The sequence below is a fragment of the Dryobates pubescens genome, chromosome Z, assembly GCF_014839835.1.
Source record: "Dryobates pubescens isolate bDryPub1 chromosome Z, bDryPub1.pri, whole genome shotgun sequence".
NCBI classification, from domain to species: domain Eukaryota; kingdom Metazoa; phylum Chordata; class Aves; order Piciformes; family Picidae; genus Dryobates; species Dryobates pubescens.
The window spans coordinates 26,527,207-26,815,564 of NC_071657.1; the positions used below are offsets into that span (position 1 = coordinate 26,527,207).

At 42.5% G+C, this 288,358-nt stretch overlaps 3 protein-coding genes and 1 non-coding gene across 6 annotated transcripts; 1 reads left to right on the forward strand and 3 right to left on the reverse strand.

Moving 5' to 3' along the window:
- Positions 1 to 21,433: 21,433 nt before the first annotated feature.
- LOC128899555 (U1 spliceosomal RNA) lies at positions 21,434 to 21,593 on the reverse strand. Its single transcript, XR_008463147.1, has one exon. It is a non-coding gene; the product is annotated as a U1 spliceosomal RNA (small nuclear RNA).
- Positions 21,594 to 37,756: 16,163 nt separating this feature from the next.
- On the reverse strand, positions 37,757 to 224,158 carry FRMD3 (FERM domain containing 3). Its single transcript, XM_054178042.1, has 14 exons — positions 223,961 to 224,158; positions 148,473 to 148,577; positions 125,305 to 125,347; positions 113,607 to 113,685; positions 103,342 to 103,439; positions 101,881 to 102,004; positions 77,548 to 77,635; positions 72,101 to 72,189; positions 70,323 to 70,386; positions 69,739 to 69,827; positions 64,955 to 65,029; positions 64,049 to 64,117; positions 60,791 to 60,912; positions 37,757 to 39,705 (listed from the first exon to the last, which is right to left on the reverse strand). Exons 1-14 carry the CDS (start codon positions 224,057 to 224,059, stop codon positions 39,110 to 39,112), a joined length of 1,740 nt encoding a protein of 579 aa, XP_054034017.1. The 5' UTR covers positions 224,060 to 224,158; the 3' UTR covers positions 37,757 to 39,109.
- An 18,905-nt stretch (positions 224,159 to 243,063) lies between these two features.
- On the forward strand, positions 243,064 to 257,246 carry IDNK (IDNK gluconokinase). The gene is made up of 5 exons (XM_054178041.1): positions 243,064 to 243,168; positions 243,335 to 243,365; positions 243,746 to 243,832; positions 250,236 to 250,279; positions 256,271 to 257,246. The coding sequence occupies exons 1-5, from the start codon at positions 243,131 to 243,133 to the stop codon at positions 256,623 to 256,625; spliced, it is 555 nt and encodes a 184-aa protein (XP_054034016.1). The 5' UTR covers positions 243,064 to 243,130; the 3' UTR covers positions 256,626 to 257,246.
- Positions 257,247 to 264,017: 6,771 nt separating this feature from the next.
- On the reverse strand, positions 264,018 to 284,066 carry UBQLN1 (ubiquilin 1). Of its 3 annotated transcripts, none has more exons than XM_009903147.2 (11): positions 283,774 to 284,066; positions 278,336 to 278,487; positions 275,631 to 275,746; positions 274,991 to 275,253; positions 274,029 to 274,187; positions 273,168 to 273,411; positions 272,595 to 272,737; positions 271,576 to 271,659; positions 266,652 to 266,767; positions 266,186 to 266,354; positions 264,018 to 264,503 (listed from the first exon to the last, which is right to left on the reverse strand). In XM_009903147.2, the coding sequence occupies exons 1-11, from the start codon at positions 283,933 to 283,935 to the stop codon at positions 264,351 to 264,353; spliced, it is 1,761 nt and encodes a 586-aa protein (XP_009901449.2). In that variant the 5' UTR covers positions 283,936 to 284,066; the 3' UTR covers positions 264,018 to 264,350. The 3 variants fall into 3 exon arrangements, with proteins under 3 accessions (XP_009901449.2, XP_054034108.1, XP_054034107.1); XM_054178133.1 differs by having other exon boundaries at positions 264,018 to 264,525; XM_054178132.1 differs by having other exon boundaries at positions 264,018 to 264,506; positions 283,774 to 284,048.
- Positions 284,067 to 288,358: the final 4,292 nt, after the last annotated feature.

Below are 288,358 nucleotides of genomic sequence, written 5' to 3' on the forward strand. Positions count from 1 at the left end.
AGCCCTCCTAATGAGCCCTGCCAACTCTAGTGCTAGGACTCTCTTGCCCCTTCTAGATAAATGCACCCCATCAGGACCCAGGAGGTCGGGTGTCGTAAAAGTTGCCCCATGATCAAAGAAACCAAAGTTCCACTGCTGGCACCATTCCCTGAGCCACTTGTTGATGGTGTGGGTTCTCCCGTTCCTCTCAGTGTACTCCCCTGCCACTGAGGGAACTGAGCAGAACTCCACTTGCGCGCCTGCCCCATCAATGAATTGTCCAAGGGCCCTGAACTCCTTCTTAATTGCCCTGGTGCCCTTCCTGTCGATCTCATCACTCCCAGCCTGTATTACCAGTAGAGGGTAATAGTCAGAGGGACTGATGAGCTTGGGGATTCCCCTTGCAATGTCCCTTACCCGCGCCCCAGGTAGAGAGCAGACCTCCCTGTGGGATGGGTCGGGATGACATATGGGTCCCTCAGTACCCCCCAGGAGAGAGTCCCCAACAACTATAACCCTTCTCCTTTTCTTTGTGGAGCTGATCGTTATAGCTGGTGGGGACTGCTTGGCCTTAGGCTTGGCCTTAGGCTGCTCTCTGGAGCTGGTCATTACAGCCGGCGGGGACCGCTTAGCCTTGATCTCCGCTCTGGATGGCTGCTCCTCAGCCCTCTCATCCCCACCGCCCTCAGCCTGCAGGGCCTCATACTTATTATGCAAGGGCAGTGGAGGAGGAGGAGAGGGCAGGGGTGGATTTCTCTTGCCACCCTTGGCAGGGACCTGTGTCCATCCCTCTCCGTTTTCAGGGGGCTGTCCCTCAGCAGGGGAGATCTGCAGAGCCTTCTCCCACAAATCTAACTCCCTTTCGCTTTCCCTTATTGACCTCAGCCTAGACACCTCCTCCTTCAGCTCGGCCACTTCATCCTTCAGCTCAGCCACCAGGCTGTGGAGAAAGTTCACCTGCTCACACCTGACACAGGTGTCCTCTCCCTCTCCCTCTCCCTCTCCCTCTCCCTCTCCCTCTCCCTCTCCCTCTCCCTCTCCCTCTCCCTCTCCCTCTCCCTCTCCCTCTCCCTCTCCCTCTCCCTCTCCCTCTCCCTCTCCCTCTCCCTCTCCCTCTCCCTCTCCCTCTCCCTCTCCCTCTCCCTCTCCCTCTCCCTCTCCCTCTCCCTCTCCCTCTCCCTCTTCCTCTCTTCCAACTGCCAGGCTGAAGCACTCTCTGCAGCTGGCAGCCTGGACTCCAGCATGCTGGAGAAACAACTCTGTCTGGGTAGATGCTGTTTTTCTACCCTTGGTCCAAGTAATGACCATGGTGCAGCGTATGAGTGAAAGCAGCCGAAAGGCTATCGAGCCAAACTGGCACCGCCCGCACAGCCCGGCTGGGATGTAAATCTCCCACAGCTGACGTCAGGCACTCGCTCCTGTGCACGCTTGCGGGAGCACGAGCCCGCCTCAATCCCTGCCCCCCAGGAGTCCTCCTGACCCGCTAAACCCCAAAAGCAAGGCGAAAAGCCGAGCAGAAACTCACAAAGCGAGCGGTGCTGTCCCGAGGCAGTGGTTCTAACCAGCTATCAAGCCAAAATGTCTCGAAGTCATGGTGGACAAGAGAGGTTCCTGGGGACTAGAGGAAGGAAAATGTCACCCCAGTCTTCAAAAAGGGTAAGAAGGAGGACCCAGATAACTATAGACTGGTCACCCTCACTTCCACCTCCAAAAAGATAATGAACCTACTTATCTTCAAAGCTGTCCATAGGCATATCAAGGACAAGAGGGTCATTAGGAGAAGTCAGCATGGTTCTATCAAGGGCAAGTCATGCTTGACCAACTTGATAGCCTTTTATGAAGACATAAGCAGGTGGATAGATGAAGGTATAGCAGTGGATGTGGTTTACCTTGATTTCAGTAAAGCATTTGACACCATCTCCCACACCATCCTTGCCATTAAACTGAGGAAGCATGATCTGGATGATCAGCTAGTGAGGCTGAAGGGAAGAAGTCTTGCTCATTTGGTTTTATAATACCACTTTTTAAAAAGTGTTGCTCCTAATTTTTAGCTGCCTGAGGAAAAAAAATTACAACAACAAACAAACAAACAAACAAACAAACCACACACACACACACACACACACACACACACACACACACACCCCTCCTTCCTGGTGTTCAGTAAATAACTTTCTTTGTTTCAAAATGTTATGATAAAACTTAGACTTGTGAAAGACATTAGCAATTTCCTCTAGGATATGTGTCAGTCTTTGTGTAAAGAATGGCTCAACCTCAGTCATGCTCTACTTCACATAAAATGATCAAGTTGCTCAGGTAGTTTATGTTGACTTCATCCACTTCTAAATAAGTAATGTCTTTGATGTCAGCTATTTAGTTCTGCACAGTTCAACAAGGCTCTGTGTATCTGAGCTAGTGAAAGAATAATAATAAAATCTTTCAAGTAAACTAAAAATAAATCACACTTCTCAGGTCATACTTGAAAAGAAATTCCAAATTTCTGTCCTGAATTGCCTCTTCAACATGATCTTGATCTTTCAATGGCCTTTATCTAAGTAGGGTCTTTCCTGGCTTGAAAAACGTTTTTTTAATCTTGATCTAGAAAGGATCTTAACTCCCAGGGATTTACTTTATTTCTTTCCAGCTGTGATTTCTTTACTTTGAGCTGCTCACTGTGTGAAAGTGCAGTACCTCAGCTAAATCTGCAGCTAACAGACATGACATGGGATATAACCAAGGAAAACTCTGAGCAGAAAGGTTATTTCTAACATATGTTTACAGTAACCAAAGACTTGTGACACATGTTCAACTGTTATTGTTCAGTTACCTGAGGTAACTGAAACTTACTTCTAAAATAAGATCCCCTGGGAAGTTCAGTCCTTGTCTGTGTTTGCAACACGTTTTATACCATTGCCCATAGCAACCTCATAATGAACCACAGTGCTCAAGGGCAAACTTTCAGACAGCCCTCACCTAAACTAGTGGCCAGGGCACTAAGAAAAATCACCCCAGTTACCTCACCTTCTTCACTTCTTTAAGCCACTACTTTGGCTAGTGATTCGATGCATAGTGATGTGACAAACCTTAGCCATTTCAACAGACTTATTTCATATCTTTCCTCTTTTACATACACAGTGTGCATCAGTTCAAACTGTCCCTACAAATTATAGTCACATGTACTGTATTGTCAAGCTGGGGCTTGGTTTGTAGAGAATAGTAAACTCTCCCAGGCTGCATTCTTGTCTACTGAAATAGTTGGTACTCAAAGGCTGGGCCCATAGTACCTCAAATGCAAGACACATATGTATACAAATCCCTCCATGGGTTGTATCTAGGAGAGTTTCATGTAAAACGTAAGAAAAAACCCCTCAAACATAAATTTGGGCTGAAACAGCCATTTTCAGCTGTTTCTTCAACAGGGATACACATAAAAAGCACCAAATAAGCGTGCTGTTTCAGACCAGAAGTACTGCGTCCACATCTGGGGCCCCCAACACAAAAGAGACATGAACCTGATGGAGTGGGTTCAGAGGAGGGCTGTTCCATCCGGAGAAGAGAAGGCTCTGGGGAGATACTGCTACGTTTCAATATTTGAAGATGTACAGGAAGGGCTTGTAGCAATAGGACAAGGGGCAATGGTTTTAAACTGGAGCGGGGTAGATTTAGGTTGAGGCCCCATTCCTGGAGACATTCACAGTCAGACCAGTTGTGGCCCTGGGCAGCCTGCTCTTGTTGGAGGTGTCTTTGCTCTCTGCGGGGGATTGGACAAAATGACCTTTGAGGGTCCCTTCCAACACTGTACAAACTGTGAATATGCAAATCTGTAAAATTAGTTGCTCAGAATAAAAGCATTTCCTAAAAACTTCCTGATTGCATGAGATTGCCCCATAATCAATCCACAAACCCTTGCTTGATGATCACTCTATAAAATACATTCATCATTAGCCCAGGCTAGTGAAAAGTGTATCTAAATAACTGAGAACAGACATTAAGAGCATGAATTAAGTATTAGAAGCAGAGCAAGATTTGATTGTCAGGGACATTAAACAACAAAGAGCAAAAATTGCAGAGAGATGTTTTCCACTCTTGCTTCATAAGGGAGTATTGCAAAACCAGATAAGAAAATATCAATGAACCCAAAGCAGCTGATTGCACTATGGCTACAGTGAATCAAAATTATTTCATTATTTTTGGATTGAGCCTAGTGAGATGGCGTTTTTGTCCACTTATAGAACACATATGATAAACTGATATAGATCTGTATTTTTCCTTAAGATATTGTTAAATATAAAATGTGTGTTCATGTCCATAACAGCTGGGATAACCTACAGCAGTTTGTTACAGGAAAAGCCCAGGATCTTCATATCTTAGTATATACATAATATTACAATACAATAGAACAGAATAAACCTGGTTGGAAGAGACCTTCAAGATCATCACGTCCAACCTGTCATCCAACACCACCTAATCAACTAAACCATGCAACCAAGCACCCTATCAAGTCTCCTCCTAAACACCTCCAGTGATGGTGACTCCACCACCTCCCTGGGCAGCACATTCCAATGGGCAATCACTCTCCCTGTGTAGAACTTCTTCCTAACTTCCAGCCTAAACCTCCCATGCGCAGCTTGAGACTGCATCCTCTTGTTCTGTTGGGCCCCTCAGTTTAAGAAGGACATCGAGACACTTGAACGTGTCCAGAGAAGGACAACAAGGCTGGTGAGAGGCCTTGAGCACAAGCCCTATGAGGAGAGGTTGAGGGAGCTGGGATTGTTTAGCCTGGAGAAGAGAAGGATCAGAGGTGACCTCATTGCCCTCTACAACTACCTGAAAGGTGGTTGTAGACAGGAGGGGTTTGGTCTCTTCTCCCAGGCAACCAGCACCAGAACAAGGAGACACAATCTCAAGCTGTGCCAGGGGAGGTTTAGACTCAAGGTGAGGAAAAAGTTCTTCCCTGAGCGAGTCATTCGTCATTGGAATGGGCTGCCCAGGAAGGTGGTGGAGTCGCCGTCCCTGGAGGTGTTCAAGGGGAGATTGGACGTGGCACTTGGTGCCATGGTCTAGTTGTGAGGTCTGTTGGAACAGGTTGGACTTGATGATCCTTGGGGTCTCTTCCAACCTTAGTTACTGTGATACTGTGATACTGTGATGCTGGTTGCCTGAGAGAAGAGACCAACCTCCACCTCACTACAACCTCCTTTCAGGTAGTTTTAGAGAGCAATAAGGTCTCCCCTGAGCCTCCTCTTCTCCAGACTAAACAACCACAGCTCCCTAAGCCTACATTTAAATGTTAGGAATCATAAAGGAGAAACTTGATGAGGGGATGTGGGACTCGTTCCAGCAAGCCAACATCCTTCCTAAACTGAGGGGCCCAGAACTGGACACAGTACTCGAGGTGTGGCCTAACCAGTGCAGTGTACAGGGGCAGAATGACCTCCCTGCTCCTGCTGGCCACACTGTTCCTGATGCGGGCCAGGATGCCATTGGCCTTCTTGGCCACCTGGGCACACTGCAGGCTCATGTTTGGCCTACCATTGACCAGTACCCCCAGGTCCCTCTCTACCTGGCCACTCTCCAGCCACTCTGACCCCAGCCTGTAGCACTGCATGGGGTTTTTGTGGCCAGTGTGCACAACCTGGCACTTGGATGTGTTAAATCTCATGCCGTTGGACTCTGCTCATCTCTCCAGCCTGTCGAGGTCCCTCTGCAGAGCCTCTCTACCCTCCAGCAGATCAGCTCCTGCCCCCAGCTTGGTGTCATCTGCAAATTTACTGATGATGGACTCAATGCCCTCATCCAGATCATCAATAAAGATGTTAAAGAGAATGGGGCCCAGCACTGATCCTTGGGGCACACCACTAGTGACTGGCCGCCAGCTGGATGTGGCACCATTCACCACTACTTTCTGGGCTCGGACCTCCAGCCAATTCCTAACCAAGTGCAGTGTGCTCCTGTCCAAGCCATGGGCTGACAAATTAGCTCTCCTAGGTTTCCTTGTACTTTGTATTCAAGCAACTGGATGCAAGTTTTGCAAGATCACAGTCTATACTGCTAAGAATCTTGGCATTAGCAGGCAGATTTTTAAAAGCTGGGTTTGGAGTATCTTCACCCTTGTATTTCCTTACTCTTAAGTTATACAAATTAAAGAACTGGAACCATGGAAGTAGAAAGTATCTACGGTTATTGAATACGGGAATTTATGAATGAATGTTATAATTGCACATATAAAGTACATATTTGTATCAACACCATGGTCAAGCCTAAAACATTAGGGCAAGATAAAGAACAGGCTAACCCTTAAAATAAAGTATCTTCAGCTCAGAAAAAAACAAACCACATACTGTTGTTAGAGGCTTCCTAGAAGACTAACAAATAACAGCATTACCTTCATATTTGAAAACTGTGTGTGTTACTCATAGCTGAATGCTTGATATCATTGAAATATATGTACAAATATATCTACTGTCACCCATACTAGTATGTCTTAATCAGTCATGGAAAATTAATATATATGCTATCTTTGTAAGCACTACATACCTAGCCTCACTGCACGGTAGTTGACAACCTTTTTATTATTTAACTGACCATGTATAACTAACAAAACTGCACTGAATTTTCAGGCCTTGATTCTTTGTGACATGCAAAACAACATGCAGAATAAAATGAAAGCACCAAAGGAGAAATCCTAGGCTCTGACTTGGGTATTTTCATACCTGCTTGATGAATTTGGTTTACCACATATATGATAGTCTATCTGTGCTGGGTTACACCACCCTGGGCCAGGGGGAAGGTTGTCACACTATCGTACAATGCAAAGATCCTGCAAAGCCTGATGGCTTTTTTTTGGGTCACATGCTCTGCAAATGATACACTTGCAGTGAGGAGCCTGATTGGTTGTACCTGCCTGCAAGGCCCCTGCCTCCTTGATGCTGCTGCTGACACCATTTCTCCTAAGGAACAGCACGCTTGGTTGTTCGAACATTTGTTCAGCACCACTGAAATGCAACACCCAACTTGTTTGGGCAAGGTGTAAGTATTTGCTCACAAATTCACTGTGAGAACATGACATAAGCCATGACTGAGCTACCTACTGCAGGTGACCTACAGTTTTGTTTGCTTCCTTAGTCACAGCCTTGAGTTTCTTCTTGTTTTTTTTTCAGAAGCCACTTCCCCCGTTAATCACTCAGGTAATTCAGTGCATGTTAGGGATTTTTTTGCTTTACTTATGAATTGTTCTTCTTTAGCCTTTGGATAGACATTTCTAGAACTTTTATTTAGCTATATTTTGCCCTAAATCCTTGAGAACAATGAAAAAGAGATATTGCTTGACATTGGAAAATCTTCACCTTTCTCTTTTATTTCTCTTCAATAAGTTCAAACTTTTCTATAACGAAAGATTCTGGAAAACTGTATAAACAAAGTGAAAAAACTTGAATTCAGTGACTTACCTTAGTTATGAACAAATATTTGTGGCAAATATCTGAATACAGGTGACACTGATCACAAAACTACAATTCCCCTACCTACATATGCATGTGAGGCCAGGTGGTTAAAATCTCTGCTGAAGGTGGATAACAGGAAGACTTATTCATTACAAAGAACTTGTTCAGGTAACATCCATCAAATTTATTCTGTGGATTACATTTATCTATACATTTAGCAGGGTATTGAATATTGGAGTACTGTTGTAATATAACGTTGTTGTCAGGGTCAGCATTTGTTGTAATAAAGGTGCTCAATCACCCTAAGCACAGCTTCCACGACAAGATGTAAGCAGGTGAAGATGTTACGTTATACAGCAAGATTATATAGTCTACCAGAAGGCACATGTGTCACATCTTAGTTGGTTACTTTCTACTGGCATGCATGTAATTAAAGCATATAATAGGCTAAAATAACAAAACAATATTTTAACACATCCAACCAAATTCTGCCCAATTTCTTCTTACAGTTACAAGATCTTAACATTCTTTTCCAAGTCAAAGACTAAACATAGCCTTCCAAAGCTATCCAAAAACAGCCCTTCTCCTACAGAGTACTTAAATCACCTTGAAAAATTTTACAGCTATCACATCAAGGTGAACTTAAAAATGAAACAAAAATACAAAACAGGGACAGCACCTTGAGAGGAATTTACTTACAAGAGACAAGTATACAAGAATGTTCCCTAGCAGAACAACTTTGTTGTTTACTGAAAGAGTCCAGTTAATGTACTTTATAAGTCACATTTGGTCATTGCTTATTAACTAGAATTTGCAATAGTCCCAAATTTTAATGGGTCTAATTTTATGTAAGAATATTGAAAGAATTTAAACATAAATCTGCTAAGATTTTGGGGTTTAATGTGTTACACCGAACAAACCAATATGATAATATCGTTTCACAGAATGCAGTTATTTCGCCATTGCATGTTATCCTTCCCTTGATTTACAATATAGAACAAAAATAAAAGACTTTTCAAGATCTTGTTGTAGTGCAGGTGGTTTAGTACATTGAAACACAATTTCTATGCTCCAAGAAAAATAGAACACTATGAAATATTATCATTCTTAATGCAGAAGCTGAACACACAGACAAGCCTAGAGAGAATTCATTTTCCAATAATATTGAGATTGTGAAAAATATTGAAAAGTTCAAAACTGTCAAAGCAGAGAGACAGAGGAAATCTTCAGAATATGGCTCCTCCAGAAACTAGTTTAATAGCCCATAAAAGAGGATGAGCACATTTTTCCTCTTCATTTTTTTTCTCTAAAATTAAAAAAAAAATCACAGCAGTTATTAAAAGTAACCTTGAGTTATTGTTTGAGCAAACACAGTATTCATAGACATTTATTCTGCAAACACTTGTAAATGAGTTAGAGCTGGGCATGTACTGCCGAATTAAAATTTAAGTCTGAACATTTGTGAACACCAAGTTATTTAGATCCTAAATAACCAGCTGACTGAAGCATTTAACTGTCATTAGAAGTTTTGCATATCTATCTGTAGTTAGTCTGGTGGGTTTTAGAGTCTTAATTTGCTATTTCCCACTAGAAGAAATTTCTTCCCTTTCTGCTTCCTGAACTTTATCAAGGGGAAAGGGGCTGAAACCAGTCCCCCCCAGGCAGGAGTCTGGGGGTGATAAGCTGGAGCCAGGGGTGAAACCAGCAGCCCAGCTGAAGTGCATGTACACTAATGCATGAAGTATGAGCAACAAACAAGAGGAGCTGGAAGCCTTGTTACAGCAGGAAAGTTATGATGTAGTTGCCATCACAGAGACGTGGTGGGACGACTCACATGACTGGAGCGCTGCAATTGACGGCTACATGCTCTTCAGGAGAGACAGACAAGGAAGAAGGGGTAGAGGGGTGGCCCTGTACATCAGGGAGGCACTAGATGCCATTGAGCTGGAGATCAGGGACAATTGGGTTGAGTGCTTGTGGGTGAAAATTAGAGGGAAGACCAGCAGGGCAGACATCCTGGTTGGAGTCTGTTATAGACCACCCAACCAGGATGAAGATATTGATGAAGCATTCCATAGGCAGCTTAAGGCTGTCTCAATATCGCTTGACCTTGTTCTCATGGGTGACTTCAACTTGCCTGATATCTGCTGGGATCTCAACACAGCAGAGAGGAGGCAGTCTAGGAGGTTCTTAGAGTGCATGGAGGACAGCTTCTTATCCCTGGTGCTGCGCAAGCCTACCAGGGGTAAGGCTATGCTTGACCTCCTCTTCACCAATAGGGGAGGGCAGGTGGATGATGTGGTGGTCAGAGCGTGTTTAGGGGCCAGTGACCATGAAATAATTGAATTTTCAGTACTTAATCTAAGAGGGGCAGCAAGAAGACCTCCACTCTGGACTTCCAGAGGGCTGACTTCAGGTTACTCAAGGAACTAACTCAGCAGGTTCCTTGGGAAACAGCACTTAAAAACACAGGGGTCCAGGAGAGCTGGACCTACTTCAAGAAAGAACTCTTGAAGGTGCAGGAACAGGCTGTGCCAATGTGCTGGAAGATGAGCTGCCGGGGCAGATGGCCAGCCTGGATGGGCAATGAACTTCTAATAGAACTAAGGGGGGAAAAGAGGGTGTATCATCTTTGGAAGAAAGGTGAGGCAACCCATGAAAGGTTTAAGGATGTTGCTATGTCGTGTAGGAAGAAAATTAGGGAGGCAAAAGCACATTTAGAGCTTAGACTGCCCTCTGCTGTGAAGGAGAACAAAAAATCCTTCTATGAATACATTGATAGCAAGAGGAGGGGAAAGGATAACCTCCACTCCTAAGTGGACACGGTGGGGAATGTAGTGACAAAAGATGAGGAAAAGGCAGAGGTTCTTAACACCTTCTTTGCCTCATTTTTTTCTAGCAGGACAGAATGTCTTCTGGACAGCTGGACTGCAGAGCTGGCAGATGGAGCCAGGGAGCAGCATAGGTTCCCTGTGTTCCAGGGGGAGGTAATTAGAGATCTTCTCAGCTGCTTGGATCCTCACAAGTCCATGGGACCAGATAGGATCCATTCTAGGGTGTTGAGAGAGCTGGCAGATGAGCAGGCCAAGCTGCTCTCCATCATTTTTCAGCAGTTCTGGCTCACTGGAGAGGTCCCAGATGACTGGAAGCTGGCCAACATGGTGCCCATCCACAAGAAGGGCCGGTTGGATGAGCCAGGGAATTATAGGCTTGTCAGCCTGACCTCAGTGCTGGGCAAGATTATGAACAGGTCATCTTGAGTGCAATCACACAGCGCTCCAAGGGATCAGGCCAAGGGATTAGGCCCAGCCAGCATGGATTTAGGAAGAGCAGGTCCTGCCTGACCATCCTGATCTCCTTCTATGATCAGTTGACCCACCTGGTGGATGTGGGGAGGCCTGTGGATGTAGTCTACCTGGACTTCAGCAAGGCCTTTGATACTGTTCGCCACAGCAAACTCCTGGCCAAGCTGTCAGCCCATGGATTGGACAGGAGCACACTGCGTTGGGTTAGGAACTGGCTGGAGGACCAAGCTCAGAGAGTGGTGGTGAATGGTGCCACATCCGGCTGGCAGCCGATGATTGATGATCTGGATGAGGGCACTGAGTCCATCATCAGTAAATTTGAGGATAACACCAAGCTGGGGGCAGGAGAGTAGAGGGGCTTTGTAGAGGGACCTCGACAGGCTGGACAGATGGGCAGAGTCCAACAGCATGAGATTTAACACATCCAAGTGCCAGGTTCTGCACATTGGCCACAACAACCCCATGCAGTGCTACAGGCTGTGGTCAGAGTGGCTGAAGAGCAGCCAGGCAGAGAGGGACTTGGGGGTACTGGTTGATGGTAGGCTGAACATGAGCCTGCAGTGTGCACAGGCAACCAAGAGGACCAATGGCATCCTTGCCCGCATCAGGAACAGTGTGGCCAGCAGGAGCAGGGAGGTCATTCTGCCCCTGTACACTGCACTGGTTAGGCCACACCTTGAGTCCTGTGTCCAGTTCTGGGCCCCTAAGTTTAGGAAGGATGTTGACTTGCTGGAGTGTTTCCAGAGAAGGGCAACAAAGTTGGTGAGGGGTTTGGATCACAAGCCCTGTGAGGAAAGACTGAGGGAGCTGGGCTTGCTTAGCCTGGAGAAGAGGAGACTCAGGAGTGACCTTATTGCTCTCTACAACTACCTGAAGGGAGGTTGTAGCCAGGCAGAGGTTGATCTCTTCTACCAGGCAACCAGCATCAGAACAAGAGGACACAGTCTCAAGTTGCGCATGGGAGGTTTAGGTTGGAGGTTAGGAGGAAGTTTTACACAGAGAGAGTGATTGCCCACTGGAATGTGCTGCCCAGGGAGGTGGTGGAGTCACCATCACTGGAGGTGTTTAGGAGGAGACTTGATAGGGTGCTTGGTTGCATGGTTTAGTTGATTAGGTGGTGTTGGATGATAGGTTGGACGTGATGATCTTGAAGGTCCCTTCCAACCTGATTTATTCTGTTCTATTCTATTCTATTCTATTCTATTTATTCTATTCTAATATTTTAATGTACTTCAAAAACTATTCATGCCTTGCAAGCCAATGGAATCAGCGACAGATGAGCAGCCCACAGAAGTTTCTTAAAGGACAACAACGTGACGATACATAGCCCCATGGCATCGGGCAAAAGCCACGCTGAGAAGTCACTTTTTTACCTTTAATGCTCATGAAGTAGTTGAAAGCTACATGTAATTGCAAGGAGTGACAAATTCACTGCAGCTTTTGGTCTCTTCTCCCAGGCAGCCAGTACCAGAACAAGAGGACACAGTCTCAGGCTGCACCAGGGGAGGTTTAGGTTGGATGTTAGGAAAAAGTTCTATACAGAGAGAGTGATTGCCCATTGGAATGGGCTGCCCGGGGAGGTGGTGGAGTCGCCATCATTGGAGGTTTTCAGGAGAAGACTTGATGGGGTCCTTGGTGCCATGGGTTAGTTGTTTAGGCGGTGTTGGATTGGTTGATGGGTTGGACGTGATGATCTTGAAGGTCTCTTCCAACCTGGTTTATTCTATGTATTCTATGTATTCTATGTAATATATTCTTGTACAAGAAAATTATCAAATAAGTCATACCCTGAAGAGGGAAACATTTTCTTTTGTTCTTCAGATATATTTTAATTCTATCTGACTTTCCCAAATAAGAAATATGGATCTAAAGCATGAACAAGAAATTCTTGGAAGATCCTTAGTCTCTACTTTAAAAAGTGGTTTTCACACCATGGAACACAGCTATTTTAAAAATAAACTACAGAACACCTTTACAGAGGAAGATCATAATGTTATAATTTTCAACTTGTGGTAGTTTTAGGCTATGACTTAAAAAAAAATTTCACAGATCTTGAACAGAAAGTTGTAATGTGTAAATAAATCACTATTGGGTGTAAAAAGGAAAATAATGGTAGTTCTAAACAATCCCAATGGAGATATAAAGGTCTTAAGCTAGTACCAAAACAATCTGTCTTCTCTTCTCTCACTTCTCTCTGGGATAGATACTAACTTGCTTCTGCTTGACCTTGGCTACATTGTTTTGGCTAAGTTCTAATTTCTCTGCTCCTTTCTCTTGTCCCTTTTATGTACATGGGAGTAAGGGGGGGCAGGGAGGGAGAAGCTATTACCTTCCCCTGGTCTCTGACCAGGGGGGTCCTTGTGCCGTTCATTAGTTGTAAACTAATGTGCACAAACCACAGCAGTGGCAGTGAAAAACCAGTGAAGGGGGGCAAGCCATTAGTTCACGTGGCAACAACTGAGAGCCCCACTGCACCAGCAGCCCCTGCCCACCAACAAGCAGTGGCAGTGGTGCCTGTGGCAGCAGATGCTTCGCCAGTACCCATAAAGGCAGTGGCAGTGGCAGACCTGTCTGCATCAGTAAAAGCGGCAGTCCTGGGAGTTTTGCCATCAACCCCTGCCCAGCACAAATGGTGGCAGCAAGCGCTGGCCTGACTAACGATCCATATGGTAAAATCACTCGTAACAGTGTGGTGGAAGAACTGCACTGTATTAATTGTGATTTAGACAGGGTATACTATGATGGGGTGCCAGAAGACTTGTCGATATGGAAAGTAAAGGAAGTGGTATCAGCAGCACCACAGGTAGTGGCCATTACTGAGGCTAAGGAGGCAGTGGCTGGACCAGAAGTGCTGCTAGCAGCAGTGGCAGCAGGGTCCCAAAGAGCTCTCAGTGATGCTGCTTCTGTGCAAGTCCCTTCTGCTTCTGCCAGTCCCGCTGTGAAATTACAAGCAGCACCAGTAAAGTTAGTTGCTACTCTGAATAAGAAGCCTGAGGTCAAGGGTCCTTCTGATGAGGAAGAGAAAGTCTGTCTGAAAGATCTGGCTAGATTAGTGAAGCCACCAATGGATGATGGAGATGCAGGACAGACTATGAGTCCTAGTAGATCAGGAACAAAGGGAGGTCCTTCTGAACTTGAGAGGATCATGTACAAGATTTTAACAGGGAATCCTACAGGCCCACAAGATGATGAAGAGGATGGTAATGACAACACATAGCCAGCTAATGCACCCAGACAGGAAATTGGGCTGTAAGAAAATATTATACTAGAAGAGACACTGAGCCAATAATGAGCTGGTTGGGACAATGCTATGACACAGGTGCTCCTAGTTTAATGGTGGGTAACAAGTCAGCAGCTCAGCTAGGAAGTCTTGTGAAAGATAGCATAATTGGCAAACATTTAGGCAGTTACCTTGGAAAAGTTTCTCTGTGGAGAGGCCTTCTATTTGCTGTCTTAATAAGATACCCATTCAGAGATGATTTACGGTGGAGCCCTCAGAAATGGAATATGATAGATGAGGGAATTAAGCATTTAAGCGAGTTTGCTGTATGAGAAGTGATTTATGGAAATCATGGTACCCTGAATCCTGATGAAATCCCTGTGTGAACAGGCCTTGCCAAAACGCTCATTAAACTTGCTCTTCCTAGTTATGCTATTATTCTAGAAAGCAGAATTGTGGCAAGAAATTATGGTGGAGTGCCTCCTAGTGTGGGCTATTTTACTGAGCAAATGAGACAACTGGAAGATAGTCTCACACGTGTTTCTTTGGTCTCAGCCATTGAAACTCTGTCTGGAAAGACTAAGAATTGCATGAAATAGCTGAAGGAGGAATTTAAAACCTCCATATCCAAACTGGCGAAGGGGGATGACCTCAATTCTTCCTCCTCCAAATGGATACAAGTTTCAGCTGTTAGAAACAGACTTCCTCCTAGAAGGCCATTTCAAACTAGGTCAAACCAAAACAGACAATAGAGGCAATCACATAGGAGTATTTGGATGATTCTGTGTGATGTATTCCCTATAATTAGGGGTGCCCTGCCTCCCACAAGGGGGAGGAAAGTGATAATAGAGATAACAGAATCTGTTGGGATGTGTACATTCAGTGGCCTGGCACTTCAAAATTTCAGAAATACTGGGTCTTAGTTGACACAGGAGCTCAGTACACCATAATGCCATCAAATTATTAAGGGTCAGAAGCTATAAATATTCTGTAAATCACTGGTGGATCTCAAGAGTTGACTAAGAGACAGGTTGATGTAAGTTTAACTGGCAAGGAGTGGAAGAAACACACTGTTGTAACAGGACCAGATGTACCTTGTATTTTGGGGATTGATTTTCTAAGAGAAGTGTGTTTTAAATACCCTAAGGGTTACTAATGGGCTCTTTGTAATGGGTTGGGGCAAACCCCCTCCCCACCATGTGCAGAAATAACGACTCAGACAAACAGATTGCAAAAGTGATGGAAAGTTTAAATAGAGAACAGTGAGTGTGTACAAAAAAGAAACATAGTGACAAGAAAGAGGCCAAAATAGACCCAGAAAGATCCCAACTCCACCTGAGGGTGCACCCAAACCCCCCAGGGCTCCTCCTTGCCCCCACTACTGCTAGGCTAGCCTCAGCTGGCCAGATCTGAGACTGCCCATCCTCCTGTGGCCTTTGGCCTAGCCAGGCCCATGGCCAGGAGATCTCTCCCCCAGTTACCGGGTGTCAGAGAGGAAGGAAAACAGAAAGTGCTAGACCCCGCCATAAAATTTATAGTGGTGCAGGAATTATGGTAGAAATACATAATTTCCTGCTCCCACCCTGTGACCGTTTGACGCTGTGCCTTTAAGAAAGGGGCACACTGGCTAAATGTTTATAAAATATTTTGGTATTCTAAATGAATTTCATTGGCCAAGTTAAGGTGGAAGGCGAGGTTAGTCCCAGCATGGCTGGAACTTTCAGTCTTCCTTTCTTCGCTGTCCCTCTCGGCTGGATCTGCTTCTGGGCTTCTTGCCAAGAGATAAGAAACTGACTCCCTGTGCATAGGCCTCTGTCTGCTGTGCTAACCCCTCTTTTCTCATCTTCTACCTCTTGGGGGGGAGAAGGGAGGTAGGGGGGTGAAGGGGGCACAGGGGGAAGCCCCCTCTGTTGGGGGTCTGGTTTCTGACTGTGTTTATTTGCTGTATATTCCTGTATATATTGTAAAATACCTGTATTTGTTGTGTTACATATAATCTGTTTCCTTGTGAAATATACTCATTTCTCCGACTGAGTTTTAGCAGCAGTTTCTTTCTCAGTAGGGGAGGGAAAGCAGAGCCTTTCCTTTCAAACCACCACACACCCACTGGGCTGGACTTCTGGACACAGGAAACACTCCTGTAGCAGAGGGCACCCAGCCCAAACTACTACTCTTTTGGAATAGCAACTGTAGAAATTGAAGGAGGAAAATTGAGGTTGTCTATAAGACCTAAGCTTTCAGATGAATCTGCAGTTGTGGGACAGCATGGGATAAAGGATGTGAAGCTGGCAGCTGCTTCTCAAATTGTTTGTCAGAGGCAATAGCAAACCAACCATGACTGTTTGGTGCCCATTCACAACTTGATCATCAGTTGGAAGGGCAGAATGTCATCAGCAGAACTCATTCACCTTTCAACAATTTGATTTGGCCTGTGCAAAAGCCAAATGGAGAATGGTGTCTGACAGTTGATTTCTGTGCCCTGAATGAAGTAACTCCCCCAATGAGTGCAGCTGTAGCAGACATGATGGAACTCCAGTATGAGCTGGAATCCAAAGAGGCTAAATGGTATTCTACCACAAACATTGCTAAGGCTTTGTTCGCTATTCCCATAGCAGAGGAATGCAGGCCTCAGTTTGCCTTTACCTGGAGGGGCATTCAGTACACATTCAATTGTTTGCCCCAGGGGTGGATTCACAGTTCAAGCATCTGTGGTCCTGCTCCCAGGTTACCAGTTTTGAACTGGATAGTCAAAGGTAAAGGTTCTTCACCATGTCATGCCACAGATGCTACTTCGTCTAAGTGGATGGCTCTGATAACACAGAGAGTTCAAATGGGAAATCTTGAAAGGTCTTGTGGAAGCGATCACGAATTGGCTAGAAGGCATTGACTGCACAAAACAAGAGAGTAATTCATGCTTAGGAAGAGCCTCCTTGCAGTAATCTTTCTGATGATAAGAAGAAATATGCTTTGTTCACAGATGGTTCCTGTTGTCTTGTTGGAAACAAGCAAAGATGGAAGTCTGCAGTGTGGAGTCCTACACACATAGTTGCAGAGGCAAAAGATGGAGAAGGAGAATCCAGTCAATTTGCAGAAGTAAATGCTGTCCAGCTAGCTCTTGGTGTAGCTGAATGAGAGAGATGGCCAAAGCTTTATCTCTACACTGATTCATGGATGGTAGACAATTCTCTGTGGGGTTGGCTAAAAGACTAGAAAAGGAATGGATGGCAGAGGAAAGTAAAACCTATTTTGGCAGCTGATCTGTGGCAGGACATTGCTGCTCTCATTGAGAGAATTTCAGTGAAAGTGAGACATATTGATGCTCATATACCTAAGAGCAAAGCTACTGAGGAACATCAACACAATCATCAGGCAGATTTAGCTGCAAGAGTTTCTCAAGTAGATACAAACTCTGATCTTGACCGTGACTGGAAACACAGAGGTGAGCTCTTCCTAGCTCGGTAGGCTCACGATTCGTCAGGACATCAAGGCAGAGATGCAATGTACCAGTTGGCTTGTGACAGATCCATTGACATTTCCATAGATGCTATAATGCAAGTCATCCATGACCGTGACATTCATGCTGCTATTAGGCAGACAAAGCGAATTAAGCCCTTGTGGTATGGTGACCGAGGGTCCACGTACAAGTATGGGGAGGCCTGGCAGATTGACTATATCACTCTACCTCGTTCTCAGTCTGGTAAGCAATATGTGCTGACTATGGTAGAGGCAAGCACTGGATAGCTGGAAACTTATTCAGTTACACATGAAACTGCATGCAACACCATTCTTGGTCTGGAGAGACAAGTCCTGTGGAGACACGGAACTCCAGAGAGGATTGAGTCGGACAACAGAACTCATTTCAAAAACAATCTTGTGAAAAACTGGGCCAAAGAGCACAGCATTGAGTGGATATTCCACATCCCCTACCAGCTGCAGGGAAGATTGAATGCTACAATGGTTTGCTGAAGACCACTGTCAAAGCCACAGGGGTGGATCTTTGAAAAACTGGGAGAAACATCTAGTACAAGTAACCTGGCTGGTGCATAGTAGAGGTTCAGTGAATCGAGCTGGACCTGCACACTCAGATTTGTTACAAAGGGTAGAAGGTGATAAAGTTCCTGCTATTAGAGAAAATAATCTGTTAGGGAAAACTGTTTGGGCATTTTCTCCTTCAGGAGAGGCCAAACCTATCTGAAGGGTGGTTTCTGCTGAAGGTCCTCAGTTCAGCCTTTATGCATAGTCTACCTTCAGACACCCAAAGTAGTTACAGAATCACAGAATGACCGAATCAACCAGGTTGAAAGAGACTTCCACTATCATCAAGTCCAATCAATCACCCAACCCTAACTAATCAACTAGACCATGGCACTAAATGACTTATCCAATCTTTTCCTAAACACCTTCAGGAACAACAACCCCACCGCCTCCCTGGGCAGCCCATTCCAATGGGCAATCACTCTTCTGTGAAAAACTTGCTGAGATCCAGCCTGGACTTCCCCCTGTACAGCTTGAGACTATGGCCTCTTGTTCTGTTGCTGGTTGCCTGGGGGAAGAAACCACCCCCTGGCTGGCTACAACCACCCTTAAGGTAGTTGCAGGCAGCAGTAGAGTCTCATCTGTATCTCCTCTTCTGCAGGCTAAACAACCCCAGCTCACTCAGCTCACACCTCATAGGGCTTGGGCTCCAACCCCCTCACCAGCCTTGTTGCCCTTCTCTGGACACATTCTAGCAATGCAACATCTTTCCTAAACTGAGGGCCCCAGAACTGGACACAGGACTCAAGGTGTGGCCTAACCAGTGCTGACTACAGGGGCAGAATGACCTCCCTGCTCCTGCTGGCCATACTATTCCTGATTCAGGCCAGGATGCCATTGGCCTTCCTGGCCGCCTGGGCACACTGCAGGCTCATGTTCAGCCTACTGTCAAGCAGTAACCCCAGGTCCCTTTCTTCCTGGCTCCTCTCCAGCCACTCTGACCCCAGCCTGTAGCACTGCATGGGGTTGCTGTGGCCAATGTGCAGAACCCGGCACTTGGATGTGTTAAATTTCATGCCACTGGACTCTGTTCATCTGTCCAGCCTGTCAAGGTCCATGTGCAAAGCCCTCCTACCCTTTAACAGATTGACACCTGCTCCCAATTTGGTGTCATCTACAAATTTACTGGTGATGGACTCAATCCCCTTGTTCAGAGCATCAATAAAGATATTGAATAGGATGGGGCCCAACACTGATCCCTGGAGGACACCACTAGTGACTGGCTGCCAGCTGGATGTGTCATCATTCACCACCACTCTCTGGGGTCGGCCCTCCAGCCACTTCTATGATGCTGAACCATAATGATTCATTCTTCACATCACACCTGTCCCCTCAGTCTTATATTTGTATCTGGGCTGCATCAAGAGAAGTGTGGCCAGCAGGTCAAGGGAGGTGATTCTCCCCCTCTACTCAGGTCTGGTGAGACCCCACCTGGAGTACTGCATCCAGATCTGGAGCTCCTATTACAAGAGGGATATGGACATGCTGGATGTGTCCAGAGAAGGGCCACGAGGATGATCAGAGGGCTGGAGCACATCTCCTATGAGGACAGACTGAAGGAGTTGGGGCTGTTCAGTCTGGAGAAGAGAAGGCTCTGAGGTGACCTAATTGTTGCCTTCCAGTATCTGAAGGGGGCCTACAAGAAGGCTGGGGAAGGACTTCTTAGGATATCAGGTAGTGATAGGACTAGGGGGAATGGAATGAAGCTGGAGGTGGGGAGATTCAGGCTGGATGTGAAGAGGAAGTTCTTCCCCATGAGAGTGGTGAAGGCCTGGAACAGGCTGTCCAGGGAGGTGGTTGGGGCGCCATCCCTGGAGATGTTTAAGACCAGTCTGGATGAGGCTCTGGCCTGCCTGATCTAGTGTGGGGTGTCCCTGCCCATAGCAGGGGGGTTGGAACTAGATGATCCTTGTGGTCCCTTCCAACCCTCACTAATACTATGATACTATGATATTTACCTGGAATAATTTTTTTGGAACAAACATTGTATCCTTATGTTTTGGTTCCCATGTTTTTTAGTCCCTTGAAACACTGTAAGTATTATGTTAAGGATTTTAATAATTTTAAACAGATTCTGTCTCAAAAGTCATGGGCTGCTGCTTCTGATATGTGGCTGGGGAACCATCAGCTTGAGGAACTCTGTGATACAAACCGATAGGAAAACAATAGGAAAATAATTTTTAAAGTCCCAGCTAATTTTATCTTCTTGCCTGAAAATTTCATTTTGCTGTTTGAATATATATCTAGATTAATGGAAAAAGAGTTATATGTATTCTAGGTGTATTGCTAGTGAAACAGATTGCCTTCATGTAACCATAATTTCTGAGGCACATAGTCAGAGTTAAATAAAATTATTAAATGATTGCCATTTTGAAGCCTTTCATCTTCGATGACCCCTCATTACTTCCAGTAAGAATGCATCTAGTATAAGCACACAACCCTATTAAACAATGGAATGTTAAGGCTTTCACAGAATGTCTTGAGGTGTTCTGACACTGTAAACATGAGAGCCGAAAGACCCAAATGCTATTTCTTCATTTATTACAAGAACACATTTTCTGTGAGCTGTGGAAATGTTTGTGTTTGAACTTATTTAGTGCTACTTTGTTTAAATTAGCTACCTTGCAGCACAAAAGTCATATCCAAAAAGAGACAAAAACAAGTTCTGTAATTTATAAAAAATATAATTATTTGCCACTAAAATAAATTGATCTAATTTGTCAGACAAGAGATATAAACCAGCATGCTTTAGAATGAGTGCAAAACCCTTTAAGACTATGCAACTTGAAAACTGACAAAGTAGCTATTGACACAGTGTGATAATGGTCCAGGTAAATAAGCATTTTCCTATTATACAAAGTGCATACAATTGGAATTATCATTGTATGATTTATGCAGAACATTAATATAAAAGGGAAGTGGAACTGTCCTAGTTTAGAACAGGATGGATAATCTATTGCTTCAAAAGGGCCAAAAGAATGACACTCATAAATGCATTGAATAGTAATGGAAAGTTTAAATGGAAAAGCAATTAATATTCTACAAAATTACAAAGCACAGTGGCAAGCATATTCCAAAGCATACAGAGTTCCCTTGCACCATATCCAAAAGTCCAGTGCTTCCCTTCTCCCCACCTGGGGTGCACCTAAAACCCCCAGGGCTCTTTCTTCCCCCATCATTGCTAGGCTGGTCTCAGGGTGGCCAGGCCTGAGACTGCCCCTGCTCCTACCCCCACCTTTTCCTCCTGGCATTAGGCATAAACAGGCTTGAGATACTCCCCCACTGTTTACCTGATAGGGAAGTATCTCCCACAGGAGCAGAGAGGAAAGAAAGAGAATTACAATGACTTTGCAATCAGATTTATAGGGTTCAGGATTTATAGGTAGAAATACATTATTTCCTGTGTCCGTCTCCTGGTTGGACACTCTGGACACTGGAGGTGTTACTCAATATCAGGGAGAGCAGGAACGCAGTCCATACCACAAATTATGCAGTCAAGTTTCCCAGATTTGGGGAGATCACAGTGGCCAGCACACCTGGAGTGCAAAGGATGAGCCTCACCCTGGGAAAACCATCTGCCTGATCATGGTGTCTCCCCTGTTCCTAAACTGCCACAGGAAGAAACATGGTAAGCACAAGTGTAAGTGTGAACTAGAAGCTGAACATACAGAACACAAACCCTCATCTGAATACTTTATATAATGAGAGTAATACCTGCTTTCTTTGGGGGGGAAAAAGAAATAAAAAAACATAAGCTCATAAAAATCAGCTACTCCTCCTATATGGAATATGAACAGAACTTTTTCAGGGACAGTATTGTACTTTACATAGCATACATAATTATATATCAGAATGTTACACTATTATTTTTAATGCAGAAATTGACCACATTAGAATGGTTTTTTTTCTTGACAATCCTCAGATGAGTAGAATTTGGCATATGCACAACTAAGAACTTTCCACTGCATTAAAAATTTTCTCAAACTTTAAGTATTCATAGCGAGTAAGATAGCTCTTTTATTTGTGCAAACATCCAGAACAATTTTTATTTGTTTACTTGTAATCTAGATAATGAGGCTCTGCATGTATGAAAATTAAAAACTAAGTAATATTTAATTTAACAAGAGGCAACAGACCTTTCACACAGTACTCTGTTGCTACTTCTGATGTTACAAATCTAAACACAACTATATTTAAGGTTACCTTTAAGCTAGATACATTGATATGTGAAACTTCAGCTTGATGTTAAATCTGTGTGTTTTCCACTTGGCAAACAGGAATACATTGGCTGAGTTGAAAACCAATCAGAAATTTAAGTGGTACAACAGAAAAAAAAAGCCCTTTCAAAACACACTATTTCCTAAATAGCTTTCTGAAGTAGAAGAATAACATAGAGTGTTAAATAAAACTGATTTTAGCCAGTGAAGCAATGGTGAGGTTTAACAAAAAAAGCATAAAACCTAATTTTAAAATAAAATCCTAAATCGCTGCTCACTATTCCAAAGGTAAGCCAAGGAAAGTAGTGAAGATTAGAAAAATTATATGAGGAAGCTTTTCTCATGCTATCAAATAGTCATCAAACTCTGCAAAAATCTTCTTGATGTGTGATCTGCTAAAGCCACATAAAGCCACAACAATCTTGAAGGTAAAATCTTTACTTCATTAAGACCAGTGAGAATACTTCTGGTGGCATTAATATGAAGTCCATAGTTTTGTTTGCCTCAAAGGTCAGGCTGAGCCTGGAAGACTCAGAAACGTTAAAAAAGCTCAGATTTGGGAGAATGCAAGCAAAGTCCCCCAAATGAACATTGCAAGGTATCCTTAGTTCACACAAAATACATAATTTAATTTATGCTGAAAAATAGAAATCAAGATGTACTTTTTAAAAAAAATAATTAAAAGCATTATATTTTAACTTTATTTTTGTTTTTAAACTCAAAAAATATGATAACATTGATATTTTGAATATTTTTATGTGAATCCTAATCTGTTTGGATCTTGCTGCAGGAAAAGGAGCAGTAATGTAAACAGCAGGAAGTCTGTTCCATCCATTTTCACTTATCTACAGTTATAGACCTCAATCTCACAAGAAATCTTTTACATGTTTAACCTCAAACAGTAAGTATGTTATTGTACATCACAAGGTGTCCTCTTCTCTCTTGTACAACAAACACCAGTATTTGTCTTCCAAAGCAACCACACAGACAAACAGCAACATGTTATTAATGTGAAATGTTGACCCTCAACACCATTTTCCAGGGGTCACCTCTGTAACAATGAATTTCCCTCAATATGAAAGAAATTTAGCCATGTCTCTACATCCTTTTTTAAGAAGGGTAGAAAGGATGATCCCGGGAGCTACCAAACTGTCAGCCTCACCTCTGTGCCTGTAAGGTCATGGAACAGATCCTCCTAGAAGCTCTGATAAGGCACATGGAGGACAAGGATGTGATTTGAGACAGTAAGGGCAAGTCCTGCCTGACCAAACTTGTGGCTTTCTACAATGGAATGACTACATCAGAGAATGAGAGAAAGGCAATTGTTGCCTTCTATGTGAACTTCTGCAAGGGTTTTGATGTGGTTTCTGACAACATCCTTCTCTCTGAGTTGGAGAGGTAGTGGTTAGGTGGGTGAACATCTCAGTGAATAATTGGCTGGATAGTCATATCCAGAGGGTAGTGGTCCGTAGCTCAATATTGGGTAGAGATGGGCAACAAGCGGTTTCCCTCAGGGGTCTGCTATGGGACCAGTGCTGTTTAATATTTTCATAATTCTATGGACAGTGAGATTGAGTTCACCCTTAGCAAGTTTGCAGATGACACCAAGCTGAGTGGGGCAGCTGACATGACTGAGAGACAGTTTGGAGAAATGGGCCCAGGTGAACCTCACGAGGTTCAACAAGCCTAAGTGAAGGTTTCTGCACCTGGGTCAGACAATCCTCATTATCAGTACAGGCTGCAGGAGAATGCAATGGACAGCAGCCCTGTGGAAAAGGGCTTAGGGGTACTGATGGACAAAAAGCTGGACATTAGCCAACAATGTGCACTTGCAGCCCAGAAGGCAAATCACATCCTGGACTGCATCAAAAGAAGCATGGCCAGAAGAATGAGGTGATTCTGCCACTCTCCTCTGCTGTGGTGAGACCTCACCTGTAGTATTGTGTCCAGCTCTGGGGCCCTTCATACAAGAGGGACGAGGACCTGATAGAGAGGGTCCAAAGGAGAGCCACAAAGATGATCAGAGGACTTCAGCATCTCTGCTGTGAAGACAGGCTGAGAGAGTGGGGTTTGTTCAACTGAGAAAAGTGAAGGTTCTGGAGAGACTTTGTAGTGGCCTTCCAGTACCTGCAGGCAGCCTACAAAAAAGCTGTGGAGAGACTGTTTACAAAGGTCTGTAGGGCTAGGACAAGGGGCAATGGCCTCAAACTAGTGAAAAGCAGAATTAGATTGTACATTCAGAAAAAGTAATTTACAGTAAGGGTGGTAGAACACTGGAACAGGTTGCCCAGGGAGGTGGTAGAGGTCCCATCCCTGAAGACATTCAGAAATGTGAGGCTTGATGGGGCTTTGAGCAACCCAGTCTATTTGGGGATGTCTCTGTGGACTAGATGATCTCTAGAGTTTTCTTCCAAACCAGGGCATGCTACGATTCCATGATTCTATGATTCTCTTTCAGAGTGAAGTAATCATTTCATCATAGACACTAGTTATTTCTAAATATTCTAAACATTTTCAGTATTTGAGGTTTGTGTTGTTACTTTGTTAATTTAGGAAATAAGGCAATAAAATACACTACAAGCTAATCGATCACAATTCTAATGATAAGTAAAACAGGAGCAGTGAAGCACTTAAATTGACAACACATCTAAGACTAACTTCACATTTCCAAAGATCAAAGATCTGTTCTCCAAGGTACTCCAATTAATAAAAGTAATTCATTCAGGTGCTCATGACAAGCTCCTCCAAGGTAGAATTGATGGCAGATCAGGTTTCTCAAAATCTGAAGCTTCCACTAAGCATACAACCACTAAAGTGAAGCAACAGAGATAATAAAGAAATCAGGATAAACACCACTTATTCATTGACTTCTGTACCCACCCTGATCTTTATCTCTTGCTCAAGTAACTCACTGAAGCAGGCTGACTCATATTAAGCAAATGTGTCTGTCAGAATTCAAAAGTTGAATGATCTCTTTCCTCAGATTCAAGATAGGGTAGACTGACCTCACTACTGACACTGATCTTCCACCTCCTCCCCTTTGCTCATAGTGCACAGCTTCAAGTATCAAAGTTATTCTATCCAGTCTGTGCTCCAAAAAAGGATACTTGCATACCTGCTGGTCTCAGGTACAACATCCAAATCAGCAAAGTGTCTGGTGTGATTCCAACCACTCTGCACAGTGCATCTGGTTACAGCAAAGCTGACAGCTGAGGCACTGCAAGACTTTCAGGACAGTCAAAATAAAATGGCACCTACCGGTTAAACATGGAACAATGTCTCTAGTATTTATGGAGCAAATTAAATCTATAACAAAATAGGCAGCAAATTAAATTTGTAATAAATATCATAGAATTTTGTAAAATGCAGCAGTTGGCAATTGATGCCTACAGCCATACATAAGATATGTAAGTAAGATGAGGTAGAAGTGAAGAACTAGATCTTCATGTTTGAAAATTTAGAATAGAATACATAGAATACATAGAATAAACCAGGTTGGAAGAGACCTTCAAGATCATCACGTCCAACCCATCAACCAGTCCAACACCTCCCAAACAACTAACCCATGGCACCAAGCACCCCATCAAGCCTTCTCCTGAAAACCTCCAGTGATGGCGACTCCACCACCTCCCCAGGCAGCCCATTCCAATGGGCAATCACTCTCTCTGTATAGAACTTTTTCCTAACATCTAGCCTGAACCTCCCCTGGTGCAGCCTGAGACTGTGTCCTCTTGTTCTGGTACTGGCCACCTGGGAGAAAAGACCAACATCCGTCTGTCTACAACCTCCCTTCAGGTAGTTGTAGAGAGTAATAAGGTCACCCCTGAGTCTCCTCTTCTCCAGGCTAAGCAACCCCAGCTCCCTCAGCCTCTCCTCGTAGGGCTTATGTTCCAAACCCCTCACCAACTTTGTTGCTCTTCTCTGAACTCGTTCCAGCAAGTCAGCCTCCTTCCTAAACTGAGGGGCCCAGAACTGGACACAGTACTCGAGGTGAAAACTTACTTGAGGTTTTTATAAGAAAATATTTGTTATTTCACAGCCTATATTTCCTTCCCACATAGTTCTTTTCAGAGAAAAATACTTTAAATTCTCTGTACATATCAAGGGCTTTCTTCTAAATTTTTTTTTTCTGAATTCTCCAGCTGCTCTCTGCCCTCCACTTCTTTTTTAAATCACAAGATCAACAATAACTTCATGCATTTCTTTTAAACACTACCTTTGCAGCTGATAAATATTTGCTAGAGAAAGGAAAAACAACAAAAACACAGTTGACTCACAAGCTTAAATGGCACAGCAAGAAATGCTGCCAAGACTCTTGTGGGTTTGATAAAAATAAACCAAACAACTAATATTCACATATAATTTATAAATAATATGGACACAGAAATGACACCCAAGAACACAGAAACCAACTTTATCTTGCAAACACAGTGTTCTCAGAAACCTGATTTTCAAGTTTCCAGCCTGCAATAATTTTCAAACCAAGCCTCTTGCACATGCTCCTGCTTTACCTGCCTTCTCTAAGAGTAACTTTCAAATAGTCTTTTATTCTTTTTTTTCCTCCCCGAAATGATCTACAATCAAACCTTTCTGGTTCAGATCAAACTCTCCTAGTGAAAATCAAAAGTCTAATCTACATAGGCAATGAGGGGAAAAAAGATATCATAACAATGTCACGCTTTCAGACTTGGAGACAGGAGCTCAAAACTGTGCACTCGGTGTTAGTTCACATTGTATGGATTGCTACCTATCACTTTTCCTAGGGAAGGTTTCTATTATATCACCTCTAGGCTGTTTCGGGCAATAACATGACACTGAGACAATTTCTCCATAGAATTCAAGAAAGCAGATACATAAATTGATGCAAGTGATAATTTTCAGGTTTGACCATTTGGGGAAATACAGCTAGGGCACTTGCAATATCTATAAGAAGATCAAGAGGACTGACAGGAACTTTTCATGCCAAATTTTACAGTAGAAAACTCTGTTCCACCACAGTACTGCAAGACACTGAGCTGGACAGCTGCACTCCTTGAACTCCATCAACTCCGAGTCCACCCATCTTCATGGGTTGGCAGGAAGAAGTGACATTGGAGAGCTCTGGCATTATGTTCTCCTCAACTGGTGTACAAGCTTATTCCCAGATCAACAAAACTTGAAACATTCATGCCTAAAACTATAATTGTCTAATTCAAACCTATTAGGTAATATCTCTTTAGTATCATTTAAGAAAACAAGAGAGCAAACTATATTAAAAAAAAAAAAAAAAAGGCAAAACTAGCCCAAAACAACTATAAAAATGCCCCAACCAATACCAAAATCCAATTCCTACAAAAGCGTTTCTGTGCAAGACAACTTCTGATGGATTGATCTGTAGTTCCTCAAGAGGACACTCTTAAACCGTTGTTTGTTTTGTTGTGGTTTTGTTTTTGTTTTGTTTTTTCAAATAAGGACTGGAGCTTTACAAGTCTCTTTGTATCCTGTGGCAAAGAGAGATAACTGTTCCCAGAAGATACAGAAGGACAGTCCTTCATATTCACCAAATCTTGCCTAAGCTCAGAATTCAGGTAGTAGATATTCACAAAAGTTGTTCTCATACCAGCTTTAAAATTTTAGCTCAAATGACAGGTATCACTATTCATACAAACTGCTTAAGCTTTGGTTCTTAACAGCCTGTGGTGTTTTAGGTTGGGTGCCAGCCTCCTGATGCCGCTACACAGGCCACACCTGGGACGTCCCAAGGGGTGGGCCCAGCTCAGGGGGTGGTCACAGCAAACCAGGTATTCCATTCCTGTAATGCCCTGCTCCCCTATAATACATCAGTGCGGGGGTCTTCACTTCCTCTTTCTTCCCTCGCTGCTGCCTAGGTAAAATGGCATGAGCTGCCTCCCTTGGGCCTGCCCAGGCCCAAGGCTGGGTTGGGGGTGGAGAAAGAGCCCTGGGGGGATTTTGGGTGTACCCCCAGGTGGGGATGGGATGTTCTTGGGTATGTTCTGGGATCTCTCTGTTTTGTCATGGTGCTTGTGGGTCTCTGTAAAACTTTCATTGGTTTTTTTTTTGTTTTTCCATTTAAATCTTCCACCACTTTTCTAATCCGTTTGTCTGAGTCTTTTCTTTTGCCTGTGGTGGGAGAATTGGTCTCCCAAACCACGACACATCCCAAAAGCATGTGACATTTTGCACTTTAGTTGCAACATTGTCAGAAGTTTGTGATTTCCATATCTGTAAAGGTGTGGTACCAGTTACCCATGTACTTTGTCTTTAGTTGTTCAGAGCAGCTAGGCATGTTTAATCTCTTTTTAAACTCACTTAGGAAGTACATTTTTACAAATGTATAATTGGGTTCTTAAAATTAGTACTAGTATTTAAAGTATTGACATAACTACACCACCATCACCTACCATTATTTTACAGACATTTGGTGCAGGTTTTCTGGACAGAGCCAAGCAAGTATTTAGAATATGTAAACTTTACATTAAAAACACCTGAGCTGGTGTAACACAGTAATCAATTTGGAACAAAAGGAACATAAAATGTCTTGCATCCTTAAAAAACACTCTGGTGGAACAAGTGTTTACAACAAAGAGATGTAGAATCTTCTTCCATTTTGCTTATTATACGACTTGCAGTAAGTTCTGTGGCCTGAACAAAAACAAACCGCCCAAAAAGAAAAGAGCCAAACAAACAAAAGACCCACAACAAAAAAAAAAGAAAGTGTAATGAAAAAATATTTTCTTTATACATAGATCTTAACAATAAACTAAGTGGGAAAAAACAGTATTTAAGATAGCTGGTGATGCTGGTTATAGTTGGGATAAACATGTTTCACATTAAACTTCCTTTTAAATTTCTCATGAATTAGAATTATACATTGAAGTAGGCTGAGCAGGTCTTTAATGCTGTTACTCTACTGGGAAGGAAAGAAACCTCAAATTGTTACTTTAAGCCTCAGATTCAAAACTACACTTATAACTTTGACTTTCACCATAGCAGCAATTAAGTGGATGCAGGAAATCACATTTTTCTTGACCGATGTGGCAAGATTTAGCTCTGCTAAATCTTACTTAAGTCATAGAATTACAGTCATAGAATGCACTGAACTGTAAGGGACCTCTCAAGGTCATCTAATCCAACTTCCCTGCAGTAGTTACAGGCATTCCCAAATACACCAGGTTGCGCTTCAACAATGAGGCCTCCACCACCTCCCTGGACAGCACTGTCCCAGTCACCAGGGGCTTCATCTGGCTGCAAGGACCTTTTGAATTCTGTGAAGAGTGGCTTGGCAGGTACAGCCCTCTGAATTCTGGGATGCATCTCATCGGGTCGCATAGGCTTGTATATGTTCATGTTCCTTAGGTGGTCATAAACCCTGTCTTCAATTACAGTGGGAAGAATTTTGACCGGCTGGTCTTCATCTTGTGCTCTCCATTGTGTGGTCCTTCAACTTGATAGATATGAGGAGAGAGGCTGCCAGTGAAAAGGAAGGCAACAAAGTTATTGAGTGCCTTAGCCTTCTTTTCTGTTGTTACCATCTTGTTATTCTTGCTCATCATGTGGGTATGTTTTCCTTAACTTTCCTTTTCCGGTTGACATACCTGTAGAAGCTCTTCTTGTTATTCTTCCCATCTCTTCCCAAGCTCAACTCCAACTACCCAATGGCTTTCCTGGCTTCATTCCTACACAACCTGGAAGCATGTCCATACTATTAAAAAAAATACCTGTCCCTGCTTGAACTGTTTGTGAAGTTCTTACTTGCCATTTGACCAGCAAGTCATAAGTGTAAGTTGGAAGGGACCTCCAAAGATCAGGTAGAGCAAACCCCTGCAGTGAGCAGGGATATCCTCTAACAGATCATATTACCCAGAGCTCTGTCAAGCCTGACCTTGACTATCTCCAGGATGGGACCTCAACCACCTCCCTGTGCAATATGTTCTGGTGTTCCACTACCTCCATGCTGGGCTCTTCCCTTGTCTGATTTCTTGCATCTGGAGATAGAGAGCTCTTGTGCTGTAAGAAAACTCTCCTTAAAACCTAACATCTCTGTTCTGCTGCCTTGTCCCTGAATGCCATTTCCCAAGGGATCCTATTGACTATCTCCTTGAAGAGCTGGAATCACATCTGTTTGCTGATTTTTGATCACTCAATGTGGTACTATTAAAATAGGTTTTTTCACTTTATTAGCTCCTGTCTGATCTACTATAGCATTTCTAACAGGCTAAATGTACCATACTGTCCTCACATCCAGGAAGAATTTAGATAAAGAAAATACAAAGACACTCAAAAAAAAAAACAAAACCAAAAAAACACCCCAAAACCGCACAACAACCAGAGGTGCTGTGCATCTGAAGCATACCTAGATTGTGGCTTAAAATAATAAGAACACCATGGTTTTCCAATTTTCTTCTCTTTCTCTTTTGGTCTATATGAAAGCTGAACACCTAGGCAAATATAGCTGCAAACAGGATTACACTCCTTGCCTTGTGTATCTTTGCAGAAAGTCAGATCCCCATTATTAGTAGCCCTGTACATCAGGGAGGCTCTAGACCCCATGGAATTAGGGATTAAGGATGATCAGGTTGAGAGCCTGTGGGTGAGAATTAGAGGGAAGTCCAACAAGGCTGACATCCTGGTTGGAATCTGTTATAGACCACCCAAGTAGGATGAAGAGGTCGATGAATTATTTTATAGGCAGCTAGAGGCTGTCTCAAGATCACCAGACCTTGTTCTTATGGGTGACTTTAACCTGTCCGATATCTGCTGGGAACTTAACACAGCAGAGAGGAGGCAGTCTAGAACGTTCTTAGAATGCATGAAGGACAGCTTCTTATCCCAGCTGCTGAGTGAGCCTACCGGGGGTAAGGCTTCTCTTGAATGTGGCAGTTTTAAGCTATGCCTTTAAACTTTAGCTGCATATTTTGACCAGAAAAGTAGAATACATAGAATACATAGAATAAACCAGGTTGGAAGAGACCTTCAAGATCATCACATCCAACCCATCAACCAATCCAACACCACCTAAACAATTAACCCACAGCACCAAGCACCCCATCAAGTCTTCTCCTGAAAACCTCCAAAGAAAGTAGAAAAAACATAAATTATTCACTATCGGGTGTAAAAAGGAAAGCAAAAGATTATTCTGAACAAATTCATGGGATGGAAGCCTGGGGGTATAGGAACTGTACCGTTACAGTCTTTTACATTTCATGACAATTCCCATTCCTTTTCTTTTTTCTCTGGCTTGGCTATTCTGCGGGGGAGATATAACGCTTCTGGCTGGCCTCGAAGATGAGAACTAACATTCTTTCCTTTCATACTCCTCTTTTCTTCTGGTATGGGGATGGAAGGAGGTTGGGGAGGGGGGCGCTGCATGAGGGCAGAGTAGCAGCATCCCTGCTCTCTCTGGGGAAAATAGAGGGGTACCAGGGGGGCTTCCATGTTATTTGCTACTTTCAAATATCTGTATAATATTGTAAATATGTATATTTTGTACATATTCATTGCATTCTGTTGTAGAGTGTAGTTTTTACTTGTAAATACAGCTTTCGTTTGCTTCCAACTGAGTCAGTCATGCTAAGTTAATGTGATGGGAAACATCAACCCACCACATTGACCTTCTTTTTACAAACAGAGAAGGGCTGGTGGGAGATGTGGTGGTTGGAGGCTGTCTGGGGTCCAGTGACCCCGAGATAATTGAGTTTTCAATATGCAGTCAAGCTAAGAGGGGCAGCAACAAAACCTCCACTCTGGACTTCTGGAGGGCGGACTTCAGGTTACTTAAGGAACTAACTCTGTGGTTTGGAATCAGTATGGGATTTGGTATAAGAATGCTGATAATACACTGATGTTTTCAGTTGTTGCTAAGAAAGAAATCAATGACTTCTCAGCTTCCCACATTCTGGTGGTGTGCAGGTGACCCAGAAGCTGTGAGGGAGCATGGCCAGAGCGACAGACCCAAACTGGCCAACAGAATATTCCATATCATACAACATCATTCTCAGCATATAGATGACAGTCGGCTGGAAAGCTGGAATATCTCTTCCAGGACTGTGGTCTCAGGATTTTCTCTTTCAGGATCACTAGGTCACAACAGGCTGGACCTTGGTCAGCAGGTGGTGCACAACTGCATCGTGCATCACTCTTCTGTACCTTATTACCATTATTAGAATTATAAAGAACATTTTATTTTATTTCAATTACTATTTTTCTCTCAACCTCCAAGTCTCCTTACCTCTTCGCTTCCAGTTTTCTCCCCATTCCCCAGGGAAGGGAAGAGTGAGTGCGTGGCCATGAGGCATTTGGCTACTCTCTGTGTTTAAAACATGACAGTAACTTTTTCCTGCTAACTCTCATTGGATTCATGTCACTACATAGAAGGAAAAAACCCCACATCCCCTCAGCAAATTTCTCCTTTTGATTCCTAACATTTAAATGTAGGCTTAGGGAGCTGTGGTTGTTTAGTCTGGAGAAGGGGAGGCTCAGGGGAGACCTTATTGCTCTCTAAAACTATCTGAAAGGAGGTTGTAGCCAGGAAGGGGTTGGTCTTTTCTCCCAGGCAACCAGCACCAGAACAAGAGGACACAGTCTCAAGCTGTGCCAGGGCAAGTTTAGGCTCGAGATGAGGAGAAAGTTCTTCACAGAGTAATTGGCCAGTGGAATGTGCTGCTCAGGGAGGTGGTGGAGTCACCGTCCCTGGAGGTGTTCAAGAGGGTATTGGACATGACACTTGAAGCCATGGTTTAGTTTTGGACTCGATGATCCTCGAGGTCTCTTCCAACCTTGGTGATACTGTGATAGTTAGTCATGAGGTGTTGGGTGATAGGTTGGACTTGATAATCTCTGAGGTCTTTTCCAACCTTATTGATTCTATGATTCTATGATTTTCTGGTGTACATTTACAGTTGTGAAATATTTTAGCTAGATGTGAAGGCTGCTTTATTAATAGTTGGTAATAATTCCGTAATTTAAAATTTGCTGTATTCCTTTTTCTAACTTGTTATTTCATTATTACCACTACTTACTCACCCCCAACTGCCTCCCAGGGTGAAAATCTTGTTATTTTGGAGTTCTGTTGCTTGCTTTTTCCCAAATGCTCGTCTCAGTATCCTGAAGGTCCAGTAGTCAATATACAACATACAACCACAAATTCAGAGGTGTTCTCAGGAAGCAGACTAGACATCCACAGAGACATAATCTTTAAAACAGATGCTTTTGTACTTTATGAAGGTGCTGAGACTGATGGATCATAGTATAATTTGCAATAATTTGCCGCAATGCAAGTCACAAAAAGCCCTCGTTCAGTACAGAGTACTGAGGAATCAGTTGCACATGCTTTAAATTAAAATTTAAAAAGGCAAGAACAAAACTGAGAACTTTAATATGAGGCCCATTTTGTACATAACCAGGAGAATGAAAAGGAAATTGCTTTTTATTGCATTGCCAAAGATTTATCCTGCCCTTTTACTGACAAACGATGCTGCAGCTGCACTTTTGCATATGCCAGGATGGCTGGACTTCACAAGCAGCTTAAAGGGGGCTGTTGAGTACTTGCCAAATTCAGCTGCTGTTGGGATCTGTGGGGTGAGGCACAAGCCTTGCAGGCAAGCCCTGCTGTTGGCCTGGCTCAGCAGCCTCCCTGGTGCATTAGTGGGAAGACTCTGCATGTGCATATTAGAAAGCGCAGCCAGCCATTGCTGTGCAGGCAGGTTAGATTCCACCATATCTCAAAGCATTTTTGGTGCTGGGTGTTCAAGGGGCTACACAGGGTGAAGAGAAGCAGCAGAGAGCTGTAGATGGGTAGTGTTCATCAGACAGAGAGGCTGGACAAAGCCATGGGCTATGCTGAAGTTCAAAGCAGTGGTTAGGAGGGTTCATGCTGTCTATTAAACTTGCATGTTAGAGAAGGAAGAGGAAGAGAGGCTTAGGAAATGAGAAGCAGCTTTGTTTTTCATGGACTTCCATTGTCTAAACCAGAACAGCAAAGGGGACCTTGATCAGAAGGACAATATACATGAAAAAGGATGTCACAAGTGCATGGCTGGCAATAGAAATTTTTTTCCAGCTTTTGAGCTCACTTCTCACACAAACACACTAGCTATGATGTTGTAATGACAAAGCCACTGCTTACACATTATTCCTTCCGTGGTGTACCCATATCACCATGCTCTTTAGGAACACGCTTTATCTCATTTCTGATGTTACAAAATAACTCCTTGGGTAACCAATGTGTGGAGGAGAGAACAGGTAAGTAGGATATATGGGATCGAAACCAAGAGGTTTTCCATTCTCTTTTGTCTAGACATCTTTTCAGTAACGTATTCAATCAATATAGATAATTATTCTTCAGTCTAAGAAATATGACTTACTTCACTTTAATTTGTAGTCCATTTAGACCAATTAATCACTTCATACTTTGTAACTAGCCATTAGTAAGGTGGTATTTGTTGATCAGGGCATTGATTTAGTTTCTAGGGGCTATCTCACTTCTTTGAAGTATCTACCATTTTGTTAGCTCAGCAAACATGCACTGAAATGAAAAGCAAGCTAACATGGGAAAAGTCAGAATTAGATGAAGTAAGTTTTCATGGTTATGTTTTATTTTTATTTTCATAATCATTGTTCTTCATTGTAATGCAGAAGCACTGAGCTGTGGTTGGTTATGGTGGTAAAATTCCCATGATAGTTAAGGCACAGCTTTAAATCCCCACTCCATCATTAAACATCACTTCACAGGAACAGACAGCACCCATATTTTCTTGGAGAAAATGTAAAGGATAAGCTGTGAACCTTTGTAATAGTGTAAGACGGAATTGCTGCAGAAGTTCATCTGGCTGAGATGAACATCAAAACCTGCCTTAAAAGAAAGTAACTGCAAGCAAGTCAGCATCAAAATGTCTTAGCAGGTGTCTCGAGACCTTTTTTCCACAAACCAAAACAAACAACTGCAAGAAAGCTTAAAACAAATCCATGGAATTAAAAATAATTTCATTTGGAATGTAACAAACAAACATACACACAAAAAAACCCCACCACACACCCCCACCCCCCAAAAAAAACCAACCACCAAACAAACCCCAACAAACATAAAGTTGAGAAACATACCTTGATTTCCAGATGAAGTTTCTTGCTTTCTAGTACTTAAGATGTCTGATTTGGTCAACATGAATGTTGTCAAGTTGTAACAGTTATCTACAACCACCATCACCACTGATTAATGCAGTCTGATTTCTTCAAATGCACATTTGGCATGACATTTAGCTGAGGTGCAATTTTAGACAAATTCTGTGCGTCATTATTCTGGAAAAATGTGTGACACATGCCGACTTGTTGCCCTAGGTACATGTACTATTTTTATAAATTGTGGGAAGTACTTAGAATGAAAACAAAGTTGAGGAGGATATACTCTACTCTTAAGGCAGGAATACAATCCCATTTGAAGACACCATTATAATCTATACCATTTTAACTGAGCAGGTCTACCTATACTATATAGACCTTGACCTTTACATTCCAAATTACTAAGGAGCCCAACTTAGATTTTGACAGTTTCTATATAGTACAGACATGTCTGCATCTAAATGTTTCATGTGCACAAGAAGCAGTCTCGCTTTCTCTGGCTTGGCTCCCCAAGCCAGCTCCATTTCCTCTTATCAGGATGTTTCTTACTAGATACTCTTTGTGCTGTCTGAACTCCAAACAAACTTAATGTAAGCAAGCTTCATCCAAAAGCTGCTCAACTTTGTGTAACGCTGTAGTCAGATCTGCCTACCAAAAGGCTACATCTGTATGTCTACAGTCTAAAACCAGACTTCTCAACTTGTACTCTTGTGTGCAGCAACTTTATTGCAAGGCTAATTCAAGATTGTGACTAACTCTTACTAGTCACTAGGCAAACCATTAGACCCTTGGTAAGAGCATCTGAAAACATGTTAATAACATCTTAATTGAAAGCACTTTCTGAGTGTCTCTCTAGCTGACAAATAATTGTAAAAACATGCATGGAAAAATTCAAAGAGTCTTAAAAAATCTGCACTATATCATGTACCAACTAATTCTCAACAAAAAAAATTTAATTTATTAAGCAACTTTCACCACAAGAACTGTCACAACTGCAGAAAGTTTGTCTCCAGTGTATTTTTATTAGGGATTCCTGCCATCATATCAACATACAAAACAATCAGGATGTTGACATATAGAAATGTGAAATTCACTGTACAAAGATAAGGCTCAAGTTACAGGTATATTTTCCCCTTAGTCTCCATGAAATAAAACCACTTTTAATTCTTCCCAGAGTTGTGTTTATAAATGTTAGGCAAACCACAAAATAAATTTCAAGTACATAACATTTTACAATATAATCCAAGCACAGACAGAAATACACAATACTGTACCTACAGATGCTCCATAATCCAAGTCTGTCCTCCTTACCAAAAAAAATACCAGACTCCTACCCTCTCAGACTATGTCCAACCATATCCTTCTGTGTGTATTGTGTGGTCCTGGCCTTTCAGTTATAGGACTGCCATGACTTCTAGTTAAATTACTTTGACAGACTAGATAATATATGAACAGAAGGGAAGAATTTGGAAAGGCCAGGTCTGAATGTATGCACACAGTTAGTCAAGTCAGACACACACTTGCATTTAACCCTACACAAAACCTCACTGCACTGTACATTTTCTGAGATTATGTTCTCATGCAACTCAGATCCTTTCTTATAGAGTTAAATCAAGCATAAAAATACTACTGCTTCTGGAATGCTGTTAATTAAAGGGACAAGACTGAATTTAACATCTACTTCCCCCCCACCCCCTCCTGGCCCCTTATTTTTTTAAGTAATTATCATATTTCCATAGGAGCCTGTATGGAACCATGTCTTCATAGTCCAGCAGGACACCAACTTTCACAGCCTTCACCACTTTAAAAACCTTTTCTAACACCTTTGTTTAGAAACAATGCAAGTGATAATTCCCTTTTAAGGCCTAATGTCTACTTTAGTTTACTCTCCATTTCTGTTAGGCTGAATTATTATCATCTCATGAGAAAGGATTGTTTAGCTGCAAGTAGCACAGTAAGAAATACATATGAAGTAACTCATCAATAATTATTCTGGGGAAGAGAATGGAAAGGACAAACAAAGACAAGAGTAAAAAAGCAAGTATATAATTTAGCCTTCCATATTTGGGAAATGAATAGCAGCCCAAAAGTTTTGAAATGAGAAAAGGAACTCCTAAGCCCTGTAACTGTTTCGTCCTTAAAAAACAAACAAACTAAAACAAAACATAAAAACACCCAAGGAAGATAGAAGGAAAGGAGAAATCCTCTAAGGAAATTATCATTTTCAAACTAGACATTTGCAAAGGGCCTACATAAGAAAACCAAGCAAAACCAATTCTCTGATACCAAAACTAAAGGAACATAGTCACTATGAATTAAAGATATGGTTACAATGGGGTAAATGCATCTCAGACTCAAATATGTCTCCATAAATCTCAAAGCAGAAGAAAGTCTCGAAGTACTCTAGTTTCACACATCTGCACTAAGATCGGTGGGGTGAAAAAAAAACAAACCCAACCTTTCTCTTTTAAATACAACCTCTGTGGCACATTTGAAGGCCTTCAAATGTCCTCAACATTGACAAGATTTTACTTAAGTATAATCTCAAGCTATATTGGAGTGTCTTTAGATATAAGAATCCATGTTACATGAAACAGTATTAGATCATGTAACTGGGCTCATAGCAGCAGGGGAAGAGGTAAGTATGCTGCTGTATGTGCAAAGAAGCATATCAGTATGCACAGAAAATAGGTTGTCTTAGAGATTAGCAATAACGGGCACCAAGGATGAAGAGGCATCTCTTAAAGCATTCAAGCCTTTAACTATGAGTCAGTACAATGCTTTTATGTTAACTATACAGCCTAATGCCTTGCTTTGAAAAAGGAGTACATTTTTCTTCTCTACCATTTTTTAAAGTAGGACACTAACCTACTGGTTTAGCTAGTTTTGGTGGTTGGTTGGGAGCTTTTTTTTTTTCCTTTTTTTTTTTTTTTTTGCTACTTACTATTGTCTTCTTCCATGTTATGTACAATAATCTACATTTAGCCTGAAAACCCACTCTTTCAAAATATTCTTGCACTATCTTGTTGTGACTTTCTACATCTACTGACAATGTGTAAGACAGCCTGACAGGTTAAGAGAAAGGATTGTTACTTTCAGTTCTGCTCCCTTCCCCAAGCTTTGCAGCTGTGCCTTTCAGAAATTCACCTCCCCCCCAGGCCCTGTTAAACTTGAGTGAACTTTCCATCTGGTTCTGAAACCACAGTCCTCCTGTATTAAGCTCATTCTCCAGCCAGTAGCTTAAAAACAAAACATTGCTAAAACACTATACATGCCCTCGTGAAATATTCTTTACCAATTTGTACATTTAAATAACATCAGAAGTTGTCTTTTGCTAAAAATTTACCAAAATATTTTAAACACATACAAATGTAAAAACCCAAACAAACAAACAGAAAAACAAACAAACCAAAACCAAAAACCCAGCATAAACATTGCTTGTATAGGCATTGGTTAGAAGAGATTGCTGCACTAAGGAGTATATTCAAGAAAGTTTTTCTTTTAGTGTCAAGGATTGAAAGATTAAGGGCAATGAGACTTATTGTGACATCATCTTATATGATGTAATAAGTGAGCAGGAAGTCTGAAATGTAATTAAAGTAAAGATTCCTTTTGGTTTTTGAAAGGTGAACTAAAAGGGTAATTTAAGTCTTTAAAAGGAACTTAAGAGCCTGAAGAGTCTGTAATGAACTGGATATGAAGACCTCTACCAAATGATGGGCCCAGGGGCATTATGGAAAGCTGTCACTAAATGAAATTTTGAATATAGCCCTTAGCTGTATCGTATTTGTTTCAAATTTAAAAGCTGCCCAGCATGTCACGAATGAAGTTTATTTTGCAAGCAAACCACTGCCTCAGTGGGCAGTAATATTCAATGTGAAACTGCTGAAACTCTGGCGTCTGACGGATTTCATGGAGGAATGAGATTTGAAGATCCGACTCCAACAGAACAAGGAGAACAGGGAACACAAGTAACAACAGTCCAAGGCCTACAAGAAGAAGTCTGGAAAAACTCTTCAAAAAGGCATTCACCTTTATGTTCCCCATTACAAAGTCATAGCTCCACCTAAGCGCCCTCCGAGCTTCTTTCAGTTCTTCCTCCTCTGCAATCAAAAAGGCATTTTCATCTGCTTCGAGTTCCTCAAATGAATCTGTATCCTCTTTCTCATTCTCTACTCTTGGACAGCTATCAAAAAGCATGTCAATCTCGTCATCAACAGGAGTGGGCAGCAAGCTGGCACTTGGATTGTATGCCAGTTCTGAGATAGTTAAAGGTTCCTCTTTCATCTTCTCTTCTTGTTCAATCGCAAGGTCAACATTCTCCCCATTGTCCTTACTCAGGGAGCCTGAAGTCACAGGTACTGAAATCTCATCTTCCTTTGGCAGCTGGGTACCTGAAAAAAGGGGATGAAAATAGTGATCCTAAAATTCTGCCTTCTTTATGGCAAAACTTAGCCTTCCAATAGTATCTAACAGAGGTTGGAAAGAAGATTCTGCAATCATTTTGCATATTGAAACAGATCATACATAATTAGCAAACACTGGAAAGACTTTTTGAAAAGCTCCAGAGGAGGGCAACATCTTTCACAACATTCTAATACAGTGTCACAGTATCACAGTATATCAGAGGTTGGAAGGGACCTCAAGAGATAATTAGGTCCAATCCCCCTGCCAAAGGAGGATCACTTAGGGTAGTCCACACAGGAATGTGTCCAGGTGGTTTTTGAAGGTCTCCAGAGAAGGGGACTCCACAACCTCCCTGGACAGCCTGTTCCAGCGCTCCATCACCCTCACTGTAAAGAAGTTTCTCCTCATGTTGAGGTGAAATCTTCTATGCACAAGCTTGAACCTGTTATTTCTTATTACTGAGCACCACGGAAAAGAGCTTGGCCCCCTCCACTTGATTCTCACCCCTCAGATATTTATAGACATTGATGAGGGCCCCTCTCAGTCTTCTCTTCTGAAGACTAAACAGCCCTAAGGATCTCAGTCTCTCTTCATAAGGGAGATGCTCAAGTCCTTTAACCATCCTCATGTCCCTCTGCTGGATCCTCTCCAGCAGAACTCTCTCTTTCTTGAACTAGGGAGCCCACAACTGGATACAGTATTCCAGGTGTAGTCCCACCAAGGCCGAGTAGAGAGGTAGAAGAACTCTAGACCTGCTGGACACACCCTTCTTGATAAATCCTTGTGGCTCTCTTGGCCACAAGAGCACATTGTTGTTCCATGGAGAATTTGCTGTCCACCAGCACTCCAAGGTCTTTCTCCACAGAGCCGCTTTCCAGCAGGGCAACCCCTAACCTGTGCTGGTGCCTGCTGTTATTCCTCCCCAGGTGCAGTATTGATCCCTGAGGAACACCACTGGGCACAGGCCTCCAAGTTGACTCTGTGCCACTGATGACAACCCTCCAAACTGTTGTCAAGCCAGTTTGCAATCCATCTCACTGACTAGACGCCTATGCCACATCTCCTGAGCTTTTCTATGAGGATGTTATGGGAAACAATATCAAAAGCTTTACTGAAGTGAAAGTATATGACATCCACTGCTCTTTCCGCATCTACCCATTTGGTCATAATTTCATAGAAAGCTATCAGATTAGTCAGACAGGATCTCCCCTGGTAAATCCATGTTGGCTACTCCTGAAAAATGTCTGGTCTTCCATGTGGTTAGAGAAGACCTCCAGGATGAGCTCCTCCATCATCTTTCTGGGGGTGGAGGTGAGGATGACTGGTTAGATCTGCATAACTCTGTGTGAGGCAGCTGCTCTAATAAGAAAGCAACGCAAGACAGAAAACAGAACAGCTCATTTCCTGCCGGCAGTTCTGAGAGAAATTAATAACAAGTGCCTATGTGAAATGTGCTATTTAATGTCTACCAACAACAACCACCCACCTTTCTTGCTTTGAGTGAAAGTGGTAAGATAATACCTGAGATAATCTTTTCAATGTCATATTGTCTTAAAAATTTTTGTAATATATTATCATGACAAAATCACATTAGCAGTACAGAGGATAAAAGGAGAGGAAGGTTGAAACACAGTGAAAGGATTAGATATCATTGAAATGGAATTAATATACCTTACATTTTTAAAAGCTCACTCTCCTCATATCTCATTTTCTTCTAGTCATCTTTCTACTCTTCATACTCACAGTCACTTTTTTTCCTTCTCACTGAAATTTCTCTCTTCCCCTTACAGAGGAATCTTTGTTAGCCTTACTGGTACTGTTGTTTCTTGTGAGCCCACTCTCGGCCCAAGCTGAAAACCTCTCCCCTTTTTCAAGTTTAATACTAACAGCAGTAAGTCTGCAAAAAAAAATGTTTAGCCGTTTCACAGCTACATCAACACTGCATGAGTGTTGTTTGTCAGCTGCAGGAGTAGGAGAGATGAACACAGTGGTCAGGCAACACAATGGGGAAATGAGTTTGCAGTTTGACCCACATCCAGCAATCATTATTTTTATCACATGCCATCTATGTGCAGAAGGAACAGGCCATATACAGTATGATATGCAACAGTAATATATAGTAACAGTACTATTGTTTCATGACGTTAAGCATTTCCCCTTTCTGTACCAATGACTAACCCAAATGCAATATGAAAATAAGGACAAAGCAGGTAAAACCAACACAAGGTTACGTGAGTTGTTCAGCAGGTAACTCAGGAAATTCATGTTCAACTGCTGTTTGCAATTCAAAACAGCCCAATTCTTTAATTTTAGCAGAAGATCTCTGTAAAATTATAGCAAACTGACAGCATTTATTCTAGTTTTAGTGCAGTAAAGACTGAAGTCCCAAGACTGCAAACCAACATGGTACAAAACAAAATGCATTATTATACAAAAACCAAGTAAACAGAAAAGTCATTCATCTCCAGTGCTAATTACACTGGTTTCCAGTGTGAAGTAAAAAGGTCTGAGCAATTTCTATAAAAGTTTTCCATTAAAGAATGGCAAATACATATACATAATAAAAAATTTTTAAAGGCCCATTATCGTCATTCTGAGATGACAAAGTAACAAAGTATGACCCAAACCATGCTATAGAAATGCATCACTGCTCTGTAAACATATGATACAGCACAAACACTGAATATCAAAAATCCCATCATAAAGATATCTACAACAGATACACAACTTAGACACATTTTGGACCACAATTCTAAGCTACCATTTTAAACAGTAATTCAAATGTAATGGACCAGAATCCTGCAATGAATCTCACTATGAGATCAGAAGCCTTTTTACATTTTCTTCATGAGAATGTCAGCTTTTTTCCCCTAACATTATTAGGCCTAAGATTTGTAGATGCTAATCACTTTACTGAAATAATTAACTGGTTTTGAAACCTACTTTCCTTCTATTTCAGGTAGCAAAAGGATATTCTTAAGCTATTGGCTACTGATCATTAAACTAGCAATAGTCATTAACCACATTTCAGTGAAGCTGATAATACTTACCTTAGACTTTCTCACTCTCACAAATTTTGTATTTATTGGATGACAAAGTCTTAACAATCTCTACTTTCCAATACCAGATTTGTGCACTACCAGGCCACTCAGAAGACCCACCCTGATCCAGATACAGGCACATGATCACATTTCTGCCCAGAACCCAAAATATTCAGTATTTGCAAAAATTCAAAGTTAGCATGTCACAACTTTGCAAATTAAATTAAACAGATTGGTACTGCTCTTGTACTAGCAATCTTAGAGCTTGCTATGGCACTTCCTCATGGAAATACCTAGCATAGTTCCTGCTGTATGTGAGAGCACCTGAGAGCAGGCATAAAATTCTCCATGTGAGCCTGCAGCTCAGTTAGCAAGTTCTCCCAAAGTCAATAGGTTAAGTAGGGCACTTCTAAGTTACCCTAATTTATAAACTTGCCAAGAATGGGTGGGTGATGGCTTGTTAGAATCTGGTAACTTGTCAGTTATGTTACACTTATCACCAGCTAAGATGAAATGTCAGTAAATGCAACAAAATATACAACATATTGCAAATATTTCTAAAAGATACAAAGCATGATAGAAAACCCGTTTAAATCCTTGTTACATTAAATCATTCCTTGAACAAGTTAGCTTGCAATTCATCTGACAAAACAGCTTTCTGGATCCCCTTCTTAGTGCATGTTTTTATTTGCCATGTTATAGTGACTCAAAATCTCATCATTACAGAACACCATCCACCTTCTCCCTCAGTAGAGCACATTCCTCTTAATTTGTTCTTTTCCTGCTCTCTAGGGGCTAGGCCATGCCTCCAGATGAGGTTTTGTGTTCTGGCTAAATCAGTCAAAAAGACCATTTCTTCTCTCTCTCTTTTCAACCCTAAGCAAGAAAGTTTGTAAAACTAACCTCGGAAAATGACTGCTTTTCTTCCTGGGTGTGGGGGACTGTGATGAATCTGTGTTCCCATGAGAATCTGGAAAATCCCCTGGACTGAATGTTTAAGGGTGAGAAACTGAGAGATGAGATAGGAACCACCTGTGCTAGCTAATGAATAGAATATAATAGGATAGGATAGGATAGGATAGGATAGGATAGGATAGGATAGGATAGGATAGGATAGGATAGGATAGGATAGGATAGGATAGGATAGAATAAACCAGGTTGGAAGAGACCTTCAAGATCTTTGTGTCCAACCTATCATCCAACACCACCCTATCTATTAAACTATGCAACCAAGCATCCTGTCAAGCCTCGCCCTGAACACCCCCAGTGCTGGCGACCCCACCACCTGCTCAGGCAGCCCATTCCAATGGGCAATCACTCTCTCTGTGTAAAACTTCCTCCTAACATCCAGTCTAAACCTCCCCTGGTGCAGCCTGAGACTGTGTCCTCTTGTTCTGGTACTGGTTGCCTGGGAGAAGAGACCAACCTCTGCCTGACTACAACCCCCCCTTCAGGTAGTTGTAGAGAGCAATAAGGTCACCCCTGAGTATCCTCTTCTCCAGGTTAAGCAACCCCAGCAACCCCAGCTCCCTCAGTCTCTCCTCACAGGGCTTGTGTTCCAAGCCCCTCACCAACTTTGTTGCCCTTCTCTGGACACGCTCCAGCAAGTCAACATCCTTCCAAAACTGAGGGGCCCAGAACTGGACACAGGACTGGAGGTGCGGCCTAACCAGTGCAGTGTACAGGGGCAGAATGACCTCCTTGCTCCTGCTGGCCACACTGTTCTTGATGCAGGCCAGGATGCCATTGGCCCTCCTGGCTGCCTGGGCACACTGCAGGCTCATGTTCAGACTACCATCAACCAGCACCCCAAGGGTCCCCCTCCACCTGGCTGCTCTCAAGCCACTGTGACCCCAGCCTGTAGCACTGCATGGGGTTGTTGTGGCCAATGTGCAGAACCCGGCACTTGGATGTGTTAAATCTCATGCCGCTGGACTCTGCCCATCTGCCCAGCCTGTCGAGGTCCCTCTGCAGAGCTCTTCTACCCTCTAACAGATCAACTCCTGCCCCCAGCTTGGTGTCATCTGCAAATTTACTGGTGATGGACTCAATCCCCTTGTTCAGATCATCAATAAAGAATATTAAAGAGCGTGGGGCCCAGCACTGATCCCTGGAGAACACCCCTAGTGACTGGCTGCCAGCTGGATGTGGCACCATTCACCACCACTCTCTGGGCTCGGCCCTCCAGCCAGTTCCTAACCAAGCGCAGTGTGCTCCTGTCCAAGCCATGGGCTGACAGCTTGGCCAGGAGTTTGCTGTGGGGGACAGTGTCAAAGGCCTTGCTGAGGTCCAGGTAGACCACATCCACAGGCCTCTCCACATCCACCAGTCAGGTCACCTGATCATAGAAGGACGTCATGTTGGTGAAGCAGGACCTGCCCTTCCTAAATCCATGCTGGCTGGGCCTGGTCCCTTGGCCATCCTGGAAGTGCTGTGTGACTGCACTCAAGATGACCTGTTCCATAATCTTGCCTGGCACTGAGGTCAGGCTGACAGGCCTATAATTCCCTGGCTCATCCAAGCGGCCCTTCTTGTGGATGGGCACAATGTTGTCCAGCTTCTGGTCCTCTGGGATGTCTCCAGTGAGCCAGGACTGCTGAAAAATGATGGAGAGCAGCTTGGCCAGCACATCTGACAGCTCTCTCAGCACCCTAGGATGGATCCCATCTGGTCCCATGGACTTGGGGGGATCCAAGTGGCTAAGCAGATCACCAACTACCCCAGTCTGGAAGAGACGAAGACTATGCTGCTCCCTAACTCCTTCTGCCAGCTCTGCAGGCCAGCTGTCTGGAAGACATTCTGTCCTGCTAGAAAAAATTGAGGCAAAGAAGTTGTTAAGTAACTCTGCCTTCTCCTCATCCTTTGTTACAACGTTCCCCTCCATGTCCGTGGAGGTTGTCCTTGCCCTTCCTCTTGCTATTAATGTATTTATAGAAGGACTTTTTGTTGTCCTTCACAGCAGAGGCCAGTTTAAGCTCCAGTTGTGCTTTTGCCTCCCTAATTTTCTTCCTACAAGACCTAGCAACATCCTTAAACTTTTCATGGGTTGCCTCACCTTTCTTCCAAAGATGATACACCCTCTTTTTATCCCTTAGTTCTTTTAGAAGCTCATCACCCATCCAGGCTGGCCATCTGCCCTGGCGGCTCCTCTTCCGGCGCATTGGCACAGCCTATTCCTGTGCCTTCAAGAGTTCTTCCTTGAAGTATGTCCAACCCTCCTGGACCCCTTTGTTTTTAAGTGCTGTTTCCCAAGGAACTTTCTGAGTTAGTTCCTTGAGTAGCCTGAAGTCCGCCCTCCTGAAGTCCAGAGTGGAGGTCTTCTTGCTGCCCCTCTTAGCTTGACCAAATACTGAAAATTCAATTATCTCGTGGTCGCTGGCCCCTAAACAGCCTCCGACCACCACATCACCCACCAGCCCTTCCCTGTTGGTGAAGAGGAGGTCAAGCATAGCCTTACCCCTGGTAGGCTCACGCAGCACTAGCCAGTAAGAGTCGTAAGAAAAGCTTGTTAACCAATCCCATGCAGCAACATCATCAGTCAATCACATGCAGCCACACTGAGAGCAGAGATATAAATACAAGTTGCTCGAGGGGAGTCTTTGGTCTGGGTCTCTCTCTATACTCTGCTTACATTTTATTCTTGTTGCTTTGTTTGACCCCTGAACCCTACAGCGACATCTGGGTTAGTTTTTGATGTTTTTTTCCTTTCCAAACTGGCTTGTCAAATCTGTCATGAGTGCAGCTTATTACCAGGGATGGAGAAAAAGCAGGAGTGCTCTTTCCACAAGCACCTAGTCAGCATATCTGAATGGTTGAATTGGAATGTTTTCCTCTATAAATAATATGCAGGTATCTCCTCATTAGCTTAGTTTGATTACCTAGCTAATAAATCCTTGCCTCAACTACTCTGTCCTCTCCTTTCACAACCATTTTGTAAATTAATCACATTTCAGCACAGAAAGTGTTTTTTTCTGGTGGAGCTTATTGTTTACAAAAGTCTTTATACTAACAAATACAGTTGCGACAGGCAGCAAGAGGAGGATACACACTGGTTGAAACGAGGTACAATATATATGAACTCTAAGAGGTGAGAACTTGTTTGGGATGTTCTTTCTTGTTAACTTACTGTAACAGGAGGTAACACTGGATCATCTAATCATATATTGAGTCATTTGACAGTACACTCATGACATCTTAAAATATAAAAGGCAAAACTTTTAATTTCAGGATCCTAATATTAAGTATTTCCACAGATCTTTAGATACACAAGTGTTATAACTTGATTTTTCCAATGTGCTTTTCACTTTCATGTAATAGGAATAAGAGGTAAATTGAGTCAGTTACTTAGACACTGCAGCATGGATTAAAGCACTTAATTTTAATCTCCCAAATTTGTGAATCCCGGCCATAGGCTTCTCTGTACCTGCTTAGATGCAAGGTCAGTAATGTATCTTCATCATATTTCTCATCACAGAGAGGACAGCTGCAGCTACTGCAAAGAAAGGTCACCCCAACTGATCGATTCTTGAGCCTTCTCTCCTTCCCCAGAGTAAATTCCAGTGCACATAACACAAATAGTGAACATAAACGAGAAAAATCATAATAACTTTTATTAAAGATGTGGGTTTTTTTCTTACAAAAAAAAAAAGGAAAGTTCTGACTTTGTGATTAAGCTAGAAACAGAAGACAGCACAGGAGCATTTTCAGATCAGTGTTTTCTGAAGGGGTTGTATTAAATTTGGAATGTGCCACAGTTCTGAAGCAGTCTACTGTTTCATTCAAGTAAATTCCTTAACAAGAATTTTCAACTGGCTTACTTGTTGTTTAAACATAATAAATCAAAGAATGGCATTTTACACAAGACAAATACAAGTGTAAATAAACAATATTTTAATATAAAAATTTGAAACTTTAGAATGAAAATTGAAAATCTGGCACTTATCTGCCACTGTTGAAAGCTCATTCAAATGTAAAGCTGTTCCTTCACATTCCCTATGACACCACAACATTTCTCAACTCAAAGACTGAAGAAGCAATCAGCTGTTAACCATGGTTAATGCAACTCCACTGCCAGGTTTCAGTCACATTGCAATATCCAGATGACTATGTTGGGTTGCTCAGATTCTGATGATATCAAAACACACAAGTGTAACACCATTATGGTAGGTATCACTTACAACGCTTATGCATGCATAAGAGTATCAAAGTACTGAAATTCAGAAATAATGCTACAATAAAGTAAATTTTCTAGTGATATAAATTTAAGAAAGAAGCAACTTTTCATATTACTTATTTTTTGGATAGCCTTCAAGTGTTAATCATCTGAAGCAGTAAAACTGGGTTAAAAAAAACCCCACAAATCCTCAAAGTCTTCCAATGGAAAAAGATAACATAAAGCCTAAATCAAGCCTGAAGCCAATATTCTTTAATTACTCTATAACATTGCTGCAAATCCTTTGCTCCTATTAATACACAAAAACTTGCAGCTACCCTTTTAAGGCTGTAAGTTTGCATCATTTTGGCAGCCAGATTTTGAAAAAGTGTACTCTTTCTTTAGTAATGTATTCCTATTTTTTAGGAACGGTCAAAATTAATACTGTGTCTAGGTTTAAAGGACTATGACTTCAGTATTAAATTACACTTGAGAACAACTGTCTCCTCCCATTCTTCATTTTCCAGTTTTACCTGCAATTTACATTTCACAGATCAGATTTTTTTCATACACATTAGTGGAATATCAAGTAAATAAACTCAATTTTATTCCTTATACATGTATAGCAAAAATTTGCTGCACTGTCCTGGCAACTCGACAAGTGTTACAGAGTCTGACTGATCCCATTGATTCTAGCCAAATCTCAGTGGTTCTCTTCCACCAAATACCACAATTGTTCCACACTTCTAACTTGCCACAGCAGATAGGAACATGAACAGCTGACTAAAACATGAATTTACAGTGATTATCCATTGCAAACATGAACATACAAGAAGTGTGACATATATGTTGTCAGCTACTAGGGTTTCTGAAGGGGCCAAAACCAGCAGCTGAGGATTAGCAGGATGAAGAGCAGCTCCACCATTCTTAAGAGACTGCAGTTGCTAGAAATACGGCACTCCATAAAAATGTATCCTCTCCTTATGAAAAAAATCAGTTCACACATTGTCTGGTGGCTGAATATACTGCACACAGCTTCACTTATCAAACATGCAAACACAATTACACATCAGTAAAGGCTTTGCATAATGGAGAAAATAATAAGTATGAATATTTGCCTCTCTTAAACAGAGAACTGGAAACAGTCCAGAATGAACACTGCTGGGAATATTTCATATAGACATGTAAACAGGTAAGACTAGCCAGGCTGCAATTAAGATAGTTCTTTTCTCTCCCTTTTACTACTTCCTCTGAAAATAATGTGTAGACCTTTGCTTGTTTTCAGTGTGCTATGAATAGAATGGCCATTTAGAGGGAAGGGAGAGGGTGACTTTCTTACATGGGCAAAGTATATAGATGTCAAAAAGAAGATGGCAGGAAAAGGAAACAGAATCTAGAATTGTACTAAATTCAAATATCCCCTAGACAGGATCTTCACTAAAGGAGGACCTGCATCAGTGCCAGATGTCCAGTCCTCAGAATTATGAAGCCACAGATCCCTACCTTATGCACAACTTTGCCCATGGAAGACACCTGTTCTAGCTTTGCAAGGAAAGCAAGTCAATGCCAGTTTATAGTAACTCCTTTTTAGGCAGTGATCTGACTTTCCTGCTGGCTTTTCTTGTTTGTTTTATTCTTACAACTTCTGGAAGGGAGCAAAGCTCTGTCATAGTTGCCTACTCACTTAAGTTGCAAGCACCCTGACTTTGCAGTGCTGGAACTCATCTCTCAGCTGCACTGTGTCAGTGTTCAACTAATGCCACAAGTAGTGTAGCCAATGGAGACCATCACCCTGCTTTTCACACCCCACAAAGGGCAAACAAAGCAGAAAGACAGAAGAAAAACAGATCATGCAGCACAGCAGGCATTCTGGCATGTCTGCTTCTTATCTCCCTCTAGCCTAGAAGGCAGCCACCTTAGCATTGCTGCTCTGCTTTGAGAAGCAGGACTCAACAGTGAAAAGACTGAGAGGAGTAGAGAGAGAGAACTGTATGTCATGGGAGCAGAAATGAGAAGGCAAAATACATCTATCAGCAGATCAGAGAAAGGGGAGAAGCTGGTTAAGTAACTGCAGCAACTCAGTGTCTAGCACGAGGCCAAAGAGACAAGGTTGAAAAGAGATAGGCACTGAAGTGAAAGTTTAGCCCTCAAGGACAACTGGGACATTTCAGCATCCCCACTCAGGTTGGGTGAGTTCTCAGAAGTCAGCATTGTTCTGAGAAGGTCACAATTGCTCCCATGAGTTATGCCTCCTGCCATGATTTTGGCACAAGCTAACTCCAGTCCTTAGGCTTCTCTCATATGCTGATATGCAGGTTTTATGTATATGAATACCAAAAGGAATAACATCCTATAACTAGTGCTGCAAAATCAAGGGGTTTATGAACCAAAGTAGTCCTAATGCATGAACGGGTTATTAAACTAGGTTATTAGGTGTCATACCAAATCAAGAAGATAGCTTGTATCTATTTAGAGCCAGCATTTAACCTCTGAGGTGTAAGAATACAAAATGCACATAAATCTAATTATTTATCTGGTTTTGAATCAAAGAAGTTAGGTGTATACTTAGAGACACTATAGTTTCCCAGAGTGGTGAACTCATGAAGCAAAGGCAGCCAGGAGCTGTTGCTACTCACACACAAATCACTGCAAGAAAATGGTTCTATATCTGCACATTACTGCTTCCTGATTTTCACATGCCAAAGTGTGAGAATATTCTGGTATTTGCCAGAACATTCTCATTTAATTCTTCTGTACATACTAATTTCTGAAACGAAGATTCAATGCAAAGGCTCAGTTTAACACAGGTGCATAAAAACTGAAATGTCAACCTGTATATGCAAAAATATCAAAAGTAAACAGTACCACAGAAAGCACAAAGAAACACATTTTGAAATGTCATACTACATTAAGATAACAGACACATATAGATTGATACAGGAGCAAATCCACCTCTGACAAAGGGAAATGGTATAAAAACAAGAAAAAAAAAAACAAAAACAACTTTGTTTTGCTATCCAAAACCCTTTGTGTTGCTATCCAAAGCAATACTGAATACTTTTTGTTCAATAGGTTGCAATCCTGTTATGTGCAATGAAAAAGAGATTTGAATCAGACTCATTTCCCCTCCACCCAGTACTATTATTCAGTAGATTAAATTATTCAGTATCTAGAAAAATAAAGTTATATGCGCAACTGTATTCAACCAACACTCAAAATATGCTACCAACTTACCTGCTAATTTAAGAACTATTTTGTTTCATCAGAAATTATCAGTTTCAAAGTATTTTTCACCCTCAGCCCAAGAAAAACTACAACGGCAAAACTCCAGTCATTCATCAGCAATTAACAAATGAATCCACAATTCACATCAGATATTACAAGAATGTTATTTAAGCTTCATCTCACCACTCATTCCCTGTTTGCAGCTCTGCTCCTGTCAGTAATTTGGCCTTATTCTATGCTGTACAAAATACATTTTATTTCACAGTAGATTTCTTTTCCAAGAGACCACTGTTAGCTTAACAAGCTATGGGGCAGAAGATAAAGGTCTGAGTTAAATAATGTAAATTTACCAGCCCTTCTGGCCGTGATCTTGGAGCCATGACGCAGTAATCGAACACACACTTCCTTGCTGCAGTGGTTAACCATCCGCAAATGAATGCTTCTCTTGGTCTGGATTTTTACAAGACATTTCACCATTTTGACTATTAATTCCTCTTCTCAAAGTCTTGTAAAGGTTCTGCCCATACCAGCTTTGACCTTTTATTGAGTTCCCAATGAGGTTCAAGAGACTACACAAGTCACTCTCACTGAATCAAATTACAAGCTTCTAATGTGGCTAACAAAAATATCTCAGCAGGGAATAGAATGAGAGGCTATTTTTGAACATTTCCAAATGCCTCATAACGTACAATACCAACTCCCGCAGCATCCGTCTCACTTAGCAGTTGCTAGCACAACAGCTGAACCATACGCATAAGCATAAAAATATCCAAGGCATCAAAACATAGTGCAGTATCTACCAGTACAAAGTGCTGTTTCAAAGGGCTGGGCACATCCAGCAGAGATACTCAGCCTCCAAAAAAAAGTCATGACATGCATATGCTGGCTGCTGGTAACTTGCTGGAAGCTAGATCACAATCACATGCACAGCATCAGACTGTCCTAACAGGAAGGGAGCTCCTACTAGGTTCTGTGAAACCACAGAGAGGAGATAAACTGGAAGGAGTGTTCTGGTAAGGAAGTAGCCTCTCATTTCCCAGAACACCTTTAATGTTTTCAACATGTTGTGCCATCCAACACTTCATTATCTGACATCCTTGTTCCCTCTGCAGCATAAAATCAACAATGTGAATGCAAATATATGTGAAAAAAGAAGGCAGGGAAGAGAGTCCTGCAAATGCATATTTTATACTAAGGGATTTCTCTCATGAAAGACACCCGCTTTAATGGAGCTTATGGAAAGCATCTTTATGGTGGCACCTTTTTCTTGCCTGACAGATATAGTGTGAATGTACAGCAGTGCTCTTTTCCATTTCTACCTCCTGCAGAGCAAACACTCCTCTCTTTCTTTCCTTTTCTGCAAGCACTTCCTTGCAGGTCTGAGGATATATCAAGTGTCCTTTCACTTTCTATGTTGATTTTTGTCACCACTTCAAAAGTAAAACTCTGTCTGCTTTTCTCATCTTTATTCTCATAATTGTTATGGCAACCAAGAGAGGAACAATAAGAGGAGGAAAAGGCTGAGGTACTTGATACCTTCTTTGCTTCAATCTTTAGTAGTAAGACCAGTTTCTCACTGGATATCTAACCCCCTCAGCTGGAAGACAGGGATGGGGAGCAGAGAGAAACAACCATAAGCCCAGCAGAGATGGTTAGTGACCTGCTTCATTGCTTGCCCTTACACAACTCTATGGGGCCAGACAGCATACCCCCAAGGGTACTGAAAGTGCCTAAGCCGCTCACCTAAGTGGCTCACCTAAGCCACTTTCCATCATTTACCAGCAGTTCGGGCTAACCAGGAAGGTCCCAGCTGACTTGAGATTGTCAAATGTGATGCCCATCTATAAGAAGGGACAGAAGGAGGATCTGGAGAACTACACTTGAGTCTCAGCCATAGGAGAACATTAATTGTGAGGCAAAATAATTATAATAGGGGATTCACAGAATCACCACGGTTGGAAGACACCTCAAAGATCATCAAGTCCAACCTGTCACCACAGACCTCATGACTAAACAATGGCACCAAGTGCCACGTCCAATCCTCTCTTGACCACCTCCAGGGACGGTGACTCCACCACCTCCCTGGGGCAGCACATTCCAATGGGAAATAACTCTCTCTGTGAAGAACTTTCTCCTCACCTTGAGCCTAAACTTCCCCTGGTGCAGCTTGAGACTGTGTCCTCTTGTTCTGGTACTGGTTGCCTGGGAGAAGAGACCAACCTCTGCCTGACTACAACCCCCCTTCAGGTAGTTGTAGAGAGCAATAAGGTCACCCCTGAGTCTCCTCTTCTCTAGGCTAAACAATCCCAGCTCCCTCAGCCTCTCCTCATAGGGCTTGTGCTCGAGGCCTCTCACCAGCCTCGTTGCCCTTCTCTGGACATGTTCCAGCAACTCAACATCTTTCCTAAACTGAGGGGCCCAGAACTGGACACAGGACTCAAGGTGTGGCCTAACCAGTGCTGACTAAAAGGGCACAATGACTTCCCTGCTCCTGCTGGTCGCATTATTCTTGATGCATGCCAAGATGCCATTGGCCTTCTTGGCCACCTGGGCACACTGCTGGCTCATGATCAGCCAGCTGTTAATCAGCACCCCCAGGTCCCTTTCTACCCAGCTGCTTGCCAGCCACTCTGAACCCAGCTTGTAGCTCTGCATGGGGTTGTTGTGGCCAAAGTGCAGAACCTGGCACTTGGATGTGTTAAATCTCATGCCGTTGGATTCTGCCCATCTGTCCAGCTTGTCGAGGTCCCTCTGCAGAACCCTTGTACCCTCTAATAGATCAATATCTGCTCCCAACTTGGTGTCATCTGCAAATTTATGGACTCAATGTCCTCATCCAGATCATCAATGAAGATATTAAAGAGGATGGGGCCCAGCACTGATCCCTGGGGAACACCACTAGTGACTGGCTGCCAGCTGGATGTGGCACCATTCACCACCACTCTCTGGGCTTGGCCCTCCAGCCAGTTCTTAACCCATTGCAGAGTGCTGCTGTCCAAGCCATGGGCTGACAGCTTGGCCAGCAGTTTGCTGTGGGGACAGTGTCAAAGGCCTTGCTGAAGTCCAGGTAGACTACGTACACAGCCTTCCCCACATCCACCAGGTGGGTCACCTGATCATAGAAGCAGATCAGGTTGGGGAGGCAGGATCTGCCCTTCCTAAATCCATGTTGTTGTGGCCAAAGTGCCGGGTTCTGCACATTGGCCACAACATCCCCATGCAGAGCTACAGGCTGGGGTCGGAGTGGCTGGAGAGCGGCCAGGTGGAGAGGGACCTGGGGGCACTGGTCAATGGTAGGCTGAACATGAGTCTGCAGTGTGCACAGGCAGCCAAGAGGGCCAATGGCATCCTGGCCTGCATCAGGAACAGTGTGGCCAGCAAGAGCAAGGAGGTCATTCTGCCCCTGTACACTGCACTGGTTAGGCCGCACCTCGAGTACTGTGTCCAGTTCTGGGCCCCTCAGTTTAGGAAGGATGTTGACTTGCTGGTACAAGTCCAGAGAAGGGCAACAAAGTTGGTGAGGGGTTTGGAACACAAGCCCTATGAGGAGAGACTGAGGGAGCTGGGATTGCTTAGCCTGGAGAAAAGGAGATTCGGGGGTGACCTTATTGCTGTCTACAACTACCTGAAGGGAGGCTGTAGACAGACGGATGTTGGTCTCTTCTCCCAGGCAGCCAGTACCAGAACAAGAGGACACAGTCTCAGGCTGTGCCAGGAGAGTTTTAGGTTGGATGTTAGGAAGAAGTTCTATACAGAGAGAGTGATTGCCCATTGGAATGGGCTTCCAAGGGAGGTGGTGGAGTCACCATCATTGGTGGTTTTCAGGAGGAGACTTGATGGGGTGCTTGGTGCCGTGGGTTAGCTGTTTAGGTGGGTTGGATTGGTTGATAGGTTGGACACGATGATCTTGACAGTCTCTTCCAACCTGGTCTATTCTATTCTATTCTATTCTATTTATGTTGGCTAGATGTGCTCCCTTGGCCATCCTCCAGGTGCGCAGTTATTGCCCCCAGGATAATCTGCTCCATCATTTTCCCTGGCACTGAGGTCAGGCTGACAGGCCTGTCATTTCCATCTGAACCTTCTTCTGGATGGCCACCACATTGGCCAGTTTCCTGTTGTCCGGGACCTCCCCAGCGAGCCAGGACTGGTGGAAAATGGTGGAGGACTGGTGAAAAATTATGATTCCTCCAGGAAGAGTGCCAGTCCTGTATCCAGTAAGGAAACCACACAAAAGGAGGATCTTCAGATCCTCTTGAAAGAACCTCCAAGTAATTTTCACAAGAAATGAGTGATTTTTATCAGGATTAAAGCAGCTCTACCTCTGATCAAGTGGAGGAAATGTTTACTGGTCTGTATGGATCCAATGGTCAGGCATGTCAGACCCACAGCAGTACAATGCTGCAGTAAATACTGGTGTACAGTGTACTCCAAAGCCAACAAGCTAAGAGAGCTCAAACTCATCTGTATTTCCAGGGTGACAGGTGGATCCCAACATCTGAGTCTATTTGGAAGCTGAAGTGAGCTTAACTGGGAGTGAGGGGCATGAACACCTCGTTGTCACTGGCCCAGAGGCCTTGGCATTGACTACCTCAGGAGAGGGTATTTCAACGACACAAAAGGGTAAGGTGGGTATTTGGTACAGGTGCTTTGGAGACAGAGGGAAACAAATAGCTGTCCATTTTGCCCAGTCTCTCAGAGGACCCTTCTGTAATGGGGTTGATAAGCATTAAAGAACAGCAGATGCTACTTGCTACCACAAGGATGAATCAATGGGAATTCCACCTATAAACATCAGACTGTTGGTGAGCCAAGGGGTGATCAGCCAAACCTACTCGTGCTTCAACAGCATCATATGGCCAGTGTGGAGGTCCAAAGGAGAACGGAGACTAACAGGCGACTACTGTGGCATGAATGAAATTACATCAGCAAGTGCTGCTGTGCTGGAGCTTAAATACCAACTGGAGTCAAAGGCAGCCAAGTGGCATGCCACAACTGACATCACTAATGAGTACTTGCCTATTCCTACAGTACCAGAATGCAGGCCACAATTTGCTTTCACTAGGGAGGGGCATCCAATACACCTGGAACTGACCACCCCAGGGATCAAAACACAGCCCCATCATTTTCCATGGACAGATTCGGACTGCACTGGAATAGGGTGGACCTATGCAATACCTGCAATATATTGATGACATCATCATATGGGGTGATACAGAAAAATTTTTTTTTTAAAAGGGAGGAAAATAGTGCAAATGCTTCTGGAGGCCAGTTTTGCCCTCAAAGTCAAGTAAAGTAACTTCCACAGGAGATCCAGTTTCAAAGGACAAAAAGGTAGGCAGGTGTCACTAAGTCCCAAAGGATGTGATTAACAAGATTGCAGCTTTGTGTCCACCCATCAATACAAAGGAAACCCAGGCTTGCTTGTGTGATGTGGGTTTCTGGAGGATGCATATCCCAGACTACAGCCTGATTGTGAGCCCTTTCTGCCAAGTGACCCAGAAGAAGGATTTTCAATGGGGCCCTGAGCCTTTGAACAAATTAAACAGCAGACTGTGCACTTGGGACACGCTGGGCAGGAAAAGATGTTGAAAATCTGCTCTGCACTGCACCTGGGAAGAATGGTCCTACCTAGAGTCTCTGGCAGAGAGCAATCAGGAAGATCTGAAGCCAACCCCTAGGATTCTGGAGCTGGGGATATAAAGGACCAATTATGCTCCAACCAAGAAAGAGATACTGGCAGCATGTGAAGGAGTTTGAGCTGCCTTGGAAGTAGTGGGTACAGAAGCACAGCTCCTCCTAGAACCCTAACTGCTGGTGCTGGGCTGGATGTTCAAATGGGAAGTTTCTTCTACAGATCATGCAGCTGACACCATGTGAAATAAGTGCGTTGCACCGATAACACAACAGGCTTGAACAAGAAGCCCTAGCTGCTCAAAATTCTTGGAAGCAGTCACAAACCAGCCAGAGGACAAAGATATCAGATGTCACCAGAGTAGGAGGAGAAGGAAACACATGCTGAGGAGGTCCTGTGGTGGGCTAATGCCCATGCTGAAAACAAATGGGGGAAGGGCTTCTGAGTGCTTTGCCCTCCCTGCAGGGCACTTTCCCCCTGGGAAACTGAGTCTGTTCCACTCCCCACTCCCTGCCCAGCTAGGGTATAAAAGGGAGGGCATTGCAGCCATTAGGTCTCCTTTTGGCTCCTGCCTCTCCTGGACGAGGGCTACTGCAGCTGCCTTCCTGCTCCTCTGTCACATGGTCAGGTCTGAGCCTTCTCCCTGCTGCTTCTGCACCTCTTCAGAGAGAGACACACTGGTTTTGTATTCTTTTTTTTTAACCCTGCTCATCCATCCTTGTTCCTTGTCCTTGTGAACCTTACCTGTTATTGCTATATATATATATGTGTGTGTGTGTATATATATATATATATAGTTTAAAGAAAAGTCTTCACCTCTCTACTTCCAAGTCGACTCCAAATTATTTCTTGGTGGATTTGCTCCCTCCCTTTCCCTTTTTTTACCTCTCTGTTGGGAGGGAGGAGGGGGGAGCAGGGGAGAGATTCTCAGCCTTGCCCTCATCTGAGCTCTTAACTCCCAGTTAAGGCTCAAACCACTACAGGTCCCACATATAACAAACTGCCAGGTAATGAGAAGAGATGTGTCCTGTTCACTGATGTTTCCAGTCACACTTGGTGGGAAAATACCAAAGGTAGAAGGCTGCTGTTTGGAGTCCTAACCAGTGAGCTGCTTGTGATGGTTTAACCCACCCACATCAACAAAAACTCAGCTGAACTCAGTCAGGGAAGCAAATGAAAGCTGTATTTACAAGCAATAATGGAATGCAATGAATATGTACAAAATACACTGTATTTACAATATTATACAGGTTTTTGCAAAAAGTAAACAGCACAGAAATCCTCCTTGGACAGGAGGATTCTGCCTTGCTCCCCCCTAACCACTCCCTCCCCTTTTTCCTCTGGTTAATTAGAAGAAAAGAGAAAAGGAGAAATATTAGAGAGATTTTTAGTTAGCTCAAAGTGTCATTAAGAAGTTAGCAATGCTTATCTCAAGTTTAGCTGATAAGAGCCCTTCAGTGAAGCAGCCAGCATGCCAGCAGAAAGACAGAATGAGAAAGAATGTAAGACCATGAACCTACATCCCACTCATCCAACTGATGAAATTTGTTTAGAATAATCTCTTGTTTTCCATTTTACACCCAACTATGGATTTGCTGGAAAATTTGCAGCCATCTTTTTAAAAGGCACAGCCTGAAACTGTCACACTGCTGTGTACCCAAGCATGTACCCAAGAGTCAGGCCACTGAGGAATACTGAAACAGTCAGCAAGTGGATCAGGCTGCTAAATCTGAAGTGAGTCAAGTGCATTAGGACTGGCAACCTAAGGACGAACCTAGGTGTACCCAAGACATGTCAGGTGTGCCCAAAACATGTCAGGTCATCAAGAAAGAGATGCAACATACAGATGGGCCTGAGATCGAGGGGTGGACACTATTGCACAGGTTATCCATGAATATGTAATGTGCTGCAATCAAGCAAGCCAAGCTCAAGAAACCCAACCAGTTAAAGTCTCTGTAGAACAGAGTGTGATGGCTGAAATAGAAATAAAAAGTGGCCTGGCACAGTGACTGCATCACACTCCCACAGACCCCCCACAGCAAGTGTCATGCCATTGCAACAGTGGAAGCTATCACTGGATGGCTAGGAACCTACCCATGCCCCATGCCACTGCCCAGAATGCCATCCTGGGCCTTGAGAAGCAGGAACAAATCTTATGGTGACATGGTAACCCTGAAAGAATCAAATCAGACAACAAAACTCCTTTCTGGAATAGCCTCATAGACACCTGGCCCAAAGAGTTGAGTGGGTGTATCACCCCCCACTACCACATACAGGAAAATTGAATGCTACAATTGACTGCTAAAAACTACACAGAGAGAAATGGGGGATTTGACTTTAAAACACTGGGACAAGCATTTAGCAGAAGCCACCTAGGTACTTAACACCAAAACATTTGCCAGTCAAGCTGGCCCTGCTCAGTCTAAACTCCCACATATTGCAGAAGTGGATAAAGTCCCCATAGTGCATGCGAAGAATACATATGGGAAGATGGTGTGGGTTAGTTGTGCTTTAGGCAAAGGCATGCCTAAATTGTATAATATTAATTTTAAGTACCCCTTCTGGGGTACTTATACACATGGTATAGTATAAGTTGGATAACGTCCTGAGTTCAGCTAGGACAGAGCTAATTTTCTTTACAAGAAGCTGGGAGGAGCCACGCCCTGGATATCCAGCTGAGCCAGCTAGGGGATATTTAATACCACACAAAGTCATGCCTGCTCTAGAATGGGTGGACTAGTGCAGGCAGGCAGGGTAGGCTTCTGGTGTGGTGGCTTTTCGCATGCAAATAAAAGCACTGGCTTAGCCGTTTGAGTTTTATATCACTCCGTTCATATATTACTTCATTTGTATCATCATTACTTCTTCATTCTTTCTATTGATCTATTAAACTCTCCTTACATCAACCCACAGGGTTTTGCATTTTGCTCCCAATTTCTTCTTCCCCTTCTACCGGGGGGGGGGTGTGGGAAGCAGTTGTACATGTCTACAGGGAGCTCAGCAGCAGCTACATCTAAAAGCACAACACAAGCTTACATCATGCATACCTTTGAAACTAGCACTCACTGGAAGCACAGGGCAATGACAAATCAGCAGTTTTTAAAAAATTAATTTCATTGCTTAGATTTGCAAATGACTTACAGGCAGCAAATGGTTGCTACTGTACAGTGATGGCAACTGCCTAGCAAAAACACAGTGTTGATAGTTGGCTGTCAGAAAGTGAATTCTCATACAGAGGTATTTCCCATCAGGGAGAAACAAGTAATTGCTAAAATTAACTACATGTCATGCATCCATTTGTTGTTAACTATAATATGTTAAGTACACAATGTATTTCAGCCTGTTCTTACTACATTCATTGTTGAAACATTGTTGAAAGAATGAACAAATCATGTTCAAGTGACTCCTCTAAAATGACATTATGATGTACTGCCATGAAAATGTACTTGCTCTGCTGTTCTTGACTTCCTGTTAGTTGACCAAAACAAAGCCACAGCAGAGGTCCTATTTCCCACCTTTGAAACAATTAGCTCTCTACATCTTAAGTAAGAACCACTCTTAGGTTTTGTTTTATTTGCTTTCTTTTTTATTAGGAAGAAGGCAGTCATTTTTATTCTAAGCTGATTAAGATGTGCATACCATTTTTTTGTAATGACAAGATCTCAAAAAAGTAGGTGTTTAATGTGACTTTTAAAATATCAAGGAAACAAATACCTGGAAAACCTTGTTCTACAAAACACATTCAAATTCATCTTCCAATAGCATCCTTTTTCACCAATGGGATTAAATTGTCAGAGAATCTTTCCCAGCTGAACTTCAAATAATGTTCCTTTTTGTCAACAGAACTAAACTGACAGAGAGTTTTGTCTAACATTAGAACAGAAAGAAAGAAATACAAAAGTATAAGCAAGCAAGAAAAAGAACAAACCCAGCAGTAAACTGACAGTTTTCACTCCTTTTTCCATATATTTTATAACAAATATTACTGCTGTTTGGCAGGAATCAGGTAAGCAACTCACCTTCATCTAAAGGAACCTCTTCTTCCTCACAGGGAGAAGGAAGGAGGGGCTGCAGAGGTTCCATGTTGATTATGAGTTGCTTATTCAAAGAGGGAGAGCTGCGACTCTGGGTAATGCTGGTTCTAAAAGAATAGGGAAAACAGGATCAGTTTGTTCTGAAGAAACAACTGTAGTTCAATATACATCACCTCAGAATTATTCTGAATACATTACACTAGGCCCTGAGCTATCATAAATTCTGCACACTGAACACTGCTTTCAGCTATCTTATGTTGCACCCTCAACAGATACAAACCTTTCAATATTCCAAGTGTAGGAGAATGTTTTGTGCTGGTTTACTTCCCTCTACATAGCCTGACTCCCTTTCACCTTAAGCAGAATTTCAGTCTGTTGCTCCTCTCCACACTGCATAGCACACGTCAGCATTTGGCTTCAAGTATGGGGAAGGTTGGAAGGAAATTAGTAATTTTCACTATTCAAAGAAGTTTCTCTCAGAGTATTTTAAATGCAACTACGTGAACCCAGCAGTATCACCACAGGCTTGCTCTGCATCCCCTGAATTTTTGTGCGTACTGGAAAAAGCTATCAAACCACCTCCAAAAGAGGACTTTTGCCTGGGAGCAAATTATGCTCCTACTTCATACTTATATATAAAGATCCCTCCTTCAGACATGCCTCAGAAGCAAAAACCAAAATCATTCCGCATGTATTTGTCAGAAGAATTTCCACCGATTAACGACACACAACTACACACTTTGACAGATTTTCAGTCTGTAGTGCTTCAAATGTACCATCCAAGTACAAAGATACTCAACACTAACCTCAAACTAAGCTTTTCTTCCTCAATATAACCATAGTAGCAGTCAATTGGCTTTGAGAGAGGGGGCACAGGAAAACTTATGTATTTTTTTAATATACATATTTGCCGTCATTCATATTATTTCCTCCAAAAGTTTTACAACAGAAGAAACAGCACTTCTCATCCCCAAATCCTCTTTCATAACTTGTTTCTAAAGCCTGCTTTTAACCTGAATATTTTCTGTGCTTTTTGCCTTCTTGTGCTTTTAGAACAACACACTATCAACTATCTCCCATTTCAAAACATACACAACAAAAACACTTGAAATCATTAAACTTTTTCTTAGTCTAAGAAACTGAACTTGGAGGGTTAATCATTGAATGCATACACTACTATTTATGGGTATTAAATCCATAAGACGGTACCGAACTGGGAGGCTTGGCTGATATGCCTGAAGGCTGTGCAGCCATTCAGTGAGACCTGGACAACTGGAGAGCTAGGCAGAGGAACCTAATGAGGTTCAACGAGGGTAAATACAGAGTCCTGCATCTGGGAAGGAACAACAAACTGTGCCAGTACAGGTTAGGAGGTGATCTGCTAGAGAGCAGCCCTGTGGAGAAGGACCTGGTAGTCCTGGTGGATAAAAAGTTGTCCATTGCACAACAACGTGTCCTTGTGGCCAAGAAGGCCAATGGGATCCTGGGGTGCATTAAGAGGAGTGTGTCCAGCAGATCAAGGGAGGTTCTCCTCCCCCTCTACTCTGCCATGCTGAGGCCCCACCTGGAATACTGAATTCAGTTTTGGACTCCCCAGTTCAAGAGGGACAGGGATCTACTCAAGAGAGTCCAACAGAGAGCCACCAGGATAATTAAGGGACTGAAGCACATGCCCTGTGAGGAGAAGCTGAGATCCCTGGGTCTGGAGAAGAGAAGACTGAGAAGGGATTTAATACATGTTTATAAATATCTGAGGGCCGGGTGTCAGGAGGGAGAGACAGGCTCTTCTCAGTTGCACCCTGTGATAGGACAAGGAACAATGGATATAAACTACAGCACAGGGGGTTCCACCTCAACATGAGGAGGAACTTCTTCACTGTAGGGGTCACAAAGCACTGGAACAGGCTCCCCAGAGAGGCTGTGGAGTCTCTTTCTCTGGAGACTTTCAAGAGCCATCTGGACGCATTCGGGTGTGACCTGTACTAGACTCTATGGTCCTGCTCTGGCAGGGGAGTTGGACTCGATGATCTTCAGAGATTCCTTCCAAGCCCTAACATCCTTTGATCCTGTGAAGACATTACTTTATAAACGTTTTTGCCCTATGATTTGCTTTTCTTTATGTATACTGAGAGTTTTAAATGGTATGTTTAAAATATTTTAATTACTGAAAGCAAAAAAAATTAAAATAATCATTTTACATGAAAATCTTCTCTTACCCTGTGGGAAAAACAATCCCTGTGGAAAGCAGACAATGAGTTATTTCCTCACACGAGTAACCTTTTTCATTTGTGTGCCCACATAGTCTACCTTTCTTCAATGACTTACCTACATTCTGCCTTCTGTGTTCTCAGTTAGCACATTCTAGGCCATCACTTACCCCATTTCTAAATGTAGCCCACAAACAAGCATGGCCTTACCATCTATTATATATTAGGGCTAAACAGTATTTGCTGAAAGTTTGTTTCTACCTTTAGTAAAGATAATCCACTTTTCTCTCAAATGTAGTTGGAAAAGACATAGTCAATTGAAAATAAACCAAACACACACCCCTCCACACCTGAAAAAAAATTAATATGAAAATAGGGATATGGCTGTAGAATGTTCAGACAGTTAAGTAACCTTTTAAATTAGTTTTTTAGAAGCTTTTTCCTAACTCTTTCTTCTGATTGACTTTAATTATGTTTTTAATTTGTACTGTAACTGAGAGGGGTAAGTATCAGAAAGTATTTGCTTCCTTGTAAATTCAAGCTGCTTAATTCTAATAAGACAAAATTTTCCCTGAAAAAAATTATCTGATCCTTCTTCTCTACACTGAATTAACTATTTGCTTTTTAATCTGACTGTGTTATGGGAAAAACATCAAGTATATTTTTGAACATACTGGAATTCATACACAACACAGAATCTTTTTAAACTGCGCAAGAATTATGGATTAATTGACAACGTATTTCCTGCCAGGGTCATGAAATAACAATCTGTGTCATAATACACAAAAATGTAAGCTGCTTCTCTGACTAACTGATTAAACCCAGCTTCAAAGCAGCACAAAATTCCATTGTGCAGGAGATAATGTTATTGCCAGAATTTTTTAAGAGCAATATATACTGCCCAAGGCTTGCATACCTCATTGTGAAAGCTCAGAATGACACATATTATGTCTCACACTAAAGGAAAGATAATTCTCTGCAGAGACTAATAACCCTCCTTAATCCTTGACTTTTAATATTGAATATCTGGACTTACCTGTGAACTTCAGGAGGTTCCCTCTGGATTTTAGAGCTTGCCTCCACAACCTCTTTGGCTACTTTCCCACTGCATTAGAACATGAAATAAATATTGAAGGAAATTCAAAGATGAGTTCATTTCTTGCCAAGCACTATACATATGTGAACAATTAAGTTACATTCAAAATGAGAAACGGGAAAGGCAAAAAAAGCACTGAGATTTAGAGGATATATAATGGCCCAGATTAAAATTTTTACTGATCACTTGTCTGCAAAGCCGCTGCAGAAAAATAAATCATTTGTAGTAGAATGCTAGGAGAGCAACTGAACTGCTCCACTGATTCACCCAGAGTCCAGAATTAACTAGTTACAGCAGGGGCATACAGTTTCACCACTGACCATGCATCATTTTTTTTTCAGAGAAACTGCATCCAAAAGGAAGCCCTCTTCTGGTGAAATCTAGCTTTGACAGAAGTCTGCATGTAGACTCCATTTATTTAATAAGTGATGCTAAAGAACAAAAGGACACAGTCTCAAGCTGTGCCAGGGGAGGTATAGGCTGGATGTCAGGAAGAAATTCTTCATAGAGAGAGTGATTGCCCATTGGAATGGGCTGCCCAGGGAGGTGGTGGAGTCACCATCACTGGAGGTGTTTAAGAAGAGACCTGATGGGGTGCTTGGTGCCATGGTTTAGTTCATTAGATAGTGTTGGATGATAGGTTGGACACGATGATCTCGAAGGTCTCTTCCAACCTGGTCTATTCTATTCTATTCTGACAACAGAAAGTCTTTCAAATATTGTCCTGAATTAGGTGTGGACAGGTCTTCAGCAATGTAAAACCCTCAGTTTGCCATGAGTAATTACTGATACTTTCTCTTACTTTCTGAAGTGATTTACTATGAAAAATAAGGAGTAAACACCCACCTATAACGAAATCTACTGCCTTTAAAAAATATTTTGCTGCTGGACATGGTCTTGATTTGACTGGATTTTGCATACCTTGAAGACAAAGAACAGAGACTGTCACATTTTCATAACAGATAGAACCTGGTATTTTTCCACTAGTAAAGCAAAGAAATAATACCTGGTAATACTTGTCTCCAAGGGTAGCTGCATTTCCAACATCTCTATGCAGTTGACTTGTTAGACTATATTGTATCTTACTGCTTTTCCCTAATCAGTCTTTACACAACTTTAATCAGTCTTGATGCCAAATTGATTTCATACTGAGTCTCTCATTCTCAAACTCTAGTAGACAATCTTCTATGACTTCTGTCTACATAAAAATAATCACAGCAGACAACCTTAAGCCTGGATCAACAAAGGACTAAAGGCCTGGTTTTCAAGACATGCCAAGCAATCATGACCTTATCTTAAATTACAAGCCTCAAGATCTAAGAAGGGAAGAGAACTGGAGCTAATTAAAGTGTCATTTTCATTAATTACTTATATAACCTATTTGCATCTGTTCTAATCACACTGGAACACCTTATTTGTACCACACAGAACATAGAGAGGATTCATCTAATACTCTTAAGTAACTAACAGTCCACCACTGTACAGCTCAGCTTCTCTAAAATGTATGAAAACTTTTGCTGATCAGAACTACTAGTGTAAGCCTTTAGTTACAGATGGCATACAATAACTTTGGCTTCAGTTTCATGTTTGGAGAATTGTAATTTTTGTGCACTATGCATACTGACCATTAGTATTTTCTAGTCTATCAGCCAGTTCCTCTCTGTTGATATCACTAGACCCACCAACACTGAAACATGTAAACATAATTTTATGAAATTGTGCATAATAAAGAACTCCACAGTAGTGCCCTGAAGAGATTTGGAAAAAAAAAAAAAAAAGGGGGTGGGGGGTGGGGGGAGGTTTGGAGAGTGCAGAATGAAAGATGCTGCCCTACAAACACCAAGATTAGAAAGGGGGAGGAGCAAAAGACTACCCTGTTGCCCTACGGAGCAGACCATGGGGAAGCACACTGCACTCCTGCATCACAGTAAAGACCATGCCAGAGCAGTTATACACACTGAAGTCCATGAAGGACCCTGCACTGCAGCAAGTGGACATGTTCTGAGGGAAAGTATAGACTGTGAAAAGCCCACACAGGAGCTGGCTCCTGGTAGGAGTGGCCCATGAAGAGGAATCCCTGATGCTGTGGTTATGTCCTGAAGGGCTGTGGCCAATGGGAAGGACCCATGCTGGAGCAGTTCATGAATGGAGCACGTGCCAGTTGTGAGGAGGAAGAAGCAGCAGAGAAAAATAGCTATGAACTGACTGCAACTGTGATGAAGAGGTTATTAATTAGGATTTATGAAATTTGAATTATGAAATTTAAATATTATTAAAATTATTAATAACTAATTAATCACTATTTTATATACAGATACTAGTGCACGATTGTAAGTACCGGTTTAGTATGTACAATTTGAACCCAATTAGAGTATTTACAGAATTAAAAATTTTAAGACATGAAGTTACAATTCCGCCGCTTGTCCACCAGATGGCGACTCGACAAGACATTGCAGCTTAACTACGTGCGGGGAAGAGTTACAATGTATGTCAGAGGCTTAAGCTAGGAATGTAACGCAAGCTGGACATGGGAGGCTTTGAACTGAGTATTAGTGGGTGCCGCACAGGTGAAGGATATATTGTGTCTTTGTAGCGAAGTTAGTTGCTAGGCTACTGCGAGCGGCTGCCGCCAGAGTTAGTTCACTCCTGGGGGCAGGGCTCCCGAGGCTGAGGCTGCGGCTGAAAGCCGCGGACCCGCGGTGGGGAGCCTCCCTCTGGATGGTGACGGTGGGGGCAGCCTTCTCTCTCCCGCGGCGGCGGGGAGGGGGCGAGATGTAGGCTAGCCGGTTGGCAGATTCCCTTAGAGGGCTCGCGCGGTCCCTTGGGGTCGTGGCCCCTCCTGCAGCTGCCGCTCAGGAGCGGAGGGGGCGGTGTGGAGCAGGGGCGGGCGGTCCCACGGCATGGCCGCAGCTGCCAGGGGCTAGTCGCTGCTGGAGGCTCGCGGCGTGCAGGGCCGAAGCTGGATCCCTGTGGGGCGGGGCCGACCCTTCGGGGTCATCCCTCGCAGAGTCGGCCTGCACTGCGGGGCGGGGCGATGGCTCCTGGTGAGCAGGCTTGGACATCTCTGACCCTGTGCTGCGGCAGGTGGGGCCCCAGTTGGCGGCGACGTTGTCGGTCCTGGCGGGGTCGGCCCAGTGTGGCTCCGGATGAAGCACGGTGCGGCTGCGCGCAGCAGCAGTTTCCCTTAGCTCAGCTCGAACGGAGGGAGCAATGCCGATTCTTCTTGGCACCTGCTTTCCCGTTTAAGGTTACGAGGCAGTCCTTGGCTTGGCTCGAAGGAGTGGGCGGATCCCTTCTCTCCTGCAACGGGGCGGGGTCACGGAGGGTGCAATTAGGTGCTGTTCCTGCTTTCCCAGCTGACACGAAGGGTTGTGTGGCTCGTTCTCTGCTGCTTAAAGTTGTAGTAGAAGTTTGGACCGCCGAACTTACGCTAGTCCTTTCACCGTCTGAGCTAAATGCTTATCCTCGGTGGTCCGGTCCCATTGAAGTCACAGCGGGCTCTCTTCCGATCTGGTGGGACTTGTAGTTACAGCACTGGCCATCTGGGGCTTCAGTGATGGACTCTCCTTTGCAGATTTCCAGGGTAAACTAAGGCTCGAGACGGCCCTTCCCCATCTGGCTTTTTCTCTGGATTGCAGAGGCCGACAGTTTGCTTACAAGTGGAATGAGAAGACTTGCTAGGAATGAGCTTAATAGCAAAGTTTTAATCACAAAAAGTGACACGCTTACAAGCTCGGGCAGAGTGACTTGTTTACAACTTGGGTTAACACTTGTAAGTTTCTCACGGCTGGATTTGGCTAGTGGGCACTTGTAAACACACAGCTTTAGCCTATAGAAAGCGTGACGCTTGAATTACGCCCTTATTTGACAGTAGCACAAATGTCCCATACGATGGGTGCATGTAGTTGTTTACCCCTCAGAAGGCAGGTGGGGGTTGTTTATGCCATCTGTCTGGTACCCTGGGCCTTTGTCCCTCTCAGCTCTGGGCTGAGTACCCACTCCAGAAAGGAGGGTAGAAAGGAGGACTTGCCTAAACATGTTGGGACAAGTTTTACAGTATTTGGAACATAATTCTGGGCATATGGTGCCTTCACCACACAACCCCAATTCTCCACCTATCTGCATTGCTCAGGACAAGGACAGGAGAGTCAGAAATTAGGAAATGTTGAGCCTGGGAAGAAACAGTGGAAGAGTGGTTTTAGTTTTATCTTTACTGACACTTCAAAACACAGTAAGAAGGTGAGAAACAAATTAAATTAAACCTTTCCCAAGTCAAATTTGGTTTGACCATTACAGGAACTGTTTAACTTTCTGTCTTTATCCCAAGTCACCAGCTTTTTCATCTGATTTTCTCTGCTTGACCTGTTGAGGAGAGGAAGTGAAAGAGCAACTGGTCCAGGCTAAAACCACCATACCAACATATTTGTGACCAGAACTCAAATAGCTAGTGTTACAATCATTTAACAATAACAGCAGAGAGATTATATTCCTATGAGTCTTAGAGGACAAATTTCTCTCCTTTGGGTGGGAAATGTTTCCTATTCCCTATATTTATTTCTAGCAACACAAAATAAAACCACTCAAACACCATGTGCTATTTTCCTGCATAAATGTACTTCCAATGGAAAGTACTTCCTAACAATATTTTTATTAATGCAGACAAACCCAGTAGATGTTAACATAAAAGAATTAGCAGCTCTATCACGGCATCTCAGATTTCCTATTTCTTCATTATCAGTTTAATAAATTATATTGATTTATTATTGTATTAGTGCTGAAATAAAAGAAGGAATCTTCTCCAAAATAAGTCATTAATATCCATGTTAGAAGACAGAGTCTTCCAACCTAGTTATTATTTACTCTTGCAGCAGCCCCTTGGTGTAGCTATGCTACAAAATAGAAACAACAATTTTTATAAATATGCAAAATGCTGTAAGAAGAGACTAAGTAGCAAGAAGAAAAGCTACATGCCCACAGAGAAGCATCAATAAGCAGATCTAACAAACTCAACCAGGGGAAGAAAGAACACATAATGAGGTTTTTAATGAGGAATTATTTCCATGCTGATTTTAGGGAGTTAGGGAGGAAGAGCCTTCTTTTGATTTTTAACAGGCACTTTACACTCTCTTAAAAGGAAACAAACAAACAAACAAACAAACAAACAAAAAACGAGGTGGCCTGGATCTTTCAAAACTTTTAGTTTTCCAATCAACTCTTATTAGATTTTGCATTTTAAGTGAGAGAGCATTATATACCGGCAGAAAAGCCCAGAGAATCAAGCAAACTAGATCATTCTCTCTACTCCCAAAGGCATTCAACAGCAGAGCTATGATTAATAACTGTGTTCCCAAACACAAGTGCAGTACTGTGTCAATCCAAGTCACATCACGGAGCAGCAAACCACTGTACTGGAAAATGTGAAATTATGCACAGCCAAAACCTTGTTGCCTCATTCAGGTTTTAAACAATTTAGAATACAGGCTTGTAATGAAATAATATTACCCATTACCTTGCATACTTTCTGTGCATTTTGAATGTTATTAATGAAATGAAACATATCACGTCATTGAATAATCTACTCACACGTGTTTTTTTCTTGTATTATAGCTAGTGACTTCAGGTTTACATACTTGTAAAAAGCCTGGTTCTCCACCCCGCATTTCCAAAGATGCTTGCAGGCTGCTGGTGTAGAGGTATGGAATGATAGTACAGCCTTTTTCTAAGTGTGGAAAAGAAGGCAAATAAACACAATGAAAATGTGCATTTCTCAGAGATTGAAGTAGCTGTACTTGAATGCTTGATACTGTGGGGCCTTGCACTTCACCTTGTTGAACTCATAAGGTTCACACAAACTCACTTCTCAAACCCGTCCGGGTCGCTCTGAATAGCATCTCATCATATACAGCTGTCTCTCATGCTTTAAATTAGGCAAGTACAGCTTTAGTGCTTTAAAGTTCATTAAAATGGACTACACAAAAGACCAAAACCATGAGCAATGAAGACAGCACTGCATGAACACTGAAAAGTGTCACAACTCTTTGCAAATTAGACAGTCTTTTGATAATAGCACTCACTCATATGCTATGTTGTAGTAACTATAAGAAGTGCAATTATTGATTGAAGTTTAATTAAAGAATTATGTTCTGTTGTAGTTGATTCCAAATCAAACACAGAAGTTTTGTAAAACAAAAATTGTAAAAGTATTAAACCTGACCTCTTTCTGAGTTCCAAACACATAAAAAGTCTTCCCTTCAAATTTTAGTTTATAGACATCACACCTAGAAAAAGAAAAGTCATTCAAGTACAGGAAAAATAGGTAGATCTACAGGTAAGAAAAGCAATTTGCATGCAAGTTTCCCTGACTTTCAAAGTCAATCAAGCTATCAAATGACAAAAAATCTCAGCTTGGCATAAAAATGTTTCCTGTTCTAATTTTTTGTAGAACAAAGAACATAACTCCAGAGCATTTCTTTTACACATCTATGCATCTTCAAGGAATTAACTTTTGCTGTAGGAATATGAAGAGGAAATTAAAAGCAGGCTAAATCTTTTGGTTACATTCTATTTATTACACTTTTTGTAATTATGTTTTAAAATCTTGGACTATCTAATATGAATAAAGGGAAAGATAATACTCATTTCTATCCTTATTTATTTACTTCTAGGTCCTGGAAATGAAAGGGGCAGAACACAACATTCAGATAAATCTCATTAGATTGACCTTCCAATGGCCAGCGTAACACTGAGACAGTTTAACAGCCTTTTCTCTATCACTATTTCATTATGTATCTGTTTCATATGCCAATGGACTAAATTAATAAATTGAGATATCCAAAAGGATACATTATCCTTAAGTAATATGGAAAACTAAGCCCTGTGAAACTCATTTCCCACAGTATGATAGATATGTGCTTGGCAAGTGTTATACTCTTCTCCCTGTATCACAGACTGACATTACAATTACGTTGCCTTTACACTGAAAGCACAAATCACACAAATAGTAAATTAACCCCAGGGAAACTACAAAACAAATCTAGGATCACTAATGGATAGTATTTGATAGACTTGTTTCCAGAGCTCCACAGAGAACAGAATAGTACAGACAGGAGGAATACACAGTTACTTCATGCTTCTGAGGACTTCTGCTTAGTCAGCTATCAGGGCATGTTGAATGGAATAAATCCATATACAAAAAATAAAACCCTCACCATTCCTTCATCTCCTGCCCATCTCTTCCCACAAGATGGGCTGGTACCACTAAGGTGGAACAGCCACATTTAAGTACCTGCTGTTGACATATGTTTAGCAGCAGGGCTAAAGTAAGTCTTAAAGGTGTCTGAGCATGATTATGCTCACACTGCACCCCACTGCTGAGGCCGTGGCCAGCTACTGTCATACCACCTGTGGAAGCTTGGTTTTACCTCTCCCTCATACATGGCTGAGGCTGCCGAATGAAGTTAAGTGTTTTAGACTAATAGGAAAGAAAATCAAAGCTTGACAAACTAAGGGTAACTGCATACATCTTTACTTCTTAAAAGAGGCAAAGAAAAAAAATTTCAAAGGCATTCTCATCTCCTCTTCTGTTTACCAAGTAAGTTAATTATTTTATAGTTTCCAAACTGAGGAAACAGCAACACTTTCAAAAGTCTCATAAAGATGTAGGGGAACTCTTGTAAACTCTTCACTCTTGTAGATACCTCTGCTAATAAGCCTCACTGATGCTTTACAGCATAGTTAAAAACTCAGCTTACTCAAATTTAATATTTGTGCACTATGTGGACTAATTCACCCTGTGGAATAATTTTCACTGGAGGAAGAACAAAACCAAATTATTATTACCCTGTTTGTCATCAAAGAGCCTTTAAAACAGAAACATGATGAGGGCAAGAGAAAGAATATTCACGTGGTTCACCTTAAAAGACAACAAATGCAAGAGAAGATAGAAGGAAAAAGGAAAGACACACAAGACTCTTTCATATTTTACATGCTTACCATTTTAACAAATGAATTCTTTTATTCCCTTGGAAAACTACAAATCCTGCAGCTGTGAAACCTAAAAATGTAGTTGTCCCCATTGAGTCCTTGAAAGACAAAAACAAAGAGAAATATCATTTTCCCCCTCCTCTAGTGAGGTATTTCTTAACTGATAGCATAAAAGAAAAAGAGAAGGGTTATAGTTGTTGGGGATTCTCTCCTGGGGGGTACTGAGGGACCCATATGTCATCCCAACCCATCCCACAGGGAGGTCTGCTCCCTACCCAGGGCACGGGTAAGGGACATCACAAAGAGACTCCCAAAGCTGATCCAGCCCTCTGACTATTACACTTTGCTGGTAATACAAGCTGGAAGTGATGAAATTGATAAGAAGGGTGCCAGGGTGATTAAAAAAGAATTCAAGGCCCTTGGACAATTGATTGATGGGGCAGGAGCTCAAGTGGTGTTCTGTTCAGTTCCCTCAGTGGCAGGGGTGTACACTGAGAGGAATGGGAGAACCCATACCATCAACAAGTGGCTCAGGGGATGGTACCAGCAGCAGAACTTTGGTTTCTTCGATCATGGGGCAACTTTTACTGCACCTGACCTGCTGGATCCTGATGGGGTGCAGTTATCTAGAAAGGGCAAGAGAGTCCTAGCACTGGAGTTGGCAGGGCTCAATAAGAGGGCTTTAAACTAGGTCTGAAGTGGGTGGGTGAGGAAATCAGTCCCTCTGAAGAGGAGAGAGTGGGACACAAATTAGGGTTAATTGAGAAGTCGAGAGCCCAGCTGAAGTGCATGTACACCAATGCATGCAGTACAGGCAATAAGCAAGATGACCTGGAAGTCCTAGTCCACCAGGGTGACAGGTTGGACTCGATGATCTTTGAGGTCTCTTCCAACCGTAGTGATACTGTGATACTGTGATACTGTGATACTGTGATGATGTAGTTGCCATCTCAGAAACATGGTGGGATAACATGCATGATTGGAGTGCTACACTGGGGGGTTACAGGCTCTTTAGGAGAGACAGGTGAGGGAGAAGAGGAGGAGGGGTGGCTCTGTATATTAGGGAGTCACTCTCTGCCACAGAACTTGAGGTGGAAGATGAAGGGATTGAGAGCCTGTGGGTTAAAATCAGAGGGAGGCCTAACAAATCTGACATCCTGGTTGCAGTCTGTTATAGACCACACAACCAGGATGAGGAGGCAGATGAAACATTCTGTAAGCAATTGGTGGCTGTCTCAAGATCATCAGATCTTGTCCTAGTAGGTGACTTTAACCTGCCAGACATCTGCTGGGAACTTAGCAGAGAGGAGGCAGTCCAGAAGATTCCTGGAGTGAATGGAGGACAGCTTCCTGACGCAGCTGTTAAGTGAGCCTACCAGGGGTCAGGCTCTGCTTGACCTGCTGTTCTCCAATAGGGAAGGGCTGGTGGGAGATGTGAAGGTGGGAGGCTGCCTAGGGTGCAGTGACCACGAGAGAGTGAAGTTTTCAATGTGCAGGGAGACAGGTAGGAGCACCAACAGAACCTTCACCTTGGACTTCCGGAGGGCAAACTTCAGCCTCTTTAAGAAACTTATTTGTAAAGTTCCCTGGGTATCAACCCTCAAGAACTCAGGGGTCCAGGAGGGTTGGACCTACTTCAAACAGGAGCTCTTGAAGGCACAGGAACTGGCAGTTCCCATGTGCCGAAAGATGAGCCGGCGGGGAAGGCGACCAGCCTGGATGAGCAAGCAGCTCCTGGAGGATTTAAGGGGAAAAAAGAGGCTGTATCACCTTTGGAAGGAGGGGAAGGCTTCTTGAGGTATGTTCAAGGAAGCTGTGAGATTATGTAGGAAAAAATTAGAGAGGCAAAGGCCCAGTTGGAACTGAAGCTGAACACCTCTGTGAAAGACAATAAAAAGCATTTTTACAAATATATTAACACTAAAAAGAAGGGCAAGAAGAACCTCCACTCCTTACTGGACCTGGAGGGGAACACAGCAACTGAAGATGAGGAAAAGGTCCTGAATACCTTCTTTGCCTCAATCTTTAACAGTAAGGCAGGAGGAGTTCAGGACGAGTGGCTTCCTGAGCTGGGTGATGAGGTCAGGGAGCAGGGAATTGCCCCAGAAATCCATGAGGAGTTAGTTTGGGACCTGCTGAGCCACTTGGACACTCACAAGTCCATGGAACCGGATGGGATCCATCCTAGGGTGCTGAGAGAGCTGGCAGATGAACTGGCCAAGCTGCTCTCCATCATTTTCCTCCAGTCCTGGCTCGCTGGAGAGGTCCCAGATGACTGGAAACTGGCCAGTGTGGTCCCCATCCACAAGAAGGGTTGGATGGAGGAACCCGGAAACTACAGGCCAGTCAGCCTGACCTCAGTGCCAGGGAAAGTGATGGAACAGATTATCCTGGTGGCAATAACTGTGCACCTGAAGGATGGCCAAGGGCTCAGGTCCAGCCAACATGGATTTAGGAAGGGCAGGTCCTGCCTCTCCAACCTGATCTCCTTCTATGATCAGGTGACCCGTCAGGTGGACGTGGGGAGGCCTGTGGATGTGGTCTACCTTGACTTCAGCAAGGCCTTTGACACCGTCCCCCACAGTAAACTGCTGTCTAAGCTGTCAGCTCGTGGCTTGGACCGCAACACTGTGTGCTGGGTTAGGAACTGGCTGGAGGGCCAAGCCCAGAGAGTGGTGGTGAATGGTGCCACATCCAGCTGGTGGCCAGTCACTAGTGGCGTCCCCCAGGGATCAGTGCTGGGCCCCATCCTCTTTATACATCTTCATTGATGATCTGGATGAGGGCATTGAGACAGTCATCAGGAAATTTGCTGATGACACCAAGTTGGGAGCAGATGTTGGTCAGTTAGAGGGTCAAAGGGCTCTGCAGAGGGACCTCGACCGACTGGACAGATGGGCAGAGTCCAATGGGATGGCATTTAACAAGTCCAAGTGCCGGGTGCTGCACTTTGGCCACGGCAACCCCATGCAGAGCTACAGGCTGGGGTCAGAGTGGCTGGAGAGCTCCCAAACAGAGGCGCACCTGGGGGTGCTGATTGACAGCCGCCTAAACATGAGCCAGCAGTGTGCCCAGGTGGCCAAGAAGGCCAATGGCATCCTGACCTGTATCAGGAATAGTGTGGCCAGCAGGAGCAGGGAAGTCATTGTGCCCTTGTAGTCAGCAATTGTTAGGCCACACCTTGAGTGCTGTGTCCAGTTCTGGGCCCCTCAGTTTAAGAAGGACATCGAGACACTTGAACGTGTCCAGAGAAGGGCAACAAGGCTGGGGAGAGGCCTTGAGCACAAGCCCTATGAGGAGAGGCTGAGGGAGCTGGGGTTGTTTAGCCTAGAGAAGAGGAGGCTTCGGGGTGACCTCATTGCTCTCTACAACTACCTGAAGGGGGGTTGTAGCCAGGAAGGGAGTTGGTCTCTTCTCTGAGGCAACCAGCTCCAGAATGAGAGGACACAGTCTGAAGCTGCACCAGGGGAGGTTTAGGCTTGAGGTGAGGAGAAAGTTCTTCACTGAGAGAGTCATTCGCCATTGGAATGGGCTGCCCAGGGAGGTGGTGGAGTCACCGTCCCTGGAGGGGTTCAAGAGGAGATTGGACGTGGCACTTGGTGCCATGGTCTAGTCTTGAAGTCTGTAGTGACAGGTTGGACTTGATGATCTTTGAGGTCTCTTCCAACCTTGGTGATACTGTGATACTGTGAAATTGTTAACTCACTATACATTAGCTTCATTTTTTCTTCCTTTTCATAATAAATTTTGTGTTCAAAGGGTACATGTCAAAAGAACAAAGACTGCTCTTGGCAATACAGGCCTCATTTACTTTAAAGAATTTAAATAAGTAACAGGATGTTATGCTTTGTTTCTGTCTACTTGTAGCTGATGACAATGGGCATCCTTAGATATATTTACTTTCTGGATCAAAAACATACTTCTGTGCATGTTACACTCTTAACATGCTGGCTAACTACAAACTAGGGATTTCTATCTGTTTCAACACTGTTTTTTTTTTAAGATTTCACCATATGTTGTTCATCTGTGAGATGTGTTGGAAGTTCTGTTGACAGAAAACATTTATTACAATAAGGAAGTGTTCTTGATTACAAACCACAATATATGGTGATACTTGCTTTTCGAATAGGAAAGATCATTTTCTACATTTCTAATTTCACCATAAAAGGTTTGGCTTACAGTTTTGAGCAATGATTCAGGTAAGTTTTTATTAACTGGATTTCTTGTCCATTCAAAGTTCCAGGCCCTCACCTTGACAAAGGTAGTCAACTTCATTGTGCCTTATGTTCCACCAATGAAGTAAGAGTGAACAGAAACCATGATATTTTTGGAGCAGCAACCACTGCACTGGAAGGAGCATGTCAGAAGGAGCACAGTGTAAGGCACATGTCATAAGGAGCTGGGGAAGCACCCTGCTTTGCAGTTAATTTTCAGAAGACAGAAAAATTTCCCCTAAGCATGGGCAATAAACCCTTGCATGCTCCCACACTACAAGTCCTCCTGCACAGCTAAAAATGAAATTCTAAGCCAGTTTTGATTGTCCTAAGTGCCAACATGTCTCTGAGATGCTGATAGTTTCTAACTAAAGTTTAGTTAAGTCACTGACTTCACCTCAGCTCTGAACCAGACTCTCTATTTCACCCAGGAGCACCATTTTCAGCAATATATATATATATGCAATCAAATGCAGCTTTATATTAGAAATTACATTTTTAAAGGTGCCTACCACCAGGATTGCTAACTGAACAGTGCTGCTGTTCCACCAAATAAAATGGTATACAAGCCAAAGTAAAAGGAGCAGACAAAATATGAAGTAATATTAAAAACAAACACTGCAGATTATGCAGATGAATCCAAATAATTAAAAATGTAGGTGTAAGTGAGAATCAGAACTGGTGATTAAAAACATCTTATAGGGAACTACAAAATATCAAAGTGGAGGAATATGAAAATGCAAAATCTGTTCTCCCCTCTGTACATTTGGTTGCTGTTCTTCCTAAAACTTGCATATTTTGATGGTGTTTGGAATACAATCTGCCAGGGACTGCATCTTCTGGACAGAATAATGCTGATTCCTGAAAATACTAGCAAACCCAAAATATTTCACACCTAAGGTATGTAGAGAAACTTTTGTACTAAATGCAAAGACATTATGAAGTATAATCTATGTTTTTGTCATGATACACTACTACATTCATTATGAAGTTCTGCTTCCTCTGGAGAGACATTTGCTTTAACTGATGCAGGAATGTCACACAGCCAATGTTCTTCCAAGTGTTAAACATAGTATGTAGATCCAAGGTAAGATCTTTTGTAAATTACTCCAAGGTAAGATCTTTTATAAATTACTCCCTATTTGTGCCTGGGCAAAAACTAGAGATACATTAATGGATTTTTACTAAATGTTTGTAAAAAGAATATTTTATTAGGCTTTTGTGGGGAAAAAACAATGCTACCTTGCAAGGATGAGGATCAACGCCGTAAGTTTCCAAAGAATATGCTTTCAGGAGCAAGTTCAATTCAGCAACAGCTGGACTCTGACCTCTGAAATTACAAAAGAAACAGTAATTTGACAGCCAAAAGAAAACTGGAGAAAAAAGACATTTTGATGGGGGAGTTCAAGTGCCTAAAAAAAAAAAGGAGGGAGAAAAACTTACTGAAATACAAACTATACCAATCATATTCTGTTTATAATACAAACATAGAAAACGTCTTACATGTTTTCTCCTGCTGAATTGCACAGTGCCTAATATTTTCAGGTAAACTATGATGTGTTTTGGTTTTTTCCTTAGTCCTGAGATAACAATAATTTATGCAGTTAACCAGATTTATCCAGTACCCTTCAAGTACTTGTTGTGTTTTGATATATGTGAACACCACCTTGAACATCAAATAATCCTTAGCATCATTTTTTCCCACAAAGTCTTGCTCCTTAACTCCTTTAAATGGTTTAAGCAGATTAACAAGCATTCCTTCCAGCACAGGGTATAAACGCAGCAATCGTATTACACTGTCTACTCAGATACATGCCTAATTATAGCAGCATCTGTTACCATCATGATAGTTCAGAATATGTCAGCATTTCCACTATATGCCCCTATTTTTAGGGTGTCTATAATCAACCATGAATATACACTGAAGACTGAAATATGGTGCTCTAGACTATGTTTTATTATTTGATTTGTGCTCTTCTCATTCCTGCCATTACAATAAGCTCTGTCTTAAAATGCCTGTTTGCCAGTGAACTGTTCTGAGTACTATTTTATGTCTTTGTGTGACTACAGTATGTGATTCTGATAGATAATATGTTTTTATGATAACAAGCAGTGCTCAGGAACTTTAAAACGCCAGACTTCTCAAGTGCTTCTCATGAAAATTAAGGGGGGGGGTGGGAACGGAAAGGGCACCATTGACAAATCTTCAAGGAGCTCAGCAATAGCCAAAATTTATCTTACCCCATGAATTTTGGGCTCCAATCTCAAACAGTGACCAATAGCAATCAAGAACAGGCATCTAAAGACTTCTCTGTGCACTCTTGTGGATGTCAAATCCTATTTCTGTTACAAAGTTTTGATTCATGCTCACTGCTCATTGTCTCCCAGTCAATCCCATGATACCTTTTTGGCATATGCCTTTTGGTCCTCTGACACTACACTACTTACACTTTATTTCAGATCACATTTTTATTGAAGTTTAGCTTTTAAAGAAGAGTAACCCCAAACACATAATATTAGAGAAATGCTCTTCTTTCTGTTTCTTTCTTTAGCCTTTTTTCTCACCACCTTCCAAGGGAGAAAAGCAAATGTATTAAGTGGAAACCCAGGAATTACAAAAGTACATTTAAATAACTCAGTATTTAAGGGGGAGACAGCAGGAAACAAAACAAACATGCGTTTTTCACCCAGTCAGCTTTCTACTCCACTAAACTGTTTCACTTCCCTTTCAATACTAACAAATCACAACTTGAAGACCATAAATGAGCCTTATAAAGACAACGAGCGTGTTTCATGTACCTGCCAAGTGCACAGGACAGAAGTAATTAGCTATTTAACCTAAATTATTTAGAATGCTTTTGCTGCATAATGAAAAGCCAAATAATACACCGTTTGATTACTTACTGGAAACTGGGCTTTATAGAAAAATAACATAATAAAACACATCTTTTTCCCACCTCCCATTGAGGTGCAAAGTAGTCAGTACTCCAGTCTGAAATGACCAAAAAGTAACAAATAATACAGAACAACGTGATTTGGGGGCTTTGCCATTTACAAAACAGGGGGGGGGGGAAAAACGAAGTGAAATTATTATTAATGAAACACATTAAAAAAGTAATTAGCAGGCACTCTGCACCTATAGCTTCTGAATTACGCTGTCTTTATGCATGTCAAGCGGAACAAGTTTTACTTGGAGAAAAGAGCAGAAGACATGAACGGGTTTGATCTTATCAGATTACAGGCTAATCAAATGTGCAAAATCTTAAAAGAACATTATGAAACAGAAAAGTCAAGGGCAATATCAGATGAAAAACATCCCTTATCAAGGGATTAATATCCAAGCCTTGATAATGTGCTTTACGTCTGCAACTTAGCAATAAGATTTTCCTTTCTAAAAAAAATATGTAGCTATGGCAAATACTATTAGCAAAGAAAAGGCAACATTTTCAATTACTGATTTAACAGTAGCCTTTCCTTTGCTTTGTTAAAAAACCTTTAACGTTTCTACATGCAACAAAGAGCCTTGTACAAAAAATGCAGTTTCCTCACTAATGCAAGTGTTCCAACTAATACCTCTTAAAGTGGAAATACAGGTAGTATTTGGACAATGCAACTCAGTGCTGGTTTTGTGACTCAGCTCTCTCAAAAAAGTCATGTCTCTCTCTCAGTACAGTCGCTACATTTGACCTGATATGACTTCCAAATTTTTTCAGCATGTATTCAGCATTAACTGGAAGAGGTAGTCCCTTTCCATAAGCTGCAGTCAATATAGCACCCACCTGCAGCATGTCAAAGAGTTGAACAGGAGCAGTCAAAGTAACTGTTATACAGAAATGTTTCTGTATACCATACAAATAATAAAATGTGGATTACTTCTGTGAGAAATTGTGTTGCCTTGGACCGTGGGGTTTGGTCGTTGGACTGATTGGTTGGTGATGGTCTGTATTGTGTGGGGCATTGGGAGAGAAAGGTGAGGTGCCAACAGGTCTAAAGACTGGCCAGGTTAAAAGTGCAGGTTTTGTCTCAGTCCTGATGGAGAGGGGTGGGAGCGTGCTGGGGAACATACGTTTCAATATATTAATGTTTGCCGTCTATATAAGTTCAACTTGTGTTGTTAAGGTGCGCCCCTAGCAAACTCGCTATGCGCCCAGCGCTGTGTTGCCTTTATTTTACAATAAACTGGTTATAAATTTCAGCAGTGAGTTCGTTTCTCACGTGATTACCCTGTCTGCAGAGGCTTTCAGGACCCTTCAGAAGGGGGGGCGCCCCCGCCAATTTCGGCGGCCCAGAAGGAGGACCCTGGAAGCCTCTTGGAGCACAGGTAGATGATCCAGCCAACACTACAAGATAAAGGCAAGGGAAGGAGCTCCCGGTTTGTCGCGACTGCATGTAATTCTTGTGCATAAAGTCCCGGGCAAGAAAAGGACTGTAAGTACTGTCCGGTTGGGCGGGTATTGAGGTCAGTGAGAGTGTGTGTGTGTGTGTGTGTGTGTGTGTGTGTGTGTGTGTGAGAGAGAGAGAGAGAGAGAGAGAGACGTGGGCTGGACAGTCCGGATCCACGAAGCGAGTGCGGAGTCCTTCTAACTGCGTTTCCAATATCCCGCGAGGGACTTGGCCAGTGAAGGGACGAAGCGGTTGGTGATGGAAAGCGTGGACCTCGGGAAATGGGGCAAGGGTCAAGTGTAGAGCAGCCCTGGGAAAAATGGGAGCAACAAGGGTACCCAGGGATATACCCCTGGACAGTCCTCTGGGGTAGCGTATTGGAGGCACAATACGCAGGATAAGGATAAAGGATAATGGAGGAAGGGCCTGGAGAGAAAAGTAGATTGCGGGAAGGTTGGGCATTTGAAATGAGAGTGCCCAAGTAGAAGGGAGATCTTAAGGTTTTTTTAGAAGCATATATAAGGTTTTTTTTAGAAGCATATATAAGGGTTTTTTTTATGTTCAGTAGGTCCAGAAGCTGAACGTAGGGTCAGCTGCGGTATGCCCTGGCCAGCAGGGCTGGCCCGGGACAAGGCAGAGCTGAGCCACAGCCTGGCATGGCTGGAGGAGGAGCGGGAGTGCAGCCGCAACCACAGCTGCACCCGGCAGTTGCTACAGGAGTTGGATCGGCTCTGGGCGGGCCTGGAGCGACGCTGCGGAGGGCAGGCAGGGGCTGCGCGTAGAGCAGCCAGAGCTGCAAGGCCAATGTCAGTGTTTGCACCAGCACCTGCAGTAGTGCGGCGGGCGGAGCAGGAGCTGGTGCGGGGAGAGCTATAGTGGCTGAGCCGTGTCTACCAGGGACTGGTAAAGGATCAGGCCCAGGAGGTGGCCAGGCTCAGGTCAGAGAAGGAGGGTTACTCGTGTTACCAAGGTTCCTAGAGGGGGTGTGGAGAGCGAGTTTTAGGGGCAAAAGGGGAAAGGTTTAAAGTCCTGGTAGCTAAGGATGTTAAATTTGAGACTGAATTTGAGACTAGAATTGGGCTAGGATATATCTTAGTGTAGCACCAAGTGCAAGACGTAATTTACTAGGGAGAGATAGTTCTGTTGGACATAAGGGTAGTTCTGGAAGAGGAGCAGATGACGGTCAGAAGAAAATAGAGGGGGGTTAGGTGTAGATAACCTGTTGATCTCGGGAGAAGGGGCAGTTGGGGTTGGAAATAGGATTGTGTCTCTTCAAACCCCAAGGCAAGGATTGTTGGGATATTGTGGATTGTGGATAGTCAGTTGTTTTTTTTCTGAAGAATTGGTGGGTGTGAGGTTAGTGAGTAATAATTCGTGTCAATCAGGTGATGCATAGGATCCAGGACATTCGGTGAGTTTTGCCTGGGTAGGGGTCCTGGCTACAGGGTCCCAGAATTTCACTGTGGGTGTGGATTCCAGGATTCTGGGCGGTTTGACTAGGTGGTCTTCACAGCCCTGGAGAATTTTCGGGCTGTGAAGGGGCAGCGTTGTTTCTACGGTCTAGGGGCTGTGGAGACTGGTCGTCCGTAGGGATCGGGCAACCAGCACTGCATCCCAGTGTCCGGCGTCCCGGTGGTGAGGGACCCAGTTCGAGGGTTTTTGGTATCCTGCGGTCCGGTTTCTAGAGGGGCCTGGGCCATGGGGGCCCGCGTTGCGGTGGCAGTGGCGGGTTTGACGTCCCGGTTTCCGGTGTTCCGGCGATGGGGGACCCGGTTCGGGAGATTTTCGTATCCTGCGGTCAGTTCCTAGGGGGGCTTGAACTGTGGGGGCCCGTGGCACGGTTACGCTCGTGGGTTTGACGTCCCGGTTTCTAGGGGGGGATCTCGGTTTGAGGGACCTGGTTCGGGAAGGTTTTTTTCTGTGGTTCCAGGCTCCCGCAGGAGGGCAGGGACCTGGGCTGCGGCGGGTGAGGGGGGTTTTTTTTGCGGTTTGACTTTGCAAGGGATCGGCACAGTGAGGGGGGGTCAGTCGTTCGCAGGGAGTGGGCTAATGGCTTGGAGCCAGCGCTTCCAGCTGCCGCCGCTCGGTTTTGATCCCCGGTCAGTGATTAGTGATCAGAAGAATGGGACAAAAGAAAAGCAAGTCATCAGAACTCCCTCCCATTCCCATCTCAGAGAGCGCGTTAGGGATCATGTTACAGTATTGGGATGATGACGAGTTGAGAAATGGTTTATCTTTTGATGATTGGATTTGCCAAGCCTTGAAACCATCATGTGAATTATAAAAAGTGGTTTCTGTTTGGATTACGGCTTTTCACCCCCTACCCCTGTTCCCATATTTACATTACCAGGCTGGCATGAGAATATGGGAGAGGTAAAATCAGAGGGGGGGCCACCAGGAAATCAGAAGTGGCCTAATCAAGATCCTCAGTGGGACTATCAACAGCTTCAAGGGAGACAGAACATGGGAGGTAATACAGGGAATTAAAGAACCTATGCCCAGAAATTTTGATAAAGCCTCTAGTGAGCATCAGAGGAAGCCTCCTACGAAGGGATGGTACTTCTTAGGATGCAGTTTGTGCAAATCATAGGCAGATATTAGAAAGAAATTGGAAAAGATCGAGGATTGGCAAGACAGAAGTTTAGAGGAAGGAGGGATGAAGAGAAACAGAAGGCAGAAGTTAGAATGTTGGTAACTGCTGTAAGGGAAGGTCAGAAATCAAGCAGCTGCTCAGATTTCTGGGGTACTGTTGATTAGTAATATTAAATGGAGTCCAGAAGAAATAAAAAGTTGATTGATGCCCTGTTTTATCTTTTTGTAATACATAGAATACATAGAATACATAGAATAAACCAGGTTGGAAGAGACCTTCAAGATCATCGCGTCCAACCCATCAACCAATCCAACACCGCCCAAGCAACTAACCCACAGCACCAAGTACCCCGTCAAGTCTTCTCCTAAAAACCTCCAGTGATGGCGACTCCACCACCTCCCCAGGCAGCCCATTCCAATGGGCAATCACTCTTTCTGTATAGAATTTTTTCTAACATCCAGCCTGAATCTCCCCTGGCGCAGCCTGAGACTGTGTCCTCTTGTTCTGGTACTGCTTGCCTGGGAGAAGAGACCAACATCCGTCTGTCTACAACCTCCCTTCAGGTAGTTGTAGAGAGTAATAAGGTCACCCCTGAGTCTCCTCTTCTCCAGGCTAAGCAACCCCAGCTCCCTCAGCCTCTCCTCGTAGGGCTTATGTTCCAAACCCCTCACCAACTTTGTTGCTCTTCTCTGGACTCGTTTCAGCAAGTCAACATCCTTCCTAAACTGAGGGGCCCAGAACTGGACACAGTACTCGAGGTGCGGCCTAACCAGTGCAGTGTACAGGGGCAGAATGACCTCCCTGCTCCTGCTGGCCACACTGTTCCTGATACAGGCCAGGATGCCATTGGCCCTCTTAGCTGCCTGGGCACACTGCAGGCTCATGTTCAGTCTACCATCAACCAGCACCCCCAGGTCCCTCTCAGCCTGACTGCTCTCCAGCCACTCTGACCCCAGCCTGTAGCTCTGCATGGGGTTGCTGTGGCCAATGTGCAGAACCCGGCACTTGGATGTGTTAAATCTCATGCCGTTGGACTCTGCCCATCTGCCCAGCCTGTCGAGGTCCCTCTGCAGAGCCTCTCTACCCTCCAGCAGATCAACTCCTGCCCCCAGCTTGGTGTCGTCAGCAAATTTACTGATGATGGACTCGATGCCCTCGTCCAGATCATCAATAAAGATGTTAAAGAGCAAGGGGCCCAGTACTGATCCCTGGGGCACACCACTGGTGACTGGCTGCCAGCTGGATGTGGCACCATTCACTACCACTCTCTGGGCTCGGCCCTCCAGCCAGTTCCTAACCCATCGCAGTGTGCTCCCATCCAAGCCATGGGCTGACAGCTTGGCCAGGAGTTTGCTATGGGGAACGGTGTCAAAGGCCTTGCTGAGGTCCAGGTAGACTACATCCACAGGCCTCCCCACATCCACCAGGCGGGTCACCTGATCACAGAAGGAGATCAGGTTGGTCAGGCAGGACCTGCCCTTCCTAAACCCATGCTGGCTGGGCCTGATCCCTTGGCCATCCTCTAAGTGTTGCGTGATTGCACTCAGGATGACCTGCTCCATAATCTTTCCTGGCACTGAGGTCAGGCTGACAGGCCTGTAATTCCCTGGCTCATCCAACAGGCCCTTCTTGTGGATGGGTACCACGTTGGCCAGCTTCCAGTCAGCTGGGATCTCTCCAGTGAGCCAGGACTGATGAAAAATAATGGAGAGTGGCTTGGCCAGCTCATCTGCCAGCTCTCTCAGCACCCTAGGATGGATCCCATCTGGTCCCATGGACTTGTGGGGGTCCAAGCTGCTGAGGAGAGCTCCTATCACTTGCTCATGGAACACAGGGAAACCATGCAGCTCCCTGGCTCCCTCTGCCAGTAAGTCGAGCAGCATATGGGGTGTTGACCCAGGACTGGACTGGAAGTAAAAATCCTGCAGGGCATTGTTCCAAGTTAAGCAACTTTTTAAAAAAACTTGGAGAGTCACTAATTCCCCCCTGGGAAGGATCTTTTCTTGGTTTTGCTGTCCGTACTGCAGAATAAGGGTGGACACATGCTTCATGAGCAAAAGGACCACTTCAGGAATGTGCCTCTGAACACCTCGGTCTGAAGGCTCTGGAGCCAACGAGACAAACCCACCTTTTGAAACATCTGACATTGTGTGACATTGAATCTGCATTGTAAGAAAACATCAAGGAAAGCCCCCATTTCATTCTGTGTAAAACATCCTGGGACTTGATGTCATTGGGGATGGGTAAAGTGTAAAAGAAATGGTATTTGTTGTAATCGAGGAGTATTTTATCCTGACTGAACTGGACCATGTCCCCAGGTGTGGATAAATTCTCCTCCAATATTATTAATGGCAAACAGGTTGAATTAGTAATTAGGCCTACTAAAAGTGATGGTAAATGCTACTGTAGTTATGTAATTAGGTTTCTTGTGGGTTCAAAATTGTCAGATGTAAATTGGCTTGTTGGAACATTGATCTATGTGGTTATAATTTGACGTGATTAGGACAGAGAATTCATCTATGTTCTTTGTGTTAAAGTATCAAAAACTGTGTTCAGCTAGTGGGACCACAGAGACTGCAATACAGACGGCCAACATGCAACCACAGCTAAAGGACTGGTGGATCCACCCGCTGAATGGACTGTGGTACCCCAAATGGAGGACATAAAGATGGTCATGAGATGAGTTCCAGTATCAGAATAGGAGTGGTAATGGTCCTTGCCTGAAAACATTACAAACTAGAAACAGGTCGGGGTTTGAAATGGGTACAAACCTCCCTAGACAAGGGAAGGAGACATGGTCCGAGCAGAGCATTGGTGGGAGGAGGCAAGACCGGGTAGACCTCTGTAATTGCCACAAAGAAGATCTAGAGCCATGGCTGTAGGCAGCAACCCCATAGGCCATGTGAGTGGAGTTGCAAGTCAAACCGGACTCCTAATTCCCAGGATTAACCATTCGGAGGGACCCAGATATACCATACCCACTCCCTGTGTATGGTGCCTATTAAAGTAAAAGAGGAAATACTTTCAGGCAAGGAAAATCAGTTGTTACTCCATTCCTTTTACCAGGAATCCTTTTGCTTGTTGTAGAGAAAGAAGGGGAGGGATTGTGAGAAATTGTGTTGCCTTTAATATTTGGCTTTTGCAAGGACCGTGGGGTTCGGTCGTTGGGCTGATTGGTTGGTGACGGTCTGTATTGTGTGGGGCATTGGGAGAGAAAGGTGAGGCACCAACAGGTCTAAAGACTGGCCAGGTTAGAAGTGCAGGTTTTGTCTCAGTCCTGATGGAGAGGGGTGGGAGCGTGCTGGGGAATGTACGTTTCAATATATTAATATAGAATACATAGAATACATAGAATAAACCAGGTTGGAAGAGACCTTCAAGATCATCGCGTCCAACCCATCAACCAATCCAACACCACCTAAACAACTAACCCATGGCACCAAGCACCCCATCAAGTCTCCTCCTGAAAACCTCCAATGATGGCGACTCCACCACCTTCCCAGGCAGCCCATTCCAATGGGCAATCACTCTTTCTGTATAAAACTTTGTCCTAACATCTAGCCTGAACCTCCCCTGGCGCAGCCTGAGACAGTGTCCTCTTGTCCTGGTACTGGCCGCCTGGGAGAAGATGCCAACATCCGTCTGTCTACAACCTCCCTTCAGGTAGTTGTAGAGAGCAATAAGGTCACCCCTGAGTCTCCTCTTCTCCAGGCTAAGCAACCCCAGCCTCTCCTCATAGGGCTTGTGTTCCAAACCCCTCACCAACTTGGTTGCTCTTCTCTGGACTGGTTCCAGCAAGTCAACATCCTTCCTAAACTGAGGGGCCCAGAACTGGACACAGTACTCGAGGTGCGGCCTAACCAGTGCAGTGTACAGGGGCAGAATGACCTCCCTGCTCCTGCTGGCCACACTTTCTGATGCAGGCCAGGATGCCATTGGCCCTCTTAGCTGCCTGGGCACACAGCAGGCTCATGTTCAGCCTACCATTGACCAGCACCCCCAAGTCCCTCTCTGCCTGGCTGATCTTCAGCCACTCTGACCCCAGCCTGTAGCTCTGCATGGGGTTGTTGTGGCCAATGTGCAGAACCCGGCACTTGGATGTGTTAAATCTCATGCCGTTGGACTCTGCCCATCTGTCCAGCCTATGTATGTTTGCCGTCTATATAAGTTCAACTCGTGTTGTTAAGGTGCACCTCTAGCAAACTCGCTCTGCGCCCAGCACTGTGTTGCCTTTATTTTATAATAAACTGGTTATAAATTTCAGCAGTGAGTTCGTTTCTCACACTTCTAAAATTAGAGCTCCACAGTTATTAGTTATGAATTAATGATTTGACATAGGAAACAAGCAATCTAAAAGTTCCTAATAAAATTTTAATGAAATAAAAACATTACTAGAAGAGATGTGTGCAACACATTCTGTTTCTCCCTTTAGGCTCAAAAGAAGTATGCATCAGGGCCCTCAACTCTGACGCATTTCAAAGGCCAGGAAGCTCGACAGAGAGTATTTCCAGGCTGTGCAACAACAATGTTCTGCTGGCTGCTCAAACTGATTCATTCTAGTATTCCCCCATTTATACCCTTCCTTTGTTGAGGTATGTATCTGCTATGTATGAATTGGTGAAAGTCAATGAAAGTGAAGGATGAGACACCACAGCAGTGAGCATTAATTCTGTGGTGAAGGAGTATGTGCCCAGAATTACAACCCAAATATTGCCAAAACTTGTCCCAACATGTTTTGCTCAGCTCCCCCCTTCCCCCTCCTTCTGGAGTGTGTGCTCAGCCCAGAGCTGAGGAAACAAAGAGCCAGGCATCAACAAGCCAGCATAAACAACCCACCTACTTTTCTGGGGGTAAATAAGACCATGTGCTCACCTTGTGGGATGCTCATGCTTCTTCCACCCATGGGCATAATCTTAGCCACATGCTTTGCCATTGGCTAAAGGTGCTTACCAAGTTTGACTACTGGCTACATCCAAGTTTCAAGCACATTATAAATATTCCCCAAACTGTAAAAGCTCGCTCTTTGCTCTTTTGCTATGGCTTCTCCTATTAAGCTCTATCCACATGCTTTGCTCCGTGCACATGTACTGCCTTTGTCTGCAGTATGGAAAGAAACCTGCTTCCTAGCAAGTGCCATTGTGCCTCAGTTCACCTGAGCCTCCAAAGAGTCCTTTGCAAGCTGCTCTGCAACTACAGCCAGCTCTGTGTCCTATTCACAGTCCCACCAGTAGGAAGAAGCTGCCACCGTATCTTACAGGGACTGAGCCCAGATGGTGAGCCTACCCAGTTCAGGAGAGAACTAGCCTGAACTCTTTGGCAGTTCTAACAGTGTCTGCCCCGTGAGACAGGGCCTTTGTGTGCCCTCTCACAAAGTAAGGCCCACAGCCAGCCACGGGAGAGAGAGCTCCACTGTCCTGTGAGTTAAGCTCTACGCCATTTAGAGCACTGCCTACTCTCTGCTGGGACTACCTGAGAGTACCCTGTACAGCTTCAGAAAAGAATGCCCCCTAACCATAGAAACAGGGCAACAGTTGCCAAGAGGAATTGTCCACTCACTCACTTTTGAGCCTAGCAGGGTAAAACTCTGCCACTCAGTGCCACCCTCCCCGCTGCTCTCCCCTCTCAGGGAGAAGAACTGCTCCCCCACCTCATTCTGCAGACTCTGCAGGACTGCTAACACCAGGAACCGCCTGGAGAGCCATTCCAGGTGAACCTGCCTGTTGGCAGAACCCTACACCGCAGCCCCAGCCATTTCCCTGTGAGCCATGGTAGCTAGCCTCAGTAACTTATCAACAAGGGAAACTATCTTTTCAGTGTTCATGTGTTTAAGACCAGTTTGGGTTCTGTTTAAAATCCCTGCACTTTAGCCTGCATGGTATTGTAACTTAAGGTTTATTAAGGCAGCACCCTGGCATGCCCGAAGCCATAATTCATGAGCAACAGTGATTCAAACCTCTGAAAAGTTCCTTGAATTGTATGTCCTGATACTTAGTCTCCTAGCTATTTAGCCAAGCGTCTTGTTGAGTCGCCACCTGGTGGACAAACGGGGGAACATCACCCTTGGTTCTTAATTGAATAGCTGTTTTGTATTTTTCTAACTTGGTTCAAAATTGTTATACTGTACCAGTTCATGGGATATATTCCATGACCATGCACTATATATATATATGTAGTTTAAAGATCATTAATAATTTTTTATAAATAATTAAAATAACTTTTCATAATTCATTAATAACCATATCCAAAGCAGACTATATAGCAACAGTAACAAAGAAAACATCTATTTGGTGCTGTTCTTGGCTTCTTGCTTCTTGACTGTCCTTACTGAGGTAACATTACCTACCATCTCCAATTCTCTTACCACTATAACATGCTACTTCTGATACTAAAAGACACAATTACTGTCCATCCTTTGCCTCATCCCCATGTCAAACAAAGTTTCTTGCTACAGAATACAACATTGTATTTGAGCATGCCCCATGTACAATTAATTTCTGGGTATTCATGGTCTGCAGACCAAAGGAAAAATAAGCATGGACATAATGATCCAGACTTTAGAAACATAGGCTCGTTCTATGTCGAACACTCTTGGTCCTGTCCTGTCATTTTGGACATAATTCACACCAGTGTCATCTGAGATCACAGTGACTATTTCAAGAAGGATGTCCTTCTATAAAGTTATTGTTAAACTCACTGTTATATTCCAGATCTTGTAAAATATATCCCTTAGCAAGGCAAGGTCATCTGGGTTTCCCTTTAACCTGAAAAACACCAGTATTCTATATAACAAAGACACCATATACTAATCACAAAATTGGTTACCACGCATCTGAAGTTTTGCTGTTGCTGTATAATTACAGTGCTAAAAGTTTTGAGTATCTGTTACTTTTCCTTTAAGTTTAAAGACTTTAACAGTGGGGACATTTTTAAATACAGTTTGTCTGCTAGTATTTGTAGTCATGAAGGTGCTAAAGGGGACTATTTGGTATTGAAACACAAATCTGCAACAACTATCTATATTCGAGGAGATAACAGCACAATGGTGGTGATAATTTCAAAGAAGATAACTAAATGCAAGCACTGGTAAATGAAATTGCATTCTAGGCTGTGGCTCAGTTTGTTCAGAATAGCAGGTCAGGCTTTAAAACTTTCCCAGGCAGCAGTGTTGCTCCCCTGAGAACTGCCTAGGCAACCAGCTTGCATGAGATAAAAGCTTTTATGTGGCTCTGAAAAGAGATCTCATCACCTGGCAAGTACCTGAAGTGCTGTAATGTTGTTGTAATATATAAAACTCAGAAAAATGCAGAACACTCAAATATCAGTTTTGACTTGCACTGCAAAACTGTTGTTTCTCCCAGACTGATAAAATCCAAGAATGAGAAAAACCCAAACAATCACTTTAAAACAACAATCAAACTCTTCCTCTAAATCTGTTAAATGCAAAAAGGTTTAATTTCACGATATGCACAATGTAATGCCATGTCCCTCCACTTATGTAACTCCCTCTACCAGAACATTTCAAATTACTTCTGTGCCTTCAAAGATGAGGCTGAGACATATCTCTGAAGTCTGTTTAGGTATTTGCATTTCAACTTCATTAATTGATACAGTGCAGCTTTATGCAGGCAGCTTTAAGTCTATTAAACAGACAGAATACTTCTGCAGTTTTAATACACCTGTTATGAATTTTAAATCTATTCTCATTATAAAGGGTCATCTACTGAGGTATCTGTTTTTAGCATCACAGTAGATTCATCTTTCTGGTCCAAACACACCTGCTCTGTAAAGACTTCTCCCAAATAAAGATGAGATGGGGAGGTAGAACAGGGGAAAGAGTTATTTTTAGCCGATGAAGAAATCACTAAATATGAAGAACCTGACTCCAAACTTCACCATGAGAGAGGCAAAAATGAGCTTGGTAGAGAAAATTACGACATTTGTACACTATGATTATGATCATAGTCTCAATAGGGAAAAAGAAAACAAAAAATCATATGCAGAGCACACAGATATAAAGACAAAATCTTTCATAAGGCTAAAAGATTATCAATGTAACTTCTCAAGCTACCTTTTTCAATTCAAGTAGATTATTCTTTCTACTGAACACTTCTTGACATTCCCATTTAAAGAAAAATCATGGCTATTGACATATCTTTTCCTTAATATCAGACTAACTTTTGGGAACACAGGACATAAAAGACACCTTTTATCTTATAAGTTCCTTCCTATAAATTACTGTTACAACTGAATTTTCCATTAAAATCATGCTCAGGTAAAGCTGCTCCTTACCACAAAGCTTCCAGAAATACATTCTGTGCCATACAAACACCATTCCAACAAAACAGCGGGTCACTCTTACCATTTTCTAGTAAGTGCATTCAGAATTATAAACATAGTGCCTTAATTTCAATTGATTTTAAGCACACTTCTGTAAGAAGCAAATAGTTCAGAAGAAGAAAGCTTCGATGAACTGTCCTGGTTTGAGACTGGACAGATCCTCTTTTGCCCTGAGAGGGGCAAAAGAATAACACACAAATGGACTGCAAAAGTGATGGAAAATTTAAATGGAAAGCAGTAACTGTTTTACAAAAGCTACAAAGCATAGTGACAAAAGAATCCCGAAGTGTACCAAATCCCCTATAGCACACCCAAAAGCCTCCCAACACTTCCCTTCTCCCCACCTGAGGGTATACCCAAAACCCCCAGGGCTCTTTCTTCCCCCACCCTACACTGCTAGGCTAGTCACAGGCTGGCCAGGTCTGAGACTGCCTCCCAACCCACCTCCTCCTGGCATGAGGCGTAGCCAGGCCTAAGAGGCCTTGAGATACTCCCCCACCATTACCCAACAGGGAGCATCTCCCATGGGAGCAGAGAGAGAAGAAAGAGCAAGAGAAAGACTTTGCAGATGGATTTATAGGACGCAGGACTTATGAGTATGGAATACGCTGTTTCCTGTGTCCACCTTATTGGGTTGGACACGCAGGACACCGGAGGTGTAACTTACGTGTCAGTCCAGGAAGCATCCAGCCTAAACTGCCACTGGAACACAGCACACACATCACTCTTCAGGGAAAGCACAAAAGTGACCAAGAGAACCTCATATTTCAAACTTGTGCTAGTTTTAGGCTCTACCTTCAAAATTTCCACAGATCTTGAACAGACAGTAGCAATATGTAAACAAAGCACTATTGGTTGTAAAAAAGAAAATAATGACAAATTCTAAACAATCTATTGGAGAGATGATGGACTTAAACCAGTTGTACAAAACAATCTTTCTCTCTCTTTTTGGCTTCTTCCCTCTGGGAGATACTAACTCACTTCTTGACCTTGGCTGCATTGTTTTGGCTAAGTGTAACCTCTCTCTGCCCTTTCTCTTGCCCCTTTGTGTCCAAGGGGGTAAGAAGGGGGGCAGGGAGGGAGAAGCTATAGCTCCCCTGTTTTTTTGCCCAGGAGGGTTCTTGTGCTGTTTATCAGTTGTAAATACCTATAAATATTGTGAATATTGTGTATTATGTACATATTCATTGCATTTCATTGCAGATTGTAGTTTTGCTTGTAAATAGAGCTTCATTTGCTTCCAACTGGGCTGGTCTGGCAAACTTAAGGGAAATTTTCAACCCACCACAAAACTCCATCTCTATGGAGTAAAAGAATACACCAGGAAAATATAGCAATATAGAAGCAAACAAACAATTCACCTATTACAGCAAACACAATGGCATTTTAATACTAGACTGATAAATTAGAGTGAGTTAGATAATTCTGAAGTTGCAGTGACATGTGCCAGCATATAGTCCGATGGATAAATCTAAACACCTATACTGTGTGTGAAACTGTGAACAAGCCAGCATGGGCTATCGAAGCTGAAATGAAGAGGACAGTCGTCGCAACCCAAGGCTGTAGTATAGGTAGGACCTCAAGCAGCTGTCACCACTATCCACCTGTGAATTCCTACTCCACAGGATAATCTCCTCAGCTCTCCAAAGTCTTTGGTATACTTGGTATAACTGAGAACTACAGACATTGGTTTCTCAGGCCTGGAAGTCAGCTATCCCTGCTACAGCTCAAGTAGTGCTCTTTCCAAACTTCCCCTTCCCCTTCATGTAAACCTCAAAAGATCCTTGAGCCCTAGCAAAGTGTCTTGAAGTTTTGAGTTAAGTTTTGAGTTAAGTTTTGAGGCATACCATCTTACAGGATGGCCAAGAGATCAGGCCCAGCCAGCATGGATTTAGGAAGGGCAGATCCTGCCTCACCAACCTGATCTCCTTCTATGATCAGGTGACCCGCCTGGTGGATGTGGAGAGGCCTGTGGATGTAGTCTACCTGGACCTCAGCAAGACCTTTGACACTGTCCCCCACAGCAAGCTCCTGGCCAAGCTGTCAGCCCATGGCTTGGATGGGAGCACACTGCATTGGGTTAGGAAGTGGCTGGAGGGCCGAGCCCAGAGAGTGGTGGTGAATGGTGCCACATCCAGCGGGCAGCCAGTCACTAGTGGTGTGCCCCAGGGATCAGTACTGGGCCCCATCCTCTTTAACATCTTTATTGGTGATCTGGATGAGGGCATTGAGTCCATCATCAGTAAATTTGCTGACGACACCAAGCTGGGGGCAGGAGTTGATCTGCTGGAGGGTAGAGAGGCTCTGCAGAGGGACCTCGACAGGCTGGGCAGATGGGCAGAGTCCAACAGCATGAGATTGAACACATCCAAGTGCCGGGTTCTGCACATTGGCCACAACAACCCCATGCAGAGCTACAGGCTGGGGTCAGAGTGGCTGGAGAGCAGCCAGGCAGAAAGGGACCTGGGGGTACTGGTCGATGGTAGGCTGAACATGAGCCTGCAGTGTGCCCAGGCAGCCAAGAGGGCCAATGGCATCCTGGCCTGCATCAAGAACAGTGTGGCCAGCAGAAGCAGAGAGGTCATTCTGCCCCTGTACACTGCACTGGTTAGGCCACACCTCGAGTACTGTGTCCAGTTCTGGGCCCCTCAGTTTAGGAAGGATGTTGACTTGCTGGAACGTGTCCAGAGAAGGGCAACAAAGTTGGTGAGGGTCTTGGAACACAAGCCCTGTGAGGAGAGGCTGAGGGAGCTGGGGTTGCTTAGCCTGGAGAGAAGGAGACTCAGGGGTGACCTTATTGCCCTCTACAACTACCTGAAGGGAAGTTGTAGTCAGGCGGAGGTTGGTCTCTTCTCCCAGGCAGCCAGTACCAGAACAAGAGGACACAGTCTCAAGCTGCGCCAGGAGAGGTTTAGGCTGGATGTTAGGAAGAAGTTCTATACAGAGAGAGTGATTACCCATTGGAATGGGCTGCTCGGGGAGGTGGTGGAGTAACCATCATTGGAGGTGCTCAGGAGACTTGATGGGTTGCTTGGTGCCATGGGTTAGTTGTTTAGGTGGGTTGGATTGGTTGATGGGTTGGACACGATGATCTTGAAGGTCTCTTCCAACCTGGTTTATTATTATTATTATTATTGTTGTTGTTGTTGTTGTTATTGTTATTATTGTTATTATTATTATTATTTCCTTCTGATGGGATTTCCTTCATATATATGAGGCTATTAAATACAGATGTGATTAAAGTAGTACAAAAAGCTAAAGATAAAGCATGGATGAATGTGCTGCCAGCAGTACCTACATAAAAGCAGATAATGTAGTTTTAATTGCAAGAATGAAATACAAGATCCACCTTATCCCAAATCTGCTAAATGGGAATTTACTTTTAGCACTTTTTAATGTATTCAACAGTATGCACGAAGTCGCTTTAATCTTGGATTAAATTATATTAACATCCCTAAAGAGAAGCATTTTCTACTAACCCTTGCCAAGTCCTCTAGGACATCCTCCTACAACATTCTCTAATAGTAACATTTATAGTTATGCTTGCCAGTGGCTTCATGTCTGTACAAGAGCTAGAAAGACAGATCAGCAGAGACTGGGAAATACTGTACTCCTGCTAGTACAAGAGTCTGATAGCACAGTGAAGGGAGTACAGTACAAATCAGTGCAGTGAAGGAAAGTTAAAAGTGCTCCAGGCTCCGCCAAGTAGTTACAGTGTAGATGAAGCAGCAAAGGATAAATGTGTTAAATGCCTTTCAAATAAAATTTAAGCAATGCTTCTCATTTGGCTTGGATCAAAGATGAGCATTAATTTGCTGCTCCAGTTTTCAAGAAAATACTACCCCTTAGCTTAAAAGTTTAAACTGTTGTTTCAGAGATACTTAGTAGCAGAACAGGGCAGTGACTTCAACATTCAGAAGAAATGTTTTCTTGTCCTAAATTAGATTTTCCCACATATGACTTTTGTAAAAGCAAGAATATTTGATACACACAATGGAGATGACAGCCAATTCAGTATCACTCAACAGTCTTGAGCCTCCATACACACTGGCCATTCCAAGCAATAATAATTTGCCTTTTTTTTTTTTTATATATGAGGTCAGCCTGGTAAACAGGGATTTGAACAGGGCATGTAACTGTAATTTACTGGGCAAAGATAATGTTTGTGTAGGGCTTTCATACTTACACGACACGTTCATACATGGCATAAAATTGTCTATCTGCAGACGGACCTCGACCAACTGGACAGATGGGCAGAGTCCAATGGGATGGCATTTAACAAGTCCAAGTGCCGGGTGCTGCACTTTGGCCACGGCAACCCCATGCAGAGCTACAGGCTGGGGTCAGAGTGGCTGGAGAGCTGCCAAACAGAGAGGGACCTGGGGGTGATGATTGACAGCCACCTAAACATGAGCCAGCAGTGTGCCCAGGTGGCCAAGAAGGCCAATGGCATCCTGGCCTGTATTAGGAATAGTGTGGGCAGCAGGAGCAGGGAGGTCATTGTGCCCCTGTACTCTGCATTGGTTAGGCCACACCTTGAGTGCTGTGTCCAGTTCTGGGCCCCTCAGTTTAAGAAGGACATTGAAACACTTGAACGTGTCCAGAGAAGGGCAACAAGGCTGGGGAGAGGCCTTGAGCACAAGCCCTATGAGGAGAGGCTGAGGGAGCTGGGATTGTTTAGCCTGGAGAAGAGAACGATCAGGGGTGACCTCATTGCCCTCTACAACTACCTGAAGGGTGGTTGTAGACAGGAAGGGGTTGGTTTCTTCTCCCAGGCAACCAGCACCAGAACAAGGGGACACAGTCTCAAGCTGCGCCAGGAGAGGTTTAGACTCTAAGTGAGGAGAAAGTTCTTCACTGAGCGAGTCATTCGTCATTGGAATGGGCTGCCCAGGGAGGTGGTGGAGTCACCATCCCTGGAGGTGTTCAAGGGGAGATTGGACGTGGCACTTGGTGCCATGGTCTAGTCGTGAGGTCTGTCGAGACAGGTTGGACTTGATGATCCTTGGGGTCTCTTCCAACCTTAGTTATACTGTGATACTGTGAAATAAGTAAAAGCAGATCATTAGTTTTCAGGTGAGATTGAAAAAAACCCAAACCTTCACTTTCAACCACTGAATCCTTTGAAAACAACAACAACAAAAGGATTCCTACAAATATAAATTCCTCTGATAGGGATTTATATGAATCTTTTCTTTGGAAATCTCTGTATGTTTAGGTGTCTGGCCTCAAGGAGTTTTGGTTGATAGGCATTTTTCATAAGCCAGGGAATTTTATCAGAGTAGCAAATGTTCTGTTAAAGGATGTGAGATTCGATATAAATTCTTAAGATAGAATTTTTGTCTTGGAAAATTGTGAAAGGAAGGTGACTACACTAAAACCATCTAATGGTTTATTTCATCGTCTGAAGCAAATCCCACAGTTCCAACAACACAGAAGAAGGTTTGGAACTAGTACTCAGGCAGATGCATTTTTTTGTAAGAGGAGTCTATGAAATCCAATAGCAACAGCTAGAAGTAAAATGGAGACAGCTGCTATTGCAAGTTGCCCAAGAAAACAGCACTAATTTTTACCATGAAAAGAAAAAAAGAGTTTGGGGAATATCTTAAAGAAGTGAACTCCTAACATGTTAGAAAAAAGTTACAGAACAAAACCTCAAATCCCAAAGAGATTATCAATCACCTGAGTGATCTTTCAGCTTCATATCAAACAGAAAAGATTAATCCTATCAATGCCTGTTGTTATGCTTAAAGAATTAACTTTTCACTCAGGTCTCCAATCCTCCACCTAGATTTCCATGACCTTACTTAACCTAATGTGACACTTTAGTTTTCTTTTGGTTTTCCCCAAACCTATGGAGAATTCTTCATTGTATTTTGTTTTAAGATGAGGTCTTTTGGTTACCAGTAATAAAAATGAACTAAGACTTTATACACTGAGCACAGTGCAGTGTATTAAATACCTTTAACAGTGCCAAAATAGGTGAGAATTGGTCATGTACTTTTCCATGTACTTTTGCGTAGAAGTAAAAGAAAGGGGTTTTTAACTGGATCATTTCACTGATGTGATTTGCAAAGCAATCTTACACTTGCACACATCTAACTGAAAGCAGTAAGGGGCACAGAAGTGTACAACCTGGGGAGAGACCTTATAATTCTCTTTATCTGAAGTAGCTATGTAGATATTTATGACCCAAATCTTTTTCAGTCTGTTAAGAATGCCAGGGAAACAGAAATGAAAGTAGCTATTACTTCAGTAGCTATGCTCTGTTGTAACCATATCCAAACCTACAGAATTCAAACCAATTTTTAATTCTTTTAAGAACAAGTCTCCAAATCTCAGCAATTCCTAGCACATTCTCACGTATTTTGAGATTTTAAATTGCAACAGCATTATCTTTATGCCTCCCAGCAGCACACTGTTTCAAAAGAGGACTTACTGTGCATGACAGGTGTGGTGGTTTAGGCTGGCCTGGATGCCACTGCACAGACCACACCTGGGAGGTCCCAAAAGGGTCCAGCCCACTGGGTGGTCACAGGAAACCAGGTATTTCACCCATAATTCTCTGGTCCTCTATAAAACATCCACGCAGGGTCCTTACTTCCTCTTTTGTCCCCCCACCGCTGCCTAGGTAAAATGGCATGAGTTGCCTCCCTTGGGCCTGCCCAGGCCCAAGGCTGAGTTGGGGGGTGGAAGAAAGAGCCCTGGGGGGGTGTTGGGTGTACCCCCAGGTGGGGATGGGACGTTCTTGGGTATGTTCTGGGATCTCTGTCTTTGTCACGGTCCTGTGGTTCTCTGTAAAACTTTCATTGTTGTTGTTTTTTGTTTTCCCATTTAAACTTTCCACCTTTTTTGTTTTTTGGAAGCCGCTTGTCTGAGTCGTTATTTTGCCCATGGTGGGAGAAATCGGTCTCTCAAACCACGACAACAGGAAATCAGGAATATGTATTATAATGAAAGTAATGCACTTATTTGCCCCACCACTGGTTCAATAAAAGGTTGAATAAAATTATTGCTGTACCTCTTCTGTTATCAATGCAGGAAGAATACTTAACTGAAATTCACAAAGCAATTAATCACAGTTCAATAAAGCTGATGTGCATTTCTGTCTGTCATGTTTATATTTTTGAAATAAGTTCTAGTGGGAAGTCACATAAAAGGTCCCATTTTGCTAAAATCAGTGATGTTCTCACAGCAATAAATGATAAGAAATAGGAACATCATGTCAATACATCTATTTTAATTAATAAGAACAAGGCTTCTAAATCACACAAGATGAGTCACTAAGTCACTGGCACCTTTCATTAGTACCCTATTGCTGGTTCCCAGACACTCTCCTTATGATCTTCATGTGTCTTTCAATATGCAAATTATTATAGGACAGAAGAAATACTGTGGCCACTGAATAGTCATTGAGAATGCTGAGAAAGGATTCAGTGAAGAACTGGCCTCTTTCAAGTCACAGGGCTTTGGTTATATGGGAGCCTGCTGCTGAAGAGAGGTGCTGTGATCTTTGTTTATATGTGTGAAGAAAACAAAGAATCTGACTCACTTGCAGTGGTGAAACTCAGAACTCTTCTGAAAGTAGCAGAAAAGAAGCTGGATTAAAATGGCTCTTCACCTCTCTCTCTCTGCTCTTCACACATGTTAACTCTCAGCTAACACATCATGCAACTATCTTGTTAAAAAAATACACCATAGAATTAGAATGAAGCTTTCTCAATATGCTAAAAAATATTAATTCTTATAGAAAATTCAACTGCTGAATGCAGTGAAACAGATGTGCTGATCAGTACCAGAGAGAAGCCTGTAACCTCTTCATTTTCATCATTATCATTTTCCAGCAAGATACAGAAATCTTATCGTCTAACACTGAACCTATCTATATATAGTTCATGACATGACAGATCTGTTCTCCTGGAACAGAGATCCATAGAATTAAATATCCAAGAAAAAATAAAACTTCTATGTGACTAGTCAATGTCTGATGTAAAAAATTTAATTGGAACATCTGTTTTTGGGAAGACAGAGCTACCATGGAAAATTGCCAGATAGCATCTATCCAGACAACTCTGAAACTGTCTTTGTTAACCAAAAAAGTAGGTAAGGTATACCAAGTGCCAACATGAGCAAAAGCAAACAGAATAGGAAGAATAGTTCCTGAGGGCTGCAAAAGAGCTATTTGCCACTGACCCTAATATTCATAATGCACAAACTGGTGAAATTAACCACAGAAGGACAATTAAGGAACATATACATGTATATGACATATGAGGAGAACTCTGCTATATATTGAAAGCCTCCTGGAATTCTTTGCAGGAATCAGTAGATCCACTGGCAAAAGAAATCAAGCTGATACCATATGGTTTCCAAAAGGCAGTAATGAACAGTGTCCCATACCAAGACTACTGAAGAAATACAGGGGATATCCTCACATGCTCCCACATTGGTGGGAGAAACCAACAACTAGGAGACTCCCAGAGGGATGTGTGTGAACGCCTGTAACATTTATGTCACTGGATCAGAAATGTTGCACTAAAAGGAAAGAGGGGGCTGAAAAATTAACTAAAAAATGTGCCTGGTTACTTAAAATAAAGAAACTAGAAGATTAATTTCAGAAAGGATGGGCAGCATTATGCACACACACAAAAAACCCTACCACCACCAACAACAAAAAAGCCTGACAAAAAACCCATAACCAAATGAAAAATACATCTCTCCTAGGGCTATGAAATCCAAATAGCACCAGCTTTGACTAACCACCCTTCCTTCCCTTTTCTTAACTTTAAGTAAAGGAGTGGCCTATTCTTGAAAGACTGCATTAATCAAAATATTTTTAATTGCACCTAGGTTTAATTTATTAAATATCTTAGAGTTTATGAGTTAAAATTATCCTATGGAAATCTACAGCCACTGCATGGGAAAATACTGAAATTAATTTTTTAATTAAAACAAAAATAAATAAAAGGCTGTTTCTATGAGTCTGAGAAAAGTGCAGCCTGACTGCTCTACTCTATTAGATGTATTTATGCTGTTAAAAACATTGTTTTACTTAAACAAATATAAACCCATTAAATAGGTTTCATGAAGGAAAGAAGACTCATTAATACAGTCTCAGGCTGCACCAGGGGAGGTTCAAACTGGATGTTAGGAAGAAATTCTACACAGAGAGGGTGATTGCCCATTGGAATGGGCTGCCCAGGGAGGAGGTGGAGTCACCATCATTGGAGGTGTTTAGGAGGAGACTTGATGGGGTGCTTGGTTGCATGGTTTAGTTAATTAGGTGGTGTTGGATGATAGGTTGGACATGATGATCTTGAAGGTCTCTTCCAATCTGGTCTATTCTAGTCCAGTTTAGTCTATTCCATCCTATTCTGCTCTATTTGATAGGCTTCTGGGAGAGAAGAGGTGTTCCAAACCTTAACTCCTCTGAACTCCTCATTTTATTTTTTTTATTTCCCCCCCTACCAGGGATTCGGTGTCTCACAACCTCATTAATATAAAGGTAGTATCCATATACTTAAGCAAAGCTCCAAGTTTTCCAAGAGCTATCCTCAACTAAGTGAAAATACGAGGGAACTGTGCAAGCTAGTCGACTACTGTGCATGTCATTCGCCGGCAGTCCTGAAGAGGGTACAATTGCACAAAGCACTGCTGCTTCCCTCCTGAAACACCGTGCTTCAGGGACACGGTGAACTTTGAAGTCGAAAGACTAATGATCTATTCCCCTTTATCATATTGCTCAAAGTTTAGAACAGGAAAAAAAGGCATGCAGAGTTCTGAATCTCACCTCCTTAGTGTTATGAAGAAGTTACTTAAATACATTTCTTTGCAATTCATTCCTATGTTAACAACTTACAGACAGAATAACTTAATTACAGTTGCAGTCAGGTCAGTATCTATCAAGAATTTTGCCATTGCACTACACATAGAAATTTCACAGCAAAACTGTGATCCCTAAATGAAAGGTTTTATTCCACTAATCAACCAGAGCAGCACTTACAATGTGACCCATTCCCACTAACCAGACCTACATTTCAAGCGAAATGCAGTTTAAATTACCAGCACACACGAAAGCTATGATTAATGAAGGCTAACAGGAGAAGAAAATCCACTAAAATGAAATCATACTTTCAAATACAGCATATTAGACAGTGTATTGTTAGAGCAAGGAGCAAACCACCCTAAGTTAACATATGCTATCTGAAAACAGGTAAAGGTTATTTCTTCCCTGTATCTTTACCAAACAATATTTAAATTACCTGAATTCACTTTTATGCATTTCAGCTATTTTCTTCTCGAGCTTTTGTGATTGCTTGGGAAAAATCTGAAAGTCATTGATGTAATTCTCTGGGTGTTCATCAGGATCATAATCACCAAGCTCAGCTGAACAGATCCAAAATAAAAGAATAAAACAGAAAAAAAATAATTTGAACATTAGTTAATTCAGAAAAATGTCAGTAAATAGAGTGTAAGTCAAGATATTTCCATGACTGCTAAGAATCCAGGATCACTCAAGAACTGATGCTTTGGTGAATTGATAGTTAACTGAACAATAAAATCCTTATAATTGCCACTTCAATCAATGAGTTACAAAGGACGTTCACAGTTTATTAACTGCAGCAGTAATTAGTGATTGCTAAACTAATTTTTCTGGCTTCTGTAAAGCAGAGGCACAGTTCATACTCCCTCTCTCAGTACCTACCATTCTGTTACCAGAAAGATGCAAAACAATGAATTCCAGATTCTTATTTTTAACACCAGTTTATCCTCACTGATACGGACTTACTCAGTTCTGTTCTAGCAGAGAAATATAGGCTGCAACATTATTTAATGTGCCCCACAATGTTTGATTCCTCTTCTAAAAGATGTGTCGCTATGGTACCCAAGCGATGCATTTGGTATTTAAATTTTCTAAATAAACCACTTTTAATAAGGCCTAGACTCAATCTTTGTTTGGAGAAGCTGCCTTATAATCCATTAAGAGCTTCATTCATGTGAAGGCAGAAGGGAACTTCCATAGCTATGATGTCCCAAATCAGACTTCTAGCTAATTTTCTGTGTGCAATCCAAGGCATACACCTGAATTTGGCCCTAAGAAAAAAATTGGGGGAGGGGGCAGGGGGGAAACACATACCTCCCCCCCCAAAAAAAACCTGCAAAAATCCCAAACAAATTACCCATCAAAACAAACCAAATCACACACATACAAAATTCAAACCACAGAAAAAAAAAGCAAACCATCAACAAACTAAGCAAAATAATAACAAAGGGGGAAAAAATACATCAACCCACCAAAAATCTTAATTATGTATACAATTTTTTCCAGAGACTCCACTGTCACATAGGTCTTCTTTACTGTAAGAAAAGTCACTGGATGACACATTCCCCTGCTTAGTTCAAAAGGAATAGGCTACAGGACTCAGAGTGGAATTTTGCTTTGTTTGTAACTGAAATCTAACACTGGTGCCATTCTTTTCCACTTAAAAAAAAATGGGCTTAATTTTTTAGAATTTTTTATGTTCCATTTTGCCTTTAGTTGGCTACATAGTTGAACTACTTAACACTTTACAGTCCGTGCCAATGTGGGGAAACAGTACAACTTTAAAAAAATATATATACATTACAGCTAGCTATATTCCCACAACACTTTTGAAGTTTCCTTTATACTGAACATACCTGTTGAGTTAAGTTATTTTAAAAACCCTGCTACTTGAACTTACCTTGGACAATGCAGGCACCCAGGTAGGCAGCATCAGAAAAAGAACACAGCAAACGGCCATGGAAAATATCCCTTTTTATTTGTAGGTATAGGAGGTATCTGAAATACAATTAAAACAAACAAAAGCAAAAGAAAATGAAACAAAGCCAACCCCAACAACAACAAAAGGAAAATAAATAAAAAAAACAACTCTGTGTTGTCTTTTTGCAACACATTTAACTTCACAGTGTTAAACATTCAGTCATGTTTACATGTCAGTATTCTGGATGTCAGCCATAAAAAACAAGTTTGTGATGCATTATTAAGGTACTACACCAGTACTTAGGCTCAAAGACAACAGCAGCATCTACAGAAACCCCTCAAAATGGGGGCAAAACCTCATCTCCATGCATGCCACTAGAATTCTGTATAGATGAATACAGGAGTTTAGGTGGGAGTGTGCATATTGGTGGCATTTGCACTTCTAAGCAAACAGTTTGTTGTTGACCAGCATTAAAGATCCTCAATGCCGTTACGGAATTTCTGCATCCATAATAGTTTCAGTTATCTGAGCTAATCTGAAGAAATACATGGCTGTCCCCAGAAAGAAATCAAACAGAAATAAATATAAGTTTTATGCCAGGGTTTTTTGTTTGTTTAAGCCTGATTGCAATAGTAAACCAACAATTTTTTTACAAAAAATTATCAACCAAAGTTAGCTTCATTACAATAAAAATAATATATACCATTTCAGTCTAGATCGCCAATATTTGCATTTTTGTCAATTACGTGAAGCTAATTAAAATGTATTATAATCCATTCCCTTCAGCTATGTCATTGGCTCTGCAAGTTGTTCAGAATAGAAAAGATTAATCTCAGAATCACAAAATGGGAGCGGTAGGCAGGGACCTCTAAGGATTACCTGGCTCAATACCCCTGATAAAGCAGTACTGCACAGGAACATATCTAGGTGAGGTTTGAACATCTCTAGTGAAGTACTCTCCACCATCTCCCTTGCAGCCTGTTCCAGTGCTCTATCACCCTCAAAGGAAAGAAGTTTTTCCTTAAGTGAAACCTGCTGTGTTCCAGTTTGTACCAGTTGTCCTACCATTAGCCACCACTGAAAAGAGGCCAGCCACATCCTCTTGACCATCACACTTTAGATATTTATAAGCATTGATAAGATCCTCTCTTAGTCTTCTCTTTTCCAGGCTGAACCGCCCCAGGTCTCTCAGCCTCTCCTGTTGGACTCTCTCCAGTAATTCCTCATCCCTCTTGAACTGGGGATCCCAGAACTGGACATAATATTCCAAGTGCAGCCTCACCAGGGCAGAGTAGAATGGAGGAGAACCTCGCTCAGCCTGTTGGTCACGCTCTTCTTAATGTGCCCCAGACTGCCTCAGCCACAAGGGCACATTGCTGGCTCACAGCAAATTTGTTGTCCACCAGGACCCCCTGGCTGTTTCCCATGAAGCTACATTCCAGCAGTTCAACCCCTAACCTGTACTGGTGCATGGTCTTAGTCCTCCCCAGGTGCATGACTCCACACTTGCCTTTATGCTCATTGCAGCACAACCTTCTGGTGTGTTGGCCACTCTTCCCAGTGCATGATATCAGAAATTTTTAAAAATTTTCAAATGCAGACTATTTTTATTCATTTTTTTTCCATAATTTCTGCCTGACAGAGTTTTCATTGCCTTGTCTCAGTAATGGTGAGGTATGTTAACAGAAAATAATCAGGGAGAGGAGGGGGAAAAATAACACACAAAAAACCCCATCTGGGGTGGGATAGAGTTTAGATAAAGAGTTTCATTGGAAATGATAGAATACACAATTACCTTAGCCAATTTGCAGAAAAGCAGAGCAAAACTGCAGAAGCAGCAACAGAATCCACCAACCTCCCCTCCGCCTCCTGATCTGTTCTGCCCAGCAGAAAAGACCAGCACCCCAAAACACAGAAGTAGAAATCAGAGCAGGAAGCCTTTCATGGTACAATCTGAGCTTCAAGCCCCATGATACTTTGCTCCAGCCAGCACTTTCATTTTGAAGACAGCATGACAGCATAATGGTATTATCAGCAGATTCAACCCAACCCTTGACAGACATAATTAAAAGAATATTTGTGCCTCAGAGCTTATTTCATCCTAAAAACCATCCTGGGATGACAGAGCTGAGCATACGCTACCATGTAGAATCATAGAATTATTTAGGTTGGAAGAGACCTTTAAGATCATCAAGTCCAACTGTTAAACTACCACTACCAAGTCATCACTAAACTATTTTTTAAATCCTTCCACCACTGTCCTGGGTAGCCTGTTCCAGGCTTGACAACTCATTTGGGGAAGAAAATGTACCTAATATCCAATCTAAACCTCCCCTGGCACAACTTGAGGCTGTCTACTCACTTGTTCCCTGGGAGACAAGACCAACCTGCAGCTTATTCCAGCCTCCTTTGAGGGAGTTCTCCCCTCAGGCTCAGTTTCTCCAGACTGAACAACCCCAGTTCCCCCAGCCGCTCCTCACAAGACTTGTGCTCTTCCCCAGCTTCATTACCCTACTCTGGATTTGCTCCCAGTCATAGCGACACAGTGAAAATAAGTGATAGTTCTTGTTTTCACAAGAGATTTCCTACTATGTAAGTTTGCTAACATGCATGTATTTATTCTTGCTAGGCCACTCATAGGCTGGCTTCTTTCATAAACATGGGTGGTAAATGCTACTCATCTGTCATTGCTTTAAAATATAACATCCCTAGTACTTGGTGTCTTAGAAAGAAACGGTTTTCCTCCCTTACATAAAAAAGGGGATTTGTTGTTGCAGTGGTTTATTGTCTGTTTAGGGGGTGGGGTCCCTTAAATTGTTCATGTACCTTTCTATTACACTGGTAAATTTTAAAATAAAAACAATGAAGTTTCTTTTTTCTGTCACTAAGTTTCTGTGCTACTGAGTCTCTGAATGCATTTTACTATTGGAATCCTTAATCTAATGGTTCACAACTGCCCTTTCAAGGAATCATTTCACTTCAATAAAACCAAACCAAACTGAAAAAACTAACAAAACCCTCACAAACAAAACCAAAACATTTCCAATACAAGGCAGTAGTCAAGAGGGAAAAACAAACACACAGTTCACAGCAGAGATTGAAGAAATTCTTAGCTGGGACACAATGGAAGCACTTGCTCGTGAAAGAAAGGCAAGGGAATACTCATACAGAACAGAATCAGAGAGCCTTAGTATGTTTATCAGAGACAAATCACACAGCAAGCCACACAGCATACTGTTCATCTTCAAAGCACAAAGTGCAGTCTGAAACAAGACAATGACATTAAGGAGTTCTTTCAAATGAAGGAAATATACACACTTGGGACAAAAAGTCAATGTTGCAAGCTTTGCCAAAGGTTGGCTTAACCTAAGACACTTCCTATAATCATGACAAAATAATTTATGTCCTAGGTCACCAAAGACCTATGAATGTGTACCTGGCTCCTGAATTCAGTGAGGTTTACGCATGCACTTTAAATTGCCTACATTTACAGAAATAACTCTTTCTCATGTCCTTCCAGCACAGCTGTTTTTTCCCTGGCACACCTATATAGGCTGATTTATAGCCCTAAGTACTCAGGCTTACCAGCAAGCTAGTAGACGTATGCTTCAGCACTTACACTCAGAAATGCCTATCATTGGAATAACATCATTTGCATCCATTATCTATTTGCAAAACAGATGACTCAACTCCAGGTTAGCCAAGCCCTTTCCACAACTGCAGATGAAGGGTCAGCACTATCTATTCTTGTTCTTAAGCAGGCTTCATGACCCTCAGGGACCATGTTGCTAGCTGCTTAACAGTCAATTTATTTATCTATTTTAAGATGTTCAATGAAGCAAAAAAGTTTTCCACAGTGAAATTTTGTGTTTTGTCCACATAGTGGGTTTTTTTCAGGTCACTTCACTCATGCTATTCTAGTAAAAAGCATTTCTCACAGTGCTGTCACAGCCTTTCCAGCTGACAGACATAGTCACATCAAGAGATCCTACAATGTTTCAAAAACTATTATCTGCATAGTGTCTGACTTTGAGTACAGTGCCCAGGTGCAGAGGGCTAGCCAACATATTTATCATATTCCTGGATTGTGCGTTCTCCCCGCCCAGCAGAATGTATTAGTTATTTATGTACATTATGCTGTACACTAACTCTGCATTTTGTCTTCTACAGTAGATATCATCAAGCACACAACAGGAGCAATAGTTTCCTGCCAAAGTCTGTGAATCTAACCTTAACACTAACTACTACATTTTAGTATTTAGCATTACAACTAAAAGATAATATTTTCTGTGCCTTACAGTGCCAACTAGATTAAAAAGGCTCACAGTAAAGAAAAAAAAATATAATCTCTAAAAATATATTGCTTGTCTACTTACTAATATTTGAGAATCATTTTGATATCTTATAAATTAAAGAGAAGCCATCATTCTTTTAGCTATTGATAAAAGAATAGACAGGTGGATCTTGAAGTCATCACAGACAGGTCTCTGAAATCATTAACTTGGAGTGCAGCAGCAGCCAAAGAAAAGCCAATAAAATACTGGGCATCATCAGGAAGATACTGTGAACACAACAGAGGGGAATTTTGCCACTATTTACAGCCCAGGTGTAATCACATCTTCAATCTTCCATCACATCTTCAGCTCTAGCTTTTGCATCTTAAGTCTTTCCTACCAGGAAAGAGAGTAACTGACTTTGTAATAAGAGTGAGTTTTATGAAATCTTGAGGTTAGTTGTGAAAGGCAGACAACAAACTATTCACTGAATCCTGAAGTACTAGAGTTATGGGGAAGTCAGTGAAATCAGGAAATTTCTTAAGGCAGTACCTTACACTGCAGATACTGAACTAACTGCTTCAGGAGGCTGTGAGAGAAATAAAACAGTATCACTAAGTCCAAAAAGAATGGATTAGGCAAACTCATGAGCAACAGATCCAGAAAACAACACTAAAATGAATAGGCAGCAATGTGGCCATTAAAATTTCTAATATAATAACACAAGAGGCATTTTAGTGAATTTGGGAGAAGAGGAGACCATCTATTTGATTTATTGTTTTCCTGGAACAATATGAATTTTTCTTCACAGCATTCACTAAACAGATATAAATGGCAGTAAGTATGTCACATTGAGATCACTAGAGCAAATGCCCTTTCAATAGACCTAATTAGACATAAGAATCATAGAACAGCTTGGAAAGGACCTCAGAGATCATCTACTCTAACCCCCCTGCCATGGGCACAGACATCTTTAGGTTTTATGACTACATAAGAATTCATTTCACCAATTAATAAAGGGGACAAAGGAGTGTTAAGGGACAAGATTCAGTTTGGTACATAAAAGCCCCACTGCAACACTGAAATCAAATCTCCTCTGAAAGCTTCCCCATATAGACTGCATCTTCTCAGTCCTCCTGGCTTCCTCTCAAAGGACTACAAGAGGACCTCTGAACATCTCTCTCCCATTTCTGGAGGGAAAAGCACAAAGCTCTTCTAGCACAAGGCAATATCAAGTACAGCCGTTTGAGGTAGGACTAGTCAAGCATTGCCTGCATGCAGCTGTTCTGCACATCTTTGCTCAGGCTAGTTCAGTTCAGGGCTCTTAATTCTGCCATGTTTACATATCCCAAGTCTTTGCTGTTTTATGTGATTTCCAGTTAAATATATTGTTATCTGCTTTTCTTTCATCAAAGTACTCACTAAAATGTTTCATGACAGCCTAGAGATTGAAGAACTACTTCCTGGATTAGGAAATACAAATTAAGAAAAAAGAGGATGATGAAATTTAGTTGAAATAATCCATCTTTTGTTAAATCTGTCAGCTACTCACCCATGCCCTCTTCTAGGGCTGGCTTTCTCTACAATAATCTCGGATTACTGATGATACTGTATTATCTGTAGCATTTTAGATCATTCCTTTGGGACCTCAAATGACTTTATATTATCTCATTTTAGTTACATATAAACAGTATAATGTAGGGATTTGGAGGTAAGAAGGCATAAGGGCTTGGACTGCTTTATTACTGATTTGTTACCTAAACAAGAATATTGAAGAGAAATAACAAAACAAAAATCTGTGTCCAAGTATGACCAGTCTTAGACTCCATCTGTTCACACTCCCTTGACTCTTTCTGTTCACACACAGCATTTCAGGCTTTCCCATACATAGACCCTTCCCAGGGCTCTGACCTGTGATCAAAGAGTAGTGAAGAGAGGCACTGAGCAAAAATATCTGTGCTTTCCAGAAAGTCTGGTGGGATCCTGTGAGTAGTTACCTCTGTAGTTAGAAATTCCTTCATGGCAATTATACATGTTATACATCTTTGCATGCCATGCTAGCAGAATAATCTTGACTACAATAGTGAACTTTTTTTCCTGCATGTGGTTCCATGCACATAGCTAAGGAAAAAAAAAACAATCTCTCACCATAAAGCCTATCATGCTCTCTGGAAAAAACAGTATTTTAAAAGCCAAAAAAAGAAAACCATTTAAAAAAAATAGTAGCAGTAATACTGAAAAAGGAAATATTCAAGGCCTCTACCCCAATCTTGCACAGTGTCAAGCAGAAAACACACTGCAGAGCACATGTTGATTTAACAAGAAAATAAACTGAAATTCTGTTTTACAGACACGTGTGGCAGGGATCAAGAGAGATGTGAGGACGTGCTTATCGTGTTACTATTGATCAACTGAAAACTTGTTGTTATTACTTTCATTAGGGATGCTCAGTGGAGCCAGTTAAAAGCTGTTTTCTGAAACAGAAGTAATCTTTTCTGACTTCACATCGCCTATAATGCTAGACAATCAGATCAAGAAAGCCACAGATACATCATTCAGAAAGGCGTGATTTTCTCCACATACTGCACACAAAGCAGTAGTGAAATCCTCAGACGAGGATACAGCGTAGAGTAGCATCACTCTTCTGCTAAGGTTGAGCACCTGTCCCTGTGTAAAGGAGATGTGTAAAAGAGAACAAACTGTTCAAAAATCCATATTTACTGGTTGTTGCAACCTGCTGGGCCTCCAGTGCACCTGAAATACATTCAGAGGCCATATTAGAGCAATATAAGCTAAATTCTTGCATTTTTCTCATCATAATTTTTAAAACCATTAGGAAAACAGCCTGATTAGTTTAACTATGTTTAAAGTGTGTGTTTAGTGTTTCTTAAAACATGTTTCAAACATTTCAAATCCAAGAACAGGGACAGATCATCTAAATCCCTGTGACACAAGTCGAGGAGAGGAGTTAAGAAGGTTAAGTATTGAAGATTTTTTACTTTGTTGACAAATCAGGCTTCAGAGAATCACAGAATGTTAGGGGTTAGAAGGGAGTGCAACAGATCATCTAGTCCAAACTCCCTGCCAGGGCAGGATCGCCTCTTCCAGGTCACACAGGAACTCATCCCGGAGGGTCTTGAGTATCTCCAGAGAGGGAGACTCCACAACCCCTCGGCCAGTCTGTTCCAGTGTTCCGTCCCCCTCACAGTGAAAAAAAATTTCCTCATGTTTACATGGAGCTTCCTATGCCTCAGCTTCCACGCACTGCCCCTTGTCCTGTTGTTGGGCATCACTCTGATCCTGTGATCCTGTGACTGATGACACTCACGGGCATCCTTAGCAGTGGAACTAAATACAGTGATAGGCAAGCATGTGGCTTGACACTTTGCCCAAGGCACTCCTGGCCTCTGAAAATGAAGTGTGCACACACTGCCAGACTCGTATCCTGGGGTTTTTTTCCTATAATACCATAGATGAAAAGCCTAGGCCTATGATAGGTCATTCTCTATCCTAATTTCCTGAAAATAGTCTCACCTGCAAAATCACAGACCAACTCAAGTATTATTGTCCAGCTCAGCCTTACAGAGGCAGGATAGAAATGAGGCAACAGTAATCTGAGGTGACAAATACTCTAGCTCTTCCTGCAAGTGCTGTCTAAATCCTGAACAATACCTCCATACATGTTACACTTTTTCATTGAAATCAAACCATCCATTAGGCACACAGCTTCATGAACTGAATAGATTACTCTTTTTTTAATATATCAGATATTGCTAGTAAAAGCAGGTAAATTATTTCTATTTTAACACTTGTACCTCTCTGATTTTTCTAAGGTACTTCATTAAAGATTTATTCCTATAAAGCTCTTGCAAAGACTGCATCAGCAATAAACCATGTGGGGGATTTAGATGGGGTTAATTAATATGCTGAACCAAAGAGTTGCATGACGATGTGGCAGGATGTCCATCTCAATTTCATTATCTAAATGGGGACCATGGGCACTCATCAGATTTGAAGAAGCAAGAGAGCAGCTCTGTGACATGTTTAGGCATGGGGACTAGCAGAAGTGCAAACCACTTTTACTATGAAGTAAAGTATCTATGAAGTACAGGTGGCTTTTATAGCAAAAAGTTAAATTATTATTGATTTCTTATGCACACTGCAACAAATGTGATAGTTGAGCAAACAAAGCTGAGCTTAAAATATAATATAAAATTAAAATATAATATAATTAATTAGTTAATTTAATTAAACAAACTAAAATAAGATAAAATTTAAAATCTACCAAAAAGACAACTAGCTATTAAGGTTTCCTGACTGCCCTTTGTCAAATACTAAAGGAGCTCTTCATTCTTGAATTTCATCAGTCATTGCAATTCAAGAAAAAAATAAAATTAACTCAAGCCAATTTAGAGAGTCACCTTAAATATGATGGTGTCATGAAAAAAAATTGCAGAGGCAAGTTACAGGACTACCTGATAATTTCAGAAACATTTCCAATACATTCTTACAGGAAATAACAAAGCCTCTAGCCAGAGTCAAAGCAAAGCTTCTCAAACAGCAACAGAGAGAAACTGTAAAGCTCCCTGTATACAATAAGTTGCCACATGCATAAGTGGACACATGGAAAGAGAAATTATTTCTCCTTTTTAAGGTCTTCAAAATTAGTTTGAAATGTTCCAGCAAGCCCCAAAACACACTGACAGTACAATACACTTTGGTAAGTTAACTGTAGGTCCTTTGCTTTTCAATAAAACTTCTCCTGGGTATCCAAGTAGTTTAAAAAAAAAATCCCACACCAAAACCTCATTTGTGGTCTACACAATTTTATTCAATGGCTCCTTGAGAGTAGAACATCCATTCAAGGACAAACAGTAAGAAATATTGAAAATCCCTTGACTTCCAGCTTTACAACGTGCTCACTCAGCTAAAGAGTTTCAGTATTTCATAAAAAATAAACAACTATGTGAACTGCATGTTCCAGTTGCTCTACACAAACTACAATTCAGCAGAATTCATGTTGCCCGTAAAACTACCAGTGTGACACCAGGGACAACAGCACTACTCACATTCATGATGGGACTTGAGAGTAAGAATTTGCAGGGCCTGGGGGGAAAAAAATCAAAGAACTAAAGGCAGTAAGTCTTCAGGCACTCTATGATTTGTCCATGTGCCACTATTAGTCAGCAGTGTGACCTGCTAACAATGTGGCAAGGTGCACACACAGCTGGTGCAAATAGCAAAGAGCTGTTACTTTTCTACTTTTACCCCACAACCACATTTCTTGAAAAATACCCAGAAAAACAGAATATTCACAATGGCTAGCAACAAAGGACAAAACTCCCAGCTGATGTGTTGCACATCTGTGTTACACAGCATAAAGTGGAAAATTCCAATGTGAGCAAAAAGACTTCTTAACCTCCAGAACATCTGTACCTTAAAAATACAAATACACTGCACCTCTACATTACTTTTCTAAAAGTCTACCTTTAAAAATATTTTCTTGTTTATGGTCCTAAAGAGACACACACATGAGAACATTCAGTGAGAATATATATGGTTTTGTTCAAAGAGTTAGAGCCATTATTGAGTTAAACTTCACAGACTACTTCACACCAAAAAAACCAAACCAAACCAAACCAAACCAAACCAAACCAAACCAAACCAAAACACTAAAACACATAGATACTCTTCCTTGCCAGGGCAAGAGTTGGGATAATCCTTGCCCAGTCATTTGACTGCAAGTTCTTCAACAACATCATTGCTTCTCTGCTTGTTATAAGAAAGTCACCTTAAACTGTTTTTTAAAATCCAGAGGTATCATAATAAAAAAAGCTATCAGTAGTATGAATGATGCACTTTAGTACAAATAGTGAGACTGACACTCTATGCAACAATGTGGCTTACTTTGAGCTTGTTAACAATATACATTAAGGGCACAGACAAATAAATGAAAAAAATAAAAAATACCTGGTGAGTTCTTCTTTAATCTTCAAGGGTTCATGTGGGTAGAATTTCACTCTAAAGCACATGGTATATGGTGGATGAGCTGCAACATTATAAAGAAAGAGCATAAGAACAGGAGCAAACAAATACTGCCTCAGCCACTCTGAAGGAGTGGCCTCCAAGAGTCTTACAAAATAGCCTGTGTGATGGTTAGCTGCAAAGCATCAGACAAGGTTCCAAACAAAATTAGTAGATATTAGATATACATTTGAAAAGAACAGAACATATGGCAAAGCACGTGCAAAATTATAGCTAACCTAGGGAAATCAATTCACAAGTGGTTCTACACCTCACAAAATCTATTGCTTGACCCAAGAAGTACAAAGCACATTAGGGCTGATGATTATTGTTTGGGGGTTTTTTTTTGGTAATTGAAAAACAGGAAGCAATTACATCTTACCACAGCTAGATATGCAAGGTGTTATGCATATTTGTCATTCATTATAATGATAATGCCTACACTATGAAATGGAAGAAATCATTAATGAGGATATTGCTAAGCCACTCTCCATCATTTCTGAAATGCAATGAAACTACAGGCCAGACAGCATCACCTCCATTCCTGCAACAGTGATGAAACAACTTATTCTGAAGGTCATCTCCAAGCACATGGAGGAAGAGAAGATTATCAGTAGTTAGCGTGGGTTCACAAAGAGGAAATCATGCTTGACCAATCTGATAGCCTTCTATGATGGTGTGACCAGCTGCGTAGATAAGGGGAGAGAACTGGATGTTTTCTACCTTGACTTCAGCAAGGCTTTTGACACTGTGTCCCATCAACATTTTCATAGGTAAGCTTAGGAAAGATGGGTTGAAAGAGTGGACAGTGAGGCGGATTGAAGACTGGCCAAACAAAAGAGCACACAAGGTTGTGATGAACAGTGTGGGGTCTAGTTGGAGGCCGGTGGCTACTGGTGTTTTTGAGGGGTCAGGACTGGGTCCAGTCTTGTTCAATGTATTCATCAACAACCTGGATGAAGGAACAGAGTATACCCTTAGCAAGTTTGCTGATGATATAAAACTGGCATGAGTGTTTGACAAACCAGAAGGCCGTGCTGCTGCTCACTGAGACCTGAGCAGGCTGGGGAGTTGGGTAGAGGAGAACATCATGAAGTTCAACAAGGACAAATGTAGAGTCCTGCACCTGGGAAGAAATAAGACCATGCACCAATATAAGTTAGGGGTTGACCTGCTGAAAGCAAGATCTGTGGAAAAAGGCATGGGAGTCCTGGTAGACAAGCTCACCATGAGCCAGAAATGTGCTCTTGTGACCATGAAAGCCAGTGGTATCCCCCGGATGCACTAAAAAGAGTGTGTCCAGCAGGTTAAGGCAATTTCTCTTGCCCGTCAAATCTGACCTAGTGAGGCTGCACCTGGAATGTTGTGTCCAGTTCTGGGATTCTCAGTTCAAAAGGGACAGGGAGCCACCTGATAGAGTCCAATGGATTGCCATGAGAATGGTTAGGGGGCTGGAGCATCTCTCTTACAAGGACAAGTTGAGAGATATGGGTCTCTTTAGCCTGGGAAAGGGTGGAGGTCATAAGGATGTGGTTGGGCACTTCACAGTGGTGATCAGTGATAGGACAAGGGGCAAAAGTTACAAAGTTGAATGTAAGAGATTTCACTTAACGATATGGAAGAAGTTCTTTAACGGTGATGGAACACTGGAACAGGGTGCCCAGAGAGTTTGTGGAGTCTCCGTCTCTGAAGACTTTCAAAACCTGCCTGGAAATGTTCCTGTGCAACCTGATGCAGGTACATATGCATTAGCAAGGAGCTTGAAATACATGATTTCCAGAGGTTGTTTCCAACCCCTGCTATTCTATGATTCTATGTTGGTTAATGAAGCTAGAGACAACAAAACTATTTCTGTTTCCGGTACTTAGTAAGACTACATCACCTATTCCTCAGCTATGGTATCAATACCAGCCCTTACATACAATACTTTCACTTCTGAAAAGGAAATAAAAAGGCAAGAAAAAAAATCAGTAACAAGATTTATTTCAATGTCTCTCAGTGTTACATTAATGAACATAGCTTTATGTTGCACTGTTGTATCTTTGATAGCATTCAAGATATTATTTAATCCTAGGCCAGTGATCTTTCAGTGACTACAAGAGGAACAGAAAGCAAACTGAGGAGTATTATTCTAATCAATAAAGCATGTTGTGATAATCATGTTAGTATTAAATAAAAAAAGGCAAAAAACCAACCAACCAAACAAAAACCCCACCCTGTGAAAACCAAGTAGAAGGCACAAAAATATCATATCAGGCACAACACACAGGTAGGAAGACCCCTCAGAGTTATCTGTAGCCTGATAATGTTACAAGTTCAAGTGAGAAGGAAAATATTACACCTTTAGAAGGTAAAGGTTGGGAGGGGAAATATACATATATTACACAGGCCATAGTGACTGCCAAGCCTGCTGGTACCACCAAGAGCAGACACAGAACCAAACAGAACTGCTGTCCAAGCAGCCAGGGCCTCAGCACAGTAAGCCACAGAAGGGTATTCTTTACCAATATGTTTACCAGAACAGTTTTTAGATGTATAGAAATAGAAGAAAAGCAGAGGCTTCAAACAAAATGAGAACATGTGATCACTGTGTTCATTTGGGAGGGTCCTAAATACATTAGTGTAGAATCCTTTTATTAAAATAGTTAACTATAAAATTAATATTCTGCATATTTACTTTGGTACTCAACATTTACAGACCCTTACTTTTAATAAGTTGGGGTTTTGTTTTTGCTGGGTTTTTTTAAAGGAAAGCATCCATGCAACTTTAATTCATATTAAAGTACAGATCTATGATATTCTAATTAGTTTTAAATGTCAGTCTAATTTTAAAAGTCAGTCTAACTTCCCTAAATCTTGAAGAGATGCTGCTTTTACAGAAGGAAACAAAGGGAACTCAGAACAAAAGGGCCATTCATAGTACAGAGAAAATTAAGAAAGACAAAAGGTGACACACAGGACATTTCAGTTATGGTAATCTATGAGAGCAATCACTAAGCTACCAGAATATTTTACTATAATATTTCCTCAAGCTTACTAGCTCCCTAGCTTGTATGAATTGCATATGGATACTCTGCAAGCTACTCCGACTGCAGTAGTTACCTGTATGCTCCAGTTATCCAGGAACACGACTTTGGGTATCAATAACTTCCATATGATGTACAAATTAAAAAATAACAATGCATTTTATCTTTTGTTATGACTGGTATCTTTTGCAGGGTTCAGCTGCTTTTGAAAACAAAGGAGTATCTTCCCTTTTCAAGACCCCATTCTGCGGTTTTTAAAACATCTGGTTAGCTGCAACAAAAACTGCTGACTTCACATTTTTCTACTTGTTTAAATAACTACTCATTTAAAAGACAAGCAGGAATGTCAGAAGAGATGGAGAGATGACAAATACAAATAAAGAAGGCAAGGAAACAATAACTATTAGAAACAAACAAAGAAAAAAAGAAAGACAGACAAGACTTGAGTGTTCTCCAGAGATGGTTTGAATATTCAAACTAATCAAATCTGGACAAGTCCTCTGAAGACAGGAGAAACACTCAGACTGCTCTATGTGGTCTTTGGCATCTTTGATGTGGCTGCAGCATTGTCCCACAGTGAAAGAAATAGGCTGTAAAATAGAGGACACTGTTAACATCCTCCTTGAACTGCAATGGCAAACTAGAAGGCAAAGCAAATTCAATGTCACAGAAAGGAAAACAACCATGCAGAAATGCACTGAAGAGTTATGTTTCCTGGACAAAGAAAAAGATAAGTCACCTTAAATGTTTCTGTCTCCTCACAGTAGCCTTCTTAAAACTAAGCAAGGGAAAACACTGTCTATTTCAGAATACAGTTCCACTTATAAAACATGAGAAGAGCCAACCTATACTAAATGAACAAGACCTCTTCCTCAGGGAAAAAAAAAAAAAAAAAAAAAAAAGATAAAAACCCACACACCCAAACACCAACAACCACCCCTTTTAAATGTCCTGGCAAATTTAGGAAGAGTTTGTGCTTGAACCAGGGATGCAGAAATAAGAACAGTTACTGCACGGTTCTGCCTTTATCTGTCAGGTAAGGAACAGAGGATACAGTGAAATGCCCAAGGCTTTTTTCACAATTTCCTACTGTCAGAGGCTTTGCTTTCTCACTAGAAAAGATTCACAATTACAGGAATTTCAAAGGACCTTAGCACAGAGAATAATACTGACTGCAATGACCATTGCAATAGGGCTAATAATTCGCCAGTTAATAGCACATAAGAGATGAAGGTAGAAGAACACATAAAGCCATTTAAATTACATGAAATGCTGAAATCAGTCATTATCCAGACCATCATGAACTACACCCAGGGTTTCCAGGCAACTGATTGCATGTTTTTAACATTTATTTCAGTTGCATTTAACTAAGACAAACCTGATACAGTAAGGATTTTCTAACTAAAAAATGAACCATTAACACCCTGACCAGAATGAAGATGGATATTGGAAGCCGCACCCCGTGGCACTGATACCAGTGTGTAAGAGACTTAAGCCTCACATGCATTCATTTTTAAGCAAATCCACACAATCATTTCCATATCTATATCATGTATAGATAAAGAGTTTATAGGGAAGAAGCTTACAAAAAAAAACAGTTACATAATCATTTTCTTCATAAAAATACAATATGTAAGAACAAGAAAAAATGTTTATATAAGAGAAAATTTGGTTTTAAAACACTGGCAAAACCCCAAAGTTTGGATGAGTAAACCAAAGAAAGATGGAAGATTCTTCACCTGCTTTTCATACAGCACGAATAGAATAGAATAGAATAGAATAGAATAGAATAGAATAGAATAGAATAGAATAGAATAGAATAGAATTAACCAGGTTGGAAAAGACCATTGAGATCATCGAGTGCAACCTACCACCCAACACCATATAATCAACTAAACCATGGCACCAAGTGCCTCATGCAGTCTCTTCTTAAACACCTCCAGGGATGGTGACTCCACCACCTCCCTGAGCAGCCCATTCCAATGGCAAATCACTCCTCCTACAAAGAACTTCTTCCTGACATCCAGCCTAAACCTCCCCTGGCACAGCTTGAGACTGCGTCCTCTTGTTCTGATGCTTGCTGCCTGGGAAAAGAGACCAAGCCCTACCTGGCTACAACCTCCCTTCAGGTACTTCTAGACAGCAAGAAGGTCTCCTCTGAGCCTCCTCTTCTCCAGGCTAAGCAACCCCAGCTCCCTCAGCCTCTCCTCATAGGGCTTGTGCTCCAAACCCCTCACCAACTTTGTTGCCCTTCAGTGGACACATTCCAGCAAGTCAACATCTTGCCTAAACTGAAGGGCCCAGAACTGGACATAGGACTCAAGGTGTGGCCTAACCAGTACAGAGTACAGGGGCAGAATGACCTCCCTGCTCCTGCTGGCCACACTATTCCTGATGCAGGCTAGGGTGCCATTGGCCTTCTTGGCCACCTGGGCACACTGCTGGCTCATATTCAGCCTACTGTCAACCAGTATCCCAAGGTCCCTTTCTGCCTGGCTGCTCTCCAGCCACTCTGACCCCAGCCTGTAGCACTGCATGGGGCTGTTTTGGCCAGTGTGTAGAACCTGGCACTTAGATGTGTTGAATCTTATGCCCTTGGACTCTGCCCATCTGTCCAGCCTGTCAAGGTCCCTCAGCAGAGCTCTTCTACCCTCTAACACATCAACTGCTTCCCCCAGCTTGGAGTCATCTGCAAATTTCCTGATGATGGACTCAATCCTCTCATCCAAATCATCGATACTGAAGAGGATGGGGCCCAGCACTGATTCCTGGGAACACCACTAGTGACTGGCTGCCAGTTGGATGGTGCACCATTCACCACCACTCTCTGGGCTTGGCCCTCCAGCCAGTTCCTAACTCAGCACAGAGTGCTGTTGTCCAAGCCATGACCTGACAGCTTCTCCAGGAGTTTGCTGTGGGGAATGGTGTCAAAGGCCTTGGTGAAGTCCAGGTAGACTACATCCACAGCCTTTCCCACATCCACCAGGCAGGTCACCTGATCATAGAAGGAGATCAGGTTGGTCAGGCAGGACCTGCCCTTCCTAAATCCATGCTGGCTGGTCCTGATCCCTTGGCCATCCTGTACGTGCTGTGTGATTGCATTCAAGATGACCTCTTCCATAATCTTGCCTGGCACTGAGGTCAGGCTGACAGGCTTGGAATTCCCTGGTAATCACTGCACTGTCAGTGTTGGGGGTTTTGTTTTGATTAAGCATGAGCACAGATGGACAGCAAAGGCCAACAGGAGATGTTTAAATAGTCTTCACAGCTCTGAAAATTCAACACTGCCAAAAACTTCCTGCATCTCTCCTTGATGTTACATATTCTCTGAACTGTACTACCCTACCAAAAGTTAGTGATCATTTAAAAGGAAAAAAACCAGAAACACAACTCAACACCACAAACAAGAAAAGCCAAACAAGTAAATAAACAGAAAACCTCCAAACAAACAACAAAAGCAAACAAACAAAACCCAAACAACAAACAAACAAAACAAAACAAAAAACCCCAGCATTGCACTCATTCTTCATGTTCATTCGTGCTACAGATGTACCTTTGGTAAGCCCTCCAGCATATGCTTTTGTTTCCATGTACCTCTTCCTCTACCATATGAATTAGCTATTTACCCTTACCACTTGCTGAGCATGTTTAAGAGAAAACATTCCTCAACGTTTTTATCTTATGCATTAGGTACCTGATCTATCATAAACCTCAAATCATGGTCTTCCTTATTGTGCTCAGTTAGCTATGGGACAATACAGGGCTTGGTGGGTTTTCATTAATCAGTTATAATAATATTGTAAAGCTTAAGATTAAATTTTCATGAGGATCATAGGTAAAGAATATACAGCATTCTGCTCAGTGCCTGAAGAATCAGACAAAACTTCCTGGGTTTATTGTGCGTGGATTTATGAACCTTACATTTGATTAAACTGCTTTATAGATTTGTTCTGATACGTGGAAATTGATGACAAGTTTGTAGAGGTTTAAAAAAACTATAGAAAGCTTTGCACAACCCATCTCTGCATCCAGGTTCTTGCTTCCCTGTGTTAGTTTTAGGCTAAACCTTTAAAATTTTTTTCACCGATCTTGAAAAGAAAGTGGTAAAATGTAGATAAATCACTATTGGGTGTAGAAAGGAAAATAATGATAGTTCTAAACCATCCCGTTGGAGAAATAAGGGACTTAAACTAGTTGTACCAAAACAATCTCACTTCTCACTTCCTCAGGCTGGGAGTTACTAACTTGCTTCTGCTTGATTTTGGCTAAGTTCTAACTTCTCTGCTCCTTTCTCTAGTCCCTTTTATGTACAGGGAGTAAGTGGGGCAGGGAGGGAGAAGTTATTAGCTTCCCCTGGTCTTTGGCCAGGGGGTCTTTGTGCTGTTTATAAATTGCAAATATCTGTAAATATTGTGTATTTGTACATATTCATTGCATTTCATTGTAGAGTGTAGTTTTGCTAGTAAATACAGCTTTCATTTGCTTCCAACTGACCAGGTCTGGCAAATTTAATACTGGGGGGGGACTTTTCAACCCACCACATTCCCCTGGTTTATTCCACCTCCTTTCACAATTTTTGACGTGATGACTAAGGAAATGAACTTAAATTACAACATTGCGACACAGTCTTTTTGCATTATTCCCTCAGATCACCTGAGATGCAAGGCAGCAACACCTAAATCAAGAACAAACCTATACGGTTGTTTTATTTCCTACAAAGCAGGTTACAGGATAGTGGCATACTTATACAGAAAAACCTTTATGAAAAAAAAGAGAGAGGGAAGGCACCTGGGAAAAACTCTGTTCTTTACTTAAGCATTAGTGATGATGTAACCAAGACATCCTGACACAGAAAATAAGTTTACAAATGTAAGACAGCTAAATGGTGACGAATTTTAATGTCAGCATCCAGAAAGAATAAAGGTGTGCACAAAACCATGCACATAGAAAAAAAAATACTGTTTTAAAAAGTCTTCATCTAGAACCACAATGATACAATTACCTTAGGCAACCTTCTAGGGAGTTTTCCAACACACTATTGAAAAGCCTGGTGCTCACAGCTACGGATCACTGGTTTCAACAATCACAAACCTGACTGGCAGTAGTTAACAATGTTTCTCAGAGACTAAAACTTCCCCTCTCAGGCAAAATAAGTGGTAGAAATGGTTGAGGCATAGAGTTAGGCATTACACTTTTTATTACAACACAAATATTTCATTGAAGATGGAAAATGTAAAGGTAGACACACAAACAAAAAAGATGTCATGTCTTCATTCCTCTTGTACTGCACCAAGGCACATTAAAATCAGGTTTCGTATATTCTAAGACAAAATATTTTCGAAGATTTCTTCTGTCCCAGATTTCTACTGTTTCCCAGTATTACTGAACATGAACTTAAAGCAATCTTTGCCAAAGCTAAAGAAATAAAACTGTCAAGAATCTGTTAAGACTTCGGAGCTCCAAACATACAACATTCTATCCCACTGACAGAAAAGATTAGCTGACAAATTGTAATTTCTGTACAATTTGACTATACAGAGAGATTATGCCTGAATGACTAATTTGGAACTAAAACTAATCTAGTGCCTACTGAAATTTGTATTAAAACATTATTCCAAATAATTCTTTTTCTGCTCTGAATATTTGTCAACACTGATTTGCATGCATAAATAAACCAAAAAACTTGTTACTGTGCTGGGGAAAAATGAAATTCCCCCAAAATTGTAGCTCAGATCAAGCGCACAGCATTTTCCAAGTTTTGCTGCACATATCAAGTGCTCCATAATCCTATGTAAATATGAGCATGTAAATCAGTTTAGGACATTTTGATTCATCAATATTAACACAACCTGTTCTTGCATCAGAGGAAAACATAGTCTATTTTTGTAAAACATTACTTTAGTATTTTCTGAATTCCTTAATGGCAAAGAAAGAGAAGGAAACCTCCATATAATACAGTCACTATGAACAGCTTTCTGTTACCATTTCTCCCCAGCATCACATATAAATAATTTATGTTCTACTAACCAGTCACTTCCTTTCTTCAGTTTTTACACTTCCCACCTGCTATTAATTTCAACCCTCACTAGTGTCACCTGAGACTGTGAAGCTTTTCAAATTGTGACCATTTGAGGCTGTGCCTTCAAGAAAGGGACAGAGCTGGCTAAATGTTTTGTAAATATTGGTATTCTAAACAAATTTCATTGGTAGACAGGTGGGAGTACAATCTTAAGTTTCAGTGCAGGTGGAACTTTCGGCAGTTCAGTTCCTTTTCGCTCACCCCTTACAGCTGTCTGCTTCTGGGCTTCTGGCCAAATAACAGATAAGCATTAATAAGCATTAATCCTGCTGTACTAGGCCTCTGCCTCCTTAACTCCCCTTTCTAACCCTCTTTGGGGAAAAAGGGAGGTAGGGGGGTGAAGGGGGTACAGGGGGAAACCCCCTCTTCTGGGGGGTTTGTTTCTGTTCTTGCTTCCTTGCTGTATATTTCTGTACATAAATTCCCTGCGTCCCAAATTGCTTTTTGTAAATACAGCATTCCCTTTTGCTTCACCAGCTGAGTTAGTTGTGGCTATTCCTTCTTAGTGGGGGAGGGAAAGCTGGGCCTTCTCTCTCGACCCACCACACAAATGAATACTGGTAATATTTTTTCATTTCAAACCTTTTCATAGTAAACTGAATAGACAAAATATGAACCCTGTATGCTTTTAGAAATTGCTTAGTCTTCCACACTGATATAGCAGATTTTTAGAAAAATTAAGTAAGAGGCTCCTGCTGTGAAATACTTATGCAGACATCCTTGAAATTTGTAGAAGCAAAAGATGTATTTATGCATAATCTACATGCAAGTATATAATATACATATATGTATAGATAAACTTTAGTCTAGTTCCTTAAAGGGTTATTGCAGCAACTGAAGTTCTTAATCTGTGACAAAAGATAAAGCTACACCAGCATTAAAACTCATAAAAAGCCAATCGCTCATACAGTTAATTCTGTGTCCTAAATCTAAGGCTGATACAAAATGCCTTTGTTAGCATATCATTCTCTTTTGCTTTTGCTGTTGAGACCTTTTCACTGTGACAAATAACCTCCTACGGCTTGCATTTTACTTTTTTCTGTGCATCTGTATTTCAGTCTTCAAAGTTTTGATTCTACCACACACAAAAAAACTTGCAAATCCTCCAGTGAGACCCTGATATCATGACATCTATGGAATTTATGGAGTGCCATCAACTACATCTAGGTAACATCTATGTCCAGGTACAGTAGTTTTGAATAAATTAAACAACACTCATTGAATACGTTGACAGAGTTCCTGACTATGTTGCTATGTAAAATGCAACAAGAAGCATGAGCCCTTATGCTTTGCTGGGTAAGCATGGATACAAAAGCGCATTAGAAGTTACTTTGAGGAAATTCTGTTCTACTTTTGGTAACACATCAGAAGGAAGAAAGAGATAAGGATAATTTATAATTATTACAATCTGTCTTTTCTCCTTTCATTAGCATCACAGAAGAATATAACTTAGTTTTAGATTGACATGCCTGAACTTATTTTTCACTGGACAACATTCTGGCTGCCAAAACACCAGCCATGAACAGCTGACTCTGAATACTCTGTGCATGTGCAAACGCTAATATATGCACACATATGTTGCAATATATACCACTGTTGTGTTAATGGAAGAAAGTCTTGAAATATTCCACACAGTCCAGTCAGCAATTAGGACTAACTATCTTTACATACTAGACAATTTCTTAAGCCTCATCAGATTTTTAAACAAACACATTATCCCTCACACAAAACTCACCCTGTACTTACATTTAAAACAGAAAGCAAGTGAATGTGAAGGATGAATAAAATTCTCCTTCATTTCATAAACTAAGTAGATGGAGAGCTTTTATTAAATAAGACACAACTTCCAAGGACAAAAAAAATAATCTCCAGAACTGCCAAATAAACACTGTCTTTCACTGCTAGATGCAAACTTAAGAGTACCAAAGCAGTCCTGTTTCCTGAAGAAGCCTTCATAGTTGGCCCATTTAATGGAAAGGATTAGCCAGACCATAACATTTCAGATAGATAATTAAAATGACACAGTCCTGCTTTGAGGCATCCTTTTAGAAACTTTTTTTAAAACTGGTGGCATTTGCTGGTGGCAGGAGCTCATCAATTAATCCACAGCACTTGAGTTTTCTGGACTGTAACAGCCGTCTCAAACCACCACTCTACACTGTCAGGAAGAAGAAGGCAGTGTAAAGAAAGCAAACATGAAAGATCCAGAAAGAGACAGCCACATTCTATTTTCATTGCCACCTCCCAGCGGCTGATTGCTTTTGACTGAAAACACGAACCAGAAAACACAGGTCTTCCCGCCAGATCTGCCACCCCACCACATCAGCTGGCCTGTGGCTCAAAGTCTTGAGCAGTAAGGAGAAACTCTTGACGTGCAGATCACTATTAGACAGTAATTTCACCACAGCCCAGGTAAGACATGAAGGGCCCACTCGCACCATGAAACAAATGAAGCATATTCCAAGTTGCTGCATGGAAGCAAAGAAATACCTCTGAGCATTTCAAAAGCAGTTTAAAAACATGAGCTCTCAACACTTACATTTCATTTGCTTGAAGACAGATTTGTTGGGCTCAAGCCAGTGCTGGAAAGACAAAGCAGAGAGCAGAGGATAATATGGATCACAGCAGACAACATCCTTGTATATGCATGAAGTACCAAAAACAGGAAGTAAAATTTCACTGAGACATACAAAAAAATGGAAAAAGCATTTCTATACTGTTATAGTACTGGAATGGCACTGTATAAGCATACTTGATGTTACCAATGCTTACAACATGTAGTTAAGACAAAAATAAGACAAATACATGAGAGACAAATCTAAAGGCAACAGACTCCAGTGATTAGTTTTCAGCGGACATTTCAGTCTTATGCTTTCAGACAGCTTTTCCAGAAGAATTACTATATTGGACAATTGGACAGACTACTCAGAAACATTAACATGGTCTCTTCATTAATGCTTTCTTCTGCAGTTCTTATAACTAAAGCATGTGAAAACAGTGTATACTCAGTCAGCAGTCCCAGAATACAAGATATTGCTCTGTTCTCGTAAAAAGTACAAACCTGAAGGAAAAAAAGTGTACTTTTCCATGCTGTGAACTGTCAATCCACAACAGAGAGGCATGGATGCCTACAAGTTGGTGTACAACTTTCCAGGGAAAAAACTGCAATGGCTGGAATACTTTCATTTTTTTATTCTCTGTAAAATAAACTCAGAAACTTCTGAGACAAAAAGCTAGACTAACATTTTAGTTAAGAGCCTTAGCATATCCCCTGCTAGCACTAGCTGAACTATTCAGGAGGATGTTTGGAATGAAAAAGAACATGCTGATATTCAAATGCCACTTCTGTCCTCAAGCAATAGCATTTGTACTGGGATTTTTCCTGTAAGCAAAAAATCTCCACACTAAAATGAGCTTTGTGCTACAGAAACAGCTGGTCAAAAAGCACAGTATTCAGTTTTAATAAGCATAATCACACTAGAAGGCCTTGCACTCTTGGATTTCATTTTAAACCCTTTTCACTCACGCTCTAAAACCCTATGGCAGACTGTAAAAAGAAAACCTAGCATATTTTAAACCACATTTAATTCTTAAAATATCCTATATTTTCCTCATAACTTTGAGTAGTTCTCCAAAAGGAAAAGGCCAAGGGTAAATATTTTGTAGGAATTGCTACTAGGTGACAGAAAATTATTATTTTAAATATCATGATGTCTCAGGAACTCAGTGAAAATCTGGGGTAAAAGTAAATTAGTTTTCTGGAATAGAACTTCTGACAAAACAAATTATGTGGAATGAAATGTCAATATCAAATATCTGCAGCTTGTATGCTAGCTTGTATGCTAGTCTGATACTCCTGCATATAGTTTATAGCAGTATCAGATATTTCTGGTTGAAGCTCACTTATCACTGAGAAACTCATAGGGAACCTGGTATTTAAGAGACAAACAAATAAAAATCCCCAAAAACCCCAAACTTAAGCAATAATAAAAAAAATAACTCCACACTATATTTTTTACCTCTTCTTTCTCCCCAGTAACTATCTTTTATGAGGCAAAGAAGAAAAAGCATTGGCAAAGCAATGAGTGTTTCACCAATTTACCAGAAATACCAAGCTCATTTCAGTATTTTTTTAGATCACACGTATACATTATTCATAGATTTTGTTCTGAATATAGGGGGTGAGGGTGGTTCACATAAAGGTAAGGCAATTTAATACATTTGATACAGTCTGCAGTACCTTTTTGGATACATAATCCAGAATGAATTCACACATTTACTTTCCTTAACTTCTTCACACACCCCACACCAAGTCCCCCAAGAACAAGGCAGTCCTAGCTGAAGATTCAGACATTGAAGGGGATCCTGGACATTGAGCCATGCAATACTGCTCCCACAGAATGAAGAGTTACTGTTTGATGAACCTGATCTCCCTCTATGACAGGATTACCTGGCTATTGGAAGAGGGAAAGGCTGTGGATATTGCCTACCTAGACTTTCAAAAATCCTTTGACACCATTTTCCACAGAATTCTCACAGACAGACTGGCTGCTTGTGGCTTGGATAAGCACACGCTCTGATGGTTAAGCACTGGCTGAGCAAACAGGCCCACAGAATGGTGGTCAGTGAAGTTAAATCCAGGGTTCAGTGTTGGGATCACTTCTGTTTAACATCTTTACTGATGATCTTGATGAAGACATAGAATGTATCATCAGTAAGTTCACAGATGACAACAAGTTAGGTGGGAGTGTTGACCTGCACAAGAGTAGGGAGGCTCTACAGAGAGACTTGGATAGATTGGATCGATGGGCCAATGTTAACGGGATGAGCTTCAACAAGGCCAAATCCAAGTCCTGCACCTGGGTCACAACAACCCCAAGCAATACCACAGGCTTGGGACAGTGTGGCTGGAAAGCTGTCTGGCAGAAAGGGACCTGGGGGTTCTAATCAACAAGCCCTGAATATGAGCAAGCAGTGTGCCCAGGTGGCCAAGAAAGCCAATGGCATCTGGGCTTGTATTAGAAATGCTGTGTCCAGTAAGAGTAGGGAGGTGATTGTCCCCTTGTACTCAGCTCTGGTGAGTATTTTGAGTATTGTATCCAGTTTTGGGCAACTCAATATAAAAGAGATGTCAAGGTGCTGGAGCAAGTGCAGAGGAGGGCAGCAAATCTTATAGAGTGAATGAAGGAGCTGGGGCTCTTTAGTTTGAAAATAGAGGCGGCTGAGAGGAGACCTCATTGCTGTCTACAGCTACCTGAAAGGACCTTGTGGAGAGGCTGGTGCTGGTCTCTTCTTGTGGGTACTTAGCGATAGAACATGAGGGAACGGCCTCAACCTATGACTGGGTAAGTTTAGACTGGACATTGGGGGAAAATTTTCACAGAAAGAGTGGTCAGGGCATTGGAATGTGCTGCCCAGGGAGGTGGTTCAGTCACTACCCCTGGGTGTGTTTAGAAGTTGTTTGGATGTGGTGCCTGGGGATATGGTTTAGGGGTGAACCTTGTAGAGTAGTGTTACCAATTTGACTTGGTGATCCTGATGGTCTTTTCCAACCTGAATGTTTCTGTGACTCTGCGATTTTCATCCAGCAAGAGCACAACACACTTTGTTTGATATCTCTTTTTGAAAGTCCAGGCTGAAATATTTGCACAGATCAGATCAGCATTTACAGCTACCTGAAAAAGTCAATGATCTATTCTGACAAAAAGTCAGAAGTGAAAAAATGTCTGTTTGCAAATATGAAACCCACAAAATTCACCACATCAATAGTGAAAAAATGGAAACATGGATGAAATTTCTCCCCAAGAACACAGATTTAGCCAGCATGTCCAAAAGCAAACATGTTTCACTACAGCCTAACTATTATGGGTTAAAAATGGACTGAAAAGACACTGGGCAATTAAGCATCTAGACTTTCACTCCGAGGTCAAGAAACTGACAGAGAGCTTTTAGAAGCTCAGATTTCTGTGGTGACCTTCTGTTAATGCAAGATTGCAGAGGTGTATGCAATTCAGCTGAATCTTCCAGAAAACTGAGCAGTTACTTTATTTGTGGAGATTTGCAAAGACGCAGAAATTAGATGCTTAATGTTCTCTGAGTGTTCGGGGAAGATAAACACCTAGTCATTGCTTATACTTCTGAAAATAGCCACCCCTATACTTGTTTGCATATTTCAATTTGAGTTTTAGGAAAGATTTTCCCCTGAGTACTTATCTTCCAGCCTTATAGCACTGACTATTAATAATTAACAACTGTGCCTCATCTCTACTATACAGTATTCATGCTATATTTATTGCAAGATTAATTAGCTGTTATAGCTAGAACCAAATTAAGGTTACAATAAATTCATAGAAGGGTTTCTGCAGGAACCTTCAAGTGAAAAGTATCTGTTTTGCAAAATGCTTTTCCCATCAAGTTTGGGTTTTTTATTATTTATTTCGCTGAGAAAGAAAAAAATAATTCTCAGATAAAAGGAAAATGCAACATTTCAAGTTCCCTTGTCAGGCAAAATTTTTAAAGCATTTCGAATCTTCAGCTGTGAAACTTTTTCATAACTACTGTATGCCACATTGTCTTGCAGGAACAGCCCATAGTTGTTTCCAAGTCTTTCTTGTAAGACTAACTCCTCATAAGTTAAATAAAACAGGCAGACAGAAACAAGTCAGATGTAAACTTCAAACAGGAGACAAGAATCTTTAATTTTGTGCCTTGCAGTAAAATGTGTAATCTTGGGGGAGGAAATAAAAATTTAAAAAAAAAAATTTAAAAAACCAATCCTACATAGTTTCATTTTTGCCTCATGTATTTCATACTGTTGTCCAGAAAGTTTCCTTTAATTGGATGATGGTCGACAACATCAAACTAGCTTGGCATTATATGTGACATAACATAATTATCATTAAAAACATTCCTTCAGATGCTGAGCCTCCCATTCCTTGTTAGCAACATGGCTGTTGCAAAATAAAGAAGAAAATACTTTCATCCTAATTCAACTAACACCTATTACCAAAGGATCCTATAAGGAGATTAATGTTCAGCACTGTCAATTTCTCATGTCTTCTGCCAGAAAATGTCTTGGATATCTAATTGGTCAGGCAGATGTCTTCATAGAAGCAGAAGGCAGACAGAAATACACTTCAGTGCCTGAAGGTCAGTCATGAGATAGGTAATCAGTTTTGGTGCTTCAAGTGCCAGTGATAAGCAAACTATTAAGGGTATCACTTTTGGTTCTTAGATCTTAAAATATGCTGAGAACTGCCTTCTGGCTAAGGTTTCATTGTGACAGCAATGCTGTATTTCAGACTCATGAAATTTTAACTTTGTAAATACAGCCCTCAACGCTGATCAGCCTTTAAGTGGCACTGAGTAGTCATTAGCAAGGCCAGGTGTGTTCTTGCTTACCAACAAATACTGAGCAGCTGATGTGATAAGAGCTTCCACAGCAAAAGCTCAGGATAAGCAAGGACATCATTGTGGAAAGCCAGTTTAACCCCGCATACACTGAAGTGCTTAGACACTTCAGCCAGCAAACCTATTTTGCATGGGATCAGAGAATCATAGAATCATAGAATCAATCAGGTTGGAAAAGACCTCAGAGATCATCAAGTCCAACCTGTCACCCAACACCTCATGACTGACTAAGCCATGGCTTCAAGTGCCACATCCAATCCCCTCTTGAACAGCTCCAGGGAGTCCACCACCTACCTGTGCAGCACATTCCAATGCCTAACAACTCTCTCAGTGAAGAACTTTCTCCTCACCTTAAGCCTAAACTTCCCCTGGCACAGCTTCAGCCTGTGTCCTCTTGTTCTGGTGCTGGTTGCCTGGGAGAAGAGACCAACCCCTACCTGGCTACAACCTCCCTTCAGGTAGTTGTAGAGAGCAAGAAGGTCTCCCCTGAGCCTCCTCCAGGCTAAGCAACCCCAGCTCCCTCAGCCTCTCCTCATAGGACTTACGCTCAAGACCTCTCCCCAGCCTCACTGCCCTTCTCTGGACATGTTCAAGAGCCTCAATATCCTTCTTAAATCAAAGGGCCCAGAACAGGACACAGTACTCAAGGTGTGGCCTAACCAGTGCTGACTACAGGGGCAGAATGACCTCCCTGCTCTGGCTGGCCACACTATTCCTGATACAGGCCAGGATGCCATTGGCCTTCTTGGCCACCTAGGCACACTGCTGGCTCTTGTTCAGCCTACTATCAACCAGTACCCCTAGGTCCCTTCCTGTATGGCAGCTCTCCAGCCACTCTGACCCCAGCCTGTGGCACTGCATGGGGTTGTTGCGACCAAAGTGCCACACCCAGCACTTGAGACTTTTTGAATGTCATTATGTTGGACTCTGCCCATCTGTCCAGCCTGTCAAGGTCCCTCTGCAGAGCTCTTATACCCTCTAACACATCAACACCTGACCCCAGCTTGGTGTCATCTGCAAATTTACTGATGATGGACTCAATCCTCTCATCCAGATCATCGATAAAGATATTGAATGGGATGGAGCCCAGCACTGATCCCTGGGGCACACCACCAGTGACTGGCTGCCAGCTGGATGTGGCACCATTCACCACCACTCTCTGGGCTTGGCCCTCCAGATGGTTCCTAACCCAGTGCAGACTGCTGCTGTCCAAGTCACAACTTGACAGCTTGCCCAGGAGTTTGCTGTGGGGAATTGTGTCAAAGGCCTTGGTGAAGTCCAGGTAAGACTACATCCACAGCCTTCCCCACATCCACCAGGTGGGTCACCTGATCATAGAAGGAGATCAGGTTGGTGAGGCAGGACCTGCCCTTCCTAAATGGACAGATCCCTTGGCTATCCTTCAGGTGTGCAGTGATTGCCCCCAGGATGAGATGCTCCATAATTTTCCTGGCACTGAGATCAGGCTGACAGGCCTGCAGTTTGCAGGTTCACCCATCCAGTCCTTCCTGTGGATGGGCATCACATTGGCCAGCTTCCAGTCATCTGGGACCTCTCTGGTGAGCCAGGACTGGTGGTAAATGATGGGCAGCGGTTTGGCCAGCTCATCTGCTAGCTCTCAGCACCCTAGGATGAATCCCATCTGGTTCCATGGACTTGTGAGTATCTAAGGGGCTCAGCAAGTCCCTAACTAATTCCTCATGGATTTTAGAGAGACTATACTGCTCCCTGTCCCCATTTACCAATTCAGGAAGCCAGTTATCTTGAAGTCCTCCTGCTTGCTGTTGAAAATGGAGGCAAAGAAGGTATTTAGTACCTCAGTCTTTTCCTGATCTTTAGTTACAATGTTCCCCTCCAGGTCCAATGAAGAGTGGAGGTTCTTCTTGCCCCTCTTTTTAGCATTAATGTGTTTATAAAAATGCTTTTAATTGTCCTTCACAGAAGTGGCCAGCTTGAGTTCTAACTGGGCTTTTGCCTCTAATTTTTCTCCTACATGTTCTAACAACATCCTTAAATGTATCTCTAGTTGCCTTCCCCTCCTTCCAAAGGTGATACAGCCTCTTTTTTCCCCTTAATTCCTTCAAGAGCTGCTTGTCCATCCAGGCTGGTCGCCTTCCCCGATGGCTCATCTTTTGGCACATGGGAACTGCCAGTTCCTGTGCCTTCAGTTCCTGTTTGAAGTAGGTCCAACCATCCTGAACCTTTTTGTTCTTAAGGGCTGCTGGCCAGGGTACTCTCTGAATTAGTTGCTTAACAAACTGAAGTTTGCCCTCTCGATGTCCAAAGTGAGGGCTCTCTTACTGCTCCTCCCTATTTCCTGCATATTGAAAACTTCACTCTCTCACAGTCACTGCACCCTAGACAGCCTCCTACCATCACATATCCCACCAGACCTTCTCTACTTGAGAACAGCAGGTCAAGCAGGGCCTGACCCAGGTAGGCTCACATAACAGCTGCATCAAGAAGCTGTCCTCTATACACTCTAAGAACCTTCTGGACTGCCTCCTCTCTGCTGAGTTAAGTTCCCAGCAGATGTCTGGCAGGTTAAATTCACCCACAAGGACAAGGTCTGCTGATCTTGAGACAGCCTCCAGTTGCTTATAGAATATTTCATCTGCCTCTTCATCCTGGTTGGGTGGTCTATAACAGACTCCAACCAGGATGTCAGTTTTGTTAGCCCTCCCTCTGATTTTAACCCACAGGCACTCAATTCCTAAATCCTCAGCCTCAAGTTCTGTGGCATCAAGAGATTCCCTAATATACAGAGCCACCCCTCCTCCTCTTCTCCCTTGCCTGTCTCTCCTAAAGAGATTGTAACCACCCAGTACAGTACTCCAATCACGTGAATTGTCCCACCATGTTTCTGTAATGCCAATTATATCATAGTCTTCCCAGTGAACCAAGATTTCCAGTTCCTCCTGTTTGTTACCCATGCTGCATGCCTTGGTGTGCATGCACTTCAGCTGGGCTGGTGATTTCTCATCTAACTCTAGTTTATGTCCCTCTCTCTCCTCTCCAGAGAGACTGGTTTCATCACCCAACCCCATCAGACCTAGTTTAAAGCCCTCCCTATGAGCCCTGCCAACTCTAGTGCTAGAGCTCTCTTCCCCTTCTGGATAGATTCACCCTATCTAGGTCCATCATGTCAGGTGTGAGAAGCTCAGACAGAACTGAGCTTGGCCTCAGTATAGCATAGGGTTAAGGGGTTAGGACAAACAGAGAAAAGGATATAACACGCCTTGTCTATTCTTACAGCTCTTTATAAGTGGTCAGGTGTTCTTAATATCCCCACATTTCTTCCTCTGCATTGCAACAGCCACTGTACAGTGCAGGATCCTATGGAATCCTGCATAAGATTGGAACAAACCAGAGCCGATCTCCTAAAAAAATGCCAGGCCAAAAACAGGTGCTTGGGACCCAACCAGTTTGAAAGTCAAATTAATTCAGTGAAAAGTCTCTCTCCTCCTCCAAAACAAGAGGCTTTTGCTTTCTGCCTCCCTCTTCTCATTTATACTTCTTTCTTGTTTCCACTTCTCTGCCATGGGGTAGAAAAAAAGCTTTTAAAAAGCACATCTGTACCCAAATCTTGTGTCCCTGATAATTGCTGGTGGGTTAAACATGACCTTCAAGGGTCTCTTCCAACCCAATGGATTCTGTGATTAATTCCCTGTCTTTGGAAATGGAGCAACAGTGAAGGGGCAACCAAATGTGGCCAAATGCTGTGAATATTTAACACCCACTCAGCAAGGAATGCTAAGTCAAATGCTCCAATGTGCATACTGTAAACCAAAATTGTAAGAAGCTGAAGATGCCACAGGAATATGCTAGTGTGGTAGGTTGAGAGAGGGCTTAGCTCTCCCTCCACAGAGTAAGAAACCACAGCTAACTCAGTCGAAGAGCAAAAGCTATATATTTACAAGCATATATGGAAAGCAGGTTATATATAACACAATATATACAGGTATTTACAATATATACACAGAAATACACAGCAAAGACAAATAACACAACAAAAATCCCTCCCTCAGGGAGGGATCCCCTCTTTGGAACCCCCTCTCTCCCCCCCTTACCTCCCTTTTTCCCCAAAAAGGGGTTAGAGAGAGAGAAAGGCAAGTTACTAAGGAAAAGAGTTGTTAGCAAGCTTCAAAAGCCCATGCAGGATTAGTGTTTGCTTATCTGAAGGCCAAGTCCAGCAGTTCGCAGAAGAAGCAGGCAGGGAGAACAGGCTGAAACACCAAACTCCCCCAACTCCCAAACTGAACTGAACTGAGGAAAAAAAAAAAAAATTTTCCAACCGCTTCACAATCTAAAGCTGAATTTTTGTTTATCAACCAATGAAATTCGTTTAGAATATCAGAATGTTTTGGTTCTAGTACCAAAAACATTAGCCAGTGTGTTCCAGCAGTGTTTGTTCTTAAAGGCACAGCCTCAAACGACCACAGTCCACCCCTTTCTAAACAATTTCATTGGCTGTTCGTACTGTCCATCCAATCCAGAACAATATTTACAGTTCGTAAGTTAAGTTCATCGTCCATTCCGGCTATACTCAGATGTAGATGATTCAGAAGTCCAAGAAAATCCAAAATCAAGAAAATGGAAAACAGTTTGTCTCTCCGCAGACGAAGCGAAGAAAAAGGGAAACAGGGACTCAGGGACTCTCAGTTGACTCAGGGCTCTCAGGGTTCTCAGGGTTCGTGCACCGTAGATTCCTCAGGGACTCTTTCCTTTGGACGCGCTGTAGCTGTACAACATTCTGAAATTAAACTCTCTCAGCTAAAGTTAAATCTCTTTGTGGAATGCACTGAATTTCACCATTCTCTTGCATTACCCAATAAGTGTGACCCGGACCTTCTGCTGAAACCACCCCTCGGACAGGTTTAGCCTCTCCTGAGGGCGAAAATACCCAAACAGTTTTACCTAACAGATTCTTTTCCCTAACAACAGGAACTCTATCACCTTCTACTTTCTGTAGCAGATCAGAATGTGCAGGTCCAGCTCGGTTCACTGAACCTCTACTGTTCACCAGCCAGGTTGCTTGTGCTAAATGTTTCTCCCAGTTTTTCAAAGATCCACCTCCCATGGCTTTGAGAGTGGTCTTCAACAAACCGTTGTAGCGTTCAATCTTCCCTGCAGCTGGTGCATAGTAAGGAATATGGAAAATCCACTCAATACCGTGCTCTTTTGCCCAGCTCTTTACAAGGTTGTTCTTGAAGTGAGTTCCGTTGTCTGACTCAATCCTCTCTGGAGTTCCGTGTCTCCACAGGATCTGTCTCTCCAGACCGAGAATGGTGTTGCGTGCAGTTGCATGTGGGACTGCGTAAGTTTCCAGCCATCCAGTGTTTGCCTCTACCATAGTAAGCACGTACTGCTTACCAGAACGAGAACGTGGTAGAGTGATGTAGTCAATCTGCCAAGCTTCACCATACCTGTATTTGGACCATCTGTCACCATACCACAAGGGCTTAATTCTCTTTGCCTGCTTAATAGCAGCACAAATGTCACAGTCATGGATGACTTGTGTGATGGCATCCATGGAAATGTCTATGGATCTGTCACGAGCCCATTGGTATGTTGCATCTCTGCCTTGATGTCCTGACGAATCGTGAGCCCACCGAGCTAAGAATATCTCACCTCGGTGTTTCCAGTCGAGATCAAGTTCAGAGTCCTTGTCTACTTGAGAAACTCTTGCAGCTAGATCTGCCTGATGGTTGTGCCGCTGTTCCTCAGTAGCTCTGCTCTTAGGAATGTGAGCATCAATGTGTCTCACTTTCACTGGAATTCTCTCGATTCGATCAGCAATGTCTTGCCACAGTTCAGCTGCCCAGATGGGTTTTCCTTTCCTCTGCCAGCCATTCTTTTTCCAGTTCTTTAGCCAACCCCATAGAGCATTGGCTACCATCCATGAGTCGGTGTAGAGATAAAGCTTTGGCCATCTCTCACGTTCAGCCACGTCGAGAGCTAGCTGGACAGCTTTTGCCTCTGCAAACTGACTGGATTCTCCTTCTCCATCCTTCGCCTCTGCAACTCGGCGTGTTGGACTCCACACGGCAGACTTCCACCTTCGCTTGTTCCCGACGAGACAACAGGAACCGTCTGTGAACAAAGCATATTTCTTTTCATCATCAGAAAGGTCATTGTAAGGAGGAGCTTCCTCAGCACGAGTTACTCTCTCCTCTGGAGGTTTAGCACAGTTGGTATCTTCAGGCCAACTTGAGATCACCTCCACCAGGCCAGGTCTTTCAAGATTTCCCATTCGAGCTCTCTGTGTTATCAGGGCCATCCACTTAGACCAGGTGGAATCTGTGGCATGATGTGGTGTGGAACCTTTGCCTTTGAACATCCAATTCAAAACTGGCAATCTGGGAGCTAAGAGAAGTTGTGACTCAGTTCCAATTACTTCAGAAGCTGCTTTCACTCCTTCATAGGCAGCTAGAATCTCTTTCTCTGTTGGAGTGTAATTAGCCTCTGAACCTCTGTAACCTCGACTCCAGAAACCAAGAGGTCGTCCACGTGTCTCACCTGGAGCTTTTTGCCACAAGCACCAGGTTGGACCATTGTCACCTGCAGCCGTGTACAAAATGTTCTTAATGTCTGGACCATCTCGCACAGGTCCCAGACCCACTGCTTGGACTACTTCTTGCTTTATCTGGTCAAAGGCTGCTTGTTGTTCAGGTCCCCAGTGGAAACTGTTCCTCTTTCGAGTCACATCATACAGAGGTTTCACAATCTGACTGTATCCAGGAATGTGTAGTCTCCAAAATCCCACTATCCCCAAGAAACGTAGAGTTTCTTGCTTGTTCGTGGGATTTGCCATGGTAGAGACTCTATTTACCACATCCACTGGAATGTGTCGGCGTCCATCCTGCCACTGCACTCCCAGAAACTGGATCTCTGTGGTAGGACCTTTCACTTTGTCTCTCTTGATGGCAAAACCTGCATTCAGGAGAATGTCCATGATTTTGTTACCTTTCTCAAAGGCATGAGATTTAACACACCCAAGTGCCGGGTTCTGCACATTGGCCACAGCAACTCCAAGCAGTGCTACAGGCTGGGGTCAGAGTGGCTGAAGAGTGGCCAGGCAGAGAGGGACCTGGGGGGTCGGTGGTAGGCTGAACATGAGCCTGCAGTGTGCCCAGGAAGCCAAGAGGGCCAATGGCATCCTGGCCTGCATCAGAAACAGTGTGGCCAGCAGGAGCAGAGAGGTGATTCTCCCCCTGTATGCTGCACTGGTTAGGCCACACCTCGAGTCCTGTGTCCAGTTCTGGCCTCCTCAGTTTAGGAAGGATGTTGAGTTGCTGGAACGTGTCCAGAGAAGGGGAACAAAGTTGGTGAGGGGTTTGGAACACAAGCCCTATGAGGAGAGGCTGAGGGAGCTGGGGTTGCTTAGCCTGGAGGAGACTCAGGGGTGACCTTATTGCTCTCTACAACTACCTGAAGGGAAGTTGTAGACAGGTGGATGTTGGTCTCTTCTCCCAGGCAGCCAGCACCAGAATAAGAGGACACAGTCTCAGGCTGCGACAGGGGCGGTTAGGCTGGATGTTAGGAAGAAGTTCTATACAGAGACAGTGATTGCCCATTGGAATTGGCTGCTCAGGGCGGTGATGGAGTCACCATCATTGGAGGTGTTCAGGAGGAGACTTGATGGGGTGCTTGGTGCCATGGTTTAGTTGATTAGGTGGGTTGGATTGGTTGATGGGTTGGACATGATGATCTTGAAGGTCTCTTCCAATCTGGTCTATTCTATTCTATTCTATTCTGTTCTGTTCTGTTCTATTCTAATTTTATGACTAGGTAAGGCATTTTTAAAACGATTAATCAATTGCTTTGTAATTTCCTTAAGTGTGTTTTATTTCTAAGATCTTTCCCTGATCACCTTCTCCAAGTCATTTTATATCATATCTTTATTATTGTCTCTTGTTCATTCTCATGCTTTCTTTCTCACTTGTTCATTCCTGCTCACCTCTTCTCCTAGCTGAATTATTCTGGACTAATCTATCTCTCTTTGTATAAAATTCTTTCATACTTGGCATCATTCTCATGGCATTCTTTGTTCCTTTTCTACTTCTTTTTGTTTGGTGTTTGGTTTTTTTTTAAACAGCATTACCTGAACTGCACATGATAAACAAGGACACAGAGTGATAACTGTCCAGAAGGGATGGAAGCATTAAAATTTTAATTAACCTATGTCTCTGTCACTTTGGTGTTCAGCCCATAATATTTCTGCTCTACATCTTCAAAAAGACTGGAGCGTTCTACAGCTACGTGGAGACTTATGAGTAAGAACACCAAGATGCCACTTTGCTAAACTCAGGTTGCAAATTATCTACTGTCTTTCTGCCAGTGTTTGACACCATCATATGGCAATAAGTACACACTTTTCAGAACATGTGTTAAATAGCTGTTCTTACCAAAGCAGAGATCAATTGCACCCCAAGACTTGCCAACCCTTTCAAAAGGTCTCTCTGATAAGGAACTGCTGTGCATATTTGGTACACATCCCATTAAAAACAGAACTGCTACTCCATGATAAAGAAGTTAATTACTGAAAAAGAACATGCTCCAGTTTCTTTCCCTAGTAATTACTTGGACAATGATGAACAACTCAGTTTATAGGATTAAACAAATACTCTATCCCGGTCCACTGGAAGTCATGTGCTCTAAAATACAAATGGGACAATACAAATGAGACTCCATAGAAGCCTTGCTAGTGAAATAAATACACAACCTGACAAAAAATTTCCCTGCATGTAAAGGTGTCTACCAGATTTCGTTGTTTCAAAACCAAAAAACTGGACCCAGCACTGATCCCAGGGGAACGCCACCGGCCCCAGGCCTCCAAATTGACTCTGTGCCACCGATTACAACCCTCTGAACTCTGTTGTTGAACCAGTTTCCAATCCACCTCCACAGACCAGCCATCTATGATGCATTTCTAGAGCTTTTCTATGAGGATGTTATGGGAAACAGTATAAAAAGCTTTATTGAAGTCAAGGTATATGACATCCACTGCTCTTCCCTCATCTACCCATTTGGTCATGGTTTCATATAAGCCTATAAGATTAGTCAGGCAGGATCTTCCCCTGGTAAATTCATGTTGTCTACTCCTGAAAGATTTCTGGTCTTCTATGTGGTTAGAGATGACCTCCAGGATGAGCTGCTCCATCATCTTTCCAGGGATGGAGGTGAGGCTGACTGGTCTGTAGTTGCCTGAGTCCTCCTTCTTGCCATTTCTGAACACTAGAGCGACACTGGCTTTCTTCCGGTCATCAGGCACCTTCCTGTTCTCCATGACTTTTCAAAGATTATGGAGACAGGTTCAAAGATGATGGAGACAGGTTCAGCAACAGTATCACCCAGCTCTCTCAGCACTCATGGATGCACCCCATTAGGGTGCGTGGATTTGTGTGTCTTCAGTTGGTATAAAGAGATCTCTAACCCGGTCCTGACTGACCAGTGGAGTATCCTCTTCCCTCCAGTTCTGCTCCCTTGCTTCCAGAGACTGAGGTTCCTGAAGGCTGGTCTTAGGAGTACAAATTGAGGCAAAGAAGGCATTCGGCAACTCTGCCATCTCTGCACCATCCGTTACCGTACCTCCTGTATCATTCAGTAGTGGGCCCACCTTTTGCCTGCTCTTTCGTCATTGATGTATTTGAAAAAACCTCTTCCTGTTCTTTTTCACCCCTCTGGCAAGATTCAGTTCCAAGAGGGCCTTGGCCTTCCTTGTTGTATCTCTGCATTCTCTGGTTATATCTCTACAATCCTCCCAACTGACTAGACCTTTTCCCCACATATTGTAAACCTCCTTTTGAAGTTTTATTAAGAATTTCTTGCTTATCCATGCAGGTGTGGTAATTTTAGGCTATGCCTTTAAAATGTAGCTGCAGATTTCAAGCAGAAAAGTGGGAAAATATAAATAAATCACTATTGGATCTAAAAAAGGAAAACAAAAGATTATTCTAAACAAATTCATTGGATGAAAGTCTGAGATAAGAGAAACTGTGTCATAACGATTCTTCATGTTTCACTTCCATTCCCATTCCTTTTCTCTTCTCCTCTGATCTTGGCTGTTCTGCTTTGCCCAGGAGAAGATAGCACTTCTGGCTGACCTTGAGATAAGCTAACACACTGCTTTCTCCCAGATTCTCTCTCTCCGGTACAGAGGGGTTTGGGGCAGCGGGGGACAGTAGAGCAGCTTCCTCGGTCTCTTTTTGACCAAGGGGGTTTCTGTGTTATTTACTAATTGTAAATACCCGTATAATATTGCAAATACTGTGTATTTTGTACATATTCATTGCATTCCATTGTAAAGTGTAGTTTGTGCTTGTAAATACAGCTTCATTTGCCTCTAGCTGAGATAGTCTGGCTAAAGTTAATGCTGGGGGAAACTTCAACCCATCACAGCAGGTCTTCTGCCTGCCTTACTTGATTTTGTTTTTCAAGGCAATACATTTCCCTTGAGCTTTGAAGAGGTAATGTTTGAATATTAACCAGCTCTCCTGGCCCCCGCTTCTTCCCAGAGCCCTAGCCCACTGGATATTTTTAAGTAGAGTCTTGAAGAGGGCAAAGTTAGCCCTCTTAAAGTCCAGGTTTGATATTTTACTTACTACCCAGCTGCTTTGCGCCTGTTGACAGGCCTGTTGACTCTGACATGCCATGGTCACTACAACCAAGATTACCCCCAGTCTTAACATCTACAATCAGTCCTTCCTTGTTTGTTAGTACCCGGTCCAGCACTGCACTCCTCCTTGTTGGTTCTTCAACTGCTTGCAGGAGAGAGTTGTCATCGGTGCACCGCAGGAAACTTTGGACTGCTTGTGCTTGGCTGTGTGGTCTTTCTAACTAATATCTGAGTGGTTGAAGTAACCCATGAGCACTTGATCTTGAGGCATCTCCAAGCTGTCTGTAGAAGGCCTCACCAACAGCTTCTTCCTAGTTTGTTTTCATACTGCCAAGCACACAGGTGCAGAGCTAAAACCACTGCACTGCTGTGCTGCTCCCAGACAGCCTTGCAGCACATGCCAATAGCGAAGCATCTTAATGCTCCAGGGTGGTTGTGATCTCAACCATTTCTGTAGCAACTGATGAGGCTTCACAGTTGCTTCAGGGCTCACAGAGCCTTTTAATAACACTTCCAAACTACCCAGGGGTAGCTTGACAGAATTTCTGCCTAACTACCACCTCATGCTTTCACATTCAAAAATTTCATCTCAATCACATGCTCGAATCCACCCACTAAGGTCAAAGAGAGAAACAAGTATATTTGAGTTTAAATCACAGCTCAGATGCTCTTCTGCAGGGACTTAAAGAATAAATTTCACCACACTACTTTCTTCCCTCCACTTAATCCTCCATTGCCCCCAGTAACAGTGGCCTCTCTCAACAAGACATTCTCCCTAGTGAGAGATGCTGAAGAGTAGCTGCATTATATCATGCTATTCCCACCTCCTACCAGACCCAAAAACCACAAAAAAGGTGCTCTGTCCACCCACAGTACCTGGCACAGAATTAACCATGCTGCACTTCCTCAAGATTATTTGCTCAATATTAATAGCTGGCACATGAATATGTACCTACAGGTAGTTCCTTGAGTTGGAGAATCAGTAACACCTCCTACAAGTATATCTCCTGTTTGAAACTACTTATTTCTTAAAAATATAAGCTCAAAATGGTGGTTTCTCAGCTCTTACAATATCCGTCAGCTCTCTCAAGATTCCCTATGGAATGGGTTTGCCCTACAGCATTTTCCTCAGTGAGAATACTAACAATAGGCTTTTACCCTCTGACATGGCAACTTATCTTCATGAAACCTTAGAGGAATAGAAAGCTATAATCCAGCCTTAATTGACCAAAACTGGCTTCGTAAAGTCGGTACAGTTGAGAGTTAGGCAAAAAGGCAACATGATGTATATACCTAGTTTTCTCAGACATCTGTGTCAATACATCAACAGTTAATATATGAACACTAGGAACTCTTTTTTTTTCCAGAGTAGTCCCATTAGACATAAAATGGCATACTGCAATTTACTGCATATTTCTAGTACAATTTCTATTTTTTTGAACCTAACCTAAGGCACAGTTTCCCCAAAGGAACATCTAAATATGATTCTACAAGATAAAACAGTACACATGGTGCAGAGCCTAGAAATTTTAACTACTAGTTCCATTTGAGGTCATTGGCATTAATAGTCTCCATTATATCCAAAGACACCAAAAAACTATCTGGCTGCCTTATGTTAAGAGTGTCTCCCAGTTTTCCTTTTGGTCTGGGATAGACAAATAAAAACCACAGAAAATCCTATAAAGTTTCAGTACATCTAAAATATCCACATATGTTTACTCACGCACAAGGAAAAATTATAATGAAAGAGAGTCTTGGAGGAGGAAGGAGTATGTATTATAAGTTACTTGAAAAATAACCTATAAAAACAACAGCTGTTTCCCACCATAGTTTTCCTACACTTTTTTTCACAGTCTTAACTTCTGAATGTTCTAAACAAATACTGAAACATTTCAAAAATTCTGAAATATTGAAACAGTTCATGCTTTAAATTCTCAAACTCAGTCAAGTGTTTCAAGACTCCAAGTCAAAATGTTACATTTTGGTAGAAAACCCTGAAAGGAGACATTTCGAATTAATTAAAGCTGGTATTTTTGCCTGCTTTGACTACCTCAATAGATTACAAAACAAATACCTGCAAATTAGCTTTTGGTCAGCTCTGCAACCATTCCACAGAAAATTACATACATACTAAATGCCAGCAGCAGCAGTTACACATAATATTTATATATTTGTGTGTATACTATATAGAACAGAACTAACCAGCTTGGAAAAGACCTTCAAGACAATCGAGTCCAACCTATCACCCAACACCATCTAATCAACTAAAACACGGCACCAAGACTCATTTCATATTTGCAGATGAGTTATAAAACCAGAGGAGTATGGGTAGTTGGTGTTTCAGGTATGAAGTGTTCTTGTGGGCCAAGGTTATCACTACTGTCTGCTAAATTCCCTTTGAAATAAAATGGGCAGTAATTCTCTAATACTTTCTCTCATGCGTTCACTTTTTTTTTCCACTGGAAGTTCTTTCCTGCTTCAAAATAGAGGGTAAAATAAGATAGTAATCCAACTTTGATTTTTCACTTCTGTTAGTTTTGAGTAAATTGGTGTTGTTGCTTCACTTTGTGTTTCTGCAGTATGCGCGTCTTCTGGGAAGTTCTGTGCTGAAATTGTGTAACTAAGAGAAATTTATCCTGGTTGCTTGTCTTGTGAGGGATTTATTAGAAAGAGGTACATCTTCCATAAATTTTATTCAGGAAGCAAGCAGATAAATAATAGCAGATATAGTTCACTAGAATAGAATAGAATTAACCAGGTTGGAAGAGACCTTTGAGATCCAGCCAACCTATCATCCAACACTAATGAACTAAACCATGGCACCAAGCACCCCATCCAGTCTCTTCTTAAACACCTCCAGTGATGGTGACTCCACCACCTCCCTGGGCAGCCCATTCCAATGGCCAATCACTCTTTCTGTGAAGACCTTCTTCCTAACATCCCTCAGCTTCTCCTCATAGGGACTGTACTCCAAATCCCTCCCCAGCTTTGTTGCCCTTCTCTGCACACATTCCAGCAAGTCTACATCTTTCCTAAACTGAAGGGCCCAGAACTGGACATAGGACTCAAGGTGTGGCCTAACCACTGCTGACTACAGGGGCACAATGACTTCCCTGCTCCTGCTGGCCACACTGTTCCTGATATAGGCCAGGATGCCATTGGCCTTCTTGGCCACCTGGGCACACTGCTGGTTCATATTCAGCCTACTGTTAACCAGTACCCCCAGGTCCCTTTCTGCCTGGCTGCTCTCCAGCCACTCTGACCCCAGCCTGTAGCACTGCATGGGGCTGTTTTGGCCAGTGTGTAGAACCTGGCACTTAGATGTGTTGAATCTTATGCCCTTGGACTCTGCCCATCTGACCAGCCTGTCAAGGTCCCTCAGCAGAGCTCTTCTACCCTCTAACACATCAACACCTGCCCCCAATTTCGTGTCATCTGCAAATTTACTGATGACTGACTCTATCCCCTCATCTAGATAATCAGTAAAGATACTGAACAGGATGGGGCCCAGCACTGATCCTTGGGGAACAGCACAAGTGACTGGCTGCCAGCTGGATGTGGCACCATTCACCACCACTCTCTGGGCTCAGCCCCTCCAGCCAGTTCCTAACCAAGCACTGAGTGCTGCTGTCCAAGCCACGAGCTGACATCTTGCCCAGGAGTTTGCTGTGGGGGACAGTGTCAAAGGCCTTGCTGAAGTCCAGGTAGACGACATCCACAGCCTTCCCCACATCCACCAGGCAAGTCACGTGATCATAGAAGGAGATCAGGTAGGTCAGGCAGGACCTGCCCCTCTTAAATCCATGCTGGCTGGGCCTGATGCCTTGGCCATCCTGTAAGTGCTGTGTGATTGCACTCAAGATGACATCTTCCATAATCTTTCCTGACACTGAGGTCAGGCTGACAGGCCTGTAGTTTGCAGGTTCATCCATCCAGTCCCTTCTTGTGGATGGGCATCACGATGGCCAGCTTCCAGTCACCTGGGACCTCTCCAGTGAGCCAGGACTCTTGAAAAATGATGGAGAGCAGCTTGGCCAGCTCATCTGCCAGCTCTCTCAGCAGCCTAGGATGGATCCCTTCTGGTCCCATGGACTTGTGGGGATCCAAGTGGCTAAGCAGATCTCTACTTCCTCCTAGATTACAGGGGATCTATACTGCTCCCTGACTCCATCTGCCAGCTCAGGAGGCCAGTTGTCTTGAAGACAACCTGTCTTGTTATTAAAAAAATGAGGCAAAGAAGGTGTTAAGTACCTCTGCCTTTTCCTCATCTTTTGTTACAATATTCTCCTCCATGTCCACCAAGGAGTGGAGGTTGTCCTTGCCTCTCCTCTTGCCATTAATATATTTGTAAAAGCATTCTTTTTTGCCCTTCACAGCAGAGGCCAGTCTAAGCTCTAAATGGGCTTTTGCCTCTCTAATGTTTTTCCTGCACAACCTAGCAACATCCTTAAACATTTAATGGGTAATCTGTCTTTCCTTCTGAAGATGATACACCTTCTTTTTTCTCTTAATTCGCTCAGATGTTCATCTGCCCCGGCGGCTCATCTTCCGGCGCATTGGCACAGCCTGTTCCTGCACCTTCAAGATTTCTTTCTTGAAGTAGGTCCAGCCCTCCTGGAACCCTTTGGTTTTAAGGTTTGTTTCCCAAGGTACCTTCTGAGTTAGTTCCTTGAGTAACTTGAAGTCTGCCCTCCGGAAGTCCAGAGTGGAGGTTTTGTTGCTGCCCCTCTTAGCTTGATTGCATATTGAAAACTCAATTATCTCATGGTTACTGGACCCCAGACACCTCCAACCACCACATCTCCCACCAGCCCTTCTCTGTTTGTAAAAAGGTCAAGCAATGCCTTACCCCTGGGAGGCTCACTCAGTAGCTGGGATAAGAAGTTATTCTCCATACATTCTTTGAACCTTCTGGACTGCCTCCTCCCTGCTGTGTTAAGTTCCCAGCAGATTATCAGGCAGGCTAACATCACCTGTAAGAACAAGGTCTGGTGATCTTGACACAGCCTCCCAGCTGCTCTTGTTTGTTACCCATGCTGCGTGCATTAGTGTATATGCACTTCAGCTGGGCTCCTGGTTTCACCCCTGGCTCCAGCTTACCACCCTCAGACTCCTGTCTGGGGGGACTGGTTTCGGCCCCTTCCCCCTTCAAATCTAGTTCAAAGCCTTGTCAATGAGACCTGCCAACTCCCTTCCTAGAAGCCTTTTCCCTCTGTGGGATAGGCTGTTCTCATGTGCTAGGATCTTTCTACCCCTCAGGGGTGGAGGTACTCCATCTGTTGCTAGCTGACCTGGTGCCATAGGAAGTTCCCCAAGATCGAAAAACCCAAAATTCTGTTGGTGGCACCAGCCTCTGAGCCACTTGTTAATTACAGCTGCTGTCCTGTTCCTTTCAGTGTTCCTTCCTGCATCTAAGGGTATTGATGAAAAAATTACCTGTGTCCCTGACCCCTTAACCAGTTTTCCCAGAGCCTTGAAGTCCTTTTTGATTGACTTTTGACCTCTGGTTTCAACATCATCACTTCCTACCTGCATAACTATCAAGGGAGAATAATCAGAGGACTGTACCAGACTAGGCAAAAAAAGTCAAAATTAAATTATTTTGGCAGTTCCATTTGGAACCACAGATATAGCCCTTCCTGTGCAAAGACAGTGACTATACAGTAGAGTAAAAACTACAACAGAGACATTCAACACTTCCAAGAAAACAAAGAAAAGCAAAGAATTGTATGCTACCTGCATCAGATTCAACAGTACCTCTCCTAAAAAAATATGGACTTTATAATTTCAGCTTTTACAACATAATTTTTGAAAGAAACTTCAGAGAATGGTGCCTAGTGTCTCTCTCTGTCATTCAATATAAACACTTTCATGAAAATTCTTTATTTACAATTGTTCTGGTAATTATTTTAATTTTTAAATGAGGGTGCAATGGAAATGAGCTGCTGCAGCTTGGCACAGCTATGGAAATCCCATAAATCTGAGTGAAGCGTTATTCCCCAATTCCAGTGATTTTTGACAAAATTAATTAGGATGTAGCGAGAGATATCTGGCAAAATGTTTTTCTCCACCTGAATCATAGCAGTTTCAAACTGGTAACCATTTCCAGAGATTAAATGTCCTCATTGTAAGAGACTAAATGTTGTCCCTCTTGACGCAAATCAACAAAGATAAATCACTTGCTTCTTGTCCAGACAACAGCTGCCCAGAGAGGAGATGGTGAAAAGGCCCTCTGGAATGTTCAACAAAAGATAAGATTGCTGTGAACAACCTGCCTGATGGGTCAGCTCTGCCTACTGATAGCACACCTCACAGCCACATATGCATTAATGTCACCAGGGTGTGAGCCAGGGGGACCTGCAATTAACTGAGTAAAAGACACTGAGCCTTAGCAGCTCAGACAGTGAGAAAAAACATCACCATGAACAGCCAGCCTGAAATCAGCTCAGGAACCCTCCCTCCACCACAACCACCAGTAATGCCACACCCTAAGTTTTGCCTGCTGTGAGAAGAAAAGAACTCCTGGAGAAAAGACAACTTTACTGAAGACAACACATGTTGGAGCCTGCTCAGAGAAAGACTTGGTCTTTGGGATCTCTCCCTCCCCTCCTCTAGCGGAGGACAGCACAACCAACAAGGATGACATATCCTCCAAGCCAACCTCAGACCTGAATTGTCTTGGCGGGGTTGGTGGGGTGTGGTGGTAATATAATTCCTTCCCTGATCTCTCTCTTTCTCCATTTTCTTCCTCTCCCTCTCCCTTCTTTGTTCCATCCACTTTATTCTGTTAATAAATAGCCTCGCTTTTGATATTTGGCCTCATTTGTGCCTGCAATTTCACAACATAGGAATGTTCAAAAAAGAACCCAGTGTCTCTTTCCCTCTCTGGACTGAGACACCCCATATACAAATCTAAGTCTTAATTTGAGACAAGCAGGACCACACAGTGAAGGAGCAGTTCTGAATTTCCCTGTTTTAAAACTTTGCTTCCTGGGTTAGCCATCCTTCCCTACCCTCAAACCATCTGAAAACAGAGAGAAGCAGTAGCAAATAACCTACAGAACACAACCTGCAGGACCACCTTCCGCCAGGAGAAATGATTAACCACTGACAACTCAAATGCATAGAGCACAGGCTTGTAAATTTTACTGCACAAATGTAGAGATGCTTGTAGAGAGAGCACTAATCTGAAGAAAACCCCACAACCTGACAAATCATGCTTACTTTGTGTATTACAGATATCTAAATCTACTCACTCTGTGAAAACTAGAATAGACTGACTGGATAGTTTGCTGTTGTGGATGGAATTTCTGTCTGCATACCCAAAGAAGCATATTCTACAAAAAAACCCAAAACACAAATCCCATATGACAGTGTGGTGCCAGAGCCTGGAGCTACTCTGTACTACCTCTGTCACACCTACAGACCATGTATGTCTTCAGTGCCCAAGAGAACTACACAAATCCAAATGTATCAGTTTATCTGCAACTATGTATCAGAACTGCGGGGAAAATGAATAACACTTCAGTAACATCTATAGATTATGGCCAGAGCATAAACCCTCAGAGATACGTAACTTTGCATTAGAACTTGCCCGCTTATTGAAATACTCCCCGAAAAAAATTAAATCAATGTAGTATTACTGAAATGCAAATGCAGTCAGAGTTCATAATACATACCCTTTGCTTCTCAGGGTCAACATAGCGAATGCCAAAATAATCTTTCTCCAGCAAGCTGTAATAGTTGCAGATGTGATCTATGAGAAACTGACCTTTAGTTTCCCTCTGTAAAAAGAGAAAGTATTGTCATGTTATTCTGAGTATTCTGAATTTAGAGTCTATAAATATGTTAAAAATCTAATCAAAGTGTCAAGAAAAATGGTACATTAAATTTGTTGTTCAGATTAGGACAAAGATTTGAGCATTCATCTTGTCTAGAAGATGCAGGAGATAAGTGATCAACATACTCCCTGCACATTCACAAACTGACTCATTAAGAAAACATAATCACTGCTTCTGCCTCAGTACAACTCAGGTACTCTAATGTCTGCACATTTATAATACTTAATATACTACTAGAAACATGTTTCCACCTGATGCATTTACACATGGAATTTCAAAACACTGTGTTTTTTCATATCCCCCAAGTCTGCAAGCAGTTTTGGCAGTGAGTACTTTACTGGATCTTTCTTTATGCAATGCCCAAAGCAAGAGAGGCCTGACCACTGATTTCCAGATGGCACTAGGCAGAAATTCCCAAATTACTGAAATAAATTCTTTCCTTTTCCATTCTACTGGGTAACTATTGCCTTGTGGAAAGTTACTGTACACATGACATTTAGTTAACAATTCTATTCTTTATTTCTGCTATCTTCAATCTCAATGTTGTATTTTATTTCTCCTTAATCTACTGTCTGATATGGAGAACATAAACAATTTTCCACATTTCTTCTGATTCAGTCAATGTCAATTTTATTTTCTAAACTATGATGAATCCAAGTACTAACACCAGGCTAAAGCTGTTCTCCTGGAACAGTCCATTCTAAGGCAAAGCTGTTTCACTATGGTGCAGTGTCATATTGCTGCCTTTTCTAACCTCTGTCTACTCCAGTCCTGCCTTGAGACACCTCCAATGTGGATCAGGTAACAAGTTTTCAAGACTCTGCCCTTGCAACGTAACCTGTACAGGCTGGAGAGCTGGGCGCAGGCAAACCTCATGAAGTCCAATAAGGACAAGTGCAGGGTCCTGCAACTGGGGAGGAATAACAACAGGCACCAGCACAGGTTAGGGGCTGCCCTGTTGGAAAACAGCTCCACAGAGAAAGACCTTGGAGTGCTGGTGGACAGCAAGTTCTCCACGGAACAATGTGACCTTGTGGCCAAGAGAGCAAATGGTATCCTGGGATATATCAAGAAAGGCGTGTCCAGCAGGTGTAAGGAAGTTCTTCTACCTCTCTACTCTGCCCTGGTGAGACTACACCTGGAATACTATGTCCAGTTTTGGGCTCCCCAGTTCAAGAGAGACAGACACCTGCTGGAGAGAATCCAGCAGAGAGCCACAAGGATTAGGCGACTTGAGCATCTGCCCTATGAAGAGAGACTGAGATCCCTGGGGCTCAGGGATGAGAAGACTGAGAGGGGAATCTCATCAAAGTGCATAAATATCTAAGGGGTGGGTGTCAAGTGGAGGGGGCCAAGCTCTTTTCAGTGATGCACATGAGTAAGACAAGGAACAACGGGTTCAAAATTGAACACCAAAGATTTCACCTCAACATGAGGAGAAACTTCTTCACAGTGAGGGTGATGGAGCACTGGAACAGGCTGTCCAGGGAGGTAGTGGAGTCCCCTTCTCTGGAGACTTTCAAAACCCACCTGGATGCATTCCTGTGCAGACTACCCTAAGTGATCCTGCTTTGGCAGGGGTGTTGACTCGATGATCTCTTGAAGTCCCTTCCAATCTCTAATTTACTGTGAAATGACTTGGACTTAGCTCTTTAATGCCTAAAACTACAAAGGTTATGCAATCACATTATATGAAAACAATTATATAACTGTTCCTCCAAATGATTCTCTGAAAATTTTAATGCTACATCTTACTCAAACTTTCCTCAAAAAGCTAATAGACAGTTTACACCATAAACAGCAAGGCTACAAAAAAATGAACAGGTTAACTCCTGCATTTCTCAAGTAACTTTGTAAAACTGAACACCTCTGTCATCTGCATTTCACATAAGAACAGCCATGGGAAAAACAGTGCCAAAGGGCAAAGGAAGCAATGACCTCAGGACCACCCTGTTCAATTACACTTACTGCTTCCAATGGAAAACAAATAATGAGAAGTGTTTCAAGCTTAGAGTGTTAGAAAAGAATACAGCATATGAGCCATCTACTTCCACTAATCCTTTCTTCCTCTGCTTCCTATGTACCACGCATTTAGCACCCCAGCCAGGTGCGCTTTACTTTTCTGTATGTTACTACTTGCATGGACGTTAGCATTACCTTGTCTGCACCATGTCTTCCCAATTTTAAATAGCCAGTGTCAAAGGATGCTAACACAATTTTTCTGTTTTCTGTACATGATTACTTAACCTCATGGCTGATTCCTGCACTGATACCTTTTTTGCCTGTAACAGAGCTGCTACAGGTTTTCTTCTGTCTTTGTTTCATTCTAGCCTCCAGAGATTTAAAAACTGGACTGTTTGCTCTTAATAGTTGTTAACACACACATTGATGGGTTTTATACTGTACCAAATCATGCTAGTGACAGCACAGAGAAAACTTTCCTCAAAAGGCAAAGCTGGTATCAAAAGTACAAAAAGAAAACTTCCATTCTCTACAATGACTGATAAAAACAAGGCCAATGCTTACACAGTCAAACCTCAATTAAGTATTTTCTAGCTGCAAACTTTTGTGACTATGCAATAAGCAAGATGATCAAAATATTAAGACAAAATTGCAGCAGTGACATTTCAAAGGAAAGGCAATAGGAAAAATTTTGAACAGCTGTGAAACTCAAGTTGCACAATTTTAAGATGAATCTACAGTAGAAGTGAAGAAACCAAACCAGTCATATTTTCATCTGACAATATGAGAGGGTGTTACTGGAAAACAGCCAGTACTGCTAACTTCTACACATTCACATTCTAATCCTCTCACTTAAATAGTCCCTTACTTCACCCACCTAAAGAATCACAAACATTTTTTGAATTCTTGAGGAACCTCATAAAAAGCTGGGGGCATTTGTGGGGTTTTCAATCCAGTAACAACACTCTCTTTCTAAAATGAATTGATGTCCTAGTTTTCTTGCTTGAAAGATACATGGTATAAAAGAACCAAATAAAAAGGGCAAATGAACAAAAGCCTCCAAGCTAAATTCATGCTTTAGGAATCCTTAAGCCCTCCATAGATAAATAAAAGGGACTAGTTACTAATCTCACCCTTGGTTAGTATATGCTTCAGTTAACTGTGCTACTCAGTCACCAAGTTTCATGTGATTCTTTTCCATATATTAAAAAAGATGCAGGATGTGTGAAAGTCACTACATAGGGACATTGTAGCCGTTTGGGCCAGGTTCCCCCCTGCAGTACCCACATGAGACACATCTCCGGTGTCCCGAAAGGGGTCCAGCCCAGTAGGTGGACACAGGAAGCCATGTATTTTATGCCATAATGTCTTGCTCCCTACAAAAGCCACCTGCAAAGTCTTGCACTTCCTCTTTCTTCCCTTGCCGCTACCTGGTAATGGGGGAAGCTGTCTTGCGGCCTTTTGGGCCTGGCTAGGCCCAAGGCCGGGGGAAGGGTGTTCTCAGATCTGGGCAGCTGAGATTAGCCTAACAGTGGAGGGGGGGGGGAAGAAAGAGCCCTGGGGGTCTTGGGTGTACCCTCAGGTGGGGATGGGATGTTTCTGGGTATGCTTTGGGATCTCTTTTGTCACTGTGCTTCTGGTTCTCTGTAAAACCAGCACCAGAACAAGGGGACACAGTCTCAAGCTGTGCCAGGGGAGGTTTAGACTCGAGGTGAGGAAAAAGTTCTTCACTGAGCGAGTCATTCGTCATTGGAATGGGCTGCCCAGGGAGGTGGTGGAGTCGCCGTCCCTGGAGGTGTTCAAGGGGAGATTGGACGTGGCACTTGGTGCCATGGTCTAGTTGTAAGGTCTGTTGGGACAGGTTGGACTTGATGATCCTTGGGGTCTCTTCCAACCTTGGTTATGCTGTGATACTGTAAAAACATTCACTGCTTTTCCATTTAAACTTTCCACCACTTTTTGCAATCCATTTGTCTGAGTTTCATTTTTGCCCAGGGCAGGGGGCAGGGGGGGAGGGGGTCAGCCTCAACCCATCACAGACATACATAATGAAATGAGTGTTCTCCTAAGTAATATTGTTGTAAATGTTCCACTGTTACGCTTTTTAAATACCTGAAATCTGAAAGCAAATCAGATCATAATTGATGCATGGAGGAAAACATTTGATGTAGCACAGAGCACCTCAAGAGTGAATTCATAATAATATGGCAAGAAGGATGGCAACAGTCGTTCATTTTATTTTCTGCAAACAGCATCCATAAATGCTTTTTGTATTTCTCTCACAGTGCTCCAAATTCTCCTGAGCATTAGAATCTAATGATCTTTCTCATCTCCTGTGTTCTTTGATATACTTATTAAATATTATAGTACAAAAGAATATATTAAATCCAAACTTGATTCTCATTTGTGAAAGAATACACATAAATTAAATTAGGAACTGCCAGTCATCCACATCAGAGCACAGGAACAGATTTGGGTCACAGAATAATGAATATAAAATATTGCCTGAAATTTCAGACAGTCGCCATATAGCTTTCCAGTTAAGGGATCCTTCAACAAACAAATACACAAACAAAAAAGCCAAACATGCCAATAAAACGCTTAGCAGCAAAATGCTTTTATACTATATTTCAGTGTTTGTCAGAATGCACAAAAGAAGCACTGTTTTTAAAAAAGGCATTATTTGAAACAGTACTGAAGAATGTCAGCAACAGATCACAGGAATCCAAAACCAAAAATCAAGTCAGATTTTTTAAATCTTCACAGGTGAAATATTTGGTTATTATGCCCCAAATCACTCAGAATTCATCAACTGTTCTCAGGTAGAAAAGATCAGGCCAGGCAGAAACAAGAGTCACAAATGTGTGTAAGCAAGAGATCAAAATTCTGGATTGTAATCAATACATTGTTTTCAATGAAAGAATGCCAAATTAAATAAACCCATTTTTTGCTAAGTTCATAATTTCAAATACAGTATCTGTACACCTCAAATGAGAAGTGAAAAGTGTTCATTTAAATGGCCTTAAACAAAGTCCTGTGATGTAGCTATTCCACACACTCACACAAAAAACAGGCTTTTTTGGACATTCCTACAAATAGTTTGAGGAAAACATTCTGATTTGCATAGATAAATTGACACTGAAAAGATGGGTATGTTTCTCCTTAAGGCTGAATCTCTGACCTTAATATCACTAGAATACAACAACAAACCTGAACACACAAAGAAGGGATACAATGCCGTGTAAATGACTGATTCCCTTAACACGCAGTTTGCAAACAACTGTTAAACTCCTCTTTTTAAGCTGGATCAGAAGTTTGTGGTTTTTCTACTGAAAAAAGTATATATCAAATTAAATGAGTAGCTGTTGCAAAAGAATTAAGCAAAACAAAATATATTCTCCACTTCAACGAAATGACCATACAGGATGCTTCCCTGACAGACTCAGATGACAACCGGAGTTTCTTCTTTAGATCTAGAAACTGATTAAAACACTGCAAAGAAGCTTCACTTTCACTATCAGATACTACTATTACCACTGACATTTCTGAAACTCTGTTTATGACTGAGTAACCCAGTTCCTTGGTAACTTCTCTATTATACAGCAACTAATCCAAAGATCTCTATAGCTCTTGATCAGTTTCAGCCCAACACAATATTCCAATATTGTGCTTTCTTTGGAGATTTCTTTGCTTCTCTGTTTTTGTTTTTTTATTCCTAGTTTCTTCATGCAAATTAAAAAGCAAGGGAGACAGTTGTCTTATTCTGACAATTTAACCCTTCTCCAATGATGTAAAATGAGAATACAAAATCTTTGTCACTGTTTCACAGTTCTAAAAGGAGAGGAAAACCCTATTTAAGAGCCTGTGTTCAGTGAAATGCCTTCCCTATTTGCATCTGCTTCACTATGGAGTCGCGTGTTTATTTATCTGAACACCATCACAAGGAAAAGACAGATTAAACACAGTGTTTCTGGTCTGTTATCTAACCACTGAAGTCCTGCCAGCAGTGCTTATCTCTGTCAGGAAGCCACCGGCAATGCTAAAAAGCAATGCAGAGTTATAAACACAGTGTTTATTTATGCTGGTTATTTGTATCCTTATCTCACAAGTGTCTTTACCCATGCAAACTGCTTCCAACAGTTCAACAGTGATCCTCTGTGTAAAGCTCCACACATACTTAAGTGCTTGATTAAGTGTAAATCCACTCAAAGAAATAAAAAACCCCAATATTACATTAAAACCACAATAAAACCAGTACTTCCATATAAATAAATGTACCATCCAGTATCCCATGCAAGGCAAGAATAGCATCTACTTTTGTATACTTATTTCCCTTAGTGTGTAACATATTTTGAAATTTCTATAGAGGTAAAAGAAAAAAAAAGGGGGGGGGCAAATTCAAGAATGCCCCCCTAGAATGAAATTCATCCAGTTCAACATAATGGACAAAATCGAGAAGTTCTATTAGGGCAAAAACATTAATTCAGAAAACATCTCTCCAATCATAAGATCAGACTTCTTTTTTGGAGCTGAACAGGGAGAAGGGCTGAAGGTGCAGTGAAGAAGGCAACTTGGCATGACTGAATTTTGCATTTTCTTCTAAATTAATTTTGAAGTCCCACCCAAGTATCAACATCAAGAATCATCATTCTGCAGTATCTGAACACAGCAAAGTGGAATGCTCCTAACTAGCAACACTGGTCCAGCCCCTAACCTGACAATCTCCAACACTCCAGGCAAATTTCTTACAGAACTTCGGATTTATGGATTCACTGATATTACAGATGACAGCAACTACTCACAACACAGTTACACAGGAAACATCTTTGCATTCTTTGCTCTGTCTTTGGAAACAGTGATAAAAATATCCTGCTGCAGATGTTACACAATTGGACATTGTATAACACCTTTGAAATAAAAAGAACAATTGAAAACATGCTTGTGCATTCTGCAGCTAAAATGTTCTAACCCTTCAAAAGGATTTCCTTCACATTCATAATCAGTGTTCCACTGTAACTTTAAACTCTTGAAAATACAGTGGAAATCTATTCTACAGCACTTACTTGGAAATCTTTCTCATTTGTAAGAAGGGCCAGCTGTAATTTACCTTTTTTGTTGTTAAAGTAACAAACTTCTGCTGACAAAATCTGAACTTTGAACTGATAGATTTTATTTTAGAAGCAAAGTATTTACCGTGGAGCAATGCTAATAATTTTTAATGAAATATGAAAAAAAATGACACTGCAATAAAAAACTGGCACTTGCTTAACTACAAGGGTTCTCTTCTATGCATTATTTTGTATGTATTGCCTCTTGCAAATTACATGCTTCATTTTGTATAGCCAGTTACCTGACATGGATTTGTAGCAACATTTTCTAATTCTAAATTTTACAGCTGGATGGATTTTTTAGTCTGTGTCTCTTAATGCACTTTTTTTTACAATGTATAAATTCATTTATTTCACTACACAGTGTTACAAAATTAGCCTTTGTAAAAAGGTTTTACCCACATATGTCCAGATCTTTCTACGCAACCCCATCATTCATCCAAACAGCAGAAATAAATCAAAAATGTGCTCTCAGTTGCAAAGTTTTAGGCTAAGTTTTAGTAGTTACAGAAAAAGCTGCGCCCTACTACATTGCTGGAAACCCAGCCCTAACCCATTCACTTAGAAACACCACACAAGGGGAGCTGACGAGACACAGGATTAAGAAATGGGAAGAACGGACAGATGTGTGGGAAAATCCTCCTCTAGGAAGGACAGCGGAAATCCAAAATAGTAACACACAAAGCAGAAATACATATTATCATATGGAAACATACTGGCTGGAAAGCAGCCACGCAGAAAGGGACCTGGGGTAGCGGTGAATAGTAAGCTGAACATGAGACAGCAGTGTGCCCAGGTGGCAAAGAAGGCCAATGGCATCCTGGCCTGTATCAGGAACAGTGTGGCCAGCAGGAGCAGGGAGGTCATTCTGCCCCTGTACTCAGCACTGGTTAGGCCATGCCTTGAGTGCTGTGTCCAGTTCTGGGCCCCTCAGTTTAGGAAGGATGCTGACTTGCAGGAACGTGTCCAGAGAAGGGCAACAAAGCTGGTGAGGGGCTTGGAGCACAAGCCCTATGAGGAGAGGTTGAGGGAGCTGGGGTTGCTTAGCCTGGAGAAGAGGAGGCTCAGAGGAGACCTCATTGCTCTCTACAACTACCTGAAGGGAGGTTGTAGACAGGTGGAGGTTGGTCTCTTCTCCCAGGCAGCCAGCACCCGAACAAGAGGACACAGTCTCAGGCTGCGACAGGGGTGGTTTAGGCTGGATGATAGGAAGAAGGTCTATACAGAGAGAATGATTTGCTATTGGAATGGGCTGCCTGGGGAGGTGGTGGAGTCACCATCATTGGAGGTGTTCAGGAGGAGACTTGATGGGGTGCTTGGTGCCATGGTTTAGTTGTTTAGGTGGGTTGGATTGGTTGATGGGTTGGACACGATGATCTTGAAGGTCTCTTCCAACCTGGTCTATTCTATTCTATTCTATTCTATTCTATTCTATTCTATTCTATTCTATTCTATTCTATTCTTCATAGAAAGAGTGATTGGCCATTGGAATGGGCTGCCCAGGGAGGTGGTGGAGTCACCATCACTGAAGATGTTTAAGAAGAGACTGGATGGAGTTCTTGGTGCCATGGTTTAGTTCATTAGTGTTGGATGATAGGTTGGCTGGATCTCAAAGGTCTCTTCCAACCTGGTTAATTCTATTCTATTCTAGTGAACTATATCTGCTATTATTTATCTGCTTGCTTCCTGAATAAAATTTGTGGAAGATGTACCTCTTTCTAATAAATCCCTCACAAGACAAGCAACCAGGATACATTTCTCTTAGTTACACAATTTCAGCACAGAACTTCCCAGAAGACGCACATACTGCAGAAACACAAAGTGAAGCAACAACACCGATTCACTCAAAACTAACAGAAGTAAAAAATCAAAGTTGGATTACTATCTTATTTTACCCTCTATTTTGAAGCAGGAAAGAACTTCCACTGGAAAAAAAAAAGTGAACGCATGAGAGAAAGTATTAGAGAATTACTGCCCATTTTATTTCAAAGGGAATTTAGCAGACAGTAGTGATAACCTTGGCCCACAAGAACACTTCATACCTGAAACACCAACTACCCATACTCCTCTGGTTTTATAACTCATCTGCAAATATGAAATGAGTCTTGAACAACATCATCTTTACAAAGAAAACAGTCTTAAAACCTAAATTTCTGAGCACTTCACTATCAGTGGAGAGCCAAGTGCTATATATTAAGAGAACTATCTTTAAAACAAGACACACACACAGAGGAAACAACAACAAAACAGGTTCTTCCTATTATTTTATTTGGGCAATAAATATATCAAACACATCTTAAAGGCTAAATTCTCTATGCTGAGAAAAGAAACAGGTGGAAAACAATTTCAATGCTGTATACAGCTGTAGAAGCTCTCTTAAACTTATATGAAAATTCATAGTTAAATGCATGCAGCTTTGAAAATGTAGCCAGAATTATCTGCTACAGAGAGATCAGAAACATGTCTGACAAATATGATTCCTCTTGTGTGCTGTCTCAGTTGAGTTTTTCTTTATTTTTGCACTATTCTTTGCAACAGATGGGCAAATTTATCCATGTAACAGCATAATTTTACCTCCTCTAGAATGAGAGATAGTTGAAGGATAATAGTAGACAAATAATAAAAGATGAAGGGAAAAAAGAAACAATTACACCACAGAAAAAAATACAAAATGTTGGTCAGGCAGGACCTCCCCCTGGTAAATTCATGTTGTCTACTCCTGAAAGATTTCTGGTCTTCTATGTGGTTAGAGATGACCTCCAGGATGAGCTGCTCCATCATCTTTCCAGGGATGGAGGTGAGGCTGACTGGTCTGTAGTTGCCTGAGTCCTCCTACTTGCCATTTCTGAACACTAGAGCGACACTGGCTTTCTTCCGGTCATCAGGCACCTTCCTGTTCTCCATGACTTTTCAAAGATGATGGAGACAGGTTCAGCAACAGTATCACCCAGCTCTCTCAGCACTCATGGATGCACCCCATTAGGGTGCGTGGATTTGTGTGTCTTCAGTTGGTATAAAGAGATCTCTAACCCGGTCCTGACTGACCAGTAGAGTATCCTCTTCCTTCCAGTTCTGCTCCCTTGCTTCCAGAGACTGAGGTTCCTGAAGGCTGGTCTTAGGAGTACAGATTGAGGCAAAGAAGGCATTCGGCAACTCTGCCATCTCTGCACCATCCGTTACCGTACCTCCTGTATCATTCAGTAGTGGGCCCACCTTTTGCCTGCTCTTTCGTCATTGATGTATTTGAAAAAACCTCTTCCTGTTCTTTTTCACCCCTCTGGCAAGATTCAGTTCCAAGAGGGCCTTGGCCTTCCTTGTTGCATCTCTACATTCTCTGGATATATTTCCACAATGCTCCCAACTGACCAGAGGTTTTTTCCACATACCATAAACCTCCTTTCTCGAGTTTTTCTAAGAGCATAATGTCAGTGCTGTGCAAAAGAAAACATCATAAATACAAAATCATAAGGAAAATTAAATTGTATTCTATCACACAGTAAAACCTGAACAGCAGGAATGAACATAGATAAGAGCTTTCACACAATCAGCTCTTGACCTCAGTGCTGCTTTTTAAGTGAATTACTCTGACCCATGAGTAAATGATAAATGACAAAAAAACAGTTCACATACTGCAGTTCTCAGAAGTCGCTGCTACCCAGGCAGGCACTGAGAAACCACAAATGCAATATTCATTTACAGAGCTCAAGAGCTCATCACTGTTCTCTGTCCCTCTGTACATGGGAAATATTTGTCCATTTAGCATTTGTTTCCCTGAAGTGATGGCCCCACAGAAGACCTGCAGCATTAACTGCTCACTTCTGGGACCAGCTTCCATTAGCTCAGCATTTCTGATGCTATCTGGGGTGCTATTGATTTCTTAAAAGGAGTGCTGCTGTCAACAAATCTGCCCTGCCCCTGTTCAATACTGAACCTTTTTGCTGGGTTCTGCAGACTCATAAAACAACACCTCCTCCTTTTCTGCTCCAAGTACTATTCTTTAACTGCATCTTTTCGAATAGACATACAGCAGTCTGTCCTTTTTATACAAAGACAAAATTTGTGGTGTTGTTGGTTTGGGGTCGTTTTAAGTAAGCAAAAACACTTCCAGCCAAACAGGATGCTTCCTTGAGTCACAGGAAGGAGACAGAGAATCAGTGTGGTATGACATTAGTTTACACAGATCTTAACAGAAAAATAACTGACCTTTCACTGCTACATTTCAGGACTCAGATGAGTGTATTGAACCCTAACCATGATAAGGGTCATGCAGGAAAAGTCACACCATTGTTTCAGCATCAAGCAGAAAAGTATGACCACAGAGACCACAGAGAAGGGCAAGCTGGAAGAAGACATGAGGAGGGTAGCTGAGGTTGCCATAGGGGAACTGATGCCCCTTCAGTCATTGGTAATGGCACTTTAGCTGGTCTCCCTCACTCTTTAGATTGAGAATACCTCATGTTCCTCTCTGCTCAGGGCAAAAACTGCATGAATGTTTGCAAGCACAGCATGAGGTGTGCGTGCACTGGGTGGGAGGCAAAGGGGAAAAAAAGGGAGATCACAATCCCTAGAGACAGAGATTTCATAATTGCTGAACTAATGCCAGTTTGGAAGGGTATTAATGTGACATCAAAGGCTCAGAAATTACATAATAAGCAGAATGTAAGACTAGATATTATGGGAATTTGACCCATATTGTATGTGGATTACTCCAGAATCACAAGCCCAGTTGTGAAGTCAGTGGCCTGGCACTATCAACACTGAGGCACACTGAATCTAAGTGCTGCAAATTATAGATAATGCCTCCTGACAGACAAGACTCTCAGCCATTGTCATTTAAAAAACCCTGCTAAGGCACATGAAAAATTAGGAAGTCATTGGTGCAGCCAACGTGACCTCACCAAGGGCAAATCTGGCTCACTGGAGAGATCCCAGATGACTGGAAGCTGGCCAACGTGGTACCCATCCACAAGAAGGGCCGGTTGGATGAGCCAGGGAATTACAGGCCTGTCAGCCTGACCTCAGTGCCAGGAAAGATTATGGAGCAGGTCATCCTGAGTGCAATCACGCAACACTTAGAGGATGGCCAAGGGATCAGGCCCAGCCAGCATGGGTTTAGGAAGGGCAGGTCCTGCCTGACCAACCTGATCTCCTTCTATGATCAGGTGACCCGCCTGGTGGATGTGGGGAGGCCTGTGGATGTAGTCTACCTGGACCTCAGCAAGGCCTTTGACACCGTTCCCCATAGCAAGCTCCTGGCCAAGCTGTCAGCCCATGGCTTGGATGGGAGCACACTGCGATGGGTTAGGAACTGGCTGGAGGGCCGAGCCCAGAGAGTGGTAGTGAATGGTGCCACATCCAGCTGGCAGCCAGTCACCAGTGGTGTGCCCCAGGGATCAGTACTGGGCCCCTTGCTCTTTAACATCTTTATTGATGATCTGGACGAGGGCATCGAGTCCATCATCAGTAAATTTGCTGATGACACCAAGCTGGGGGCAGGAGTTGATCTGCTGGAGGGTAGAGAGGCTCTGCAGAGGGACCTCGACAGGCTGGGCAGATGGGCAGAGTCCAACGGCATGAGATTTAACACATCCAAGTGCCGGGTTCTGCACATTGGCCACAGCAACCCCATGCAGAGCTACAGGCTGGGGTCAGAGTGGCTCGAGAGCAGTCAGGCTGAGAGGGACCTGGGGGTGCTGGTCGACGGTAGACTGAACATGAGCCTGCAGTGTGCCCAGGCAGCTAAGAGGGCCAATGGCATCCTGGCCTGCATCAGGAACAGTGTGGCCAGCAGGAGCAGGGAGGTCATTCTGCCCCTGTACACTGCACTGGTTAGGCCGCACCTCGAGTACTGTGTCCAGTTCTGGGCCCCTCAGTTTAGGAAGGATGTTGACTTGCTGGAACGAGTCCAGAGAAGAGCAACAAAGTTGGTGAGGGGTTTGGAACATAAGCCCTATGAGGAGAGGCTGAGGGAGCTGGGGTTGCTTAGCCTGGAGAAGAGGAGACTCAGGGGTGACCTTATTACTCTCTACAACTACCTGAAGGGAGGTTGTAGACAGACGGATGTTGGTCTCTTCTCCCAGGCAAGCAGTACCAGAACAAGAGGACACAGTCTCAGGCTGCGCCAGGGGAGATTCAGGCTGGATGTTAGAAAAAAGTTCTATACAGAAAGAGTGATTGCCCATTGGAATGGGCTGCCTGGGGAGGTGGTGGAGTCGCCATCACTGGAGGTTTTTAGGAGAAGACTTGACGGGGTGCTTGGTGCCGTGGGTTAGCTGCTTGGGCGGAGTTGGATTGGTTGATGGGTTGGACGCGATGATCTTGAAGGTCTCTTCCAACCTGGTTTATTCTATGTATTCTATGTATGTAAATCATGCCTAACAAATTTGGTGGTTTTCTATGACAGGGTTGATGGACAAGGGAATGGATGTTGTCTACCTGAATTTATGCAAAGTATTTGACTGGTTTCCCATGCCACACTGGTCTCAAAATTAGAAAGAAATGGACATGGGTGGCCCATCCAGTGGACAAGGAATTGGCTTGACAATTGCACTCAAAGAGTGATGGTCAATGGCTCCATGTCTAAGCAAGACAAGCAACAAGTGGTGCTCCTCAGGGATCAGCACTGGGATGGGTGTTTGTCAATGACATGGATAGTTGGACTGAATGAACCCTCAGCAGGTTTGCCAGCTTCTTGCTGACCAAAGTGGTGCAAGAGACATGCTGGAGGGAAGACATGCCATCCAGAGGGACATTGACAGGCTTGAGAGGTGGGCCCATGCCAACCTCATGAAATCCAACAAAGTGTCAGATCCTGCAACTGGGTCAGGGCAATCCCAAGCACAAATACAGGCTGGGCAGGTAAACATTAGAAAGCAATCCTGAGGAGAAGCACATAGGTGTGCTGGTTGGTAACAAGCTCAACATGAGCCAAGAATGTGCAGCTGCACCCCAGGAAGCCGATTTTGTCCTGGACTGAATCAAAAGAAGCATGGCCAGCAGGAGGGTCTACTTTGCTCTCAAGAGATCCAGCATGGAGAACTGTACTGAGCTTTGGAGTCCCCAACACAAGAAGGACATGGAGTTGCTAGAGCCGGTCTAGAGAAGGGCCAAAAAGATGCCCAGAGGGCTGGAGCACCTCTCCTGTGAATAGAGGCTGTGAAAGTTGGGGTTGTTCAGCCTGGAGAGATCTTATAGCAGTATTCCAGTATTTGAAGGGCGCCTACAGAATAGTTGGAGAGGAACCTTTTAAAAAGGCATGTAGTGATAGGGTGAGAGTAAATCTACTCTGTTATCTATTTTAGGTGACTCTACTCTCTCAGGAGGGTTGGACTAGATGATCTTTCAAGGTCCCTTCCAAGCCCTAACATTTTGTGATTCTGTAATGCCTTCAAACAGTAAAAAGCTAGACTTAAATTAGACCTTAAGAATACTTGACCATGAGGATGACGAGGCACTGACCCAGGCTGTCTAGAGAAGCTATGGAAGCTGCAACCCTGGAATTATTCAAACCCAGGTTGGATAAAGCCATGAGCAACCTGGTCTAGTAACAGGTGTCCTTGCCATGGCAGGAAGGTTGGAATTACATGACCTTCAAGGCTCCTTCCAACCCAAGCCATTTTATGATTCCCCAATGAAGTCAACAGCTCCCATTTAATTATGTGAAAATGTAACTCAAACACTAACCTGATGGGATTTTTGACTAACTGAGGAATCCTCAACATGCTACGCACTTGAATTGTTCAATACTCACATCATAAAATCATATCATCAATGCCTCAGATGACATTTGCTATAACACTTTCTGAGGATACCCAACAAAGATGTTTATGGTTTGCAAGAGAGTGAAGATACATAAAAAGCTCTCCCACTTTTTACTGATTTAGAGCCTATCAACACAATGTTTCTTTGAAATACTTACCTTGCTTGCCTACCCATGGTAACTAACTCACTTCTGAGAAAACTTCCCAGTCTTTATTAATATGGCACTGTGCTCTCTTAGTTTTCCCACATGTTTTGACTGCAGAAATTTTGGAACTTTAAGAGTTATGATGGGTCATTTGCAGCTCACTCACATGTTTTATCCATTTATTCCCTTTGGGCAAACTAGAAGGATAATTTTATCATAAAAAAGTATTTCCAAACTGCTCAACTATTGCTTTATAAACATACATGCACAACTATATTTTCCTGTCAGAAACAGCTGCACAGAAAAGAATCTTTCATTGATACATTTTTCCCACCTTACATGTTAAATGTTTTTTCTGAAGAAAAATAAAATATTAAATTTGTGAGATTAAACATACAGTCTTCAGAAAGGCATTTCATGGTAGATTGAAAACACTGGAGAAGGAAGCCCCCCAGAAGCATTCCTTAGACATAATGATTACACCAGTGCATCTTAATAATATTTTAATAAAAGCCAGCTATTGGCATCAAAGGAAGAACTCATTCTCTGTGTCATGTAAACTTCCGGGTTTATGCCAGGAAAAAGAAAAAGAGGAAAAGGAAAAGGAAAAGGAAAAGGAAAAGGAAAAGGAAAAGAGGAAAAGGAAAAGGAAAAGGAAAAGGAAAAGGAAAAGGAAAAGGAAAAGGAAAAGGAAAAGGAAAAGGAAAAGGAAAAGGAAAAGGAAAAGGAAAAGGAAAAAAAGAAAAAACCCAAGAAAAATAACAAGAAAAAAAGAAAAAGAAAAAGAAAAAGAAGAAAAATAAAAAGAAGAAGAAAAGAGAAAAAGAAGAAAAAGAAAAAGAAAAAGAAAAAAGAAAAAGAAAAAAGAAAAAGAAAAAGAAAAAGAAAAAGAAAAAGAAAAAGAAAAAGAAAAAGAAAAAGAAAAAGAAAAAGAAAAAGAAAAAGAAAAAGAAAAAGAAAAAGAAAAAGAAAAAGAAAAAGAAAAAGAAAAAGAAAAAAAGAAGAAAAAAGAAAAGAAAAAGAAAAAGAAAAAAAGAAAAAGAAGAAAAAAAAAGAAAAAAGAAAAAGAAAAAGAAGAAAGAAAAAGAAAAAGAAAAAGAAAAAGAAAAAGAAAAAGAAAAAGAAAAAGAAAAAGAAAAAGAAAAAGAAAAAGAAAAAGAAAAAGAAAAAGAAAAAGAAAAAGAAAGAGAAAAATAAAAAAAAGAAAAATAAAAAGAAAAAGGGGAAAAAAAAGGAAAAAGAAAAAAAAGGTTACCAGTTCAGGATTTTTTTGTTGTTGTTATTGTAGGGGGAGATGGATTGATTTTTTGTCTTTCTTTGTCTCTTTCTTCAGGTCTGTGAGTCCTTGAAAGTCACATAAACTGCCTCATTAGCACTACCTAAAACAGAGACTTCCATTTGACAACACAGCCAGAACGACCCTTGCATTTGTAATAATGATCTCACAAAATTACAACTGTGGTATGTATGTCTTTTTTATTCTTTTAAGGACAATTGAATATCACCCAAATTCAAAACAAAATTCCTTTCTGATTTCTTTTAAATATCAAAATATATTTTTATGTAACAGCTGGCAAAAGTCTGAACAAAGGGTTCTAGCAGCTCATTCCATTAACCACACCTGCAAAACAGTAGATAACAAAGCAATATATTTTACAGGTCACATAACAAATTAATTGTTTCTCCCTCATTAGAATCTTCTCTTCTCTCTTACTCTGTCAGATTCACCTTAATTTTTCAGTCCTGTGATCAGGCTTCCTGTTCCCACACACCCAGAAGAGACCAAATGTAAATCGACCTATATTTTTACTGTTTCAGCAACTGGTCTGTTTTCTGCATCTCTGAGTCACCACACTATTAAAATGTGTCAGTTTTGACTAAGTTGGGTACTCATCACTATTGAGTCTTCTCAACAGTAGTTACTCTTGCAGTTAAGATTGTAACCCTCAAAATAAATCTACAAACATTTCATACTCCTAGAAGCTGGAAAGCAAAAACCTGAATTGCATACCAAACAACAACTCACTTTTCCCAGTGCAAACCCTGACCTCACAGAAACACTGCGTATGTCTGTTCAGGACATAACTTGCTGCCCTTGGTATTCATATGTTATCTTTCTGCTGAAACAGAAAAGAAAAAAAAATAAATATAAACTAAAAAATACTTTGGAATACATATTTAAGTATTAGGAGTTGTCTGATGTGTTCCACAGTAGCTGGCATTTTTTAAAAGCATTGAAAGCTCTCTGAGTTTATTGCACATGATGCTTCCTTCAGCTATCCACATCACTTATTGCAACTGAACATAAAACTCATTAAAACAAGAAATGACCACAGAAAGATAATGAACAAGATCACCTGGATTTATTTTCCTGTGTGTAGTGGTGGATAAGAAAGCCATACAGTGAAAACTAATTTCTGTATGCAATTAAGCAGTGCACAGTTCTCTCAAGCAGCTCTCTTCAGAGAAGTCAAATTCTAACAAAGAAAAGGAAAAGACAGAGGTACTAAATACCTTCTTTGCCTCAATTTTCACCAGTAAAACAGGAGGGATTCTGGATAACTGGCCTCCTGAACCTGTAGATGGGGTCAGGAGCAGTATAGCTCCCCTGAAATCCATGAGGAAGTATGTAGGGACTTGCTGAACTAGTTGGATACTCACAAGTCCATGGGACCAGATGGGATCTATCCTAAGGTGCTGAGAGAGCTGGCAGATGAGCTCATCAAGCCACTCTCCATCATTTACCACCAGTCCTGGCTCACTGGAGAGGTTCCAGGTGACTGGAAACTGGCCACTGTGATACCCATTCACAAGAAGGGCCAGATGGAGGAACCTGGAAACTACAGGCATGTCAGCCTCACCTCAGTGCCAGGCAAGATTATGGAGCAGATCATCTTGACGGCAATCACAGCACACCTGAAGGATGGCCAAGGGATGAGGTTGAGCGAACATGGATTTGAATAGAATAGAATAGAACAGAACAGAACAGAACTAACCAGGTCATTTGAGTCCAACCTATCACCCAACACCACCTAATCAACTAAACCATGGCACCAAGCACCAGTCTCTCCCTAAACACCTCCAGTGATGGTGACTCCACCACCTCCCTGGGCAGCCCATTCCAATAGCCAATCACTCTATGAAGAACTTCTTCCTAACACCCAGCCTAAACCTCCCCTGGTGCAGCTTGAGTCTGTGTCCTCTTGTTCTGGTGTTGGAGGGGCAGGTCCTGCCTCAGCAACCTGATCTCCTTCTATGATCAGGTGACCCACCTGGTGGATGTGGGGAAGGCTGTGGATGTAGTCTACCTGGACTTCAGCAAGGCCTTTGACACTGTCCCCCACAGCAAACTCCTGGCCAAGCTGTCAACCCATGGCTTGGACAGCAGCACTCTGTGCTGGGTTAGGAACTGGCTGAAGGGCCGAGCCCAGAGAGTGGTGGTGAATGGTGTCACATCCAGCTGGTGGCCAGTCACTAGAGGTGTCCCCCAGGGATCAGTGTTGGGCCCCATCCTGTTCAATATCTTTACTGATGATTTGGATGAGAGGAATGAGTCCATCATCAGCAAGTTTGCAGATGACACCAAGCTGGGGGCAGGAGGGTAGGAGAGCTCTGCAGAGGGACCTTGAGAGGCTGGACAGATGGGCAGTGTCCAACAGCATGAGATTTAACACATGTAAGTGCTAGGTTCTATACTTTGTCCACAACAACCCCATGCAGCTTTACAGGCTGGGACAGAGTGGCAGAGAGCAGCCAGGCAGAAAGGAACCTGGGGGTACTGGTTGACAGCTGACCGAACATGAGCCAGCAGTGTGCCCAGGTGGCCAAGAAGGCCAATGGCATTAGAAATAGAGTGGCCAGCAGGAGCAGGGAAGTCATTCTCTCATCTTCCCCCCCTGTTCATTAATGGGATTCAAGGCACTGACAAGCACCTACTTGCTCCTGTCTTCAGGGCAATTAGCTTCTTTTGTCCTAGTAGCGTAGTGTTTAGATCTCCACCACAGCAGCGTGTCTCCCTCCCTCTCTCACTTCCTCTAATTTTGGATACTACTTTTTGGATTATTCCTGCCCTTTGGATTATAAATATGAACTCAGAGCATCACTTCATTCAGCAAAGCTTTTTGTAGTTAAACAGCTCAGCAATTTGTGAGCAACTTACACTAATTTAGCTGGTTATTTCTAAGGTTTATAGTTTGTTTACATGTTGGTTAGCTCCTTTGTGAACCCAACATGGTCCATCTTGACACCCAAGGTAGTATTCCTGTTTGTTTCGAGCATATAAGAAGTTTACAGTTTCTTCCTCTGCATTCCAAGTTCTGATTTTTCTAGACTGTTATTCCAGTTTATTAGCATCCTATTGTGTGTAATTAACCAATCATTGACCGGGCAAACAAACCTGAATCAAATTGGCTTGGATTTTTTTTTTATTTATTTAATACATCATATTCATATTTTATAATATTAAATCATATTCACATTTCCAGCTTATCAATTTGATCACTACTATATCAATAGCATACATTAACTTTTATAAATATTCTACAAGTGGTTCTTGGGTCACCAGTTGCATCTGAAAGGTCCTGTCATATTTATAGTAAAAGCAGAGTCATGGTAGATATTAGGATGAAATCTGAGTAACTTGACAAAGGAGTTACCAGCTTTGAATATAATCTCATGATAAAATATTAAGGTTTCTTTTTTAACTCCTGAGTGTTGCCAATTGTGCTGACCCTCTTGTAACATGGGCACAAACTAAGGCTACATTTTCCCTTCTCTTTTTCCAGATCATCTATGAATGCTACATGCTTATGTGAAAAAAAAAAATCCTTTTTAATAGAGCCAGCACATGGCTGGCATGCAGATTATAACACAGAAATCTCTGCCAGCTTCCTACCTGCTGTGCCAAAACTGAGTGCAAAATCTCAGGATGCAATTATTTTATAACGACCCTCCTTTTCAGACCTTGGAAATGTGGCAATGGTGGCAATAAGCAGTGTGAGCAATCTAGCAGTATAGGCTTAGAGCCTGACATGGTGGTAGGCCATACTCAGCATAAGTGCAGAAGTAACTAGCAGTTGAGCAAAACAGTGCTGTGCCTGCAGCATGTAACTAAAGCAGGGCACTGGTAGCTATAAACACAGAAAGTTATCTGGGAATAACAGGACGCACACCTGCATGAACAACCTCACGTGTCATTAGCAGTTTGCCCAATAATATATAACAGTATGATGTGTGGTCACTCGTGGGGTAACCAATGAAGCTATGCCAATGACACTCTCCAAGTCTACATGAGTTGTAGAAGTTCCCTTAACACACACTATACTCACTGTACTTGCACTATACTCACTATACTCACACTGTACTCGTACAACACTCATACAATAAAGGAATATACTAGAACAATACTAGATCATATTGGTCATCTGTATTGACTCCATTCTCCATTGCTGACAGGAGAAGTTACATAAACGAGCGCAAGAAAAAGTACCTTTGTAATAGCACAAGGCAACTTTTTGCACTTCTCTTTCTGCCTGACACAGTGAAGCAAAAAGAACTTAAGAGTAGAATAGAATAGAATAGGTTGGAAAAGACCTTGAGATCATCAAGTCCAACCCATCACCCAACACCATGTAATCAACTAAACCGTGACACCAAGTGCCTCATCCAGTCTCTTCTGAAACACCTCCAGTGACGGTGACTCCACCACCTCCCTGGGCAGTCCATTCCAATGGCAAATCACTCTTTCTGTGAAGAACTTCTTCCTAAATGAAGCAACAAGCAGTGTGGGAACTGAAAAGAGAGCAAGCAGAGATTTCAGTACCCTTGCACCCTTCCTGTGGGATGCAGCAACCATTCTCAGCTGTGTGCCCTAAGTGCGATAGTGAAGAGCAATCACAAGGCAGACATCACCATAAAGTGCACATCTGTAACCCAAACCTATCCATCTTCACATGTTCTCCAAAGAGCCATAGACAAAGGACTAAACTCCTGAATCAGCTGATAAAGTACCAGAGTTAAGCATAATCATATCAAAGACACATGAGACCCAGTAAACCATCCTCTACATAAGGTAGAAGATCTCATTTTTTCCAAGGCATTTAATCCTTAGTGCAGGAGTGATTGTCTACTTTTGTGCTGCCCTGTCCACCATCTGCTCTTCTCTAACCCTTCACAGTCCTGCCCATCTTCCTCTTTGCCACAAAATAGCAGGTAACCAGCCTCCATCCACACAGGTGGGAAGAGCACATCAAGGCACCCACAGCAAATATGCTCTGAAGCCTTGTCTTTGCCACCTTCTCTCAGCAGAAACCCAGAAGTATATAAACATCAAGCTCTGAGCATCTGACTGTAAGGTACACTGAGTCATGGGCAAGGCATGAAAGCCAGCCTAAGTGGTTAGCAGTGTACAACTATTAAAAAGCAATGAACTGCTGAAGTACACAGCTTTGTGTTGAGTTTGAAAGGTGTTTAAATAATTAAATGTCAGTATTTACCTCTACATATGACTACCTATTTAAGCAGTGACCCCACTGAGGCCCTGCAGTACATGTCTGTCTTGAAGAGCAGGAGATATTAGTCTTAAAATATTAATTTACAATCCTATAATAGCAATGGCAAATAGATCAAAAACGCTGAACACCATCATCTATTCAGCTCATAACAGGCTCTTTTCTAGCCTACAGTGCATCTTTCATACCTCTCACACATACACACACACTATACTTTTTTATACTGTGGTGAAAACAAAGGGGGGAAGGGCTTGCGAGTGTACCCTAGCTGGGCAGGGAGGGGGAAGTGGAACAGACTCCCGGGGCGGTGTGGGGGGGGGAAACGCCCTGCAGGGAGGGCAAAGCACTCACAAGCCCTTTCCCCCCTTTGTTTTCAGGATGGGCATTGACCCACCACAAATGCATATATGTCCATACACACACACACACACACCCCACTGTATATATAAAGATATGGGAAAGATGTTAAAGAAAAGACTGAATTCTAAAACTCAATAAGGCCATTAGATCATTCAGCTGCATGTTCAGAGTACACAATTTTATCCAATTTGTGTCTCATAATAGCCAGCTTTATCTTTTGTTAAGCTAAAGAATTACATTTGTTTTGATGGTGTCTTCACATCTTCAGATTCCCTTGCTGGATTATTCTACTGCTGTAACAAAACAAACTTGGAAAAAAATGCTGTCAGCACAACACCATGGAGCACCACAATGCCTACAAACAGCATTACTAAAATAAAAATGTCAAAAAAAGAGAACTATCTACTCAGAACAATCCCCTTTGATCAAATGCATTTCATGAAGTACGATGATCTATTTGACAGCATTAAAAAAAATAGTTTTAAAATATCCATATGCTGTCATGTTTAATAATATCCACTTGCTCACAAACCAGAACATTCCAAAGTATTCACAGCTTTTTCCAAAAGGTTTTGAAATACACTCCCATCCTTATTTTATTGAGTACTTAAAATAGCTCTGAGCAGCCAGCTTGAATCACCGTATTGAGTGAGGCTTTCTACAAACTAATCAAACTATAGTCCTACAATATACATATACAAGAATCTATTTCAAACATCTTATTCTTCTGCATCCTTTAAAATTATGTAAAACATCTCTGTCCCAACAGCTCCTGATATTCTGAACAGTTGTGAAGTTTAGATATCCCTTCTCCAAAAAGTATGAAAGGAAAATCCACTAAGATAGTCAGTTCAGTTGTCTAATTCATGCTGAAGGCAGTTACCTTGCTGTATACGTCACTTCAGGTGAGAGTTACAAGCTTGCAGTTGTTTTCACTTGTGCAGCAAAGCCATTATTTTCATTCTTCTGAATTCATTATTTGAATTCTCCTGAGTCCAGAGAGTTTTCAGCCCCTTACTGAAGCACAATTATTGTCCCCATGCATTTCGGGCAGTCTCCCCTACATCCCCTAAAGCTCCCCTGTACTGATCTGTGCAGATTGCGCACACCCAATAGCTCAAATAGATCTAAAGCAAAACTATGCACAGTTGCACCCAAGCTCCCAAAGCACAGCAATTTTCCTCAGCTAGTGCTCTTCAACAGCCAATTCAGATGAAGCACCAAGGAAAGAATAAGAGGTACATAAGGCCCTTTTCTGTTGGCACTGGAAACACCCGTTTCCAGTAAGTCCATGACAGATTAGTGAAACAGAAGACAGGGAGTAATTTTGCCCTGTATCAAAATTGTTCACTCCCACCCTTGAAATCACAGAGGGACCAGATGTCAGCAGCAGCTGTGTGACAGCTGCAGTTCCCATCCCACTATGGCTCAACTGTCTAATGTTACTCACAATCAGGGGTGAAAAATAAGGGTAGCCCCTCCCTCCTGGCAGAATAAAGGGAAATCCTCAGAGTGGTGCAGGGAATGCTTGAGATGAACTTTTATTTCTCAAGTAACCTAAAAAAAGCTCATTTAAAATGGAAAGAGATGGCAGTTCCACCCACTTTAGACCCAGTGTGGCCAGTTCAGACTCCTATGTTTTACCAAGAATATTTCCCAGTTTAATTCACTCTCCCTGTGACCGTTTGAGGCTGTGCCTTAAAGAAAGGAGCCCTGGGGCTCCTCCCTCACAGGACATGTGCTCCAGTCCCTTAATCATCCTGGTAGCCTTCTGTTGAACTCTCTTGAGTAGATCCCTGTCTCTCTTGAACTGGGGAGCCCAAAACTGGATGCAATATTCCAGGTGGGGCCTCAGCAGGGCAGAGTAGAGGGGGAGGAGAACCTCCAGGATCTGCTGGACACACTTGTCTTAATCTACCCAGGATCCCATTTGCCCTCTTGGCCACAAGGGCACATTGCTGTCCCATGGATAACATTTTATCCACCAGGACTCCCAGGTCCTTCTCCACAGGGCTGCTATCTAGCAGATCGCCTCCTGTACTGGTGCAGTTTATTATTCCTTCCCAGATGAAGGACTCTGCACTTATCCTTGTTGAACCTCATTAGGTTCCTCTCTGCCCAGCTCTCTGGTCTGTCCAGGTCTCACTGAATGGCTGCATAGCCTTCAGGTGTCTCAGCCAAGCCTCGTTCACCAGTGGGCCCATGCTTTCTCTGTTCTTCCTTTTACTACTGATACATCTGAAGAAGCCTTTATCATTCTCTTTTACTTCCTTTGCCAGTTTTAGCTCTAAGAGGTTTGGCCCTCCTTGATGCCTTCCTACATGTCTTGACAACCTCTCTATAGTTCTCCCAAGATATAAATCCCTTCTTCCTTGAAAGTCCCTTACATAGAATACATAGAATAAACCAGGTTGGAAGAGACCTTCAAGATCATCGCGTCCAACCCATCAACCAATCCAACTCCGCCCAAGCAACTAACCCACAGCACCAAGTACCCTGTCAAGTCTTCTCCTAAAAACCTCCAGTGATGGTGACTCCACCACCTCCCCAGGCAGCCCATTCCAATGTGCAATCACTCTTTCTGTATAGAACTTTTTTCTAACATCCAGCCTGTATCTCCCCTGGCACAGCCTGAGACTGTGTCCTCTTGTTCTGGTACTGCTTGCCTGGGAGAAGGGACCAACATCCGTCTGTCTACAACCTCCCTTCAGGTAGTTGTAGAGAGTAATAAGGTCACCCCTCAGTCTCCTCTTCTCCAGGCTAAGCAACCCCAGCTCCCTCAGCCTCTCCTCGTAGGGCTTATGTTCCAAACCCCTCACCAACTTTGTCCTCCCATTAAAGTCTCTTTTTCCATGAAAGATGCATGTACTTTTCCTTCAGCTTCTTTGATCACCACAACAAAAATCATGATATTCCAAAACAAATGGTACAACAGGAGCAGATTCACAATCAAGTAGCACCCAGCTCTGAAGAAACAGACTTGGATGCAGTGATTGATGAGAAGCTCGTGCAGCCCAGAAGGCAAATCACATCCTAGGCTGCATCAAGAAGAGTGTAGCCAGCAAGTCAAAAAAGGTGATTCTCCCCTTTTCCTCAGCTCCTGTGAGACGTCACCTTGAATACTGTGTACAGTTCTGGTGTCCCCATCATAAGAAGGACACAGAGCTCTTGGAGTGAGTCCAGAGGCCACACAGATGATCCAAGGGTTGCAACACCTCTGCTATGAGGACAGACTGAAGGAGCTGGGGCTCTTCAGGGTAGGGAAGAGAAGACTCTGGGGAGCCTCATAGCTGTCTTCCAATACCGGAAGGGATCCTAAAGGAAAGCTACAGAGGGACTCTTCATAAGGGTGTCCAGCAACAGGACTAGGGGCAATGGTTTTAAGCTGAGGGAGAGCAGGCTTAGACTGGATCTTAGGAAGAAATTCTTCAGTATGAGGGTGGTGTGACTCTGGAATAGGCTGCCTAGGGAGGTTGTGAATGCCTCCTCTCTGGGGGTTTTTAAGCCCAGGGTGGATGAGGCCTTGAGAAGCTGAGTGTAGCTGAGAGGCGTCCTTGCCCATGGTGGAGATGTTGGATGATCTCTAAGATCCCTTCCAGCCTAAGCCATTATGTGATTCTTCACTATGACCACATCTATCTCCAGTTATGTACCACGTGGTGCTAGGGTGATACTGGGGACGGGCAATAACAGCTTTCAGTATTACATTAAAATTGCTGTAATATTTCATCTGTTCTGAAATCTTCAGGTGCCACAAAACTGGACAAGAATCTCTAGCTGAACTCTTAACAAGGAGTACAAACTATGAAAACCCACACACACCCTCAAAACAACAGAAACTGTAAAAAAAGAAGGGGTGGGGGGTGGCAAGCTGCATTGTGTAAACGCAGTTTGCATTTCTTATAAGCCAATCTTGCAATTTTGGGGGTGATTTTCATATGCCTGCCAATGGTGGTATTGGAAAATAATAGCAAATATGCTGCATGACACACAGAAAATGAACTAGTGCAGCAGAACATTATCAATAAACAATTAGCCTTCAACAACATCCTGCCAGGACTACATCAGTTAGATTCAACTCAGCTTTTCTCCTGAACACAGAGATATCAATCTATGTCAAGGATAAAGTTTCAGCTTTCCTAATCCAATATTCTTCTGCCCAGACTGTGAAAAAGCAAACATTTAAAGGTCATTTACATCACAGATTTAAAGTTTTAAATTAATACATTTATTACAGTATTATATCCAGCCTAGGAACAAGTATGCTTCATTTTATTGAGATGACTTAATATGTTCAAACAATAAAATATAAAGTCATGAAAAAAAACTGGTTTGCTACAAATATCATTGCTTTCAACTGCAGCAACAAGACAATACACAAAAATATCTCCTGTCTGAATGCTACACCAATGATATAAACAGCCATTATGCTGATAATCTATGATAAACATATGATAAAGTTTTCCATTTCATAAATTTTAGTGCTTGGTAATAAAAAAAGTTTTGTGACAAATTGCCTAGATTTAATAAATCACGTTTAGACAGTTTTCTATCCTATTGTGGGCTTTCCTATCTATTTCTCTTTTTACATGCAAAAAAAACCCAAAAAAAGCTGTATTCCACTTCCTTATGTTTTGAGGTCTTTTTTGGTATAGTGAGGAATAATGGATTTATATTTTTTTTGTTATGTTCTTCTGAAATACAGCATGAAAAACATGTGGGGATTTACTTGTGTTGCTCAGATGGGCAATCTAATCATTCATCCATGCCATCCAGTTAACCCCAGTATTTCAGTCAAGAAGACATTCGCAGTCCAGACTACCCTGAAAAAGGAATCAGTGTGCCTGCAGAAGGTAAATTGTTATTAACTTCTCATCTTAATAAAGGATGTTATGATTGTCTCCTGGCAATGCAAAAAAAAACCAAAACCACAGGCATTACATAACCTAACTCCTTCATAAAGAAGCTGCATTTTGGATGAACCAGGAAATTTGTCTTCTTACAAGAACATCTCATAGTTGCCTAGTACATTCATAGAGAACATCTAAGCTATGTGTTTGTTTTCTTTCCAAGAGCAAATTTGTTTACTCACAAGAGAATATAATGGCCAAGAGCCACAGCACTGAATGCCAAAGCACTTTTTCCCTCAGAATCGTAGCTATGGAAGTACATAGGTCTTTCCTACATGTCCCTAGCCCCACCCCCAACCAAAGCACCACAGAGCAAATAGAAAGGCAAACTGCAAACTTTCTTGGCTATACTGGCTTCTCAGAGGAGATCAGAGAAAATTCAAGATCATCTTCTGCCTATTACTCACAGTCCATCATACCCTAAAGATCAGATGAAGTTAAAAAGGACAACATTTGTATCCTGCAGTCAGTCATTTGGGTTACAGCTCAAGACAAGCATATCACCCCAGGGCAGATGGAAGCATGACAATCCCAGATATTAGAGAAGGGAAAGATTACAGGGCACTATGGGATGCATATACCAACAGACAGCTTTGTCTTTCCACCAGCCACCAATAAGATGGTGTAAAGCAACTCTGAAATATTCAATACTAACTAACCTATGGGTGTCCCATGCCTATCATAATAGGGAGATGCACATAACAGTGAGAGCGGCTACAGATTCAGCATAAATCAACATAACTGCTACCACCTCAGCAATACGACCAACTTCTGGGCTAGCAACACTGATTTTAAGGCATTTCAGACCTATATTCCAAATCCTACTTTTTTTATTTTTTAAAAAAATCAGAGCTTAATTCTCAGTGGTTAAATGTCCCAACTGCACATCTGATGAAGGTTAGGTTAACAGCTGAGAGGAGAGAAAAAGCAAAAGAAGCATGCACTACATAACATTTTGCAGCCTATAGTGCAAGCTGACTCTAACATGTCACAAAAAAAAAACCTTTACATGTTTATCTATGGAGCTCAAACTTGTATTACACAGCTCTTAAAGTGAAAGGACAGTTTAGTGCTTACTTTCTCTTCTCGGTCTCAATAAAATTCAAGGCATATATAATATGAGCAATGCAGTGTCACCTTTTCCTATGTTTCCCTTTGCATTAACAGGTTCACCTGTTTTCATCTTCAACTTGCCTTTTTTTCTGATTTCAATGTGTTAACATTGTGAGATGCAACATTACACCATGCAGACTTCTGAAGGTCTGTAACGAAGGCATGTGTCATAGCAGTATCAGTGATGTTCTCAGGAAATAGGATAAGGAGGGCCAGAGATTTGCAAACAGGAAGATGCAGGCCTAGATTACCTTGCTGACTTGCAAATCCTCCATGAAGGGCATGGAAAACCAGAAAAACTGCCTGTTTTTTCAGCTAGACTGAGCAATAGCCCAAAGGCATCCACTTGAAAGAAACAGCAAATACATACAGTGTATAGCTTTTTAGCAGCAATAAACCAGTGGCTAAAAGGAATGTTACAATGCATAGGTATGAAGGTGCAGCACTCAGCATTTGAAGATATACATGGGAACCATGTAGGATGAAATAGCTACTTACTCATGATTACCGGATCCCTTCAATGTACTTGCAGCAGGAGCCTTCGAAAAATTTAAGGTATTACAAAATCACAGAATCACAGAGTGTTAGGGGCTGGAAGGGACCTTGAAACATCATCTAGTTCAACCCTCCTGTCAGAGCAGGATCACCAATAGCAGAAATCACAGGAACGCATCCAGGAGTATCTCCAGAGAGGGAGACTCCACAACCCCACTGGGCAGCCTGTTCCACTGTTCCATCACCCTCACACTGAAAAACTTTTTCCTCAGGTTTCCATGGAATTTCCTATGCCTCAACTTTCACCCATTGCCCCTTGTCCTGTCATTGGGCATCACTGAAAAGAGCCTGAGCCTATCCTCTTGGCACTCACCCTTTATATATATATAAACATTAATGAGGTCACCCCTCAGTCTCCTCTTCTCCAAACTAAAGAGATGCAGCTATTCCCAAAGGGAAGCCAAAAACCGTAAGTTTGCTCCCAGTATCAATTAATGTAGTCATGGGAAATTACATCACAAAGTTGTTCAGTAAACACATGAACGTGAACCAGCAAAACATGAGGAACAACATCTTCAAGGCAAATAGATGGAACAAATTATGCAATGAAACAGAAAGCTCTACCCTCAGTTCTTTGCTCTCCTTTCACATAAGCCAGACATCTGTGAATTAATTTAATTAAAACATGTTTAATTTTGAAGTTTTCTGGAGATTAAAAAGCTAATTAATTAGTTCTCCTTTTATGTTCAGTAGTTCAAAAGTAAGCTGACCAGTAGGTTGCGTCAATCTTGAATATTTGTAAAGTAGCAGAGTTTGACAATTTCCTTGAAATTCCCTAGGAAACACCAACACAAATGATCTCTATTTTGTACAGGCCTTAGGCTCTTTGATCTCTCTTTCCAGGAAATGCCAGTCTTTCCCCTCAAGTTTTAGCACACCTTACACTGCCGAAGAGAAGAGAAGAGGGAGAGGGAGAGGGAGAGGGAGAGGGAGAGGGAGAGGGAGAGGGAGAGGGAGAGGGAGAGGGAGAGGGAGAGGGAGAGGGAGAGGGAGAGGGAGAGGGAGAGGGAGAGGGAGAGGGAGAGGGAGAGGGAGAGGGAGAGGGAGAGGGAGAGGGAGAGGGAGAGGGAGAGGGAGAGGGAGGGGAGAGGAGAGGGAAAGGGAGGGGAGAGGAGAGGGAGAGGAGAGGGAGAGGAGGAGGGAGAGGGAGGGGAGAGGGGGAGGGAGAGGAGAGGAGAGGAGAGGAGAGGAGAGGAGAGGAGAGGAGAGGAGAGGAGAGGAGAGGAGAGGAGAGGAGAGGAGAGGAGAGGAGAGGAGAGGAGAGGAGAGGAGAGGAGAGGAGAGGAGAGGAGAGGAGAGGAGAGGAGAGGAGAGGAGAGGAGAGGAGAGGGGAGGGGAGGGGAGGGGAGGGGAGGGGAGGGGAGGGGAGGAGAGGGGAGGAGAGGAGAGGAGAGGAGAGGAGAGGAGAGGAGAGGAGAGGAGAGGAGAGGAGAGGAGAGGAGAGGAGAGGAGAGGAGAGGAGAGGAGAGGAGAGGAGAGGAGAGGAGAGGAGAGGAGAGGAGAGGAGAGGAGAGGAGAGGAGAGGAGAGGAGAGGAGAGGAGAGGGGAGGAGAGGGGAGGAGAGGGGAGGGGAGGGGAGGGGAGGGGAGGGGAGGGGAGGGGAGGGGAGGGGAGGGGAGGGGAGGGGAGGGGAGGGGAGGGGAGGGGAGGGGAGGGGAGGGGAGGGGAGGGGAGGGGTTCACCTCTCAGCCTGGCAAGAGGCATCCACTCTGCTGCTGGGCTTTACAACGCTATACAGCATGGGAGCTCTGCAGTCCTGTCTGGGTAAACTGAAACACAACTCAGATTCCAAGCAAGGCTACTGCTTTCTCCCAGAGCTTGGACAATTGCAAGGCAAAGCACTGGCTCTTTGGGCTGGTATCTATAGATTTCCCGAGATAATGATGGCCAGTGACAACAAAGATTGAGAGATAAAACTCTGACACTGTAACCTACAGAAAGAGTTTTCTCCAAAAGTGGCCAAAGGCACACACACCTGGCCCACTTGGGCTCCAGGACATGTTCAGACAAGCCTGGGCAATGTGGGCATTTTCCTTAAAAAACAGACCTGCTGGCTCCTGCCCCATTGTCTGGTTCAGAGCATTTTTGAGGCTTTGTGAACATTTGGGAAACTAACATCCAGCCTAAACCTCCCTTGGCGCAACTTTAGACTGTGTCCTCTTGTTTGGGTGCTGGTTGCCTAGGAGAAGAGACCAACCCCCACCTGGCCACAACCTCCCTTCAGACAGCTGTAGACAGCAAGAAGGTCTCCCCTGAGCCTCCTCTTCTCCAGGCTAAGCAACCCCAGCGCCCTCAGCCTCTCCTCATACAGCTTGTGCTCCAAAGCCTCACCAGCTTTGTTGCCCTTCTCTGGACACATTCCAGGAACTCAACATCTTTCCTAAACTGAGGGGCCCAGAACTGGACACAGGACTCAAGGTGTGGCCTAATCAGTGCTGACTACAGGGGCACAATGACTTCCCTGCTCCTGCTGGCCACACTATTCCTGATACAGACCAGGATACAATTGGCATTCTTGGCCACCTGGGCACACTGCTGGCTCATGTTCAACCTACTATCAATCAGTACCTCCAGATGACCTGTTCCACCATCTTGCCTAGCACTGGGGTCAGGCTGACAGGTCAGTAATTCTCTGGCTCGTCCAGCCAGCTCTTCTTGTGGATGGGCATCATGTTGGCCAGCTTCCAGTCATCTGGGACCTCTCCAGTGAGCCAGAACTGCTGAAAAATGATGGAGAGTGGCTTGGCCAGCTCATCTGCCAGCTCTCTCAGCACCCTAGGATGGATCCCATCCAGTCCCATGGACTTGTGTGGACCCAAGTGGCTAAGGAGGTCTCCAACTACTTCCTTCAGGATCACAGAGAAATTATACTGCTCCCTGCCTCCACCTGCCAGCTCAGGAAGCCAGCTGTCCAGAAGACAGCCTGTCTTGTTTTCAAAAACTGAGGCAAAGAAGGTGTTATGTACCTCTGCCTTTTCCTCATCTTTTGTTACAATATTCCCCTCCATGTCCACCAAGGAGTGGAGGTTGTCCTTGCTCCTCCTCTTGCCATTAATATATTTGTAAAAGCATTTTTTTTTTGTCCTTCACAGCAGAGGCTAGTCTAAGCTCTAAATGGGCTTTTGCCTCTCTAATGTTTTTCCTGTGTGACCTAGCAACATCCTTCAACATTTCATGGGTTACCTCTCCTTTCTTCCCAAGATGATACACCCTCTTTCTCCCCCTTAATTCATTCAGAAGCTCATTGCCCATCCAGGCTGGCCGTCTGCCCCGGCAGCTCATCTTCCAGCACACTGGCACAGCCTGTTCCTGCGCCTTCAAGAGTTCCTCCTTGAAATAGGTCCAGCTCTCCTGGAACCCTTTGGTTTTAAGGTTTGTTTCCCAAGGTGCCTTCTGAGTTAGTTCCTTGCACTCTAAGAACCTTCTAGACGGCCTCCTCTCTGCTGTGTTAAGTTCCCAGCAGGTATCAGGCAAGTTAAAGTCACCCATAAGAACAAGGTCTGGTGATCTTGAGACAGCCTCTAGCTGCCTATAGAACCTCTTCATCCTGGTTGGGTGGTCTACAACAGACTCCAACCAGGATGTCTGCCTTGTTGGCCTTCCCCCTAATTCTCAGCCACAGGCACTCAACTTGATCATCCTTAATCTCTAGTTCCATGGCATCTAAAACCTCCCTGATGTACAAGGCCACCCCTCCACTGCTTCTCCCTCACCTGTCTCTCCTGGAGAGCCTCCAGCCACCAATTACAGTGCTCCAGTCATGTGAGTCATCCCACCACATTTCTGTGACAGCAACTACATCATAACTTTCCTGCTGCAGCAAGGCTTCCAGCTACTCTTGTTTGTTACCCATGCTGCATGCATTAGTGTACCTGCACTTCAGCTGGGCTGCTGGTTTCACCCCTGGCTCCAGCTTACCACCCTCAGACTCCTGTCTGGGGGGACTGGTTTCAGCCCCTTCCCCCTTCAAATCTAGTTCAAAGCCTTGTCAATGAGACCTGCCAACTCCCTTCCTAGAAGCCTTTTCCCTCTGTGGGATAGGCTGTTCTCATGGGGTAAGTTTTTTCTCTCCCTCTGGGACAGATGTACTCCATCTGTTGCTAGCTGACCTGGTGCCATAGGAAGTTCCCCAAGATCAAAAAACCCAAAATTCTGTTGGTGGCACCAGCCTCTGAGCCACTTGTTAATTACAGCTGCTGACCTGCTCCTTTCAGTATTCCTTCCTGCAACTAAGGGTATTGATGAAAAAATTACCTGTGCCCCTGACCCCTTAACCAGTTTTCCCAGAGCCTTGAAGTCCTTTTTGATTGACTTTTGACCTCTGGTTTCAACATCATTGCTTCCTACCTGCAAAACTATCAAGGGAGAGTAATCAGAGGACTCTACCAAACTAGGCAATCTTCTGGTAACATCTCTGACCCAGGCCCCAGGGAGCCAGCAGACTTCCCTGTGGGAAGGATCCAGCCAACATGTGGGGCCCTCTGTTCCCCTCAGGAGAGAATCACCAATAACAATTACCCTTCAGCTTTAGCAGATTAAGAACTATGAACTTCCTAGGTAAAAGCATCTGTACAGCAGCGTCCCTTTGCAGGATCTATACGCATCAGAGATTCAGAAGTCAGGCTACCAAAGGCCTCCATTTTGAAATGGCCATACATTACAGTATTGCAGAAATGTGTGCAGGAATTTCCATAATCCTTCATTTTAGATCATTGTACAAGACCTCATCATTGTCACATAACACTTCCAATAAATATTAATAGAGTCATCTCTCTTGTAGTATCTCTGCGATGGAAATTAGCACCATGCTTCCTGTTTCATCCAGGACACTAAGACGCTTAGCAACTAGTTTGAGAAACTCAGACTGAGAAGCTGAGACTGAGAATTTCACTTGCTCACGGTGAATGAAATTTCAGTATTTTGCCAGTAACTCTCCATTATGCATTTATACCCTGAGGATGTAGGAAACTCCAGTGATTAAAAACATAGCTGCTGTACTTTGGTGTTCTTTCCCTTGGAGGAGCTTTCCTAAATTTAAAGGAAGTGAATTAGCAGCACTCCCCTTTTTACTCATAAATCCTGTCTTCTCCTTTTCTGCCTCATCTACAAGCCAGTTCCCAGTGAACTACACAAACACTTTCAATAGGATGCTAGCACGGACAAGTATATGCTGCTTGCTAGTGTAAGTTTATATTTTCTGCACACTTCCTAACTCATCATTCTTCCTATCAGTTTTGGACCTTACCAACTCTGTGTTCCAAGGCTGCTCAGACTATTTAAAACAAGCCGAAGCAGAAAAACACTTTGCAGAAATGGCAGTTTGTGTCCCCAGCTGACAATGCTACCTGTATCCACACCAGCCTGGCTGGCAGATACATGATGCAGCATCAGCCTGTGACTTTTATTCCTCTGCATGTCATTTTCCTTTAGAAACATGCATTAAAAAGGGGTCTACTCCCTGTTAAAAATATCACAGGGGTTTCATTTAACAAGAATACAATAAAAGCCCACTGTTCTTTAACAGGAAAACAGGAGTACGTGTCCTAGTGCTCAAATACAAGCTCTGCCAAACTCTTTTGGAGAGAAGGGATAAAAGCCTCCAACCACACATTCAGGTTCCCACTTGCATACCAATTTTTCCTCTGTAAGCATGAGAAGTTAATCTCCGTGATACAGTGGTGCCATTCAATTCATGGCGATAAACAAGTTTGTTCCTGATAAATACAATTTTCTTTACAGGTCTAAGTTTTACATGTCCTTTTAAAGAAAGAGGTAACTTACTAAAACTAAGTATTCTACATAGCATAACATAGGATTTTTGGACCCAAAAAACCTGTATAAATATTGCTATAAAAAGGCAAACTAATTGCATTCCTAAAATGCACCTTATATAAACCTGTATTAAACACATATTGGTACCTGGTAGAGATACATTCAGTGATATCACCATGACATCTATATATCAGAACTCAGAGAATTCTCTACAGATTTTTTAATATTTAGGTTCTTTCATTCTACACAAACAATCTTTTTTCAATAAGCACTAATATGGACTTTAAAGACTACTTACAAAATAGGGCAGAAGCTCACACTTTCAAAATTGTTACAGCAGGAGTCAATATGAAGCATGGGGTAGAATTACAGTGTACAGCCCTATGTGAGAAAGCGTACAAGGGGCATGCAAGGAGTTCTTCCTTTCACCAGGCAGCAGCCTGAAGCTTCATTTTGGTAAGTAAACCCATGTAAACCTTACCAACATCTGCACCGGAACTGTTAATGTCTGTTCAAGTCTACAAAACTCTCTCACCATATGGGAATATAGGGCTCTGAGCTTCCTACTACCAGAGAATTCTTCTGTAGTCCTACATTCTTTATCAATCTGGACAAATTTATGAACATCTGAGCCTCTGCTCTCCTTGAAAGTGAGTCTAACTACCTGCTCTTCTCTCAGAAAAATTAACTAAGGTCAGTACATAGCTCCTTAAAATTTTTACATTTATTTACAAATCCATTGTTCTACCCATTGAAATTTCTAAAGGGATGAAAGAAGCTTAGCCCTTTCAAATCTGTAAAATGAGTTAGTACAGAAGAGCAACCAAGTCGATGTTTGTGTGAGGTGGTTAGAAACAAGAATCAAAGACAAGGTGGCATACCCATAACTTTTGCTACTTGTGTGTTTTCCTTTTGGTCAGCTGCTGGAGAAAATGCACACCGCTTACAGGTAACAACTACAGAAAAGCAAAAAAAAAAAAAACCACAGGGAATGATGGTGAAATGGTGGATGTCTAATTCAATCATGTAACCAGTTAATAAAGTACAGGAGTATAATTAATACCACACATAGTAGCAGGCAGTTTCAGATTCACTATCAATTAAGGATAGGAAACAGAATGAATCCTTGCACCAAAGGGCTGCTACTGTTAAGTACTTTGCATTGAAAGATGACTAAACATGCACTTCCTGCAGCAACACAAGTATCTCTAGTATCTACCTTTACCACAAAGGTAATAGCTATGTGAACTACACAGACATGTCAGTGTATTAGCTCAATTACTTCTGGCTTCAATTTTTTTTATATTTTGTGGATTTAGTTGAAGATGACATGCTGCTGACTGTCCTCAAATCAACTCTTAGAAGGATAGTGAATGCAGCTGCAAAGATGGTTCTTCACTGTATAATCCACCAGCCCAGCTCAAAACTGCACAAGCTGGTCAGCCTTTAATTGGGAAGTCCTGGATGTGGTAACTCACCATCTCAGCACACTCATACTCATGAAATGAGTGTGTAAAACTGACACTGAGGATGTACACTGTAGAACTGTAAAAATATAATTTTAATAACAATTTTATTTCCTTAGAAGTAACTATACTATGCTATTTATTAAGAAAATGCAATCCTTTGAAAATGCAATCATAATTTGCTGCCAGAAAATCCTCCACTAGTCTGAAGCTGATTAACTCCTAAACTGTTGCTCTCCATTTAATCTCCAGTTTCTACTGTATTCTTTCAGCAGTTTTTTGGCTTACAATCTAATCTGATTCTACAGCAAGAAGTTTATAGGTCATATTTAACATACTATATTTGACAAACTAGAACTCTTAAAAAGCTACTAATTCTTGTGTTTCACTTTAAGGCACAGTTATATTTTATAAGACAACATTTCAAGTTTAGTTTCTTACTTTGTCTATAGTCATTAGTGCATCTCATCTTAACTCAGAAGTTTAACATGCCTCAACTGATTCTTGTGAAACAGCAGCAACTGCAAATGGCTGTTCAAATTCTGAGTCAACTTGTGAAATATCTTTGAAGACATATACTGCATTAAAACCACTCATCTACATCAACCAATAACAAGATTAAAAATACATCAGAACAGAAACTCAGAATATAACTAGGCTGAAGAGGCATATTTTCTCCCCCCACCCTCCCACTTGTATCCCCAGGAGCTGTCACAAATGGCTATATGCAAAAAGGCTCTTTGTAAGTATGGATTTAGGAACTATTTATCCCTTGCAAACATGTGATGAAACCCACATGCATACAAACCCTAAAGCACAAACAAATCCTCTGAGAAGCATGGTCACATCTGAGCTCCCCTGACTTGCACATTTAACAACTGACAGATGCAAGAGGATGAATGATTGTAGTACATTCCTTCTACAAATACTAAAAATAGTTTTCAAAATACTGGATGAGGTCTACACAGGAAAAGAGAAAAATGGGTATCTATTTAAAGACAGAAGAACTTTGCTTCTGTCAGTGGTGATGTCCCAAAAAAAACAAAATTAGCATGAAGCAGAATAGCTTCTTACATTTTGAGACACTGTTATTAATTAACACAATATACATACAAAACATGCTAGTTTTGATTACGAAAGTACCATATTAAAAGAACTTTGTATGCAGCATCTACAAGCAACTATTATTAAATATCACCACCAATGTTACAGAAAAACTAAAGATGCAGTACACTAAATACCACTTCTGTAATTAATGACTTTGTGCAGTTGAGCTTCAATTTCATTGCTGCATTCATCTGTCTACATTTAAACCCTTCAGAAACTTTCCCCACTTGGCCCTCCAAAACATTCACCTGAGAAAAATAAATATTGGCAATTCAGGTAAAGATTTTTGCTACAATAAAATAACGCCATAGTGACAGCTTTGTTCTTGATACTGTTTAAGGCTCACAGTATCTTAAAGTAGTTGAGTCCTTTGCAGCAGAACTTTATAGAGGGAATATTTTTTTGTTTAGCATGTAGCATGACCAGAAAAGCTCAAAAAAGCATTGCTTTTCTCTTTACTAATAGTGCAGAGAGACAGTAAATTGCTTCTTCAAAGACTGTTATGCAGGATATTGTCCCCAACAAACTCCTTAGAAGAGTTACAGACAGCCAAGTAACATGAGAAGAAGGTTAAAACTAATTCTGAGGTGGTGGTGACAAAGTCTGAACTTACAAAATCGGTGACATTTCCTTTTTTGCAAAGTTACACTAACCCATAAACATTCTTATCATCTCTGAAGAGCTCCTGTTCAGCAGTCCAGGACTCTTATTTACTCTAACACTCCAATTATTAAAACACCATCTACTACAGGAATGCAATACCCATCTCTGAGGACACTTCTGAGGGATACAATACATGCTACAGAGAGAAATTGTCAAAGGACAAGCCTAACCACTTAATTAAATCATCATTATTAGGTGATTCCAATGCAGAGCTGACATTTGCAGAAAAAATTAACAACACACCTTACCAAAGTGCCTTGTGAAGGTACTTTTTCAGAACATGACTTCAGCTCTGTACTTGCTAAACATGCAACCAGATCAAAGCCAATTGATTGGGTGGCTCAGTGCATCTACCCCATGACTTTTCAGGATTAAAAGCAATAGAGACCACAACTCTACAGGGCTAGTCTGCAAGACATCCCAAAAAGGTGCCTATAGGCATTCATTCATGTTTCCACAAGTCACTGTAAGAGATACTTCTGTATGATTATTGGCGATAGAGGCTGGTACTTAGAAGCTCAACACTACATTAGTGTTCAGGTAGGACAACAGCAAAGCAAATGCAAATACATTTTCATATTATATACTGAATTTTACAAATCTGATCCTAACAGCAAACATTTATGATCTGAAATTTATTATCCTGGATAGACCTGGATTAGAAGTCCATCTTGGGAATTGATTTAGGAATCTATATTTACACCTAGAAATATGCTGATATCATAAAGTATTAGCATTTGATGTGGACTGTCATCCCTCCTCCCTTCACATTTTATCCCACCTTAGCCTTTTTCACCACAAAAAAATATTTTTTTCACGTCTGGTTTCTCTTTTTTTTTTTGGGGGGGGGGGGGGGGATGTTGTTTGGTTTTGTTTGTTTGTTTTTGTTTTGTAAGAGTCTGCTTCTTGATAGAGACCACTTTTCCTAGTGAGCCAAGAACAAAAAAAGGTCTTTTTCCCAGTTAGACATTCTTCACAGGACCTCCCAAGATGTGATACACCACTGCAGCTAAGAGAATTTGGTATGTTCACACAGAACTTTCTCTCTGTGCTTGATGTGCACATGAGTTTGTCATCTGGTTGTGATGAGATCATAACTGCTGCCAGAAATGCGGGAGCAGCTCCTCAGGAGGCGTGCCTTTGCTCCAATACCTGTGCTGCCATCACACACGCTGAATCCTCGAGTAAGATTCCATGAGAGTCTGACATTTACTTACCTTAGGACAGGCTCCTATCATAGGGCTATCATAGCCATGTTCTTTCTTGGATATCAAGCGAGATGCCTCCACCTGGAAATTGTTTCACACATACACCTATGTCTGGGAATTGTTGCACAACCACACGCACAATAATCATGCAGTCCAATAATCTTACAGGTAGATTATCACTGTATTGTTATAATAAATTTAGGGTCAATCATCCCACTCAGCACTCAAATTTACCTTAACTTCTCTTTCTTCCACAGAAAAGCAGCAAATGGACCATTCTCAAGGTGACCCACAAGAACAGGAAGCCCTAGTGCAGGACATTTAGAAATCCTAACTGTTTCTTGCAAATCTCTCTAGCATGATTGCCTGGAAAAGCAAATCTCTCTTTGACTCATATTTTGGCATAAAGACCTCATGTGTCATGATAGTTAATTTTACGTCGCAACCCCATCCCCCTCAATACATCTCTCTGATATCTCTAAATACATCTCTCTGATATCTCTAAAAAAATGCTCACCTGGTGGGAGCCTTCATAAGTATCAGTGCACTGACCACTTCAAGATAAAGCTCTAGCTGAATTTTTATCATCAGTATGAACTTAAGGATTCTAAGTACAGAAACCAACCTAGAACCCACATAATTTTTAAAAAAGTACTAATTTCCTGGAAATCAAAGACAAAAACATGTGGCATTAGTCATACTGGCCAACGGTGCAATAAGGGTATTTTCCAGGCATAAAGAGGAATTACTGGACCTAAGAAGGAAAATAGCGGAAAATGGTTTTTGCTAATATCTCCTGTTAGCAGCTGCACCTTCTACTTCTCTTAGAGGCAGCAGAGGGAAAACTCATGCTACATTAGCATTAGCTGCAAGGGATTCAGCATTTGGCAGATGCTGAAGCAGCACACTACAGTGTGAAGTAAAGACATCCAAGCAACTCTGTATGTGACTTTTCTGGCAGAAGTCAAAGGATTTCTTGGATCAAATCCAAGTTTATTCTCTGGCTTAAAATTAGCTATACTGCTCATGTGTCTAAGAAGAGTCACGTACCAGAAAATGCTGAACCAAACAGGGTGCCATCTCTGCAGTACACAAACTTTTAAGTGTGAAAGTGTGACATTGAGTTTGCAACTGGAAAAGCTAAACACATTCCATCTTACTAAGTTCTATCACATTTCTGTATCTTTTAACACAGGTTTCTTTGACATTCAATATTAATTTTCTTTCTTCTTATCATCTTTTACAATAAATGGCTCCACTGGTTCCATTTATTTTGGGGCTATAGTACTTCATTTAAAATGCCCTGAATACTGAATTTATATACCATTGTGTTATGACTCCATACTTAACCTGCACCATCTCTTCCACATTTAACTGGTCAGCACACCAAGGCCTTTCCATTAATCCTAGCAGTACATATTTTTCCCTGACAAACAATGTTAACCACATCTACTGAGATAATCAGTGAGAAAATTATCTCATAAGAAAAAATGATTCAATAAGATTACTATTGTCATTTGACAAGGACTACACAACAGCTGCTGTCGTTTGCTAACATGCAACAGTTCAGCTGGTCATGTCTATGGTTCCCCATATGCTGTTGTTTTATTTTGTAACTTCGCTAAGGAGAGACTTGACCTGCAAGACAGCAGATCTTACCCTTCCAGTGGTTGATTTCATCTCCCCTTGCTTCCCACCATGACAAAAAGAGGTCCAGTTCACATAAAACAGAGGAGTCAAATTGAGTCTGGGAAAATGGACTTCTGAAAATCACCTTGTGGGTAGCAGCTGTACAGCAGCCAGGCATTTTCACAGATCATCTTACTTGCAGGTGCAGCTTTTATTCATGTACTGCTGTAGCAGATCAGAAAACACAGAGGAACAGGTACACAAGAAGCTAAGTGAATTACCTCCTCAAAAAAAGGCTGAGGACTAATGTATCCCAAAATCACTGACCTTCCATCCATGTTCATACCACATATTTCAACTTAAGAGGCCACACAAGAAAACAGTGCAATAAACGACGACTTGAACAAGTGACAACACACCATTTTGTAAGAACTCATCCTAAAATGCGGTAGAAGTTGCATGCACCAAGCATATCAGGGTGAGCTGGAAGTGTTTTCAAGACCCTCCTTTTCAGATGGATAACTTGTCTGTAAGACTTTTTGCTTAGGTCATAATGCAGCAACATAAAAGCATTTTCCCAATTGTATATCATCCCAGGCAGGCATACCACCACTTCATGGCTAGCTGACCACACTCTCTGTAGTACACTTTGATACCTACACTAACAGCTAACTGACTCTGAACAGGTGAAGCAATAAAAACCTATCCTAAGTAGAATGCAGCTCTTGCAAATTAGCAATTGAGGAAGAAATGTGTCCCTTTTGAATCCCACTCTCCACAGCTTAAAGTGGTGCAAACACTGCCAAAGGATCACTAATTAAACAGACCAGTAAGAGATTACGCCAAACACTTTTTTTTTTCATTATCAAGGAGAACAAAGAAGAAATCATTTTACAAGACCAACACTAAAAACATTAGTTTAGCTTGGATATTGGGGAAAAATGGTTCACCAAAAGGGTTATCAAGCACTGGAACAGGCTGCCAGGGAAGCAGTGGAATCAGCATCCCTAGAGGTATTTAATAGATGAGTATTTGTGGCACATAGGGACACGATTTAGTGGTGGACTTGGCCATGTTAGGTTTGTGGTTGGACTTGATGATCTTATAGATCTTTTCCAACATGAATGATTTTATGATAAAATACAGAAAATGCCACTACGATTTCCGTAATTGTTCATGCAGTAAAATTCATAAGGTACAAAGCACCTATTACCAACAGAGGAAGGAAAAATTTCAATTGTTCAGCTATTTTTTAAAAATATTTTTTTCAAAAAATCCAAAATAGTTAAGGTAATATCCACAATATCCATCTGCATTTTTATGAACATATTGCATCAATTTAGGAAATCAGTTAAACGTAAAAAGTTGTATCATTCCTTTCCCAACTGCACGTTTTAACATCTCATCATATCGGGACATTCAATGAGAACACAAAAGACCAATGAGAAGTCCACATTTACCTGAGTCTGGCTGTTTCCTGAGGAGCTGTGGCAGTTTTAGGCTACACCTTTAAATTTAGCTGCAGATTTCAAGCAGAAAATTTTAAAAATATAAATAATTCACTATTGGGTGTAAAAAGGAAAACAAAAGATTACTCTAAACAAATTCATTGTACGAAATGTGTGCAATGGACACAGAGGTACCCTAACAATCTTTCACATTTCACTTCCATTCCTATTCATTTTCTTTCTCTCTAGCTTAGCTGTTCTCCTGGGGAGACAATAACCACTTCTGGCTGGCCTTGAGAAAAGATCACAACATGAACACTGCTTCTTTTTCTAACATTCCTTCCTTTCACTAAAAAGAAAGGGGAGGAGACAGAGGTGGGGGTGGGGGGTGGGAAGGGGAGTGGAGCAGCTTCCCTGCTTCTCTGGGGAAGCCAGAGGGGGTACAGGGTTTTTTCCATGCTATTTTCTAATTGTAAGTATCTGTATAGTGTTGTAAATACTGTCTATTTTGTACAAATTCATTGCATTCCATTGTACAGTGTAGTTTTTCCTTGTAAATACAGCTTCCATTGGCTTCCAACTGAGTTAATTGTGCTTAGTTAATATGAATGGGAAACTTCAACCCACCACATTACACAAAATAATTTTCACCCAACATGGGGCAATTGCTTAATTCCTGCTCAGATTAAGGAAGCAAAATGAAGCTGTTTTGGACTCTGTGGCATTTGATATATTCTGCCATAACAGTGACACTTTACAAGTGGTGTACTGGGATAATGTTCAATAAGCTGGGAAGATCTCTGGTACATAGATTGTTCCTTTGGTTTAAGTACAAATTACAATTGTTGTATGATTGCTGTCTAGGGCTCTTTTGGCTTAAGAAATGTGGGAATGTGACTGCAGCTACTTTACCCACAAAAATATATGAATTCATCATTCCTGTAGGTGAAAGCTATGTGAGCAGTAGCAGCTGGGATTCCAAAGTGTTTTATTTCCTGTGTGTGATTCTGCTGTCAGTAATAATTAATGTGTTCATGTAATGGCTTTCATTCGGGAGAGACAAGCAGCAAACTGGAGTTCTATTTTTAGATGCAGTAGGCATAGGAGTAGGAGAAGCAGTTCTAATTCAAATCCAGAGATATCTAGTGATGAATAGACAGGGGAAACAGCTGGGAACACGCAGGGAGGAGTTATTGGTAAGGCAACTCTCAGTGGGACCACCGCCAGTTCTGGTGTACAGCCAGTGGCAGGGGAACATGCGCAGTCCACAATGGCAGCAGCTAACATGGCAGCCACAACCTCACCAGCAGCCATTAGAGAGGCAAAATCATTTCCCCCCAAAGCAGCAGGACTGGAGGTGACCTCAGCAGCAGCTGCTGGATCTCAAAGCCTGCCTGCCAGTACTGCCTCCTTGCAAACTCCCACTGCTTCTGCTAAGCCTGCTGTAAATTCAAATACAGCCCCAGTTAAACAAATTGCAGCTTTGGATAAAAGGGGCAGGTGCAAGGCAGATGCAGGAGCAGATGCAGGGGAACATCGAGATCCCTCTGCTGGTGAGGGACCTTCTGCTGTTAAAAAAGATCCCTCTGAGGATGGACTTTGCCTTAAAGATATAGCTGAATTATTGAGACCATCACTGGATAGTGGAGACACAGGACAAAATACAGGTTCTGGAAAGTCAGGAGCTAATGGAGGTGCTTCTGAACTTAAAGAGGTCCTTAGGAGTGTAGCAGCAGGATTATGGGGATAGCATCTTCAAGAACATGAAAGAGATGATGAACAAGACGATGACATTCAGAAACCAAACACACCCAGGCAAGAGATTAGGCATGTGAGAAAGGATTACATTAGAGGAGAGAATGAGCCAATTCTAGCCTGGTTTGGCAGGTGTTTCAATACAGGTGCACCAGTTTTAGTAGTGGGAGACAAGTCAGCATCTCAGCTTGGAACCCTCTCAAAACAAAGCAGAATAAGCAGGCAAAGCGTATTAAGCCCTTGTGGTATGGTGACCAATGGTCCAAGTACAGGTATGGTGAAGCTTGGCAGATTGACTGCATCACTCTACCTCGTTCTCAATCTGGTAAGCAATATGTGCTTACTATAGTAGAGGCAAACACTGGATGGTTGGAGACTTATCCAGTTCCACAAGCAACTGCACATCACACCATTCTTGGTCTGGAGAGACAAATCCTGTGGAAACACAGAACTCCAGAGAGGATTGAGTCAGACTGGGCCAAAGAGCGCAGCATTGAGTGGATATTCCACATTTCCTACTATGTACCAGCTGCAGGGAAAACTGAACGCTACAACAGTTTGTTGAAGACCACTCTCAAAGCCATGGGGGTGGATCTTTGAAAAACTGGGAGAAAAATCTAGCACAAGCAACCTCGCTGGTAAATAGTAGAGGTTCAGTGAATTGAGCTGGACCTGCACACTCAGATTTGCTATGAAAAGTAGAGGGTGATAGAGTTCCTGTTGTTAGAGAAAAGAATCTGTTGGGCAAAACTGTTTGGGTATTTTCTCCTTCAGGAGAGGCTAAACCTGTCTGAGGGATGGTTTCTGCTGAAGGTCCTGGTCACACTTACTGGGTGACACAAGAGAATGGTGAAATTCAGTGTATTCCAGGAAGAAATCTAACTTTAGTTGAGAGAGTTTAAATTCAGAGTGTTGTACAGGTACAACATTGCACCCAAAGGAAGAATCTATGAGGATCCAGGGGGGAGAGGAGGTTTTTGGGAGGAGCAGAGCAGCTTCCCTGCTCTCTGGGGAAGCCAGAGGGGGTTACAGGAGGGTTTCTGTACTATTTTCTAATTGTAAATACCTGTACAATATTGTAAATACTGTGTATTTTGTACGTATCATAGAATACATACATAGAATACATAGAATAAACCAGGTTGGAAGAGACCTTAAAAATCATCGCGTCCAACCCATCAACCAATCCAACACCACCCAAACAACTAACCCACGGCACCAAGCACCCCATCAAGTCTTCTCCTGAACACCTCCAGTGATGGCGACTCCACCACCTCCCCAGGCAGCCCATTCCAATGGGCAATCACTCTTTCTGTATAGAACTTTTTCCTAACATCCAGCCTGAACCTCCCCTGGCGCAGCCTGAGACTGTGTCCTCTTGTTCTGGTACTGGCCGCCAACATACATGAGCATACATGAGGTTGAACATACATGAGGTTGCTTTTTGTTAAGAAAGAGACAAACAGTGCTGAAGAATCTAATGGATTACATATATGTACAAGTTTGTTGACAGTCACTAAAGAAAACAGATGGAAAAAAGCCCTGTGAAAGCTACTATTTTCAGCTTTAATTTACCAATCACAGTATGAAAACAGTGGTATCTCAACCAGTTGATTGCTTAGAACTCTCCAGGTAAAACATACATACATCATCAATTGCATTCCATCGTAGAGTGTAGTCTTTGCTTGTAAATACAGCTTCCATTTGCTTCTAACTTAGTCGTGCTTAGTTTATGTGAATAGGAAACTTCAACCCACCACAGGAGGGAAGGCACTAATTCTTTATTTGCTCTTCTAGGATACATTTCATTATGAAGACAAGATTTAAAATAAATTCATACATATATGAACAGGAATGTGTGCATGGCTGAAATTGGCTGCACTCCATGCTTCTAAGAAAAAAAATATATGTATTAAACAATAAAATAAAGAAAGAAGGGTAGCTAACAGACTTAACTAAGATCCTGAGTAAGATGACAAGTTAAAACAGAAAAAACACAAAATGCAACTGACCATCAGCTACAATTCTTTAAAGGTTTAGGTATTTTCCATTCTCCTTTATTTCTTGTTTTTCTTGCTTTATCTCAGTCACCATCTCATTTTGTGTTTCCATCTTCTCCAAATAAGATTTATCAGTAAGTAACATTACAAATTTTCAATAAGCAGTCAAGCTAAGAGGGGCAGCAACAAAACCTCCACTCTGGACTTCTGGAGAGCAGACTTCAGGTTACTCAAGGAACTAACTCAGAAGGTACCTTGGGAAACAAACCTTAAAAACAAAGGGTTCCAGGAGGCCTGCACCTACTTTAAGAAAGAACTCTTGAAGGCGCAGGAACAGGCTGTGCCAATGTGCCGGAAGATGAGCCGCCGGGGCAGACGGCCAGCCTGGATGGGTAATGAGCTTCTAAAAGAATTAAGGGGACAAAAGAGAGTGTATCACTTTGGATAAAGGTGAGGTAACCCCTGGTATGTTTAAGGATGTTGCTAGGTCATGCAAGAAAAATATCAGAGAGGCAAAAGCCCATTTAGAGCTTAGACTGGCCACTGCTGTGAAGGACAACAAAAAAATCCTTCTGTAAATGTATTAATAGCAAGAGGAGGGGCAAGGACAACCTCCACACCTTGGTGCACATGAAGGGGAATATAGTAACTATAGATAAGGAAAAGGCAGAGGTACTTAACACCTTCTTTGCCTCAATTTTTAATAGCAGGATATGTTGTCTGCAGGACAACTGGCCTCCTGAGCTGGCAGATGGAGGCAGGGAGCAGTTTAGTTCCACTGTAATCCAGGAGGAGGTAGTTAGAGACCTCCTTAGCCACTTGGATCCCCAAAAGTCCATGGGACCAGATGGGATCCATCCTAGGGTGCTGAGAGAGCTGGCAGATGAGCTGGCCAAGCTGCTCTCCATCATTTTTCAAGATGGCTCACTGGAGAGGTCCCAGAGGACTGGAATCTGGCCAGCGTGGTGCCCATCCACAAGAAGGGCCGGTTGGATGAGCCAGAGAATTACAGACCTGTCAGCCTCACCTCAGTGCCAGGCAAGATGATGGAACAGGTCATCTTGAGTGCAATCACACAGCACTTACAGGATGGCCAAGGCATCAGGCCCAGCCAGAATGGATTTAGGAAGGCCAGGTCCTGCCTGACCAACCTGATCTCCTTCTATGACCAGGTGACCCGCCTGGTGGATGTGGGGAAGGCTGTGGATGTATCATAGAATCATAGAATCAACAAGGTTGGAAGAGACCTCAAAGATCACCAAGTCCAATCTGTCACCCAAGGCCTCATGCCTACTAGACCATGTGTGGTGGTTGAGAGGAAAGGCTCTGCTTTCCCTCCCCCACTGAGAAAGAAACCGCGGCTAAAACCCAGTCAGAGAAATGAGAGTATATTTTACAAGGAAACAGATCATATGTAACACAACAAATACAGGTATTTTACAATATATACAGGAATATACAGCAAATGAACTCAACCAGAAACCAGACCCCCCACAGAGGGGGCTTCCCCCTGTGCCCCCTTCACCCCCCTACCTCCCTTCTCCCCCAAAAGAGGTAGAAAAGAGATAAGGACGGTTAACAGGGCAGGAAAGAAAGAGAGGCCTGGCACAGGAGTTAGTATCTTATCTTAGTTGGCCAGAATCCCAGAAGCAGATCCAGCCGAAAGGAACAGCGAAGGAAGAGAAACTGAAAGTCCCAGCTGCGCTGGGACTAACAATCTCACCTCCCACAATCCTACCAATGAAATTCGTTTAGAATACCAAAATATTTTATAAACATTTAGCCAGCGTGCCCCTTCCTTAAAGGCACAGCATCAAACGGTCACACCATGGCACCAAGTGCCATGTCCAATCCCCTCTTAAACACCTGGACTTCACCAAGGCCTTTGACACTGTCCCCCACAGCAAACTCCTGCCCAAGCTGTTAGCCCATGGCTTGGACAGCAGCACTCTGCGCTGGGTTAGGAACCAGCTGGAGGGCCAAGCCCAGAGAGTGGTGGTGAATGGTGTCACATCCAGCTGGCAGCCAGTCACTAGTGGTGTGCCCCAGGGATCAGTGCTGGGCCCCATGCTCTTTAATATCTTTATCAATTATCTGGATGAGGGCATTGAGTCGATCATCAGGAAATTTGGAGATGACACCAAGCTGGGGGCAGGAGTTGATCTGTTAGAGGGTAGAAGAGCTCTGCAGAGGGACCTTGACAGGCTGGACAGATGGGCAGAGTCCAAGGGCATGAGATTTAACACATCTAAGTGCCAGGTTCCACACATTGGCCACAAAAACCCCATGCAGTGCTACAGGTTGGGGTCAGAGTGGCTGGAGAGCAGCCAGGCAGAAAGGGACTTAGGGGTCCTGCCTGATAGTAGGCTGAACATGAGCCAGCAGATTGCCCAGGTGGCCAAGAAGGCATCCTGCCCTATATGAGGAACAGTGTGGGCAGCAGGAGCAGGGAAGTCATTCTGCCCCTGTACACAGCACTGGTTAGGCCACACCTTGAGTCCTGTGTCCAGTTCTGGGCCCCTCAGTTTAGAAAAGATGTTGAGTTGCTGGAATGTGTCCAGAGAAGGGCAACAAAGCTGGTGAGGGGTTTGGAGCACAAGCCCTGTGAGAAGAGGCTGAGGGAGCTGAGGTTGCTTAGCCTGGAGAAGAGGAGAATCAGGGGACACCTTATTGCTGTATACAACTACCTGAAGGGAGATTGTAGCCAGGTGGGGGTTGGTCTCTTCTCCCAGATGTTAGGAAGAAGTTCTTCATAGAAAGAGTTATTCGAATGGGCTGCCCAGGGAGGTGCTGGAGTCACCATCACTGGAGGTGTTTAGGAAGAGACTGGATGGAGTGCTTGGTGCCATGGTTTAGTTGATTAGATAGTGTTGGATGATAGGTTGGACTCGATGATCTCAAAGGTCTCTTCCAACCTGGTTAATTCCATTCTACTCCTATTCTATTCTATTCTATTCTATTCTATTCTATTCTATTCTATTCTATTCTATTCTATTCTACTCCTATTCTACTCCTATTCTGTTCTACTCCTATTCTGTTCTATTCTATTCTGCTCTAAATTACTAAAAGGGAGAACTACAAAGATGAAAAATCTTTAGGAAAGAAAGCAGTGTCGGATGTTGAACAATTCTATTTGCTTGCTAGTCATTACTGCTTATGGGTTTCTAACATGTTAAACAAGGCATAAAATGATTTTAAATGACAGATTCTGGTCCACAGCCAGCTCTGTACTTTGTCAAGACTCCACCAATGGCTTGGTAAAGAGATGCCTCTTACATTCTGGCACGAAATCTTTCTCCTGCTCTCCCAGGGCTTTGGGAAGTAGTTGCAATGTGCTGTACCAGTTCCCAATTGCTTAGAAAACACACAGTGCCTTTTGGCAATACACAGCTAGAGTCAGCACATGGCAGTAACTCCCTGATGCCTGACCCTACAGACAGTGAACTAACAAGGTCTCCAACCTAAAAAGCTGTAATAATGTGTTGAAAGAGGCATCAGCAACTGAAAGAAGACACTTGCAATGGCAAAAAGCAAAGTCAGGATCAGACCAGGCTCTGAAACTGAGTCAGAAATGTCATTAATTTCCCTAGTTGAATCAGGTGTAATGTCACTCCATGCAACGTTATTGAAAAGCAAGTGCTGTGGAGAGAGGTGCACTGAGGGGCAATGAAGAACACAACATAAATTTAAGTGAAAATCCTCACCATATGCACCATTTAGCAGACATATTAAGGAAGGAATCATAGAATTATTAGGGTTGGAAGGAACCTCAAGGATCATCTAGTTCCAACCTCCTTGCCATGGGCATGGACACCTCACACTAGATCAGGTTGCCCAGAGCCACATCCAGCCTGACCTTAAAAACCTCCAGGGATGGGACTCCCACCACCTCCCTGGACAACCTGCTCCAGTGTCTCACCATCCTCATGGTGAAGAACTTCTTCCTAACATCCAAACTGAATCTACCCATTTCTAGTTTTGCTCCATTCCCCCTAGTCTTATCACCACCTGACACCCTAAAAAGTCCCTCACCAGCTTTCCTGTAGGCCCCCTTCAGATACTGGAAGTCCACAATTAGGTCTCCTTGGAGCCTTCTCTTTTTCAGACTAAATAGCCCCAACTCCTTCAGTCTGTCCTCATAGGAGAAGTGCTCCAGCCCTCTGATCATCCTTGTGGCCCTTCTCTGGACACATTCCAGCATGCCCAGATCCTTCCTGCAGTAGGAGCTCCAGAACTGGATGCAGTACTTCAGATGGAGTCTCACCAGAGTGGAGTAGAAGGGGGGAATCACCTCCCTCAATCTGTTGGCTACGCTTCTCTTGATGCAGTCCAGGATGTGATTGGCTTTCTGGGCTGCGAGTGCACACTGGTGGCTCATGTTGAGCTTCTCATCCACCAGCACCTCCAGGTCCTTTTCTTCAGGGCTCCTCTTGAACCAATCGCTGCCCAGCCTGTATTGGTGCTTGGGATTGCCCCGACCCACATGCAGGATCTTGCACTTGGTCTTGTTGAACCTCATGAGGTCATCATGGGCCCACCTCTTCAGCCTGTTAAGGCCCCTCTGGATGGCCTCCTTTCCCTCCAGCATGTCTGCTGCACCACACAGCTTGGTGTCATCAGCAGACTTACTGAGGGTGCACTCAATGCCACTGTCCATGTCACCAGAAAAGATGTTGAACAAGACTGGTCCCAGTATTGATCTCTGCGGGACTCCACTTGTCACTGGCCTCCACTTGGGCATGGACCCATTGACAGACACTCTTTGGGTATGGCTGTCAAGCCAGTTCTTTATCCAGTGAATGGTCCATCCATCAAACCCATACTGCACCAGCTTGGAGACCAGGATGTGATGCAGGACAGGGTCAAAGGCCAAAGGCCTTGCTTAGGTCCAGGTAAATGATGTCAGTTGCTCAGCCTTCACCTGTTAATGTTCTGACCTTGTCATAGAAGGCCACCAGGTTTGTCAGGCAGGATTTGCCCTTGGTGAAGCTGTGCTGATTGTGCCAAATCACCTCTTTGTTATTCTTCTGTCTCAGCAGTAACTCCAGGAGGATCTGCTCCATGATCCTCCTGGGCACAGAGGTGAGACGGACTGGCCTATTGTTCCCTGGGTCATCCCACTTTCTCTTCTTGAAAATGGGAGTTAGGTTTCCCCTTTTCCCAACAGTGGAGACCTCCCCGGACTGCCATGACACTTGTCACTCATTAATATACCTGTAGAAATTTTTACTGTTCCCCTTGATCTCTCTGGCTGGATTTAATTCTAACTGAGCTTTAGCATTTCTAACCAGGTCTCTTGCTGCTGGGGCATCTTCATTATGTGCCCCTATTCCAGCTGTCCTTTCTTCCAGTCCTTGTAAAGCTTCTTTTTGTGTGCCAGCGTGTCCAAGAGCTTCTGTAGTGCAGGCTACAGAACTGTCTGGGCAAGGTTCTCAATACACAATGTAGTAATGTGTTTACATGTCATATAGAACCAGGATTATGTATGCATGGGCCATGTTATTTAAATTAGATAAACAAGAGGGAAAAAAGAAATAACATTACCATTAGACATCCTGAACCACGCTCCACAAGCTGAGAGAATGCACAGCATACGTCAAACTTAGCATCCAATAGCCCCACATTTTCACTTAGCCTGTTCCATATATCTGCAGCCTGTCCTCGAACACATAAATCCATAATCATAATATACACCAATACCAAAGGCACACACTTAAATTACAACAAGAGGGTGGAAGAAGGACCTAAGCAACTACAGACCTGTCAGTCTGACCTAAGTGCTGGGGAATGTCATGGAGCAGATCATCTTGAGTGCCATTATGCAGCATGTGCAGGGCAACCAGGTGATCAGGGTTCATGAATCCTCGACAAACCAGATCTCCTTCTGTGACAAGGTGACCCAAGGTGTAGGAAAGGCTGTGGATGTTGTCTGTCAGGACTTCAGTAAAGACTTTTACAACATTTTCCACTGCATCCTCCTGGAGAAATTGCCTGCTCATGGCTTGGATGGGTGGATGCCTGATGGGTTAAAAGCTGGCTGGATGACTGGGCCTAAAGGGTGGTGGTTATTGGATTTCAATCCAATTGGTGGCTAATCACAGGCAGTGTTCTACAAGGCTCAGTAATGGGGCCAGTTCTCCGTAATATCTTTATCAATGATCTGGACAAGACAATTGAATGCACCCTCAGTAAATCTGCAGATGACACTAAATGGGGTGGTACTGTCTTAATACATACATAGAATACATAGAATAAACCAGGTTGGAAGAGACCTTCAAGATCATCGCATCCAACCCATCAACCAATCCAACCCACCTAAACAACTAACCCATGGCACCAAGCAACCCATCAAGTCTTCTCCTGAAGACCTCCAATGACTACAACTCCACCATCTGCTTGAGGGTACTAAGGCTCTGCAAATAGACCTGGACAGGCTAGATCAATGGGCCAAGATCAGATGCCACAAAAAAACCATTGCAATGCTAGAGGCTTGGGGAAGAGCGGTCAGAAAAGGACCTCAGGGTGCTGTTTGACAGCCATCTAAACAGGAGCCAGCAACATGCTCAGGTGGCCAAGGCAGCCAACAGCACACTGGCCTGTATCAGGAACAGTGTAGCCAACAGGAGTCAGGAAGTGATTGTCCCCCTGTACTCAGCACTGGCAAGGCCAAACCTCAAATACTGTGTTCAGTTTTGGGCTCATCACAAGGACATTGAGGTGCTGCAGCGTGTCAAGCAAAGGGTAACAAAGCCGGTAAGGAATCTAGAAAACAAGTCCTGTGAGGGAACTGGGATTGTATAGTCTGAAGAAGAGAAGGCTGAAGGGAAACCTCATTGTTCTCTACAACTACCTGACAGGAAGTTATAGTGAGGTGGGGGCCAGTCTCTTCTCCCTAGCATCAGGTGACAGAATGAGAGGAAATGGCCTCAAATTGTGCCAGGGGAGGTTTAGATTGAACATTACAGGAAAAATCTTTATGCAAAGAGGGGTCAAGCATTGGAAAAGGTTGCCCAGGGAGGTGGTGGAGTCACCATCTCTGGAGGTGTTCAAGAAATGTGGACATGGCACTTCAGGACAATGGTTCAATGGCCATGGTGGTCTTAGGCTGACGGCTGGACTTAATGACCTTAGAAGTATTTTCCAATTGAAACAACTCTATGATTCTATAATAGTACAATTTCCAATACAGGAAGGCCATTGTTGTCATACAGCAGTTGAAACTCAACATTTTGACATAGCTATACTACAGAGGGAAAATACATTCAAAGGGAAGTTTTCACACTTAAAAATTCAGAGGCTGAGCAGTTTCTATGAGCACCTATATAATTCTCATAAACTGAAAGAACAGAGAAATGTCAGTTTACTATTTAAAAATCTGTTACAGAATGAACTAACTCCAACAAAATTAACATCAGACAGTTAAGATTAAACCACCATTCAACCTTTCATTCAGACATACATTCTCCCTATAATAAATGTATACCTGGAGTACTGATCATTCTGATGCAGCTCACACAAAAGAAGAGGGGCCTGGTTAAATTTTAAACAAAAGCAAACATATAAATGTTTAAATAAAATTTAACAGAAACATTAGTCATAGCAGATTATTACTCCTGACCTTTGTTATAGATGACACACCTTCAAAAACAGTACATCTTCAAGCACAGCAAAATAAGCATTTTGATCATTTATTGATATTGTATCTTAATTAATAAATACTGCATGCTATGAATAAATTCTTTTCACAGAAGAAAGAATCAAGCTTTTGAGCCTAGTTTTAGAGAAGCAGTTAAAAATATTATTGACTCACAGCGAGGCTGATAGAAACAAGCCAGTGCAGCTTCCCCCTGGTCTCTTAATATTTTATTTCCATGAATACTATGGATCTCTTCAATTTCTGAAGGCAAACAGTGAAAAACTGTTAAGGAGTGAGACCCCAACAGATTTTCTCAATCCCTTTCGTTACACTATGGAATACTACTTACCTACTACCTATTTGATGATTTTCAAAAACATAGAAGCTTGACTGTTAGGCTCAGTGATATTTAAGGCTACAAAGGCATGCAGAGCCCTTGTAGCATTCTAAAATTAAATCACAAGCAAAAGAAAAACAAAATCAAATCAAATCAAACAAACCTATCAAGCCCTGAATAAACACAACCAAAAGCATCCCAGAAAGCATTCTGGAAGACTGGGTGATTGGACGTGATGATCTCAAAGGTCTTTTGCAGCCTGGTTAATTCTGTATTCTGTACTTGATTCTTTAACCACAGACTGCCCATAACAGAGAAGATAGGTCTTGCAATATTACATATGAATGGGAATATTTTTCTGTTTGTGGAGATATATACAGCATGCAATTAAATATTTTACAGTCAATTCAAAGTATCCAAAAAAAGGGAAAAAAGTCTGGAAGGAAATGCCTCTGGATTACTAAATTATATAATTTACTAACAAATTAGATAACTGAGATTAATACAACAAAAGTCCATAAGACTTATCCAAGAATTGGCCCAAGATTTATCCATAAAACTAAAACCATGGCCTGTCCCATTCTTAAAGACCCATTTATACTCTAAACATATCCTCACACACTGTACTGGTACTGGAGTGGGAAAACTTCCAAGATACATTGTTTAAATATGAAATTCACATGGAAAGAAATGTGAAAAAAAAAATGGCAGAGCTTGCTTACTACTGTGCAATAAAAACATAAATAATGCCTAATACTCAGGCTTTAGCTATATCTTGAAACACACTACTGTGACTGGCATAGAAATACATCAAGATTGTACTTTTTAACTGGACTCTCACCTGCTTGAAATCTCAGAAAGTACATGAGTAGGACTTATGCATAGCTTTCTGTGGTCCCAAACAACGAATACCTATACAATGAAGCTGATAAGGAAATATGTAAAGGAGTCAAAGACAGCTCAAAGGTTTCTACACAAAATTATTATCTCCCCTTTCTCCCCTGCATGCACAGCAGCAACAAAGTCTTTGGGGTCCCAGCTACTCAACCCGTGGACCTATATTCAACAAGGTATGGAAGACCCAGCCCCACACAAATCACAGAATGGTACAGGTTGGAAAGGACCTTTGGAGGTCATCTAGTCCAACCTCGCTGCTAATGCAGGTATGCCTAGAACAGGTTGCATAGGGACAGATCCAGGGGAGTTTTGAAAGTCTCCAGAGAAAGAGACTCCACAAACTCTCAGGGCAGCCTGTTCCAGTTCTCCATCACCCTCAAAGTAAAAAAGTTCCTCCTTAAGTTCAAGTGAAACCTTTTCTGTTATAGTTTGTTCCCACTGCGCCTTGTCCTATCACTGTCCACCACTGAGAAGAGCCCAGTCCCACTGTCTTGATATCAGCCCTCTAGATATTTATATGCATTTTTAAGATCCCTTCTCAGCCTTCTCTTTTCCAGGCTAAAAAGCCCCAGGTTTCTCAGCCTCTCCTCCTAAGAAAGATGCTCAAATCCCCTAATCATCTTTGTGGCCCTCCATTGGAAACTCCAGTACTTCCCTGTTCGTCTTGAACTGGACAAACTACTCCAAATGTGGCCTTACCAGAGCACAGCAGAGTGGGAAGAGAATCTCCCTTAACCTGCTCACCACACTCTTTTTAATGAATTCCAAAATACCATTCTTGGCCAGAAAGGTCAAGGTGATATTGTTGCTCACCAGCACTCCCCATGGACTCCTCCATTGTCTACTACAAGTGTGCAGCCATCTATCCTTAATCCATGTAACCACCTGGCACCACTCATGGCCAACCCCATCTTTCTCCACCCCAGCAAGCAAGACATCCTTATAAAACCTGTGCATGTGGGGTGTAAAAGAGATGACAATACTCTCTAAAACACTGCCCAACAATACTACAGATAGAAAGAACTGATTCCAGAGTGATGATATCAGATTGAGATTTTAGTCACACATCAAAGGATAATGGGTAGGAAAAGATGTTTCCTTTTTAAACTATCACTTAGTTCTGGAAACAATTCAGCTGAAAATTTGTGATGATAATGAGAGCAGTGTCTAGCCTTCAGAGATTTTCAGGACAATCTGAATACACTAGGCCTCAACTGAAAAAAAGGGGGAGGGGAATAAGAAAAATAAAAAAATAAAAATAAAAGACAAAACCAAAACACAAAAAAAAGAGCCCAGCTTCAAGATTAAAAACAAAATCTAAACCAGAGTCAACACAGGTCCTTCCCATATATGTCCAAGACAGATCTCAGCACAGAACTGCCATACACCTAGGATGTGAATAATGCTATGTAACACTGCTTGGTGATAGACTTCTTCCCCCAAGTGAATGTTGTAATACGGTTTTAGCGTTCGGTCACCCTAGAGTCACCACAAGCACAGCTTCCAGGCCAAGATGTTACCATGTGAAGACATTTATTATGTTATACAGCAAGGTTCTAAGCTCTTTTAGAAAGCATAAATGTCACATCTTAACTGGTTATTTTCTGCTGGTGTGCATGTAATTAAGGCATACAATAGGTTAAAATAACAAAACAATATTACCACACATCCAACCAAATTCTGCCATATTTCTCCCTTCAGTTACAAGATGTTGACATTCTTTTCTAAGTCAGAGAGCAAACATAACCTTCTTTAATTCGAGCAAAGGCAAATCTTCCCCTACAAGTGAATTCCCTTAAAAATAAAAAATTCTCCACAAGTGATGCACATGCTGCTTCTGTTTTTCCCCCTTCAGGCACGTATATCTTCTTTAAAATAAATAAACAAGTAAATAAAAATATTGAAAAATAAATGTACACATTTTTTAAATGTTTTTTATAGCTAAGTAATTACATTAACTCATTTACCTAAAAGATTTTGCTGACACAAGCACATCCTCTGTGACCAGTAATTAAATTTTTAGTATTATTATGTAGCATTCAGTCAAGCACTCAGCAGGACTAAGAAAAACCTTCATAATAATCACATCTATAAATAATGTTTCATGACAGATTGAGTGCCCCCAAATTTCCCTCTTCTCAACTGAAAGATGTGTTTATACTCTATCACTTGAATGATACTTATCTATTTCATACAGGTTAAATCAGGCTTACGTGACTGAAAATGCCAGAAGCCAGATATCTGCTGTTAAAACAACTACAAAATTTCATATCCTTAATGGGCTTAATTATTTCCAGCTAGTTCACAAGCAGACCAAGACTTCTGTCTCCAGAAACACTGATGTCCTGGTCTCAGAACATTTACAGTTAAAAGGAATCTTCAACCTAATGCATATGTCTTTCCTTCAAAATGCTTTCAAGCATTACTTTGCTGCGATAAGTGATACAACGTTAGGACTGACACAAAGAAAAATTTCCTATGCTGAGAAATCTATTTCAGTAAATTTGAATACTTAAGAACCAGAAACCTTTGTATTTGTCTCCTCCACACACAATGCTTTTAAAAAAAAAATTAGCACAGAGACTTGTAAATCTCCTTTAAACTGATCATTCGCTCTGTTTTACAGAGCAGCGGGCTTGCCCAGGAGCAGAAATCAACACAGCGACACAAGAGTACTGCAGTTCACAGCCCTGACTTACTCCACGCTGTGCAAGCAGACATGTGCATTCAGAGGCAGAATCTAACACCTGAGATAAACCACAAAGGTGGAAAAGTTCACAAAAATCCCTCATCAGGCACACCTTCCAGTGGCAGGGATGTCTTTTCAGCTACAGAGTAAGTCAGGATTTCTGCTTGTTTACTTTTGTCACAGTGTGATAGTTGCATTGGAACCACCCAGTTTCGCCCGTGTGGTAACTGCGTTGGAACCACTCAGTTTCATTCATCCTACTGCACTTTGGAGGACTTTTTGGAAATTATTTTTCTAAACAAAAATTTCTGCATAAAAACTTCTGCCTTTTGTTTCCCACTCAGTTTTTAAAGTGCTTTACACCTCAGAATGGACCTATTTCCTGCACCACATTTTGCATTAAAGACTTGTCTCTAACTGATGCCAGTAACTGGTTAAACACGGAGGAGCTGCACACACCTTAATATAAGTTTAAAAAAAAAAAAAAGAACACTGCCATATAATCTTTGTGTATTATTCATGGTACAGTTTTGCCTACTAAAGCTGATGCAAACTATAACTCTGTTCCCACAGTAAGACAGATTAGCTGTAAAGCAGTACACATAACATCTAACTTCCCTCCATATCCACTCTGCCAGAGCTGAACAAGCATGGATCCATCCCGTTAGTTACAATACCCAAACTTTTGTCCCCTGTATTCAAAAGCATTGGTTCAACGCACTTTTTGCAGTTAACAAACATGTAATCTGTCACATAGCCTAGCTATAAGTGATGGGGGGAGGGGGGGGGGAACAAAATTAAGTACTCTAAAATTTAAATGAAGGAAATGTATGCATATTTGCATATCCCATTCCTACACTTCTGGCATGGTAAGGAGACTATGTACACTTGTGTTCACTTCTAATTATAGGGAAATCTGTTGCAAATATGAAAATTACTTTTGTAATCCAGGTGCACACTATTAAACCTTATGCATAATACCTCTCAGTAGCTTGTGAATAATTGAATAAGCATGCAACTGGTTTTCCTTCACAGGTTTGGTCAGGAATTGAGATCAGTCACAGTCTGTTGGCATTCTTCACCACAAAATCTCTTAATCGCAGTAAACAAACATTTAAAAGTCAACTATGAAATGTTCATTACAAAGCATTTATGCTCTTTAATTTAATAATTTTCAAACAGACATTACTTATTTTGTAGTCTTTCAGCATTAAGCTAGTCACCTCACGCCAAAACCTAATTGAATTATAACTATTTTATCTTAGCAAACTAATTGGTTTAATTCAATATTGTTTAGTCAAATACCTGATAAAAATCCATGGACACATTTTCATTATTTTTTTTTTCCTAAATGTATTTTCATTTTCCTTAAGTGCCTCTAACTTTTTTCCTACAAAAAAGCAAACTACAATGGAAGATGATAAGAAGCTCACCCGCACTTTTATTCTACTGCATTGTTCCCCAATACCTTGTCAAAACCTCTGAGTTTTTCACATTAAAACTTACAAATTAGAGGTATCAACTGGTTTTTCTTGTTAAAGAGCTTAATTGAAGATCAGAGTGCACAAGATTTGCTGGATACAAGTACAGTAGAAGTCAAAAAGCTCAGTAGATTTGAGAATCACCTTTCTAGTCTGTAGATAACATTATGGACAATCCCAAACAAGAAGACAAGTCTCAGTCTAGATTATACGATCCAGAAGACTGTGGCCTGCTAGCATACAACCTCATTCTAACACACTGTTCAGGATTCTGCATGCCAAATTCAAAAGAAGCACTAAAATCTCATCTATTAAATGAAAAGGGGGCTCTACTGCTAAGTGTCCAGAGATTTTTTAACCTTCTTGGAAGCACAGCTAGTACATAGCACAACCAGCTACACAGCCCATGCATCCCTGGCCTGTCAGAGAAGGCTTTTTAAAAGCTTCCACTTGATCAGTTAACTTTTAAGTATGACAAAATTATGTTCCTCTAACACACACCCATGCCCCTAACGTTTTCCATAGAAGTATACTCCTATTACAAATAATCATTACTACTAACCCCTAAGTAGACAAGGGTATAATAAAACAAGGTATTATTTCATTACCATAATTTTCTGAGTAGATTGTCCCAGTATCATATCCTCTTGCCTGTCAAATGCCATTTTGCTCCACTGGTACCTTTCCAAGTAATGATGCAAGTATCTTCTCCCTGGTCTACTGCTTGGGCATATGTCTTTATGCATCCCTCCAGTATTTTCATCATTTTCACCAGCTACTTTTCATCCATCTGTTCACAGTTGTAATTCACCCCTGCCTACCAGGACCCTCTCTCTCACCTATGCCCCCTTTGTCTCCTTTCTGCTGAGAGAAAGAGACCAGCAATCACCCACCCTTCCCAGTTCCCACAGTCCAATCCACAAACTTCCAAAACATGCAACTCTGCACTTCTTTGTAGGTCAGACCTTCTGACAGAAAGGAGGAACTACAAATTACCATCTTCTAAACCTCTCTTTTCTCGGCAAAGATGACAATGTTCAGATACAGCTACAGTATGCTGCCCAGTGTTGTTCTTTTGTCTGCCCATGCCCATCTAGGCAGTTGTCTTATTTGAAGAATGCAGGCACAGGATATGACTTACCTGCATTTGAAGATTTAATAGATTATTGCCTGCCTCAGTGAATACTGTCCAACTGCAATATATTAAAATGTATTTATAAAAATGCCTTAGACCACTGTATTTTCACGCTCAGTTTCCATGAACCGAGAGCACATGCAGATTCAAGTACTACTACTCACATAAATGGCAGCAAGCTCTTTTATTTGTATAACACACTACTCCTCTGAGTGCCCCTGGCTCAGATCTGACTAAGTGTATCTTACTTTGTGTTTGCATAGCAAAATGGGATTCTTATCCATGCCTTAGGCACTAAGGCGCTATTGTGATAACAGAGTAAACACTGCTATCACCTCCCACTGAAATGCACTGCTCATGCTTCATTCTCTCTGTCAGAGCCTCCATTTGCACATTGGCTCTAAGCTCCTTAAATTTATTAGATGTACCAAGTTGTGGTTTTTTGGTGTCTGTTTTTTTCAAATTACAGAAATTAAATAGCAGACATGCTTAATAAAAGTCACCCAAACTTGTAAGACACATTTATCATTTGAAAATGGCAATCCTGCAAAAATAAAGTGGTGATATGGTAGACAAAACCAAATTGCTAGCATGGAGGAAAATTATTATCAGCCCCTTTTGCAGAAAAAGGTACAAAGAAAATCTGACAATACTAGCACTGATGAACACTGAACTCTGCAAGAAATATGATTCTGCCTTCTTCACTAGTTATAAGCCTCTGAAAGGCACACAGTGTGATTTTTGAAAACTGAGAATGCTTCCTTTGCTGTGCTTTCTATTTGTACTCCTGAATGGTTACCCTGTAAACAATATAGAAAAACATAATGCTTCAGATGATCTGGAGTAGCTGAAGTCTGGCCACGTACAGGGTCATAGCTTTGCTGGCACTAATCTTAAGACAAGGGAAAGCTTAATGCTTAACATCCCTCTGGGACACAATACATATCCCACCCAGCAGTAGCCTAGATGACTACTTCTGAGCACTTTGGAGGGACACAGTGACCCTGTAAACCCAGGAAGTGTGTTACAGTTATACTGTAATCAACGCAAGCTTCTTCTCCTACCTCTGCAAAGGATCAGAGATTCAGGAGGCAGACAATAACTATGAATGAGAATTCATTTTTCCACATTACGTGTAGCAGAGCACGTTCTCATTCATGACCTCGGCAGCAGACAAGTCCCACTTTAGCACAAGACATTCCATCCCACACAGTCACAGTAGGAAATAAATGTTTCTTAGGCGGCAGGGAAAGAATGTATCTACATGTAGAGCTGGGAAAGCATTAGGGTTTCTATCCCAGATTTGGGAATTTTGTAGTCATTCTTAAAAGCCTCATAAAGTGCACCAAATTAAACCCTTTCCACTGCAGCCTCTCTCCCCACAGCAGCATTTCTCCGTAAAATCCAGGTAATGTACTTCCCAGCATGCCACACAGAAGCACTATAAACAGAGACTGAGGGATCTGGGGCTCTTCAGCTTGGAGAAGAGGAGACTAAGAGGAAACCTCATTAATGGTTATAAGTATGTAAAGGATGAGTGCCAAGAGGATGGACTCAGGCTCCTGGTGATGCTCAATGACAGGACAAGGGGCAATGGGTCGAAGTTGAGGCACAGGAAGTTCCATGTAAACATGAGGAGAAAGTTTTTCACTGTGAGGGTGACAGAACACTGGAACAGGCTGCCCAGTGAGGTTGTGGAGTTCCCCAAATCCTGCCTAGATGCATTCCTGTGTGATCTGGTATAGGTGATCCTGTTCTGGCAGGGAAGTTGGACTAGACCATCTTTCAAGGTGCCTTCCAGCTCCTAGCATTCTGTGATTCTGTGAAACTTATGGATGAGTGGTCCTACTATGCCCACAAAAAGTCACGGAAAATATCTCTTATTTCCCTGAGGGACTAGGACACCTCAGTCAGCCCATTTTCCAGGAGCAGCCATGACTATGATTGCAGGCCACTGCAGCCCCACTTCAGACATCTTCAGAACCACACTGCAAGCCAGTAGACCTGAACTCTACTACTGCTCAGTCTGGCTAAATTTTCATGTTGCTTCTGTTTAATTTTTCAGCAGCTACTGCTGTGCTCCAACTGCCAAACACTTCACCAATACTCCAAACCACAGAGACCAAGACAGATGGAAAGCAACAGGCAATTTGTACCTCCACATGCTCTCATACTGTCTTGGGCATAAAGGCAGTCATTCTACATGTAACTTTACTATCATATATTGTGACATTTTATTAGAATCATAGAATCATTAACTGCCTTACTGTCAGGGAACTGTTGCATAATTTGCTTAATAAAATTTTTATACCAGCTAAACCACAAGATCAGAATTTTAAACATTTTTCAAACACTTAACAGAAAGTATTATACATTCACATCTTTATATGAATCTTCACCATTTTTGGTCTCCATGCATAAATAACAGAATTACACTACCAGCATCCATTCTGTGACATCTGGGCCACTCACAAGGTGAAGGATGTCATCAATATTATGGAAGACCTAGCATCAGTTAAAGCAAATCTGCATAGATGATAGGAGCAGTCATGAAGACTTTACAGGTATGTTTTCCTCTAGTGTCAAAAATCCTTCTCACATGCCCTCAAGTGCTGGAGTTTGGTTTTGATCTCTGATTTAGCTGAAAGATGTATCAAAATGGGCACAACATTATCCATTGCCAAAGGATCTGAGACAGCCTTATGCATTGTGTGAGCGCACAAAATATCTTGAGGTCATGAAATGTGTCAAAATTATGTTTACTTTGAGCAGAAATACAGGGTTATCTTGTTCATAAAGCAGAAACCTCTTTCTTCACAAGAAAACTTGTGGTATTTCTTCAAATAAATACTGTTAAGGAATCCCAGTACACCTTTTCTAAGCATACGTTTATTTATCTGTTTTGTGTCAGGAATGCATGGGCAAGGCTAAATAGTCCAAAATGAGAAAAACAATACTCTGTAGAAGAAGATTCAGTACAAAGCATTATCTAATATGTGGACATAACAGAAAAGCAGAATTTGTTAAACTGGCTTCCCCCAGGGTTCCTAACCTTTCTCCATCAATCAACCTGTAGAATAAAACACTCAAGAATTCTTAGCAAACATTCTGCTTTCTGCTTAAGCAGTGAATCTTCAGGAGATAAAGGAGGCAGAGGTTAGAAAATGCAATTCCTCCTGTATGTTTCAGAGAAGTGCCAAATATTACATAGGGCACAAACCAGGTTCACCATGTATCTTTCTGTTTTCTCTGACTACTGTCAAGTCAGTGAATAAAGAATTTCATAAAGGATTGACATGTCACCTGCTTGCTCTCTAAAAACAAACAAAAAACCCAACACACAAGCAAACAAACAAACAAAAAAAACACCCCACACACAGAAATTAGGAGACAGAAACATTTCCATTATTCCTGAACAAATCCAGGATTATTCAGGATTTCACATAACATGTCTATTATAAAGAAAGGGTGAAGATCAGTACTGTAAAGACTGAAAGTGCTGGATCTCAATTTAAAAATACTTTCTTTGGGAAAGACAGAAAAAAAAAATGTAGTATGATTTGAAAGAATAGGCCTAGAAGACCATGAAAATAAAGATTTTTCTTGGTTTAAAACTGATGAAATGGAATCAAATTGGAAAAAATAAATTGATGAGCAAGAAGGTGAAGAAAATTAAGTTCCTAAGGTATGACCTGGCTGTTATAAAACCTCATCATTATAAATCACAGTTAGAAAGACAAAGACACAGACAATTAGAATGCTATAAAAGCCTCACAACTAAACAAGCCATTACAAGTTAGAAGGTATAGACAAACACACAGATTAACTTTGTTCAGACAGTATGTCACCAAGAGCAATAAAATTATAACAAATCAAAATAATTCACAGAGCCAGTAAACTACAAAAGATTATAAAAAAACACCAAAAAACCCCCACCAAAACCAACCAAACAAAGCCCAAACCACACAAACAAGATAACCCAAACAAAACCAACCAAGCAAACACCCAAATACAGCATGAAGCTTGAAAAATTCATACTTCTGGTAGTCACTGTCCAAAGACTAACTCCAGATCATTCTTAAAATGATGACTGAAAAAAAAGCACCTTGGCAGGGAAAAAGAGTGTTTTCCTTGAAATTATGCCATGAACTCTTCTGGGCAAGACACAGACCAGCCTCTGACTATCAAAAATGTAAGAACCATTTGAATATTCTCTGTGAAGCACTTACAGGAATCAGCAAACCAGGGAATTATGACTATCAACAGATCTAGGTTTCTGTTGTGTACCGAACATATTGCCCTACTTCCAAAAAAAACTAGAAACTATAACTTAGAAGTGACACAAGTAGAAATGCTGTGAAAAGGACTGAAAACTGTCTGGGAGAGTGAAGGAAAGAGCAACAAAAAGAGACTTAACTGCTGAGTTAGATGATGTCTTCAGAAAGGTATTGTAGGTGCCTGGGCTTAGATATGGTACTGATAACTTCACCCATGAGGGAGAAGACAGAAAGCCAAGAGCTGCTGAAAGGCAGAAGTAGAAATGAAATCCAACAACTCCACAAAGCAGAATTACAACTCATATTTCTCCTTCTGTCACAATCCAGCCCAATCCCCAGTCACAAACTGCACCAGCTTCTAATACAGCAGGGAGATGGCAAGTTACTCAGACAAACCAAAGAGCAACAAAGCTCACTTCTTGATACCTTAAAGCAAAAGTGAATTAAAACATAAGCAGAGAAACAGGTTAGAGTAGTACAGATCACCTTAACAGCTGGAATAATAGATTTATGAACTGTATGTTCTTTCACTGGAATGAGTTTCAAAATAACACAACAAAATCAGGTGCAAACACTGGAAGGGTGTAGTCAGTACTGCTACGTTCTCCGCAGTTTCTACACTGAAATTTCTATACAACTGGAGTCTTGCTCTCTGCCCTACAACATACCAGTGTCCAAATCCTGGATCTCCTACAGTAGTATTTCCACACACCACAACACCCCCTTACTTGAAACTCAAGCCAGATACACACATTACTTTGTGCAGTCTCATCATTGTAAAATGAATTAATCATTCCCTTATTGTCTTTTCCCTGAAATTGCATCATGAAGTCATCAGGGCAAGATACAAACCAGCCTCTAACTATCAAGAAGCTACAGGATTAAAAAAAGTTATTTATTTGATACATGTAAACCACACACAAAAAAATAACCAGAATTATCTCAACACACTGTCCCAAAACTGTGTAGAATATTGTTTGGATTTTTTTTTCCACTTATCCGTGCCACACTTTTTGCTTTAATACCCTTAAGTCAGCAGCATCATTTGGTTGGGGGACTAGCAATTCCTGATCAAGTCTTATTCCATCCTGGCAGCTGTGAAGTACGAACTGCCAGGTCATATGAGAAAACTAATCTGAAAATCCTGGCAATGCGAGAAGATTCTTCAGTCAAAACAGAAAAGCCTCCCTGGATCTACACCTAGCAACTGGCAGGAGCACCATGAGCTGCTGGAGTGATTTCATGTGAATGGCTGAGTCTGCACAGCCAATCACTCTAAGCACTTGTCTGCAAAAGCCTCTGCTGTTTCCTTCCTTTTCCGAGGATGGAGCTACAGAAAACCCATTCAGAGCAGAAGCAAGCAGGGTCAATGTGTTTGATGCACTCTGAACCTACTGGCACAATGAACACGTTGAAATCATCGAAGTTCAGGCAGGCAGTGCACCATTTCAGAGTTCAGCTCACACCCCAGATAAATGCCCTATCTAACACAAGAGGAACCATTACTCTCACTGACAAGTAGTATCTTTGTTAACCAATTTTAAAGTAACATAATGAAAGTGAAAGCTGACTTTTAGTCTGAAGACCCCAAAGAAGACCCTGAAGATCCTATTATTTAAAGTAAATTCAGTAGTATCTCTGTGGAACACATAGCACTTTTTGTAATTACGGTTCAAAAGAAATAACCACAGCTCATCCTCACTCTACCCATAGGGCTTGCAGTTTGCCCATAAAAATAAAACCAAACTGAAAAAGATCACAACCAGCTGATGTCTGACCTTGTAGAGTACTTCTGCATTAGACTCTCTGGCTAAGAGTATTTTAAACAAAAAAAAAAAAAAATCTGGATTACAGGTGCAAATCCAAGATTACAGCCACAGATCCTAAACACAGCTATTTAGTAAGCACCTACTAAACCCAGTGCTATCTAGCTTAACTACCACCATTTAAGACGCTTCACACAATACTTTGGATTTTCCATTTCAAAGGACAGTGTCATGAACACAGCTGAAATCCACCACTCATACTACTAAACTTTCAGGGTATTGCCTGACAAAAATCCAGTCAATCCCAGTTAGCATTCTTGCTGAGCACTTTCTAGGCATGGTCTGGCAGATAGACAGGTCCAGAAACCATTCCCAAAAGGGAGTTCATATGCAGACACTCTGCTTTGGAGACAAAACCTTTGACTAGCTTCTGTATCTGGAAACAATACAAACACGCCATTACAGTGTGAACTTTGTGTCTCAATTTCCACAGAAGTTCACTGTTAATTTCAACCTGTTTGTGACTGCTTTTTTGTCTGTTTATATTTAATAAATTATTAAGTCCTGTTGTAATTTGTCTTGATACTGTTGGGGTTTTGGGGGTGAGGGAGTTGCTTGGTTGGTTTCATTTTTCACTGTCATTTCTTTTTTGCTTTTGTCGCAGTTACATGAAAGACCAAAAAGATGGGCATACAGACTGACTGTATGAAAGAGGCTTTATACAGTGTTGTCAGAAACATCCTAAGTTATCTTTGTAGCATGAACCTTTTTGTGGTAAATTTACATATTGCAACATCAGAACAAAAAAACAGCCAGGTGCAAATCTTGAATTTTGTTTTTACTTTTATAAAGCACAATTCGCTTCCAAACAGGGTTGCTACAGGGAAAATATCATTGTGAGATAATAAGTTTGCTATGAGCAAATCGTATCTTAAATCCTGATTGTTTACTTCTTTCAGGGGGTTACATAAACAAGGGGAAAATAACAAGCATTTTTAATGAACATGTTGATTCATTTAACATTTTTCCAAAGGAAGCCTTTAAAGAACAGTAATTTGAAATCACTTAACAGTCTTGAATGGCCAGACTTCTGCTGAAAAAAACCCTCACAGTGTATAGCCCATATGTTCTTATTTCTGGCTGTGAGCAACCTTGAGAAATTTTATACATATACTTAAGCTTATATAGATTGGCATGACACATTTCATCTTGAAATTTCCAGCATTACTTTCAGTTAGGGGAAACTTCCTCTAAATGTAACAGTACTACGAGCGTCAGTGCTCATTCTTCATCACTAGCTCCTCCTCAAGTCGTTTCCCAGTACTTCCCATGAACAGCACAGTGAATAGGATTATTACTGTTCACACTGGGCATACTACTGCCATAATTAACCTTGAGCTGGACAACAGCATCCAGCTTGAAAGCACACTGAAATGGCAAGAACTGATTATTGACACGTCTCCATTTAAAACAAAACAAAACAAAAATTACAAACACTGAAAATATGAAAATGTATTAACTGAATTGCTGTAGCTGGAAATGCTAAAATAAACTTACAGTGGAGAATAGAAGAAAGAAAGGAGCTTGGGGGTTGTTTGTTTTGCTTTCAGTTTTATGCAAAAAAAAAAAAAATTGTATTTATTTAATTACTGCTGAATTATTCCAACTGTGTTTTTACTATCAGACAAGTAATTAAACCAGAGTGACAACAAGGTAGTAAGATAGGAGCAAAAATATGATTTCTAAGATCCATAAAGGGTCTCCAAGAACACAAAGCTAGTCAGAAAAAAATGAGGCTATATGTAAGCAAAGCATGAAGGACCAGACAAGCAGCCTCAGCTGAACAAAGAACCATGAGGAGGTATTTTCCATATGCAGCAGGGAAAGACACAGCAGAAGTCACCTGGTGACAGCTTGACTTTTGGAGGAAAAGGAAAGAAAGACCAAAAATCAGAGTATTATGAGTCTTGACAATAGGTTGGTGTTATCCACACTGAGGAGTGGAGGGGGAGTACAAAAAAAAAGAGACATAGTAAGAAGATAAAGAGAGCTATTTTCAATATGCTTGATTTAATAAGCCAAAATACGCAGAATGATGGGGACCTGTGCTACAGAAAACAAGCAGAAAGAATTCTCTCCAGTCCTCCCAACCATCTGCTTTTTCGAGGGAGAAAGGAAAAAGCAGCTGCCATTTCTCACATTCTTTATCCTAAATTTTTCCAACTTGTGTTTTAAACACACTGTCTTTTCCAGGGGGCGAGCAACAACCATATCAGCAAAATCCAGACTCCCTGTTTCACCTTCCCAAACAAAACACACTGATCTCTTTATTTTGTTAAAGGTGATTTCAGGAGCACTGATATTCCTGACCTATACAGAAAATTCAATCTAGGCAAATACCACAAAAAAGTGAAAGTACACTACTTCCTCACCAGTGATTCAATTTTGATCTAAAGTTAGGCCAATTAACTCTGACAAATGATCACTTCTTGGCTGTCTTGCTTATTACATCCCTATCAGTGCACTGAAGATGCCTAGGCAGAGGAGAGCAACTCTAAGTGCAAGCAGAGTTAAGGCTCACAAAGTGCCAAAATCCCTTTCAAGACAAAAGACTGTATGAAGTTCCTGCAAAGCAGAAAGAACCCTGTATCTCATAGGAGACACTTTACACCCCATAGGATCAAGTCAGTGATTTGCAGTTTGGACAACTAAGCTGTGTTCCATTTTATTATTTATTTTCCAGTTGTTTTTTATTATTGTTACAGCTCTATCTCTACTGTTTTAGCCACTGCCCAAATATGCATGACAAGAAAGAATGCAAAAATTTGTATTCAAATCTGTAAAAAAAAAAATTAAAGGTGGGTAAAAGTGAACAGATTATATTTTTCATTTTAAATGAGTTACTGCCCTTTTGGCTTGTCCCTGTTAACTAGCTAACTTTGTCCAAGGCTATGTGCTTTCTTCGTATTTTTTTTTCCTTCACAATGCAGCACCAGACCTCATCAATATATTAAAATATCATCTACACTGTATTTACTGAAATACATGTTCATCTTCAACCCTGCACTGGACAAGTCCTTAAGTACATATCTATGCTCCCACACCTTTGTTTTCTAGCAATCAAAACAGGAAGTACAATGCCAACTCCAATACAGAGGAAATACCAAGTTAAAATGAGAGGGAATATTGCTGCCTTTAAGAGAATTTTCAGATTTTGTTCATTGGTCAGACAATGCAAAGTGTGGAAAAAAAACTAATTTGACAACATTAATAAGCTTTATCCAACAGAAAAGTAGTTCAGCTGCCATTTGGTGTACCTTGGATAAAATCTTTCATAACCCAATTTTTAAAATATTTTCATTGAAGGATAACAAGAAAGAACAACAGAGTTTGTGAACTGGTAGCAACACATGAGTATTGCACATAGGTATATATCTTTTCCCTACCAGAGATACAGAAATCAATGATAAGCAAACACAGAGCATCACAAACACTTACTAAAATCCATCAATACGATTAATTTTTTATTCTGTCACTGAGAGCTCCTAACACCCTAGTAACTTCCTAGTAACACCTTCTACTCCTTGTTTTCTTTTTAGCCCTGGAAGGAACTAAGAGCACATCCATAGGCATTATTAAAAAGAAAACACATTTCTGCAAATTAAATCAAATATGCAAAAATAACAACAGAGGTAGCTCTAACACATATGCTTAGGTTTAATTAGAGAGGCTTCTCATCTGCAACTCTCAGTAAGAGTACCTATTTTAACTGTGTAATTAAAGACTCAAGCATGAAGATAGGAATACAAGCCCTAGTATGCAGTTTCTGAAGTGTGTCAACAGAACATGCAAAGAACCCATCCTAGCTTGCATCCCCCTTCCTTAGAACTCTTCTGACTATTCTGAACCATGAAAGCATCATCCCAGCAGCTCAAGATGCTTGCAGGTTTACAGTTCTGACATCGCTTATAGGATAAATATAAATTCACTAAATCTCCCGCCTGCTGTCAACATAATCCTTTAACCTTTCCCTTTCCACAGCTATAGCTTGCTGCTGCCTTCTGATCTCTGGCCTCTCTACCTTTTTCATTCTCATGCAGTCTTCCCTTTCCCACTTACTTTTCCAAATTATCAACATTCGGCATAACTTCACAGTGAGATTCATGGTCACTACTCTTTCATCTCACAGCCTGCTTTGGTGCTCTTTTGGTTTTTACACTTTACTGAGGGATGAGAATTTTAAAGAGTTCTTTGGTTAGCATCTGCCTGCAACATGCAGACCAAGTAGAAAATACTGAGCAAGAAGGTGAGTTTCCAGGCATCAGTGTGCCACAGAAAGAAACATACTGGACAGTGAATGTCAAATTTAAAAAGAGAAAATAGAAATTAAAAACCATCCAGCTAGCAAATCATTAGCCAGACTATAGACAGCACTACTCAAACTGCACCAAACTGCTTGTGAATTAAGAGTGAAAACACACAAGGCCATCATACATTACTGGACCAGCAGCAGAAAGAAATCGGCTTTCTCAGATTTTGTCATGCTCATGTTTACTTCTGCAAAAAGGTAAAAGGTCTAAGAACAAAGCACAAGTAAAACAAAGATTTACTCTGCTTGGTTTGTTTCCAATTCTAAACCAGATTTTTAAAATGATGTCTTCTCCTTGTTCAAAAGCTAGACAGGCAGAGAAATTCAAGTTTGTTCTTTTCAATGACAATCAAATAATCATTTAGACACATTTTTAAAAAATCAATAGTGTGGTTGGGGGACATTTTTTGAGAACTTCTACATAGATTGTTCCAGAAAGCTTTTTACAAAGCAAAAATCTGTGTCACTACAAATGCCCCATTACTACACAGTTTTACATATGGATTGAAATAAATAAACACACAGTGCATTTGTATGGACTCCAAATAAACACACAGACAGCAAAGTTCATTATCACTGTCAGTAATAAGCTTCAGTTGACAGAAAGTCTCATTCATGCCAACCTTATCTCCAGTTTCAGACAGCTGGACCGAAACAGCCTAACAGTAAAGTAAAACTTGTATTAGTTTAAAAATTAAGTAATACATTAAATTAAGCATTTTTCTACAGTCAGCTTATAATTTATTAAGCTCATACAGGTAAATCAATTTAGAGCTATAATGTTTACTAATACACGCTCCTATTTTTAAAACAATCTGAGAAATAGCAGCAGCTGTAGCCCCTTCAGTTAAGGCATACTAAAGCCCATGCCTTATTTAAAGCATGCCAGTGTGGCACCACTGAACCCAAGGAGCCACACATTTAATAATAGTCTACCATAACAGGATCTTTACATTTAACTTAACTCACAACTGAAATAAGCACAAACAGAATACACCAGGCCAAAAAAAATACATTTTTTCCTCTACTCTTTAAGATGTTTAGGCTATTGTTATTAAAAGACTAATTAGATGTAAATAGCCTGCAAAAATGGGAGTGTGAAAGTTACGTCAATGACTCAGAAAATAAGTATCTCATTAGTACCTCCAGAAAGGAGGTCTTCCTGCTGCTCTAGACGCATTTCCAATAGTTTTGAAGACCTACTTCCCCCACTGCCCTCTTTCAAACCTGGATTATGTGCTTTATCAGGCAGGTCGCACATGAATATCAGTTCTCTGTCTTGGACAGCAGAACAGACCATGAGCACAGGCCCTTCAAGGTGCTTTTCATAACCACTCTATTTCAGTTGTGCCACTACAAGTTCATTCTACTGCTTCTGTTAAGACTGCCCAACACACAAGTCCCAGAGAGGCTTCACAAAACAACAAAATAAAACCCATGGCAAAATAAATATCATCACAAACATTAGTTAAACATCCCTTGGGCCTCATCCCTTTTCTGTGCCTGTCACCATTTGAGCTCATTTGCAGTCACGAAGTCTCTCAGATGAGAACAACAACACACTAAATTCCGACCTTTGAGCCACAGACCTAGCCCTGAGCAACTTGGTGACCTACATGGCAACTGCACAGCTCAGTAACTAGTTGGCTGGAGCCTGCAAATGCGTGATTCATCTCTGATTCCCCCCACATTGCCCCATATGTTGTCACTAGACTTAGCTATAAAATATACTTTCTAAAAGCAGGCTCTATTAGCCTGTTGGTTTGCTAAAACACTGCTTTTAAAGAACTGTAATAATATTTTTTTTAAATACTTATTTTCCTACCTAAACACTAAGTAATTTACACAGGAAGGAAAAAAAGTACATATACATGTAGCACCTAAATACATCTGCTCTTGCTTACTTTTCCGAACCCTACATCCCAATGTTACACACAATTCTGGCTGTACATATTGTAGGGCCAAAGATTTATACTGCATCTGAAAAGATTTTAAACACACGTGACTACACTGAAGTGGTGCTGGGGCCCTCTGATATTAGCCCATGTGTGCAACCCAACTGTTGGAAAGATAGACTTCAAAAGGAAGGCTTTGGCAAAACTCGGTGCACCAAAATCAAGCATATCATCGGCTGCATCCGTCACCATCCAGACTAGCTTTCTATCTTCCCTCCTTTCCCACTGAAAATGCACATCTAGAATTTCAGTCATCACCATTCCTTACTGAATCCCGTGTACTTAAGAGACTTACCAGTATTGTAGAATTAAGCTTTCTGTTTGGTCTTAATGACCAAAACACAGCTGTCCAACATGTGCCAGCTAGCATAATTTCAGAATCTCTGCTGTTAGCCTAGCAGCACATCATCTGGCCTATTTTGTTCCATTGAATATACATCAATTAGTACATACACAACAAACTTGCAACCTTTTTTTTTCCATTAAAAAATAAAATAGTAGCATTATGAAAGCTCCTAGCAAGTTTTACCCCTATTATGAATTTTAAATGCAGATATTGAGAGGGTAAACATTTGAGTGGTTAGACATTTCTAAATTCGTGTCTTAACAGCTATACACATACAAGATAAATAGATTATACAGCTAAACTATGTCTCCCCTGTATATATAAAAGTAGGAGAAGCTATATGCAAAGTGCAAAGAGTATGGCACAGGAAAGAGCAAAAGCTGTCAGAACTATGAAATGTCATCTTTAATTGCCTGTTTCTGCCAAAATGGCCAAGAGCAAAGTAGTTTCTCACACTATGATCCGCACCTACATATTTAGAATTCTTCCACCTAAAAATCCTGGGGAAAAATAAAAAACAGGAGCCATTCCCACCATCTTAAATATTTTTGGTTAATGTGCAGGCTCAAGAAAACAAGTTCTAGATGAGTTTGTAATAAAAACAATCCAATTTTCAGGATTATACTTAGAACTGTTGTAGTTACAACATTTTCAACTCTGGCATAAAGTGCTTCTCTTCTGCCTGCATTACAGGTGGAATGAGACATAATAATTCAGTACCATTCAACTGGTTCTGAGGTCATTACCTCACCTTGCACAATGTCATACCTACAGCAACGAATGACTTTTTTTGACCCTGCGAGCATTACAGGCCATACACTGCACATGTAAATCTGTTGGGCACTAAAAATCTACAGAGCTGCAATGACAGCATCTCATATTCTGACTTTAAATTCATCATTGTTTAAAGAAATCAATTTTTAAAAATAAGTTATGCAAAGCTTCCATTAAGCTCCAAGAAGACTCTGAAAGCCATTCTGCTTCTTACCCATTAAGCTATGACCTCATAATCGCACTAATCATCAAGAAGAGCGCTACAATGATGCAGGTACAAGATGGCTTGGTAATTCCTGTTACTTCCAGGCTACATATTGTCTGAGTGTAACTAGAACATAAGCATAAATTGGAAGACACATGACTGGAGAGCAGCCCTACAAAAAGAGATCAGGACTTGCTGCCTGACAACGGGCTCAGTACAGGTCAGCAGTGTGCCCTGGCAGCTAACAGGGCAAACTGCATCCTGGTGTGTATCAGACACTGTGTAACCAGCTGGTCAAAAAGGTGATTATCACACTGTATTTGGAGTCAGTGCAGCTTCACCTTAAGTCTTGTGTCCATTCTGGGCCCCACTATTTAAAAAGGATGTGAAGCTCCGTGAACACATGCAGAAGCAGGCAAGAAAGCTTGTGAAGGGGCTGGAAGGCATATCCTGTGAGGAGCAGCTGAGAACTTCGTGTTTGTCTAGTTTAGAGAAAAGGAAGATGAGGAGTGATCTCACTGATTTCTACAGCTTCCTGAGGGAGGCAAAGTGGTGAGGGAGGTGCTGATCTCTTCTCCTCACCGGACAGAGACAGGGAATGTGGAAGTGGTTCAAAGCTGTTTCAGAGGAGGTTTAGACTGGACATTAGGAAGCATTTCCTTACTGACATGGTGGCCAAACACTGGAACAGGCTTGCTAGAGAGGTGGTTGGTGTCCCAAGCTTTTCAGGTTCTAAGAGCCATTTGGACAATGCACTTAATAGTTTGTTTTAACTGTCAGTTAGCCCCTAAGTGGTCAGTTTGTTGGATTAAATGACCATTGCAGACCCCTTCCAACTGGACCTATTTTGTTCTATCCTAGTATTAAATGGCTCCATTGGAACTACTAAAACCAGAATTTGGTCCGAGCAGAAACGTAGCTTTTGCACCTCGTGGCACTTGACTTTTTCAGCTGGGCTTTGTACAAGGTGATTTAAAGCTGTGGATATTTCATACCATCAAAGAAACATAAAGATATCATTTCCTAAAAGGCCATAAATATCTTCCAATCTGGATGCCAAGTTCATCTCAGTGATTGTATGAATGCCATGGAAATTGCAAATAGAGTAACTTGGTTTCTAATTCTTGTAGTTTAAGAATCTGTAAGACTTCTATAACACATCAGCAACTGGTTCCTGTTACAACACCTGACATACCCCGACTTTCACACACTCCAAATCCTGCTGCTCCAGCAAAAACTCTCACCTTCCTTACTTTTCATCTCCTTATTACTTGAAGGGAAAAAAAGAAAAAAAAAAAAAAAAACCACTATGTAATTAGAAAGATTACAGCAAAGTTGCTTTCTTTCCAACTGCACAACTACTATTGCCAAAAATCCTAAATTATCTTTTGCCTTAAAATGAAGAGGAAGGGGGAGCTGTGCTTCATTGTGAACTCTGTCCACTGTCTCAGTAACAGCGTTCCCTCACGCTGATCACAGCGGGCCTTGCTCCCAGGGCACGGTTTACCCGGCACCGGAGAGCAGCTCTTCTCCTCCTCCTCCGCACCTCCGCAACAAGAAGTGTCCCCCGGGGCTCTCCGTTACCGCGCCACGGGACAGGGAAGGGGACACCAGGGTCTCCCTCCTCGCCCGGGCCACCGCTCCCGGAGGTCCGCCCGCAGCCCAGAGGGCTCCTCCTACTCTCGGGGTGCCGTGCCTGGGGTGGTGGAGCACGGCCGCAGACCCCGCCGCTCCGTGCCGTGCTGTGCAAAGCCGTGGCACAGCGCTGGGAGCCGGCGGAGAAGCCACGGGTGCCCGCGTCGCAGGTGCCGCTGAGTGCGGCATGAGGGCAGCTCCCGCAGCCGCCGCGCCGAGCCGCCCGGGCCCTGCCACCAGCTCCGCGACGGTGAGCCGCCGCCCAACTCCCAGCCCGGCTCCGCGCCCCACGGGCCAGGGTACCCATGCCCGCCGAGCTTGGCCACCGCCGCCGCCCCTCTCCCCACCGGCACCTGGATGTGGCAGGAGATCTCGGAGTCGTCCAGCAGCCGCACGGTGCATTTCATCTCCGGGCTCAGCGACCTGATGCTGGAGCTCCGGAACCGGATCATCCCGGCAGCCCGGCCGCCGCCGCTGCCCCGCAGGCAGCCGCAGGGGGCCAGCCTGCAGCGGCGCCCGGCCGACCACGGCACGGCGCGGCGCGGCACGGCGCGGCGCGGCGGCGCCGCCCCTCAGCCCCGCGGCTCCCCGCCGCCGCCCGCCATCCGCCCGCCCGCCGCGGATAGGGCCGCCGCTGCGTCAGGGTCGGGCTGTGCTCCGCTCGCCGGCCTCAGCATCCTTCTGCGCCCGCCCCTGGCATGGCATGGCACGGCGCGGGGCGGTGTGGGGCAACCCTCTGCTTTTACCTGTGCCCTCTGCCCCACCGACCCCGCTGAGGTCCCTGTGGGGCTGTGTTCGTCAGTCTGAAGAAAAAAAGCCCCAAGCCCCAAGAGGGAATGGTCAGCGCGTTCGTCACACAAACCCTGCCACAGGCGTGTTTTTTTCGCCTGGGAATGAGGGCACCTGAGCGACTAGTACTCGCGTGGAAGTGCGCGGTGCCGCACAACACGGGGACATCCCCTCAGCTGCCGGCGGGGAGAGGAGTCCCCACACTGCCTGCCCGTCCACACTGTGGGTCTCCGGACTATCCCAACACTGCCCCACGTAGTAGGAAGACTGTGAAACATGTATGTATGTGTAACGAAACTTACCATAGAGGACGGGCACACTATAATGAACAGAAGAAACCATAATGTAACTTCATGTAATGGTGCAAGTCTTGGGGACTTGTTTGCTCAGGGAAAAGAATGGTCCATGAGGCAGGAGCAGTCTCATCCTGTTGGTTTTCTAAGTGAGAAAGAAAATACAGCATCCAGCAGCTTCGTTGTTACATTCGCCACCACAAAAGGCTGTATGTATTTGTGCAAAACCTTTCAAGAAGCAAGCACTCGAGTTGACCAGCATCACAACAGGGATTAGCGCTGTGTCAGGAAAGGCTCTTCCTTTTTGAGTCTGAAATGAAAAACAGGCAGTGCCAAATGGGGTGTGATTTGAAGTCTACAAAGAGAAAAGTAAAAGTACTGGCAGCTGCATGCAAGGTATATTTCAAGCATTTTGCCTGACAGGTTACCTGTCAAATTCCATGTTTTGAAAATAGTTTTGTGTTTATGCAATATTCTCTTGAAAGTCCATTGGAAAAGCCTTAGTGCTGCCTGCAAACTTTTCCTTTGTCTTTGTGGAGGACTGCTGACTTTGGACAATGCAGACAACTGTAAAAAAATGGGAAGTACATAATGCTCGCTACCATCAGCTAATATATATGCAAAGCTTTTTAATGTGGAACACAGAAAAAAAACTATAAGGTTGTGCTTCTCATAAACGATAAATGCTTCCAATCACACAGTAAGCAGTGAAACAGACCACTAAGTACTTAACATAGGTCATTCACCTCAATAGCCAGTGAGCCCATAAAGCATTGAAGAAAGTCCTTATCAGCTGAGACACTAGTTGTGGCCACCGTCTCATTAACAATAAAAGAACACTTTCTGTCCCATGGGACAGTAAGTAGAGGCAGGATTTCAGCCCACATATAGATAGACTCTCAGGTGACACAGATTTTCCTGCTTACAGCAGAGAAGAAGTCTTTTGTTTCTAAGATATCTTACCTTTCTCTCAGTCTCTGCAGCATGTCTTTCTCCATCTAAGAGAAGAGGGAGTTGACTAATCATAAAGGTTTAGGAAGCAGGTCAAAGTTCTACCACTGTCAGGAGAGGGTTTTGCTTCACTGTAAGGACCACATGGAGAGGAATGTCCCAGGACTTCCCAGAACTGACTTGTACTGCAAATGTGAACTTATATGTTCCAATAGAAATATGCCTGCAGGACCAGAAAGCTCAGCAAAATTTGCCAGTATTAAAGACAGGTCACTTGTACCTTTTTGATGCTTTATTTGCTTCTGTGATACCCCATCCAGTATAGACTTGAGGTACCTCACAAGTCCATGGGACCGGATGGGATCCATCCTAGGGTACTGAGAGAGCTGGCAGATGAGCTGGCCAAGCTCCATCATTTTCCACCAGTCCTGGCTCACCAGAGAGGTCCCAGATGACTGGAAACTGGCCAGTGTGATCCTCATCTACAAGAAGTGTCGGCTGGAGAAACCTGGAAACTACAGGCTTGCCAGCCTGACATCAGTGCCAGGGAAAACTACGGAGCAGATTATCTTGGCAGCAATAACTGCGCACCTGAAGGATGGCCAAGGGATCAGGTCCAGCCAACATGGATTTAGGAAGGGCAGGTCCTGCCTCTCCAACCTGATCTCCTTCTATGATCAGGTGACCCGTCTGGTGGACGTGGGGAGGGCTGTGAATGTGGTCTACCTGGACTTCAGCAAGGCCTTTGACACCGTCCCCCACAGCAAACTGCTGGCTAAGCTGTCAGCTCGTGGCTTGGACCACAACACTCTGTGCTGGGTTAGGAACTGGCTGGAGGGCCAAGCCCAGAGAGTGGTGGTGAATGGTGCCACATCCAGCTGGCGGCCAGTCACCAGTGGCATCCCCCAGGGATCAGTGCCGGGCCCCATCCTCTTTAATATCTTCATCGATGATCTGGATGAGGGCATTGAGACAGTCATCAGGAAATTTGCTGATGACACCAAGTTGGGAGCAGATGTTGGTCAGTTAGAGGGTCAAAGGGCTCTGCAGAGGGACCTCGACCGACTGGACAGATGGGCAGAGTCCAATGGGATGGCATTTAACAAGTCCAAGTGCCGGGTGCTGCACTTTGGCCACGGCAACCCCATGCAGAGCTACAGGCTGGGGTCAGAGTGGCTGGAGAGCTGCCAAACAGAGGCGCACCTGGGGGTGCTGATTGACAGCTGCCTAAACATGAGCCAGCAGTGTGCCCAGGTGGCCAAGAAGGCCAATGGCATCCTGGCCTGCATTAGGAATAGTGTGGCCAGCAGGAGCAGGGAGGTCATTGTGCCCCTGTACTCTGCATTGGTTAGGCCACACCTTGAGTCCTGTGTCCAGTTCTGGGCCCCTCAGTTTAAGAAGGAGATCAAGACTCTTGAACATGTCCAGAGAAGGGCAACAAGGCTGGTGAGAGGCCTTGAGCACAAGCCCTCTGAGGAGAGGCTGAGGGAGCTGGGATTATTTAGCCTGGAGAGGAGGAGGCTCAGGAGAGAGTTCATTGCCCTCTACAACTACCTGAAAGGTGGTTGTAGCCAGGAAGGGGTTGGGCTCTTCTCTCTAGCAACCAGCACCAGAACAAGGGGACACAGTCTCAAGCTGCACCAGGGGAAGTTTAGGCTGGAGGTGAGGAGATAGTTCTTCACTGAGAGAGTCGTTCACCATTGGAATGGGCTGCCCAGGGAGGTGCTGGAGTCACCGTCCCTGGAGGCATTCAAGACGGGATTGGATGTGGCATTTGATGCCATGGTCTAGTGATGAGGTCTGTGGTGACAGGTTGGACTCTTTGATCTTTGAGGTCTCTTCCAACCTTGGTGATACTGTGATACTGTGATACCTGAGAGTTCTGTGAGACAGGTAACAGATTTCTGTATTTCAGTTAGCACAGAAATACAGTTATCAGTAGCAGAGAATATGGCAGCCGTCTAGCAGGATGTCACCAAATGAATGAAATGATTACAAATAAACACTCCACTGCCACAAAAAAAGATCAGGCAATGAAAGCACACTCTCCATCCTGATGGAACTGCAGGATGTAAATCCCTCAGATTAATTTTGCATCAGATATTAGGACCTTATTCAAAAAGCATTATAGCCCCCCTTTTTTTTTCTAAACTACAAATAGGAGGCTTTTAATATCTCATAACTTTAAAAATTATACACAAAAGCCCACAAACATTTCAAAAGCTATGCTTGACTGAGTGCACCTTTTTTGCCATATCTTGACAGCTAAACAGTCCTTATGAAAAGATCACCTGAAAAGTCTGGTACTTCAGAAACCAACATTAAATAGTACAGCAAATATTACAAAACCTAAAACAACACATAGATAAATTCAATTTGGTTTGCGCTAGAACACAATTGATTCTGTTTAGTGGATTTTACTTTTCAGTTCCGTGTCTTCTGCACTTTGTGAAGTTAACAGCATATCTTCATCACAGATATCAGCTTTTTCTAGAAGTGATAATGCTCAATGTTTATAGTTACTAGTTAAGTATTGGTGTGCAGAAAGGGTCTTGCTTACACTTGCTGCAGTAATGACCAAATTCACTGCTAAACTGTGCACTATGTTGGAGTGAAAAAGTAAAAGGTAGCAAGTGTGGGGAGGAGCAGACAGGATTCTCATTCTTTGTTCAGTATCACAGTATCACTAAGGTTGGAAGACACCTCAAAGATCATCGAGTCCAACCTGTCACCACAGACCTCATGATTAGACCATGGCACCAAGCGCCACGTCCAATCCCCTCTTGAACACCTCCAAGGATGATGACTCCACCACCTCCCTGGGCAGCCCATTCCAATGACAAATTACTCTCTCAGTGAAGAACTTTGTCCTCACCTTGAGCCTGACTGGGCACTTTAACTTTCTTTCCTGAGTAAGGTTGCTTTCAAAGATACTACTAAGATCTCCAACTTTAAAATATTTCAGCTGAAGAGAGATGATCTGAACATTAGGCTTCTCCAGAACATAACTGCAAGAGTCGAGGGTGAGGGTTGAGCTAGAAATAAACCAGGGAGTTTTTTACTATAGTCAGGGACATGTGAGTTTTGTTCTCAGTCATACTCTCTGAAGCATTTCCCATGCTCCCTCTCTAAGGTGTCTTTCTCCTCTAAAAACCATGTTGTTTCTAAACACTTCTTTCACTACTTATTTTCTCTAGTTGCTTTTACATAATCCATGCAGTAAGCTTCCAGACTTGTTAACAGCCCCAGAGAAAACCTGCAGCTCACACCACTAGAAGACTACCAGATTTTACATGTGTTACAACTGGTGGTTTCAGTTATCTACAGTAACTACAGGAACACGATTTTCTCTTGCTGAATGTGGCTGTCATGTATCTCCTTCATCTGCACTGGTAGCTGTCTAACTCTGAATTTGCTGAAAGCATTTTTCCAACCAGGAATGATCCTTGAAGTTATGGTCTGTACGATGACTAATGCGCATAAACCAAGGTAAAATTCAGTAAAGAAAATTTCTGCTTCACACATAAGCTAAGACAGGTTCCTAGTGCTTCTTGTAAACGAATTGAGGAGCACAGGAAAAATGTGTATCATATACAACAAGTATTTCAAGTTCATTAATCTTGCCAGTATCTAATCTCTGTCCTGACTCTGTTATTAAAGTATTTAGCACTGTGATTTTTAAATAATAATATGCAACAATATTCAGTTTCTGATATTGTTCTCTCTATAGCGTCTAGGTTTTGTCATTAATTCCTTCCCAAGTTACTGTAAGAACTATTGCTTTCTATTGATCTGTTTGTTTTAATTATGTAAGAGCTAAAAGGGACAGGATTTAAAGTTGCAATTATCTTTACTTCTGAACTTCCTTGCATGTGAGAGGCCCCATGGCTTAAAAGCTAAGTGCACTTAAACTAATTTGCCAAATGAAGGCTTGGCTATCCAAGGGAGAGATGTGGTCTAACCATCAGAGATGCAAAGAAAGCACACTCCAAAAGCATTCATTAGTTACTGCTCAGTAATACTTATCTTATGATTTACTTGTAGAAGCAGCATTTTACCATGCATGTATTTCCTCCTTTCAACTCCCTGAAGCCAGCAGGTGGCTGCATCTTACTAATGCTTTGAGTGCTCTCAAAATTAATGGTTCTACATCAGAGCATACTGTTCCTATTGTAAGTAATGATGAAATATAGTGTACATAAATATTGCACCCTGTGTGTTTGGAGACAAATACAAGATGAAAAGATAAAACAATACATCTGTTGCAGAACCTGTCCTTCCAGTGAAGGCCTGAATCTTTCAATGTGACAATCACAGAGAAGCTACTTTTAGTCTTACTTAGACTGGAATAGAAACAACATAGTTTTCCTCTCTAGTTATGCCTGGGTTCTCTTTGAGGATACTAAAGAAAAGAAAGTCATCTTCCCATAACTTTGTGTTCTGCTTTATTTCCAGTCTACCGCTGAAGTAATGCTGAAATTATTCTAAATTGTTCATGACTGTGGTCTGTGGACAGTGTCCTGAAGGGTCAAACCCCAAAACATGCCCTAGCCCAGACAATGGGTTAAGCACCTGTGAATGTGCTAACCTGGACAGTTCCTGGGGTCCAGATCGTCAAGGCAAATGTATTAGATGTGTGATTAATCTTGTAATCACCTGTGAATGTGCAAATCTGGACACTTCCTGGGATCCAGATAAACATGTACCACCTGTAATTAACTTTGTGACACAGCTGTGAACTGTGTGTGCCCCTGGCCATGTTTGGATATGCCCCATCCTATAGGTCCAGTTATCAGGTTTCTGTGTTACCAAAGGGCATTAATTGTCTTGCGACAGTATTTAAACCAGCCAAGAAGTTAGGCAGCTTGCCTTGTCCTCACCCAGACAGCAAGTAGAGTCAGATGCTGCTGGAGTAGCTGCTGAAGGGCCTGCCCTAGAACACCAACTACACCCAGGCCTTGTTCTTACCACAAAGAGACAAAAGCCAAATGCTGCCCAAGTAGCAGCTGAAGAACCTGTCCTAACAGGCAATGACTACACCCAGGCCTTGCAACTGGGCCAAGGCAGAAAGAGGAAAGGCCAAGAGAACTGAATCCCAAAGAGGCTACAGTCCAGCAACAGAACACACATGAGAGAACCCCCATAGCCCTCTCTGAGCCAAGGATTGCTCAAATTATAGCCACAGCATTTGGGAAGATGCCAGACAGAGGAGCAAGTTGCGAGTACCCAGCTAATCTGCCACAGGATCCCGTTTGTAGGAAAACCACAGATCATAGCACCTGTATTTCTAATTTGAATCACTATGTAGGAAATGTTAGACCTGTGTTTAAATCTTTTAACTGTCTTTATATGTGGAATGTGATACCCACAACTGAATAAAATACACTTTACAACTGTAAATACACTTCGTAAATAAGTTGCAGCTGTGTTTGAAGATACTAATGCTCAAGATATTAAATAGCAAAATATAAAAAAATACACATTTTATTACAGGCAGTACCTGTACTCTCACCATGAGCACTGCATATGCTAGCAGCCTTCCACAGCCAAGCAGAAAGATCCATTTATTTTCTGTGCTCTGCTCCAAGCATCAGATAAAACTGCTTGACTTTCACAGTCATTTTTGAATCACACTTGGGCAGCTCAGGTTCTTACTCTGGAATGAAAGCACAGATTTTCATGTCTTGAGAACTTCTGAGAAGTCTTTATATTAATGCATTGATTTTGGTCATGTCACATTGAGAAATTTTTATGTGGGGAAACAGCCCTTGGTTTACTATATACAGATTTGGGAAGATTCTTATGTAGATCTGGAAGTGGTATTGAAAGGTTTGCTGCAGATTACACTGACAAAGTACAGCACATAAAATGGAAATGTTTACAAAACCTAAAGAACAGCTTTCTGAAAAGACAAATAATTTTCCATTTCTTATCTACATTAATTTTCTTGAGAGTCACTAGACATTGCGTACCAGGTAATTTTGTCATTCCTTCAGATTTGCAATAAGGTGAGAGCATATTTATGCCACTTAGAAGCAACAAAGTAAAGCTACTCCCATTTCCTCTTACCTGGGATTTTTCTACTGCGAACTGGAGAAATAAGAGAAGTTTTTTATGAGGCTCATTTTGTATTTCATTAACAGCATATCCTAAAGATTTGCATTTTAATATGAAAAAAATGGGATGAGGCAACATGTACAAATACTTAATTTGATTTTTAAAAGCTGCAACAGCTGTAGTTTGATTTACTGAAAGCTTGACAGATTAATCAAACTGACAATTTTTTTTCCCAGCATTGGTAAACTCTGTTGAGCACAGAGAGACAGTTTCCTTAACCCTCCAAATATCTACTATACAATCAAAATGAAAGGATTTCAGTGTGTTGACTGACTCTGCATTGCATGGAACAAATTCTGAACATTGTTGGTATAGTTTTGGTTAACACAGCCAAAATTTGAAGCTGATTTACTTCATAACGAGGACTGCGACTAATAGGACACCACAGTATAGACTATTTCAGTGACTCTCCTCACAGTGGACATCTTAATAACACTCTCAAACTTGTATTTACTGTCGATACATATCCAGGATTTAATCTGACCCTGTAAAGGTCTACATAAATTTCAGCTTTAACTACTTGGAAGACAGTCTTTTTCCACTTAAGACTCAGGAAGCTGATATTACTCAATGTATTTGAACCTGCACTTTCATAATAAACAGATATTCATGAGACTGCATGTTACTGGCAAACTGTAAGAGTTCTGTGCACATTTATGGTAGTTCACCATTATGCTGTGATAAGTTTCAATTAGAAATTTGGGTGGGAGTGGTTTGGGGTTTCTTTCTATTTTTAATTTAGCAATATTCTGAATACAATAGACTTTTCATAGTATTTTTGGCAATGAGGCAGATACAATGAAGGAAAACAGAAATAAACCCAGGAAACTAAAATTATTTCATTCATATTTTGTGTTATCCATTTCTAAAATTAGGCAGCTAATTTAAGTAGGTGATAAAGGTTTAATGAATTCCACAAATTCAGTATGAGACGATTAGTCAAACCAGGAAGGCTCTGAAAGACAAAAAAAATGTAAAACAGACTAAATGATGTGTAAAATATATATATATATTCTATATTTAGGATATTCCTTACCAGGCAGAAGCACATGATAGGTTTTTTGGTAAGTATTTTTGAAGGGTTTTGTCTTTTAATTCTTGACTGTTCATCCATCACCACTGTATTTTAATTTTATCTATTATTAAATATAATAAATAAAACACAGAAAGACATTTACTTCCCATTGTCTCCTACTTTAGCTTCATGAATGTACTCCAGAATTCATTAAATCATACAGCGTTTTTTACATAATTGCATCCAAGCTTCAGAACCAAGTTTTGTATTCTGCCACCACTGTAAATAACAAGAATTTTAAATGCTAGAGAGAAGGTATCCATGCCCATTTTGGCAAATGGTCTTCAACAGAACAACAGCATGAAAAATTTTGAAAGATGTGCATATATCATTAAATTACAAAGACTAATATGAAGTTTCCCCATGTTATTAAAGAAATACTAAGTGGGTACTTATTTTATCTGTGACTAGAGTAGACTGGAAGGGAAATCCTCATCTAACTCAAACCAAAAGGATCCACGTAACTTGGTTTGGTCTGTAACTTAATTAAACACACTTTAAATGGATACTAAAATGTATGCAATGTGATCCTGTTATGCCAACTGTTTGGCTGAGTTTTGAGTCATCTCTCCAGCTCACTACTAACATGAATTATATCTGCAAAATCAAATGAACACCGCCATGAATGTAATTGCCTTCCTCAAAGGGTCTATATGGTCCTGTGTTCATATAATTCAATTAGTTTTCTCCCTCCTTGTCCCCTGCCTGCAGCAGCAGCATTCTGCAGAGAACACTGCTGCTTGTACAGCTATGTCAATGCATGCTTATGGTTTGTTAGCCTGGACTTCAGTAAGAAAATGCCTGGAAAGGCTTCCTGCAAATACACCAATATAAAATAGCTATTAAATTACATCATACTATCCTGGCATGGAGAATTCTGTAAAATGATAAGTTATGCATTATGAAAAAAAGATGTCAAATAGAGAAATGGATGTTTGCTTCATGGTAATCATGTTGGAGAACATTTTGATAATTTCTTTGAGTGTGCACTGTAGGTGGGGTACTTATTTGCTCTTGGTGTTAACAAAATCTCAAAGATTACTGAGAGAGCAATTAAAGTGTTCATTCTGAGAATGTGAATAAAAATTGTGATAATGCTTCTAAGGTCAAAATGATGACAGGCATTTTCAGGCGTATTCACATGTATCTCCCAAGAACTCTTGTCTGAATGAAACATTTCCCTTGCCTCACAATTAATAAGATAAGAAACTGAAGAGATGCAGTCAAATTAAATTACTTTAGCACAATCATTCTTCCATTACAGCATTATTTGTATTCAGTCATTGGGCACCTTAAAGGAGTCATTGCAGTCTGTTACCAATTTGGAGACTGGACTGTTTGTGCAGCAGCCCAATAATTTTGAAGGTTCTGGCCTTTGTTAAGAAATTCCTAAAAGGTTAATAATAATAATAATAATAATAATAGTAATAATAATAATAATAATAATAATAATAATAATAAAAAACAACAACCAGGTTGGAAGAGACCTTCAAGATCATCACGTCCAACCCATCAACCAATCCAAACCACCTAAACAACTAACCCATGGCACCAAGCACCCCATCAAGTCTCCTCCTGAACACCTCCAAAGATGATGACTCCACCAAATTCCCGGGCAGCCCATTCCAATGTGCAATCACTCTTTCTGTATAGAACTTCTTCCTAACATCCAACCTAAACTTCCCCTGGTGCAGCCTGAGACTGTGTCCTCTTGTTCTGGTACTGGCTGCCTGGGAGAAGAGACCAACATCTGTCTGTCTACAATCTCCCTTCAGGTAGATGTAGAGAGCAACAAGGTCACCCCTGAGTCTCCTCCTCTCCAGGCTAACCAACCCCAGCAACCCCAGCTCCCTCAGTCTCTCCTCACAGCGCTTGTGCTCCAAGCCCCTCACCAACTTTGTTGCCCTTCTCTGGACTCGTTCCAGCAAGTCAACATCCTTCCTAAACTGAGGGGCCCAGAACTGGACACAGGACTCGAGGTGTGGCCTAACCAGTGCAGTGTACAGGGGCAGAATGACCTCCTTGCTCCTGCTGGCCACACTGTCCCTGATGCAGGCCAGGATGCTGTTGGCCCTCCTGGCTGCCTGGGCACACTGCAGGCTCATGTTCAGCCTTCCATCAACCAGTACCCCCAGGTCCCTCTCTACCTGGCGGCTCTCCAGCCACTCTGGCCCCAGCCTGTAGCACTGCATGGGGTTGCTGTGGCCAATGTGCAGAACCTGGCACTTGGATGTGTTAAATCTCATGCCGCTGGACTCTGCCCATCTGTCCAGCCTGTCATGGTCCCTCTGCAGAGCCTCTCTACCCTCCAGCAGATCAACTCCTGCCCCCAGCTTGGTGTTGTCAGCAAATTTACTGGTGATGGACTCAATCCCCTAGTCCAGATCATCAATAAAGATGTTAAAGAGCACAGGGCCCAGCACTGATCCTTGGGGCACAGCACTGGTGACTGGCCGCCAGCTGGATGTGGCACCATTCACCACCACTCTCTGGGCTTGGCCCTCCAGCCAGTTCCTAACCCAATGCAGTGTGCTCCCATCCAAGCCATGGGCTGACAGCTTGGCCAGGAGTTTGCTGTGGGGGACGGTGTCAGAGGCCTTGCTGAGGTCCAGGTAGACCACATCGACAGGCCTTCCCACATCCACCAGGCAGGTCATCTGATCATAGAAGGAGATCAGGTTGGTCAGGCAGGACCTGCCCTTCCTAAATCCATGCTGGCTGGGCCTGATCCCTTGGCCATCCTGGAAGTGCTGTGTGATTGCACTCAAGATGACCTGTTCCATAATCTTGCCTGGCACTGAGGTCAGGCTGACTGGCCTATAATTCCCTGGCTCATCCAACCAGCCCTTCTTGTGGATGTGCACCATGCTGGCCAGCTTCCAGTCATCTGGGACCTCTCCAGTGAGCCAGGACTCTTGAAAAATGATGGAGAGTGGCTTGGCCAGCTCATCTGCCAGCTCTCTCAGCACCCTAGGATGGATCCCATCTGGTCCCATGGACTTGTGGGGTATCCAAGCAGCTGAGGAGAGCGCTAATTTCCTGCTCATGGAACACAGGGAAACTATGCAGCTCCCTGGCTCTTTCTGCCAGCTCTGCAGGCCAGCTGTCTGGAAGACATTCTGTCCTGCTATTAAAAATTGAGGCAAAGAAGGTGTTAAGTACCTCTGCCTTTTCCTCATCCTGTATGTGAAATACAGGCAATTCCAACCTAAATGAAAAGGTCAGAAATAGATAATAGTAAAAACAAACAACCAAACAAGCACACACATGAAAGCCAACCAACCACAAAAACCCAACGCATCCATCATTCTTGAAATTATGTGCAGTGCCCTGCTAAGAAAATAAAATTTAATGCAAATTGGGACACTTAATGTACTTTCTGAGAATTTCTTCTAAGGTTTAATTCATATAAGATCACATTACCCCCTTCAGATTCATCAACTAGAATTGACTCAGTCATCCTAATTTTGGAGAAGGACTTCTCTTTGAGTAAATAGTGATGTAATGTACTTAACCAAGGTACACTTAATGTTTATTCCATCGAAGGAGGCACTAACTTAAAATACTAGTTAAGAGGAAACAAATTTATTTCATTAAGAATCACCACTGCTGTGGTGAGACCTGTTTTATAAATAAAGTGCTGGGATTGGTTTGGCTCAGTTATTTTTGCCCAGTGTAATTATTCTCTTGGTTTTGCTATAACCTAGATAGCAAATAGGAAATCCAGTGTTGTGGTGGGTTGAAGTTTGCCCCAGCATTACCTTTAGCCCAGCTAACTCAGTTAGAAGCAAATGAAGCTGTATTTACAAGCAATACAAGCAAAAACTACACTTTACAATGGAATGCAATGAATATGTATAAAACAATGTATTTACAATATTATACAGATATTTGCAATTATCAAACAATGCAAATCCCCCTGGTCAAAAAGAGACCAGGGAAGCTGCTCCACTGCTCACCTCCTCCCCACCCCCCAACCCTCACAAATCTCCCTTGTACCAAGAGAGAGATAGAGAAGCTGGGAGAAAGACGTGTTAGTCTTAGCTCAAGGTCAGCCAGAAGCATTATCTTCTCCTGGGGAAGCAGAACAGCCAAGATCAGAGGAGAAGAGAAAAGGAATTGGAATGGAAGTGAAATGTGAAGAATTGTTATGACACAGCTTCTCTTATCCCACACATTTAACCAATGAATTTGTTTAGAATAATCTTTTGTTTTCCTTTTTACACCCAATAGTGATTTGTTTATATTTATCTATTTTTCTGCTTGAAATCTGCAGCTAAATTTTAAAGGCATAGCTTAAAACTGCCACAATACACCCCTTCTAAACCCCTTTCGTTGGCTGAAACTACCTACCCATCTAATCTGGAACAGTATCTACAATGAGTAAATAAAGTTCATAGTCCATTATGGCTGTCCTCAGATGTAGATGATTCAGAAGTCCAAAAACCAGGAGACAAGAAAACAGAATGTTTCTCTGCAGATGAAGCAAAGAAAAGGAACAGGGATTGTCAGGTAACTCAGGGCTCTCAGGGTTCTCAGGGTTCATGCACCATAGATTTCTCATGGATTCTTCCTTTGGCTGCAATGTTGTACCTGTACAGCACTCTGAATTTAAATTCTCAGCTAAAGATAGATTTCTTTTTGGAATATACTGAATTTCACCACTCTCTTGCATTACCCAGTAAGTGTGACCAGGACCTCCAGCTGAAACCACCCCTTGGACAGGTTTGGCCTCTCCTGAAGGAGAAAATACCGAAACAATTTTGCCCAACAGATTCTTTTCTCTAACAACAGGAACTCTATCACCTTCTACCTTTTGTAGCAAATCTGAGTGTGCAGGTCCAGCTCGATTCACTGAACCTGGCCATCTCTCATGTTCAGCTACGTCAAGATCTGGCTGGACAGCTTTTACCTCTGCAAATTGACTGGATTCTCATTCTCCATCCTTTGCCTCTGCAACTTGGTGTGTTAGACACCACACTGCAGACTTCCACATTCACTTGTTTCCAACAAGACAACAGGAACTGTCTGTGAACAAAGCGTATTTCTTTTCATCATCAGAAAGGTCATTGTAAGGAGCAGCTTCCTCAGCACAAGTTACTCTCTCTTCTGGAGGTTTAGTACAGGCAGTGTTTTCAGGCCAGCTTGTGATCACCTTCACCAGACCAGGTCTTTCAAGATTTCCCATTTGAGCTCTCTGTGTTATCAGAGCCATCCACTTGGACCATGTGGAGTCCGTGGCATGATGTGGTGTAGAACCTTTACCTTTGAGCATCCAATTCAAAACTGGCAATCTAGAAGCTAGAAGAAGTTGGGACTCAGTTCCAAATACTTCAGAAGCAACTTTTACTCCTTCATAGGCAGCTAAAAGCTCTTTCTCTGTTGGAGTATAATTTGCCTCTGAGCCTCTGTAGCCTCGACTCCAGAAACCAAAAGGACGTCCACATGTCTCTCCTGGAGCTCTTTGCCACAAGCACCAGGTTGGACCATTGTCACTTGCAGCTGTGTACAAAATGTTCTTAATGTCTGGACCAGTTTGGACAGATCCCAGCCCCATTGCTTGCACTATTTCTTGCTTTATCTGGTCAAAGGCTGCTTGTTGTTCAGGTCCCACTGGAAACTGTTCTCTTTTGAGTCACATCATACAGAGGTTTCACAATCTGACTGTATCCAGGAATATGCAGTCTCCAAAATCCCACTGTACCCAAGGAACATAGAGTTTCTTTCTTGTTTATGGGATCGGCCATGGTAGAGACTCTGTTTACCACATCCACTGGAATGTGATAGCAACCACCCTGCCACCACACTCCCAGAAACTGGATCTCTCTGGCACGTCCTTTCACTTTGTCTTGCTTAATGGCAAAACCTGCTTTCAAGAGAATGTCAATGATTTTGTTACCTTTCTCAAAGACTTCTTCAGCAGTTTCACCCCAGATGATGATATCATCAATGAACTGGATGTGTTCTGGAGCACCACCTTTAGAACACATAGAATACATAGAATACATAGAATAAACCAGGTTGGAAGAGACCTTCAAGATCATCACATCCAACCCATCAACCAATCCAACACCACCTAAACAACTAACCCATGGCACCAAGCACCCCATCAAGTCTCCTCCTGAAAACCTCCAATGATGGCAACTCCACCACCTCCCCAGGCAGCCCATTCCAATGGGCAATCACTCTCTCTGTATAGAACTTTTTCCTAACATCCAGCCTAAACCTCCCCTGGCGCAGCCTGAGACTGTGTCCTCTTGTCCTCGTACTGGCCGCCTGGGAGAAGAAACCAACCTCCACCTGTCTACAACCTCCCTTCAGGTAGTTGTAGAGAGCAATAAGGTCACCCCTGAGTCTCCTCCTCTCCAGCTCCCTCAGCCTCTCCTCGTAGGGCTTGTGTTCCAAACCCCTCACCAACTTTGTTGCTCTTCTCTGGACTCGTTCCAGCAAGTCAACATCCTTCCTAAACTGAGGGGCCCAGAACTGGACACAGTACTCGAGGTGCGGCCTAACCAGTGCAGTGTACAGGGGCACAATGACCTCCCTGCTCCTGCTGGCCACACTGTTCCTGATGCAGGCCAGGATGCCATTGGCCCTCTTGGCTGCCTGGGCAGCATGGATCACTGCATGACAGATGCGTGAACTGTGAACCTAGCCTTGAGGCAATCTGTTAAAAGTGTACTGGACTCCTCTCCAGGTAAAGGGAAACTGAAGCCTGCATTTCTCTGCTATGGGAATAGACAAGAAAGCATTAGCAATGTCTGTGGTAGCATATCATTTGGCCTCTTTGGATTCCAGCTCATACTGGAGTTCCATCATGTCTAGTACTGCTGCACTCATAGGTGGAGTTACTTCATTCAGGGCATGGAAGTTGACTGTCAGATGTCAGTCTCTATTCGGCTTTCGCACAGGCTACATTGGACTGTTGAAAGGTGAATGAGTTTTGCTGACAACTTTGTGACTTTCCAACTGACGAATCAGATTCTTAATTGGCCACAGAGTCACGGTTGGTTCTGTATTTTCTGTGATGCACAGTCTGAGAAGCAACCGGCAACTTCATATCTTCTATCTCATGTCCCACAACTGCAGATTGATCTGAAAGCTCAGGTCTAATAGACAACTTCAATTTTCCTCCATCAGTTTCTACAGATGCTATTCCAAAAGCCCATTTGTAACCCTTAGGGTCTTTGAAACACCCTTCTCTCAGAAAATCAGTAAATTTGCAGATGACACCAAGTTGGGAGCAGGTGTCGATCTGTTAGAGGATACAAGAGCTCTGTAGAGGGACCTCGACAGGCTGGACAGATTGGCAGAGTCCAAGGGCATGAGATTTAACACATCTAAGCACCAGGTTCTACACACTGGCCACAACAACCCCATGCAGTGCTACAGGCTGGGGTCTGTGTGGCTGGAGAGCAGCCAGGCAGTGGGGGTACTGGTTGATAGTAGGCTGAACATGAGACAGCAGTGTGCCCAGGAGGCCAAGAAGGCCAATGGCATCCTGGCCTGCACCAGGAACAGTGTAGCCAGCAGGAGCAGGGAGGTCATTCTGCCCCTGTACACTGCACTGGTTAGGCCACACCTTAGGTGCTGTGTCCAGTTCTGGGCCCCTCAGTTTAGGAAGGATGTTGACATGTGCAGAGAAGGGCAACAAAGCTGGTGAGGGGTTTGGAACACAAGCCCTATGAGGAGAGGCTGAGGGAGCTGGGGTTGCTTAGCCTGGAGAAGAAGAGGCTCAGAGGAGACCTTACTGCTCTCTACAACTACCTGAAGGGAGGTAGTAGCCAGGCGGGGGCTGGTCTCCTCTCCCAGACAACCAGCACCAGAACAAGAGGACACAGTCTCAAGCTGTGCCAGGGGAGGTTGAGACTGGATGTTAGGAAGAAATTCTCCACAGAGAGAGTGATTGGCCATTGGAATGGTCTGCCCGGGGAGGTGGTGGAGTCACCATCACTGGAGGTGTTTTGGAGGAGACTTGATAGGGTGCTTGGTTGCATGGTTTAGTTGATTAGGTGGTGTTGGATGATAGGTTGGACGCGATGATCTTGAAGGTCTCTTCCAACCTGGTTTATTCTATTCTATTCTAAAACCACCACAAATGTATATCATGAAAACAGGGAGAAACTTTCCTATAAAATCAAATTTTCAAATCTCAATACAAGTCTTTTGTTACGGCAATACCCATTACAGTTTAGGGTTTTTTAATCAACCAAAATAAAAACACTCTTCTATCTATCCCTATGCTAGCAGAGCAGAGAGACCAGAAGGTGAATTGTAGAAGGGAAGAGTTAAAACTACCTAGAATGGATCAGTATCATTAAAAACACATGAACTTAATATCTCTGTTATTATTTCAAATCACAGTTTCTCCTGCAGAAGCATGAAGTCATGGATAAGTAAACAAGGTAACCTACCTTGAAGTCCATATAACAGCGTATTTTAAATTGTATTATCAAAACACATGACTTTTTAAATCCAGGTTCTTTTAAGCCTGGATAAATCTATCATGTTATGTAAAATAATAATGTCTGTACAAGAAACACTACATTAATACATTTTGAGTTAGCATTACTGCCTATCCTGGAACAAACTGGTACCTCTAACCTAAAGAACACACTTGCTATCCCTTATCACATTGATGACTGTGGCCTCTAAGGCATTAACAGCTGACTCCCACAGCTACAGCAGAACATTCAATACGACACAATCAGCCCTGGTGTCCAACCAGTATTGGTGGTTTTTAGTGGATACTTCTTCTATTCTCAACACTAGCATCAGGCCATCTGCTCTAGGTACCTGCTAGTCCTTCCCTTTGGTAGGATTACAAGATGTCTGAGCTTAGTTGACCATTACCTACCTCTTTTTCTGTCTGTAGATTGTGTGTAAGCAGAATGTATAGACCTTGGACTGAAATTTCCAGGCATTTGGTTATTTAGCTGAAGTGCCAATTCAGACCAATCTGCCCAAGTCCATGAATACCTGTCATGGTCACTGTGCATGGGCAAAGAAACTTTGCCAGTTATGCACAACATACATGATCTGTGCAAGAGTAACAAGCATAATGTCTATGTGCAGACGGAACTTGCTGTACATGCTCAGACCGTTGGTCAGGAGTGCGAGTGGCAGGTCTGGGACATCTCACACCCATTGGGAGTGCCTGTTTCCCTGCCTCTACCTCATCTTTCTCAATAGGTATCATTCGCTCTACACCTTCACAGGAGGCACAGACTTACAACACATGCCCAATCTTGCCATCTATATTCTCTGTTTAGACTGCAACATTTCCCACTGTCACCCAAGTCTCTTGTCAGCACAGGGATGTCTGTACTTCCCAGCTACTACACTGCTGCAGTCCTCTGCAGCGTTAGCTGTGGGCAGCAGTTTCTCCACCCAGGATATGCTGTGATTCTGTGAAGATGCATCTCAGCAGAGGAAGCTGATGACAAATCAAGTGGACTAGGCCTTAGCTTTGCAGCTTACATGAGTGCAGCAGCAGCAGCAGCAGTCTTTTGCTTGCCTGGCAGAACGCAGGGCACACGCCCCTCACTGCCCAGACACTGCTCCCATCTTAGAAGGACCTCATTGGCACAAGTGGGCTGTGTTTCATCCTTCAACAGCTAAAACGTTGCAGGTTTGAGTATTTGCTAATAGCACAGATGCTTGGTGTCTAATAGCATTTATGCTATTTGCTTAAATGACCTGGTAAATTCTTACAGTCATGGTAAAGCAAAGTTAGCTGTTGCATGGCTAATGGGTTAATTAATAACTCTTTACGAGCAAAGGGTAAAACCGCTTCCAACACACGGCACCACGCAGGGCAGCAATGATTCCCATCAGCCTGTGTTGCCGAGGCTGCAGTTAGCGAACGCAGAGCTGGGGGGCACGGGGACAGGAACGTAGGGCCGGGCCGGAAAGCTGCAGACTGAAGAGGTCAGGGAGCAGAGCAGGCGACTTCAGCACAAGGAGCAGTTGTGGGAAGAGAGCGGGGCACACGACGGCCGTGCACCGCGTTCCCGGAGACGGGGCGCGGGAAGGGGCTGTCGAGGAGCGTGTCACGGCCGCGGCGCCGGACTCAGGCCCTCTGCCACCTCTCACAGGCCCGTTAGGGCCGCCCCGTCGCCGGCCCCGCCCTCCCCGTTGCCCGCGGGCGGGCCCGCACACGCTTCCCGCGGTGGAGGGCGGGCCGGGCCGGGCCGGGCCGGCCGCAGGGTGCGGTCCTGTGTCGCCGCGCAAGAGCAGGAGCGGGCAGCTGCACCGGGACACAGCGAAACGCGAGCAGCGCGGAGAACGGGCTCGCCATGTTGGTGGTTGTGATGGGCGTGAGCGGCTCGGGGAAGTAGGTACCGGGCAGGCGGCGGGGCGGAGCAGAGGCGGGACGCAGGGGGCTGTCTCCGCTGGGGGCTACGGCCCTTCTTGCCAGAGTTTCCTAGAGGCTGGTCGAGTGGGGGGTCCTTGCCCAAGGGCGGGAGCGATTGTAACCGTCTCTCTCTGATTCCCTGCAGGACCACGGTTGGGGAGCAGCTGGCGGCGAAGGTACGGCAGTGTTACGCCTTTGACAGCGTCGCTCAGTGGGAAGCCTCCCGCGCTGCGCTGCGTAGCCTCTAGCTAGCTGTCAGGCAGGCAGCTCGTCCCTCCTGCGGCATCTCGGCAGTGTGGCCCGCGTGTCCCCCGAGCCGCGGGTATGAGTGGCTGTCACCAGCGCCGTGTAGCCTGCGCCGTCTTCAGCGTAGCGCCCTGCTGCGTCAGCTGTTGCTGCTGCGCAGTACACTTTGTAATTTTTGCGAATTATCATGGCATAAATGGTGAATCATGCTGTGGTGCAAGAGGCCTGTAATTTCTTAGGTGTTATTCTGGGATCCTTATTAGCTCACATGGTTTGTCTGAATGTGTGGGGTTTTTTTGTTTTTTCTTAGCTGGGATGGAAATTCTATGATGCTGACGATTATCATTCACCAGAGAACAGAAAGAAGATGGCAGAAGGAATACCACTAGATGATGAGGTACAAACCCTGAAAGAGCAGGCATTGTCCTGCTTATCTTTGTAACCTTTGGCACATTGCATTAAAATAGACTGTACTTTGAGTAGCCTAGGCTGACTGTAAGCATAGGTGGAATTTATAGGTCTCCAGTTGGTTAAAGAGAGATTTCTTGTGTTGCAAATGATTCTGCATAAAAAAGGGCAGTTTATTTAAGTGTAACTCACAATGGGTTTGATGCTGATGCAGGATTTGTCAGAAATCTCTTCCTCTGTGTTAATATATAGAGTTGCAGCTTTAGATTACACACTGCTTCTTTGAGTTAAATATCTGAAGATGGACAAATATCTCTACTGAAATGTACTTCAGTGTCATTTCATCACTTTCAGTTACTGCAGTGATTACTCCACAATCTTCTGGTTTATATGCATCTATCCTGTTTGGCCTAAACAGCTAAAAATTACCAGGGTTAGTTTTACAGTAATTAAAAATTCAGCTACTTGAGTAGATTAGGAAAGTTACAAGGTAACACCTCTTGAACTTTTTGTTGGAACTCTGACAACATAAAGCTAAACTAGGGAGTTCTTCAAAACACTTGCTATGGACTGAAAAGTAATGTTCTATATTCTTGTTAAAACCTTTGTAATATTTCACTAGTGGCTGGAAGTTCATATAAGCCAGTATGTCATCTAAAGCAGCACTGCACAAATGAGTAACTAAATCACCGGTATATAGTGCCCTTCAGGAGTGCAGTGTATCTTCTGAAACACCACAGATGCAAAATTGCCAGCACCTTCTTGGATACCAGTGGGAAGTTACTCTGTAATGACAAAAGCAAAAAATTGTTGTGTTTATTTGTCCACGTTTTCATTTGTTGTAGTCTTCCAGTAGTAAGAGCACTGAAAGATTAAATGAGAGCAATTGTTTAGTGCTCAACAGGTAAACAAAAGGTTGTGGGAGCTTAAAATTTAAAATAAGATTATAAGAAGCATCTAATCAGTCACATTGTATTTGCCTAACTACTGAGCAACAGTGTTGCAAAATTGTGACTATGATTACATTTATTTGTGATTGCTGCTGACATAAAAATGATATGTTGTGATTTTAAGCCCAGCTGCACCTAAGCCCCATGTGGCTGCTCACACAACTGCTCCCCTGCTTCCCTGGTAGCAGAAATCTGCAGCAAAATATAAAATCTTGCAGGCTGAGATAAGGAGGATTTAAAAGAACAATATGAAGAATTAATGAAAACCAGGAATAACAACAATGGTAAGGAAAATAATATATAAAAATGAGTAACACAATGTGACACTCAATGCAAAAGCCCTCACCAGAAAGCCAATGCACCTGCCTGAGCCAGTTCCCCTCTTATCTATCAGGCATTACATCTATGTATTGCATGCTGCAGGGGCTAGCTCAGCTGGCTGTCCTGTGTGTGGCCTCTCCCAATTTCCTGTGAAGAAAATGAACCCTATAGTAGCCAAACCCAAAACTTGATCCACCTCTTACTGTATACCATCTGTGTTACGCCCAGAAGAGGTATTTTACAATTAGCGTTATGCAATTTAATGCAGTGGCTGTTCTCACCCAAAATTAGATCATCTTGTGTTATGCAACAGACTATTGCATCTTTCCACATCACCCACTTTATCTACCAAGGTCCTTGAGCAAAAGTAATCCCATGGATGGATTTGCCTTTGCCTAAAACACAATTAGCCCAGACTATCTTCCTTAATGTATTCTTCCTGTGCCCTATGGGGACTTTATTCCCTTCTGCTGTATGTGGGAGTTCAGACTGGACAGGGCCAGTGTGAGTGGCAGATCCTCTGGTGTTAACTAACCAGGTGTCTTGTGCCAAATGCTTGTCCTGGTTTTTTAAGGTTCCACCACCATTGCTGTCAGTGTAGTTTTTAGCACTCCACTGTAGCATTTGATCTTCCCAGCAGGTGGTGTGTGGTAGGGAATGTGATACACCCACTCAATGCCATGGTCTTTGGCCTAGGTGTCTATGAGGTGGTTTCAAATATGAGTCATGTTTTCTCTGACTTTATTCTCTTAGGGATGCCATGTTGCTGTAAGTCTTGCTTTTCAAGGCCCAGGATGATGTTCTGGGCAGTGTCATGGGGCACCGAGTATGTCTCCATGTTGCTTCCATCATTGTAAGTCCGTGGTGCTTGCCTTGACAGGTTTGTGCGAATGTGACGTAGTCAGTCTGCCAGGCTTCCCCATATTTGTATGTTAGCCATCATCCTCCATATCACAAGGGCTTTAACCCCTTGACTTGTTTGATTGCAGTACATTTCACATGCATGAATAACCCGTGTGATACTGTCCACAGTCAAATTCATCCCTTGATCTTACTTCTATCTATATGTTGCATTTCTTCATTGATGATCTGAGGTATCATGGGCCAACAAAGCTATCTAGCCTTATGTTGCCCAATTCAAATGCACCAAATTCACTTCAGTCTTAGCAGCCTGATCCACCTGCTGATTGTTTTGGTGTTCTTCAGTGGCTTGACTCTTGGGTACATAGGCATCTGTGTGCCATACTTTCACTACCAGGTTCCCTACCCAAGCAGCAATATCTTGACAGAATTCAGCAGCCCAGATGGATTTACGTCTGTGCTGCCAGTTGCCTTTCCTCCATTACTGTAATCAGTCCCATGGGGCATTTGCCACCATCTGTAGAGACTGAGCACTGGCCATCTTTCCCACTCAGCTAGCTGGATGGCTTTCCCTAAAGCTAGCTGGATGGCTTTCACCTCTGCAAACTGACTCCATTCACCTTTTCCTGCAGCAGCTTTTCCACACAGCAGTCTTCTACCTTCAGTGTTTTTCCACCATGTGACAAGGCTCATCAGTGAACTATGCATATTGCTTCTCATTTGTTATATGGTAACGCATCCTCTGGAGGCATCCCAAAATCTTTGCTTTCTGGCCAGTTTGTGATCATTCCCAGGATTTTTGTGTGGCTAGGGCTCACCATTCATGCCCGCTGTGTTATCAGTGCAACCCACTTATTCCATGTGGCATCAGTTTTGTGATGTTCCTTTGAACATCCAGCCCAATACCAGCAGTCAGGTGTCAGGAGGAGCTTCAGTACCGAACACTTCTTAGGAAGCTTAAGTTCTTTTTATGCTGCCAGTTATCTCTTTTTCATCTGGAGTATAGTTATCCTTGGATCCTTTGTATCCCTGACTCCAAAATCCTAGCATCAGCCTTGGGACTCCCCAGGTACTCTCTTCTGAAGTCTCCCTGTAGGGTGTTTCAAACAACTTATCCTCCCTGGACTGGCCCAAGGGTTTCTGCATGCACATTCTTCTGTTTAATTTGTTCAAAGATCTGTTGCTGCTCAGGACCCCATTGAAAATCCTTCTGCAGGGTCACTTCGTAGAGGGAGCTCACAATAAGGCTGTAGTCTGGGACATGCATCCTCCATTATCCCACAACACCCAAGCAAGCCTAGGTTTCCTTTTTATTGGTGGATGGACACACAAGCTGTAAACTTGTTAATCACATCCACTGGGATTGGGTGACTCTTCTCTTGCCATTTTATCCCTAGAAACTGGATCTCCTGTGCAAGTCTCTTGACTTTACTTCATTTGATGGCAAAAATGGCCTTCAGAAGGGTTTAAACTATTTTCTTCCCTTTCTCAAAAACTTCTTCAGTGTCACCCCATACCATGATGTCATCAATGTACTGCAGGTGTTTCAGAGCTCCACCCTGTTCCAGTTCAGTCTGGGTCAGTCTAAGGAAAATAGTGGAGCTGTGTTTTTCCACCCCTGGGGTAGTTCCAGGTGTACTGGATGTCCCACCAACTGAAAGCAAACTGTGGCCTGCACTCTGGTGCTATAGGAATAGAGAAGAATCCAACAGTGATGTCGGTTCTGGCTTACCACTTCATTGCCTTTGACTTCAGTTGGTATTGAATCTCCAGCATGTCTTGCATGGCAGCACTCATCACTGGCATAACTTCATTCAGTCTGTTCTTAGTCTCCATTGTCCATTAGACTTTTGTACTGCCCATGTGGGGCTGTTGAAGGGTCAGAGGGTTTTGCTGGTCACTTCTGGGCTCTCCTGTTGATGAATCAGTTTATGGATGGAAATCAGGGAGTCTCAGTTGTTGCAATATTGCCACTATCAGTTGGCACCTGCTGTTCTTTAACACTTGTCAACCCAATCACTGAAGTGTCCTCCAAGAGCCTGGGTGAGATGAAATCCCATTTATTTCTGTCTCCAGAGCAGCTATAACAAATGTCCGTAGGTACCCTTCTGGGTCCTTGAAAGACCCTCTCTTGAGGCAGTCTTTGCCAAGGATGCATGGGACCTCTAGACCAGTCACAATGAGGTGCTTATGCTACTCATTCCCAGTTAGGCTTGCTTCAGCTTCCACTAGACTCAGCTGTGGAGATTCTCTTGTCACATCAGAAATACCAATGGGTTTGAGCCCTCTATAGCTTGGTAGCATTAAGGTACACTGTGTACCAGTATCCACTAAAGTCTTCTCTTCCCCTTGAGGGTACTAAAGAGTGTTGAAAAGGGCTTGAGAGGCCTGGGCAAGGCCTCAGCAAATCAGTGATTTGTTTCTTCTGGGGTTTGGCAGTTTGATAACATACTTTCTCCAAATATTTTATTAATTGATCAGGGTTTTTTACTAGTTCAGGGGTGAAATTGTGAACACTGGGGCTGACCACTGACCTAGGCACTTGCCCAAACTCTCCACACAGCCTGGCACTCATAACGCTCCACCTCTGGGGCAGATCTCGGGGTGGTAGTCCTGGAAAAATTTTGTTTAACCCTGTACAAGACCTGGAAGGTGTGTAAGAGGCACAGCAGCACAAGCATGCTGGCATGGACACCCTGAGGATGTTCAAAATTCTTGAAAGCTGAGAAAGTCTCCTCCCCTGCCTCAGCCATCAGTGGGCTGGGACTGCTAGTAAATGAGAATGCAGCATCCAAATACCAGGTTAACCCCATGACCACTTTCAACAATGTCCAATACAGCAATAAGATAGACTTGGTCCATTTCCCCAAGATGATAAACATCACCGCAGGAAATACATGGAGCATGTGAGGATTTATGTAATATCACCCTGCAAACAGAGGGACCCATATTGTGAACAGGGACTATTTAACTAAGGTAAAAAGTGAGCATAACAAATTGTTTTAACAGGCTTTGGTCCTATGTTTTGTTACCTCAACTCTTCATGCCCCATATTGGGTGCCAAAAAATGACTGTCATAGTTTCAAGCCCAGCTGGAGCCAAGCCGCACATGGCCACTCACAGATCTGCCCCCTCATGCACCTACCCCACCAAAGGACAGGAAGGAGAAATCTGGAGCAAAAGGACATAACAAGAGTTTAATAGAACAATATAAAGAACAAATTAAGACCTGGAATAACAACAGTTGTGGGGGTGGGGGGACGTAATGTATAAAATGAGCAATATAAAATTCCACACAGCCTATGCAGCTGATCTTTGCTGTCCATATCAAAACCAACCAAAGCACACCACCAGGTAATTGCCTCCTCTGCCTGCAACAGCCATCCCCATGTATATAGTGAGCATGACAATTGTGTGGTATCAAATACCCCACTGGCTGGCTCAGTTGTTCTGTCCTGGGTTTGGTCCCAGCCTCCTATGAAGAAAACTAACCCTGTCTTAGATGAAGCCAGGACAATGTGACAATGTACATTAGAATTGTGTAACAGAAGCAATAGAGAAGTTGACTGTCCTTCAAGGTTTACAATCTCCATGCTACAATTAAATACAATGTAAATACATATTAATTCCAGCAGATACATCTAGGTATCTGTCACAGAGTCATAGCATGTTAGGGGTTGGAAGGAATGACAAGAGATCATCGGGTCCAACATCCCTGCCAAAGCAGGATCACCTGAGTCAGGCCATGCAGGAATACATCCAGGTTGGCTTTGAAAGTCCCCAGAGAAGAAAAGTACATCCTCTCTGGGCAGCCTGTTCCAGTGCTCCATCAGTCTCACAGTAAAGAAGTTTTTCCTCATATTGAGGTGGAACCTCCTGTATTCTAGCTGGTATCCATTTTCCCTTGTCCTGTTACCGGGTGCCACTGAAAAGAGCCTGTCCCCTTCCTCTTGACACCCACCCCTCAGGTATTTGTAGACATTAGTAAGATTTACCCTTTCAGCCTTCTCCAGACTAAATAGTCCCAGTCCCAGTAAAAAGTACTCTGCTGAAACCATCTTATTGGTAATATACTTAGCATTTTTTGTAAGACTTCAGACGGTAGTAGCAAATCTGCATTAGGAAGAAAGAGAATCAAAACTGAGCTTGGTCTACAGTTCAGTGCTAATTTTCATCTCTAGCCCAATGTTCTAGATGTTAGAAACAATACTTTCAAATCAATTTCATAAACAGCTTTGAAATACCTTGTTTTCTTTCTAGGACAGAATTCCCTGGCTTTGTGCATTGCATGATATACTAAGGAGGTAAGATAACATCTAGCTTTAAGGAATTTGGGCTAAACCCAAGAAAAGTACCTGAAGTATTTTTTCCCACTGCACTCCAAGGCATGAATGTAGTAAATAAATTCTGCAGGTAGTAAAGCCATTCTATCTTCACTAACCTAAACTGTCATAATAACTGCTGAGGGTGAGATAATCGCTGAATAATACTTGTGGGGAAAATTGTTGCCAGTGATAGTTGGTTTTCTGCTATCTATGTGAAAATAATTTCTGAAACATCTTTCTTATGAGGACAGGATGAGACACCTGGGAATCTTTAGCCTGGAAAAGGCTGAGATCTTACAAATATCTAAAGGGCTAGTGTGAAGATGATGGGGCTGGGTCCTTCTCAGCAGTGGCCAGCAATAGGACAAGAAGCAGTGGGAGCAAAGTAGAACACAAGAGGTTTCATTTGAGCCTTAGAAACTTCCTTACTGTGAGAGTGACGGTGCACTGAAACAGGCTTCCCAGAGAGGTTGTGGAGTCTCCTTCTCTGGAGACTTAAAAAACCCAGCAGGAAGTGGTCCTGTGCACCCTTATGTAAGTGTACCTGCATTGACAGGGGTTTGGACTAGGTGATCACCAGATCTCCCTTGCACCACTTACTCTTCTATGACAACATGGCTGATGTAGTGGGACCTTGACAGGCTATATAAATGGACTCATGCAGTTTAAGAAGTGAAAAGTCTTCCCCTGGTGGGGAACAAGCCCAGATACCAGTACAGACACTGAGGGGCACCCACTTGGAAAGTAGCTTTGCAGAAAAGGACCTGCAAGGGGCTTTGGTAGACACCAACATTTAACCTGAGCCAGCAATGTGCTTTGTGCCTAGGCAGGCCAGCAAGATCCTGGGCTGCATCAGAGAAAGCATTGCCAATAGGTGAGCGGGGGGTGATCCTTTCACCCTCATCAGTGTGATGAGGCCCCACCTGAAGTACTGTGACCAGCTCTGGGCTCCCTACTATGACAGACATGGACATAGTGAATAGACTAGAATAGAGTAGAATAGAATAGAATAGAGTAGAGTAGAATAGAATAGACTAGAATAGGAATAGACTAGACCAGGTTGGAAGAGACCTTCAAGATCATCGTGTCCAACCTATCATCCAACACCACCTAATCAACTAAACCATGGAACCAAGCATCCTGTCAAGCCTCGCCCTGAACACCCCCAGCGACGGCAACCCCACCACCTCCTCAGGCAGCCCATTCCAAAGGGCAATCACTCTCTGTGTAAAACTTCTTCCTAACCTCCAGCCTAAACCTCCGCTGGCACAGCCTGAGACTGAGTCCTCTTGTTCTGGTACTGGTTGCCTGGGAGAAGAGACCAACCTCCGCCTCACTATAACCCCCCTTCAGTTAGTTGTAGAGAGCAATAAGGTCACCCCTGAGTCTCCTCCTCTCCAGGCTAAGCAACCCCAGCTCCCTCAGCCTCTCCTCATAGGGCTTGTGCTCCAAGCCCCTCACCAACCTTGTCGCCCTTCTCTGGACACGTTCCAGCAAGTCAACATCCTTCCTAAACTGAGGGGCCCAGAACTGGACACAGGACTCAAGGTGTGGCACAGTACTGGGGCACAATGACTTCCCTGCTCCTGCTGGCCACACTGTTCCTGATGCAGGCCAGGATGCCATTGGCCCTCTTGGCTGCCTGGGCACACTGCAGGTTCATGTTCAGCCTACCATCAACCAGCACCCCCAGGTCCCTCTCCACCTGACTGCTCTCCAGCCACTCTGACCCCAGCCTGTAGCTCTGCATGGGGTTGTTGTGGCCAATGTGCAGAACCCGGCACTTGGATGTGTTCAATCTCATGCCGTTGGACTCTGCCCATCTGTCCAGCCTGTCGAGGTCCCTCTGCAGAGCCTCTCTACCCTCCAGCAGATCAACTCCTGCCCCCAGCTTGGTGTTGTCAGCAAATTTACTGATGATGGACTCGATGTCCTCATCCAGATAATCAGTGAAGATGTTAAAGAGCATGGGGCCCAGCACTGATCCTTGGGGCACACCACTAGTGACTGGCTGCCAGCTGGATGTGGCACCATTCACCACCACTCTCTGGGCTCGGCCCTCCAGCCAGTTCCTAACCCAGCACAGTGTGCTCCCATCCAGGCCATGGGCTGACAGCTTGGCCAGGAGTTTGCTGTGGGGGAGAGTGTCAAAGGCCTTGCTGAGGTCCAGGTAGACCACATCCACAGGCCTCCCCACATCCACCAGTCGGGTCATCTGATCATAGAAGGAGATAAGAGCATCCAACAACGGGCCATGTAAATGATGATGGGACTGGAGCATCTCTCAAATGAGCAAAGGCTGGGAGAGCAGGGTCTGTTTATCCTGGCTTTACACAGTGGCTGTTAGTTACTTGGTGAGCATGCTTGTGGTGGGTTGAAGTATTCCCCCAGCATTAACTTTTAGCCAGACCAACTCAGAAGCAAATGAATCTGTATTTACAAGCAAAAACTACACTCTACAATGGAATGCAATTAATATGTACAAAGTATACAGTATTTACAATATTATACTGATATTTACAATTAGCGAACAACAAGAAACCCCACCCTGGTCAAAAGACCCAAGAAGCTGTTCCACTGCCCCCCAGTCCACTGTGTCCCAAGAGAGAGAGAGAAGGAGAGAGACAAGCAGTGGGTTGGACTTATCCCAAGGCCAGCCAGAAGCACATTATCTTCTCCTGAGCAAAGCAAAACAGCTGAGATCAGAAGAGAAGAGAAAAGGAATGGGAATTGGGAAATGGGAAGAATTGTTATGATACAGCTCCTGTTATCCCAGACAGTTACCCAATGAATTTGTTTAGAATAACCTTTTGTTTTCCTTTTTATGCCCAATAGTGATTTATTTATGTTTTTCTACTCTTCTGCTCAAAATATGCAGTGAAATTTTAAAGGCATAGCCTAAAACTACTACAGTACTTCATTGGAGCATGGGTTCATTCACTCTTCAAAAGCAAGTGTACTTTCAAAGAGCCTAATGCCAATGTTTGATTACAAGTACTTACAAGTAGCTGAGGGTGGCATTGGTTCACCTAGGTGATAATAGTAGGTGTTACAAGTTCTTAATTCCCTGTGAAGCAAAATCTGATGAACATAGCATGATTTTTAAACAGGTGTGTACATAATTTTAATTTCATTATGAAATGCATTTTCCTAGGTAGGGATTTCAGTCACTCTTCACAAAGCAGCAAATTCTGAGTTTGCTTTTTAGTGGAGCACACACACCTACAGTTTAATGCTTGCTTTATTTTGAGAAACTTTGCTTATTAAAAATACACATGTGCAAGGCATTAGTTTACCTGCATCCATGCTGGTTTTTAACTTGAAGCATACACATATGCAGTGCTGCTGCTGAGTGTTGTTGCAGGAAATCTATAACAGTTATCACAGTATCACTAAGGTTGGAACAGACCTCAAAGATCAAAGAGTCCAACCTGTCACCACAGACCTCATCACTAGACTATGGCACCAAGTGCCATGTCCAGTCCCCTCTTGAACACCTCCAGGGATGGTGACTCCACCACCTCCCTGGGCAGCCCATTCCAATGGTGAACGACTCTCTCAGTGAAGAACTATCTCCTCACCTCCAGCCTAAACTTCCCCTGGTGCAGCTTGAGACTGTGTCCCCTTGTTCCAACCCCTTCCTGGCTACAACCACCGTTCAGGTAGTTGTAGAGAGCAATGAGGTCACCCCTTAGCCTCCTCTTCTCCAGGCTAGACAATCCCAGCTCCCTCAGCCTCTCCTCACAGGGCTTGTGCTCAAGGCCTCTCACCAGCCTTGTTGCCCTTCTCTGGACACCTTCAAGTGTCTCAATGTCCTTCCTAAACTGAGGGGCCCAGAACTGGACACAGGACTCAAGGTGTGGCCTAACCAATGCAGAGTACAGGGGCACAATGACCTCCCTGCTCCTGCTGGCCACACTATTCCTAATACAGGCCAGGATGCCATTGGCCTTCTTGGCCACCTGGGCACACTGCTGGCTCATGTTTAGGCAGCTGTCAATCAGCACCCCCAGGTGCGCCTCTGTTTGGCAGCTCTCCAGCCACTCTGACCCCAGCCTGTAGCTCTGCATGGGGTTGCCGTGGCCAAAGTGCAGCACCCGGCACTTGGACTTGTTAAATGCCATCCCATTGGATTCTGCCCATCTGTCCAGTCGGTCGAGGTCCCTCTGCAGAGCCCTTTGACCCTCTAACTGACCAACACCTGCCTCCAGCTTGGTGTCATCAGCAAATTTCCTGATGACTGACTCAACCCCCTCATCCAGATCATCACTGAAGATATTAAAGAGGTTGGGGCCCAGCACTGATCCCTGGGGGATGCCACTGGTGACTGGCCACCAGCTGGATGTGGCACCATTCACCACTACTCTCTGGGCTCGGCCCTCCAGCCAGTTCCTAACCCAGCACAGAGTGTTGCGGTCCAAGCCACGAGCTGACAGCTTAGCCAGCAGTTTGCTGTGGGGGACGGTGTCAAAGGCCTTGCTGAAGTCCAGGTAGACCACATCCACAGCCTTCCCCACGTCCACCAGATGGGTCACCTGATCATAGAAGGAGATCAGGTTGGAGAGGCAGGACCTGCCCTTCCTAAATCCATGTTGACTGGACCTGATCCCTTGGCCATCCTTCAGGTGCGCAGTTATTGGTGCCAAGATAATCTGCTCCATCACTTTCCCTGGCACTGATGTCAGGCTGGCAGGCCTGTAGTTTCCAGGTTTCTCCAGCCGACACTTCTTGTAGATGGGGATCACACTGGCCAGTTTCCAGTCATCTGGGACCTCTGGTGAGCCAGGACTGGTGGAAAATGATGGAGCTTGGCCAGCTCATCTGCCAGCTCTCTCAGCACCCTAGGATGGATCCCATCTGGTCCTATGGGCTTGTGAGTGTCCAAGTGGCTCAGCAGGTGGGCAGTAGTGACAGGTTGGACTCGATGATCTTTGAGGTCTCTTCCAACCTTAGTGATACTGAATACTGAATTGATGATCTGAAAGGTCCCGAACTAATTCCTCATGGATTTCTGGGGTATTACACTGCTCCCTGACCCCACCACCTGAGACAGTAAAAATAGGTGTTGGAAGTATGTCTGCATGCATATTTAAGAACAGAGCTTGGTATTGTTCAGCAGCCACCATTACAGCCATTACAGATTAGTAATTTTATAGTTAATGGATGGGAGTTCGAATGGATGTTGCTGTTCTTCCTAGCAGTTAAGGAAATGATTATGACACTTCCTTGTATGAGAACTGAATTTAATTTAGGAAAGAATAGCAGCTAATAAAGAAGGCCATCAAGATGGAGGTTGTGCCAGGAGGCTGGCTGCTCTGACCTCACATTCAGGTGACATCTTTACCTGCATTGGAAACTCTTTCAAAATCCTGTCAAAATTACAAAAAGATGCCGCTGCTCCCAAGGATCCAGGGTGTTGTAGTTTGAGCTGGGTGCCCCCCTGGTGCATTCACTTCCTGTGTCCAGAAGTCCAGCCCAGAGGGATGGACACAGGAAATTGTGTATTTCCTACCATAATTCTTTGCACCACTATAAGATCCAGTGCGGAGTCTGGCACTTTCTCTTTCCTTCCCTCTCCGAGACTTGGTAACTGGGGGAGAGCTCTCCCGGCCATGGGCCTGATTGGGCCCAAGGCCACAGGGGGATGGGCAGTCTCAGGCCTGGCCAGCTGAGACTAGCCCAGCAGAGGGAGGGGGAAGAAGGAGCCCTGGGGGTTTTGGATGCACCCTCAGGTGGGGATGGGATCTTTCTTTGTCACTGCGCTTTGGGTTTTCTGTAACATTCACTGCTTTCTATTTAAACTTTCATCACTTTTGCAATCCGTTTGTCTGAGTCGTTATTTCTGCCTGTGGTGGGGAGGGGATCTGCCCCAACCCATTACACAGGGTTTGTCTCCCTTGCTCACTGGAACTAAGAAGCCATTTTGTTATGTATTTTATTTTTGTTTGTTTTGTTTTTTCTTTTTGATAGAGAAGACTTATCTGGACAACATGCAATTCTTGCCTGTTCTGCGCTGAAGAAGATGTATAGACGTATATTAGTTTGTGGAGCAATTGAAAACAATCAGCCAGAGCAACCAGGAGAAAACTCAGCACTGAAGATCCTCTTTGTACACTTGGATGGGCCTATAGACATCATTGCTGGCCGCCTGGAAAAAAGGAGAGGACATTTTATGCCACCTGAACTTCTCAGGTCACAGTTTGATACCCTCGAGCCTCCTAGTGCACCAGAAAACTTTATTACTGTCAGTGTAGAAAAATCTCTGCCTGAAATAGTGCTGGAGATTAAAAGAGCCATTTTTCAGTGTGAAGCTTCTCTGGAGTGAGATACACAGAATTATGGATTGGATATATTAGATATATTAGAACTATGGATTAGATACACAGAAATACCCTTAAGGATATCAAGGGAATGGAAGGGCACTTTAATTATTTAGTTAATTATTAAATCAAAACTACTTGTTTTCCCTGATACTTAAATGGATTGCAATACTCAGAGCTGCTTTAGTACTCCTGACATTTTTGTCATACCTCTGTAAAACACACATAAGGTGAAATTTAAAAAAACACTCAATTTTTTAAATCCTTGTAAGGTTAGGAAGAGCTTGTGTTTGGAAACCCTGCTAAGGTCACACAAAACACTTTGTTCCCTTCATTTTAATTTTTAATCTGTCAAATGTGGAGATGGGCACATTGGCTGCTAAGTGATTAAATAATTTATAGCTTTGTTAGGAACAGTACATTTATTTTTCTAGAAGTACAAGAGGCAGGAACATGCATGATGACATTCCATGTCTGACACTGCCAGTCTCAAGTTGTAGCTTCTGTGGTTGTGTTCTTGCCAACCTCACCAGAGCACTGGTGATTCCATGAGAGCTTTTGTGAATTCTTACTGCATGCATTCAATACTAAGCTGAAAAACGTGAGAAAAAAGATAGTGGAGGTGAGGCAACATTGATATAATTGTATGGAAAGCTTTAGAAATAAAGTGTCATATTGTCTCTGAACTTGAGTCTTTCATGCCCAAAGCATACCCATTGATGCAGCGAAGAGTGAGTCAGGCAGTAGCCTAAGGTACATGCATGATTGCTAGACAGTTCCTTCTTTTGGAAAAGCTAACTTTGTCACAGTTAGGCCTTCTCTGGTGTGGTTTAGTCTTCTACCTCAGCCAGTGCCTGGTCCAATATATGCTTATAGACAAGTGTTCTTACAACTGCTTTAAAGATTAAGAGCAAACTATTTCTAATACACATTTTTTTCACTTATTTTTTTGTGACTGTGCAGATACCCAGTCCATTACATAACTCATAGAACTTAAGGACAAAATCCTTCTTTATTGCCAGAGTGGTTTTAAAATTTATGTATGCCTTGTTATGCAAGAAGTGCCTTTTTAGCTTGATGGAAACCTGAGATCGTTTCTGTAAGAATGATCTGAGTCACACGTGAAGGGAGTCGCCCCCACGTTGCTGTTGCATGTGGATTATTTTTAATGTCTTGGAATTGTTTTTATTTCTAGGTTGATTTATGAACTTCTTTAGCAGCAAAACTCATGTTTCATTGCATCTTTGGTGTAATTTTTACCTGGATAGCTGGCTGAAAAATGTCTTGATTCTTACTTTGCAAGAGTCGGGTTTTGTAGTTTACTAGGCAAACTACTGTGCTTAGATTAGTGCAATAAACAGGCATTATCTGGAGATTTGGGAGCATGGACATTAACACATCTACCATCTACCCAGAAGTGGTCTTCTGCTTGTGACCTGGAGGAAGAACAATCCTCAGTTTTAGTCTGCTACTGTACACTGCAGAGGCACTATAAAAAAATCTTGCTCTTGGTTCAGAGACTGTTTGAGAGCCAAGTACAAGACTGAGATTCAGGCAAAGTTAAACGTAAGAGACAGGCATGTCTGGGCAATTCTTTAATACCAGCTACATCTTCAAACCAAGTGTCTCCTCAGAACTCCCAAGTTCAGTAGTAATGAACGTCAAAGAAATGGCACCCTCTTGTGGAACCTCCACCTTTTCTGACATACTCACATTTTTCCAATCAATGATTTTACAAACAAAAAGCTTTTCTGATCTATTTATTATTAAATACAGATTTATGCTTACACTTTCCAGGCACAGTAAAACTAGATCAGTGATGGGAAACCATCTGCATCCTGACACAAACAGGTATGCCTAAAATAACTGGACGTTTTCAAGCATTGGATTCTGAAAACAGTGGACTGTAATGTTCAGATCTGCTTGTAAGCATTTGTAGTATGCTGACAGAGTGGCTGGCACTAACAGAGAAATGTGTTCAAGACTTAACAACCATTCTCTTAGGGAGGTGTCTGTAAGCACCTTGGGGTTTGGAAGTCTTTTCCTAAACAACATGCTGTGTTCTTGCTTATGGGCAGTTCATGCTTCTTCAAATTACACTGGGGCATTTCTCACTCTTTGCTCAATTGGCAAGAATATTTCCTTCCTTTAGCCTAGGAGAGTTCAGGATCTGTAGGGCAACAGGGAAGGTGTGCAGCAAGTTCACTACCCTGGATGTTGAAAGAGCGGACTTGGGTGTCTTCACAGATCTGCTACAGCTAGTAACATGAGACAAAGCCCCAGAGTGGAGAGTAGCCCAAGAAAACTGGTTAATATTCAAGGATTAATCTTCTTCAAGCCCAGGACTGATGTGTCTTAACAAAGGCAGGTGTCCAGCAGGGTTAAAAAAAAGCTGTCCTGGACACTCTTCAGCACAAGAAGGAGGCCACCCATAGGCTGAAAGTAAGGACAGTGCAGATCAGATTCAAGACCACCTGAAAAATCTGAAAGTGCCCAAGTCCACGGGACCTGACAGATTCATCTGTGGGTCCTGAGTGAACTAACAAATTAAGCTGTCAAACTGCTTTTCATCATATTTGATAAGTCTTGGCAATCTGGTAAAGTGCCCAGTGACAGATAAGGGGAAACATAAATTCCAATTTCAAAAGGGAAGAGAAAAGGAAAACCTGGGGAACTATAGGCCAGTTAAGTTTCACCTCTGTGCCCTGCAAGATCATGGGGCAGAACCTCCTGGAAACTCTGCTAAGGCACGTGAAAAATGAGGTGGTGGTTGGTGGCAGCCAACATGCTCAGTGGCTTGAAGTCCAGATGGAGAGCAGTGACAAGTCCGTACTGGGACACTGTCCTGAAGAGATAAAGCCTCAAACATGCCCTGAACCAGACAATGGAGCAGGATGTGAGGTCTGTTTTTTCAGGAGACTGCCCATGTTGCCCAGGCTTGTCTGAACATGCCCTGGGGTTCAAGTGGGTCAGGTGTGTGTGCCTTTGGCCACATTTGGAGAAAACTGATTCTATAGGTTAAAGTATCAGGTTTCTGTCTCTTAATCTTTGTTACCACTGGCCATCATTGTCACAGGAAATCTATAAATGCTAGCCCAAAGGGTGAGCAATTTGCCTTGTTTTCCTGGAAGAAGCAACAAGAGCCATTGTGGAGGTTGCACCTGAAGAACATCTCCATAGCAGGCAAAGCTACAAAAGCTGCCAAGCCAAGAGCTGCAGGGATGAGAGCTGCTCAAAAGCACAAGCACCAGAGATACCCCAGATCACAGCATGCCCAACAGCCACATCATCTGCCTGCCTACACCATGCCAGGGACGCAGAGAAGCCTGTCCCCAGTACAGCAGCTCCACATGCAGATGCCACCACCGGCCAGTGTGAATTCAAATGCACCACATACTGTGGGGATTATAAACAGAGCAACCAAATACAGTGGACTGGAGTGATTTGCAGTGAGTAACCCAGCAAAAGTGATGTTTGTAGGCGTCTATTAAAACGTTCTGTTACCCTGGTCTCTCTATTGGGCAAGTTCTAGAGCTCCCCTTTGTGGGCAAAGCCAGCATGTTGCCAAAATCTGTCTTTAAATAACTGCTTGGTGTTTCTGGTTTTTGCTAATACTGTTCAAATTGTTACATGTTTCTGCTTGTGAGATACCTTTCCACAATCTATTATTTTTTAATCAGTAAATAGGTGTTGGTAATATTTTTCTACAGTGTTTTTATTAATAAAGTTATTAATAGTTTTATTAATCGTTTTGCCAATTATTGAATAGTTATAGCCCTATCAGACATGTACTCTTTAGTATTTTTATCAATTATATAGACAGTGGGATCAAATGCACCATCAGCAAATTTGCAGATGACACCAAGGTGAGCAGTGCTGTCGATGTGCCAGAGAGACTGGATGTCATCCAGAGGGACCTGGACAAGCTGGAGAGGTGGGCCCATGTGAGCCTCATGAGGAACAAGAGCAAGGTTCTGCACCTGGGCTGGAACAATTCTCATTATCAATACAGGCTGGGGGAATGAGGTAATAGAAAGCAGCCCTTGGGGGTGCTGATGGATGAGAAGCTGAACATGAGCAGACAGCTGTGCTTGCAGCCCAGGCAGCCAATCACATCCTGGGGTGCACCAAATGAATTGTGGCCAGCACATCCAGAGAGGTGATTTTGCCACTATGCTCTGGTGAGACTTCACCTGGAGTATGCATCCAGGTCTGGAGCCCTCAATACAGGGAGGATATACACCTGATGGAATGGGTCCAGAGGAGGGCCACAAAAAATGATAGGGGTCAGAGCACAGCTTCTACAAAGAGAGGCAGAGGGAGCTGGGGTTGTTCAGCCTGGAGAAGAGGACCTAATAGCAGCATTCCAGTATCTGAAGGGGGAGTACAAGATGGATGGAGAGAGACTGTTCACAAAAGCTTCCAGTGAGAGGATGAGGAGCAATGGTTTCAAACTAGAGAAGAGTAGACTTAGATTGGATGTTAGGAAGAAGTTTTTCACCATGAGGGTCCTGGAACACTGGAACAGGTTGCCCAGGGAGGTGGTTGGGGCCCCATCCCTAAGATATTCAAAGTGAGGCTTGGCAGGGCTCTGGGCAACCTGATCCAGTTGAGGATGCCCCTGCTCACTGCAGAGAGGGTTGGACTAGATGACCTTCAGAGGTCCCTTCCAACCCAGACCATTCTATGATTCTATGGCTTCACCAAGGTAAAAATGGACTGGTAAATCTGGTGGCCTTCACTCGTGTGCTAACAGCCTTGATGCACAAGGAAGAAGTAACTCATGTCAGCTACCTAGACTAGGTAAAAATGTTTGGCACAGTCCACTCTGACATCCTGGTCTCAAAATCAGAAAGACATGGCTCTGAGGGGTAAACCACTTGGTGAGTAAGTAATTGGTAAGAATTGCTCAATGGCTGAGTAGAGGCAAGTGGTTAGTGGTGCTCCTCAGGTGCTGGCACCAGGAGTGGTGCCATTTAACCTCTTGTGCCATTTAACATCTTTGGCTGTTTCATGGAGGGTGGGGTTGTGTGCATGATTAGCAAGTTTGCTGACACTGCCAATCTGTGTGATGCACTCAACATGCTGTGGGAAAAGGATACCAGCCAGAGGGACTTTGACAGGCTTGACAGGCAGGCCCATTGCCAAACACATGAAGTTCATCAGAGCCAAGTGTAATGTCCTGCACCTAGGTTGGGTGGAGAACCTATAGAGAGCAGTCCTGAGAAGGACTTGGGGGTGCTGGTTGATGAGAAGCTCAAAATGAGCCAACAGCATCTGCTTGCAGCCCACAAAGCCAACCAAATCCTGCCCTTCATCAAAAGCAGCACAGTCATTGGGTCAAGGGAGGTAATTGCTCCCCTCTATGATGCTCTTGTGAGATCCCCACCTGGAGAGTTGTGTCCAGAGCTGGAGCCACCAGCACACAGAGACATGGAACTGCTAGAGCAAGATCAGAGGGGCATGGCGATGACCAGACAGATGGAGGTCTTCTCCTGTGAAGGTTGCACTTCTTCTTTACACCCTTCTATTGAAACAACACAGCTCTGTGCCTTCACTGTTCTACCCTCCACCTGAACTAGAAATTATCAGCATATAAAGTTAGTCGTATTTCTCAGACCTAGTGCTCATGGGAAACTTCCCAAGTGCAGCTCGCAGTAGGTGGATGAACACAGTAAGATGTTATACACCAGTTTCTCAGAATGCTGATCTGAAGATAATGACAAGCATTTGCATTTTTCTCAGAAGAGGGAGTTTACCTCCATTTTGCTCCATGGCAGAGAGGGGCAAACTCTTCTGAGTTGCCCGTTGGGGTGGGTGTTGTGTTGGTTTGGGGGGTGGTGGGGTGGTGTTGTTTGTTTGGTTTGTGGTGGTTTTGGGGGGTTTGTTTTTTGGTTGTTTTTTTTTAAAGTAAGACTGCAATGCACCTGCTCTGGTGTTTCATTTATTCTCCCCAACACAGAACCAGACTTGTGCTAGACAGAATGCTGCAATTTACTGTTTCCTAAGCATCTGCCACAGTGCCACATACCTGAACTTTACAATGCTAAAGCCACAGAAGCTTGCAGGAGTGATTGACTCTTTCCCCTCTACAGGTAAAGCCTGCTCAGTTTCTGCTGGGCTGTTCACATGCCAAAGAGTAACAATGCCATTACTGATAATGAAACAGCTTTGCTAAAAGTTCTTTATATGGTGGCATTTTAAAAAAGAAGTTGAGCACACTTCAGTGTATTGCATTGTATTTTTGCTTCAAACTGATTAACAAATTTGAGTTAAAAGGGGCAATTTTAAACCACTTGCAAGCAATGATCTTTAAAGCAAACTGAATTTATACTTGTGCCATCAAAAGGAAGTGCTCAAGAGTTTAAAAGCATTACAGGAATTCAGTGAGCACATGCACAACCACACTGAGGGAGACGACCAATAAAAAGCAGATGCTATCAGTAACACAGTAACATCCTTTATGTTGCCACATCCACTTTATCTAAGTTAGTAGTCTTCAGCATCACACACCTCTTCATCTCTTCCACAACCCGCCCCCCCCCCCCCCCCCCCCCCCCCCCCCCAATATTCTTAAGACTTGTTTAATATTCTTAGCCTGGAGCTGGTGAATATTCCCAGAGTTTACACTGAAATGCCAGCTCTTAAAAGTGGTCAGTCATCTTGGATTTTAGATAAGCATGAATGGCAAACACAGAGTCAAGGGATGCGTAAAGATTTAATTTGTTTATTACCTGTGCACAAGAGAAGTAACTACCAATAAAAATGCAAGATATACAGTATTTTTACATGGTGCCTAAATGTAATTAGAATATCACATGACCATGAATGAAAGTAATGTTTCCAATTACAAATCAGAATACATGTTAGAACCTCAATGGAACAAGCCCAAAAGTTTTAGAAGCAGTTCCAGAGCACAAGGCAGTGCCCTTTTAACCAGCATAATGATAAAAGTAGTTGACAGTTGATCTTTGTGAATATTGAGACAATGTAACAATGCAATTTTCTGTACAATTAGATGTAAAGAAATAATCAGAACAGCAATTCTAGTATATCTTAACTGAATTTGCTTAAGCATTTTTTGTAGAGATGGTTACTGAAGATGCTGACATACTCCACACCAAAACCAAGTTCTAACTTTTTCGATGTATTTTTAATCTCGTTCTATTGCAATGTGTGAATCGCTGGAAATGAGGTGTCTCCATTATATATATTTTGTTTATTCTTTACAAATTAAAGCAAAAACTGGTAGATTACTCAAGTGGTATAAATCTTACAGCATTTTGCTAGCAGAAAAAAAAACCATGCCAAAATCACAATAATAAGCAGTGTTGGTATTCACAAACTGTAGCTTCAATTAATTTGTTTCCATTTTAATTTGTATTTTTTTTTATATATATATATGTATTACTACCAAAAGCTAACATTTAAGTAATAAATGAATTGGACAGTTTTAGGTCAGACAAAACCTGCTCATCCAAACGTTTGGTTTTGTTTTATCCCCCAAAAATCACAAATAATGCAGAACAAAGGAAGTGTGATGCATGCAGAGTGAAAATGCATTGATTCCCACTGTTCAAAGAAAACTACTGCACTCCATCTTAGAACATGTCAGACCAATTTTAGTTATAACAAGACAATCGCAAGAGTCAGAATGAAATAAAGCAGGTGTTTTAAAGATTTAGGAGCTGTTATCAAAAATAAATTACATTTTTTCAAGTTAAACACTGCTATGAAGGCTGAGAGCCAAGCAGCCTTTCAATAGCTGCATTGATGTCTCCTCCTGTTGCTATTAGTGCTTGTAAGTTTGCTTCATGGTTCAGAAAGCCCATCGCACTCAGCTGCTCCAGTTGTTGCTGAAACTGAACTTCTGGATTTTGTAGCTGCTAAGAACAAGATCTCAAGCTATAAAAGCATAACACACATTAAGCGAAGTACAGGATTTAAACAGTTGGTTCTGCACCACTCTGTCTTTAATAATTCCTGACTACCTCTGTTTTCAGGAGCCTAGAACTATACTATGACATTGGTTACATTCACAGTTGAATTATTTTTTTAACAAGTCAGAGCAGCTTCAAATTTTAAGAGTAACTACGCTTACATGGCATTCTTCGATTGCAGGAAAAGCTGCTTGTTTGATTAAAAAAAGCATTACAATTCAATTGGGTAAATTTATGTCCCACAGAGTTTCTTAAAGATATGCATACAGGTGTTTGGTTTCTTTTAATGAAAGAGTTCACTTTACTAATGTGGCACAGCAAAGGATTATGATGTTGGCAATGGTGAACATTATAGGCTTTTTTCCCCTCGACATAAAAGTTACCTCCTCTTTAAGTGTTCCAAGTGTTTGTTGACTAAAATTACCAAAATTCTAATTGCTAAAAAGCTTCAGTCTAAGACAAACTGACAGCTGTGCTTACACAAACTCATGGCAAAATTTTGCCTAATTCCAGTGGTATGATCTTCAGTTCAGAGGCACTTTAGAATCAGAACAATTACAGAACAACAGTATTCTGGAGTAATACTGAGAAGTCTCTTTTTAACAAAAAAATAAAAAAAATCAGTGAGTTGATTTAGATACCAACACAAAACCTGTGCAGCAACTGCTCATCTTCCTTCTGTTCACATCAAGAAATTACTACTGGTATTTAAAACCCACGTATGCTTCCAAACTGATCCCATATAAAGATGGAATCTGAAGTTTAAGAACTGCTCCCCCTATCTGCTTCCTCCAAGCAAAACTAAACAGAACATTGACTCAGTGAAGTTTGATAGCTCAAATGAAAATGTATGAGAAAACAGCTTCCTGCAGGGACACCCACCAACACTATCTCATGGAGGGCGGGGGGAACACGCCCATCAGATCAGCATGCTGAACTACTTCACCCTGTGGGAACAGAGAGGGGAAAAAGCAGGACTGCTCCTTCCACAAGCAGTCTTCCATTTTAGTGGGTATGTGCCACAGTGTAAGAGTAGTGTTTCTCAAAGCAGTCTTGAGAGTTAACGGCATGTTTCCTTTAAAGTCTTGCTCATAGCCCTGGAACTACTGGCAAAGCTGCCATCTTTGCTTGACCTCTGGAGCACTATGGAAACCTTTAATCCCACTCTGTATGTCATCAATCCACTGCAGGATGCCAATGAAGCCATACCACAAATTCAGGCTCCAAATAACCAGAAAGGGACTATTCCAGATGCTTAGCAACAGTAGAGAGTAATAGCCAGCAATAAAGGTGTTCAATATGCTTAAGCTTTTCTCTTGCTTGAGCCCACCTTTCACTTGAACCTTATGACCTCAATTTGCCTCAATCTTTCCAATCATTTCAGAAATTCAAAGAGGTATGAAGATGAGTGTATAAACATCAACACTTCAGAGAACACTAAGTCAAATTAATGTTTTTCCAGCATTTACTTCCACAGCTACACACCACTTTTAAGCCTCCACTGCTCTCATTTGACCAGAAGCATCTAAGAAGCTCTCCTCTCAACCACTGGCCTCATTCCTAGTGCTTTACAGAGGAAAAAAGTAAGAATTTAAAACAAAATAGAATACAGTGGTGTACTTTACCGGAGCATTTGCACCAGCAAGCGCCTGCAGCATTTGCTGGACAAACTGCTGGTGACCAGATTCAGCAGTTCCTGATGCTGGACTTGTATTTTCACTGGGAACAGAACTAGGTACAGTGGACCCTGTAGGAGCTCCAGTGCTTCCCAATCCACCTAAACCAGGATTAAACCTGCATAAATGATAGAAAAAGAAAGTAGTACACCAGCTGAATAATAATTACTAGCTTGTCGTATTTATTTAGTTACTGAATAAAAATCCTGTCAAAGAGGGGATGACAATTTAAGCACTAACACAAAGACCAGAGTTACCACTACTTAGTAATGCATGGCAGGCAAAAGGTCACAGATTATAGTTAAACTTGTATAAAAATACAATAGTGGGAATTTGCTTTAATAAAAACTAGGTAAACTTCTACATGTGAAATAACACAGAAGCTCTTGTCTAAACTTGTAAGACCAGTTCTTACCCTGGTATTAGCCCTGGTGCTTCTGTTGCTAGTGTCTGCAAGCCCTGCTGAATCTGCAGCAAAGCCTGCATTGCTCTGGGGTTTGACATAGCTGATAACGTGTCAGGATTCTGCATCTAAGAAAGAGAGAAAACCTTAAATACATGCAAATGGTCAAAGTTTATTACTAGTTTATTGTTTTATAGCATCTGGCAGTTTCAGAACTTGTTTTTCAATTTCACATTTGAAAGCTTTCACTCTTTAAAGGTGGACAAATCCTCTAAATACACACAAGGAGATCTATTTTTTGTTATCTCTTCCAGTAGACAATCATCTTTGAAAGCCATAGGACTGCATCAGTCCAACATGATTCTAGAATTGGTGTCCTATATCATGTTACTGCTAAGCAACAATACTGAACACAATGCAACCTCATCACACAGTATTTCTTTTTCCTAGCTAAACTCAGATCACAACAGTTTGATCATCACCATTTGTGCATATCTTCATCTCTCTAATGCCCTCAATGCCTAAAATAATACAAGGACTGCAAAACATACTAGCAAGTAAATTGTCCAATATCCAAGGGCTTTTACCCTGCTGTAACTTTGTGCCAGTTTTCACTGGAGGAGAGAGAAGTTTCTTCACAGCAGCTGGTAAAGGCTGGAAACAGTGTTGAATATCTAGGGTATTTTGACTACATATAGAGATGTTTGAGTTGCTGTTAATCACAGCTTACCCAGCATCAGGGCTTTTTCTCTCCTCTCACAGCCCTGACAGTGAGCAGGCTGGGGCTGTACAAGAATCTGGGAGGGGACACAGCTGGGACGGCTGACCCCAACTCCCTATTCCATAGCATAAGACATCATGATCAGCATATAAAGCTGAGGAAAAAGAAAGAAGGAAGGGAGGGTTGTTCGGAGTAATGGCATTTGTCTTCCAAAGTAATCATTACAATCTGATGGAGCCCTGCTGTCTTAGAAATGGCTGAACACCTATCTACTGATAGGTGCATGAATTCTTTTTTGTTTTATTTGTATGTGGCTTTTGCTTTATCTACTAAGCTGGTTTTGTATCAACCTTTGAGTTCTCACTTTTCTCTGCCTACATCCCACAGCAAGGGCATGTCTCTGTGGTGCTCAGTCACTGGCTGGGATTAAACCATGACAGATACAAAACCAGAACTAACACTTTATGCTCACTTCTGCTTAGCAGTAACACATGTAAATTAAAAGTAATGTGTCTTAAACCACAACAGACACTGCCTTAGTAGCCTGACCTACCTCAAAGAGCAGACAGGCTTTTAAATCTTATTACTTGGCAAACAGACCAAATTCCCCTCTGCTGCAAAGACATTTTTGATTGACAGAAAAATCACAGATTAAGGTCAAGCTTTCTCTACTGCACAGAGAACTTAAGAATAAAGAACTGCTCTGGAATACGGACACGTAATGAAACTTAGAGAACAGCATGTTACTGATAAAAAAAAAAGATGATAAAGAGTTATCTTGATGAAAGCTAAAAGTCTAACAATAACTAAAAATACAGCTGCTAAAGTTTAATGAAGAAAATATTTTGGGTTATCCAAAGAAAGCTACTGCAACTATTTTAAGAAAATATAGAAATCATGACTTACTGTCTGACATTTGTTTTACAGAAATAGCAGCCCAACGATTCTCAGGGCAATTGGGTGACCTGGATCTTGTCTCTTATTAATTCCAGTTGTTAAGTAGCAGCAATTGCCCTCTATTGCAAAAGATGCCTCCCAATGCACAGAGCAATATTCCATGGTTTCTGTCACCCAGTCCCATAATATAGATGCCAGTAGATAAGGAAATAAAAGCTCTAATATTATTGACATTCTACGAATACCCGGACATTTCTCCACATTACATCACCTTCTAATGCTGCTAATCTGACCTAACGTAGGGAATATAACAAAACTAGTTGTGCAGATATACCCTAAGATGATACCCACAGAAGGGGATACCCAAGGGCAACAGAAGTGATACCTAATGTGTCTTCATTATTTACCATTTATTCAGATTTTGAAACATACATGTGGTACTAGCTTCTCTTATACTACTGAGTCATCATAAAGCAGTGGCATTATGAAACGTTACAGCCATTCACATGGCTGAAGCAATTTAAGCAGTTCTGAACACTGAACCTGCTATTGTAATTCAGTGTGTGTTAATTATTTTTCTCATAAAGCCATGTATCTGAAATCAGATCTTGGCAACACACATTTTCTTTGATTTGCAAGGACTGCCCAGTCAATGATGGAACTCATGCATCAGTTTAAGCTTTCACACCCATGAAAAAAAGTCTTGCTTGCTTCTATTTACAGAACATAGTACCACTACACACTGTGGCAGCTAGTAACAAGCAGATATATGGGCTGCAAGAAGGATGTTGTTAAGAGAGGAAGATGGTGGTACAGCAATCTTTAGAGGCAAAAACCTTCAAAACCCACTTCTGAATTAGCTAATGACCTGGGACATTGATGACATCCCACAAGATCTATTTCCCTGATGTTTAAGGTAGGTGTTCTCTTGCTGGGGCACAGTGGGAAAAAAAAATCATCCTAAGCAAAGAAGCAAGAGGAAATCTAAGTGGCTGTTCTAGTCACAGACAAAATCTCCCCTCACATGCCCTGCCCAGACTATTAGAGAAAGTAAACACAAAAAAAAGCCCTGGGTTTAGATAAGGAGTTTAATGAGATGATATGATGCACAATTACCACAGCCCATTTTGCAGAAAAGCACAGCAAAAGAAGCCGCAGCAGAAGCCAGACAGAAAATTACCCCCCAAGCCTGCAGCCAGATCAGAAGACCAACAGCCCAAAAACAGAAACAGCAAACAGAAACAGGAAGCCTCTCATGTTACAATCTGAACTACAAGGCCCACAATGCTCTGCTCCAGCCAGCACTCTAGTTTTAAAGCTGGCACGACATCAACATGCTGTTACACACAGATCAGTAGATTCCATTGGCTAAACCCATGACTTTTTCCACCCCTTACTCTGTACCATCTACATCATGCCCAGCAGCAATTAACATCACACATCATTCACTGCCCTTTCTCACTCAAAGTGACATTGCCTTGCAGTACACATCAGGTCTCTTACTGTAGACTCTCTGGAGCTCCATCCTGTTCCAGCATAGTCTGGATCAGTCCATGAGGAGGCCAAAAGGTGGGGCTATGTTTCCACACCAGGGTAGTCAATTCCATTGACTCTTTCCACCCCTCCTAGTGAAAACAAACTGTAGCCTGCATTCTGGTGCTCTGTTCCCACCACATAGCAGTTGGGATCCCCCCTGTCACACCAGAAATACGAATGGGTTCCACCCCTTCATAGTTTGATGGCATCAGAGTACACTGTGCACTTGTGCCTACTAAAGCTTTATAGTCTTTTGAGTTCAACTTGCCACCCTTCTGATCTGTACAGTCTAATAATCCCACTTGTTCCTCTCCTCCATTTGGTTGGAGGCAGGGCCCCCTCTAATTCAGGCTGGAATTACTTGCATCTTCTGAAGCTGCTTTGGAAGTCCCTTCAGGACTGCTCTTTTTGGGCGATTTTGCACTGGACACTAGGGTGCTTTTCTTCCAGAAAGAATTCCCTTGTAATTCAGACTTGCACAGCCACAACTGAAGTGGGTTTTACACCCCACTTCCTCATGTCCTCCCCATGGTCAAGTAAGTAAAAGCATAGGATACTCTGTGGTGTGTACCTCCCAGACTCTCTCTCTTGGATGAGGATGTGTCTGCTCCATACTCCTGCCAGAGTATGCTAGTCATTTCATCCACCATTCGTCCTTGTCTTTCAAGGGCACTGATAAAGACTGAGTGACCATCTCCAGCTCTTCCTCTTGTTCCCATGATGACCCTTACTCATCTTCTTGAGAGACAAGCTGCTTTCCTTGTATGTTTATTTTTTTTGCACAGGGGTGATTGATACCGAACAAGCTGGTTCTCAGGTGCAGCTGCCATGCTGGTTGCTCTGGCTTCCTTTGACCCTGAACACTTTGAGAAGGTCTCAATAGGCATGGGCCGGCCCCCAACACACTGCAGTGATCTCTGTTTCTCAGCAACTTCCGGGCTGACAACAGACTTTTTCCAAATATTTTACCAGTTTGTCAGGGGTGAAATTCCAAACCACCAGAGGTTACCACCATCCTAGGCAGGTGCCCATACTCTTGCACATATCCTGCCACTTGTAATTATCCATCCTCAAGACAGATCTCCATGTGGTACTCTCGGGAGAGACCTGTATTGCTCTGGACAAAACCTGCCCCAGCAGTAAACAGCACAGCAACAGCACATTTCTAAGCCATTCCCCTAAGGTGACACACACCACCAGAGACACCACACATGGGACCCCAGCACACAGGCACCAGCCGCCCTGGTAAGCAAATGCATTAACACAGTGAATATACCATGGGGGAAAACAAAGGATATGAAACTCTTAAAAAGCCTCAAGCCTTAACTGAATCCTCTTGTTATCTCACTTCTCGTTATCTCAACCTTTTCATCTCCTGCCAAAATCAACTGTCTTAGTTAAGACAGCTACTTTTCGAGCCTCACATCACGTGACCAGAGCCCCAAAACTGGAAGCAGCAAGTGGACACAGAAGGCCTGTGATGCTTTGCTCCAGACAGCATTTTCATTTTAAAGCTGGCATGACATTAGCATGGTATTGAATACACATCAGTAGACTCAATTGGCTAAAGCCATGACATGAAAATATCCACTAAAAGTCAGGTTTAACTTTTGAAAGTGATGGAGATATTACGGGAAAATTAGAGAGAACTTAACTTGGTGTCTAAAGCTAATGAGAATGTATTACAGAATCCAGCTTTTAGCCAAATCAAAGACGATAGTTTATTGAAACTATTCCTGATTAACTTGAAGACGTTTATTAACAGCTATTATCTCATCTTACTTGCTGAAGAAAAGTTGGAAGTTGTTGTCTCATTTGTTCCTGAAGTTGAGGATTTCCAGCAAATAAAGGATTATTCAACATCATCTATGGGACAAAAATATTTAACTTCAAAGATCAAGCAGTAAAAACCACAGGAGGTTTTAAGACAATTACTTACATGGTAATAGTCTGAAAACAACCTCACAGAATAATAATAATCATCACTACTTCTTTGGCCAAAACATGTTATGAACCACCAGCCTGAATACACTGCAGCTATTTTTTTTGTTTGTTGGGGTCCTTTGGTGCTTTTTTCTTGGGATAAGATGGAGGTGAAAAGGAAGAGTGTTGCTGTCTGTTTTGTGGTTTTTGTTGTTATTGGTTTGGTTGTGGGTTTTTTTTAAGTGAATTAACTGACAGATACTTGCCAAGACATCCTCACTTTTATTAGATCATTTCTGCTCAGCCTGCAATACAGATCTAAGTAATAGTTTCCCTGCAAACATCACCTGAAGTCAAAGACATTTTCCGAGAGAGTATTTAGTAAAGAATTTGTTTTTTTACTCATTTGAGTATTTGACTTTGGACATTATTGCTTTAAGTACAATTTGAAAGCACTTCTACAATACAAATACAGCATTTGCACTTTTCAGAGAGCATAGCTCACAAAAGAGAAATTAAAACCAGAGTAACTCCTAGATACAGCACCAACTAAGTGGGGGTATTTATTTACTAGTAGGTCTACCTTAGCTTACAAACAAAGCATTTGTTTTGCCTGTTTCTTATGCCAGATCACAATTTTAGGGCTGTACAGAACACACATGAACTTGCAATACCCATACTCATGAAGCCCAAGTACAAATTAAAGCAGTTCATTGCAACAAATAGTTTACTCTAAGTAGGCAGTAATTTGAGTGAGTTAAGCATTAACATTGAAAACTGGACCATTTACTACAGAAAATTGCTGAAACATTGGCAGAAGTAAAAACTGTATCATAGATTCTACTCAATACCCACAACACTAGACAAATTGCATTTACCTGTACAGCAAGATCAGGATTCTGGCTTAATGACTGCATCATGCTTCTCATATAGGGTGCAGACAACATATTCTGCATCAGTTGTGGATTTTCTGCTATCTGCTGAAGTAAGCTCTGCATTCCTGGTGTGTTGAACATACCAGCTTCAAGAAAAAAAAAAAGAAGTCTTTTTAGTAAACAACCTAACTTTCACTGGATGGATTAGACTAGCTGTAACTACTCAGTTTGAGTTTTAACACCTGAAATAGAACTATGTGGCTCATCCTACCCAGCTCTGTCTTCCCTGGAAGTTAAGACAGAGGCTATATTCAAAAAGTAGTACCCACTACATATCTGAAATACTAGTTGTTCTTGTATTTGCCTCCAAACAGGAAAAATACTGTAATTCATCTAGAGATTCCCCCCACTTTGTTACTTTAAGGCAATATAAGTACTATTACCACTCTCAACTTGCCATTTTCATTTGTCTGCTGCAGAGGACTTTGATACAAGTCATAAACCTCCTACTAATGAAAGAATACCTTCAAACTCCTAAGTATTTGCAAATATGTACAACTGCAACAATAAACACACCTGCTAGTCCAGGTCCCAAATTTGGTACAGTTGAGCTCTGTCCCGTACTGCCAGAGGTGCTGTTTCCAGCACCACTACTACCACCACTCTCACCACTGGAGCTAATATTTGTTGTGGATGTCTGTGAGCTGGACTGAGGAGCCCAGGGATTTGGTAGAGGATCTCTGTTCTCTGTACGAGATGGCTGACTGTCTCCTCCTGTTGATGCATTGCTTACTAAAGAAGCAAATGGGTTACCTCCAAACTACAGAGGAAAGAAAGCAAATATGTATCATCTAATAAAGCAAATTGATTTTGTGTCTGGCAGGTTACCTTTCCAAAATTACACACAAAGATAAATGTTGATGGCTCCTAATCAGTTATACTCACCATTCTACAGTAATTCACTGTAAAAATTCTGAAAAGATGCCAACACAGAGATACTAGCACCTCCAAAGAAAATTAAATCACATTCTTTTTAAAGCAGTATGCTACTATGTTAGTATTTTGACTGCATACTGATTTCCAGTTTCAAAGCTTTTTCTATTTCCCATCTTAGATTCTAAGTTAAACACATCAGTAAAAAAAATTTCCTGGACCTCAGAATTTTGAGGCAAAGAGTTACAAGAATTCAAATTTAAGTAATACAGGAAATCCTTCACACCACAATAACTTCTCAAACACACAAAGCAATCTATTTCTTCAAGCTTAGAAGGGCACAGAACTTTTAAAGATCTTTCCCCTCTAGAGTACAAGGCCCCAAAGTGACTTCAGATGTCAAGAAATGCTTTGTCAAGTATGCATTTGGAAAGTTTACATTACTTACATGTTTTTATTTTTTATGAATATTTACTTTCCATGACATTTGCTGTCTTTTCTTACCTGTTCCTGAGCTGCATTCAACATTGGCTCCTGAATATCTGTGTACATACGCCGCAAGGCATTGTATCCACCAGGTATACTTTCAAGGTTGCTCAATGCCCGGTCTTGGTTTCGCATCATTTCCTGCATCATCGCAGGGTTTCTAGCAAGTTCTAGTGTCTAGAGAAGTGGAATGTTTAATCTATATTAATAAGAAATCCATTCTAAAGTGAAAACATCAGCATTTGGTTATATCTCAGTCACCACCATGTAACTCACTTTGACATTGAAGTCAGATCAAAACATCAGTTTAGTGGGATTCAACTGAACTTAGCCAGCATTCTACAACCAATTGCCACTATGCTGGTTGGGTCAGGAAGTACTGGCTAAGCAGAAGAAAAAAAACCTTGAAAGAACTATTCCTTTCTCCAACTTTTAAACACAATATAGGCCTACCATTCCTGTCACTGTTGCAGCAGGCAGTCTGTCATAGGAACTTTTAAAACAAATACCTCAGTTTTTAAAAGTATCTATTTAGTTTTTGATACCTTCTGCCGCACAGCATATCCAATATACCACATACTTTTAAAAGCCCTCAGGAACACCCATAGTTAGATGAAATTAAAATATGTAGTATTTTTAAGAACTACTACATTTGGTCAAATCATTGTTGGCTAGACAACAGGAATATTCAAGTGCATACTGGGACATCCAACTGTAGGTTCGTAAGATGTGATTACACAGTGTTCCATGTCTTAGAAAATTATGCTTCATATTTTCTGAATGAACAGTCTATTTCAGACATCAATGACTAGAAATACAAACATCAGTTGCATACAGCAAACTTTTATGGATTTTTCTAATAAGCCTAAACACCTCAAAAACATTTAAGCACTCAACTAAGCATGTCTAGTTCTTATTCTGTTGTTCACAGTTACACTACAACTAAAAGTCATGAACTTAAGAGATATCCTTCTACATACCTGTCTCATTATATCTGGATTATTCAGCATGTGACTGATTTCTGGATTTCTCTGTATCAGTTGCTGCATTTGAGGATTAGCCATAATTAACTGCCTCATCAGGTCAGGATTTGAAAGCATACTCTGAACAAATGGATTTTCCATTATCTGAACCATCATTTCTGGGTTGGACATAAGTTGCCGTTGCATCTGACTTTGCAACTCTGAGAAGTTTGATGTACTTAAGCCCAGGCTATTCAGACCCGCCAAACCTCCAAGGCCACCTTTAAGAGGATGAAAAAAAATACAGTTGAACTTTCAACTTCTAGTATACTTCTAAACATATCTAGATTCCTCCCAGATACAAAATATTTCAACACATAATTCAAAATAATGAAAACTAATGGAAAGTGTAGCATTGTAAGGTTGTTTCAGTTATCCACAAGACATTCACTACTTTAAAAGACACATAACAAGTTCCTGTATTTCAGGTGCAGTTTGTTAGATTCTTAGTTACAATTCTAACCATACTTCTTATTTTCCACGTTTTTTGGACAGTGAGTTTGGTTGGGTTTTTTTTTCTCTTAAGCTCTTAGAAGAATAAAGCTTCAGGGACAATTATCTGAATCCAAGATACCAACCATGCTACAAATATTCTTACCCAAGCTAAAAGGGTTACTAGTTGTTGAAGATGCTGATGAGGCACTACTGCTTGATGTTGATGTGGTAGCAGTACTCCCAGTGCTGCTTGTTTGTTGAGCTGGGTGATCTTGTGATCTAAAAACATAGGTTCAAAACTTGCAAGTTTCACAATTTAATAACACAATTAAATACATTCTCAAGTAACAACATACTCTCAATTAACATTCTCAAGTACAACAATAAACCCCACCACAAAAAAACAAAACCAAAACACCACCAAAAAAAAAAAAAACACCACCAACAAAAAACCCCACAACAAAAACCAACCCCACCACAAAACACACAAAAACCCAACCAACCCACCACACTATTATCTCTGAATAGCTTCCCATAACAAGTCTGAGAAACCTGTTAACATCATTTTCCCAGAACACTTTTCTCAACCTATTCCTGGGTTGTCTGCCAGTGAATTCTTTCTTCCATACTTAACTTCAAGGACCCTTGCCTTATTCCACTTATACTACTAATTATATGTCTGAGGCTCAAAGAAATAAAACTTAGCAAGAATTAATGCTGGATTTATTTCATGCCATATTGTTAAGTGGGATGCATTACTGAATGTGAAATTCATTCAACATCTTAACTCCTTAGGGGATAAATATTAGAACCTCAATAACATTTAAGACTTCAAGAACAGGGTAAAAAACACAGTTAAACAAGGTTAAAACTAGCATAATTTAGTACGGGCACTAAAGGCTGCCCAAGTTAAACACCACATCATTCTACTGCAGAGGCATAAACATAGGTGCTGCCACACAGAAAACATCAAGGAACTGAGACTGTGTCAAGCTAACCTGGACTCTGCTCAAAAGTATGGTTCAATAATCACTCTCAAACACCTGTATTTGCAGAACAGCAGCATAAAATAAATAAAAACTACAAATTCAGATCTCACAGATTTGAGGGTTCAACAGCACATGAAATTTCATACCTCAGTTCAGAGTACCCTTCTGCTACAACAAAGCTGTTTCTCTAAAGCAGACTAGAAAAAAAAAACAAACCCAAAACAAACAACACAATGAAAAAACGCCAAACAAAAAGACACAAGCCTGAGGGATGCAAAAAGTGGTTGGGTGCAATCCAATCTTGATACTCTTCAACAAAAATCAGCACTTGCCAGAGCATACTGACAAGGTCTAAGTCTTGTCTTTCAGGTCAAGCATAAAATGCAGGTATTTTATTAAGACCAATTCAGAAAAATTATTTTCATTGCACTGGCAATTCTCTAGCATACTTTTAATTTTTTTTTAGTAAAGCTAGTGTAGGTAAAGAAATTAGTACCTTGTTTGAAGACAGAATAGAAAAACATGCAAGAAGCCTGAGGGTTTTCTTGTACTTCCTTGTCTGAGACATGGTTAAAGCACTCTGAAGACAATTCTTGTCAAATTACTCAAGAAAATGGGAGAGGAGTGAGGCACAGATTCCAATACTAACAGGACCAATGTAGGGACACTAAACACTTCCCAGAAGCCATAAATGTGGTATCGTACATGAGTGCTCCTTTGCTTACAGGGAAAGTGCAGGAAGACATGAGAAACTGCCACCAGTATTTTAGCATATATAGTTATTTTTGGTCCAACCATTACATCCTCTGAAGACTATGCAAGTCAAAACCATCTTGCTATCACTAGATTTAGGACTGCAGACAAAAAAAGCAGAAGTCATCACAACAGCAGAATACTAGTTTAGATACATGAAACAAAATCATGGCATTGGCTAAATCTTCATAGAAGACTGGGATGGCTATGAGGCCTAAATTTCAGGTTGGAGATGCAGGGAAGGAAGACTTCTGCCAGAGCAAAACCAAAAGCATTTTGACAGAGACACAACTCCAAGACAGAGATATAGTCCCATTGGGATGTCAGCATAGATTAAAGACATTGGTTTCAACAGGTGCCTATGCCTTTGACTTCGTGAGGCCAAGAAAGCCTATTTCTCCTAAGTTCCATGCTCCTTGATTATCTGTAAGTACCACAGAAGTAGATCCTCATCACAAACAGGAAAAACTTATGTAGAACAGGAGCAAGAATACTTTCAGTCTAAAACAATGAATATGTTATTGACTAAGTAAGCTAGATTCATTTGAGGAATTTATTACTCTACTTGCTGAAAAGATTTTCAGTTGAGCCTTTTCCATATGGGCACTTTACAGGAAGTAATGAGCAGAAGACATAGCTCAACTATGATGGAACTTTTAATTGCCACTTTAAAGGTGCCTCAGCAAAACAGGAAAGAAAAAAAAAGTGTCTTTCTGTTCAGCCATATAGATTCGTTCTACTAGAGTAATCTCTCAAAAATTTTGTTTGCTTATTTCACCAAAACAGTTAGTAAGGCTTCACCGCAGAACATAACTTCATGGATAGTAAACATCATTATGTAAGAACCATCGAGCCACAACACAGCCAGTACTCAGCACTAAAAAAGTGAGTGAAGTAACAGAAAGGCAAAAGACCTGAATTTAGAAACATAAATCCAACTAAAATACAAGGTAAACCAAAGGGGAAAGAAGTCCTCTAATTTCAGACTGTTGTTCTGTACCATGACTAGCGAGTTGACTAAAGCTGTTTACTCAAATCTAGGTCTGCCCCACAGAAAATTGTGAAGAATTTAGAGCACCTTTACTTCTTTAAGGTAAAGAGAAGATTTCTCATCAGTTAAGATTACCTGTTTTGTGTTTTGATAACCAGGTGAACAGTGAGTCCATCATGAATTCCATGCTGAGTCAAGGTATCTTGATCTTTCAAAATCTTTCCAGCAAATATCAACACAAGCTGATCAGTATGGGACTTGAAGCGCTTGGAGATTTCTTCCTTGAACTAAAAAAAAAAAAGCTAACATTGCAAATTTTTGTAATTGAATACTGAATTCTAATTTTTTAAAAATCATTTAAGGACAAACTGTTTTGTTCACATTCAATTTATTACTCCACTTACATCACACATTCTGTTTTACACAACTCAGTTATTACATATTCTCCACTTTTTTTTCTCTTCCACAGGATGACGGGAAATAGTTCTTTTTTGTACAATAAAATTCAGAAGAGTTTCACATCAAGATCACTAATTATATCACTAGTGATAACAAAAGTCTGATTTCATTTGAAGACTACTGTGGCTTGAATCCAGCACACATCCATGACAATAAATACAGACTAATATATATACTACTCATGTATACACATATGTACATGCTGTAAAGCATGCATACAATTACATACTACTAAGTATACACTTGATGAAAGACTAATGATGCAGTGTCAGAAGTACAATAAATCTTTCTGCATTTCTGCTGAAAATGATCAGAGAAGCATCCTCTCTTCTTAAGACCTATTTTGGGGGCCATCCGTGTGTCAAAACTAGCGTAACTTTCCACACAGGCAGAAGTTACCTCTCAGGAGGCTCTGCTATCTCATTCAATTTATGACATAGTCACATGAAATGTGGTCTCAGCCAACGACATGGTGAATAGCCACACTCTTCATCTGGCCAGAAAAATCACACCCCAAGTTGAACTAAACATGGACACTTACTGATACATCCTTGCCTTCCAAGCCAGGTTACGCCCAGTTCTGAGATTATTATTCTCTAGAAAAACACCCTCACTGAAAACAAAAATCCATGGGACTTAATAAGGAAGATAACCAAGAAAAACACTAATTACCTGATTATAAGAAAGCCAGATAAAATCTACTCAATAAGTCAATAGGCTACGGGTTTTTAAACTTATCCCAAGCAGTTAAGCAGCCTTTCAGAAGTTCACTCTATTTAACATGTTAAAATTAAGATGACCATACTACGTGTAAAAAGAGAGAAGAGCTAAAAAGTCTAAAGCTAAAAGGTCAGAGGTTGCCCTTGGATAAAAGTCTACCCAAACAGAATTAGTTTCAGCTCCTGGGGAAATGACTTTTAACTCAGCCTTTATACTAGCAATATTTAGACTGATATGTATTCCAGGAAATCACTCAAACTCTATTGCTTCCTGAAGTGGGTTACTTACCTCAATTATTCCTGACATCTTTATCTAGTGTCTTCTGAGGTTCCCAATGACTTTTCCCCCCACAAGAAACTTACTCCAGTGTTTCACTATCCTATTTCTTCATTGTCTAGCCCACAATGGACAACACAATCAGATTGTTGTTCTCTTAGAATAAAGGGTTGTGGTAAAACTAATCCCTCATTCAGGGCTGTTTTTAATCTAATCACCCCCACTACTCTTTGGATTTTCTAGTCCTCTGATGTCATTTTGTAAGCATAAGACTCAAAACTGGTTAAAATATTCCAGATCAGTACTTAGTGGAACAACAGGATAAACTCAACATCTTGCAAGGTATGTTCCTATTTACAAGAAAAAGTGAGAAATCCATGTGGGAAAGTATTTATGTAACAGTGCTCTGCAGAACTGCTAGGCCAGTTGCTTCCTATTCTGCATTCTTCTGGTTAATTAGTTCTTAGTAAGTATTCAAAGTGACAAAAAATCAGCTGAAATAATCAAAACTTGCTACAAAGCATATGAATAAAGGACTATGATAGTGTGCCAAATCAAAAAGTAGTATCATTTACCCATAGTGAGGACAGTAAGGTCAACAAATCCTTATCAGAATGGTGATGCTACAGCATAAGCAATATTCCTGAAATCATAGAATTCTCTTACTGGAAGGGACTCATCAGGATTGCTGAATTCAATGCCCTGCTTCTCACAAGACTACTTTAAACTAAATTAAATTACTAAGACAGTCATCCTGATACCCCTTCAACTATGACTGGCTTGGTGCTATGATCACTTCCCTGGTAAGCCCATTCTAGTGACCAAGTATCCTTTCAGTGAAGAACTCTTTCCCAATGTCCAGTCTGAACTTCTTCTGACACAGCTTTACTCCATTTCCTTGTGTCCTGCTGCTGGTACCAAATGGAAGAGATCAGCAGCTCCCCCTCTGTTGCCCTCCCATAAAGAAGTTGTAGACTGTAATAAGGTCAACCCTCGGCCTTCTCTTCTCCAAGCTGAACAAACCAAGTGAGCTCAGCCACTCCTTGTAAATCTTGCCCTTGAGGCCCTTTCACTGTCTTGGTTGTCCTCCTCTGGAAACACTCTAGTAGTCTGATGTACTTCCAACTACTTTATCTTAAACCAGCCACTGTCATACATTTCTAGAAGCTGCTATTACCCATAAGGTCAAGGAAACAAAGCATCATTTATAGAACATAACCAAACAGCATCTGATATTACTAGTACATAGGCATCAATGGCTATGCCCTTCCCTTTCCTTTTGTATGTAATGTTATAGATGATGCGCAAAACCCCCAAACAATATGACGGCAAGATGTGAATGAAACAGCCAATACACCAGCATCCCCAAAATAACCTCTACTCCAACATATGTACATAACCCAAAGGCACAATAGATCCCTTTCCATCCACAGTAATGAAACAGACAAGAGTACGAAGCCAAATTTGGCTGAGGTGTATTTACAGAAAAAGCCTGACTAAGATGCCGAAAGAAAGGCAGCTTCACCTGCATTCCACACAACCGTGGGACTTCTGAAACAAGCGTAAGCAAAATGAAACCCTCTGACACTTCACTCATGGAAGACTAACACAAAATAGTGGTTACCATGCAAGCTATTTTGCAAACTAGTTTGCTGATCAGTATTAACAGTCAAAGGCAACCAGTAACAGATTTGTTCTACACACTTGATTTTTGTTCACAGAATGTACAGAATTTACACTGGTGGACAGTAATGCTGAACAAGTTACAATGAACTCTTTGATGCTTCAGATGTCTCCATAACACAAACGCACCTGCTCTCTGTATGCGGACTTTCCCAAAACACACTGTTAAATCAACTCTGCTAAGCAAGGAGTTGCAAAGACTTTATTAACCTGAGCTCAGAAACTAAACCAAAATTAACAAATAAAATACAAAAGACAAATGTTTTACTGAGCTGAAGTGTCAGCACCAGGGTCACCCACCACGTACTCAAAGTCATTGCACAGAGCACAATCAGTATCCCACACCATCAAGAAAGTAAATATTTGGTCCTTGTCCTAATAGTGAGCCAAACTGTGATCAGCACAAATCAAACAGGTCCCACAGAAAAATACAGATGGATAGCTGTTGCAATCAGCTGACCTCCCAGAGTAGCTTTGTACTTGGAAGGTTGTTTTCAGTTCCACATACTACATGCCAGCTGTTCTAGTCGCACAAGGATCAATAACAAATCCTATGCTGCTGAAGTCTTCCAACATCAGGAAAAGTCCTCAGGACAGTTGCACACTTGACCTATTTTAGCAAAGCAACATGAAATAGACTCAAACTAATGGCAGACTGCTTTTCAGGGTGAATGCAATCCCTGGGTTAGATCCAGTATGTAAGCCTCTCTTTTGAAAACAAAACAACAACAACAAACAAGTAAGAACCACCCACAGAATGAAACAAAATGATCAAAAACTGCAGAGACTATTACAAAAACTGCACTGACGCTGCTCGCAGCAGTGTCAGGGAACAGAGAACTGAAAAGCACCCCTTTCAAAACGAGATTGCTGGGAAAGCAGTGGACAACATTAAAAAGCAAACACAGTCATTTTACCTTTGGGAGAAATTCCTAGATTAAGCTTGCAGATGGGGTAGCCGATAGTTTACAGTTATAATGCAAGGAGTGCCAAAGGATCAGTGAAGACAACAGAGTAATCTCACCCCTCTGGCAACTGGAGCAAGGACTTAATGAAACTTATGCCTGTGATACTTGTAAGCCAAATGCCAGTATCGACTTGAAAACAGACTCTAGGGTACAAAACTTAGAAAGAAATGCCAGCATTTTGTCTCCTTACAGCAACTAAGTGGAGCAAGAATCTGATGCTCTAGACAAGATGCTGGCACCACACTTTACACTTGAGTCCTTACTTCACTTCTAGTGCTCTGATAACCATGCAGTGTCTTTCAGCTCATCCATCAGGAAATTTTTCAAGTTCCTGTAGCTAGACAGCCATGGTATCACAAGTAACTTCTTTGGTTTTGTGAACTTAGTAGTTATTTAACACACACACATTAAAAAAAATAAATTAGAAAGCTGAACTGAGTTCTTGATTCAGAGAGACACTGGTGATAATTTCAGAGAAAGTCAATGGAAAACAAAGTGAACTCTGAATCTCCTTCAGGGAACTTCACTTTTTGGAGTATTTCAGCATAGTAATGTCTACACCCTTACCACACAGGAGACTTTGGAGAAATAAAGCCTCTGTCTTATACTTTGATTACACCTCTTCTATGATTTGTAGCTTTGTAATTCAAATAAATTAAATTCCAGTCAACACGGAAAACCTCAAAAAAAAAAAAAAAAAGTTGTAGGAACGTGTCGATGATTCAGTAGGTGTCACTGCTTCTCTTACACAGAAGGCAACATGGGACACAGCCTTTCACAAGAACGCAAAAAAAAGGGCCCTAATAATTCAGTTATCTGACTAATCACCTCACCAATAACTAAAATGTTTAAGTACAGCAGGTGTGCTATAGTCTATACTATACACACAGTCTAAAGATGCAACTTCCCTAAAATGAAGACGTCTTTTCATAACCTGCTGGTTTTTGAAGACAGTTTTAGATAATCATTGGCAATGCAGCTCTGTAACACTGGTGATTACATACATTTTCTACAGCCGCACTAAGCGAGCTAGCCAGCCTACTTGCAGGCTGAGTCAGCTCAACCGGACAAGTCACAGTTGGAAAACCTGCTACACTCACCTCTCAGGTCGGCTCTCAGCATTGCAATACGGAGGTGAGAAGTTGGGGAGAAGGAGACAAAGCAGGTTTGCTCACTACCCTCGCTGTCCTCAAATAGGAGCAGTTCTCTCCTGGGCCAGGATGGGCCCTGGTGCTCCCCCATCAGCGCCCAGCACAGTTCGAGCTAGCCGTAGCTGCTTTATCACCGGGAAGGGCCCTCGCACTGCAACGCTGAAGGTGGGAACTACGGGCCTGCACTCTCCTCCCGAGACGCGCTACAATCGGCCCCGGGCCCTACCCCCGACTCCGCTACTCCCGCTAGAACCCCTGCTGCCTGTTCCGGTATGTAGCCCGCCAACCCTCTCAAGCCAGCTCCCCTGCCCCTCACCTGCCGGATACTGCTGGTTTCAGACACGGCAAACTCCTCCTTCTCTTTAGGAGTCTTCACCGTGATTTTGATGATCCGTGGCTCGGTGGAGGCGGCGGCACTTTGGGTAGGGGAGTCGGGGGGGTTGCTACCCCCCGCGGGTCCTTCCGCGCTCTCCGACATAGTGGCAAGGGTAGGGTACAGTAGACCTGGCCAGCTGTGAGCCCCCTGCTCCCCACGGCCGCAGCCAGTCTCGCAGCGCAACACCAACGACACCCGCTCCCGCAGCAGCGGGCGGAAATAGCCGGGCTCTGGCGCGGCGCGCCCTGATGACGTTCCGCACTGGGGAAGTTGCTAGAAAGGGGCGCGGCTGGCCCGCGCCTGGGCGCCGCTGCCGCCAGCGCGCATGCGCGGCTCGCCCCGCCCCGCCGCTGCCGGAGTGGGTCCGCGGTGTGTGATCGGGGCGGTGCTCAGCTGTGGCTGATGGAGGTGGTGAAGTTTGTTGAGACGCCTTGAAGTAGTTTGGTATTTTTCCCATTGGCAGCTGATTTAAACCGATGCAAAGTCACCTAAAATTGGTTTGAAAGAAATAAGATGAAAATTAACTAGAAATGACCAGAGAGTGTTCCACATCAAAGGCAAACACTTGCTTAAGTCCATCTGAACCAAACAAACAATATTGGTAGAAAGTTTCTAATCATTTTGGATAAAAGCTAATGTTTAACCTGAAGTCAGTGGTGCAACTTTGAATTTAGACAAAGCCTTACACGTTCCAATGACAATAAAATACAATGCAAGACCTAAAAAGTTTTGCTGTATTATACACCTAGCGTTCCTTGCATTTCTGAATGTTAAAACAGCACAGACACCTCTGGTTTATTCTTGATGCACAAGGGGAAAGCACAGACTAAAAATTTCACATTAAAATTTTCACTGAAAAGGTTATCACCCATTCCTGGTTTGCCAGAACGAAGGATAAAAGACTCTTGCTTTAGGCACAGCTGAAAGGGGTAGATGGGAAAAACTGCATGCTGAAGTGTAACTGTGTACACGGCAATTGGCTTTTGCTGTCGATACAAGACTCACTGCAGATTATTCAGCCTTTGACACTGCAAACTGATGGGATTAAAAGTAACTGGTGTCTTTACAAAGGAAGCATTGTTGAGGGGGGTAGGAAGAGGAAGGGGGGAATGAGGCAGTTCCCCTTACCTATGTGCATAAACAACAAAGGGGCATCTGCAGGATACCCTTATCTTAAATTCAAGGAGTCTGTCAGGAGGATGACAAGACAGTAAACATAGCCTAAACTCTTGAACTTTCAGACCAGAGCACAAGCTTAATAGACTACTAAATATTGACTTCTCCAGACAGAGTTGTGAAGAGCCTAGTTTAAATGAACATACGATATATGTGGTAGGGGGGTTGCATGTGAAGGGGTACATGTAATAGGCAGTCCAGGAAAGACTGTAAATCTACCATAGCCAATAGGGAACAGGAGAGGGAAATTTGCGGCCAGGAATTTAGGATAAAAGGGGAGTTGCGACTCCCAGCAATTTGAGAGACCCCACCAGGAATTGTCCTATGGACTCTTCCTGTATTCAAATAAAGCTTTGCTAAACTCCCCTGTCTCCATTGTGAACAGGAACTTCTAAGTAGAGAGAATTTTTCCTTACAATACCACAGGGACAATGCCTTGTTAGATCTGAACAATAGGGTGACATCCTTATCAGCTCATCATTAATTCTAACATACAAAATGCTGTTGTCTCACTTTCAGTGAGTTTTCCTTTACTCGTTGGAAGACACTAAAGATCATCATGAAGTAGAGTTAGAGTGGAAGAGAGCCCTAACCTTCTAAATTGTGACTGCTCGTTCTTAGCTAGAATCACACACTATGAAGGCTGGGGGGAAAAAAAGAATAATTTCTTATTCTAATTAGTTAACAAGTAGAATAGAATAGAATAGAATAGAATAGAATAGAATAGAATAGAATAGAATAGAATAGAATAGGTTGGAAGAGACCTTTGAGATCATCCAACACTATCTAATCAACTAAACCATGGCACCACCAAGCACCCCATCCAGTCTCTTCCTAAACACCTCCAGTGATGGTGACTCCACCACCTCCCTGGGCAGCCCATTCCAATGGCCAATCACTCTTTTTATGAAGAACTTCTTCCTAACATTCAGCCTAAGCCTCCCCTGGCACAGCTTGAGACTGTGTCCTCTTGTTCTGGTGCTGGTTGCCTGGAAGAAGAGACCAACTTCCGCCTGTCTACAACCTCCCTTCAGGTAGTTGTAGGCAGCAAGAAGGTCTCCTCTGAGCCTCCTCTTCTCCAGGCTAAGCAACCCCAGCTCCCTCAGCCTCTTCTTATAGGGCTGTGCTCCAAACCCCTCACCAGCTTTGTTGCCCTTCTCTGGACACGTTCCAGCAACTCAACATCTTTCCTAAACTGAGTGGCCCAGAACTGGACACAAGACTCAAGGTGCGGCCTAACCAGTGCACAGTACAGGGGCAGAATGACCTCCCTGCTCCTGCTGGCCACACTGTTCCTGATACAGGCCAGGATGCCATTGGCTTTCTTGGCTGCCTGGTCAGCGGTAACCCGCCTCGGGAGCACACTGCTGCCAGGACCCCCCGGATAAGCCACTAACTGCCCCTTTTGAATCCGGCAGGACCCGCGGCTGGCTCGGCACTCGACTGAGACCGGCTCCTGCTGAATCTCCACGTGCTCGGGTTCGCCTCGGTCCCCTGCGTTGCCGCGGCAGTTTAAAAGCCGCGGGCACCGCGCGGCCGGTCCATTCCAGCCGCTCTCTTGCTCAGACGCGCACACCGCTGTGCTTTTTCTAAACCTTTGCCCAGCAGGTGCCGCGGGCAGGGCTGGCCATGGTGGTAACTCGCCGCAATAATGCCTTTAAGAAATCAGTCTCGACTCAGACTGAGAGGGAATATAAGAAGGTAGGTAAGTGTCATAAGCAAGAGGTAGGTGTCCAGGCATCTGGCTGCAGACAGTGCTGGAGCCTGGCGCTTGAGATGCAAGGTACTGGGGACAACTCCTGCATAACATGTGAGCAGATTGACTATTTACTTAACTTAGTGGCCAGCCTGAAGGACGAGGTTGCTAGACTTAGAGATGTAAGAGATTGTAGAAGGGTAACAGACCTGAGTAACCAGGCTCTGCAGGCCTCCCAGGCAGAGGCTGGTTATTCAAAAAGCAGAGGGGAATGGACACAAATTCCTCTCAAAAGACATAAAGTTAAACCTCCTTGTCTCCCATCACCTTCCCCACTGCCCTTGGAAAACAAGTACAGGGCATTGGAGGTCGAGGGTGAGGTGATTCTGATGGAGGACACACCATCTGGGGTTTTGCCTGAGGCCAAGCAGCCTGAGGCCAAGCAGCCTGAGGCCAAACAGCCTTCCCCTGGCATCAGGACCTGCTCCCTTAAAAAAAAGAGGAGGGTAATTGTCATTGGTGATTCTCTCCTGAGGGGAACAGAAGGCCCCATATGTCGGCCAGACCCTACACACAGGGAAGTCTGTTGCCTCCCGGGAGCTATGGTCAAGGATGTTACCAGAAGGATGCCCAGTTTGGTGCAGCCCTCTGACTACTAGCCATGACTAGTTATGCAGTTAGGGAATGATGATGTTGCAACCAGAACTTCCAGGGCTATCAAGAATGACTTCAGGGCCCTGGGGGATCTCATTGAGGGGTCAGGTGCTCAAATAATTTTCTCATCTATACCCTTAGTTACAGGAGGGAATACCATAAGGAACAGGACAGCAGCCATAGTCAACAAGTGGCTTAGAGGCTGGTGTAGTCAAAAGAATTTTGGGTTTTTCGATATTGAAAAACTTTCTAATGCACCAGGTCAGCTGGCAACAGATGGAGCACATCTGTCCCAGAGGAGAGGAAAGATCAGAGTGTATGAAAATGGCCTATCCCTCAAAGGGAAAAAGATTCTAGGAAGGCAATTGGCAGGTCTCATAGATAGGGCTTTAAACTAGATTCGAAGGGGGAAGGGGCTGAAACCAGTCCCCCCAGGCAGGAGTCTGGGGGTGATAAGCTTGAGCCAGAGGTGAAACCAGCAGCCCAGCTGCAGTGCATGTACACTAATGCACGAAGCATGGGTAACAAACAAGAGGAGCTGGAAGCCTTCCTGCAGCAGGAAAGTTATGATGTAGTTGCCATCACAGAGACGTGGTGGGACGACTCACATGACTGGAGCGCTGCAATTGATGGCTGCAGGCTTTTCAGAAAAGACAGGCAGGGAAGAAGGGGTGGAGGGGTGGCCCTGTACATCAGGGAGGCACTAGATGCCATTGAGATGGAGATCAGGGATCATCAGGTTGAGTGCCTATGGGTGAGAATTAGAGGGAAGGCTAACAGGGCTGACATCCTGGTTGGAGTCTGTTATAGACCACCCAACCAGGAAGAAAAAGTTGATGAAGCATTTTTTAGGCAACTTAAGGCTGTCTCAAGATCGCCTGACCTTGTTCTCATGGGCGACTTCAACCTGCCTGACATCTGCTGGGAACTCAACACAGCAGAGAGGAGACAGTCCAGGAGGTTCTTGGAATGCATGGAGGGCAGCTTCTTATCCCAGGT

Bases quoted from the DNA above. Each gene is read 5' to 3' on its own strand.
- UBQLN1 (XM_054178132.1), bottom strand. From the start codon at position 283,935: ATGTCGGAGAGCGCGGAAGGACCCGCGGGGGGTAGCAACCCCCCCGAC. The intron at 278,488-283,773 runs GTGAGGGGCAGG...TTTTTTTTTTAG, and splicing joins AAACCAGCAGTATCCGGCAG to TTCAAGGAAGAAATCTCCAA. The intron at 274,188-274,990 runs GTATGTAGAAGG...CCACTTCTCTAG, and splicing joins ATCCAGATATAATGAGACAG to ACACTAGAACTTGCTAGAAA.
- FRMD3 (XM_054178042.1), bottom strand. From the start codon at position 224,059: ATGATCCGGTTCCGGAGCTCCAGCATCAGGTCGCTGAGCCCGGAGATG. The intron at 72,190-77,547 runs GTAGCATTGTTT...TTGTCTTTCAAG, and splicing joins TTGATCCTCATCCTTGCAAG to GACTCAATGGGGACAACTAC. The intron at 64,118-64,954 runs GTGGGTGTTTAC...GTTCTAATGCAG, and splicing joins GGCAGTAGATTTCGTTATAG to TGGGAAAGTAGCCAAAGAGG.
- IDNK (XM_054178041.1), top strand. From the start codon at position 243,131: ATGTTGGTGGTTGTGATGGGCGTGAGCGGCTCGGGGAA. The intron at 243,366-243,745 runs GTACGGCAGTGT...GTTTTTTCTTAG, and splicing joins GGGAGCAGCTGGCGGCGAAG to CTGGGATGGAAATTCTATGA. The intron at 243,833-250,235 runs GTACAAACCCTG...TTTTCTTTCTAG, and splicing joins GAATACCACTAGATGATGAG to GACAGAATTCCCTGGCTTTG.